Source organism: Chelonia mydas, chromosome 25, assembly GCF_015237465.2.
Source record: "Chelonia mydas isolate rCheMyd1 chromosome 25, rCheMyd1.pri.v2, whole genome shotgun sequence".
Lineage (NCBI taxonomy): Eukaryota > Metazoa > Chordata > Testudines > Cheloniidae > Chelonia > Chelonia mydas.
The window spans coordinates 7007031-7294111 of record NC_057858.1 but is presented as its reverse complement, the minus strand read 5'-3'; the positions used below and the strand labels follow the sequence as shown (position 1 = coordinate 7294111).

Here is a 287081-nt window from a genome sequence, read left to right as displayed (position 1 = left end):
AGCTTGGGGACTTATACTGCTGCCCATCACTGTTGTATCTGGGTGTCGTCCATGTAAAGGCAAAGTCCCAAGGGGATTTCAGGGAGTCTCTGGGTCTTCTTCCTCTTCAAGGTCAAATCACCGCTTGGGGGAGGGTTTTTGGTTTGGACTTTTAGATTGTATTGATCTCATTTTTGGTTGGTCGGGGAGCACAGGGGTTGTGAACATCATCCTTGTGGTGGAAAGACATTAAAGACAAGACAAAGGCTCTGCAAAGGTATAAAGCTAGCGTCCTTCTGTGTGGATCTCGGGAGGAGTTATTCCTGATTTGCATGAGAAGAGGATGAGGCCCACAGAATAAGTCAGGGGTGTCTCTTTCAGGCCACCAGAGATTACTGTTGAGTGAGCGTCATCAGCAGGGGTAGGCGGTGCACAGTGCAGAGACAGACACCCTGCCGCAAGGAACTTACACTCCTGATCAGAGGGACAGTCCATGGAAACAATGTGCCCTCTAAGGAACTGCTCCCAGATAAGCAGACAATGCACCAATGTCAATAATTCTTGGCTCTGATATTGCACCTGTCACTGTAAATTTCCTTTAGAAAAGGAAGGTGAATATTATTATCCCTATTTTACAGATGGGGAAGTAGATGCACAGAGAGGGGGAGTGACTAAGGTCCCCTAGCAGGTCAGTGGCAGGCCTTAAAGCAGTGCAGGCTCTTCCCACCCACCCCCGCCTTCCCTTCTCTTGTGCCATATGTTTGAAAGCCTTTAGAGGAGCAATGTCGAGGAAGGAGGGGGTTGAAAGAGGGGAGTGTAATTGTATAGGGATAGGAGGAGAGGGAAACTCCTGAGTACAGCGCGGGAGATGGAAGAAGATCTGAAGAGCATGAACGAGATTCTGGCCCTTGTGCCCCACTCTGGCAGCATCTAGGAGCTATAACGGACTTATAACAGCCAGGACGAGATTACCCCTCAGTGCAGGAGTAACATAGGACTGACGTACACAATCCGACACTGCCCCCTCTTGCAGTGCCAGGCCGAGGGGCATGCCAGGGCCAGCGGACAATGAGGACAAGTCACAAGTTAGGGGAGCCCCTGGGGCTGCTCTAACTTACATCCTGGGTCACACCAGCCCCCAGACCTGGCAGACCCTAAGAGGCACAAAGGTGGTTTAAAGCCACCTTTGCCCGCTCCCCACCTGGGCTGAGCCTTCTGTGCCAGACCCCAGAGGGGAGCAGCATCAGCTGTAGCCCTTTGGGTTCTGTGCTTGTCCAGCACCTACTGCGGCCCATAACTAGAGCTCCTGTGTCCTATGGCAACACAACTAATAAATAATCTATCTAGGCATCCCTTGCTCATCACCAGGGTGCCTGAATGCCTAGAGAAGGAGGGTGGACAGGGTACGAGGAGGAAGAGATTGCTTCATTGTACCTTATCCTCCTAATACTGTGACTGCAGCAGCTGTCTCTCCCTCAGCTGAGGTTTGGCCTCCTTGCAAACATCCCATTAGCAACTCTGTTCTGTTGGATAACCAGTGCCAAGAGGTGGTGGAAGTTTTATTTAGGGTCTGATTTTATAGCCCAGCCTGGAACGCGCATGCTTTTAGAGAGACTCGCTATACAGGTTTGGGCTGAAAATAGCATTCCTGATGACACTGCTGCCTGATGTTGCCTCGCTGGGACAGATGTTCCTTTGGACACACGTGTCCAACATGTGGCTGCTAATAAAAGGGTTGCTCCTAGCAACAGGGACTTGAAAGCTCTCCTCGCTTCCTTTGAGATATTTGGACCGTGGGGCAGATTGGTGAGGGGAGCAGGCCGGCCGTGGGGACAGGAGCAGGGGGAATGAAACTGGCTGGGTCGGCTATTGCAACAATGGGATGTTGAAACAGGGGGCATTGCCCAAGGCCCGGCTGGTGGGAAATGGAGACCCGCTCGCCTCAAACGACGCCAGATCCCAGGGGACCCTCTCAACGACAGGCAGGGAAGGGGCGGATCCCGCCCGGTTCCCAGGCGCGCCCCTTCTCACCAGCAGAAGCAGCAGGTTGCTGGAGGAGCGGGGACAGCCTCTCCCAAGACGCTTTCACCCCGGGGATTTGGGATGATTCATCCCCTGGAACATCCTTTCCCCTGCTGCGCTGGATAATTCAGCCCAGTGTCGAGCCACGAATTGAATTGTGAAGGTTTCCATGGAATCTCCCGGCAACCCCCCCTCAGTGCTGCTCACGTCCCAAACCCCCTCCCCTCTTGCCCCCACCCCCCCCAGTGCTGCTAGTGCCTCGAACCCCCTCCCCTCCAGCCCCCCCAGTGCCGCTAGCGCCCCCCACAAACCCCCTCCCCTCCAGCCCCCCCGGTGTCGCTAGCGCCCCCCTCAAACCTCCTCCCCTCCAGCCCCCCCAGTGCCGCTAGCGCCCCCCCTCGAACCCCCTCCCCTCCAGCCCCCCCGGTGCCGCTAGCGCCCCCCCTCAAACCCCCTCCCCTCCAGCCCCCCCAGTGCTGCTAGTGCCTCGAACTCCCTCCCCTCCAGCCCCCCCAGTGCCGCTAGCGCCCCCCACAAACCCCCTCCCCTCCAGCCCCCCCCGGTGTCGCTAGCGCCCCCCTCAAACCTCCTCCCCTCCAGCCCCCCCCAGTGCCGCTAGCGCCCCCCCTCGAACCCCCTCCCCTCCAGCCCCCCCGGTGCCGCTAGCGCCCCCCCTCAAACCCCCTCCCCTCCAGCCCCCCCAGTGCTGCTAGCGCCCCCCCTCAAACCCCCTCCCCTCCAGCCCCCCCCAGTGCAGCTAGCGCCCCCCTCAAACCCCCTCCCGGTGCCGCTAGCGCCCCCCCTCAAACCCCCTCCCCTCTTGCCCCCACTCCCCCCAGTGCTGCTAGTGCCTCGAACCCCCTCCCCTCCTGCCCCCCCGGTGCCGCTAGCGCCCCCCCTCAAACCCCCTCCCCTCCAGCCCCCCCCAGTGCAGCTAGCGCCCCCCTCAAACCCCCTCCCCTCCAGCCCCCCCAGTGCCACTAGCGCCCCCCCTCAAACCCCCTCCCCTCTTGCCCCCACTCCCCCCAGTGCTGCTAGTGCCTCGAACCCCTCCCCTCCTGCCCCCCCGGTGCCGCTAGCGCCCCCCCTCAAACCCCCTCCCCTCCAGCCCCCCTGGTGCCGCTAGCGCCCCTCCCCAAACCCCCTCCCCTCCAGCCCCCCTAGTGCCGCTAGCGCCCCTCTCCAAACCCCCTCCCCTCTTGCCCCCACTCCCCCCAGTGCTGCTAGTGCCTCGAACCCCCTCCCCTCCTGCCCCCCCGGTGCCGCTAGCGACCCCCCTCAAACCCCCCCGGTGCTGCTAGCGCCCCCCCTCAAACCCTCTCCCCTCCAGCCCCCCCGGTGCCGCTAGTGCCCCCCCCTCAAACCCCCTCCCCTCCAGCTGCACCGTATTCATCCCAGACTCACCGCCCCAGAGCGCCTCCTCGTGGCGACACCCAGCACCGCAGGCCTCTGCCTCCTCCTCCTCCAGTGATCTGGGGCCACGTCACAGGGAGAGTCCCAGCCCTTCCAGGTGCACCACCTCCCAGTTCACAGCTCAGTGGAACGAAACCTCCTCCACCCTTCCCGGCCTCCACTTCCCGGCCTCCACCCTTCCCGGCCTCGCGCCTCGGCGGACAATTCCCCCCTCGCCCAGGCTCTGCAGAGTTCCTCTTCGCTCTGTTAGGCAGCGCTTTGCCCAGGGCTTTGCCCCGCTGGCCCAGCTCCTCCAAAGCCACAGGCACACCGGGCTTCTCCCCTGAAGTTTCCCAAGCCTGCCTGAGGAGTCTCCAGCTTTCCCTTCAGAGACAGCTCCAGCCAGGACACAGGCTCCTTCCCACAGGCCCCTCTCTGGTTCCTTTCCCAGAGAGAGGAAGGACCCCGGGGCAAGGTGGGGCACAGAGGCAGAGACCAGCCCGTCCAGGAGAGAGGCACATGGGAGTTTCCTCTCTCTGCTTCCTTTCCCAGAGAGAGGAAACTCCCACGTGCCTCTCTCCTGGACGGGCTGGTCTCTGCCTCTGTCCCCCACCTTGCCCTGGGGTCCTTCCTTTATGGAAACCGCCCAGCCTAGATCCCCTCAGCTGGTTCTAATCCTTAATAACCCGCCTCCCTTAATTGGGTTCAGCAGCTCCCCTTAACCCCATCACTGCCAGAGTGGCGCTGATATCCCCCATCCCAGCAGGACGATATGCCTAGGGGCCCGATGGAGATCAGAGCCCCACCGTGCCAGGTGCTGTACATACACACAGTGCAAAGAGATAAGACAGACAGCGGGCAGAAGGGGGGAATGGAGCTGCGTAGATGTTCAGGTTTGGACTGGAGCTCTGGCTCTGAAGCTTAGGGAGAGGGGTGGGCTCCAGGCTCCAGGCCCAGACATCTACAAGGCTATTTTTAATGCCACAGCGCAAGCCCGAGTCTGTAGCCCTGAGCCCTGAGATTCACCGCTGCGGGTTTCTGCTTGCCACGTAGACATGCCCAGAGCGGGGAAGGGACTTGCCAAGGGTCGCTCAGCAGTTCAGTGGCAGTGCTGGGAATAGAAAACAAAGTCTCCTTCACCGTCACGCAGCTCGCTCACCATTGTACCACACTGTCCCTCCTCTCTGCAGCCCTGCTGCTCGAACCTTGAACCCCGCTGCAGGTCCTTTGCTGCCCCCCCCCCCCAGTCCTGACCACTAGCACTGCAGCAGAGAGGTTGTTCTGACCTCTGGAGAAGCACTGAGACTGAGACGGCAGGCCTGACTGTCCTGTCTCTCACCATGTCAGCTCTCTCTGACTCCTGTCCCTGATCAGTAGCCAAGATGAGAACCGGAGCCTCCAGCCAGATCTCTGTCAGCCTGGGCACAGGCTAATGCGGCTCCCCCTGAGTCCGCGGGAACTTTTATGCCAGGGCTGAATTTGCCCTATTGCGTTTCATTGTTAATAAATCCGATGCCAGGTGTTTGCAATTACTTGATTTCACAAGGGGAATTAAATTATTGGGATTGGAGGAGCTGACGGATTTGATGCTGAAAGTGTCACCAGCGTATAAAACTGCAAGCCCTGCTCTGCGTCTGTTTCAGAGCCGTCATGATTTCCATGTGCTGCTGCTGAAACCCGAGGAGCTAAAGACCTTGCAAAGGGCATTTCGCACACATCTCCGTCCCCCACGTCCATGCTGCTAGTTTAAATATTTATGCTGCCTTGTCAAATGGGAGGAGCCCACAAATGACTGAGACCCTGCCTGCATGAGGGAAATTTACACCAGTGCAGCTACCTGACCACGAGTAATACCTCACCGTTATGTAGTGCTGTTCATCAAAGGAGGTCAGTGTCATTATTCCCATTTCACAGATGGGGAAACTGAGTACGTACAAGTGAGGTGACTTTCCTGAGGTCACACAACAGCAGACTCAGGAATGGTATCCAGCTTTCCTGAGTCCCAGTCAGGGCTCTATCCACAAAGCCATACTGTCCCCCTAGCACAAACACCTAATGTAGACACAATGCACCAGAGCAAAATGTGGTTTACACCAGTGCAATTTCGGACTTGTCTACATAGGGACAGCCATTAATCTGAATTTGCTAAAGGTGTGAATTTGAAGTGGAGTAGTTAAACTGCATTAAACCCTGCGGGGATGCTGTGATTCAGAATTAAAGTGGCCTTAATTTGGTTTACTTTAATTTACTTCCTCTGCGAATTTCCCTCACGTACACAAGGCCTGAGTAAAGGGTTCCTAAAACATCAGGTAACTCTTCACATCATAGAGTCCAGTGCTGCCTGAAGAAGTCCAGGCTAATGTTTACCAGGTTTGCACTTGGGCTGAAACCCATCCCAACATGGAATATTCCATGCAATTTACGCCCCACTTACGTAAGGGGAGGGAGCAGGTGGGGTAACTATGTCATGGGCCTCTAATTCTATCCCCTGTAGGCATCAGGGGCTCTCTAAACAGGCCAGCAAAGAGGGGGTCATTGAGGGCAGCTTGGGGCAACTGGATCTGAGTATTTATAACTAATGGCCCAAAAGCCACATGGTTGGGGGGGCAGGGCAGCAGCCACTGGCTATGGTGGGGTTATGCCGCAGCCTGCGTGGAAGCTGGGGAACCAAGCTGGGAATTTGCAGTGTGCAAAGAGGGGCGGCTTTCACCCTGTGGCCGGATTCCATCTTGATGCTTAGTGACGGGGAGGGGGAGAAATGAGGCTCTTTGCCTGTGAAGAATGCCTGTGTGATGCCCCTGGAAACGGGGCTTCCAGACCAAATCCCCAGCATCCATAGCAGCACCACATGCTCTTCCCACCCCATGGCTCTGCCCCAATCTGTCAGAATAGCGCCCATGGGCGGGAAGGGCAGACCAAGTCCTACCGCTTTATTCACTCTCTGCTGGGAATGACGTTTGGTCCCTGTCTACGGGGGCTGCATTTGAACTAAATTTGAGCCAACTGATTTGGACAAACTAAGAATCTACATGAGCCTGCACCCCAGACTCAGCCCCTTGGCAAAGGCTGGCGGAAGTGCAGGGCCGCGTTTGTTTTAAAATGACTGCAGGTTGTTTTTGCAGGAGCCTCGGCCTGCCCGGGTTCCAGCCGGGGCTGGCATCATAGAATCATAGAATCATAGAATATCAGGGTTGGAAGGGACCCCAGAAGGTCATCTAGTCCAACCCCCTGCTCAAAGCAGGACCAATTCCCAGTTAAATCATCCCAGCCAGGGCTTTGTCAAGCCTGACCTTAAAAACCTCTAAGGAAGGAGATTCTACCACCTCCCTAGGTAACGCATTCCAGTGTTTCACCACCCTCTTAGTGAAAAAGTTTTTCCTAATATCCAATCTAAACCTCCCCCATTGCAACTTGAGACCATTACTCCTCGTTCTGTCATCTGCTACCATTGAGAACAGTCTAGAGCCATCCTCTTTGGAACCCCCTTTCAGGTAGTTGAAAGCAGCTATCAAATCCCCCCTCATTCTTCTCTTCTGCAGACTAAACAATCCCAGCTCCCTCAGCCTCTCCTCATAAGTCATGTGCTCTAGACCCCTAATCATTTTTGTTGCCCTTCGCTGGACTCTCTCCAATTTATCCACATCCTTCTTGTAGTGTGGGGCCCAAAACTGGACACAGTACTCCAGATGAGGCCTCACCAGTGTCGAATAGAGGGAAACGATCACGTCCCTCGATCTGCTCGCTATGCCCCTACTTATACATCCCAAAATGCCATTGGCCTTCTTGGCAACAAGGGCACACTGCTGACTCATATCCAGCTTCTCGTCCACTGTCACCCCTAGGTCTTTTTCCGCAGAACTGCTGCCTAGCCATTCGGTCCCTAGTCTGTAGCGGTGCATTGGATTCTTCCGTCCTAAGTGCAGGACCCTGCACTTGTCCTTATTGAACCTCATCAGATTTCTTTTGGCCCAATCCTCCAATTTGTCTAGGTCCTTCTGTATCCTATCCCTCCCCTCCAGCGTATCTACCACTCCTCCCAGTTTAGTATCATCCGCAAATTTGCTGAGAGTGCAATCCACACCATCCTCCAGATCATTTATGAAGATATTGAACAAAACCGGCCCCAGGACCGACCCCTGGGGCACTCCACTTGACACCGGCTGCCAACTAGACATGGAGCCATTGATCACTACCCGTTGAGCGGCAGTACAAGTGCTGGGGGAGAAGCCAATTCTGACCTAGCCACAAGCACCACACGTAGGAGACGTCACAAGGAAACCGGTTCTTGCGAGATGTCAGGACCAAGACGAGGATAAACCTCTGAGCATTTCAGCCTCCAGACCTTGGGTCCAATCCAGCTCTCACCGAATACAGTTGGGAGGGAGGCTTTCCACTGACTTCGATGGGCGTTGGATCAGACTCCGGCTGAGGTTCTCCCACCTCTGGCTTGTACCAGCAACCTCACAGTGAATGCTTCAGAGTCACGTTCCCAGCCCCCTGAGCACGCGCCTGACTTGGTCCCACCCAAAAAGCCCCCATAGCACACAGCTGACCTGGTCCCACCCCAGTATAAGGCAAATCTGTCCGAAAATGGAAAATCCAGCACTTGCCAGCCCTTCCGTGCAATATTGCACTCTTGGAATAATTGCACAAAAGTCCCCATATGAACCTCAGCTTTGCCTACGCCTAATGGCTTCCCTGAATGTGGATCTGAAATGCTAACGGCCAGCACGGGACGCGGATTATGGCGTGGCAGGAGGCATGATAAAAGCACAGCGGGGGCCTCGCACTGCATCTTTGCAAGCCAAGCTAGCGCTTAGCACGTTTCAGCTCCCCCCTCCTCTCATTACTCAGAGTCCAGAGTGACTTGAGCTAAGACGGAGACGGAGCCCATTACGACGGCATCTGCCCAGGGCCAAACTCTCTGGGGACCCCAGGGTGTTCCCCAACAAACTGTCAATGGTCATTTGGGTGGGGAAGAGCTAGGTTTTCCAAACTGGCAGCCAAAACTGGATGTGCAAAATATGCACGTGCAAAAAGGCTAATTGCATGTAACCAGATCTGCAGGCCCCGGGGCGCTACCTGTATTCACAGTTATTGCTGCTCTTGTGGGATGCACAGGGTGGGGAGGAGAGGGGCACAGGGAAGCCTTTGCTGCCAGGCACAGCGAAGGAAGAAGCAGCCAGACTACGGGAACATGCACACCTTGCCTTCCAAGAGCAGGATGCGAGGGAAGCCAGAAGTACTAGCACCATGGAGAGTGGGGAGTGGGAAAGCCCTTGGTCTCCACCTTCTGCACCAGCGGGCAGAGGACATATGGCACCTTCATACAGGATCGAGCAGGGTTCATTCTTGGGTGCATCTTCCCACAGCAAACCCTCCTGCAGGCAGAACAGCTCCAGGAGCTGCCCCGCCACGCAAACCCCAGTGGCTTGTAGAGCCCTTCGTTCGTACACCCGCCAGCATTGCTCACGGGCACCGCTTCGCAAAGGAGTCTGGGTTTGGAAATATCGGGCTCGGTCCTGGTCTTGCCCACCCTGGTTCGAAACTGGCGGAAATCCAATGATGCGAGATGGGGTGACCTGATTTACAAGTTGACCACAAATGGTCATGGGTGGTGAACGCCTGGGAAACTTTGAGCATTTCCCTTTCCCTTGGGAGCCACCTCTCCCAGACAGCCAGTCTCGATGTGGAGATCGAACATAGGCGGGCCATTGCGTGCGGATGGTGGATGCTCGTCTTCCGAAGCAAGTCCTCTTTTCTCAGCTTAGTCATGGTAAGGGGACCTGCGGGGGACAGAGGAAATGCTACTAGGACACCCTGAAAGGAAGAAGGGAGGCGCTGACCCCACGACTTGGGAAGGGCTGGCTGACAATGGAGTGCAATGGCGTCACATCACACATTCTGCCTCAGCCTGTCTGGAAGAGAATCGTCTTGCTCAAGAGGCTGAGAAATGTCAGAGGAGGAAGGAAAGGGAACAGCATCTGGGTCAGCATTTGTGCTGTCGGCAAGCAACCACCCACCACATGTGGGGAAACCTGTAGAGCCCAGACTGGACTCCTCAGCCACCTTAAGTCTCATCATTGAATCTTCACCTGGCAGACATCATCCTCGTTTCGAGGTCCCATGTCCATGACAGCAGGATCACACTCTTGAATCTGCACCTCACTCAGTTGCACCAACGTCCATCTAGCTCAGGGGTCTCAAAGTCCCAGCCCGCGGGCCATCTGCGGCCCAAGAACCTCCCCACTGTGGCCTGCAGAGGACAGACGCATGCAGACACGCTGCCGGCAATGTCTGCTGCAGGCGCCGCCCCCCCCCCTCCCCCCGCAGCTCCCATTGGCTGGGGGAGAGGGACAGCAATACCATCACTAGTCGCCGGGCAGAATCAGCCATGGAGGCAGCATCATTGGTTGCCGGGCAGACTCAGCCAGGGAGGCGGCGTCACTTTTCCCCCACAATGAATGTAAACAAGTCAAAGTACCGACCACAACTGTCTGATGCCCACCTCGCTGCAAGCCTGAAGGTTTCAACCGCTCAGTCACGCAACAAACGGACAGAACTGAAGCGTTGCCAGGTGTCTGGCCAACATGAAAAACTCTGGCAGGCAAAGAATCATCTAAAGTTGTGTGACCGTTTTATTATTTCTAAGTAATTCGAAATAAAAAAACACAATATAAACGGTTTCTTTTCTGAACACCATCTTCAGGGACACAATTGACCCGCTGGGAGGAGTTGGGGACTGGCAGTGGCCCTAAGGTAAGCTGAGTGTGAGAGCCCTCATCTAGATTAACACCGTTGACTCCAGTGGAGTTCCTGTATTTACACCGGCATAAATAACAGCTGGATCATACCTAGGGCTCCACGGCCACGAAAAACGCACGACAGACCGTGAAATCTTGTCTCCCACCATGAAATCTGGTCTTTTGTGTGCTTTTACCCTATACTATACAGATTTCACGGGGGAGACCAGCGGTTCTCAAATTGGAGGTCCTGACCCAAAAGGGAGCTGCAGGGGGGGTCACAAGGTTATTGGGGGGGGGGGGTTGCGGTATTGCCACCCTTACTTCTGCGCTGCCTTCAGAGTTGGGCTCCAGGCCAGCAGGCGCCATTCTCCAGCCGCCCAGCTCTGAAGGCAGCGCGGCTGCCAGCAGCAGCGCAGAAGTAAGGGTAGCAGAACCGCAGCCCCCCCCACCATAACCTTGTGACCCCCCCACACACACCTCCCTTTTGGGTCAGGACCCCTACAATTACAACACCGTGAAATGTCAGGTTTAAATAGCTGAAATCGTGAAATTTACCATTTTAAAAATCCTATGACCATGAAATTGACCAAAATGGACCATGATTTGGGTTGGGCCCGAATCATATCCCATGGCTTTTTGATATTTCTAATTGGATCAAATCACTCTCACACAGAAGTCACTGGGGTAGAACCGCCATGGTGTTAGACCTTTGTAGCTACCAGAGAGGAAAACTCTGCTTTTCATTTTTCTTGGTGAAGAAATTTAAATCCTGAGTCTGTTGTAAACATCATGATTGGCAATAGTGTGTGTGTGTGTGTGGGGGGGGGGATTCAACCAGAAGCTAGTTACAGGGAGCAAGGAAGGGAGAAAGTGGAGAAATGGAGCAGGGAAGGAGCAAGTGTGAGAGGAATTAATGAAGAAATCTAGGGCTCAATCCTAATTTAGAACCCCCTCCCAACCTCCCCAGAGCTGGACTCTCCAGTGTTGCCAGCTCCTGCGATTTTATTGTGGGTTGGCTGATATTTGGTGTTTTTATTAAATCCCCAGCTTCTGGGGTCATGTGATTACAAGAGACCCTCAGGTTTCTTTCTTTTTTAAATGTGTTTCTAGCCCTCATGGTCGCAGAGAAAAGCTGGCAAACGTGACCAGAGGGTGTCCCAAAGGCTCAGACGCCAGAAGGCAAATAGGTAGAACCCAAAATGCGTTAGTTGTTAAAAATAAATCTCATGATTTTTAAGCCAATCTCATGGCTGTTGTGAGATCGGACTCCTGTTTCGAATTTCAAAGGCTGGCAATACCAGAGCTCTGTCAGTGCACGTCAATCCTCCCCTGCAGCCTCTCCTATCCCAGTGCTGGGCCCCCAATGCCACTCAGTCCTGACCCACAGCCACCACCTCTAGTCCATTCCACAGCGCCTCCAGCACACACTTTTGCTGATGCTTCTCAATCTTGACCTGCAGCCCCCCCCCCCCTCAGTTATTGCAGTCCCAGGCTTGCTGCTTTCCTCTGACACAGCTCCACCAATGCCCCTCTCTCGTGACCCACGACCCGCCCTGTTACTCAGGGCTTAATTTGTAATGAAAGAGGTGCCAGGGCTCAAGCAATTTTTTTACTTTCATAACTGATGCGGCAAGCCCAGAGGTGCTGGGGCTCTGAACTGCCAAGCCCAGAGGTGCCAGGGCTCTGAACTGCCAAGCCCAGAGGTGCCGGGACTCTGAACGGCCAAGCCCAGAGGTGCCGGGGCTCAGCCCTGGTAAGCCCTGGTACAAATTAAGCACTGCTGCTAAGTGCTGGGACCAGATGCACCACTGAAGCACCCCAATGAAGCTGATCATAGACCTGGCTGAGGGCCAGGACTTTAATTAGTGGCAGGTCACAAGAGTCCATTTCTCCTACTAGTATTTAGACATGAAGATAAAGTACCAGAGTGACACAGTGCAAGCAACATCAGTGGTAAGGACCCTTGAAAGTCTCTTCCATATAGAGACTTCTTAAGAGGAGTTTTCTAAGCACCCCTCCTCGAGTCAGATGTCATTCCGACACTTTGGCATACACGTTCCATGTTAAATATTTCTCTAGTCCACCTCCCAGATCCCAGTTAATTCATCAAGCCATGTGGGAAGGGATGTTTTAAATACATGATACACAATAAAAGGAGACACTGGAATGGAGTGAAAAACTTGAAGGCAGCCGGAAAGTGCTCAGTACATAATGTCTCAGTCAAAATCTAATATGAGCAAATCTCCATAAACATAAAGGGAAAAATCTAAGCAATTAAGTCATTGGAAATGTCAGCTAGCCCATGGACCCCACATTCTGACATGACGGATGGATAAAAACATAGACATTAAAAATTCCTGAAAACTAACAAAGGAACAGTGATTAATCTCTCCCTGTTCCTGGGCAATCGCATTATATACACACAAAGGAGTCATAAAAATTCCATGATGACGGAACACAAAGTCCCTGAAGAGCTTCACCGATGAAATACAACCATACTTGAAGAGGCTGGAAGCATTACGTATAGGGCTGCTCCTCGGACTGGCTCCCACTTACAGAGGGTGCATGATAGACTCTTTCTCTGGAGCATTTCACAGCAAGGTATAGAGTAGACCGTTGCTAGTAAAACAATAAAAATAAAAAATTCTGCTATGCCACTGTAAAGGATCTACCCAAGCTTGGTGGCAGGAATAGCGCACAAGCCCCTGCCACTTGTGCGAAAGGTACCGCTGTGTTAGGTGCACAGAAGTAGTAGGCTGTTATCCTGCGTGTGAATCTACATGAGAATGTACATAACCACATGGAGAAAGAGATGGGCGGAAGTCGTCGGAGCTGCCTCTCTCATCTCCCACAAGATGAATGACCAGAGGAAACCAGCCTCCAACTGGAGCAGTCAGACCTGACTTTGAAGGGCTTATTAAAAAGCAGGTCAAGGCACAGTTTGACTTAATTTGATGTCGTGAAGAAAAGAAGACGAGTGCCTCGATGTTTGCACTGTATTGGTTTGCTAAGGACTTGATCCTGGGAGCTGTCGAGAACCTCTCGGGAGGTGTACCACGCTCCTGAGTCAGTGCAATGCCAAGTGCGAGTTGAAGGGTTCTCAGGTCTGGTCCTCAAAGGTATTAAGGCACCTAACTCCCTTTGGCCTCAGCATCATACGGGACGAGGCTCGTGGGACTCAGCTGCACCAGGCGACGCTGGCCTCTTTCCGGTCCTCTGTGCGCAGTCCAGCCTGTCAGTCATGTTGAGAGGCTCCTGCCCCAGGCCTGAGCGGTCAGGGCAAGCTGGCAGAATGCAGTGGGAGGCAGGGAACTCACCATCATTGCTAAGCCAGGGAGGCGAACCTAGAGAGCCATTCACAAGAGGCTGAATTTCCAGAGCAGGCTCGGGTAATAGTACCTATGAACAACTGTTCTAAGGTAACAGCTGGAAGCCCGGGACCTTTGATTTCCCACACACACGGGGGGCGGGGGAAGGGGGGTTGGCGGAGAAAGGAACCAAGTCTATAAGTCAGGAAACACTGGGTCCTAGTCCTGATGCTCTTCTGGCCTGGGACAAGTCCTTTCAACTCTGTTTCTCACACAGACTTTTACTACCTATATAGCTTCCCAGCTCCCAGATGCATGCACAGCACCTCGCTCAATGGACTCCGGGCCTTGGCTGGGGCTTTTAGGTGCTACTGTCATATAGATAATAACTCAGTGGAGGGGGATGCCTGTCAGCGTCTCTTTTTCTAAAAAAGTGGGTACTGGTTTCCATTGCCAGCGTCCCACTTCTCCACTCCTGTCAGAGGGGCCCCGTCACATTCTGTCTGGAACGGGCGGATCTGTCCCGCAAAGCGACATCTGGACTCCTTGAGCCAGGGATCCCTTGTGGATCACACCGCGTGACTGAGATTTTCTGGCTAAGGAAAACAGTTCCCCAAAGAGATTGATGGAAGCCCTAGTACTAGAGAGACACCAGGGGCTTGGCACATCTGCAGCTGGACCCAGCGGTGCTTTGCTGTGCAGTCGTTTGGCAGAGGAGCAGGTCAGGGGCTCAGCAATGCTTCGACCCTCACAGTCGTCCTGCTACGTTGGAACCTTGGTACCCAGCAGAGTTTGCACCGGACGCTTCACCCTCTCTTCACTCGTCGTCTTTGAAGATGCTCTGTGCCTTAAGCTGGGTCTATGCTACACAGTTATGCCGGCGAAGAGGGTGAAAAAATCACGGCTATGTCGGCTGGAAGGGTGAGAAGATCACCCCCCCTTCACTGATATAGCTAGGCCGGGAAATCCGCAGTGTAAAAGCAGAAAGCCGCTGCTGTCTGCGCAGCTTGTGTCTTTCTGATCAGTGGCCTTTCTGCACCATCAGAACTCCTCCTTCTGTTGGCATACGCTGGGTCTACCCTAGGGAGCTATGCTGGCATTGGCTCCGAACAGCAGACCTGGCCTTAGACGCTCAGGATGAAATTCACCTGTGCAGAGGGTCAGTATAAGGCCCTTGGGGTTAAATGGGATTTCAGCCTCGCACTTGGTCCACGACCCCCGAGCACACCTTGTACGCCTCAGCCTTGAGTGCTCTGAAATGCCTTACAGTCCCCATTTCACGTGCTCCATTGTGGCACTGAAGGGCACGTACCTGGTGCTTCGATCAAAGCCACCCACACAAGGCCCGGGGCTGCAGCAGAAGCTGACAGAGCCAAAATGATCAGGCCGAGGTCTGCGTGACACAAAATCTTGCAAGAGGGAAGCATAGCAAAACACTGTGCCGTCGACCGTAGAATTCTCCCTTGGGGACAGCTGGGATTCAGACCCATTCATGCAGTAACAGAGCAGGGGGAGAGATTTTTTATTGTCACGTAAAAATGTTACATTTTTGTTTGTCAACATCCCTTGTTATTCTTTTGGCTTGATTTCTGGGTCACGGGGTCTAGTTTCTGGTAATTATTGTTTTAACATTCTATCACGCCCCAGGTGTTTGAACTGAGCACTTTGGGACATCATGAAATTAATGGATAGAGTCAAGTCATTTCAATCCAAGACAGATTTTCTTTCTTTCCTTAATGAAAAGAGGATGTTCCAAACCAAAACCACAAAGAAAACACCATTAAAAGAATTAGAAGAGGCCATGGCTTAATAAAATAATACTGGTTGTTTGCTTCTATGTGGTGCCTTTGATCTGGGAGCCTCTCAGCATTTGGCAAAAATTCCCTGAGGAAGTCTCTCAATACCTTCATGAGGCACAGAAGGCAAGTATTATGGACCACGCCATGTCTTAGCTTACCCATCTGTAAAGTGAGTGGAAGGTCTCCGGGCTTGATCCAAAGGGCACTGAAGTCAAGGAGAAACTTTCCATTGATTTCAGTGAACTTTTGGATCAGGTCCTCTGTGACATGTTGAAGGACACACAACAAATTGGTGCAAAACCCAAGAGTCCTGACTGACATAAGAACATAAGAATGGCCATACTGGGTCAGACCAAAGGTCCATCAAGCCCAGTAACCTGTCCTCTGACAGTGGCCAATGGCAGGTGCCCCAAAGGGAATGAACAGACAGGTTGCCATCAAGTGATCCAAGCCCTGTCACCCAATCCCAGCTTCTGGCAAACAGAGGCTACGGACACCATTCCTGCCCATCCTGGCTAATAGCCATTGGTGGACCTATCTTCCATGAATCTATCTAGCTCCCTTTTGAACCCCATTATAATATTGGCCTTCACAACACCCCCTGGCAAGGAGTTCCAGAGGTTGACAGTGCATTACGTGAAAAAATACTTTCTTGTGTTTGTTTTAAACCTGCTTCCTATTAATTTCATTTGGTGGCTCCTTGTTCTTGTGTTATGAGAAGGAGTAAATAACACTTCCTTATTTCCTTTCTCTATACCACTCATGATTTTATAGACCTTTATCATATCCCCTGTATTGTGCTTCTCCCCAGAACATCCTGTCCAAACTTGTGTGAAAGGGAAAAACAGACAGTTCTGTCTTGCATGAAAGAACGGAGAGACAAGATGGGTGAGGCAGTGTCTTTTAGTGGACTGACTTCTCTTGGCAAGAAAGACATGAATAAAGGCATCTGGCCGTGACAAGGATGGGAATAGCATAAACAGGCAGACAGTGGGTAGGACATGTAGACGCTGGCAGACAGAGACTACGCCATTATGTGTTACCAAACACAGAGAGCAATCAGACTGGCAGTGTGAATGGTTTTTGTGTTAGATTAGGGGAAAATATCAACCACGACGGAACCAAGATCCTCGGCCGATCTCCGAGCAACTGCACCAATATGAGTGTGTGTGTGTGTGCGAAAGAGCACACTGTGTGCCATCTCCATAACACAGGCATAACAGGTGTGTACTACACACGTTCTTCGTAAGCCTCCGAGCCGAGAGACCTGTTTTCTCCCAAAGCAGCTACGTTCTCTTTAAGCTCGCTGCCATATCCTGAAGAAAGCCCTGCGCATGGGGCGGGGGCTTGCAACCCAGCTGTGTAGCTTGGTAATGACTCACTCACCGCTGGAGTACAGCTGTTCTGCACCTGAGCTGGGACCCCAGCTGGTAAAGAGGTTGTTCTCTTACCCTAACGCGCTGTGAAAATTCTAGGACCCTCAGGATACGGAAGCACGTTCGCCAGGCCCTGACCCACAAGGATTTGGTTTCAAACATGTCAGGAAAATCATCTGGCCCGTGGCAAAACTACGTGAAGCAGCCTGAGTGTGAGCAGCAGGGAAAATCCAACAGGAAGACGCCATGTGCGGAGTTGGGAACGCTACCAACCTCATCTCACTGGGGACAGTGTCTTTGCCAGAGAGGAAGGCTGGTCCAGGGATTAGGGCATTAGCCAGGAGCCTGGGTTTGGGGAGCATTGCCCTGCCTTATAAGGGTGCGATTGTGAGATTTTCAGATACTATGGCAACCAGGGCCAGCCCACATTTTGGCACCTGAGGCGGGGAGCTCAAATGACGCCCCCATGCTCCTCGCTTGGGCCAAAACTTTGAAACGCTGGATCCTAGTGGCACCCCCCAGCAGTCTGGCACCTGAGGTGGCCACCTCAGTTCGCCTCATGGTAAGGCCAGCCCTGATGGCAACGGGGTGGTTATACGTCCCTCAGGCAGCTCTGCCATGGAGGCCTTCTCATCACTAGGAAGCAACGTCAGGTTTTCACCATGTGTTAGCTAGCCTGTGTTAACTAACATGCATTATTCTATATTATTTGTTCTGCGGTAGCTCCTAGAAGCCCCATCATGGACTAGGACCCCAGGGTGGTAGGCACTGTAGAGAGAGAGAACAAAGAGATGGCCCCAGCTCCAGAGAGCTTCCAATTTGCAGAGTAAAATCCTAGGTGAGAACAAGATGGTTAGCAGCTTTCATGTGTGTTAGCTGGTGGTGGGATACCCTCCCCTCCCCTCCTCACATTTAACTTGACCTGATGAGGCGTGAAAATGACAAACTCCCTTGTCTTACTAGGATTTCAGCTAAAGTGTGAGAAAAGCACCCGAGAAACAGCATCCACCAATGCAGAGGGGACTGGACTGGGAACTAGACTGGGAACTAGGAGACCTGGGTGTGATTTCTGCTGTGCAACTTGGGGCCATTCTCTTCCAGCTCTTTGTCTTGTCTGTTGGAATGTAAGCTGCTGGGGGCAGGGACTGTGTATATACACCGCCCAGCACGATGAGGCCTGGATTTGAGCTGGAGCCCTTAGAGTTTACCAGAATGCAAATAATAGTCAATTGCTGAACCAGGTCTTCATGGGAGCGATGCCCATTCCCCAAACAGGGGGGACTATTCCCATCAACCACTTCCTTGCAGATGCCATGAAGGTCCCTTGTAGAACGGTGCCCAGCCTTGCCCCAGTTCCTCCCATAAGCTGTGCCCGCCCCCAGAGTGGCTCATGGCGAGAGCCATGTGTTTGTATTTTCTATCTGAATTGGGCGGTGCTGGTTGTTTTTCATTTCCAGGCGAGATGGGCGGTGTGAGCATCATGGTAACAGTTACACAAAGCAGCAACAAAATTCACAAAAATCACGACTATCTCACTTAGTCTGGAAGAGGCAAAAGAGGCCTGGGACCAGATCCGCTGGCCCTGGGAAGTGTTTTTAAATTTTGTAGCCCATGTGATCGTCTGGCCTCACCTATGGCCTTTGTTTTAGGAATGTTGCCTCTTTCAGTTACGGCAGGTCAGCTTCTGATCACAAAGAAACCCTCCCTATTTTTCCCCTCTTGCTTTCTTCCATGTCATTCTCTGCACTTTCACTCATTCTCTGTTCCCCAGCCCCTCTTCCAGTTGAGTCAACAGCCTGGAAATTGAAGCAAAACCAATTTGAGAACCAAATCTGGCTTGCCTGTGCCTGGTACATTCAGGCATTCCCATGCCAGATGCAAGCTGACCCCATCAGTCTGCGGTGAATGAGGGCTATCATGGGACTACCCCACCCTCCTAAAGACATTGTCCATGCCTCTCAGCTCTCCCTGAAAGGGGAAATAGATTAACCCTTTGGCATGCCCTAAAGGTCAATATGTTCTGGCTATTTGGAACATAGGACTTGCCAGACCTTCTCAGAGAAGCGGCTCATCTTGTCCAGGGACCAGTGCCTGTGACAGTGGGCAGCAGTAGTCTTGTGTGGCTTGAGACTTTGCCAGCTGGCTCGCACACCCATGCCCCAATCCCCACCTGACTAGGGAAGGCTCCCAAGGAACTATCTGTGCTGGGCAAGGTGGAGCTGTTGAGGTTTGTGCCCTCAAGAATGACTGTCAAGGAAAATCTGAAAACTCCTTGGGTTTCAAAAACCATTGTCAGCGGAAAAACATCCAATGTGACCCAAACCCACTTGTATTTTATTTTTACAAACAGAAAAATCAGTTTTGGTTTTTCATTGGAGGAAAAGTTTTCCAAAAAATGTTGCCCCGCTCTGATAGTCCAAATCCATCTCTCCTACCCCCAAATCCAGCTCTCCTAGCCATTTATGTCTCCCACCTAACATCCCCCAGGAACAAAAACTTAATTCTCCCTTGTGTCCACAAAAAGGGCAAATGGAGCACTGTATGAGAGGCAAGCTAGTGTGTGCTTGGGGGAAGGTATCTGTAAGAGGGGACAAAGAAGCGTGGGTTCGAGTGTATGTAAGAGGGAGAACATAAGAACTGCCACACTGGGTCAGAACAAAGGTCCATCTAGCCCAGGCTCGTTCACCTACACATCTACCAATGTGATATATGCCAGCATGTGCCAGCAATGCCCCTCTGCCATGTACATTGGCCAAACCAGACCATCTCTACGCAAAAGAATAAATGGACACAAATCAGACATCAAGAATTGTAACATTCAAAAACCAGTAGGAGAACACTTCAATCTCCCTGGACACTCAATAACAGACTGAAAAAGCAGCAATTCTTCAACGAAAAAACTTTAAAAACAGACTCCAACGAGAAACTGCAGAACTGGAATTAATTTGCAAACTGGATACCATCAAATCAGGTCTGGATAAAGACTGGGAGTGGCTGGGTCACTACAAAAAGTAATTTTCCCTCTGCTGCTACTCACACTTTCCTGTCAGCTGTTTGAAATGGGCTGCCTGGATTGCATTGGCCTCATTAGCACTACAAAAGTAATTTTCCCTCCCTTGGTATTCACCCCTTCTTGTCCACTGTTTAGAATAGGCCACTTCCACCTTAATTGAATTGGCTCGTTAGCACTGACCCCCCCACTTGGTAAGGCAACTCCCATCTTTTCATGTGCTATAATATATATTCTGCTTACTGTATTTTTCACTCCATGAATCTGATGAAGTGGGTTCTAGCCCACGAAAGCTTATGCCCAAATAAATATGCCAGTCTCTAAGGTGCCACAAGGACTTCTCGTTGTTTTTGCTGATACAGATTAGCATGGCTGCCACTCTGAAACCTGTCTTCCAACAGTGGCCAGTGCCAGGTGCTCCAGAGGGAATGAACAGAACAGGTCATCATCAAGTGATCCATCCCCTGTCACCCATTACCAGTGTGATAAGTTCCCCCACCCGAGGTTCCACCTGGAACTGGGGTACCACTGAGCCCCCCTTGCTCCATCAGCCTGGGCTCCCTTTACACTGTATTGCTGTGACCAGCTCACTCCAGCACACATCCAAGTAAAGACACACCCAGCTGCAGTTACATGGAGACACTGTGATCAGCCCTGCATGGGAAGGGTCCAGGCACGCACCCCCTCTGGAGTGTAAACCCAAAATTATACCATCTTGTGCTGCACGGGGAACTGTACAGGGTAAGCTTATGAAATTTGCACCTTCCCTCAATGTAGAGAGGAATATACAACAGCTTTCTGCCTCGAGTTATGACTCCCACACACTGGTTTTAGATAAAGCAAAAACAAGTTTATTAACAGCAAAAGATAGATTTTAAGTGATTGTAAGGGATAACAAACCAATCAAAGCAGATTACCTAGCAAACAGACCTAAAAACCAAACTGAGCTTACTACACTACATAGATAGGACACGAATAGCAAATTCTCACCTTAAGTGATCTTATAAGCAGACCGCAGATTGCTTACAGCTTGGAATCCCCAGATGTTCCATTCACAGGCTAAAAATCCCTTTAGCCTGGGTCCAGCACTTCCCCCAGTTCAGTCTTTGTTCCTCAGATGTTTTCAGGAGTCTCTTTGGGTGGGGAGTCAGAGAAGGACCATGGTGACGTCACTCCCCTGCCTTATATAGCTTTTGCATATGGCAGGAACCCTTTGTTTCAAAGCTTGGGTCCCTCCCCAGTTAGTGGAAAAATACTGACATCCCAAGATGGAGTCCAGCACTAGGTGACCTGGTCACATGTCCCCATAGTGTCACAGAAGCCATTACTCAGAGGTTGTACTCAGGAAGGCTCACCAGGTGGGAAATAAATTTCTTCTAAGGCCTACTGTTCTCTCTAATGGCTCATTAACTTGAATGGGCCTTTCCCAGCCATCCAAGGTTTCTCAAACTGGGGTCCGTGGAGAAGAGGAGGGTCTGCAAGGGTACTCCAGGGGGTCTGTGAGTCATGTCCGGAGCTGCCAGCCCCGCTGATCAGCTCCTCCCCCTCCCTCCCAGTGCCTCCTGCACACTGCGGAACAGCTGTTCAGTGGCATGCAGGAGGCGCTGGGAGAGAGGGGGAGGAGCGGAGATGGGACACGTTCAGGGGACGGGGGTGGAAAGAGGCAAGGAAGAGGAGGGGTGGGGCCTGCAGGGAAGAGGAGGGGTGTGGCCCTGGGGGAGAGGGAGAGGGGAACAGGGCCTGGGGTTTGGGGGTCCGCAAAAATTTTTAAATAAAAATGGGGGGGTTGGGGTTGCTAAAGTTTGAGAACTGCAGATCTAGACTGAGAGCCTTTTGCCTAGTGGGCGTTGCCCAGGAATACCTACAGGTGAAATAGATACACAGTCAATAGTCATAACTTCGGATACAAAAATGATGCATGCATACAAACAGGATAATCATAATCATAACCTTTCCAATGACATCCCACATGATTTATCTTGCATAAAATACAACATAACTATGTTATAATCAGATCATAATAATGTCACTGTGAAGAATGCGGGGTGCAGTGTCACACCCAGCTTCTGGCAAACCAAGGCTAGGGACACCATCCCTGCCCATCCTGGCAAATAGCCATTGATGGACCTATCCTCCATGAATTTATCTACTTCTTTTTTGAACCCTGTTATAGTCTTGGCCTTCACAACATTCTCTGGCAAAGTGTACCACAGGTTGACTGTGTGTTTGTGTGAAGAAATCTTTCTTTTGTTTGTGTTAAACCTGCTGCCTATTCATTTCATTTGGTGACCCCTGGTTCTTGTGTTATGAGAAGGAGTAAATAACACTTCCTTATTTCCTTTCGCCACACCAGCCATGATTTCATAGACCTCGATCATATCCCCCCTTAGTCACCTCTTTTCCAAGCGGGTGGGGTTGAGGAAGAAGTATGTATAAGGAGAAGTATGGTGTGTGGGTGTGGGTGTGTGTGAGAGAGAGAGGATGTGTTGTGTGGGGAAGGTAGATTACATGCATAAGGCAGACCTGGCTGAAATGAAGTCTTAAGAGGGCCTTACGCATAAAGTCAGGAATCTGATGAGAACACCCTATTGAAATTAGTTACTGCAAGTCCTGTTATTGGAAGGGACCGACAAACTGCCACACATAGCCCATGAATTTGGAGCATGCTCGGGTTGAAATGTGGCAGAATAAACCCTTTTTCTTTTCACCCAGGGCTGGGCACTGGACATATGATGGACCGCCAGGGAGTTGCTCCACGCGCATCTCTTTGATTAATGGGTCAGATTATCAGCAGATTACAAATTCAATTGGCAAAGACCCGATTCACTAAGAGCGAGCCAGAGCCGTGGGCAGCGCTGGGAAGCCCAGGTAAAGGGAACAAACTCTGCAGCGAGGCATTTCTTTCAGTCTTCTCTGTGCCTGTTCCATGCATAAGCCATTTGGAGTGCATCTACCCAGGGAAAATTTGGGAGCCGAGGGAACAGGAAGCTTTGTCGTCCAGTGGTTAGGGCACTAAAGTAGAAACCAGGACGCCTGGGTTCTATTGCTAGCTCTACTGTGTGATGTGGGTCACACCATTTCTCCAGGGTCTCCCCTCCCATTTGGCCTCATCTCTTAAGAATGTAAGCTCCCTGAGGCAGGGGCCATCTTGGATTCCGGGTATGGACAGAGCCCAGCACAATGGAACCGTTCTAGTACAAATAATACAGCTCCCCCAGTTGGAAATGGGTAGTAAAAGTGGCCACACGGCCCAGTGGTAGGAGACGGCGGCGGGCAGGGAGTTCTACCGGTGCTGTCCTCCCCATGCCACTGCTTCTCTAGGCATGTCCAGGGAGATGCTGACATCTCTTCGCCCCATCCCCAAGTGGCTGCCAGGGGGACTGTGGAATGGCTCTTTGCTCCCTCCTCCACCACCTTCCCTCGGTCCAAGGAACAGGGTGGTGGGGTTAGGGAGCATCCCAGGGTGGTGCCCTGAGAGTCCTTGCCAGCCTCAGTAACTGACCACCATAGCTCCAGGCGTCCTTAGCCACCACTGCACTTTATTACATCACTGCAGGAGCCCCACCACCTGCAGGGCTATTTGCATACTGGGTGTGTCGTTCTGTACCTCATGGGAACACCCAGCACCCCCATGTTCATCTTTATAAAATGATTGTGTGGTATCCAATGCAAAGTTTATCATGTCAGGTGTCTTCAGAAGGCTCATGATGCACTGAGCATTGTTGTTATAGGGATGTTATAGTAATTGTTGTTACAGTAATGTTATAGGTTGCAATTTCATGTATATAGTTATGAGGCTGAAAATGTGTCTTCATGGCTTAAAATAAGCCCAGCCAAAAACTCTCCAAGAGCAGAGGGACAGTTCACACCTCATCAAGTACATGTATGGGACAAACCCAACCAGGCCTCACAGGAACAAAGGACACTGGCCTAAGCACCAACAAAGGATCTGTTGGACTCTTGAGTGAGTCACCCCACTTCCTTTGGTCAGTTTGGGACTGTGATGAGGTAATGCTGACTCTGAAGGGTGGGGGTGGGAGGGCAAAGTCAAGAGGGAAGAAGGAACATGATAAAAGGGAGAGACGTTTGCCATGCTCTTCCTCTCTCTTCCAGCTCCATCTACAGACACCACCACAAAGTGACTGAAGCGCTGATCAAAGGGGAGAGCCTGGCTGAAGGGCAACAAGCCAGCCTGTGGTGAGAAGCATCTAAGTTTGTAAGGGCACTGAAAGTGCTAAGATCAGCTTAGAATACATCCTGTTTTTATTTCATTTGACCAAATTTGACTTGTTATGCTTTGACTTATAATCACTTAAAATCTGTCTTTGTAGTTAATAAATCTGTTTGTTTATTTTACCTGAAGCAGCGTGTTTGGTTTGAAGCATGTCAGAGACTCCCCTTGGGATAACAAGGCTGGTACATATCAATTTCTTTGTTAAATTGATGAACGCATATAAGCTTGCAGCGTCCAGCGGGCATCACTGGACATTGCAAGACGGAGGTTCCTAGGGTTGTGTCTGGGACCGGAGATATTGGCTAGTGTCATTCGGTTGCACAATCCAAGGAGCATCTTACATGCCAGAGGCTGTGCGTGAACAGCCCAGGAATGGAGGTTCTCACAGCAGAGCAGGGTAAGGCTGACTCCCAGAGTCAAGGATTGGAGTGACCTAGCAGATCACCGGTCTGGATAACACCAGGGGAACGTCACAGTGGGCACAGTCAGTAGCCAGCTTCCCCCCCACCCCACCCCCAGCGGTGGCAGCAGCCAGCCCTGCCTTCCTTCGGGCTCCTTCCTCTTATCCCTGCCTGCCTACTTGGCCCCAGCTGCTGAATACAGAAGGGATCCTTGAGTCTGGAGACAGACCCTGTGGCTTTCTGGGGATTTGCAGCTCCTACTGTTGCCACACTGGGTTTTCCTAAGACATGGCCCGAGCAGAGATGGAAGGGACTGCATCAGGGATGTACCCAAGGTACTCTGCAAAGCCAGCTAGGGGACGGCTTCTATTCCTATTCTGTTCTTTTCTACAAAATTCTCTGAAAGTTGCTGGTAGCTAGAGATGCTGGGACAGAGTGGGGACAGTCTGGGATAATAAACCATCTGGCAGTGGAGAAATATATATCCTGCTGGGCTTGCTACGGCAGTGAACAAGGTCCATCTCTTCACCACCGGGCACCTGAGAACCATGGTGGTCTTTCCACTGTCCCAGGCAGAGTTAGTTGTCTCTCCAGTTGACATGAGGAGTGGTGGAGCCTCCATGCAAGATTGGGACAGGAAAGATGGGGTGGGAGTCTGTGGCATTTCCAGGAACAGTCTTGGGTTGCTGGTGGTTGGACACCAAAGGGAGGGGCAGTGCAGAAATTCCTTAGGTAGCTTAGACAGGCCAATTTCCTTCCTTCCTGAGAACCTGAACTCTGGCAGAGATTGGTTCAGCTGCCCATTTTGGAGTTTGCCTCTCCCCATTTGTGGGCTTGTTAGCTCCGTGGCAGGAAACACAGCGGCAATGGTATTGCTGGCAAGAGAACAACAGCTTAATGGGATTCTCTTAGCGATGGCTCATGGGAGGGCTGCTGTTTCGGAGGATTTATCTAATGCCCTTGATGCCGTCAAGCACAGTACCCTAATCTCCATGACAAGTGTTCACAAAAGGAGAATTGCATTAGTCCCGCTCTTATCTGTCTAATGGGAAACATCTTGAAAGGAGCAGCCTGGAATCTGATCTTCACCTCCGGCAGCTGAGCCGGCCCACAAGGAGCTGTTCCTGGGCCTGTTTCCTCTCATTTGTACAGGAATAACTTGTGTCCTGATCAGAGAGTCCTAATTGCCCCTTGGATACAGATGAGGGGAGGGATCCAGTTACCGAAACGCACTGGGGGCTCCGGGATTGTTCTCTCCTTAGACATAAATCTAATAATAAAGTGGTGACTTCGTGATGCTTCAGGCGTGTTTTGCTCAGCGCCAAGCCAGTGGGCTGCTCCCAGCTCCTGATTTCTGTTTTATAAACAAGGGAATCTTCTGGAGACTGCCAAGGTTCTTCCTCGAAAGCCAGGCATCTTCGTAAGAACTACACACAACGATTGCAGAGTGCCTACTCCCGTGGGAGGGCCATTACTGGCAAAGGCAGTACCTTGAACAGCGGTGGGAGAAAGGGGTTCACGGTCTGGCCAAAAATAGTTTCCCTGTTGAGTCCTGCCATAGTTAAAAATAAAGGGCTAGATTAGCACCCTTACTCACTGTGAGTAGTACCCTACTTTACAAGTAGCCCATGCATTCAGGGGAACTACTCGTCGGGGAAGTTACTAGACAGTGTGATTGACGGTATCCCCCATCTGGCCCGACTTAATTAGGCCTTGATCATGGTTTTGCCATAAGCGCCGTGCATGGGGCAGCGTTGTACCTGGGCCACATCAGATATCGACGGGGGGAGCTCGACTCACCCCTGGACAGCGCCTCCTCCTGGCCGTTCTGGGGATTAGCTCTGCCACGCCAACATCCCTTCCGGTGGTTGCACTCCATCACTCTGTCTTTTTCTCTCTCTCATTCCAGCCTTCTCTTCATGACTCAGTCCACAGGCCAGGCCAGCACCTGGTTTCTCCATCCCCGGGGACGTATGAAAGTCCTGTCTCACCAGCAGCCTCAGGCAGTCTTCCCTTTCCCCACCCCACGGTGCCACTCCCTCAGGGGCTGGTGAGGGAACCAGGGCCTGTCCTCTACTCTGGGTCCTAGCTCAGGGACCATCTAATGAGCAGCCAAGGTCTGTTCCCTCTTGGATTTTACTCCCTTTCCCCGAGCCCTTTCCTTACCATCTGGCACTATGGGTCTGCCAGCCTCCTCCGTGGGAGTAAATGTGAACTACCCTGTCTCTGTAGCTCCAAACACACCTCCCTCCTCCCAGAGAATCATAGCAACCTTTCCCAGCTGCACCCCCCTTCTGCGGCTGACTTCCTGCCTTTATAAGTTCAGCCCAGCGTGTTCCTCCTCAGCTGGGCTCCCTCACTCAGCCAGGGGATTACTCAGCCACCTGATGGCCCTCAGCTGTGGCCTGATTGGGTTAATTAGCCCCCTTCTCATAGACTATCAGGGTTGGAAGGGACCTCAGGAGGTCATCTAGTCTAACCCCCTGCTCAAAGGAGGACCAATCCCCAATTTTTGCCCCAGATCCCTAAATGGCTCCCTCAAGGATTGAACTCACAACACTGGGTTTAGCAGGCCAATGCTCAAACCACTGAGCTATCCCTCCCCCCTCAGTCTGCACGTGTGGGGTGAACACCTCATCACTGTGGGGAAGCAGATAGTCCACTCCCCGAACCGGCTTTGCAGAGGACCTTGGGCATGTCCCTGTTGCATGTATGCAGTCATAACGCCCTTCCAGGTCTGCCTCCTCCAGGCCAGGAGCTAGGGAAACCCAGTGCGGACCTCAGGCAGCAGAGGTGGGGAGCTGGAGACCCAGAGAGCCCCACAGGGTCTGCCTGTGGCCAGCAGCCTCACGAAAGAAGTCTCCTTAAAACCACCCCAGCTGCGTCCTGCTTCTTCCCACTGCAGCATCCAGTCTCCAGCCTTTGCTCTCGCATTGATAAAGGATGTTGGAGCTCGGCCCGGCGCTCCTTCCAACAGAGCAACATGTGAAAGGCTCACCTGACACGCTCACTTTGGGTGGCCCTGCCAGGATCCTCTCACGCCGTGAGCCACGCTCACTCCCCCGGTTTACATTCCACCCCGCGGCTAATCCCTGTAACAAAGCACAACCAGTTTGAACGTGCTGCCTTCCTGTTTTATTGGCCCGCCTTGCAAGCCCGGCGCTGGCTGAGCTTTCGCAGCTGTAACCTGCCTGCAAGAAAGCAGCGGTGAAGGCCAACGGGGAAGGCTTCAGTAAGGAGGAACTGAAAGCCCCGGAGGTGTGCAAGGACCCCGTGCTGCTCACCACGCACGCCATGGGAGTGAACTTCTACAGACAGGGCCCGGAAGAGGCTCTGAAGGACGACTCTGAGTATCCTGACTGGCTTTTCCAGATGCACCTTGGCCCCTCCAAGACACTGGAGGAGCTGGACCCTGAGACGCCCCAGTACTGGAGGGTCCTGCGGAAGCACAATACCTGGTCAGGTTTCCGAGCCTTGCCTCGCTGCCCTGGGAGCAGCCGAGCGAGGATGGTGTTTACTCAACGGGGTTGGACTGCGCTCTGCCACCTGGAGCGAGAGGGATGGAATTCAGACATGCCAAAGGGGTCTGCAAGGGAACCAGAGTCCACCTGCAACTCAGCCCCTTTGGGGTTTTAAAAGAACACGTCGCTCATTTTTATTATTAATATTGGGGTGGCAGCTAGAAACACGAGCTGAGATCGGGGGCCCATCTTGCCAAGCACAGGACACATACATAGGGTGCATCTCCACAGCAGTTAGGAGCTGTAATTCCCAGCGCCGGTGAACGTACATGCCCTAGCTCACATTAAACTGTGGAGATAGTCACTGGAGGACGTACCTATGGCCTCGGACAGTTAGCCTGTCCTGCCACCCATGCTGCCACGGGCCCACTGCTATTTTTAGTGCACTAGCTCAAGCAGAACTAGCTTGCGTACGTCTACCGGAGCTGGGATCTACACCTCCCGTCTGTAGCACCGACGCAGAGCCCATGAGCGACTGTCCTTGCTCCCAGAACTTCCAGTCTAAACAGACACGGGGCGAGAGGAGAAACAGGTGCAGAGAGGGAAAGGGACTTGACCATGGTTACCAGCAGGTCAGTGGCAGAGCGGGAGAAGAACAATTTAAAAAAAAAAACCCACCGTCCCCCAGGGCAGCGTCTCCCAAATGGTGAGTCGTGACCCACCAGTGGGTCGCAGGAAGGTTCTAGATGTGTCCTGGGGCCGGTGTGCCATGGATCAGGTTGGAGAGCGAGAGCCAAGACAGAGAGGCAGGCGAGCCAAGCAGCCCCTACAAGGTTGCAATGCTTGGAGTGGGGAGCCAGGCTCACCCCATGGGACAGGAGCCACCGCTGTAGAGTGAGGGCAGGCCAGGCTCGCTCGCCAGCCCTCCCCCTTAGGGCCTCCCCACTGGGCTGGACCGAGGCACTGGGGAGGAGGCTGCTGCTGAGGGGGGGTTGGTGCAAAGGCCATGGACTCTGCTCCTGAAGCCCTTACCAAGGGACTGTCTACACCTGGCATATTTGTAACCAAACCGATATAGCTGTCCCTCTGCCCAGGTGTGATAAGGGGCTGACACTGCTGTGCCTTGCCCCAGTTTGAAAGCAGACACCAGCACATCTGGGCGCCTCCAGGGGGTTGGTGTATTACACGCCGTGCAAATATCCCCAGGATCACCAGGCCTTGGGGCAAAATTCCCACCGGTGTCAACGCACGGTACGCAAGATCAAACGCCGTCTTTGAGTGGTGAGCGCGTAACCCATTGGTCAGCACATTGCGGGTCCCCCTAGCTGGATATCGGTTTATTCCAGCGCTGTGGAGTGGGGGGCGCTTCTTTAGCTCACAGTGTGAAGACTTATGCTTTCAGGTCTAGAGGTCGCAAGTTCAATCCCCGAGGTGTAGGGCAAGATGGTGGTTAGCATAAGTGCACTTAGCCCCTCTCTACGAGTCTTGCGTCTCCCAAGCAAACTCTCTCTTCGCAAGCCGGAGAGCAGTGTGAATTAGCCCTGGGTGCAGGGCAGGCCAGAAGGGTGGCTTCTGTGGGCACCACCATCTTCCGGGGGGCATGCTGCTTGGATGGATCTGGGGTTTTTTGGCTCTGCCACTCCGGAGGATGCACTCCACAGTTTTATGAGTGGAGTGCATCCTTGTGAAGGAGTCAAATTCTAACAACCTTACCCCCAAATCTCCCTTTGTTTGCCCAACCACCGCCTGTGTGAGGCAAGGGAGGGGAGACGGTGAATAGCTCCTGAAAATGGAGTCGAAAGTCAACTCCCAAAACCTCTTAGATGAGTAGGAGAAGTTCCCTTTCCAGTGACACATGGCCTGACCTTCCTTGTCCAACTGACCGCGGGGAGTCCAAGTCAGGCTGCCGGTGCCATCTGACTGTCGGAAAACTATCACTGAGAATGCTCTTGATTTCTGAGTGAATTAGCAAGGCTTTGTACAGGAGTCGCCTACTCTGGCTTTATAACTTGCATCCCCCACTATTCCCCTCCCTAAACTTGCAGGACTCCAGGAATATCTGGCCAAAGCACCTTCTCCTCCCACAAGAGAAGCATGAAATAGGCTTCATGCCTTTGCTCTGGAATCTGCCGTCTGCTTACAGCTGTGCAGAGAAAACCTTTCCTCCGGGCCTGCTCTAGAAGGCACCTTTGAGGATTGCTCCTCTCCGTCATAGCCTCGTGGCATCAGGGTAGTCGTGTATGTGTGTGCACTGCACTGGGCTGATAGACTAAAACACAGTTAGCACCACACTATCACAGAGCATCTGCCCTGTGGGTCTACATCAGCATAGCTACATCAGTATAGACAGGCCCTTACGATCACTGTCTCCTGGGGCTGGATTCAAGCTGGCAACCTGGAGAGAAATAGCCATGATTAGCCTCCGAGACATGTAGGACTTCAAGTGCTATCCAGCAGCTGGGTAATTAGGTGGAACATGAACTTAATTTCCAGGAGGGGAAAGAAGAAGGGGGAAAAAAGCAAATAGGATTATATTTGACAGGAGGAAATTAAAAGTCACTTAATCACCGAGCAATTAAAGAAAGTGTCCTAAACTGCGCAGCTAGTAAGGAATGCCTCCAGCTGCCTAGGATGGGGGGCTACGGCACCCCATGCAGCCTCTATCTGCACTTCATGCCAGTTCAGTCAGCACAGAGAGCTCTTGCTACTAAATGCCCTTGTCTAGGTATCTATTCCTAAAGCACCCCTCGTTTTCTAAGGCCAGCTTACCCCGCCGGCTTGCCTTTGCTGGGGAATGATGAGAAGGCGCTTGGCTTGCAAACACGTGCTGCTCTCCGGCCACATCTCCTTGGGCAATGCTCTTTTCAGCTCAACGTGGCCAGACTGGTGGTGAGACGGGAGGCGGGGAGGTAAGGCAGGGCTGGTGGTAACTCACTCTACAACCTGAGTCAGTGCCGCGGTACCCCCCAACCCCCAGGACAGAGAGCTGGGGGAGAGGCGAGGCAGTGAGAGTCAGAGGGCTTGATCCTGGCTGAGGATGGAGGGTTAGCTGAAAGCCGGGTTCCCCGGGGCGTGAGGTCACGTAGCCCGAGGTGCATTGATTTTGTAGACCTTGCGGCTGGTTCCAATGTGCCTTCCCAGCAGCTGCTTCTAACGTAAAGGTTGTTTTCTGAGCGTCCTGAGCAATTCTAGCTGACACCTTGCAGCCCAGGGGCCTTCTGACCAGCGGCTAATGAGACGTGATGGTGACGGACAGCTGGCAGTCCAGCACAGGGCTCAGTGGGAGGGCAACTGGCTGCGCCAGCGCAATGGGGCAAAACCCAAGCGACGCGTGAGCGATCGCTAATGCCAGTGGAAAGAGAATTGCCAGCCAGATCCAACGTAACGAGCTGCTCCGGGTCAAATTCCGCCCCAGGCACCAGCACCAAGGTGGGCTTGCCAGGTCTGTGCCAGAGTGCGACGAAGTGAGCTGTAGCTCACGAAAGCTTAGGCTCAAATAAATTGGTGAGTCTCTAAGGTGCCACAAGTTCTCCTTTTCTTTTTGCAAATACAGACTAACATGGCTGCTCCTCTGAAACCTGTCAATATGCAAGGCACTGCATTTAGCCGTTTGGAGTGGAAATCTATCAACAAAAAAAAAGGAATGCATCCGATGAAGTGAGCTGTAGCTCACGAAAGCTTAGGCTCAAATAAATTGGTTTGTCTCTAAGGTGCCACTAGTCCTCTTCTTTTTACGTTCCCCTTTGGGGCCGAGTTATAGGAGACTCACGCTTTTAGCCCTGGAGATCCCGGGTGGAGTTTCTCGTGGCAGTCCAGAGGCTGGCCATCACATGAGGAGGGCTCGTCTGGGATTTGAACCATTGGGAGCCTCAGACCCTCGGGCTGGCCTGCCTGGGTCCCCAGGAATATGGCACCCATGGGTCAGTGTGTTCCAGGTGCCCGATCCACAGAGCGTATGAGTCTGCTGCGGCTCTGGGCTAGAGACCCTGACTCTTTGGCTCAAGAGGGAGCAATTCATGCCTTTAGCACGGGAGCCCCAGAGCACCCGCTGCTGGGAAGATAAATGCCCCCGGGGTGGTGAGAACCCAGTGCCAAAAGGTGCTAAGCGAGACAAGAGCTCCTCCCCAGGGAGGGAGGGACAACGATTATTCGTAATATGAGACCTGGGCCAACAAGAAACCAGCTGACTCCGGGCCCTAGCCCCAGCCTTCTTGCCTCGGTAGCTCACTCTCAGCTCCCGTGGCCCTTTCCTTCTTCCCCCCTTTCAAGTCCCCCTAACCCTCACAGCCTCCACCGCTAGGATCAAACTGGGCTCAGCACCACTGTGTCCTGCTAACAAACCCTGGCCTCTGCCTTGAGCCTTCCTCCAGGGCTCCCCTCCACTGCCTCCCAGCTCCCCTCTGTGCCGCCGGCGCTCTCTGAGAACTGCCCACTCAGCACCACTCTGAGCTGCAGCAAAGCCCATCGGCTCCCCCTCTGCTGCATTGCCACTTCCCTCTGCTGCACCTCTCCCCGGGGCGTGGGAGCCTGCGCCCGCGCCGGGGGCCTCTCCCCGGGGCGTGGGAGCCTGCGCCCGCGCCGGGGGCCTCTCCCCGGGGCGTGGGAGCCTGCGCCCGCGCCGGGGGCCTCTCCCCGGGGCGTGGGAGCTCCCCCTTCCTCCTATAGTGGCTCAGAGCTCCCACCCTCTGTCCATCACCCCAGCTTCTAGTGGCCCTGGTGCAAGTCAGCCAGCAGGGCCATGGGAGAGCTCCCAGGGCTTTGCTGAGCCAGTGGTGAAAGTGGGGCAAGCCGGCAGCCGGAGAACAGGGAAGGGCTGGGGCCTGTTCCGACTGACGATTCCTTTATTGCCTGGTGCCACTGGGACTGGAGGTCCTGCGGGAACTGCAGGCACAGAACTAGCAGTACCTGAGCCGTTTCCCGTCCCTTTCTGCCCTGGCGGCTCACCCCGACGAGCGCTGTTGTTCTCCGGCAGCATTCGCTGCACCTAATGCCTCGCATTCTCGGTCCTCCAGCCTCGGTTCTCGTCTCCTCGCCGGGGAGCGGAGACCGGCTCTTCCGTTGGGGGGCGCGGCGCACAAGCCTCGGGTTAGACTTGCTGAAATCCCACCAGAGGATGGGGTAGGACCACTAAATCCTAGTTCTGATGACTATTCCACCCGTTCGTCTCTGCCCTTCAGCATCCAGCAGGTTAGAGGGTCTGTTCTTCTTGTTGTGGCTTTTGTGACCCAAGGACCTCCTGATGCCAACTGGCAGAGGGCATAAGGGGTGCATAAGGGACTACAGGGCTCCCCCGGGTCTGATGCCTACATAAAAGTGCACCGTGGCCAACAGCCAATAATGCAGTATGGCCGTTCTTATAGGTCACCTTTCGTTGCCATCAATTATACTCGCTCCTTCTTGAAGCTCTGTTCATTGTTAAGTAAACATATCTAAGTGCAGTGTGTTAAGCGGAGCGGCGATCCTGCCGTGACACTGGTAAGCGACTCCTTTGGGAGTAGCAGATCTGTGAAATCGCTGCCTGCCCAGTTGACCAGGGGCCCGACATTCCAGGGGGCACTTGGTGGGCACAGGGGTCGGAGCGTGCCGATTGCTTCCCAGCAGAGAGACAGCGGAGCCCGCAGAGGCTGAGGGGTGTGTGTGCTTGTGTTGCACATGGTGGAGCCAGGGAGTTGAGCCTCACACTAAAGGCAGGTGCCACACAATGCTGGGGACCCCGGGAAGCTTCACACCTTTCCACCTCTTCCAGGCCGATTTATCAACAGCAGCTCAGAGAATTTGCAAGAAAAAAAAAATCAAATTCCATTGGGATCCCCAAAAAGCCTCCCTTTGCAGTAAACCCCAGAGTCCTCCCTTCTGCCATGTGACCCTCTCCTCCAAACCCACCTCTGCCATGATGCCAACCAAACGCCCCACTAAGGCTAAGAGAGGCAAGACACCCACACCAATGTGGGTTGTGCCGGTTGGCTGCCCGTGTACCAGCAAGAGAAAAATGCCAATTCCAGCAGCTATAGCTCACTAGCATCCAGTTACCACGTGGACACTTCCACGGGTGTCCAGTCGAAAAAATATCTTCCAATAGACAACAAGGTGGGCACGGACTTCAGTACAAAGATGGGAACAACAGCATGAGACAGGGCCTGAGCGAAATTATAAGAGCGCCCATTTGTTGGATGCTGGGATCCCGGGAGGTAAATACCACAGAAATGCCATGATCACAATCTCATGTACTTGTCCTGTTACTGCTCCAACACAATGGTGTTTGTGTGTGTATGTTTCTCATTATTCAATGACAGCCAATGAATAGATCGCTCCAGCAGAGACAAAACCCCAAAGGCACTCTAGAAACACTCAGAACTTTGCCTCTGTTTTGAAATATTTCTTTGAGCTCCGACAGCGGACCCAGATGATCATCTGAAGTAATGGGGCTCGCAGAAGGCTGCAGGCTATCCTGTTCTCACACAGTGGTTCCCAAACTTTTCCCCCCTTTGGTGTCTGACTAGATGCCCCAGGCCCCTTTCATTTCCAATACTCCTGGAACGCCTCCGTCATCGTGGGAATGCTCCAGCCAGCGTGACCTCTCGCACACAGTGGATACGAGGTCATGCTGTACAAAGGATGCCTCCATTTTGTTCTCAAGTGTGCCAGAACACTGGTCCAGCCCTGGCTCAAGGGATACCCCTGCACGACCCAGGGCGGATCCCCAGCAGTCCAGGGACCCCACTTTGGGAACCGCTGGTCTAGCAAATAGGGCAGAAATCTGGGATTGAGGAGACCTGTGTTCTGTGATTGAGACCTGGAGCAAGTCACTTAAGTGCCCTGGGTCTCAGATGTGATGGAAGTGCAGCTCCTCAGTAGTCATTTATGAATGCTGGGTGACGACCTGGTTATTGGGATGCTCACTGTGTGAATATGTCGGGGTAGCTTAATAGAGGGGCTGGAAGGAAAACAAGCTGGAAAGAAACAGCATGGCTCAAGGTAAGCCACTTCTCTGCAAACACTGGAGGGTTGTTAAGAGACAATGCCAGGATGGGAAAAGGCAGGGACCTTTTATACAGAAGATCATACAGACTATAGTAGTTTAAAAAGGGACTCACATAAAGGTGGGGGTCGGGGGTTGTTGCTGGGAAGCAGAGGAAGCCTGCTGGGAGGTCTGAAGAAGACAGACCTGCCTAGCAACTCTCAGGGGATGAGGCAAGCCTTTCAGTAAGACAGACATGCCTGTAGACTATTGTTTTAAAACCCTTTTCCTCAAAACGCTTTGTTCCTATCGTTAAAATAGTCAATACCATGGTTTAAGAAGGCTGCCTGGTCACTGTACATGCTCTTACACATGCATAGCGTTACCATACAGCTGTGTTTTCCCAGACACGACCTCTTTTTTTGATCCTCCGATCTCCGTCTGGCCACATTTTTTGAAATATGAGCAACACGTCTGTGATTTTGGTCTCGCCACCCTTCCTTCTGCGCGGCTGCTGGCGGCGGCGCTGCCTTCAGAGCCGGGCGGCCGGAGAGCGGCGGCTGCTGGCCGGGATCCCCGCTCCGAGGGCGGAGCCGCCGCCAGCAGCCGCGCAGAAGGAAGGGTGGCCTGGTACCTCCACACCCCCTCCAACTCCACCTCCCCCCGGCAATGTCCTCTATTTGGGAGCTTGAAATATGGTAAACCTATACATGCAGGAATCGCGGACGGTGGAGCAGGAATGCAAGTTGGCCGGCAAAGCAGCCAGCACCCTATATATTTATGATGAGGCACCAGAAGTATCTGCACAGCCCTATTGACTGGCTATGCCCTCGGGGGCCAAGAGAGGGTTTTCTCTCAATGCTCACTCAGTCCTCGGCCTGACTGCCAGGTCTGCCAAGCAGGGGGCAAGTTAGTTCCGGTTGCCGTAGTGGAAACTAGCCTGAGACCTACCAACTCATTTCCCCCAGGTCACCACACATCTACCAGACAGCAATGACCAATTTGGGCTGGATTTGAACAGCTGATTGGAAACAAAAGGCTTATCATAGAATCATAGAATATCAGGGTTGGAAGGGACCTCAGGAGGTCATCTAGTCCAACCCCCTGCTCAAAGCAGGACCAATCCGCAACTAAATCATCCCAGCCAGGGCTTTGTCAAGCCTGACCTTAAAAACCTCTAAGGATGGCGATTCCACCACCTCCCTAGGTAACGCATTCCAGTGCTTCACCACCCTCCTAGTGAAAAAGTTTTTCCTAATATCCAACCTAAACCTCTCACATTGCAACTTGAGACCATTACTCCTTGTCCTGTCCTCTTCTACCACTGAGAACAGTCTAGATCCATCCTCTTTGGAACCCCCTTTCAGGTAGTTGAAAGCAGATATCAAATCCCGCCTCACTCTTCTCTTCCGCAGACTAAACAATCCCTCAGCCGCTCCTCATAAGTCATGTGTTCCAGTCCCCTAATCCTTTTTGTTGCCCTCCGCTTCTTATCCCGTTGCCAAACCCCTGGCGCAGCCAGTTCCCCTGCTAAAAATCAATCTTTCAATCTGTAGACATTGGAGGGGTCTGCTCACCTAAGGGCTCCCAAGTGGCTTGTTTATTCTTTGCTGCGTGTCTAGGACGAAGCTAAGAAGAAAGACGCTAAATGAGTCAGCAGCCAAAGCGTGGGGCTTTGACTGGCCAGCGATAGCTGGAAAGGGTTCAGGGGATGCTAACAGTTGTCCCACATCCTTCGCAACCTCACGCTGAGCAGAAGAGCTGAGCACATGGAACATGATGCTATTCAGCTGTTACCTTTGATGTCAAACTCGGAGTGATGCTAACCAGATGTTGAGGACATATTGTTCTCGCGACATCACTTCCCCGACACCTCCAGGCCCAAGCATCTGTACGGACAGTTACGAAGCATTTTCTATGCAAAGGGACACTCCTGTGAAGTTGAGCTGCACTCCTGTTGATGCTCTTATGGGAGGGCAAAGGGAGGCCCAGGTTAGAACAAGGCAGTCTGAGCGGAGAGGGGTCGGGACTCTTGGGATCCGATCCCCTTGGACTGGGTATGCTAAAGCCCTCAGAGCAGAGCAGAAACCCCCGAGCGCTGCTGTAAGTGGTAATGGAAATTTGATAGCTGACTTGGCTCCTTCCAGATCTGTACTGACCCGTTCTCCCATCACGGTGCCCGGGGCACAGCGCTGATCGGGATGCTTTGGAGGAGATGCCAAATCCAGGTGGCCATTAAAGATCCCACGAGAGGAGAACCTGGCCCGTTATTTAATTAATCCTCAAAACAGTCCGGTTAGGTAGGTCAGCATCCCAGGTGCCAATTTTCCAATGTGCCGGAGGGTGCTCGGCCCCTGCGGCTCTGCCCCAGGCCCCGCCTCCCCCAAGGCCCCACCCCTACCCTGCCTCTTCCCACCCCAGTCTGCCCCTCCCCCGAGCATGCCAGGTCCTCGCTCCTCCACCTTTCCCCCCAGAGCCTCCAGCACGCCGCAAAACAGCTGATTGCAGTGGGCAGGAGGTGCTGGGAGGGAGGGGGAGGCGCAGACCGGCGGGGCCCGCCGGCATGCAGGAGGCACTGCGGGGAGGGGAGGTTCTGATTGGGGGGCTGCTGAGCACGCACCATTTCCCCCCGTGGGTGCTCCAGCCCCAGAGCGCCCGCAAAGTCAGTGCCTATGGTCAGTATCATTACCCCACAGTCACAGGGAAATGAAGGCAGAGGGGTCCAATGACCTGCCAATGGCTACAAAGGGAGTGAGGCCTGCGCTGTGCTGAAAGGTTATATCGGCATAGCCACATCGGTCAGGAGTGCAAAAAACCCCATGCCCGTGACTGATACAGTTACGCCGACATTGCCCTCAGTGTAGACACAGCCGTGTTGGCAGAAGACGGCTTCTGTCCACGTAGCTCACTTTGTTCGGGGAGGTGGTGTTCCTATGGAGACAGAAAAACCCCTTCTGTTGGGGCAGGCTGCATCTACACAAGGGGGCTGCACCAACTTAGGGCCGCCAGTGTAGTCTCCAGAGTGTAGATGTACTTTCGGGGCTGGTCTACACTGAAAACTTACATCGGCATAACTATGGCAATGAGAGAAGTGAAAAATCCACACCCCCAAGAGAAGTCGCTCTGCCGACCTAACCTCGGGTGTAGATAGCGCTAGGGCGACAGAAGAATTCTTCTGTCAACCGAGCTACCTCCTCTCAAGGAGGTGGATTAACTACAGCGATGAGAGAACCCTTCTTGGCGTTGTAGCGAGTGTGTCTGGTGAAATGCTGTCGCGTTTTAAGTGTCGACACAGCCTCAGTGTCAGAACAGGAGTTCCTGGCTCAATCGACTAGACAGACAAGAGAAACGTGGTTTTCCCTGTTTTACAGATGAGGAACGGACGCACGGAGAGCGTAAGTGATTCGCCCAAAGAGAAGAAAATTGTAAAAATGAGGAGAATTGAACCTTCATCTCAATTGGACCCAGATAAATGCCTTTTAGCCACAAAACCATCCATCCCCCCAACCCCACGCAGAAGTGCATGTTTGCATTCCTTTCTCCCGGTGTTACTAATAATGACTATTGTATGAATTTCAATGTCTTGCTCACTGCATTGTTGGTTTCGGGGAGCCGGGGGGGAGAGTCTTTGTTACTTTACATGGAAAACATTAGTAATGCAATAGTTTTAAATTCTGCTCTGTGGCTAGGGAGTTTTTAAAAACTTTTCTGCTCTGCCAGCTCCGCTGGAATGGAGAATTGCCCAGGAATGGAGAATAGGTGCTTGCATCTTTGGGGGAGGGAGAGCTCAGTGGTTTGAGCATTGGCCTGCTAAACCCAGGGTTGTGAGTTCAATCCTTGAGGGGGCTATTTAGGGATCTGGGGCAAAAATTGGGGGATTGGTCCTGCTTTGAGCAGGAGGTTGGACTAGCTGACGTCCCTTCCAACCCTGATATCCTATCTTAGGAAAGCAGCTGGCCTGGGTCAGGCTTTTGGCACAGTGGGACCTATTGAAACTAAGGAGAGTTTTGCTATCACCTTAAGTTGAGCTGTATCGTACCTGAATCACACAACCGTTGCTCAGAAAAGGAATCTGATCTGCAAATTATCCTACTGAAGTGAAAGGGGCCTCTCCCAGTCCCAGGTCACAGAGCTGGCCTAAAAAGGGGTTACTACACTAGTGACGGAGGACTTGATTCTCCATTACTGCAGCCCTGTGTTTTTCACTAATGAAATGGCTACCAAAGTCTCTTTTTGCTTCTCCTTATATTTCCCCAAAACGCCCTGTTTTGACCCCAGAGACAAGACCATCCCTACAGCTTCAGTCTCGGCTGATTTCACATCCCCTCCTCGACCTGGCTTTTCCTGTTGACTCACATGCAAATGAAGCTTCCTTTGTGTTGGTTTCCCAATGCACAATGTACATCGGAGGCAAAGAAGTAGCCAGTCTGAAAGAAAACCTGTTTCCCCTGGTGTTTGAGGACAGACTTTCAAACATAATATCCCCAGGGATCCACGTATAGTATTAACACACACATTTCACAACGATCTTAGCAACCAGTGTGTCACCAGCTCTCTTCGCTACCTTACAAGATGTTTTGGGGATAAGCACTTTTGAAAACAGTGTGTTAGGTGTAGTGAGTTTGTCAGGCCTGATAGGAGTTGCTGGCCCTGGGTAGCGAACCACCCGAGGGCCTCTGCGTTGCAGTGTTATTTTGCATTTACGAAAAACCCGGGGCTCTAGTGACGGCTCAAGGTGCAGGACAGTAGCCACAGCCTTTACTGCTAGTCTTAATGGATCATTATTTTAGGACTAGTGTCAAACCCGTTCTTCCAAATCTCAATTATCTGAAATTCTCACTCATCTCTTCACGATGGATTTGTCTGCTCACTTATAGAGGCATGCAGGGAACAAACACTGCATGCCTCTGTGACGTTCCCCTCTGGTGTTATCCGGACCGGTGATCTGCCAGGTCACTCTAATCCTTGACTCTGGGAGCCAGCCTTACCCTGCTCTGCTGTGAGAACCCCCACTCCTGGGCTGGCCAGGCACGGCCTCTGGCATGTAAGCTGGTCCTCGGATTGTACAACCAAATGACACTAGCCAATATCTCCAGTCCCGGACACAACCTTAGGAACCTCCATCCGCTGGACTCTGTAAGCTTATATGAGTTCATCAATTTAACAAAGAAATTGCTAGGCACCAGGCTTGTTATCCCAAGGGGAGCCTCTGACATGCTTCAAACCAAATGCACTGGTACGAGTTGGGCGCCTAACTCCCTGCAACTCTCCAGAGAATCCCAGCCCTTGGACCCAGTGAGGTAGCCATCTGTCCACTGGAAACTGGAATGACTCCCCCCTTGCCAATTCACTCCACAAGGGCACCAAATTTTAGTCCCCACTGACCTACTAATGGAATCCAATAATTCCCTGCCAGTTATAGGATCAGCTCCAGTTGAAACATCCTGGCCAAAATGTTCAAACTGGGATGCCTGAAGGCAGGTTTTAGGTGTCTAAGTTTAGACTCCCATGTCTGAAAACTCCGACTGCATTGCCTTGCTCGTGGGTAACATGCTACTCAGCTGATCAATACGACGTCCCGTTGAACTAGCGCTCTAAATACACTGGGAAGTGCTGACATGATGGCTGCGATAGAGGGACACGTGGAATCTAGGACGTTGCTCTTAAATGCATCCGCACCCAATTATGTTCCGGAAGTCAAGCATGCGCTCACTCTGAAGGGCTCACGACCTTCCAGTAGGCTCAGAAGTGTCTATCTCTGTCTAACATGAAAGCCTTGACAGCTCACATGGGTTGATGAAACCCAGACGGGGCGGGCTGTAGGTTTCAAGTTGGCCAAGGCCAAGTGGGAAATGGCTACCCTTCCAAGCCCACAGTTGCTCCCACAGCAGAGTCACTGAAGATTTTGCCATCCTGAGTGACTGGGAATATTGTACCTGGCCCTGGACCCAGAGGCGGCCAGCAAGGGGGGCCCAGGAAAGTTCTCCTACTTCTCGCTCTCCCTCCCACCTAGAATTCCCTGGGTCACTGGGATGCTTCAGCTGGTGCCAATGGATATGTCTACACGGCAGCCAGGACGTGCTTCCCCACGCAGGTAGACAGACATGCGTTAGCTCTGCTCAAGCCAGCACGATAAAAACAGCAGCGTGGGCAATGGTCTGGGCTAGCCACCCAAGCACAAACCCTCCTGAAACCTTGTGTAAGTTCTCAGGAAGCTAGTCCGGGCCATTACAGCCACGCTGCTTTTAGCATGCAATCTCGAGCAGTGCTAGATCAGGTCTGTCTATCCATGCTGGGAAATATGCACCCAGCTGTGATGCAGACATAGGAAGGAATCATAGAATACCAGGGTTGGAAGGGACCTCAGGAGGTCATCTAGTCCAACCCCTTGCTCAAAGCAGGACCAATCCCCAATTTTTGCCCCAGATCCCTAAATGGCCTCCTCAAGGATTGAACTCACAACCCTGGTTTTAGCAGGCCAATGCTCAAACCACTAAGCTATCCCTCCCCCCTTATGCCCTATATCACGCGCAGGCTGCATCTCCCCACTCAAGGTCACCTGAAGTACATACCTCCTTCTCCCGATTTAGCTTAATCTGCTTCCAAAGTGGATTAACCTAATTGGGAAAAGGCATTCATTAGGCACCCAACACCCACTGAAATTTGGTCCGAGTTGGATGCCCACCTCCCTGCAGTGCTTGGGTGAATCCCAGCCGGTTGTGATGCTGTCCCCGGTGACATGAGGTGAGACAGAATGGGAGGGATGTGTTAGGGACAACAAGGCCATTTTGCAAAGAAAACAAGTTTGCTGTTCTGAAAATTTCAGCCAGCTCCGCCTACCCTGCCACTTACTGCTTAAAAACCATTCCCCTCCCCGCCACTATTCTGTGCCAACTTGGCCCAGAGGTACACAGGTGAGGACAGGACAGGGTAAGCTTCAGTGAAAGCTCCATAATCTCAACTGGTTTTCCAGAGGATGCTGAGGTTTGGAGAAGCCAGTGTTTTTGTGTATTCATTTGCCAGGTGTTTTGCGTTTAGGAAGGATCTCCAACACAGCCGTACCTCGCACCACAAAGGACAGGATCCTTGTGACAGTGCCCAGCTGACCCAGGAGAACACAATCTTATGGCTCTGGTGAGAGCTCAGTCCACGTTGAGGAATTGCCCCGGCCTGTATGTCAGGCAGGGTAATTATATCAACACTTGCCTCTGCGTTTGCATGGCGTGATCCTGTCACTGCTCCCTGCATGGGTGTGTGACGGGGTCCTCCACTCGCCACAGGGATGGCACCTCCTCCTTGCCATTCTGGGGATTAGCTGTGCATGGCCAACACCCCTTCCTGCACTTGCACGCTGTCTCCCTGTCAACCTGCGGCTCCTCTCTCACTCCAGGAACCAGTGTCCTCTTTGTGACTCGGCCCTCCAGCCAGGTCACTCAGCGTTCCCCCACTTCCAGGGTACAGTCCTTCAGAGTCTCTGTCTCCCACAGTGACCCAAGCAGCCTTCCAGTTCACTGCCCCGCCGGTATCATTTCCCCAGGGGCAGGTAGGGGGACCTGGGCCTGCTCTCTACTCCAGGTTCCAGCCCAAGGATCCTACAACATGCAGCCAAGGTCCGTTCAGTCCCCAGCCTTGCTGATTACTCCCTGAGCTGCTTCCTACCCCACGTCCCAAGGGCTCTCTTCTCTGCCCTGCCTCTGGGCCAGCCCGCAGGGTTCTACTCTCCCTGGGTTCCCTCCTTCCCTCTCTACTAAGCAGAGGGTGACCACAAACTCCCCCCCAGCCACCCTTGCTGCTACCAGTTTCTTAGGTTTATACGAGCCCAGCCCACCTCTGGTGAGCTTCCTTCTAATCAAGGCTCTCTTCCCAGCTCTGTCTCCCTCGTTTGCTGCTTAGTAGGTTAATTGGCCCATCTGGCCTCCATTAACCCCTTCAGGGCAAGCGGGGGGGGGAGGTGGACACCCCATCACAGGGTGAGATCACTCATTGGCCAGTTGCAGGAGATCAGGATGGAGCTTTCCTATGGCCTGGGCTCAGAATCAATAGCACCTCTATTCCAAGAATGTGGAGGACATGCTGAAACCTGGCTCAGTTCTCAAGCACTTCCATTCTCCTGACCAGCTACGAGGTACTTTTACTAAGAGGTTTGGTGACTCTAGGCCTCTCTTTTGTGGTCTCCTTGGCTTCTTTAAGCTCTGATTCCATATGGGCCAAATGGAGTCACGCCATCAGCGGACGAGTTCACGGCAATCCCTAGTGTGCAGAGAATGCCATTTTGCTCTGCACGGCCTTACCTCGCATGTACGGTGTGTGTAAGATCACAATTGTCAAGGCTGAATCCCCACTCTGGTACTTCGAGTGCAGAAGGTGGGGGCCCGCAAGGATTCTAAAAATTAATACTGGCCTGTCAAGGTTCCTTCCCCACTCTGAACTCTAGGGTAAAGATGTGGGGACCTGCATGAAAAACCCCCTAAACTTATTTTTACCAGCTTTAGGTTAAAACTTCCCCAAGGTACAAACTATTTTACCTTTTGCCCTTGGACTTTATTGCTGCCACCACCAAGCGTCTAATAAATATATAACAGGGAAAGAGCCCGCTTGGAAATGTCTTTCCCCCCAAAATCCTCCCAAACCCTACACCCCTTTCCTGGGAAAGGCTTGATAAAAATCCTCACCAATTTGCATAGGTGAACACAGACCCAAACCCTTGGATCTTAAGAACTATGAAAAAGCAATCAGGTTCTTAAAAGAAGAATTTTAATTGAAGTAAAAGAATCACCTCTGTAAAATCAGGATGGTAAATACCTTACAGGGTAATCAGATTCAAAACATAGAGAATCCCTCTAGGCAAAACCTTAAGTTACAAAAAGACACACAGATAGGAATATACATTCCATTCAGCACAGCTTATTTTATCAGCCATTTAAACAAAACAGAATCCAACGCATATCTAATTAGATTACTTACTAAGTTCTAAGACTCCATTCGTGTTCTGTTCCTGGCAAAAGCACCACACAGACCGAGAGAGCCTTTGTTTCTCCCCCCTCCAGCTTTGAAAGTATCTTGTCTCCTCATTGGTCATTTTGGTCAGGTGCCAGCAAGATTATCCTAGCTTCTTAAGCCTTTACAGGTGAAAGGGATTTTCCTCTGGCCAGGAGGGATTTTAAAGGTGTTTACCCTCCCCTTTATATTTATGACATGGCCTCTCCAGGCTTGTATTAAACTCCGAAGGTTACAGTTTCTCTCTGACCTTGGATGGGTAGATGCTGCTACCACCCAAATGCAAAAAACTCCTTTGAAACCAGAAAGGCGCACTTGGGAATTCCTTCCTGTGGGGTACCCTCAAGCCCTTTCACACACACACACCCCGCCCCTTGGGGGAAGAGCTGAGAAAGACAAACAAAGGAAATCAGCTGTTGCCACCAGCTAATTAAACATCATCTGCACAAACCTCTTAGGACACCAAAAATCCAATCCTGTTCTTAAAAAAGGTAAATTTTATTAAAAACAAACAAAAAAAGAAAATACATCTGGAATCTACGGGTTAAAAAAACCCACTTACAAAATGTAAAGATCAAGAATAACCTTTTTGAGGTCCAGCTTAAAGGTTACAAGCAAAACAAAAAAAGCATTTGGGGTTAGCACAGAGGAGTCCACAAGCCAATAAAAAAATAAAGAAATAACCCTAATCCTGCACGTTCACTAATTTACTTACATTTTGGAGGGTTTAGATAAGCAATCTTTAGGTATGATCTGATGGTTTTTCATACCTGGCTTTCAGCTTCTCACAGCATAACTGCTCCCTGTTCCCCTCTTTCCCAGAAAAACACAACACACAGACAAAGGGAAGTTTTTTCCCAATTTTAAAAAGTTCTAGCCCTTCCATTGGCTCTTTTGGTCAGGTGCCCACTCCTTTCCTTTTACCTGTGTGTTTGTTAACCCTTTACAAGTAAAGCAAGTAGAGAACAGCTACTAACAGGGGTTTTAGAATCATAGAATATCAGGGTTGGAAGGGACGTCAGGAGGTCACTTGTCCAACCCCCTGCTCAAAGCAGGACCAACACCAACTAAATCATCCCAGCCAGGGATTTGTCAAGCTGGGCCTTAAAAACCTCTAAGGATGGAGATTCCAACAGTTCCCTAGGGAACCCATTCCAGGGCTTCACCCCCCTCCTAGTGAAACAGTGTTTCCTGATATCCAGCCTAGACCTCCCCCACTGCAACTTGAGACCATTACTCCTTGTTCTGTCATCTGCTACACCTGGGAATAGCCTAGCTCCATCCTCTTTGGAACCCCCCTTCAGGTAGTTGAAGGCTGCTATCAAATCCCCCCTCACTCTTCTCTTTTGCAGACTAAATAACCCCACTTCTCTCAGCCTCTCCTCGTGAGTCATGTGTCCCAGCCCCCTGATCATTTCCATTGCCCTCTGCTGGACTCGCTCCAATTTGTCCACATCCCTTCTGTAGTGGGGGGACCAAAACTGGATGCAATACTCCAGATGTGGCCTCACCAGTGCCAAATAGAGGGGTTATAATCACTTCCCTCGATCTGCTGGCAATGCTCCTATTAATGCAGGCCAATATGCCGTTAGCCTTCTTGGCAACAAGGGCACGCTGCTGACTCATATCCAGCTTCTCGTCCACTGTTTTATAGCTAACTGGCTGGGTGGGTGACCATAAAAGGGAGCTCCCCCCCCCCCCCCGTTTATTTATCACAACAATGCATGGAGGATGGATGCCATTTTGCTCCACAAAACGCTGTCCTTGGTGCTGTCCGGGGTCCTGGGAGGAAATAGCTCATTAAAATGGGGTTGTGCCAGCAAAAAGTTTGGGAACCCCTCGGCTAAGGGCTGCTGGAGCAGCAAGGGGGAAGCAGCTTCAGGTTTGGGAGAGCTTTAGGAGAGTAACATGGAGCAGCAGCCTGCATTACCTACCCTCACCTCGCTCTCTCTGCCTCTCACTTTCGCTAGCACCGACCTTTCCTTTGGGCCTGGAGCCAGACTGAAATCTCGTCACTGGAGAATACATTTCTTGACAGTTTGCAGAGCCTGGCTTCCAGCTCAAATGCTTTGGGTTCCTTTGTTTCCCATCACCCGGAAAGCGGTTGTGAGAGGAGCTAGTGTCCCCGAGTGACTCCCCTGTGACCTGGAGGTGTCCTTCAGCTGTGAGGCGTCCCCCACGTGGCCTGGAAGGGAGCCAGAGCCAAACAATCAAACGCTGAACACACACATGCTAGTTAACAGAATCTGTGCCTGCCCCAGCCAGTCCAGTCACTGCAGAATAATTCCCCGCTTCCTGCACTGAATGCAGCCCATGGTCTGGGGCCCTCCTGCCAGACCTTGAGGCAATCGGCTGAAATGCAGTCAGAGAGAGCTGTCAAAAGAGGTGGAGCTGGAACACAGGGGCTAAGTGACATAACAACAAGTCCCCAGGATTGGGTGGTAGAAATCCAGAGGGAATATCGATAGGAGTTCTTCTGCCCGTGTAGGAATACCTCCTCCCCAAATGATGTTAGCTATGGAGACAGAAGCCCTCTTCCATCAACACAGCTGCATCTACAGTAGGGTTTTTGTTGACATAGCTGTCGGGCGCAGGGGGGGGGCAGTGGGGAGGTGGTGGGTTTTCACATTCCCGATCTATCTTTGCCGATATCACTTTAAAGCGCACACCAAGACGAAGAACGAAGTGGCCAAGCGGGTAGCACTAAAGTGCCATCTCTCATTAGAATCAGCTACAACGCCGGGGACGGAAGGGTAGCGAATGTCACAGCTATCTTTTTGAAAGCCAGCATGGATCGTTCGTGGATAGAGAACCCAAGAACCTCGGCACCAGCCACACAAGCCCCTGGCACGTTAATGCAAGGAGCAGCGGCTAACTTGAGTAAGCAGCAGGCTGTTCTCCCCAGAGCAGGTGGAGCAAGGAAGACGCCAGCCCACGCGCGTGGCTTGGCGCTCTGTTTCGTCGTCCCACCTATGTAAACGGCCGCCGTGTGAACTTTGCGATGGTGCCACGCCCTCAGGCGTGCACAGCAGTTCCGTGCTCTCAGGTGTACACGATGGTTCTGTGTTCTCACGTCTTCAAGAGGGTTCTGTGCTCTCAGGCCTGTGTGATGGTTCCCTGCAGTCGTGCATGTGTGCTACGTGCGACAGCCAAGCGGGAAGGCAAAGCACCACCCCTCCCCTCCCACAGCAGAGCCTCACTGAGGGGAACTGTGCTTGGGTCAGTCTTTGCCCAAGTGCCCCCTTGTGGCCTGCAATGGCTCTGCGATGCCCTGCCTCAGTTTCCCCTTGTGCTCAGGACTCCTTAAGAATGCCACACCACAGAAGGAGAGTTTGTTCTGTCCCCAGAGAGGCTGGGTCCATCTCCTCTTAAAGGGGCCAGCCACACTGGGACAGGAGCACCCTGGGCTGGCTCATCACCAGTCCTCCATCCCAACCATGTGGAACGGCAGGCTCCAGCATACTCTGAATGTGTTGCTTCTTGCAGGCAAGCCTGGGCCAGGCAACGCACAAAGCACAGTCTGTCCTGCACAACCATTTGCTATTGGAAGCTGCTGGCTGTGGAATGCAGCGATGCCAAGGCAGACATACCAGGTCTGGGCTTCCTTTCTTCGTGATGCCTGGCTCTTAAAGGCCTTCAGAGATGACACTGTCCCCAGAGCATCTCCCACATTCTTCAAAACGGCAACATATGGGTTTTTCCCCTATGACAACTTTACATCAAACAAACAGTCTTTCCCAGAGCAGGAAAAATGCATTTTCTGTTAAGAGAAATGCTGCTGGCAAACGCTGGAAAGCGCATGGTGTTTCCCTGGTTGGGGCAGCTTGTTGTCAGCAGCCAGGGGCCCAGCTGTTCTTCAACGTTTTTTGTTGTTTTTTTTTTAAAACGCAGATCAAGCTACATAACATCAGCTCTTAAAGAGATACAGCTAGAAGGCAGCGTGGTTTAGTGGGTACAGCACAGAACACGAGACCTAGGTTCTACTCCCAGCGCCACCTCTGAGCGGCGATGTGGCTTTGCGCAAGTCACCTCCTCTCTCTGTCTGTTTCCCCACCCATTTTTCATTTAGACTGGAAGCTCTTTGAGACAGGATCTGGCTCTCACAGTGTCTGTGCAGCACCTGACCGAATGGGGCCTTGGTCTCAGCTGAGGCTTCTCGGTGCTAGTGGAAGAAGTAGAAAAGAAAAGTGAGGCCTGAAAATCAGAAATGGACAAACACACACATGAGCCCATGGGGGTTAGCTGGACAGTCAAAAAGAGGGATGGTCTTTCTTGGGCAAGGTACCAGAGCAAGATTCAGGGCTTCAGCCTGAGCTTTCTTTCTTAGCAGGTGGAGAAGCCAGCAGCCTCTGGCCAATTCCATCTTGTTTAGCCACCATGCAGGGCTAATGCAGGGGTAATGAAAGCAAATGAGCTCTGGGTGAGTGGCAGTAGGAGGTGGAGCAGCTTCCAGCCAGAAAGGCATCGTGAAATGAATCCACGTCACTTTCTTTCAGGCACTTTTTCAAGGGGCCTGATTTGAGCAAGGCAAGTGCTCAGCATGGCCTGGAAATCAGGCCTTTGCAGGTATCTCAGGCTGGATATTCAAAATCACACGTCCCTGTTTAAAATCTTGGCCATCAAGCACAATCGAGCATAGCAGAGACAAGAAACAGCTGGGGGAAGATTCACTCTTTCAGTGGACATGTTCCCTCAGCTCAGCATCCTGGGCTTTCTTAGCTTCATGAGGTCTCTGTTCCAGCCACATCCAATCAAGGGACAAAAGCATAAGGACCCGAGATGGTTCCATAGCTGTCCCATAGGTGACATGTCCCATGCATGACAGTCCCATGTTTATCTCATGCGTGAAGTTCAGGACATGCCCGTCGCTCTCCAGGATGCGTGATAGGATCCTATGGTAGCTCACTGTGTGAGATGTTTATGTGGAGCCCCAGCTGGTGCTGCTGTTTTTTCAGACAGCTGATGTGCGAGGGGGTTTTGGCCAAAGGTGGCTTTTCAAATTAAAAAAAACAAACAAACCACCCACCCAGAGAGGAGCAAACATCTGGCACAAGATCCCTTTGATTCATTTTAAAACTTTCTAAAAATGGCTCCAATTCCCCAGAAGTTTCACAAACTCGAAACACACAGTCAACCTCTTGCCATCAAAGAACATGTCCTCCAGCCCTAGAGAGGAGGGGTATGTGAAATCCCTTTCAAACTTGAGATAAACTAAGGACAGGGGCTTGGTTCCCGTTATTCATTAGCTGGAGGTTCGAGGTTTAACCAGGGCTAGGATTTGCATTTGGCTTAACGTCTCATGAGCTGCTTTCTTCAGCCAAGATGGCGACGGCTTCTGACATTGGTCTAGACAGCCACCTATGTTTCCAGGGAACAGGGCCCTGTATTTGCTGTCCCAGCTCCGTGGCCTGCATGTGGGCTCTGGTTTCTGAGGGTCTCAAGAGGTTAATGGAAAAACTGCCCTGAGTTCTTAATGCCTCAGCAGAGCCTCTGCCAATGAGCTTATCTGAAGCGCTTTGTGAACAAAGTGAACCCTGGGAGGTGATGAGGCTCAGTGACAGGATATGCAGGATACAGGCCAAGTCTTCTGCTGCTGGTGGGAAGAGAAACTTCCATCTTAGAGGAGGGACTGGTCCAGTTAGCTCACACGCCCCATCCCACACGTTCTCAGCCTTCCAGCCTAATAGCTGCCCTCCTAGTGGGGCAGCTGAGCGGCTCAAAGTGCTGGCAATGCCCCACAGAGCCTTTTCCTCTACAGGCTACCAGCTGGAATCCAGTCCAGGTTGGTAGCATGTCATAGCAGTTTGTTGGCCTACAGGAAATGTGTGTGTAGTCTTCGGTTCATTTCCTACTAGGCAAGTATCCACCATCATAATTAGCACTAACGTTGTAGTCACTGTAGAGAGGTGAAGGCTGGAATAGAGCATGGAAACCAAACGGTCTTAGTTTAAAGATGGTCTTGTCGTTAAGGCACTGACTTGGGCTGCAGGAGATCTTCATTCCGTTCCCAGCTCTGCATGACCTTGGACAGCTGACTTAATTTCATTATGCCGCAGTTCCCCAGCTGTAAAGTGGGGATCGTTGCCCTTGGTTGGGTGGCTCCAGAGCGTAGTGGTTCTCGGCTTGGATTTGCATACAGAATATCCTGTGGGGTCAAGCCCCAGCAGAAGCAGGAAGCCACAATGGTCCCTCCAGGCCTTAAAACAAACTGAACTGAACAGCATAGCTAATGCATGGGCAGGAGAAACCCAGTGCAGCCAGCACTTCACGGAGGCCAAGTGTTGATGTTCTCTTTCCAAATTCTCGGTATGTCACAAGGACTGGAAATGGAAAGAGAGTGAATCCAGCCGAGGGCTCTTTCCATCTGCAATGTAAGTGTGGTGCAGATAAAAATCATCTGTAACTGAGTGCAGACCAGCTATAATTTTGTTTATTTATAAGCGGGTAAATCTGCAGTTCCAAAGAATCAGGTCCTGCCAATTCCTGGAAACAGAATCTGCAGATCTCTTCTCTCGAGCTACTGTGCATGGCTATGTGAAACAGGGCTGTGGAATCGCAGCCTCTTCAGCACAGCTGGGAAAGAACTGGGAAACAGCCACCCTTGGCCTGGGTTTTACTGTTCTTTGTAACTTGGAAACACGTCACAGCCTCAGTCAAGCTCCATGAGCAAAGCACGAGGGAAAGTCCCTGCGATCCTGCCTGACGAAATGCAGAGAAAACCACTGTGTGCACAAATGGAACCCAGCCCGGCCCTGATAGGACACGTCTGCAGTCAAGACACTGCTGGGATTGACACCAGGTGCTGAGCGCAGCAGTATCCCTGCTCCTTCCCCAGTTTGGTGCTGGAATCTCTGTCCAGAGAGAATGGAGTCCAGCATCCACCGTGTCTAACCTGTGATTTAGAACCCTGATGCCGTCTCAGGGTAAGGCCACCCTGCCGTCACGGGGCGCGTTTGCAGCTCAGGTGGACGTTACTGAGCTAGCTTTGCTCTCGCTCACTCAGGTATTGGAACGGTGAAGCTGCCGTAGCACACACATCAGTGTAGGCTGTACAAGTCCCCAGAACCCCAGGTTATTATTCAGGCAGCTAACCCATGCTGCCATGGCTTCGCATTTATCCGAGCTAGGTAGGTTAAAAGGCACTGAGTGCGAGTATGTCTAGGAGAGCTGCCCCCACACCCCGTGACTGCAGGGTAGACATCCCCGCAGTGTCACTGTGTTTCCAAAGCATAGGCCCCAGCTCTGCTAGGAAGTGATGTGGTGGACAAATGTACAGAACAGAGATTCTGCTAGGTTATGCTGGTGTCAATCTAGAGTGACTCCCCTAAGTAGATAAGTCTGATTCTGATCTGACTTACACCAGGGCAACTCCATTTATTTCTGTGAAGTTACTCCAGATTTACACTGGGGTCAGTGAGTGCAGTATCAAAATATAAGCGCCAGAACCCAGTCCTGCCCCAGGAAGTAATTTTCCCAAAGGCAGGTAGGTGTACATTGTGCAGCCAGGGACACCGGTTTCCTCCAGAGCAAGAAAAGCATATCCCTGCACTAGCTATCCAGTGCTTCAAACGCACTGGACACATTTCCCTGGTGGGAGCCAGCCCAGTTGAACATGGACTGAAGAAGCACCAGAATTACATGGACCAAGATTGTGAAACATAATTAGTGTTTTGGGGGTCCAACTTGAGACCTCTTCCAGGGGTCTGATTTTCACAGGCTGGATTCAAAGCCCACGTAAGTCAATGGGTGTCTTTCCATTAACTCTAATGGGTCTTGGATCAGTCCCTTAGGGAATGGGGTGATTCTCAGGTTGGAACCAATGGGGATTTTGCCAGTAACGTCACCGTGGGTTGGGTCAGCCCTCAAATAACTGTATGGCTCTCGAGGGTGCTGCAAGAGAAGGAATTCATGCAGCACAGCTTCCACCGAGCTCCATGGGGCCACGAGGACTTCCCCAAGGGTCTTCCTCTTTCCAGTTGGTCGGAAGAAGGAGGAACTCTCCATCCGGGGCTTTATTCAGCCTCTGAACTCAATCTAAGAAATTCAGAAAAACACCTAGTCCTCCCTGGAATGCCAGAGGAAGAAGAGGCCTGTCCACTGGCCCAAACCCTGAAAGAGAAGCCAACAGACAGGATTGTGTACGGAAAGATCTTGAATTTCCTTCCAGCGTATCCTCATGGGCCCAGCTTGCTAAGTGCTGTCAAAGTTCCACAGTGTGGTGGAATCTAATCACGTGGCATCAGGTTCTCCGGCATCATGGAGATGAGCACAGTGTGAACCTGCAGCCCAGAGAGAGGTTGACGAACCTGCTGCAGGCTTGGCTAACAGAGCAGTGTCTTTCATCTCAGGCTCATGTGTTAATAATCAGAGATCTTAGGTTCAGCGCCACTGCTGATAACCCACCAAGGGGCATGGTGTTACAGCTCCCTACATGGGATCAGAGGAGCTGATGACACAGAACTGCTGTGTCCCACTGGATATGCTGAGACTCAGGGATTTGACTGCCAGTGTAATTGATGGTGCAGTATTAGGGGGTTTCAAAGGTGCTGGTTAATCACTTTCTGATCGATTGAATTGGTGTTTTACCTTCTTGCCTTTGCAAAACCCTCCTAGAAGCCAGAAAATAAAAGGCCAGATCCTCAGCTGGTGTAGCTAGGCAACTGGAGTCAATGGAACCATGTCTATTTGCACCAGCTGATGTTTTGGCCCCAACTTGCTCTTCTGAGTAACTGTGACTTTTCACCCTAGGCAGAGTCTGATATTCCCCCCCTGTGTTTTGAAGCCAGGGTCAGTTGGTGCCACTGACAGTCCAACAGTTGCAGAAAGAAAAGGAGGACTTGTGGCACCTTAGAGACTGACCAATTTATTTGAGCATAAGCTTTCATGAGCTACAGCTCACTTCATCCGACGCATTCAGTGGAAAATACAGTGGGGAGATTTTATATACACAGAGAACATGAAACAATGGCTGTTACCATACACACTGTAACAAGAGTGATCAGGTAAGGTGAGCTATTACCAGCAGGAGAGTCGGGGGCGGGGGGGACCTTTTGTAGTGATAATCAAGGTGGGCCATTTCCAGCAGTTGACAAGAACAGTGGGGGGGAAATAATCAAGGGGAAATAGTTTTACTTTGTGTAATGACACATCCACTCCCAGTCTTTATTCAAGCCTAAGTTAATTGTATCCAGTTTGTATCCCCCCCGCTCTCCTGCTGGTAATAGCTCACCTTTCCTGATCACTCTTGTTACAGTGTGTATGGTAACACTCATTGTTTCATGTTCTCTGTGTATATAAAATCTCCCCACTATATTTTCCAGTGTATGCATCCGATGAAGTGAGCTGTAGCTCACGAAAGCTCATGCTCAAATAAATTGGTTAGTCTCTAAGGTGCCACAAGTCCTCCTTTTCTTTTTGAGGATACAGACTAACACGGCTGCTACTCTGAAACCAACAGTTGCAGCTTACTCTGACACTGAACATTTGTGTGTGTGTACTAACATTACCAAGGGTGGTTGGATGGCACATCCATGACATGGCTGAGCTGGGAGAGGAGCACCGACCAACAGGACGATGGCTTCTCCTGTACTGGCTCCTACAGAATTGGTGCCCTCCTCTTCTCTTTCATTGCACTCATTTCTTTGTAGCTGCCAAATGTTGTTTATGGATCCAGAGGTGCAGGACTTTTTAGGGAAGCATCAGCTTCCCACTGGCTCCAACCTGCGAACAATGGCAGATCCGATGGCAAAAGATGCCAGAGAACAAAATCTCACAGACTACTCCCAAAGTCTGTCTCTTGCAGCCGGTGTAATGGGCCGGCTGGTGCCAGAGTAGCTGTGATGTTCCCCTGGTGTTATCCAGACCGGTGATCTGTTAGGTCACTCCAGTCCTTGACTCTGGGAGCCAGCCTTACCCAGCTCTGCTGTGAGAACCCAAACTCCTGGGCTGTTCACACACAGCCTCTGGCATGTAAGATGCTCTTTGGATTGTGCAACCGAATGACACTGGCCAATATCTCCGGTCCCAGACACAACCCTAGGAATCTCCATCTTGCAGTGTCCAGTGATGCCCGCTGGATGCTGCAAACTTATATGCGTTCATCCATTTAACAAAGAAATTGATATGTACCAAGCTTGTTATCCCAAGGGGAATTTCTGACATGCTTCAAACCAAATGCACTGCTTCAGGTAGACTAAACAAACAGATGTATTAAATACAAAGACTGACTTATAATCACCAAAAATCTAAGCAAAACAAGTTGGATTTGGTCAAATAAAATAAAAGCAAAACACATTCTAAGCTGATCTTAACATTTTCAGTGCCCTTACAAACGTAGATGCTTCTCACCACAGGCTGACTGGTTGCCCTTCAGCCAGGCTCTCCCCTTTGATCAGCGCTTCAGTCGCTTGGTGGTGATGTCTGTAGATAGAGGTGGAAGAGAGAGGAAGAGCATGGCAAACGTCTCTCCCTTTTATCATGTTCTTTCTTCCCTCTTGGCTTTGCCCCCCACCCTTCAGAGTCAGGTGAGCATTACCTCATCGCTGTTCCAAACTGTCCAAAGGAAGTGAGATGAAACACTCAAGAGTCCAACAGATCCTTTGTTGCTGCCTAGGCCAGTGTCCTTTGTTCCTGTGAGGCTGGGCTGGGTTTGTCCCATACATACCCTGACGAGGTGTGAACTGCCCTTCTGCTCTTGGAGAGTATTTGTCTGGGCTTGTTTTAAGCCATGAGGACACATTTTCAGCCTCATAACTATATACATGAAATTACAACCTATAACATAACATTACTATAACAACAATTACTATATCATCACTATAACAACAATGCTCAGTGCATCATGAGCCTTCTGAAGACATCCGACATGATAAACTTTGCATTGGATACCACACAATCATATTATAAGGATGAATATGGGGGTGCAGGGTATTCCCCCGAGGTACAGATCATCACAAACATATTCATAGAATCATAGAATATCAGGGTTGGAAGGGACCTCTGGAGGTCATCTAGTCCAACCCCCTGCTCAAAGCAGGACCAATCCCCGATTTTTACCCCTGATCCCTAAATGGCCCCTCAAGGATTGAACTCACAACCCTGGGTTTAAGCAGGCCAATGCTCAAACCACTGAGCTATCCCTCCCTGAATGGCAAGTTTTCCAATATTAGTGTTCCCAAGTTTTATCAATATCTGGGATCAAATGATCTCAAACTGAAGTCCTTTGCATCAAGAATTCTTTCCATGGTTGGGAGCACATGTGTGCGCAAATCATTATTTTCCATCGTAAATATCCACACATTTAAACTATGTTCTCCACAGACTTATTCCTGAGTTCTATACTAAAGATAGCCTCAGCCCAGTGGTTTGCTCCAAATGTTGATGCATTGGTTCACGCTAAGATGTGCCAGGTATCGGGGAGCAGCAGTCCCTAAAATCAAAAATAAATGTCAATAATGACAAACATGATCTATTTCTATTTTAATAACTTTTGCTGAATGTGGCAGGGTATCGGAGCAGGCCCCGCCACATGAAAGTAGTTTGACACCCTTGCTTGAAACTAATTACAGCCATAACTCTGCACCACTCTTCTGTTTGGGAATCTTAACTGCTTTGCTGCAAAAGTTTTCTTTCTTTCCCGGGAGAGCTGTATCCTGGCTACCCTGTACTGGCACCTCCTCACTTTGTTACTGAAAGCTCGTGTCTCTTTCTCTTGCCACACGTTTTAACCTTGCCAGTGCCCTTCTTGGAAGCATTTCAGAGATTAGCACTCACTCAGCTGGGCTCTTCCTTCATGCATCAGGCCTCTTGTGCCCTCTTATCAGACAGCGGGGAGAGGTGCTCACGCTCTGCTAACCCCACGTGCTGCCACGCAGCCTGCATCTGCTGTTTGTCTGATAACTCGCTCGCTGGAGCTGAAGTGAGGCGCTTGTCCTTTGCTGCTGCCCCCTGATTTACGCAGCGGCTTGGCACCGTCGTATTTGCATTTTCTCTGGTAGGTCGTTAACATGTATTCGGTGATCTCACCCCGCGTGGCTGCTCAGGGCAATTCATGGTGGCAATTCAGAGTCACTCCTAGTGACAACGCATAGTCATTGGGCCAAGGAAAGAGTGTGAGACTGATTCTACAGCTTGGTGATCAGGGCATTTATCTAGGATGTGGGAGACTTAAGTCCCTGCCCCAGTGACTACTTAATTATTTACAAAAAGTGAAACAGCTTCAGCAGGAAAGATTGAGGGAGACCCAGATTCGAGATACTCTCCTGGAACATGGGAAACCCACATGCCAATCTTTCCTCTAGGTGAGGGAGAGGGGTAGAATTGAACTTGGGTCTGCTACAGCCCAGCTAATGCCTTAACCCCGGAGGTAAAGGCTACCCCTGCCTAGCTGCTGCCTTATGAACAACAAAATTGTCTGAAACGTGTCCGCAAACTCATATCAAATTTGTGACTAATTCCAGGTCGACCGAAAGTGCATTTTTCAGCTGATGAACTGTGTGTCAGAAAAACTTCTCCCACCTCGACCCTGACCATGCACCCGCCTGGGGGAGAAAGGCCTGCCCCTCCAGTCCCTTCGAGGCTACCTGCATCACCGAAAAGGGTGCTCCTCCCTCGCTGGCACAGACGGACAGGAACTGGGAAGGCAGGGAAAGAGTGCGGCCAGACCCCTTGGCTCCAGCCCCCCAGGATGCCAGCCAATGGCACCGCGGGGAAGCAACGCATTGCGTCATTGAAAGAGCCGCCACACCCCCGTGGAGCAAGGGGCCGCAGGCACTAGGGGAGGACTCCGATGAGTCGCCATTCACGCAGCCTGTCACGCCGGCTGAATGGCCCGGGGACGAGACAGCCCTTCATTCCTCGCGCCGCGCACTTGAAACCCCGCCTCGAGTGTGACTCGGCTGCTGCAGGCCAAGCTTTGGCTGGCTACGCTTCGCTTGCCGGAAGTGCCGACCGGCTCATGCTGTGTTTCTAAACTAAATTACTCACGGCACTTTCTGTTCTCCTAGCGCCCCGGCCAGAGCCCAAGAATATTTTCCTTGGCTTTGAACCCCCCCCACCCCCCGCCCCGCATGCTGCATGCACAAACGACAGGAGGAGTGCATATTAGACACCTAAGCAGGCCGTCGGGGTAGAAGGTCTCAGGCTACATGGCCACAAGGTCTCAGGAGCTCACTTGAACTTAAAGGGTAGGTCTACACTGCAATGAAAAACCTGCCAGCTGACTCTGGCTTGGGGGGTTCGGGCGAAGGGGCTGTTTAATCACCTGCTGGCTCCGGCTGCAGCGCCCCCAAGCTCTGGGGCTCTCCCACCTTGCAGGGTCCGAGAGCCCGGGCTCCAGCCGGAAGCCCAAACGTCTACACCACCATTAGACAGTCCCTTAGCCCGAGCCCCAGGAGAGCGATTCAGCTGGCATGGCGGGTTTTTCATTGCCGTGCAGACATACCCAGTGCCTCATTGGCCAAAGCAGCCGTGGTCCTGGCTTCACGAGTTACAGGCAGCGTTAGTCAGGCCATTTAGAACCTGACTCTGCCCCAGGCTGCAGCTTGGATAGATGAGGGGTCAGCCTTAGGCTCAGCCCAAGGGCCTGGTGTTGATACTTGGCCCCATCAAGCTCCATACCCATCCCCGCTGTCGTGCCCCACAGGGGTGCGCTTGCTGCAGAGGCCACCTGCTCTGCCCCTCCAGAGCGGGGAGCGCCCCACATGTCACGACAACCCCTGCAGCAGCACTGAGGGGGCTCAGGGGAGAGCCCAGTCCAAGCTCCCTCCTCCAGAAGAGAGGCAGAGCAGGGAGAAGAAATACCAGTGAGGGCACTGGGAATTTCCACAGCAGCCATGACTCCTCCAGCATCTGCAGGCACAACACCCTCGTCGTTTCTGTGGACGGTTGGGGATTCTGGGAGAGACTGGACCACTACGGTGGGGGGCAGAGGGTAGGGGAGGGATGGAACGAATGGAGAGGGCCAAATTCATCCTCGGTGTCACTGTTCTGAGCTGGCTGCAGTTACACTGGGACCGGGGAGCTGAGATGGTGCAAGCTGCCTACGGGGTTTGGGTGCCCAGTTCCCGTTAAAATGGACAAGATTTGGGCATCCAAGTCCCATCAGTGGCTTTGCAAGCTCAGCCAGGACAGGACAGACTGTCCAGGGAGCTCTGATCGGCTCCAGGGAGGGGCCTCGGTACTTATCATAGAATCATAGAATCATAGAATATCAGGGTTGGAAGGGACCTCAGGAGGTCATCTAGTCCAACCCCCTGCTCAAAGCAGGACCAATCCCCAATCAAATCATCCCAGCCAGGGCTTTGTCAAGCCTGACCTTAAAAACTTCCAAGGAAGGAGATTCTACCACCTCCCTAGGTAACGCATTCCAGTGTTTCACCACCCTCCTAGTGAAAAAGTTTTTCCTAATATCCAAACTAAACCTCCCCCACTGCAACTTGAGACCATTACTCCTTGTCCTGTCCTCTTCTACCACTGAGAATAGTCTGGAACCATCCTCTCTGGAACCACCTCTCAGGTAGTTGAAAGCAGCTATCAAATCCCCCCTCATTCTTCTCTTCTGCAGACTAAACAATCCCAGTTCCCTCAGCCTCTCCTCATAAGTCATGTGTTCCAGACCCCTAATCATTTTTGTTGCCCTTCGCTGGACTCTCTCCAATTTATCCACGTCCTTCTTGTACTTGACCAGGGAGTACCTCTCCTGCCTGAGCGGGGCTGTTCTCAAAGGGACAGGAACATGGAGCCCCACCCCTAAGGGGCAGGAGCCTAGGGAAGCAGGAAGGGGCAAGAAGAGGAGAGGAGATGTGGTAGATGGAAACTGAGGAAGATGAAAGGGGCAGCGGGGCAGGGGAGGGGCAGGGCAGCACACAGGATCAGGCCCCAAGGGGTTGTATAGCAAACGGCTGAGCATTATGGCACAATTTGTTCTCAAGTTAGAGAGGCCCCATCCCTGCAAAAGCCCCCGCCCCACCCCCCCGGGGCAGAGTCCTTACCCAGCCTTGCAAGCAAGCTGCACCCCTTTCACACACCCCACCCCCTCTGTGCACCCACACAGGCCAGGTGCCGTCCGGCCCTAACAGCTCATATGCCGGAAGAAAAACGTGCTAGATCCACAACTGGGCCCGATTCTCATTCACACTGGAGCTACTTTCCACTGCCAGAGCAGTGTGAATGCGACCCAGGGCCGGCTTATTTATATCATCTCCAGGAACGATGGGACAGGTCCCCAGCTAGTGTAAACTGCCAGAGCTCAGTGGAGCTACTCTGATATGCTCCCCGAGGACGGGGGAGGGGGCAGTTATTCCTTGTTAACAGAGAGTTGTCTGTGGGTCTGTCGGTGCTACTCAGTGACGGTGTCACTGTAGCACGGGTAGGCACACCCATAGCTAGCAGAGGTCACAAGCGTAGTGCAGATGGGGCAGTGCAGGCTGGCACCCAAGCACAAGCCCATCAGGAAGTCGAGTTGCTAGCCCAGGTTGACCCCTGAGCCGCCGTGTCTTCACTACTGCGTTACCCGCGCTGGCTCGATTAAAGCTTCACTACACGAACTTGTGGGCTCTTCCTGGTTGTGTGTAACCAGAGAACTGACTCCACCGCGCATTAGGGTCCTGGCCGTCCCAAGGCGTTTGCAGCTCCATTCCCCTTGACTCTTTCTTTTTCCGGGCTGACGTGCTGCACGTGTGCACCCGGTCTGAGCAAAGCCCGTCGGCTTTGCCCTGGCCTGTGATACACACACTTTTCAGAGCTACCAGGGGATGCATCTGGAAAATAATCTCTTCGTGCCAGTCTTTGCCTGGATCTAAGCCAATGAGGTCTGTTACATAACGGCTGTATGGTGACGGGAACGTTTCACACTCGTGGGCTTAAAGGGAAACAATGTGGTTTATTTTTTTTATTTTATTTTTTTCCTTTAGATGAAAATTTTTATTGACATCCTTAACAGAGTAACAAAAGGTTATGATCTCGGTCTCTCCTTCTTGCCTTTGCACAAGGCTAAGAGGGAAACGTTGCCTACTTTGGCTTTAAGAACAGCTGGATAAGGTGCTCAGACTTGGTCCAGATCCTGAGCTGGTGTAAATCAAAAGTCGGTAAAGCTGGGGCAGTTTACACTAGCTGAGGACGAGCCCTATTTCTATATAGATGGCATTAGCCCTGCAAGTAGGCACCCCATTGTGCCAGGCACTGCCCAGACACCTAGTGAGAGACAGATCTTATAATCTACACAGACAAAGCAGGCAGCGGGGGAAGAAACAGAGGGAAAGTGATTGGCCCAACCGTACCTGAACCAGGAATAGAACCCAGCTCTCCTGCATCCCAGGCCAGTCCAGTGCCCTCTCCCCTAGAGAGCACCTCCTCTTGGCAGCTTCTTTTTAAGTGTACAGAGGAAATTCACCCCAATGAACAGGCTCAGCCCGAGAGCTACGCACTTAAGTCCTCACTCTATAATGGCTTGGAGCAGGGGTGTTCCCATTTACTCAACCCAGTGGCTGAGAAAGCCCATTTCTCACCCTTCGTCATCTCTTGGGTGAATATGGAAATAGAGATTTTCATTTGGGATGGGCATTTTCTGAGCCTCCCTGATGGAAAAGTGACACCTATTAAGATGAGAGCCCCACGGGGCGAGGTGGAGCCAGTCGGGAATTTTTTGACACAATTTCTTTCGAGGGAAAATGCTGATTCATCCAAACGAAAACTTCTCATGGCTATTTATGTCTCACTGACACTTCCTGGGGCCCAGGATGGAAGTGAGTGCGCACCCCAGTTCCGGACAGCCAATCGCTTGGTGGTGAGGGCGCTCACGTGGGCTGGAGAAGACCAGCTTTGAGACCCTGCTCTGCCTGCATCAGAGCCCAGGGTTGTGAGTTCAATCCTTGAGGGGGCCATTTAGGGATATGGGGCAAAAATTGGGGATTGGCCCTGCTTTGAGCAGGGGGTTGGACTAGATGACCCCCTGAGGTCCATTCCAACCCTGATATTCTATTACCTGAATCTGGGTCTCTCCCATTCCAGGTGAGTGCCTAGACTATGGGATCTTTCTCTTGCTAGTTTTTCATTAAAAATTTCCACAGGTCTTGGGTTGGTCCTGATGCGAACAGAGCCTCTGACGTTTTTCATGAAATCCAATTCTTGTCTGCTGGCCAGCCCGAGTGCTAGGCATACTATACTTCTACATCATGAAAGATGCTCCTTGCCCCAAAGAGCTTATAGTTTAAATAGACAAGAGAGACAAAGGCTGTGAGAGGCAGTGATGTGCCCAAGGCCACGGTGAGGACTGGACACAACTCTTCCAGCTCTCATTCCAGAGCCCTAACTATTGGGCCACATGACACTGTCCATCTTATATGTCCTGCAACCCCATCTGAACCTGACAGGACCCAATGACAAGTGTCAGGTTTGAGTCAGATCAGAAAACAACCCAACCCTCTCCGGCTTGGTTCGGGGCAGTTCTCCTCCTCCTACCCCGGGGGTGGGGGGATTTGGGGGGTTGCACACCCCGTTCCTGCCAGCCGCTGACACCTCGCTGCGCTGCGTGTGCGGCAGAGTTAGTGCACAGAGGAGTCACAGCTCCTCTCACTGCCCGGCACAAACCCAGCGCAGCAGGGGACTGCATTCACCATTGCCTGAGGTGATGCCGACCCAGGTTCGGGTCAAAAAGCAATTCAACTCGCTCAGTTTGGCTTCGGCCCAGACAGCCCTCTGCCCTGGACGTTATGGGAAGTGATGTCAGATAGCTTGAACCCAGTTTCCATTCTGGGTAAACAGGGAAAACTTCACCACACCCTATGAAATACTGAGCTCTTCTGCAGATGCTTTAGTCACGAAGCAGGATGGAAACTGGTTTATTTCACACTGTAACTCTCACAGATGATGTCATTTTATTTCCCCTGCAAGACGGTGGCCAAAATCCGGCAGCTCAGAAACGCCAATTTAATTACAAAAATTATTCCAAGTATTATTCACAGTTAATAGCTGGCACGAAATACTCACCAAGTGAACTTGCAGATCACTGTCCTGCAGAATAGGGGACGATTTCTTTTCAGTATGTGTGTGTATAAAACCGTCTTGGACTCCATCGATGTCTGAAAATTTTAAACCAACAGGCACTAATTGCAACATATCACCTGAGTACATTTTAGCACCCTGGAGCCCTCAAAAACATCTCTTACGTTGCGTTGGCATAACCGAAGGAGACAGGGGAACATACAAATCTTCCATTCCATTAGCACTGGAAAGAATGGCGAACTCCATGGTTAGGATAGGGCGCAGACTATTGCAGATTACGGATTGCTTCCTTGATAATAAATCTAACGTCATGAAACAGTGCATATTAGATATTTTACTTTGCGGTCCTGGCTAGTGCAAATTGTCACTGCTCCATTGATTTGTCCTAGATGAAAATATGGCCCCTAGTCTGTAAAACAGTCAGACGTAAAGACTAGATATGGGGCTGATTCTCCTTCTACATTGGTGTATGTCAGGAGTAACTCCATTGTCTCCAATGCTGCTGTAAAATCCATGCACATGAGAGGCGAATCAGACCTACGACATATATACAGCGGCTAGACACAGCAGCAGGAGCATACGTCAGTGAAAAGAATTATGAGTCTGTTTCTGGTCTCTAAACAAGTTTTATACTAGAGACTTCTACTAGCTTCAGTGGAGTTACTCCTGATTGACACCAGAGTGTGTGAGATCGGAATCAAGATCCGAGTATACCTGGGGAGGAATACCATACCTAGGGCACAATATCATCCGTTGAGTCTGAATGTTCTTGCTGGAGAAACATCTCCTCGGAAGCACTCCAGCTCCAATGATCCCACCTTAGAATGGGTTTGTTCATTTCTGTCTAGCACCTGCTCCTGTCCCTAGTGTGTAAGCTCTTCCAGAGAGGGACTGTCCTATCACCACTCACCTTACTTGACAGGAGGAACTGGAAGAATTAGTACATAAGCTAAATTATGACTTAATTGGCATCACAGAGCTTTGGTGGGATAAATCTCATGGCTGGAATACGGGTAGAGAGGGGCATAGCTTGTTCACGAAGGAGAGGCAGGAGGGAAAAAGGAGGAAGTGGTGTGTTATATGTGAAGAATATATACACTTGTTCTGAGGTCCAGGAGGAGGTGAGAGGCAGACCAGCTGAAAGTCTCTGAAGATAAAAAGGGGAGGAAAAAACAGGGACGATGTCATGGTAGGCATACGTGCCGACTCTGTGGGTGCTCCGGCCCTGGAGCCCCCACGGGAAAATATAGTGGATGCCCAGCGGGTCAGCGCTTCCCCCACCCAGGGCCTCCCGCCCGCTGTGATCAGCATGCTCTGTGGCATGCAGGAGGTGCTGAGGGGGAGGGGGTGAGGAGAGGTGGGATGCGGTGGGGGTTTGGAGGAAGGGGTGGAGTGGGGGGTGGGGCCTGGGACAAAAGCAGGAGCTGAGCACCCCAGGGATCTGAGTAAGTCAGCACCTACGATGGCAAGGGGTCTACTACAGACCACCAAATCAGGAGGAGGTGGTGGATGAGGCGTTTCAAGAACAACTAACAGAAATATCCAAAAGACAAGACCTGGTAGTAATGGGCGACTTTAAACACCCAGGCATCTGCTGGAAAAGTTATACCTCAAAACACAAAATGTCCAATAAGTTATTGGAGCGTACTGAGGGCAACTTTTTGTTTCAGAGGAAGTAACCAGAGGGACAGCCCCATTTTAGACTTGATTCTGACTCAGAGGGAGGAACTGGTTACGACTCTGAAGGTTGAAGGCAAGTTGGGTGAATGTGACCATGAAGTGACAGATTTCAAGATTCTACGGAAAGGAAGAAGCAAGAGGAGCAGAATAAGGACAATGGAGTTCAAAAATTCAGACTTTGACAAACTTCGAGAATTGGTAGGTCAGGTCCAATGGGAAGAAAATCTAAGGGAAAAACAAGTTCAGGAGAGCTGGCCGTTTCTCAAAGCGACAATGTGAAAGGCACAACAGGAAACTATCCCACTGAGAAGGAAATATGGGAAGAAGTCACCAGTGTTGCTCCATCAGGAGCTCTTTAATGGCCTGGAAATCAAAAAAGAATCCTATCCAACATGGAAACATGGCATGGACAAATTGCTAAGGATGAGTTAAAAAAAAAATAGCACAAGCACGTAGGGATAAAAATCACAAAGGCTAATGCACAAACTGAGTTACACCTAGCAAGGGCCATAAAAGTCCATAATTAAGAGATTCTATAAAGACATTAGCAGCAGGCGAGAGAGGAAGGAACGTGTAGGTCCCCTGTTATTCTGGGAAGGAGAGCTAATAACAGATAACGTCAGCAAAGCCGAGGTGTTTAATGTCTATTTTGCTACAGTCTTCACTAAAAAGGTAAGTTGTGATCAGATACTTAACACAATTAATATTAACAACAAAGGGGAAGGAACACATCCAGGTGTGATGGGGCTGTTGGTGGACAACCTGGACAAAAAAAGAAAAGGAGTACTTGTGGCACCTTAGAGACTAACCACTCACGAAAGCTCACGAAAGCTCATGCTCAAATAAATTGCTTAGTCTCTAAGGTGCCACAAGTCCTCCTTTTCTTTTTTTGCGAATACAGACTAACACGGCTGTTAGTCTGAAATCTGGACAAAGAGTGTTGCTTCTTTTGTTGATTGTTTATTTTATCTTTTCACGCAGAAACTATGCTTGCAATGCTGCATCTGCTGCATTTTGTATGCAGGCGGTGTATTGGCCTGGTGGGTGACAATCAGTCATAGGCCTGGAAGGGACCCCGAGAGGCCTTCTAATCCAGTCCCCTGCACTCAAGGCAGGATGAAGCATAAGTATAATCATACTTATTAGCGGCTGCTACCCACAGAAAGCTCAAAGAATCTACTGGTAGCATTAAGTAGAAGGCATCTCCTTTCGCTCAAGGGATAGGACCTCGTGCCATTGACGCTGAAGATCCTGGATTCTGTCCCTCCTAAGGGTCAGTGGTATCTGTACATAGGTAAGTGGATTCTTATAAAAAGATATCCCAGATCCTCCTGCTCTAGAAGTGTAGGTCCCATCCACTAGAGCAGCAGTTCCCTAGCCATGGGTTGTGACCAAAGGGTTCCAGGAGGGTCACAGGACATGCATGGGGTGCAGTGAGAAGCAGAGGTGCACCCCGTCCACCACTGCCATATTATGTGGTGAAAGGCGCTGGGGCACTCACAATGGCTGGCCCGACTGAGGCTTGCCGTCACTGCCATGCCGACCCCATAGGCAGGAGGGGAGCCCACCCAAACTGAGCCCGAGGGAGTCGGGTTGTGGCCTGACCCAAGCCAAGCAGACACTTGTTGCCAGGTCCCATCGGGTTGAGGTCAGGTTGCAGGGCTCTTAGACCCCAGTGAGTCGTGTTAACAGTGGTGAGCCCAAAGGAGGTTGTGGGCTAACATAGTTTGGGAACCAGGGCACTAGAGAGCAGCGGTGAGCACTCTATGCCAGCCAGCTGCTTAAACACAGGGTGTTTCTGGCTAAAAAAACCCCAGGCCCTTTTGTTTTTAACCGTGGTTGGCTTTGCTTTTGAGGCAGTACAATATAGCCGCAGCGGTTTGGGCCACTTCCCTTCTCCTGGTCACGACTCCCAGAGCTGTGATGTCAGGAGAAGGATTGAGCTTCAGCATAACTCATTCAGGGATGTTGGGTTGGGTTTTTTAGCTGAGCCAGGAGCAAAGATTTTTATTTTTCCAAGGCCAGGAAAAGCAACTTCAGGCTGATAAATCTCTGGCAGCAAAATACATTAGCAGAGTAAATGAAGTCACCAAACCATAAAAAGCTGCCATTTCTAGTGAAATTGTTCAACAGCCCTCCCCATGAGGTATTTTTAATGCATTAAATATTTTCCATAGATTTGCACAACAGTTGTCCTGTTAGACGGTCTGATCATCTGAACCGACCTAAAATTAAAAGCGCATTTCTGCATCATGAGGACTAAACAGCTGCTTGACATCTGCTTTTTCTTTTGACACTTTCCAGTCTGATATGGTGACCACCAGACCAGAGATTGAACCTCCAGCCTTGAAAACTTAAGATGCTATAGCTTGAGGCAGTATTTCCTAATAGATAGAGCCTTGAACTGGGACACAGGAGACCGGGTTCCTGGCCTGCTAGGTGACCTTAGGCACGTCACTTTGCTTCTCCGTGCCTCCGTTTCCCCATCTGTATAATGGGGATAAGGATGTAAAATGCTGAATAAGAACTAGGGATTATTATAACTGAGCGAGACACCCAGGCTAAACAGCTGGGGGCTAGAACAGACTCACATCCTCTGTAGATCAGGCAGAGGGAAGATGTATCAAGCACACTCACTCACCCCCATTCAGGAAATGTGCACTGGCTGTAACCGCATCACACAGTGTGCACCCCTAAGGCATCCTACGAGGGCACAAAGCAGAACACACACCGTTGCAACCTCATCCAGTAACATCCCAAAGTGACCCGCACCTAATGTGAGCTCCCCCTTGTGCTGGCTCAGCTCGCCCGCTGGTAGGCACTGATGTCCTTATGTCGAGATACCGTTCTGTCATGCAGGCAGGGCCTCAAACAGGAAGCCCTGGCAGCTCACTCCAGAGGATGTTGTTAAACACCTTTGTTAAAGAGCCTCTCTTTCCAGGTTTTATCTGATCTGGGACAGTGAGGCAAAGACTCAAGATTTCAGCACAAATCTCATGATTTGTGGTGTCTTTTCTTAAAGCCCCAGCTCCCGGAGTCATGGTAATCCGTGAGAATCTCAGCCTTTATCTTTTCTTAAAAAAAGGGTTCTAGACCTTGTGATTGCAGAGAAACGTCTGGAAACTCAACCTTGAAGGGTCCAAAACCAAAAGGCAAATAAAAAAGGACCCACATTTGATTTGGTTTTTTTAAATCTCCTGGTGGGTCCTGACTCCCCACTTTTGGATGCTTGGGGTTGGTAATACGGCTCTGGTATTTACAGACTGCCAAGCACCATCGCATCTGATCGCTTCTCCTCACTGCGTAAAGCAAAAGAAAATTGGTTGGACAGCAGCATCCCGCTGTGCCCATCCTTGTAATCCCTTGCCACAGAGAACTGTAGGGAAGTTCTGGTGAAAAATCCTGCTCCATTTGAAATCAATGGCACCCCTTGCCCCACCCTCCCAGATCTCAGCAGGACTGGACTCAACAGGACTGATTCTCTGTTGCCTTGCATCATGGGCAGTCAGTCGCTCCAGCGCAAAGCGGGCATATGATACCACCATTCTGATTTGTTGGTGTTTTACACCTGGCTTGCACTGGTGTAAGTGACTTCATGAGGCGTAGGACAGCAGAGAATCAGGTGCTAACAAGAGGGGAAATACTGAGAAGCGAAGGAAATCAACAATGCTCTGCACAGATGTTCTGCGAAGGAAATCTACTGCCTGCCAGCTTCTAAAGAGGTGGCTGGAGAATCAGTTGCAGCTCCAGGCTGCGGAGCTGAATGGGGCGAACCAAGCGGTGAAGGAAATATAATAAAACAAACTAAACAGCTGCAATTGTCTGAATAAGGCAATAAAGAAATTGTGCTGGATCATGAAAATGCCACTTCCTAGGCTTTACACTATCTGGGTCAAATTCCTCCACTGCGTTCAGTGGAGATGTAGAAGGATGAATTAGGCCCTGTTGTAAAGGGGTGCTGGGCCTTCCACAGCTAAAGGGGACACTGGCTTTTGTGGTTTTCAACCACTGCCTATTCTAATTTCACCCAAACTAAATGGCTCCCCCTAACGGCTGCAGGCTACATCTCATCCTAAGGTAGATTTGTATCAGACAAGGAGCTTCCAAGATTTGTGGCTTTACCAATCTCTTTTCTAGCTCATCCTGTCTCTGGAAGAGATTCAAACATCAAGCCCTCAAGAATTCCTGAGAGGATCAAAGCTTCCCATGGGTTTTGCAGGAATTAGGGAGATACTTAAAGGTGTTCATGTGAGCGCTCAAACACCCAGACATCAATGTATATTCTATAAATCAAACCGTCCTTTCCAAGGGGCTGAGTCTGCTTACATGCAACCCCAACCCAGTTCAATATCTAATTATAAATTCTTCCCCATTTACTAGTCAGGAGGTAGCACACAGCAATTACTTCAAGGTCACAGAGACAGATCTTCTGATTCCCCAGCCTTTGTTTTTGCCCCAAGACCACAGCAGCATTTAAACATTCACCTGCTTATCGGAAAGGTCCCTCTTTGAAGGTTCCCTCATCAGGACTTACAACTTGTGTAGTCAAAGTGATCAGCAAACAATTTTTGGGGGGCCCAACTGGATACCACTGAAATGGGAAGGTCTGATCTTCGGAAAGTGCTGAGCCTCTGGAAACCTGGGCCCTGTAAAGTGTCTTGAGTTGGGCAGCTCAAATCACTAGTCACTGCTGAAAATCATGCCATTGGTTCCTACAAGGAGACACCACGAACTCCTTCCTTACAGAAGCCTTCAGATGCAAGAGGCCTGGGGGCCACCGTGAGGGACAGATGTTCAGTGAATAATCTCTCAACCAGAGATTGAAGAGTAGGCCTTTGAGTTCTACCTTGCTCCATGGGCCCCAAAACTGCTGCAGAAATCTGAATGCAGCTACAGCTTGGAATACCCTAGAACCCTCCCTCCCCTGTGATCCCCTCCGTCCCGCCTTCCGGAGGCTCCAGAAGGTTTCTCCCACCATCGGTTTTCACTCTCATTCTCCACCTGTGCTCTGCAACTCCGGCCGATCACAAAATCGCCTCATGGATAATTGCCTTCACAGTATTGCCGGAAGCAGGAAGCACCAGGTGTGAAGGGAGAGAGAGATTCCCAGCCCAGTTCTGCACACGCCTGAGACATCCAAATGGATGGAGAAAGCCCAAGCACTGGACCCAATCCTTCAGCAGGAGGGAAAGTGCTGCAGAATCAGGGACCAACCCCTTCCTCCATAGATGCAGAGGGCAAGGGAAGCAAGGTGATGCTATGGCCCCTCTCCCCAGTGCAAGGGGGCATGTTAGAGCTGCAGGAGCCTTGGAGAGAAGTCTCTTCCCTCTGTAGAGCTACCTAATTCAGCTCCTGGTCTTGGGTCTGTGCACTGGGACAGCATCTCTAAGGTACATAGGAGCTAAAGCCCCATGTTCCTAAGAACCTCATGATTTGCTAAGGGGGGAGAGAAGGGGGGAAACTCTGTCTGCTTGCAGAAAGGTGTCAGGGGCTCATGTACAGCCAGGCCTCAGCGTATGTCGGCAAGGAAGGGTCTGATGGACCCTGACAGGTTATTTCATCACCTTAATTCAGGGCTTTCCCAGCAGGTTTGCAGATGCACCGCAGGAAATCGTGCTCTGCTGAGCTCAGCTGGGCGGACGGCCGGCAGACACCGGGGATCCCAGATTCCCAGCAATCAGTCTTCAAAACTTCAGCCACCCAGTAAATGAAAAGGGCCCACTGCTGGAGCTTGGAGCAGGGGAAAAGTTTTAGGTTTTTTCATAGTGTTTTTATACAATAAGCTCTTGGGGGCAAGGTCTGCCATTTACAGCATGTTCGTCAGCACATAGAACAAGGGGGCCCTGTCTCCATCTAGGCCTCTAGGAGCTCCCACAACGCCAATACCACCAACCCTGTTCTCCAGTTGCCATTAGCCAAGTCAAACCAAACCCTGAGGAGGACGACGATGGTGATTTGTACAGCGGCAGCATCTAGGTACCCCAGTGATGGACCAGGGCCCCACTCTGCTAGGTGCTGGAAAGACACAGAACAAAAAGATGGCCTCTGTGCCCTGGGAACCAGAAGGCCTGTGCCGTGGCTTCTCAATGAGGCCTTGTTGCCATTACCCTGACCTACCAAAAGAAGCAGCAACCCCCTGGTACCTTTTTGCAGCACTCCTGGGGATCATCGTGACCCCCCGGCTGAGAACCCAAGAGACAGACCATGGATCTAGTCTTCTCATCAGGATGTCAAACAAGAGGGAACCAATTGTTCTGTCTGATTCCTAGGTAAGATTTTCTTATTTCTCTGGGGAGAGCATGAGAGAAAGACCAAGCCTCACATGACAGATGCGAGTCACGTCGCATAATGCACGACCAGAAAGCTCAGATACTCGAGCAATTGGGAAGATTATGAGCAGCTATTCGGTATACAATAGTCTAGAAAGGAATATTTTCCAAAGAAATTCCCACCTCCCCCAAATACTCCCCTCGTCTAGGATTCACACGTCGGGAAAACTTATGGCTCCCCTGCCCAAACGAGAGGCAAAGGCAAACCATTCTGGGAGATTACCGCCCTCTAATTCCAGCCAATAAAGTGTTTTGTGAACAGCTTAAGAAGCCCATATGCCAAAGATCTGCTAAAGCTCCCATCACCTTCTTGATCCCTCCATTCCACCCATTTGCTGAGCAGGTATCACTTCCTCCCATATGGACTTTATCCAATTCGTCCTTCTGCTAAGGACAGGCTTGTTCGTGCACACATCAGCTGTTCACTCCCCCAGCTGTACTTTAATCATGGCTCGAGCACTGTAAAGCTTCAGGGCTACTGAAAATACTTGGCAGGGCAGGGCCATTCCATCTGCAATGTGTACAGTGTCAGAGCAGAGATGGGCCTGTAGATCAGGAGGAGGCAGGTCAAGAGCCTTTACTGCCTGATGGAAAACTCTGACAAACATTCTATTTAGGGAGTGTCTGGCTCTTCTCTCCTGCTGCTTTCTGTCCTCCCCTTCCTACAGAAGATAACCACATGATAACTAGGACCTTGCCTCTCAAGAGTTCCATCTGCTCCTCGGGCTCATTCCCAGCCCGAGGTCAGAATCTTATGTTCTGGGGACGAGAGAGGGAAGGGAACAGAGCTTTTCCCAGCTCGGGAAACAGGTTAAAGCAATGGGATCTGACATTTGTCAAAGCTCTTTTTATCTCAAAAGAAGCCAAAGCTCTTTAGACGCCATGAGCTACTGACCCTGCAATCCTCACCCAGGTGAGTCAATGGGCAGGATTCTCCTCTGACCCCAGTTTTACACTGGAGTAACTCCACCATCTCCAGTGGGGGTGTTGCAAGACGCACACTGACGGGAGAGGAGACTCGGGCCCTGCGTTCTGTTCTGAGTTGGACTGGCGTAAATTGAGTTATGCAGGCATAAATCCAGCATCACTCTATTGAAATCCGCCCAGCTACTCCAGATCTTACACAGGCCGGGCAGTTGTGCCTTTTGGAGAGGGGGGGAAACGGAGACACTGATGTGGCATATGACTTGCACAAGGTCATGCAGACAGACTAGACCAGCAGTTCTCAATCTTTTGGGGCTCAGGACCCATTTGTAAATGGTTATGTGGCAGGTCACAACACAGTAAACAGTTTGGGGTTGTAGCCCTGGGTGGTTTCAGTCGGATCCTGCCCCCCTGGGGGTGTTGGGTCCTGCCTGGCACTTACTTCACCGTGGAGGCTCCTGCAGCTCCTGTGCTGGGGGCTGGCTGGGCTTGGTTCTCCGCTCCGGGTGTCGCAACCTCTGGGGTTGCAGCTCTGCTCAGGTTTGCCCCTCACGCCCACCGAGTGGACCAAATTTGTCTGAGTGGAGTTGTGACCCGACCCATGGGGTGGCGGTTCCACTCACTCAGATTTGGCCTACCCGGACTCCTGTTGCCATGAGGGCTGGGCCAAACCTGAGCAGCGCTGGGACCCCAGAGGTTGCGGTGCCTGGAATCAGTAATAAGGTGAGTCACTATAAACGCTCCCGACCGCGGGAAACGAGGGGCTGGGATTTAGCCAGGGCTCACTTGTCACATTCCTCCGTGGTTGGAAATTGGGGCATCTCTGCTACAGAGCAGCGCAGCCTATTCTGGGAACAAAACAAAACAATCATAACAGCTGATACGCTGGATGCCGGATGAGAGAGCTGACAACATTTACAAGGTGCCAGCGTGACGGGCCCAGAAACTGGTGGTTGCTGCAGCCAGATGCCAGATGTCACTCCCAGGCCACCAGCTGGTTTCTGCACTGCAGTGACACTATCTCCCAAGGCAGGCAGAGAGGCTGCGGCAGATTTTGCTCATGGGGCAGGCGTGGGCGGGGGGGGGGACCTGTTTTGCACTACACAATGCTCCCTATCAGCAAGGCTGCATCGATAACAAGCCCAGGACCTGCTCTGGCAGCCAACACAGCTCAGTTTAGTTTATCCTCGAAACCAACCAAGAAAGGCAACGCACAGGGGGATGGAGAGAGGGATGGCTCAGGCCGGCTAGGGCTCCAGGCAGCTCACTGGGTTTGTGTCATTGAGCATCGCTCCCCCTGGTGGCTGGTTCAACGGACTCACAGTCAGAGCTGGGGGAAGGGGAGAATCAGAATTCCCTCCTGTTGAAAATTCTGCTATTTCCCGAATTTGGTTTTGCCCCAAATTGGAATAAAACCGTGGAATTGTTGAAAGCTTTCTGAAAGTTCTGGAAACATTTCTATTCAAAGCACTTCGCTTCAACATCCCCCGAATCAAAATGTTTTCGTTTCAGCTCGACATTAATCTGTGTCCCCCCTGAGCGCCGCACGCAAGGTACAGCTCCAGCGCCTCATGCCCCTGTTCTCCACTCTGGGCAGCTCCCCAGCTAGGCTGAATCTCCCATGATACACCAGGGTCTCATGGACTTCAGTGATGCACTACTTTGATTCAGCCAGAGAAGAGACATCTTGGGGGCCATAGTCCATCTGATGGCATATGCCTGATCAGCTCCACTCACTCTTAAAGGCATCACTCCTGGAGCAGCTTGTGCTGAAGGTCTGGGGTTCGATCCCTGCTGATGACTATAGCGTCTATGTACGCAGCCCAGAAAACCTGGATCTCATTTCTGGTCTTGCTTGCTGGATTGGGAGTCCAAGAAGGAGCATCTTGCATCACTCAGTAGCGACTCCTCTGGCCAAGAAAGGATCGGCATTGATGTGTGAAATGGAGCTTTTGAGAGAGTGAGCATGTGAGTGAGAGAGTGAGAGAAGCAGCGAAAAGGATATGGAGGAGGCCTGGGTGAAAGAAGCCCCCTCAGAGTCCATATGAACTTTCCACAGGCAGGATAAAACCTAACGGGAACTCCCTTTGTGAGTTTGGTAAAGCTGGAGAGCCCCATCCAGGGAAGATCCCAGGGGGAATTCCAAAGAGTCCTGCTTGCCACTCCACAGGCATCTGGTACTTCCCTGCTTCTGGCATTAGGAGGCACTAGCTACGCAGGGGCAGGGAAAGGAAACATCTGGTAATGAGGGAGACTTGGCGGCACGTATCTTCCTGACTCCAGGGACGGTGACTTTGAAGAGATGAGAAACACCCTAGGGAAGGAATTTTGACTGGAGATCTTTAGTGTCTGGGAAAAGGGGTCCAGAGATATGGGAACAATCTAGCAAACAGCTGGGGACTGGGGCTGAGATCCATCCTGGATCATTCAGGACAGAGGAAAAGGCACCAGAGGCCAAGGCGGTTAAGCAGGGATATAAGGAGCAGCATAAGCAATCAGCAGAAGGCTTTTAAAACTATAAACACTCTGCCGTGGAGGAGCTTTGTATTTAAAATAAGCAAAGGCAAATTAAAAAAGGGGAACCAGGGGAATGGAGACAGCGAGAGGGAGTGGGACTGAACAAAGACCGGCAAACCCTTTCAGGTGAAAAGAAAGATCTTCCAATGCGTTTGCAAGAGATTAATGGGAAATGGCCTGAAAACGGCGAGCGAGGCCTATGAGAGAGAACACAGGAAATGAGTGAAGGGCTCCAGAGTGAAGGGGCCCCACGTGCTGGCATGGATGAGGAGCTAGATAGTTCTGCACAGAGGTTCTTAACTGCTTCCCTGCTGGGTGGGTGAACCAAGGAGCCATAAACCAGCAGAAGCTGACACTGGTTACTGCCAGAGAGCAGACTAGGAGGATGCGGCTGAAGATGGCTTGGTGTCTGGTCTTCACTCTGACCTGCTGCTGGGTTCATTTCCAGGGGGGTTTGTTCAGCGAGAACACAGAGCAGTCACCTGGAGCCAGTCAGCACCAAGCCTAACCAGAAGCCTTTCCTGTACGGTTGCCAGACATGCCTGAATTCGGGGCAATATTCCCCCCAGGCCTTCCTAAAGGAGAGGTCTCCTCACCATGCCTAATGCAAGTGACAGCCCTCCAGATAAGGGAATCTACAACCCTGCCCTGCAACAAATGGGCAGCTGTCTCCCAGAATGATCCTGGTTAGACAGCCACAGTGAAATGTAACTGGCAAGGAGGAAAAGCCAGAATCCCACCTTGTGTGAAGTCCTTATGCTGAACTGGGGGATTGCGCCCTTGCCTCTATATGAGCTGCAGAAATACATGGGTTAAATAGTTACTGTAGAATCTAATAACGGGGAACTATCTAGACAGGCGGGCTGCTTGCTCACTAGCACTGCAGAGCAGGGGGTAATCCCCTTGCAAGAAACTTGCCTTTGTCACCCAGCCCAGACAGTGACCCGAATGAGCGGCTGGAGGAGTGTGATCCATAAGTCCAAGGAGTTGGGTGGACATGCAGACAGGCCAGAACTTTAGTTAAAAAACTCCGGCTAGAAGTAGGGTGCAGAAGACCCAGAGCTTTCAAATATTAAATTGTATCTTTGTTTGCATTGCAGTAGCACCTAGAGGCTAAGATCCCGGCCCCGTTGTGTTAGGCCTTGCACAGACACACAGTAAAAGACAGTACCTTCCCCCCAAAGAACTGAAGATCTAAGCAGACAAGGTGGGAGAAGAAACTGAAGCACACAGGCTAGGTCTTTGCTGCACAGTTAACTCAGGTGATTGGCTGAGCGTCACCACGGCAAAGCCTTACCCATGTTACCGTGTCCTTACTCTTCCTGCATCCGCCCAGGTGTGTCTGGGGGCATATCCCATGGTTCTTTGTGCTGAGCTTGTCTAGGATCCTTCCACAGTCACTTGCAGGAGAACTTGTCTGTCCTCCAGGTTGTGGGAAGGCATTGGAGGACTATCAGAACTCCAGTGATTTAGCCTGCAACCTCACAGCATAATGGAGAGAATCTAGCCCAAGTTAAACAGAAGCCCGGTCTTAAACCTTGTGCAAACCTGGATGTGATGGGGTGTTCACCCCGCACCAGCCCCTGAGAGGGTTAAGGTGGCTAGGAGGGCCAATTAACTGCCTATACTGCACCAGGAGGAGCCAGGAAGCAATGAAGAGTAATTAAAGGATGAAACTCATCTGGGCAGGAACAGGCAGGCCTTGTATAAAGCCAGGTGACTGAGAGCAGAAGTGGGCTGCAGGAAGGAGGTTTTTGCAGTTGCTTTCCCGGAGGGTAGGGAGAGAAGGGAGCTAGGCCTAGAGGGAAGGGCATATCTGAAGGAAGGTGGAAAAGGAGCCTGACAGAGGCATTGTAGGAAGCAGTCCATGGAAACAGCAGCAAGGTGTGGGACAGTGCAGACCCTAGGCTGGATGCACTTCAAGGGTGAGTAGGACACCCCGTGACACTGGGTCAGAGGTTTATTTGTGTGGATGGTGGGGGGAATTGGACTAAAACCTGGGTTAACTGTGCAGTGAAGACATACCCATAACAGTGGGATGGAATGACTTGCCCAGAATAGACGGATTCACCTGGTACTGCGCTGGATGCAGAGAATCTGCTCTCAGATTTTTTTTTTCAGCTCATTTTGCAAACTTGGGTGCTCTAAATGGTCTGGTGAGACTCCAGACTTCAGGATATTTATCCAAAGCCAAACTTCAAACTCCTCCATCGCCTTGCATTCCTAAATGGTCACCTCTGCATGGGTTGCATTACTAGACAGCAATCGATGTGTTCAGAAAATATTCTTCAGACTCCCTGAAAGAAATACAAATAAAACACCCAGCTCCTTTAAACCCAGGAGGGCCTGGCAGCTTTTAGCACTGCTGGGAAGCATGGGAAAGTTTAGCCCAGCCAAGACACTAATCAGACCTACATAAACTGTTGAGTCAGGAAAACTCAAGTGATTTGCAAGAGGCCAAAAGCTTAATGCCGTCGCAAGCATTCCCCTTCCACCCAGCTCAACAGGTTTAATGACTGCACCAACCGCAAGCCGGTGGGAACGTTGTGCTCAACTCATGTCATTCCATCGCAGCCTTGCTCCCGGGGGGACAAGGTCCATTCAATTAGACAGCCCTGGAAGCTTGCTGCGGCTCTTGATGATGGGCCTGTATCGATCAGCCCCTGGCTCTTGGTTTTCTATCTCCATTTATCAGGCCTCCGCATTCCCTTAATCCCGTCCCAGACCTCCCCAGAGTCAGGAGATAAGCAGCAGGCTGGCGAGGCTGATAAAAGGGAATCACGCAAAGCCATTAATGCGGCTTCTGTGCTCGGAATTACAAACCCGGCCCTTGTTAACTATCTCGCCCGGCGAGAGCCTTGAGACACCAAAGGCCAAGAATGGGGATGCTTGCTAGCAACTTGCTATGTGAAAGGGGGTGTAATGTAGCAATTACACTACGACTGGGGAGTCAAGACCCCTGGTTTCTGTTCCCAGGTGTGCCACTGACTTGCCACATGAGCTTGGACAGCTCAATTAGGCCAACATCTTTAGGGTTACCATATCACTCTCTGTGGGGGGTGGTATTTGCTCGCGTCCCCCAGCTCCGCCCCAACTCCACCCCTTCCCCGCCCCCATTCCAACCCCTTCCCCAGAGTCCTTGCCCCAACTCCGCCCCCCTCCCCGCCCCATTGGACCCCTTCCCCAAATCCCCGCCCTGGCCCCGCCTCCTCCCCTAAGCGTGCCCTGTTCCCCCTCCTCCCCCCTCCCTCCCAGCCGTGCGAAACAGCTGTTTCGCAGCGCAAGCGTTGGGAGCTAGGGGGGAAAAGCGGGCACTCTCTAGAGTGATCAACATCACTCTCTAGAGAGATCAACATTCACTTTCTTTCTTGAATGATCAACTCTTCTTTGGGGAAAAATAATAATGGCAAAATTCCAGACGTTTTTAGATATTTAAAAATACCTCCCGGATGGCAATTTAAGAACCAAAAAGTCGGACATGTCCGGGAAAATAAGGACGTATGGTAACCCTAAATATCTTCAAAGCCAGAGGCCTTAAGGTCAACAGCTAAATGTCATGGTTCCCAAGGGTGCTAAGCACTTGCAGTTCCCACTGAAGTCCCTCGGAGCTGTGGGTGCTTGGTACCTTGGAAAAATCAGGCCACTTTTATTTAGATGCCTGTGTCAAATCTAGGGGTGCTCTTTGGTGATTAACACTGTACCTGGATCTGTTACTAGCGTGGGATGACTGTAGCATAAACGCCGGTGGATATTTCAGTCTGTCTGGGTAGCAGAGCCTAGGAAGAGAGGAAGCCTTTCTAATAGTTGTCTAACAGTGTACCCTTAAGGGTCATTAAGAGACAATGCAAGAGTGGGCAGCATTAATGGCTCTAGCCACCTCAAGGGGAGCTGTCAAATGAGTTTGAACAAGAAAGAACCAGATTGAGGACCTGTCTTTCTACATAGGGGAATTGGCCTGAATAGCTATTACAGAATACGCTATTCCACTCTAGCTCTGCTGGAATAACTCCTCATGTGGACACTGTTCTTGAATAAAAGTCACCGTATTCCAGAATCATTCCTCCACGAGAATAGCTTATTCTGCTGTCGCTGTGCCTGTCAGTCTTCCCATGTAGACAAGGAGGATGAGCACTGGCTAAGAGCATGTAAGTGGCTTCTGATCTGCCCCAGTAACTGAACAAAAAAGCCTGTCTAATTTACAAGTTTCAGAGTAGTAGCCATGTTAGTCTGTATTGTAGTCTGTTATTAGTCTGTGTTAGTCTGAATGCATCCGATGAAGTGAGCTTTAGCTCATGAAAGCTTATGGTCAAATAAATTGGTTAGTCTCTGGGGTGCCACAAGTACTCCTTTTCTTTTTGTCTAATTTAGATCATCATAGACGATTAAGGTTGGAAGAAATTTTTGGAGGTCATCTATTCCAACCCCCTGCTCAAAGCAGGACCAACCCCAGCTAAATCATCCCAGCCAGGGATTTGTCAAGCTGGACCTTAAAAACCTCTAAGGATGGAGATTCCACCACCTCCCTAGGTAACCCATTCCAGTGCTTCACCACCCTCCTAGTGAAATAGTTTTTCCTAATATCCAACCTAGACCTCCCCCACTGCAACTTGAGACCATTGCTGCTTGTCCGGTCGTCCGCCACCACTGAGAACAGCTGAGCTCCATCCTTTCTGGAACCCCTCTTCAGGTAGTTGAAGGCTGCTATCAAAGCCCCCCTCACTCTTCTCTTCTGCAGAAGAAATAAGACCAGTTCCCTCAGCCTCTCCTCATAAGTCATGTGCCCCAGCTCCCTAATCACTTTTGTTGCCCTCTGCTGGACTCTGTCCAGTTTTTGGCCCCCCCACTACAGAAAGAATATGGACAAATTGGAGACAGTACTCCAGATGTGGCCTTGCCATTGCCGAATAGAGGGGAATAATCATTTCCCTCGATCTGCTGGCAATGCTCCTACTAATGCAGCCCAAAATGCCATTAGCCTTCTTGGCAACAAGGGCACGCTGGTGACTTATATCCAGCTTCTCGTTCACTGTAACCCCCAGGTCCTTTTCTGCAGAACTGCAGCTTAGCCAGTTGGTCCCCAGCCTGTAGCGGTGCATGGGATTCTTCTGTCCTAAGTGCAGGACTCTGCACTTGTCCTTGTTGAACCTCATCAGATTTCTTTTGGCCCAATCCTCCAATTTGTCTAGGTCACTCTGGACCCTATCCCTGCCCTCCAGCATATCTACCTCTCCCCCCAGTTTAGTGTCATCTGCGAACTTGCTGAGGGTGCAGTCCACCCCATTATCCAGATCATTATTGACAGATCCCTGAGATTTCAAGCATGAGTGCCTCAGGGGTCTGTCCTGGGGCCGGTTTTGAAGATACTGGCTGCCAACTAGACATGGAGCTGTGGATCACTACCCGTTGAGCCCAACGATCTAGCCAGCTTTCTATCCACTTAATAGTCCATTCATCCAATCCATACTTCTTTAACTTGCTTGAAAAAATACTGTGGGAGACCGTATCAAAAGTTTTGCTAAAGTCAAGGTATATCATTGAATACTTCAGCTTTGTCCAACATCATCTGTCACTAGGTTGCCCCCCACCCCATTCAGTAAGGGTCCCACACTTTCCCCAACAGTCTTCTGGATGTTTACATACCTGAAGAAACCCTTCTTGTTACCCTTCAGATCCCTTGCTAGCTGCAACTCCAGTTGTGCTTCAGCCTTCCTGATTTCATCCTTGCATGCTCTAGCAATATTTTTGTACTCCTCCCTAGTCATCTATCCAAGTTTCCACTTCTTGTAAGCTTCCTTTTCGTTGTTTAAGCTCACCGAAGATTTCTCTGTTAAGCCAAGCTGGTTGCCTGCCATATTCGCTATTCTTTCTGCACATCGGGATGGTTTGTTCCTGTGCCCTCAATAAGGCTTCTTTAAAATGAGTCCAGGAGAGCTGGCTGTCTTTCCCCCTCATATTAGCCTCCCAGGGGATCCTGCCCATCAGTTCCCTGAGGGAGTCAAAGTCTGCTTTTCTGAAGTCCAGGGTCCGTATTCTGCTGCTCTCTTTTCTTCCTTTTGTCAGGATCCTGAACTCGACCATCTCATGGTCACTGCTGCTAAGGTTGCCACCCACTTCTACTTCCCCTACCAATTCTTTCCTGATTGTGAGCAGCAGGTCAAGAGGAGCACGGCCCCTATTTGGTTCCTCCAGCACTTGCACCAGGAAGTTGTCCCCAGTACTTTCCAAAAACTTCCTGGATTGTCTGTGCACTGCTGTATTGCTCTCCCAGCAGATGTCAGGATGATTGAAGTTCCCCATGAGAACCAGGGCCTGTGATCTGGAAATTTCTGTTAGTTGTCCGAAGAAAGACTCGTCTACCTCCTCCTCCTGGTCTGGTGGTCTATAGCAGACGCCCACCACGACATCACCCTTGCTGCTCTCACCTCTAAACTTAACCCAAAGACTCAACAGGCTTTTTTCCAGTTTCATACTGGAGACCTGAGCAATCCTACTGCTCCCTTACATGAAGTGCAACTCCTCCAACTTTCCTCCCCGGCCTGTCCTTCCTGAACAGTTTATACCCATCCATGACAGTGTTCCAGTCATGTGAGTTACCCCACCAAGTCTCTGTTATTCCAATGACATCCTAGTTCCTAGACTGCCAGGACTTCCAGTTCTTCTTGCTTGTTTCCCAGGCTTCTTGCGTTAGTGTTCAGGAACCTAAGATAACTAGCCGATTGCCGTACTTTCTCAGTAGTGATGCATAAGAGCAGAGGAGGCTAGCTAGGTGTACTTTGTTGGTTTAAAATCTTTTCTCTAATGCGTTCCTCTAACTACTGCATACAAATACTTCATTTTGAGAAGGCTGTTGTTGGTCACTATATCACTGGTCACAGATTCCCAAAGGGAAGAAACACGGGTGCCCAGACTGCAGTCGGACATATAATGTGATAAATGGTCTGGCTGCGTGGGGCACTGTACCCAGGTCCTGGTCTGAGAGTGGAAGAAACCTGAGATTCCACCCCGAGATGGGTAAGGGCAAAAGGCTGAAGCTCCAGACCTGTGCTGGTTGCACTCAGAGCCCAGAAAGGAGGCAGAAGTGCAGGAAGTCTCATGACCTTCTGTAGAAGACTCCATGGTGAGCATGCCCGACCTTGGCTGGATGTGGCGTTGCAGGGCCTTCCCTCTTGGTCACCTTGTCCTGACGACCGCTCAGGCCCTGTGGTGGTCTGGTTCTAGTGACTCAGCCCTCCGGCTAACTCACATACAGTCTTGCCCTTCCTGCATCCGATGAAGTGAGCTGTAGCTCATGAAAGCTCATGCTCAAATAAATTGGTTAGTCTCTAAGTGCCACGAGTACTCCTTTTCTTTTTGCGGATACAGACTAACATGGCTGCTACTCTGAAGCCCATCCCAATGTATCATGTCTCAAATAAAGTGTCCAGAACAATACTGGTCATCAATACCACGTCTTCCACCCCTCCAGGACTCCTCTTCAGTGCCAGCTTTCCCACAGTAGAACTCAAAGAGCACCAAATAAAACCAAACACAATTTAAGCCACTTTGCCTGGAGCTTGAGCTCAGACCCTCAGGGTTCTCCTCAGCATCCTGTTCCTCTTCTGGAAGAGCCAGCACAGGGATACTCCATTCCTATGGCTTCCCTGTGGTTCCATTCCCAGGGAGAGGGAACTCTAGACCCCTTTCTCCTAGGTCTGGCCCACATGAGTCTCCCCAGCTGGGTCTGTATAAGGAATGAAGACGCAACAAAGTGGTATACAAAGGTATACACTCCATGACACCGTGACAATGCCTGACAATATGTATTTCAATGGTGAACTTAAGCACCCAGGCTTGAAAATGATGGGATCCCCTTCTCTCTGCCTCACTTTACCCATCTGTATTATTGTTATGTGCGCTACAGTAGCGCCTTGCGGCTCCCACCAAGACCAGGGCCACACTGCGCTAGGTGATGTACAAACACATAGTAAGAGACAGTCGTGTCCTTAAAGAGCCTGCAATCTAAACAGACAATATGGGAGGGGAAACAGAGGTGTGTAGAGGGGAAGGACATGCCCAAGATCACACAGCAGATCAGTGGCAGAGCCAGGAACAGCACCCAAGTTACCTGTTTCCCAGGCCAGCACCCTACCCACTGGACTGCCCAGGTAGCCTCTGTAAAGCCAGGAGCACAAGAGTTCTGTGATCCTGGAAGGACATGGGCTTTTCTAATTTCTGGGGAGACACTTGCACTTGTAATGTTTGGGGAGTAGGAAACTCTAGAGGTCTCAGCATCTACCTTATGAGCCAGTTCTGGAGCCAACAGCAGGCATTAATGAAAGGGGCTTTTAAGCCTCATCCTCCCTGGATGGCAGGAAGGAACTTCCACTGACAAGAACTTCAGTCTCCCTTGTGAGCAGTTTGAGAGATTGTTAGGAAAGAGACCTAATTATGTTTGATGGATTGGTGCTGGGGACTATTATTCGTCCCTGGGCTGGAGGCAGAACATTACGTATATTTTACAGAAGAGTTCAAGCTGCTGCTGCACATGACGTACCGGATTCTGACCTCACCCTGCTTTTACACCTCATTACTTCATTTACACTGCCTTCAGTGGGGAGATACTCCTGATTTGCACCAGTGTAAATAAGATCAGAGTCAAGCCCCTTATGTTCAGCTTCATGTTATCTAGCTCTTAAGTTTTGCATTCTCCCACCGTGATTAACCTCTGTGTCTATGTACTCTGGCTGTGCACACGATACCCATCCATCCACCAGCAGGTGACAGAAAGCAACTCTGTCTAAGTATGACTAGAACTAGAGACACACAGATGGATAGAACTAATGTCAGACAGAGCTCAGCTTATATATGGAGAGGCTAGAACAATCAGACGTGTACAAGGTGCAGGTACAAATGTGCAAAATCATTTCTCGCCAACAGAACCATTCAATCTTCCACCGAATTGGAACGACGAGGAAAAGTCTGTTTATCATTTCCTACACTTCAAATGACTCCACACATCTCCCCCTGAGAACCCAGCCCTATCTCTGAAGAAAGGGACACGAGGTCATGGCAGAGCAGGAAAGGGAAATTGACATGCTTTTAAATAATTAAAATAATCATTTGTATTACATTAGTGCCTGTAGGCTCAAACAGAGATTGAGACCCCCCCGTGCTAGGTGGAGACACACAGAAACACATATTAAGAGACAATCCCTGCTGTCAAACACTAACAATTTAAACAGACAAGACAGAGGGACAGTGGAAATGGAGGAACAGAGACAAAGTGACTAGCAGGTCAGCAGCAGACCCAGGAACAGAACACAGGTTCCCTGACTCCCAGTTTAGAGCCCTACCCACTAGCTTTAACCCCAAACCAATGAAAGCAAACAACTGTGCAGGATCTTAGCTCCTGAGATCAGTGGTTTGTTTTTCCAACCCCTGATACGCAATGCGCACTAAACGGTCAGGTTGACGGGAAGTGGGAAGAGTCTTCTATTGACATTTCGTTTATGCAATTGGTTTCACACTCTCATTGTAACACTTATTCAAATATCTCCTGCCTCGGATGGTTTGGCATGCGAGCGGTTTGACATGTAATGGCAAATCAGAGCCTTGGATCAAAGTGAATTGCAGAATTGAGTCCAAAAGTTAAGTACATAGCATATTTCTTTCCCCCCCAACAAGAAAAACTACCTAATTAATGCCAGGTATTTGGTTTCCCACTCCCCGATGTTCCCACAAGGCAGCTAGATGGCACAGAAATGTACCTTCAGAGTCACTGATGAACAGAAGTTGTGGGCTCTTTGAAAGAGGGCATGTAATTAAAGAAGGAAGTGTCTGATACCAAACTGGATGGCTGTAAAATATGGCAGAGGATATCATAAGTTGGGGGAAATAAGGGCTTTTTATACCAAGGCTGAGGTACAAAAACGGACATTTTCAAGCTGTTATTATTGTTATTTAATAAATTGGGGTTGCACCTAAAGGCTACAGCAAGATTGGGTCCCGTTGTGCTAGGTGCGGTACAAACCTAGTCAATAAATGTCCCTGCCCCAAAGCGCTTACAGGCTACAAGGTGGATGAGACAAACAAGCGCGCTGCAGGAGACAGGGTAGCAAATATAAGTGGATGTGCCCAATTCCTCGCCATTCAGTAGCAAGGATCACACATGCCACCGGCCTGGCACTTTAAGAGCATGGCACATGTCAGAGCACCCACTGGGACCAGGTAAGGCAGCGTTGGGCTCATTGAGAGTAAAATGGGCTCCAGTACATCATGTTCCCTCCAGCCCCTCACCTGCCCATTTCACTTTATTTACACAGACGTTTTGGGGGGCCCCCCAAGCTCAGGGCCCCAGTATCAGTGTCTTCCCTTTCCACCCTCATTATGCTGGTGGAATGGGGTGCTCAGTCCAAAGTATCTTTCCAGATGCCCCTGGGATCTGACCTACCCATCAAGGTACTTATTTGGCCCCTGTTACCACAGCATCTGAGCACCCCCCCCCCCCCGCCCAGTCTCCAATGGATTTATAAACACAGCACCCACCGGGCAGAATGGCAGTGCAATTAGCCTCCACTTCAAAACAAAAAGATGGAGAACTGAGGCCCAGGGAGACTAAGTGACTCTTCATGCCCCCTTCCTTTAACTCCTGGTGATTGTCAATTATGAGGATGAAGCCACAGCAGGGCAAGATAAGGGAAGGAGGCTTCCGCAACCCATGCCGGCGGCCCCTCCTCAGCACCCCGCTGAGGGACAGCAGTTGATGGGAAAATGTGAGCGACAGGGCCGGGAAGCCGCTCACTGCCCTTCAGCGTGGGCTGTGAAATTAGGCTATCTGTGAAGGTGAGGCCTTGGCCTGATTCCATTGTTGCCGAGTGCAGGTGATGAGCTGCTCTTACGGGGCCTTGTCAACACACTGCAGTCCTGACCTGCTGCCCCTGCTCTTACGACTCCACTAAGCTCATGGCTCCCGCCTGCGGCAACAAAGAACCCACTGCTCGCTGAGCCCCCTAACCGTACTCCTCCTCCAGCTCAGCGTCTCGCGGGATCAGGCCCTTCTCTGAGCCCAGAGCTGTTTAGAGCGCTGCAACGCATTCATGCGGACGATTTGCAGAGACACAGGAGCCGAGGGACCTGTGGGGAGACAGACCCCCTGGAGCCAGAGCTTAGAAACCACTGCCCAGTGCAATGTGCCCCTCGAACGGTTCTCATTTTAGGGAGAGACGGCTGAGATTTTCAAAGGTGCCTAGGGAGCACGGATGCCATTTTTAATGGGGAATTGTGCCTCTAACTCCCCTCCGGTTGCTTTGAAAATCTCACCTTTGTGTTTTTTAAGCCAATCTCATGGTTTGGGGAGCTGGACTCTTGATTTCTGAGCAGTGGGGGTTGGTCAGACTGTTATTGGTGGAGCACAGCCCGAACAGACTCTGTTGGGTTCATGTCTATGCCCCTTTTTCTCCATGCACGCTTCATTTAAAACACATGAGTATTCTCTGGGACTTGCTCTGATGCTCAAAATTAAGCACATGCTTAACTGCTTTGCTGATCCGGGGCCTCACGTTGGCTGAACACTAAAAAACCAATTGTGAATGGCACCCTGTCCGAGAAGGGAGTAGGGGCAGAAGGAGGGGAACGAGTGGCTAATGGACTCCTCTGCTCAGCACAGCCGAGGGGGACGGTCCTGAAGAGTTCTCGTGACTCAGCTCATGTTCAGATTCAAAGTCCCCAGCCAAAGCCCTTTTACTTGCTGCTTGACTTCTACAGCCTGCAGCTTGCCAAGGCCTAATTGGAAAAAGCTAACGACTGTTTCCCAGCGCTGCCAATTCCTCGCCCTCCAGCAGCAAGAGCAAAGCTGCCAGCGGCTTTAAGAGGAGAACAAAAAGCCAGAAAGGATCGCTCGCCCCACATAAACACACTGGGATCCTAAAGCTACCATCTGATATTTATTAGGGCTGCTCAGCCCAGGGAGTTTCACTGCTCTCCTAAGGGCTGGGTAGGAGGTCAGGTGACATTCTGATGCCTCAGTGAAAATAAAGTGCACTGCAGAACACTGGCTTCTCATTCTTGTTTTGCATTTGCATATCATTGGGTTTGCATTATATGGAATATGGCCCCCATCCAGAAAAGGAATTAATTTAGCATGCACTTAATTTTAAGCATGTGATTAAGTTCCATTGAAGTCAATTTGGTGCGTGCGTAAGTGCTTTGCTGAATCGGGCCCTTTACAAGAAATCATTTCAAATGCTACGATAAATCTGTGACCGCCTCGGACTTCTTCCCAGTCCCCTGACCAAGTGGGGCAGAGAAATGAGACCCTCCCGCTACGAGGCCACGCAAGGCAAAGGAGAATCTCCATTAGCAAAAGGGCCCCATGACCCACAGCAGCGCAGTTCCGACTGCACCCAGGAAAGGGCAGTAGTGACAAACGAAATAGCCAGTTCATCAGAATGCATGCTGATGACAGGGCCACACGGCTGCTTGTGCCCGCTTCTTGTGTACTAGCTTGAAGGGAGCTAGCGCCTGTATGGCGACCCTTGCAGCGGGGAGGTGTGATCCCAGCAATGTCAATAGAGCCGAAGTTTGATTTTTTGTTATTTTTATTTTTTAAAGGCAGGTGGCTAGCCGGCAGGTGGCTAGCCTGCTGTGCTATTTTGTCCTATGGAACGCAGATAGGATGAGAGGGTGTCGCTACATTTGGGATATGAGATGACAAGACAGAGGCAAAACTGGGGGGGTGGTTTCAAGTTTGGCAAAACCTCGACGGGTGCCACAGGAATGGCCCGGATTGTAGCGTGTGTGGCTCCGGGTTCAGTTAACCGTGGGTCTATGTTGCTGCACGTTTCCATCGAATATGGAGACAGAAAATCAACTGGGGTTCCATTTATCTGCCTCTCCCACAAAGTCAGAGAGGAGGGGGTTCCATAAAAGGTCTGGGTTTGTCTCACCTCTCGGATTTTTTTTCCAACCTAACTAAAATTTGAGATTTTTTTCTTTATTTTTAGTTTTGTAAACTCTTACCCCAGAGATGAAGTTAGCCTTTAGTCTGGATTTCATATTTTAACGAGTTCCTCTTCTTTATCATGTGTAATAGGAGAGATGGAGCAGGAGGGTGAGATGCTGGATGTAACAGTGCAGCAGGCGGCTTGCAGGGTATCAAAGCCATCTGATAGTCTGGACCCAATTCTCCGAGTTACACACGAAAGCAGTGGGAACAGGCTCATGCTGGCAATGCAAAACCCACCCTCCATATTGGATGCCCCTAGGAGGAAAGGTTGTACATGGGAACACTAAGGCACAACGGGCTATCAGCTCTGTTAAACTACAAGCAGGGGGAGTACTGGGAAAAACAGGGCTTTTGGCGTGTGCTGCGATTGCTCCCCCCTGCAGCTGGCTGGTGTGGAAGTGAGGGAAGGAGAAGGTCACGGCCTTGTTTTCTCCCCGTTCTTTTGGGGAAATCACTAGCCCTGAGTGGGACAGGGGATTGCAAGGGCTGCAGTTGTGGCCAGAGAACATCCAGAATGGATCGACCCAAAAAAAACACATGTGGAGCGCTCCGAAGTGGGGGATTGGGTTCCCCATCACTGGAAATGCCACCTATCTGTCTGGGGGCCATTCCACCTCATCTCGTGTAATAAACTAAACCAAACCGGGTGCAACTCTATACATCAAATGATGTTCTTTGGCTCCGAGTCACACAACAGCCATAGGACACTATGACGGTACAGCAGCCCTGCTGCAGTGCAGACGTGATGCCCTAACTGCTCGGATTGTACATAGGCAGAATAAAAGCCATCTCATGTCTGTGGCATGCCGAACGTTTAAAGCACTAGGCAAAGCCATTTGTCTGAGCCCTGTAGCACGTAGATGTCAAAACAAAAGTAACACATCCAGGTTTCTATTTCACTTCTCTAGGCTGTATGGATGCCCCCTCGTGGTTCAGACAGATTCTGTTTTTCAGCTAAAGTCTGCAGGTAGCCGGATGAACTTTGGGTGACACATCTGACTATTGCTTGCAGTGATGTTGTAGCCGTGTTTTAGTCCCAGGATACTACCAAGTGGGTGGGGTAATATCTTTATTGGACCAACTTCTGTTGAGGGAGAGAGACTAGCTTTCGAACTTATACAGAGCTCTCCTTCAGGTCTGTGTAAGTTCGAAAGCTTGTCTCTTTCACCTACAGAAATTGGTCCAGTAAAAGATTACTTCACCCACCTTGTCTCTCTAACATCTGACTGTTGCATGGGAGACGGTATTTTCATTAATAAACAGGTCTTGTTTAACTTGGCCATTTAAATGGCTGAACTCTTTCTAACTTGGTTCCCTTTGCATATGTCACATCTGCCGGTGACTGACCTTTCCCTTTTCTGACTTGGCCTTTCAAGGCAAATGAAGTGGGTGGTGGAGTGGGTTCCCTCCCCCCCTTTAAGTGGCTTTAGTGTTGATGAATGATGTTGGGTTGACAGCCCTGGAGAGTCAAGTCCCATGTTTATCCACAGAACCAGTACAGAATGGGTAGCAGTACTGGAAGCTTGATACTCATATGCTCCATCCACCGGCCCCAGGACCCCAATGTGACCTGGGTAGCAATAGGGGTGAGTGGGGAGTTAACTCTCGGGGGCCCATTCAATTCTGCACATCCCTGTTGAGACTGCCAGCAAGAGGGGCAATGGATGGAGATGCACCGACTCATTTCCCATATGCCACTAAGCAGCCATTGATTAATTTCAAGCACTTTCAACATGGGCTTGAGTTGAACTGGCCACGTGGAGGCTCCTTATTCCATTTTCAAAGACCCTAAACCAGAGTCCCTCAGGAAAGTCACTTTAGATTCCATTTCCTGTGCTGCACTGGAGGGGATCAGAATATGGAGGTCTGTGACCTCAGCCAACCGCAGACAGAGTCGGAAGTGGATTGCTCTGACTTTGGGCTTACTGCTCCATAATAACACCGGTGAAATTACTTCATTAGTCCCCAGGGCCCCATTTCCTTCCTTCCCTCAGCCAAAGTGAAGCTGAAAATAGCGGTTTGCATTTCTCATATTTCTCTCCAAAACATATTAAGATCCAATCAACCAAAACCTCTTCTCCTGGCAGCCAGCCCTGAGCATGTGACCTACACCCCCCTCCCACCCCCTCAGAGAAGGAAAGAGCTTTTCTGCTACCTCAAAAATTCCATCCCAAATACAATTCTGATGGAACATTGAGGGAGGAGTCCCATTAAGTCCTCAGAAGTCAGGAAATACCAGGGATAAAGCTGCAGGGGCAACCTTAACTCTGCCCCTGTGTGCATGTACACCTGTCTTTAATATGGGATTAAGGCTACGATTTGGTCACCGAGGTTGCGGAATCGGTGACTTCTGCAGACCACCGTGAATTCAGCCCACAGCAGCTGGGAGCTGCAGGGTACCCGCACCGCCTGTGGTGGCTGGGAGCTGCGGGGCACCCGGGGGATCCCCCACAGCTCCCCAGCCTAGGGCAGGAATCCCCCAGAGCTCCCCAGTCCCCAGGCGGTGGGGGATCCCCCATAGCTCCCCAGCCACTGCGGGCGGGGATCACTCCCAACCACTGGGCAAGGGCAGGGGGCACAGCTGCCAGCCACAGCAGGACAGGGTGCTGGACCCTCCTCCCTCCCCATTTTGTGATGGACATTTTTTGTAAAAAAGTCAGGGACAGGTCCCGGCTTCCATGAATTGTTGTTTATTGCCCGTGACCTGCCCGTGACTTTTACTAAAAATGTCCATGACACAAATCACAGCCTTATATATGATCAGATGCTAATTCTCAAATGCAACAAGGAGAGCCCTGGACTGTACCGGGGGTCAAATCAACCCCCACCAATACCTACATATGGGAGACACAAGTTGCTTCTTGGAGCAGCTATTCTGGAACCCACAAGGGGAGAGGTGATTCTTGATTTAGTCATAATTGGAACCCAGAATCTGGTTCAAGACGTACCTATAGCTGAAACGCTCAGTCATAGTGACCATAATGTAATTAAATTGAACGTCCTTGTGGGGGGGATAATTCCAAAATACCCACCAGGGTTACATTTAATTTTAAAAAGGGGACCTACACAAAAATAACGATGCTTATTAAATGGAAACTAAAAGGACCTGTAGTAAGGGTTAAAAGTCTGCAAGCAGCATGGGGACTATTTAAAAACACCATAAGAGAGGCTCAGACTAAACTTCACCCCAAATCAGAAAAGACACTAAGGTGATCAAAAGAATGCCACCATGGCTAAACAGCAGAGTAATGGAAGCTGTTAGAGTCAAAAAGACACCCTTTAACATTTGGAAGTCAAACCCTAATGAGGATAATAAGAAGGTGCACAAACTCTGGCAGGTTAAGTGTAAAACTATAATACTGCAGGCCAAGAAGGCATTTGAGAAGCAACTTGCAAAAGATGCAAAAACTAACAGTAAAAAACGGTTGAAGTATAGCCAAAGTGTGAAGGCTGCCAATGAGGCCACTAGATGACAAAGATGCTAAAGATGCATGCTTCACATGCATCTGACGAAGTGGGTATTCGCCCACCAAAGCTTATGCTCCAATACGTCTGTTAGTCTATAAGGTGCCACAGGACTCTGCCGCTTTCACAGATGCTAAAGGAGCACTCAAGGAAGACAAGGCCATTGCAGAGAAACTAAATGAATTCTTTCCATCGGTGCTCATTGCAAAGGAAGGGGGGGGAGATACCCACACCATAGCTATCATTTTTGGGCAAATGTGAAACAGTGAAATCTGAAATCTGAAACAGTGTCCGGCACTGATGTGTCAATAGAAGAGGTTTTAGAACAAATCGATAAATTAAACAGTAATAAGTAATCAGGACCAGATGGGATTCACCCAAGAGTTTGAAGGAAGTAAAATATGAAATTGCAAAACCGCGGTATATAAACTGGTTTCAGAGTAGCAGCCGTGTTAGTCTGTATCCGCAAAAAGAAAAGGAGTACTTGTGGCACCTTAGAGACTAACCAATTTATTTGAGCATAAGCTTTCGTGAGCTGCAGCTCACTTCATCGGATGCATTTAGTGGAAAATACAGTGGGGAGATTTAGCTCACCTTAAGTGATCACTCTCGTTACAGTGTGTATGGTAACACCCATTGTTTCATGTTCTCTGTGTATATAAATCTCCCCACTGTATTTTCCACTGAATGCATCCGATGAAGTGAGCTGTAGCTCACAAAAGCTTATGCTCAAATAAATTTGTTAGCCTCTAAGGTGCCACAAGTCCTCCTTTTCTTTTTGAGTATATAAACTATCATTGAAGTCAGCTTCTGGACCAGGTGACTGGAGGATGACTAATGTAACGTGGATTTTTTTTTTAAAGGAGGCTCCAGAGGCGATCCTGGCAATTACAGACCAGTGAATCTAACTTCAGTACCAGGCAAATTGGTAGAAAGTATGGTAAAGAGCAGGATTATCAGACACAAACATGACCGGTTAGGGAAGAGTCAACCGCTTTTGTAAAGGGAAGGCATGTCTCACCAATCTATTAGAATTCTTTGAGGGTGTCAACAAGTGTGTGGATAAGGGTGTGTAGCGGGGTGGTCACCTGCTCTGGCCTTAAAGGGCTTAAAACAGCCCAGGAGAGGGCTGTGGCTGGGAGCCAGCAGTTCCCAGGCTGATTGGGGGAAGCAGGTTTAGCTGGGGCCATGCCCCAGTCAGGGCTCAGCTGGTCCTTATAAGAGGGCCATGGGCCAGGAGCAGATAGTCTCCTCTAGCTGTAGAGGGAGATGGGCCTGGTTGCTGGTGAGCGTACCAGGGTACCTGAGGTGGAGCAGGGCTGGGGGAGGGCCAAGGGAGTGCCGGCCTGGAAACCCCCAGGCTGCAGGCCTAGTGTAAGGCCGGATAGGTACTGGGGTTGCAGGGGGCAGCCCAAAGGTAGGCGGAGGCAGCAGGTCCAAACCCCCCTTGTCTGTGGCTTATACACTGCAGTCCACCACAGTGTGTGGCGGCTCAATGGTGACTGGCAGTAGCCAAAGACTGAGGTGAGGTGGGGATACTCGGTGGGGGTTTCCTGGAGAGGGGAGACCCAGAGACTGTGGGGCACTGCCAGGGGGCAGCACCCCAGTAAAAGGGGCACCGGGGTCCGGGAGGGACGCGGTGGCCAGCAGCAAGCAGGACACTGGCCTGCAGAGGGCGCTCCAGAGGCTGGAAGAGCTAATTCCCTGAGAGACCAGCAGGAGGCGCCACAGGGGTGAGTCCCACACCGTTACAGGGTGATTCCGTTGATATTAGATTTCCAGAAAGCCTTTGACAAGATCCTTCATCAAAGGCTTTTAAGGAAACTAAGTAGTCATGGGATAACAGGGAAGGTCCTCTCATGGATCAGTAACTATCTAAAAGATATGAAGCAAACGTAGGAATAAATGATCACCTCTCACAATGGAGAGGGTTAGACAGTAGGGTCCCCTAAGGATCTGCACTGGGACTTGTGCTGTTCAACATATTCATTAAATGATTTGGAACAGGGAGTGAACAGTGACGTGGTAAAGTCTGCAGATGATACAAAATTATTCAAGATAGGTAAGTCCAAAACTGACTGCGAAGACTTACAGGGAGAATCTCGCAAAACTGGGTGACTGGGCAACAAAATGGCAGATGAAACTCAACATTGATAAGTGCAAGTAATGCAAATTGGAAAAAATAATCCCAACTATACCTACAGAATGATGGATTCTAAATTGGCTTTTACCACTCAAGAAAGAGAGCTTGGAGTCACCATGGATAGTTCCATGAAAACTTCAGCTCAATGCAGAACAGTGGTTAAAAAGGCTAAAAGAATGTTAGGAACTAGTAGGAAAAGGATAAAAGATAAGACCGAAAGGATCATAACATCACAATCTTAGAAATGCAGGGCTGGAGGGGACCTCAGGAAGTCATCAAGTCCAGTCCTCTGTGCTGACGCAGGACAAAATAAACCTAAACCATCCCTGACAGGTGTTTGTCCAACATGGTTTTGAAAACCTCCAATGATGGAGACTCCACAATGTTCCTTGGAAACCTATTCCAGAGCTTCACTACCCTCATAGCTAAAAAAAACCTTTCCTGATATCTAACTTAAATCTCCCTTGCTGCAGATTAAGCCCATTACCTCTTCTCCTGCCTTCAGTGGAGATGGAGAACAGTTGATCACCGTCCTCTTTATAACAGCCCTTAACATATTTGGAAACTGTTTTCATTTCTCAAGAATGAGCGGACCCAGTTTTTTCAACCTTTCATCATAAGTCAGGTTTTCAAAACCTTTTATCATTTTTCTTGCTCTCCTCTGGAATCTCTCCAATTTGTTCCACATCTTTCCTACAGTGCGGCATGCAGAACTGGACACAGTACTCCAGCTGAGGCTTCACCAGGAAAATTACCGCCTGTGTTTTACATACAACACTTCTGTGAATACACTCCAGAATATCACCCATTTTTTGCAGCTGTATCACATTGTTGACTCATTCAATTGGTGATCCACAATCACTCCCAGATCCTTTTCAGCAGCACGACCGCCTAGCCAGTTTCCCCCCACACTTTGTAATTGTACATTTGATTTTTTCCTTCCTTACGTGAAATACTTTGCACTTGTCTGTATTGAATTTCATCTTGTTGAATGCAGATCAGTTCTCCAATTTGGAGGACGGAATTAGAATTCAAAATGACCTTGCAACCCCTCCCGCCTAAGAGTCATGTGCAAATGTTAAAAGCATACTCTCCACTCCATTATCCAAGTAATTAACAAAAATCCTGAATAGTACCAGACCCAAGACTGACCCCGGGGGATCTCACTTGATACACCCCCCTAGTTGGACAGCGAACCATTGACAACTACTCTTTGAGTGGCCTTTCAACCGGTTGTGCACCCACCTGTGGGTGGGAGCCAGCATCTCCTGCCAATGATTAGAGCCCAAGGCAGCAGTTACACCCTCAATAGATCTGGAGGCTCGAGAGCAACAGCTCTACCTAGCTGGTCCTCCCACTTCAGTGGGTTCCGACCCAGGGCCCTGGGAGGCTGGTTCAGCTTCGCTCACCCAGCGGCGCCTTGCATCAGCCTCAAGTCAGCTTCCCTAGGTCATCAGTTCCTACCTCATTGTGCATCCCAGCTGGCTGCTGTCCATCCCTGGGTAGCACTGCATTCCAGGTTTCCAGCCCTGGTCCCAGTCTCCGGGAGCTGTGGCTCCCTCATCCCCTGGCTTAATGGAGGTCACATCCTGGCCAGGAGCTCCCAGAGCACATCCTTCTCTCTGGCCTACCAACCCGACTGAGCTGTTTGGTGGCCTTTTAAACCCCACCTCCAACCCGAGCATGCTCAACATGGGCAGAGGGGCAGGACCTCCTGAGCCCAGAGTTGCTCCCTAACCCCCACCCATCCAGTGCGGGGTTTATATATCCCGTCACACCACATAATAGCAATTTCATCGAGGCTGCATTTCTCTAATTTGCTGATGAGGATATCATGTGGGACTGTGTCAGAAGCTTTACTAGAATCTAGATATATCGCATCGACTGCCTCCTCCCATCCACGAGGCCAATAATCCTGTCAAAGAAGGAAATTAGATTTGTTTGTCACGATTTGTTCTTGACAAATCCATGCTAACTATTCCTCAACCATATCATCTTCTAGGTGCTTTCAAAGTAATTATTTAATAATTTTTTTCCAGTATCTTTCCAGATATTGAAGTTAGGCTGGCTGGTCTATAACTTCCCGGGTCCTCTTCATTCCCTTTTTTAAAGATAGGTGCTATGTTTGGCCTTCTCCAGTCGTCTGGGACCTCACACATCCTCCAGGAATTCATAAAGATAATTGCTAACCATTCTGAAATTGCATCAGCTAGTCTCCTTAAGTACTTTAGGATGAATTACATCTGGTCCTGCCAACTTGAATACATCTAACTTACCTAAATATTCTTTAATCTGTTCTTTCCCTGTTTTGATTTACATTCCTTCCCCCTTGTTGTTAATATTAATTGTGTTGAGTATCTCGTCACCATTAACCTTTTTAGTGAAGAGTGAAGCGAAATAGGCATTAAACACCGCAGCTGTCCAGGAATGGAAGACTGGGCTGGATAACTCCAAAACTGCCCTGTTCTGTATATTCTCCGTGTAACTCTGGTACTGGCCATTGCCAGAGACAGGATACTGGGGCAGATGGACTTCTGGTCTGACCCAGTACGGCAGCTCTTATGTTCTTATGCCTCCTTTTTATCCATGAACTGGTGCCTACAGGGGCACACGAATGAATCTGTAGTTTTGGGCCTAATTTCCAGCACTCACTGAAGGCAACGGGCAGCACGTGATTTCAGTAGCTCAGTAGCAGGTCCAGCCCTTTTTCTCGGGGCTCAGGGGAGAATTTGAGAGCATTAATCATCTTTATTTTGCATCCTGAACTGACACCAGCAGGCCAAAAATATTAGAAATGACTCTTCAGCTGGTCTGAGAAGAGTCTCAGTGCCTTCCTGCCCTGTTGATTGGGCAGCTGTATAATGTATTAGGCCCAGATTCTCAAAGGTATTTAGGTGCCTAACTCTCATTGATTTCAGTACCTAAATACTTTTGAGGATCTGAGCCTCAGTCCTTAGGATTTCTGGCAGCACACAGAACTGCAACCAATTTACACGATGGCTCAAACCTCCATGAGAAGATGATCCTGATTCCCACGGCCTGGGGGTATTATCTTGTGACCTCTCAATATATCCTATTACCTAAGCACTTTGGGAGCTATCTCTAGGAGGAAAGCACTAAGCCATACAGGTCATTGAAAGGAGTGTACGGAAAGCAGACAACCTCGTCCCATTGGCCACCAGGGACAGAAATACGAAACCTTCCCGGCTTGTTACTTGGGCTGAAATGGAAAATGTTTCTAAATGGTAATATGGAAAATTCTGTTAGCAGATCAACGGGCGGTGAAATCCTGCCCATGGGAACTCGCAAGAGTTGAATTTACTTTTCTGCTCAACGTGGGATAGTTCATACCCTCAGTTTAGATAAATGATTAGCAATTGGCGTATGTCTTGCATTTGCCACCTTAAAGAGAATGATCTATGTACCATAAGCAAATTTAGAAATTTGGGAAATGACCTTAAAAAGCAAAGCGTCTTTTAGGGCAGGGTTAGCTAGGGTGCAGCCTTTGGAGCTCCATGATACAGTCTGAAGCTGCAGTTGTCTTTAACAATAGAGAGGAAGGACTCCTGCAGCTCAAACAGAGCACTGAGAGGCAGGTGATCTGTGTTCTATTCCCCACTCTGCCATTTACTGGCTATATGAAATGGGGCAAGTTACTCCACCTCTCCTTATCTAAATGGGGATAAATAATACTTCCTTACACCACAAGAGTGCTAGGAAGCGTCAAGTGCTTTGAGATCCTTAGCTGGTAAGTTCTAGAGAAGAGGAAAATGTCATTATTCTTTAATAAGGAGGAGCAGCCTGTGGAGAGAACATTGCACCCAGGGACTTACCCCCCGAGCACCCCTTCTGACTTAAACGTGAGGTTGACTGCATTCTGCCTCACTTTTTGGAAAACAGGCAACTATTTAACTCCTGGCCACCTCTCAATACAGCAACCCATCATCCACCTCCTACTTGGGCCAGTGGATTTAATCAACAATCAGATATTCTTTGAGGTGGTGTTGTACTCATGTTAGATATTAGAGAGACAAGACAGGTGAGGTAGTATCTTTTATTGGACCAGCTTCTGCTGGTGAAAGCATAGGCGCTGACTCCATGGGTGCTCCAGGACTGGAGCACCCATGGGGGGGGGGGGAATGGTGGGTGCTGAGCACCCATCAGCAGACCCATATCAAAACCTCCCCCTCCCCCTAGTGCCTCCTGCCCCCCGGTGGCCCCGCAAATCAGCACCTCTCCCACTCCACATCTCTTGCCCGCCGCAATCAGCTGTTTCACGGCTTGCAGGAGGCTCTGGGGCCATGGAGGGAGGAGCAAGGATGCAGTGCGCTCGGGGGAGAGGGCGGAACAGGCCAGGAAGAGGTGGGTGGGGTGGTGCCTGGGGTAGAGCCAGGGGTCGAGCACCCCCTGGCCCATTGGAAAGTCGGTGCCTGTGTGAAAGAGAACAGCTTTCGAGGTACACAGAGCTCTTGTTAGAATACAATGAATTTCAGGGATGGAGATGAGATTCAGAGATTAAGAGTTCATAGACTATCAGGGTTGGAAGGGACCTCAGGAGGTCATCTAGTCCAACCCCCTGCTCAAAGCAGGACCAAGCCCCAACTAAATCATCCCAGCCAGGGCTTTGACAAGCTGGGCCTTAAAAACCTCTAAGGATGGAGATTCCACCACCATTCCAGTGCTTCACCATCCTCCTAGTGAAAAAGTTTTTTCCTAATATCCAACCTAAACCTCCCTCACTGAAACTTGAGACCATTACTCCTTGTTCTGTCATTTGCTACCACTGAGAACCGTCTAGATCCATCCTCTTTGGAACCCCCTTTCAGGTAATTGAAAGCAACTATCAAATCCCCCCTCATTCTTCTCTTCTGCAGACTAAATAATCCCAGTTCCCTCAGCCTCTCCTCATAAATCATGTGCTCCAGCCCCCTAATCATTTTTATTACCCTCTGCTGGACTCTTTCCAATTTTTCCACATCCTTCTTGTAGTGTGGGGCCCAAAACTGGACACAGTACTCCAGATGAGGCCTCACCAATGCCAAATAGAGGAGAATGATCACGTCACTCGATCTGCTGGCAGTAGTCCTACTTATACAGCCCAAAATGCTGTTAGCCTTCTTGGCAACAAAGGTACACTGTTGACTCCTATCCAGCTTCTTGTCCACTGAAACCCCTACGTCCTTTTCTGCAGAACTGCTGCTAAGCTGCTTGGTCCCCAGTCTGTAGCGGTGCATGGGATTCTGCCATCCTAAGTGCAGGACTCTGCACTTGTCCTTGTTGAACCTCATCAGATTTCTTTTGGCCCAATCCTCTAATCTGTCTAGGTCACTCTGTATCCTATCCCTACCCTCCAGCATATCTACCTCTCCCCCCAGTGTAGTGTCATCTGCGAACTCCCGATCATTAATGAAGATATTGAACAAAACTCGCCCCAGGACTGACCCTTGGGGCACTCCACTTGATACTGGCTGCCAACTAGACATGGAGCCATTAATCACTACCCGTTGAGCCCAACGATCTAACCAGCTTTCTATCCACCTTATAGTCCATTCATCCAATCCATACTTCTTTAACTTGCTGGCAAGAATACTGTGGGAGACCATGTCAAAAGCTTTGCTAAAGTCAAGGAATAACAAGACCACTGCTTTCCCCTCATCCACAGAGCCAGTTATCTCATCATAGAAGGCAATCAGGTTGGTCAGGCATGACTTGCCCTTGGTGAATTCATGCTGACTGTTCCTGATCACTTTCCTTTCCTCTAAGTGCTTCAGAATTGATTCCTTGAGGACCTGCTCCATGATTTTTCCAGGGACTGAGTTAAGCCTCAACCAATTTATTCTCAGCACTCAAAGGCAGCCATCATCCCACACCAAGGATGAAGACAGCCCCACTGTGCTCTTTCCACAGGACTATAGCTCTTCCAGGACACCAACCTTTTGAGAGTTTTCACAAACCCACACTGCAGCCTCTTGAATGGACACATCCAACCACTCAGCCCCCAAAGAGCAGGTTAGCCCCCTCAGCTCTTCACCTCTACCTCCCTGTGACGAGGTGTCAGCAGGTGCTAGGATGATGCAGGGCTGCCTTGCTCAGTTTGCCAAACCCAGGCATCCAAAGTATCGAGTCAGGCCTCCCAAAGTCAAGAGATTGCCTTAAAAATCATGAGTTTCCTCCCCCCAAAAAGAGTGTGGGGACTCTTTCTGGTTTTTGAGTCCCTAGGCAGTATGTTTTCACGCTGTTCTCCCACCACCATAAGGGCTAGACAACTTTTTTTTTTTTTTTTTAATGGAATATGACCAGGGAAGAGTATAAAAATATTGCTCGGGCATGTAGGAAAGATATCAGGAGGGCCAAATCGCACCTGGAGCTGCAGCTAGCAAGAGATGTCAAGAGTAACAAGAAGGGTTTCTTCAGGTATGTTGGCAACAAGAAGAAAGCCAAGGAAAGTGTGGGCCCCTTACTGAATGAGGGAGGCAACCTAGTGACAGAGGATGTGGAAAAAGCTAATGTACTCAATGCTTTTTTTGCCTCTGTTTTCACTAACAAGGTCAGCTCCCAGACTGCTGTGCTGGGCATCACAAAATGGGGAAGAGATGGCCAGCCCTCTGTGGAGATAGAGGTGGTTAGGGACTATTTAGAAAAGCTGGACGTGCACAAGTCCATGGGGCCGGACGAATTGCATCCGAGAGTGCTGAAGGAATTGGTGGCTGTGATTGCAGAGCCCTTGGCCATTATCTTTGAAAACTCGTGGCGAACGGGGGAAGTCCCGGATGACTGGAAAAAGGCTAATGTAGTGCCCATCTTTAAAAAAGGGAAGAAGGAGGATCCTGGGAACTACAGGCCAGTCAGCCTCACCTCAGTCCCTGGAAAAATCATGGAGCAGGTCCTCAAAGAATCAATCCTGAAGCACTTAGAGGAGAGGAAAGTGATCAGGAACAGTCAGCATGGATTCACCAAGGGAAGGTCATGCCTGACTAATCTAATCGCCTTTTATGATGAGATTACTGGTTCTGTGGATGAAGGGAAAGCAGTGGATGTATTGTTTCTTGACTTTAGCAAAGCTTTTGACACGGTCTCCCACAGCATTCTTGTCAGCAAGTTAAGGAAGTATGGGCTGGATGAATGCACTATAAGGTGGGTAGAAAGCTGGCTAGATTGTCGGGCTCAACGGGTAGTGATCAATGGCTCCATGTCTAGTTGGCAGCCGGTGTCAAGTGGAGTGCCCCAGGGGTCGGTCCTGGGGCCCGTTTTGTTCAATATCTTCATAAATGATCTGGAGGATGGTGTGGATTGCACTCTCAGCAAATTTGCGGATGATACTAAACTGGGAGGAGTGGTAGATACGCTGGAGGGGAGGGATAGGATACAGAAGGACCTAGACAAATTGGAGGATTGGGCCAAAAGAAATCTGATGAGGTTCAATAAGGATAAGTGCAGGGTCCTGCACTTAGGATGGAAGAATCCAATGCACCGCTACAGACTAGGGACCGAATGGCTAGGCAGCAGTTCTGCGGAAAAGGACCTAGGGGTGACAGTAGACGAGAAGCTGGATATGAGTCAGCAGTGTGCCCTTGTTGCCAAGAAGGCCAATGGCATTTTGGGATGTATAAGTAGGGGCACAGCGAGCAGATCGAGGGACGTGATCGTTCCCCTCTATTCGACATTGGTGAGGCCTCATCTGGAGTACTGTGTCCAGTTTTGGGCCCCACACTACAAGAAGGATGTGGATAAATTGGAAAGAGTCCAGCGAAGGGCAACAAAAATGATTAGGGGTCTAGAGCACATGACTTATGAGGAGAGGCTGAGGGAGCTGGGATTGTTTAGTCTGCAGAAGAGAAGAATGAGGGGGGATTTGATAGCTGCTTTCAACTACCTGAAAGGGGGTTCCAAAGAGGATGGCTCTAGACTGTTCTCAATGGTAGCAGATGACAGAACGAGGAGTAATGGTCTCAAGTTGCAATGGGGGAGGTTTAGATTGGATATTAGGAAAAACTTTTTCACTAAGAGGGTGGTGAAACACTGGAATGCGTTACCTAGGGAGGTGGTAGAATCTCCTTCCTTAGAGGTTTTTAAGGTCAGGCTTGACAAAGCCCTGGCTGGGATGATTTAACTGGGACTTGGTCCTGCTTTGAGCAGGGGGTTGGACTAGATGACCTTCTGGGGTCCCTTCCAACCCTGATATTCTATGATTCTATGAATGAAAGCGGAGTCTCCCAGGAGCACATGACTCCAGGGACTGGGGCCTTAAGAGAAACCCCAAATAGCACCAGCCTCATGACGGGCTCACGCCAGCTGGCAGCACCGTGGGGCCTCAGTCGGCTCCAGTCCAGAGGGATGGAGTGCCCTTCCCTACGGCGGAGGGGACCCTGCCAGCCAGTGCCTGGAGAACCCGGAGGACCAGCCAAATTACAGAGCCGGCATGGCCAGGGTGCAGCCCCAAACAGAGGGTCATGAAGGGAGTCTGGGCAACACCCAGGGTGGGGGCTGCGCTTCCAGCAGCTGGGGCAATGGCCCAGGGTCACCTGCCCGCTGGCTGCTGGGCAGGCCCCTTGCCCCAGGCTCGCCCCTTGCTCCAAGCCCCTTAGCTTCGTCTGGGGCTGCTGCAGCCTCTGCCCCATGCCTGTGCCTGGAACTCTGACCCACCCCCGCCAGGCCATAACTATCGTCCCCTATTATCCGGGTCACATGGTATGACCTGGGTCCCCCCCCCCCATCCTAGACCACATGGTACGGTCCTTCTCCCTTGTTTCCTTCCTCTCAAGGCAGCCCCGGCCCCGCCCCTCGCGTGCGCGTGACCCAGGCGCGCGCGCGCTCTAGGAGCTCAGCGCGCGCGCCCGCCGTGGTGGGTGGAGCCAGCGAGCGGGCCGGGCCCTTCCCCGCGGCATGGAGGCGGCGGGAGGCGGCGTGGCGCCCATCAGAGCCCCGTGAGTACGGGCCGCCCCCGCCCCCACTCGCCCGGGCAGGCCTCAGCGCCGCCCCACTCCTGGGCCTCCCCTTCCCCCGCCTCCTCAGGGACCCCCCCCCCGATCCCCTTCCCCCGCCTCCTCAGGGACCCCCCCATCCCCTTCCCCAGGGGACCCCCCCCGACCTCCCTGGGGTCCCCTTCCCCCGCCTCCTCAGGGACCCCCCCATCCCCTTCCCCAGGGGACCCCCCCACCTACCCCCCCATCCCCTTCCCCCGCCTCCTCAGGGACCCCCCCCGATCCCCTTCCCCAGGGGACCCCCCCCACCTACCCCCCGATCCCCTTCCCCCGCCTCCTCAGGGTCACCTCCCCCCTATCCTCTTCCTCAGGGACACCCCCTCCCGGGGTCCCCTTCCTCAGTGAATCCCCTCCCTGGGGTCCCCTTCCCCCGCCTCCTCAGGGACCCCGCCACCTACCCCCCGATCCCCTTCCCCCGCCTCCTCAGGGACCCCCCCCGATCCCCTTCCTCAGGGACACCCCCCTCCCAGGGTCCCCTTCCTCAGTGAATCCCCTCCCTGGGGTCCCCTTCCCCCGCCTCCTCAGGGACCCCCCCCTATCCCCTTCCTCAGGGAACCCCCCCCGACCTCCCTGGGGTCCCCTTCCCCCGCCTCCTCAGGGACCCTTCCCGATCCTCTTCCTCAGGGACACCCCCCCCCGGGGTCCCCTTCCTCAGTGAATCCCCTCCCTGGGGTCCCCTTCCCCCGCCTCCTCAGGGACCCCCCCTATCCCCTTCCCCAGGGAACCCCCCCACCTACCCCCCGATCCCCTTCCCCCGCCTCCTCAGGAACCCCGCCACCTACCCCCCGATCCCCTTCCCCCGCCTCCTCAGGGACCCCGCCACCTACCCCCCGATCCCCTTCCCCCGCCTCCTCAGGGACCCCCCCCCCCCCGGGGTCCCCTTCCTCAGGGAACCCCCCACCTACCCCCCGATCCCCTTCCCCCGGACCTCCTCAGGGTCACCTCCCCCCTATCCTCTTCCTCAGGGACACCCCCCCCGGGGTTCCCTTCCTCAGTGAATCCCCTCCCTGGGGTCCCCTTCCCCCGCCTCCTCAGGGACCCCGCCACCTACCCCCCGATCCCCTTCCCCCGCCTCCTCAGGGACACCCCCCGATCCCCTTCCTCAGGGACACCCCTCTCCCGGGGTCCCCTTCCTCAGTGAATCCCCTCCCTGGGGTCCCCTTCCCCCGCTTCCTCAGGGACCCCCCCCATCCCCTTCCTCAGGGAACCCCCCCCGACCTCCCTGGGGTCCCCTTCCCCCGCCTCCTCAGGGACCCCTCCCGATCCTCTTCCTCAGGGACACCCCCCCCCCGGGGTCCCCTTCCTCAGTGAATCCCCTCCCTGGGGTCCCCTTCCCCCGCCTCCTCAGGGACCCCCCCTATCCCCTTCCCCAGGGAACCCCCCCACCTACCCCCCGATCCCCTTCCCCCGCCTCCTCAGGGACCCCCCCCGATGCCCTTCCTCAGGGACACCCCCCCCCGGGGTCCCCTTCCTCAGGGAACCCCCCACCTACCCCCCGATCCCCTTCCCCCGGACCTCCTCAGGGACCCCCCCCGATCCCCTTCCTCAGGGATCCCCTTCCCCCGCCTCCTCAGGGACACCTCCCCCCTATCCTCTTCCTCAGGGACACCCCCCCCGGGGTCCCCTTCCTCAGTGAATCCCCTCCCTGGGCCTCCCCTTCCCCCGCCTCCTCAGGGACCCCCCCCCCGATCCCCTTCCCCAGGGAACCCCCCCCGACCTCCCTGGGGTCCCGTTCCCCCGCCTCCTCAGGGACCCCTCCCGATCCTCTTCCTCAGGGACACCCCCCTCCCGGGGTCCCCTTCCTCAGGGACACCCCCCTCCCGGGGTCCCCTTCCCCCGCCTCCTCAGGGACCCCCCCTGATCCTCTTCCTCAGAGACACCCCCCCCGGGGTCCCCTTCCCCCGCCTCCTCAGGGACCCCCCATCCCCCTCCCCAGGGGACCCCCCCACCTCCTCAGGGACCCCCCCTGATCCTCTTCCTCAGAGACACCCCCCCCCGGGGTCCCCTTCCTCAGCCTCCTCAGGGACCCCCCCCATCCCCTTCCTCAGGGATCCCCCCCGCCTCCTCAGGGACACCTCCCCCCGATCCTCTTCCTCAGGGACACCCCCCCCGGGGTCCCCTTCCTCAGTGAATCCCCTCCCTGGGGTCCCCTTCCCCCGCCTCCTCAGGGACACCCCCCGGTCCCCTTCCCCCGGGAACCCCCCCATCTACCCCCCGGTCCCCTTCCCCCGCCTCCTCAGGGACCCCCCCCCCGATCCCCTTCCCCCGGGAACCCCCCCACCTACCCCCCGGTCCCCTTTCCCCGGGGTCCCCTTCCCCAGGGGACCCCCCCCGGGGTCCCCTTCCCCAGGGGACCCCCCCCAGGGACCCCCGGACCTCCCCTTCCTCAGGGAAAACCCCCCATCCCCTTCCCCCTCAGGGAACCCCTCTCCCCAGACCTCCCCTTCTCAGGGAACCCCGCCCCCCGAGACTTTCCCCCATTCCTAGCCCCCTCCCTCCTTCACAACACCCATTTCCTGTGCTACCCCAGGAGCGTCCCCGCCCCCCCATCCCCAGCATCCACCTTCCTCCACTACCCCAGGAGCTACCTGCTCCCGTCATGCAAACTGGTTCTGGGCTTTGGGTGCCTGACGCGTGGTCGATGGAGCCCTCGGTGCGGCAGAAGTTGAGTGGCTTTGGGCCGGGTGCTCTGGGTTCCCAGGCCGGGGTGACTCACTTGGAAAACCATATCACTCACCTCGTCTGGAGGGGGGAAAGAAAAAAAAAAAATCAGTTATTCGGTTACTTTGTACTTAAAAGAATCAGCAACAGAGGACCTGCCGCGTTGTTAAAATACCACAGTGCCTTTCCCCAGGCTGCCCTCATGACAGATGGCCCCTGGAGTCCCCATCCCACCACTCATCCTGTTTGACATTGTGGGTTGAGGTAGTGGCCATTCAACACCCAGCAAATATCAACAGGTGCCTTTGACAGAGACAGTATCTGAGTTTGCAGGAAGGCTCATAAGAGGCCTTGTAAACTACGGAGAGAGCGCAAATACGGGAGAACTGGGAAACGTTACTAGCCTTGTGACTGTTGCCCTGGATGAGTTAAGTTACTGTCCTCAGCTAACCAGTCAGTTAGTGGAACCTGTGAGAGACCACAGCAAGCTTTGAGAAGTTACGTGTTTAAAAGTCAGTACCTAAATAAAAATGGCTAAATTTTCAGAGGTCATGAGTGCACACAATTGTCATTGAAGTCTACAAGAGCTGAAGGTGGTTGGCACTTCTGAAAAATCACACCACTTTTATTTAGGTGCCTAAATATGGATTTTTGGTCCACCCTTCTGTTTTAGGATACCACCCTAAAGTATCCTCAAATGTTCAGTTTATAATTCTGCCGCACCTCCATTAAGCAATCAGTCTTGTCAGTTTTGTGAGTAAATTTTTCTATTAATAGTGTAGCCTAGAGGCCTCAGTCAAAGATTTGGGGTCCTTTTGTGCTATACACTGTATGGACAGTCTCTGCCCCGGTAAGCTCACAATCAAGGATTATGACAAAACATAATAGGTGGAAGAAATGGACAAACTGGGAGGAGGAAGTATCGATAAAGGTGGCACATCTTGCATAAGTGGTCACTTAGGACAAGTTTCACTGTATTTTGCTGCTCTCTGTAGAAGATGCTAGTAGTAAAGGCCATCTGTTCTATTTACAAAGGTGCCCATCCTGCTTCCTTAGTTTTTCAATGGTAAAGACCTCTTTCCAACCCCAAAGATCTACCCCTGGAGACGAGGAATACACTGTACATCAGGCCGCATCTTTAATGTGGAGAGTTCAGAACACATGCTACAGGCCACAGCCTGCATCACACTGGCTTAATCCAAGTGGCTTGGGAGCTGTTGTGTGTACAGATTCCATGTCCATACTGAACATGAGGCAAGCTATAAACTCCCCTATTTTTTTTTAATATATGGCACACTTTGCTTACACAGCACAGCTGGGGATTCTCAGTGGAGCTGTTTCCTTCGCCAGTTATCTCCCTATTCTTGTATAAGGGGAAGAATATAGTGGAAGGGGGCCCTGAGCTCTGTGGTACCTGATCTTCTGGATCACCTGGCATCAGCAGTGCAAGTTAGAGTAGGACCCCTCTAACTGCCCACTGTGTCTTGTCATAGCTTCAGTGTGGTGGAGAACTGGGGCCCTAACTTGGTTTTCAATAACCTTGTAAGCCCAATGTCTGTAGAGCAGATGAAAAGACGAGCTCAAGAATGATCCTACCTCACGTTTTGCTTTGTGGCATCCCTGTGGTCAGAAAAGTTAATGCTGGTTTTAATTTCCTTTGTGTAGAATATGCTTCTTTCAGTCTGCCTGTTCTTTCATCAGTAAACTTTGCTGTCTAATGTAACACATGTCAAATGATCAATCAGTTTAATGAGAGCACTCTCTTGCTCTGTAGGTATCTCACCTCGAAAGAACAGTTCCATGCATATCTCAAAGCAGAAGGGGAATCCAGGAATCAGGAAAACAATCAACATGATGGGGAGGAAGATTCTAGTAGCAATGACCAGACAGAGCCTCCAGCAAAACAGATGAAACTAGATAGTGGTGATCAAGTTAGGAAGCAAGGAAGCCAAGAGGAAGTTGTAAAAGAGGAGGAGAAGAAACCCCAGGAACGGAAGAGAGCCAGAGGACAGAATAAGAGTCGGCCATGTATGAAGCCAAATCACTATGAAAAGGACAGGCTGTGCCAGTCAGTAATCCAGGTAAGTGGCTGGCCTGCTATGGTTGGCAACTTCAGGTTCTTTCGATAAGAATCTCTTTAGCTGTAAAACACCTAGCATGCATTTGGATTCCTAATAATATGGCATGAATAAGCCATATACTTACCTATGGAATGGATGTTACTTATTCTCAGGTGGGGGTAATTCAGCTATAAAGCCTCAGGGAGCTTGCACTTTATTTAGGCCCTGTCTAGTCTGGTGGTTTTTGTGCTGGCACAACTCCTGCATCCCCCAGTGTAGATGCACTGCAAGAAGGTAATAAGGAATATGCACTAGTGCAACATATCCCCATAATAAGTCACTGGGGTCAGTTGTATGAGTGCAAGCCCCATTTTGCACTGATCCAGTGCGTCTACATTAGCAGCTTGCATTGGTGAAGTTGCATTGATGTTTTACACTGATGCTAGTTTCTCTAAACTAGACAAGCAATCAGGAATGGTCAGAGTGTGTGTAACTGAAGTCCATGGAACTCTTCCTGGAAACAAAGCTGACACACACAGTAAAAATGAGCCCATTTACGTAGAATGGTTGTTGGTGGTTTTACATTGAAAGTGTTTTGTCATTTAAGGAATGTGCAGAGAAGTGCTACTTTGGCTCACAGTGCCGCTTCCTGCATGATGTTGGGGAGTACATGGCTGTGAAGCCCTCAGACCTCGGGGATAGCTGCGTGCTCTTCAAGACCTTCGGAAAGTGCATTTATGGAGTCACATGCCGCTTTGCTAGGGCGCATCTGGGGGAGGACTACAGGAACATCATTAATGAGGAGCTTGTAAAGCAGTGGGAAGGGAAACCACTGGTGAGAAACAGCCTCAGCAAAGAACTCCAGCAGCGACTGCGCAAGAAGAAAGTTTGCTTTGACAAATCCCGTAAGTACCTTAGTCACTTGGGCAAGCCCAGCAGCGCAGACAATGTGGGAAACAAGGCAGCAGGCAACTCAACGGGGGAGAAGAGGATGACAACCTGCACAGCAGCCAAAGGGAATGTAGAGGGCGTTGAGGTCAAACCTCCTGGAGAGGAGGCACCAGAATGTGTCTCAGTGTCAGAGAAGGGAGAAGCTCCTGAATCAGTGGTCCTGCAGAGTTCCTGGCTAGCGGATGCATCAAAGGATTCCACTCCCAAAACAATAGGCCCGGTGACAGATGAAGATGTTATAAAACTGCGGGCGTGTGAGAAAAAAAGAGTAAGTGCTAAAGCTGAGGATGGGGTCCTATTCTGTGGGTGCGTGTGGTAGTGGGCAACAATCAGGTGGTTTTAAAGCTGCATTTGGAAAGCCTCAGCTAGGGTGACTGGCAATCTTGGCTGAGGTGAGTGTAATTGAGGTGCCGGTGAAGCACTCCTCGTGTACATGCCCTTAGTCCTTGGGTGGAGGAAAAGTATTTCTGGTTCTGCATTTAAACAAGAAAAAGGGTTTTAACTTGTTGGGTCATATTGCAGTGGAGGTTGGTATCTCAGACCCCTAGTGAAGGGAGAGGCCTCAGTACAGAGCTGTCTAATGATGCTGTCTACTGTGATTAGAGAACTCCTAGGTCTCCCATCCGAGCCTTTGGTTTAAAATGTATTTTCAGTGATTCTCTCTTTATAAACAGAGTAACCCCAATTATCTAGCCTGTGAGTCAGAAAACGGCTGCCGCCCCCATGTGCGGTGGCAAGCATCATACGTTGCTCTCCTGCTTATCCAAAACCCCTTTACCCACTTCCTCCAAGTTTTGTTCTCAAACATGGTTAGATAGTTAATGATTTGGATCTTTGAAGATTGTGTTGTTAATCATCACTTTGTAATAAATGCTTTTCAGGTCCGCTGTTCAGAAAAACAAACACATTGTCTTGCTCATGTGAAAACTACCTAGTTGTAGGTGGTGTTAGCGCTGCCTGATCTGAACTTGCCTGGCAAGTGCCTCGGGATCTTCAAGAGGAAATGTACCCAGAAAGGCTGTCAGGCTAAGAAAAAAAAAAATCTTTGTTTTTCAGAAAAACCAGCTCTCTTCTCTTTCTTGTACCATCTACCATTACTAAAATGTTGTTTTCCCCATTTCTATAGCTCTTTCACTTCACTCAGCTAGGGCAATGCAAATAGACGGGTCAGTTTAATTTTCTAGTCTTCCTGCCCTAGCGCAGTGCTGCAGTGTGGGGTTTCAAATGCTGCAGAGGAATGCTTAAATTAAAAAAAATACGGTTTTCATGGAAACTAAAAGGAAACATGATAAATTCTGTAAAAGCCAAACTCCCAGAGTCTCTAACTGAAATTCCCCACTTGGTCTTCACTATTTGAGCTCTTCTAATATGCCTTTCCTGTCTTTGTTTTCCAGTTGGATATCCAAGGCAAACTCTACCTGGCTCCCTTAACAACGGTAGGTAGAATAGTTCTAACAATTATTCTTTTTTTCCCCACTTGTGAAAATTGGCTGTAAAACCACTTGGATGGGACAAGCTCCTCACATGAGTGGTGCAGGTCAAAAATGTTGCCAATAGGTATCCTAACCCTCTCTGGTTGCTCTGGGTTTCAGTGTGGTAACCTCCCGTTCCGGAGAATATGCAAGCGTTTTGGAGCGGATGTCACCTGTGGCGAAATGGCTGTGTGCACAAACTTGCTCCAAGGCCAGTCATCTGAATGGGCTCTCTTGAAGCGGCACTACACAGAAGATCTCTTTGGAGTGCAGGTCCAGTATAGTCACTTCAGCAAGGCGGGAACCTAGAAACAACTCATGTATTTCTTACTTGGGGGAAACATCACCCACTGGGCATCTGCAGGGAGTAACTTTCCCTGCGGGTGAACGGCCCTTGTGTCTTTGAGCTGAGACGTGGGCATTTCTTTTGGAGAGGTCAGCTCATTTTGACTGAATCGGTTCTGTTTTCCCTTTCAGCTGGAGGGAGCATTTCCAGATACTATGACCAGATGTGCAGAGCTTCTGAACCAGACCATTGAGATGGATTTTGTAGACATCAATGTTGGGTGCCCAATAGATCTGGTGTATAAGAAGGTAACATTTAACAATATCCTCCATCCTTTCTCTGAGCAGGTGTCTTTCCTTTGCTTTACCTCCCAATCCCTGGTCTGTTCACAACACAACTTAAATGTTACCATTGCCTGTTCAGTCTAAGGACCATCATCTCTACACACAGAGTAACCTTCTCGATTCCAGGGCTTGTTTCAAATGACTTCATAGCAAATGTGTTCATCTTACAAACAACATGATGGCTTTTCTAACGGTCAGCACTGCAAACCCAGCCTGGGATCTGAAAGTCAAGCTTAGGTTTATTCTGAATCCTGCAGCATCTCAGCAACAAACAACTCTTCAACTGGAACCTAGGTCATAGAAAATAAGGGCAGAAGGGCCTGTTAGATCATCTAGTCTGCCCTCCTGTACCGCACAGGCCATGGAATTTCAACCAGTTACTCTTGTAGGGAGCCCAGTAACTTGTGTGAACAATTAATACTAGTTAGTTCTGTTGCTGGTGTGCAAGCCAGGCCAGAATGCAGCTCCTGCGCTGGAGGCCGAACACACTGGTGAGAGCTTATTTTGTCAGTGACCTCAGCAGCCACAGCCCTAAATTTTACACCAGGGGCAGATCCGTTGGAGAGGTGCAGTTTGCAGAGGGGCCTGTCTGATCATTGTCACAGGTTCAGGGTTAACTGCACCTTTGACACCCCTCCACCCCAGTTTTCCTCCAGGACTTCCACTTAGGTGACAGCTAGGAAGCCTGAAACCTTTTTCTCAGGTGGACACCTGTGGCTCTTTTCCTCCAGACGGGTATTCAGGCTTGCAGTCCCTCTGTATTTCACTGAGATTTCCCCAGCACGTCTGGCTGGAGTCCAGCACCTGTGGTTAGCCGTTTCCACAGTGTATACCAGTTATCAGTCAGCTGTCACAAAGCAACCAACCTTTACAGCGCAAAAGACATTTATTCTTAGGGCAAAAGCATTACAGAGAAAACATATTAAAAAAAACAATAAGTCCCTATCCACATCCTAAAAAGCTTACCAGAGGTCAGCCACCAGTCTTATGGCTCTTTGGGCACGGCAAAGTGTTTCTAACCCTTCCACAAGGCTGGGGACCTCTTGTGTGCAGAAGGTCCTGTCCATTTGCTGAATCAAAAAGGCAGCCCTGTGTCAGTTTAAACTCAGCCCTCTTATACCAAAAGCCCTTTCTTTGTCTGTTGGTCTCTGGAAAACCCAGTATGTGAGAGCCACTTGCAGGGATGGTCCAGCCTCTTTGGGGTTGTTTTAATTACTCGCCTTAATCACACACCACTGTTTTTTAGTTCCTGGAGGAACTGTGGTAGTGCTCCCACCCCAAGCTGCATACAATCCCCGGCCCACAAGCCATTCTTGTATGTCATACAGTATGGTCCCCCAAAGCTACAGCATGCAGTTGCTATATCGGTCAATCTTGACTGCACTTCAAGATAAAAGTGCAAATATTCTCCAGTTTATACAAATGAAAGGCAGCTGTCTGGTTAGTTTCAGCAAGGTTCTCGGTTAGGTGAAAATACAAGGATCTCTGACTGTGCCTGTTTTATCCCACAGGGGGGTGGATGTGCCTTAATGAACCGTTCCAACAAGTTTGAACAGATAGTCAGAGGAATGAATTCGGTGAGTACCAGGCATACCCTGGCTGAGAAGAACAAGCTTCCAAACAAAGCTGTTTTGTCTGGTTTAACTTTACTCCTCCCTCTCTGTAGGTACTCGATGTTCCTCTGACAGTGAAGATAAGGACTGGTGTGCAAGAAAAAGTCAACCTAGCTCATAAAGTAATCCCCAACATCCGGAAGTGGGGAGCTTCCATGGTCACGGTATGGGTCCCTTTCTGTGTTTGATGTCAGAAATTTGGCCAAGATCCCTGGTGCTTTGTCTGTCTGTCTGTCATCATTGAAGTACATCTAGTCCAATAATCCTTTTGGTAGTGACTTTTGCGTGATGCATCAGGATAGAGGCATGAACCCAGCCATCTGTGCAAAGTTGTATTGTGAGAGGAGGAGATGCTTCAGGGAGGGACACATCATCATTAATACCACTCTGGTCTCTGTCCACATTAATAATCCCTGTGGCTTCTTGCTCTAGCTTGCTAGCACTGACAATGTTAGGTTTGTTCATGATGTCTCTTTGGATTCTGCTAACGAGTTCCCCTACTGTTCACTGCAGCACTGACCTCTGCAGAATGCTTAGGTTCTGTGCTATCAATGCCTTTCACTCATATCCATTTTGAACTTGTTGCCTTTCTTGTAGCATCTCGCCCTAGCTGCTTTAGATACTTGGTGAGGTACTAATGGTAACTCTTCTTTCTGTTAGCTTCATGGCCGATCTAGAGAACAGCGTTACACAAAGGTTGCAGACTGGGAGTACATAGCAGAGTGTGCTAAATTAGCCAGCCCAATGCCTCTATTTGGTATGTTTCTCTCTGCTGATTTTATTTTTTTAAGCTTTTTAATGATTAGGTAATTTTAAAACAGCTTGTTTCTCTGAAATGTGATCTGTGTATGGTTAAAATATTACTGGTCCCATTAATGTAAGATCCATCCCCCCCACAAACTTGCATCTCCTTTGGTGAGATTGCCTTCGTTATTTGTTTGAGGTAAAGTTAAGACACAGGAGCACATTCAGTCTGGGGTGGGGTGTGGGGGGGAGATGAGAGTGAAGCAGAGACAGACCTAATGACAAATCCCTAAAGTGATGTCAGAGAGGCAATAGATTGGCTGTCACCAATAGTGGTTGGCCACTTAGCTTAAAGTGCTGTTCTGATCTGAAAAATTACCCAGCAGTTCTACTGTGGTAACTCCATTCAGGTCAATGAACTGACAGATGAATCTCCTCCATGGTCCCCTGGTGTATTCCAAGTCTCATCGACCATTAAACTCCTCTTAATGTTGTGGAGCCACGAAGGCTTGGGCAGAGCAAGCTGTAGTTCATTCCTGTTCCTAAATAGTCAGTTGAATTTTTGTCTAACAATTCTGTCCTCATGCTTCTGAAACCCCAGGGCAAGAGAGTTGCACAGGTGTAACAGAGCTGAATTTGAAAGTTACTGATGGTAGAACTTGACCTGTATATTATTTACACACACACACACACGTGCATGTCAGTCACCACCACTCGGGTCTGAGAAACACGGCAAATAGCGCTGCAGCCGTGAAGGGCGTTCTTCTCTGTCCCACTCCGCCCCAGAGACTGTGCAGTGAGGGTCCGATAGGAAGTGAGCCATAGTGATTTTCCATGGCTTGGGGCGCTGTTGGATTCACTGCCCAAGCCACAGGCTGTGTACTATACTTTTACTGCCCTATGTGGGCCTTGCTGGACTATGTTAACATGCTCTAGGTATCTAGAGCTAGCCAGCAGGATTCATGCAGGGCGGTCAGAGTGCAACACAGCCTGGAGCTTGGGCAGTGAAGCCAGCGCACCCAGCCCTACTAACAATCACCGTGGCTTGCCTCCTCTCAGACCCTCACTGCTCAGTCTGTGGAGGAAGAGAAGCCAGAGGGGCAGGAGGAGGCAATGACAGAAGAGAGGGAACGTACCAGAGGAAGGAGAAGAGGAGGAGGATCATCCAGGAAGGAGGTTCAGGCCCAGCAGTGGCCAAGGTAATTAAGGGCCATAGGAGGGCAGCTTTCCTAGGGTTGATCCTCCCCTTCTCCCTGTTTGAGGGTGGGGGTTAGGGGGTCCTTGCCCTCCCCTCGGCCATAGACAGTGAGGAGAGGAGGAAGAGTTCCCGGTTTCTACGGGGGCGGGGGGGAGCAGGGAAGGGGTCCAAGAAACCTCTGATTTTTTTAAAAACATTCTAAATGTCTCAAAGGAAGCTTGTTATCTCTGAATTGTTAGGTTTTTTGCCTTGTGCATCACTGCCCATTATGACCCTCAGGTCCCAGGTTGAATTTTCAAGACTTGGCAGTTAGAAGGGGGGGAGAACCACCACACAACACATCCTTTAGTAAAGGGAATAAATTGAATTTGTGGCACCTGAGTATAAACATGGAGCCCCCCAATGCCATTTTACAGGATCACTTTTCAGATAAGGGCATTTTTGAGTTTCATCCTGTGCCATTTCATTTTGACCTGATCTTGTGTGCCACTCTGGCCTCTCTCACTCTCCCACACAGGAAATGGAGATATCTTGTCCTATGAAGATGCTAATCGAGCCATGCAGACTGGCGTTTCAGGAATTATGATTGCAAGGTAAGTGGCTGCCTTTCCTACTTACTTTTGTTTGTGAGCTATATTGGAAACAGAAATAAAAACCAAAAAAAAGCTAGTGATGACAAGGATTTCCTCCTTGGCAAGGCTGTTCTTGGAGGCTTGTTGTGTATCTGGGATAAGATAGATGGAGTTGAAAGCTACAGCATTATTTGCTACTTCTGGTGTAGCCTTTAAAAGGAGGCACCATCAGTTTACAGAGAGCTGGAAAGTCTCAAACTGGATGGAGGTGTAAGCAGAAGTGCATGGTATTGCAAATGATTCTCAGCCAAACCAGACTCTTGTGCACGTGATTTGGGTGACACTCCTGTTTAATCTTTGGGGTAGAAGCTGGTGCTGATAGGGTTGGCATAACTCTTAATCAGCTAGCAGGTTGAAAAAACATGCAAGTCTCTTTAGCTCCAAAGCTCCAGCTTCGATAATCTCTCTCTGATGTAGCAAGAGAGATTAAACTGGTTCTGACATTGGACAGCACAGCACAAGTGATTTTGGGACCTGGGGCCTTTTTTTCTTATCCCTGATCAATTTGGCCCACTGGCCTATCTCTAATCTGTTTGAGAATTGACCCTATCCCTGCTTCAGAAGCGACTTCCAATTTCATTTCTCAGATCCCAGCCTTAGAGTAATCCTGATGATTAATCTTATGTTTGCTCTGCCCAGACTCACTTCTATGGGCTCTTGTGGTTAAAGAACAGACCTGAGCAGGGAATAAAACCTTGATCTAGTTCTCTGGCATCTGCTTCCTGTGTGACATTAGCTCAGTCAACTTCTCTGGGGTTTTGTGTGAATACAGACTAACACAGCTGCTACTCTGAAACCTCTGAGTGGAATTTTCTAAAGGTATAAGGGATTTAGAAGCAGCCTTCCTAATACAATTACATGCCTGAGGGATGAAAGGTATTAGTCAATTTAAATATACTCACACCTCCTGTTATCCCTGAAGTTAACTAGATGCTGGTACAGGATTGCTTCATGTTCTGTCTTGGCTCTAGGCAGGCTCCTGGAGTATAAATAAATAGGGCAAAGGGGAAAATAGTTAAGGCTTAGTTATTCCCTCACTTGCAGGGGTGCAGCATCCAGGGAAATCAATGGCAGTTGATCATGCAAGAGGAGAGAATTAAGCTCTAAAGGTAGGTCAAAGTGAAAGCCAGCAGATTCCCTGAAAAGGTTGGATTGTCTTGTTCGTGGTCAGATCCTCCTGCCAGAGCTGTGTTTGTAGGAGGCTTTAACTAGAAAATGAAATGTACTCTTCCCGTGCCCACTGGGAGGTAACTCAGTAACGCAAATGTTGTCTGGCCGCAGTCATCTTGTGTCTCACATATACAAGTCTGTAGCTAAACTTCAGTTTTATAGCTGGACAAACTTTCTTTGGTTACAACCATTTTCCTTTCTGATCCGATCTTGTCTGACCGCAGAGGAGCATTGATCAAACCTTGGATTTTCACTGAAGTTAAAGAACAGCGACACTGGGACATCTCTTCCAATGAAAGATTAGATATTCTCAAAGACTTCACCAATTATGGCCTCGAACACTGGGGTTCAGATACCCAGGGGGTGGAGAAAACCAGGAAGTTCATGCTGGAATGGCTGTCCTTTTTGTGCAGGTAACTTGCTTTCTCAATGTCTTTGGATAGAAAGCTTTTTCTTGCTGGGTCTCTGCCTCTACTGTAATATTTTGTAGAATAATAAAATTCAGTGACATTTAATATATGTATTTGCATTGCAAGGTATATTCCAGCTGGCTTATTGGAGTACCTACCTCAGAAAATCAATGAGCGGCCTCCTTACTACATGGGGAGAGACTATCTGGAGACCTTAATGGCAAGCCAAAATGTGGACGACTGGATTAAAATAAGGTAAATGGCAAACAGTTGTCATAATAGACAGTTGGTCATAGCGATTTCATCCTGCAACCTAATATTCAAATACCAGGTGACGCACAATCCTACTGGCATGGAAGGATCACGGGAACTTCAGGTGTTATAGTTTATCCTGCCTTCTCTGCCCACCTCCCAACTCAACATGAGACTTCTGTAGGGCTGGCTAGGATCATGATCTACTTCCCCAACACAGTAAGACTGACTAGAATGGTGCAATACCCTCATTTCAGTAGGTTTTCAGTTAAGCCTTGTATTGCCATATTACTCTCTCCTTGTTTGTATGCGCCCACAAGTGCCTCTATTGTGATAAGTCTTACCTGAGATGCTAATATAAACCCAGAGGAATTGACAGTGTGCTTCCCAGACAGTGATTTGAAGGTTACCACCAAGGAGGAAAACTGTGATTTTTCAAGATTACTGACTGCACAGTATCCAGTATATTAATGTGTCTTGCAGCAGCGTGTAGGAACCCCAGTCATGGGCCAGCACCCCTTGTGCTAGGTGCTGCACAAAACAGAACAAAAAGACTGCACCCGCCCAAAGAGCTTCTAATCTGAGTCATTCCACAGCTTGGGGAGTTATCGGACTTTCCCCTGTCCAGTCCCCTGCAGGTTTCCAGAATTAATGTTACAGACTTTAGGAGACTTTTCTTGCATCCAAAAGTCTACAGACGCTGCTTGAAAAAATGACTCTGCAGACTTCAGGCCCCAACTGAAATGGCATTCTGAGAGTGTAGCCAGCGGCTTTGTCCCATCCCGTGGAAACAAAAAAAGCAGCAAAAATGGAGCATGGCTGCAGCTTCTTTTGAGGAGGGGCGGCGGCGCTAATCTGTGTCCTTTGTGTTAGTAATGGAAACAGCTGCCTACAACCAACCAAGTTACTAGAACTTCTGTACATTTCAGCCAAGTTTTGTAAATGCCATTTTCTGAGCAGAACCTTGCAGCTTCAGTATCCAGTTAGCTCCTTTGTGCTATACTGTTCACTGGAAGTATGAAAAAATAACTTTTTTTAAAAAGTTAAGTCTCTTTGCACTTTAATAAAATATTTGTTACCCTCAATGTTAAATAAATAAATGTAGCACTAACCTGCTTCCAGAAGTGTGGTTATAATGTATACAATGTCTGCTCTGCATTCAGGTAGCTTTATATTCATGCCATAGGTCTATAGTCTGTTGGTACGTAGTTGCTCACTCTACTGGATTTCACTGCCTACATGTCTTGTGGAAAATGATACTGCATTAATAAAACATTGGGGTCTTAGGAATTTTGGTTGTAAACAGTTTATATACAAAACAAACCCTACTGTTCCTTAATGTGAACTTTTAGTACTTAAATATATCATTTTTCTGTACTATTGATAGGCCAGATCCTCAACTCCTTTGAAGTCAATGGGGCTACACAGATTTACACCAGCTATGTCATGTTACACCAACTGAGGGATCTGGTTGTTAACATATGAGCACCAACAGTGTGTCTAGCTCAGTTTAAGCAGAAGGAGAGGTGGGATGGGGAGATTCAAAACACATTCAACTTAGTGAGAATAAGGCACCTGAAAGTCAGTGGGAGTTAGGCACCTAAATTGAAAATCTACCCCTTGGTCCCTACTACAAAGAGGGCACAGCCTACCACAGAGTATATGTTGCATGGTTGGGTGTCAGTGTGAGGTATTGTCAGATTCTGAATGTATTTGAATACAAATCTGTTTTGTTGCAGTGAGATGCTTTTGGGGCCTGTACCTGCAAACTTTACCTTTCTGCCTAAACACAAGGCAAATTCTTACAGATAGGACTGATTGGAAGAGTCCTTAAACAGGCACAGTGAGAGAAGGCAATAGCAACATGGATTATCTGCCTCTGGCTGCTGGGAATTAAATAAAATTTTATTTTTTAATGTCTAATTAATGTTTGTCATTACATGATCTGATAACTGGACAAGTGTCACAACTCAGCCTGTTCTTCCATATGAGCTGCCCATCTTCCATATGAGGATCTCTCTAGCTACAATACTTCTGTGGTCTTCATTACCCCTAGTTTGAGAACTTCAGTTTTAAATGTGTTTAGCTCCCAGGAGGGTGAGAAGCTTTTTTATTCCCTTTTATAGGTGGGAGAAACTGAGGTAGAGCTGCCAAATGGCTTGCCCAGGTTGTCACAGGAAGTCCATGGCAGAGCAGGGGTTTGAACCTGGATCTCTCCAGCCCAAAGCTAGTGCCCTAACCACTGGACCATCATCTCTGTGTAACTTTTGCATCTTCTCCAAAGCCTTCTCATGGACTTTGGTGCAAAAATAAAGTGCTTGGTGGTCAGTGGCTTGCCTCACTTCACCATGTGAGCTTTCTTATACATTTGCACATTGTACATCTCTTATGTAGGTGCTTCTGTAGCAGGGGTTGATAAAAACCTTGAGGGTGTGGTCACTAGCATCAATGCAGCCTTGCTTGGTCCAGCTGTGACACATACTGAAAAAAGAACAATTGTGAAATGGCTGAAGGGGTAAGAAAGTAAATTTCCTCCGCTCTTCTAGGTGTTCCATCAGGGGAGATTTTTTCACATTGATATTAGACACCTAGAGGAGCTGAGGCAATTTACATTTGTACTGAAAAAAAGCATGTTTTTTATATGAGTGGCAGTTGGATTAATACAAACCATTAAATAACCCCACAGTCTCCCAGGAGAGCCTTCCCCTTAGTCTAGTCAGGTTTTATTCAGATTTATAATATTTTGACACATTCAATACATTGCACAAACTCCCAGCAGGATACAAATAACTCCCAAATGCATTTTGTGTACAGCGATAAAGATTCTGCACTTGGGATTTGAACAGATCTGTCAAAGTTGTGTGGGCTAGAACAGAATTGAGCTCATTCTCCCCTGTCATTAGGTCTGCAGCTCTGACATGAGTAAAAGCCATAGAAATTGATTCTAGCCAGTCAGTTTGCCACATATGACCCTAAATCCATATCTAGAGCAGATCTCTTGGTTCAGAAGGTGTCACTTTTACCTACATCCCTTCCAAGTGAAGGAGTCTCACATTGATGTTTATGTACAAGGAGTCAGTAAACACTCTAGAATTGGCGTTGGGCTGGCTCACTTGCATGGAGATTGGATTATAGTGGGAAAGGTGAGTGCAGTTCCAGTCCCCTGCTCTCATCCATACAAGCCATGTGCCATACCGATGCAGAAATTGCAATGAGTAAGGCAACAAATGTGGATGCAGGTGTGGTATTCCTTCTAGCAAGTGGTGTTGACCGCTCTAGGTTCCTCTGCCTTTCTAGAGTTACTTCTAGAAGGGTGTTCACATGCTCCTTTTCCAAGTAGAACTACAGTTGAATGCATTACCCTTAGCACATATTTAATCACTATGTACAGAAGAGACATTTGGACCAGAGAATTTACATTTAAGAATGCCAGTCTTCACTGCAGAGATGGGAATACCTAAAATTAACCTGTTATGATGGCTACTGTCTGAACAAGCTTTGGATTTTAATGATGTTCCTGTGCCCTGTTAAGATAAAAAAGTTGGATTTTCAAAAGCATTTAGGCTCCTAAGTCACTTAAGTCCTATTAACTTTCAAGGCCTGGACTCCTAAGTGCTTTTGAAAAACCCCACCAAGACTCAACACCATAAAACAGTTGCACAATACCTTGACTAGCTCCACACCTGTTGGTCACTTCTTACCTTGAGTAAGTCTGAATTAGACTGTGGACCCGATTTTTCCATTATCTTTCACGTGTCATGGGCTACACTGTGCCAAATTAGTAAAAATGCTCCAAACTCAGACTGGACTTTCCCCCCCACTCGCTTTGCGTAGACAAACACCACATGCAAGCAAGTAGAGAATCAGGCCCACAGTATTCACATGCAGATGTTAAGCAGTGGTGAGCATTTTCCAGAGGCTGAACACTTGCAGTTCCCAGTGACTTAAATTGGAGTTGGGGGTATTTAACACCTTTGAAATTATGGCCCTGTGTTCACCTGTAGAGTTGTCTAAATAAACTTTTCCTGTTCTCTAGGGTCTTCCAGCTGCTTATGAGCTGGCATATTTCCATATCCTTTTCAGGCAAGGAAATGAAATGTAAATCATTGTCCATGGTGACCAGATTGTAGTTTTTCATGGGAGGGGGAAACACACAATACTCTTCAAACGTTTCACAGTCACATCATAAATCTTTCATAAAAGCAGCTCAGGCAAGAAAAGGTGATGAGGCAGCATGAAAAGTTGATGACATGAATCAATGGTGAGAGATTTAATAGGGGGGTTTCCCTTTTTAAATAATTTCCTAGTGTTTAATATTAAAGTCAATTTCTCAACTGCCTCGAAGGCAATGAGTTCATAAAAACGCTGCTGAAACTGCACCAGTATAATACAGCAAAGCAACGTTGTGGCTTGTACATCAGGGGAGAGAAGGTATGGCAGACCCAGCTTTGCACTGTTCGGTTAATATGCAGCCAGCTTGGATAGGTCACAGCTCCATGAATGGATCTACAAGGGCTCTTAGAGATGTTGGTTTTTACACAGGGGGCTCCTAGGTTGAGCCTTGTGTAGGTATTTTCTGCTGACTGGGCCCTTGAGCTTTTAACCATGAAATGCCTTGGTAAGTGGATAAGGGTACCTCGGCCTATGGAGGAGAGCTTTTTGTCTGAGAAATCAGGAGAAAAAACGCGCAATGGTAAACACAAAAGTGGAAGTCTCTTCAGATGCAGATATACACTTGTCAATGTAAGTCTACAGGTTAGGTGCTTTAACTTCCATTGAAATCAATAGGAGCAAGGTGCCTAACACAGTTAGGTGCTTTTAAAAATCCCAGTACATATCTTTCTGCACCTTTAGGTGCCTGAATACCTTTTAAAATCTGCCTTAAGTCCCTTTAAATACAACTCCAACAGCAGGTGACCATGCACAGGGATGATCAACTTAAAAGGCTCTGACCTTTGCAAGACTCTGCCGCTCCCCAAAGCGCATGGGCTCTGGTTGGGCTGCTTGCACCTTTCTGGTCTACAGAAGCCAATGCAGAATAAAGGGTTGTAGAAACGTACTGGCTGGCGCGACAAGACGAGGCCAAAGATTGCTATCCACAGAACTAATCCAGTCCTCCACCCTGACGGGACATGGAGCCAGTAATTGCTATCTAAGGCCACAAGGGGACACCAAATCATCTAGTCTGACCTCCTGTATATCTCAGGCCACCTCTGCCACCCAGCACCTGCACACTTAACCCAGTGACCGAAGTATGACAGCCCACAGGAGCTTAGACTTGTGCCACAGGCAGAGAATAGGCAGGACCGAGATGCCTGAGGCGCCCTGCAATGGCAGGGAAATGAGCATTTATGGCTCAGAAGGAATGGTTCTCCTGAAAGGCATTTGATTCCCAGTAGATGCAGATGGAACAGCCGCATTCACCTTGGCTCATTTTCATGGGAGAGGGAGAGTCCAAACTCCCTCCTCTCACCCCAGCTCTCTGCTCCTTTGCTGTCCTACAATAAGGCATGTCCCAGACAGGAACTCGGGCTGGGTGGGACACAGATGTGGGATTTCTGTAGTAATATTTACAAGATGCAAACACAGTGATTGGGTTGTTAAGAGGCAGTGGACTGATCCTCAGCAGAACTGGGTTCAATTCTTGGTTCTGCCACAGTGCAAGACAAGTCACTTCCTCTTTGGGCCTTGGATTCCCATCTGCGATATGGGGATAATAATCCTTCCTTTCCCCCACCCTTTGCCTGTCTTTTCTCTCAGGTGTAAGCTCGTTGGGGCAGGGTCTCACTCTGTGCAATGCCCAGCCCATGGGGCCACAATATCAGTCAAGGCTTCTAGGCATTATTGTAATACTGTTCTGGGGATTATTTTACCAGGAAAAAAAGTGCAGCGGAAGGGAGTGAATGGGACTAAGGCTACCATTTTCCAAAGTGACCACTGCCTGTGGATGCCTCTGATTTTGGGTGCCCCAACTGGGGACCCCTTAAGGTGTGTGCAGTCAGGCACTCAAGATCAGTGGCCATTTGTGAAAGTACTTCTGTAAGAGCCTGACTGGCCCCCATCGTGAGTCACAGATCCAATCCCTTCTGAACGAGCTCACTTCCAGCACGACAAAAGCACCGAGCCTGCAAATCCTTACATGTGCAGACCCATTGTGTGCGAGTTCAAAGGATTCCATGGATGAGTAGGTGTTTCTTGAAGGGCTGATCCAGCAAACAATGAGATGATCCCACTTATCCCAGCGTCTGTTTCTCTGGGCCTGTCCAGAAGAGAAGGTTCTTTCTGACTCACTGCTGGCTACTAAGATATTTGTAGGCCTGCAAGAGCTTTCTCCTGCAGAACCAGCCTTCAGAGGGACCCCGCTTCTTTAGAGTCAGAAGTGGAATCAGTCTGCATTCCCTTCCCACGCTACCCTAACATGCCTTAGCTGTGGGGTAGAGGCTAGGAAAACTTGTTTTACCTACTAACCATTGTAGGTTCCAAACAAACTCAGAGTCACAAGGTTCACATTTCATTCAGGGGAGTCAGTGAGGAAGGGAGCAATGAAAATAGACACACATGGGGCTTGATGGTCTGTTGCCCTGCACCTTGTGTAAAAGGCTAGCAAATCAGCAGGGCAGTGTCTTATGCCAACTTTGCCCTGACAAAGGTACAGGGCAACGGGGAATCGGGCCCACAGTCTGTAGTATATACAGGGGCATCCGCTTGAACTAGTTTGGTCTGGAGACCTCTTCCATCCCTACAGACACCAAGTATCGCTCAAGAGGTTCACAGCTCCTGAAACAGTGTGAAGTTCACACAGATCTGGAGATCCTGGGGAAACCCTCAGCTCTGTTCCTTCCTTTAAAAAAACAAAAACAACTCTCATGCAAGCTGAGCTTTGCATCCAACCACAAGACCTTTTGTTCCCCTTCTTTCCAGGCATCATTACAGCCACTCCCCTACCATGCTCAGAGTACAGGAGAAATTGCTCCTCTCCTAGTTGGGCATCCTTTAACTTTGTCTGTCTCCTCCCTTAGGAGCACACTCCATCTGGTAGCAATTTGCTCTTCACATTGCATGTGTTTCCATTTGACACCTCCCTCGACCAGGTCTGTGAATCATTCAGGTGAATAGGAACCAGTAAGACATTTCAGCACCCCCTTGCATTTGAAATGGCTTACACTGCAAATTAGCTTTCCAGCCACGTAGAGGGAATCAGAGAGCTTCTTCAAGTTCAACAGTTGTATGTTGGCCCAACCTTAGCCAGTACTAGGGGATGCCTAGGTCTCTCTATATCATTGAGTCCATTGACACAGAAGGACTGTGTCAATGGCAGTCTGAAGTTATACAAATGTAAGGTATGTCCGAAGGGCCTTCTGAGAGCTTCCCTTCACTGGGCATCCTGAGGAGACGAAGGGGTTAATGCAGCTACTCAGCTGAGGAAAGGGACTGCTTTAGCATCTTCATTAGCAGCTTCTGTTCCACGGAAAAGCATATTTGCTGGCAGCTGAACTGCCCACACATGCAGCAGGGAACTGGATAGCTCCATCTTCAGGAGCCACGGACTCAGTCATGGCCCAGATGAGCGGTGACTGGAAGTCGTTACCACTTGATGGTCTACGTGAAATGCATTGCTGGATCTCAATCTGGCTCCCACTGGATTGGTGTTCCCGTCACTCGTGACATCGATTGGCTTCCTGGCTGGCAGGAAAGCAGCTTTGAAAGTTCCCAGCATAGACTCCTGAACAGAACCAGAAGCTAGAAAGTCGCCCAGGTGCACAGGAAGCAGGAAAGATGTGGGGGGAGAGAGCAGGACCTGAAGGGGTCAGGTAGATCCAGACTGCTGGGGGGATATACATTGGGTTGAAGATGTTATTTCGAAAAAGAAAAAGGTGGCAAAAAGAAACCTGTCTTGCCCTGATGCAGTATCTCCTGCAGCAGGAGAATGTGCTAACTGGCTGACTTTAAAAATAATGGACGAACTAATTCGAGTTTAGGATTGCAGTTCTCAAGTTTAGAATCAGGCTGAGGCACTGCAAGCATGTTGTGTCAGCGCATTACGTGAGGGCACATCTACATCGGCGTTACATCGTCACAGCTGCACCTCTGTAGCAGGTCTGGTGACGACGTGCCGTGCTGACAGGAGCGCGCTCACCCATTGGCATAATTACTGCCTCTCGGCAAGGAGCGGAAGGTACGTCGGCAGGGGAGCGTCTGCGCTGGAGTGGACAGCACAAAACTTTCATCACGTGGGAGGGGGCTTTTTCACACCCCTGAGCGGGGTAAGTCAGATTGACTTAAGCAGTAGTGTAGCCCTGCCCTAAGTGTATGCGGACAGGCATGCAGCACGGTCGAGTGGCTAGACCAGGGGAGTAAGCACAAGGATTTGTGGGTTCTGTGCCCAACTCTCACTAATTCACTGTCAGACTTGAACCACCAGCTGCCTAGGTTTCTCAATACCATAGGAATCACATTTACCTTCCTTGAGATCGATGGTGGAAACTCCACTGTAGCTTGTAGCTGGCAAAACATAGTCCATAAAGTTCTACCATGTGGCTTATGGGCACCATCACCCTTGCAGGGACAGTGGGCCTGCTACCTGACTGGCTTGGTTCTGATCTCACACTGGTCTGAACCCCACAGACTTCTCTGGAGTTATGTCTGTTTGCACTAGTGCAGACAGAACCAGGACCATAAGTAGATCCCAGCATGCAATGCAGCCAGTCCGCTTCAAGGTGGAAGGATCTTTGTACTGGAGGAGAGTTGATGTTCAGTGCAGCCCCTTAGGGTCTTAGCAAGTCACCAGTGCAGCCTTCGATGGGGTGAAATTTGTGCTCCCTCCCCTGGCATGACACACCTGTAGCATTGGGGATTGCAGAATGATAATTCTGACACAATGTCATGAAAATTCTTGTGCGTTCCTCGGGTCAATGGGAAAATTGTTTTCCCTTTGCCTCATTATCTCCATGTCACTGAGCGACGAGGTCCAGGAAACCTACCTGCAGAGGTGTGCCTGCTCTCGAGTTGTGAAATGTTGAGCCAGTTGGGAGAAGTTACACCATGAGAATTCACCTTCCTGAAGCAAGCCTGACAGCACGGAGGGATACATGGCGAGAACCGCTCTGAGCGGGAAGAATGGTTTGCACGTGTTCAGGTTAACAATACAATCACAAGGGTCCAGAGGGACAGAGAAACGATACAGGGAGGAAAAGATCCTATTAGAGACTTGGTGGTTGGTTGCATTAAAAATACTGTCACGGCTGAGACCATGTTATGGATACTTGGATAGACACTGGGTCCATGTATGTGGTGCAGCTAAATGAAGTCTATGGAGTGGAAGCAGCCAGCACCAACTGTGTGTCAAAATCCAGTTCCAGCAGAGTAGGGCAGGGGATGCTTAACAAGGGTTCTTCGAATCCCTACACCAGCAGGCCAACGGTTGGGGCAGCTAGGGTGCAGTCGTTTACACCAGTGCAAAGTGGGGTGCGAACTGCTACCACATCAGAATGGCAGCCTTTCACCACCACTTCGCACTGGTGTAACCTATAAGGCACAGGGCAATGGGTGTCTAGTCCTTCATGATCAACAATATGGTGCGAAAAGGGTCATTTAAAAAAATAATCCAGGTTATATTCTGGGACGGGGTGGCCAACCTGAGCCTGAGAAGGAGCCAGAATTTAACAATGGACATTGCCAAAGAGCCACAGTAATACATCTGCAGGCCCCTTCCCTGGGATGATTTGATTGGGGATTGGTCCTGCTTTGAGCAGGGGGTTGGACTAGATGACCTCCTGAGGTCCCTTCCAACCTTGATATTCTATGATTCCCCCCCAGCACCTCCCACCCACCTGGAGCCCCACCAATCAGCACCCCTCCCCGCACCTCCCGATCAGCTGTTTCGTGGCACGCAGGAGGCTCTGGGGGGAAGTGGGGAGGAGCAAGGGCACGGCAGGCTCAGGGGAGGGGGCGGGAAGGGGTGGAGTGGGGGCAGAGTCAAGGGTTGAGCAGGGAGCCCCCCCGGCACATTGGAAAGTTAGCGCCTGTAGCTCCAGCCCCGGAGTCGGTGCCTGTACGAGGAGCCGCAGATTAACGTCTGAAGAGCCGCATGGGGCTCCGGAGCCACCGGTTGGCCGCCCCTGTTTTAGGAGGCTTCACGGGAGGGTGTCAATACTGACAGCCAAGCACAGCACCCGGAGGCTGGACCAAATTCATGACCACTGTAGGGCTCCATTACGCCCTATACTGTGGCTACTGCATGTAACTGCCATCCTCCTACTCCCAAAAAGCACAGGCCTCTACCAGCTGAGCTGAAGGGGACTCTGCTAGCTCTTAGAGTAGGGAATGTGTGTGCGCGCACACACACACACCTTAAAGTGCTCTTGCAAATAATGCTAGTTCTCCTTCGGATCCTCACCCGATCAACCCTCCAGCAATATAAACAGCAGGATTTTAAACCCTTTCAACCCCCGTCTCCTTCCCTAAGACTGACGAAATTCAATTTCTCCAACACACCAGAAAGCTGGGACTTCAAACTTCCTGTGAAACTTGTAGATCGGATGACCAGACAGCAAGTGTGAAAAATTGGGACCAGGAGTGCAGGGGTAATAGGAGCCTATATAAGAAAAAGACTCAAAAAAAATCGGGACTGTCCATATAAAATCGGGCTCTCATCCAACTGGCCTAACTCAATGCAAGCCAATTGCTCCGAGTTATTCATAGGCACCAGAGCAGTAAAACCCTGATCTCCTCACATGGCACGTGTGCGTGAGGCAGTACTAAGCAACCGCTATTTGTTTAGACTCCTCAAATTGGATGGTTTTAAGAGGCCAGTGCCAAGAGCACATGTCTGAAACCCTTGGACTCAGCCAGGTTTAGTCATGACATTGCTGGAAGGGAGCAGACAAGACTCTTTACCATGGGGAAAACCAGTGATTTGGCTGGAGGCTGAAATGAGCCATCCTGGGGAGCAAGTGGTGAGGCTCAGAGGGACTCAAAAGGATCCTGTCTTCCGACAGTGGCCAATGCCAGGTGCTTCAGAGGGAATGAACAAAACAGCACAATCAAGTGATCCATCCTGTCATCCACTCTCAGCTTCTGGCAGTCAGAGGTTTAGGGATACCCACAGCATGGGGTTACGTCCCTGACCATCTTAGCTAATCGCCATTGATGGACCTATCCTCCATGAACGGATCTAATTCTTTTTTTAACCCAGTTATACTTTTGGCCTCCACAACATCCCCTGGCAATGAGTTCCACAGGTTGCCTGTGTGTTGTGTGAAGTAGTACTTTCTTTTGTTTTAAACCAGCTGCCTATTAATGTCTTTGGGTGATCACTAGTTCATGTGTTATGTGAAGGGGTAAACACCACTTCCCTATTCAGTTTCTCCACACCACTCATGATTCTATAGACCTCAATCATATCCCCCCTTAGTTGTCTCTTTTCCAGCCTTTAATCTCTCATCATATGGAAGCTGTTCCCTCTCCCTAATCATTTTTGTTGCCCTTCTCTGTACCTTTTCCAATTCTAATTGTAGTATCTGCTGGTAAACCTCCCCTCATCCTCCCCAAATTGGCCAAGAATCTCCCTGCTTTCTGGGCTTCACTTCAAACCACCCATATGGGTTAGGGATGCTTCTTGGCACAATGGACAGGTCCCCCAGCAGAACATGTCAAAAGGGCTCCCCTCTCTACCCAGACCTCCAGCTGCAGGAAGGGATCCTCCCTCTTAAGGGAGCTCAGAGCTTGCATGTCAGCAGGAAGAGGAGAAATTACAAAGGACCCACCGTGTCTGCAAGAGCAACACAAAATGCCTGAGCACAACCTGTCCCTTACAGAAGGGACATGTACAGTGGTGCTTTGCCACAGTGACTGCTTGTGGCTTTACTGTAATTTAATACGTTTCCCAAAAAGATGGGCTCCCTTTGCAGGAAAGCAAAACAAATTGTGCCCCCACCATGCAGGGTTAAAGGCCAGCCCAGAGTTTAGCTCCTCATAACATGATCCTTCCTATCTTTTCTTCCATGCTTCAATGAGTAGTGAAATAGTCAGTATTGTCATTTAAGGTATTATCATTGGCATCTAAGATAGCATCCATGGAAATGAATGGGGCAAGTCACACATCAGATGGTTTGTTTCAGGCTCTCTGCAAATTCAGGCAGATGTCGCTACCTTGGTTAAACTCAGATAATGTTTTAAAGGTTTTCTTCGCAACCATAACAGCTAGAAACTACCCTTTTTTAAGAGAGAAAACGAAAGCAAAGACTCTGAAGAACAATTTAGAGAGCTGTCCAAATTCCCCTGGCTAGTCCTTGATGCCCCTGAAGGGAGCACACCCCACGCTTTGGGAAACATGTTAGTAACAGGTACCCTGTAGGGCCATATTCTCCTCTCACCTACTCTGCTGATGACCCATCCATTCATTGTTCTCAGCATCACTGGCTGGAGAACATGGACCTGAGTGGCAATTCTGAACTACAGTATTGAGTACCAACAACTGCCTGGTGGACTACAATACACCACACTTGTTACCTCCCCCTGCAGTTGCAGCCAGATTGAGGCACTTGGTATGGAGCCCTGCCCACCCCTTAGAGACCTACCCCCTGCTTGGGATGTTGATTGCAAGGGTTGCCCACACAAGAGCCCTCTGGTGCGGCAATGGGTGGCCGACCACCAGCTGGTCAGGAGTGCTCCCTCCTCCCTGACTGAGGGACACCCCAGCTTGCTGCTGCCGCTCTCCTTTTGGTGGGCTGGGGACCTTCCTCCTGCCTGCCCTGCTGCGCTCGACCTTCATTCAGGCAGGGATCCCTATGGGATGGGGCGGTCCCATGCCCCACACTCTGGTATGGGTCCTTATAGGACTGGGGAGGCCTCGGTGCCCTGCACAAGCAGGGGGGCCCTGTGAAAGAGGTGGTAGGAACGCATCTCCCCCATCAGGGGGTTCCCAACAGAGAGGTCAGCCCATGGGGGCCTCTCCCCATACACAACCAGTACCACACAACCCCTGGGGTGGGGAGATCCAGGGGCCCCACAGGGCCCTCTGCTCCAGGCAGGTCTGGCTGTGCCTCCTCTTTCCACTCCAAGAGGCCTCCTGGTCCCGTCTGTCTGTGGAGCCAGAGCCCTGAGGCTACAGCATCCAGGAACCACCCCTCACAAGCTGCAGCAGTGGCCTGGGCTCCCATAGCCAGGTACTTCACCCAGCCGGGCCACAGGTAGGCCTGGCACCAAGCCCCAGGCCTGGCTCCCATCTTCCTAGTCAGCGCCCGCCATGCCCTCAGCCCTTTCCTCCAGGGAGGGACCCAGAGGGGGCTGGGGAAGAGCCCATGGCAGAGTCACAGGAGAAACCACCATCGTCTCAGCAGGAAGTACAGCAGCCTCTGAGCAAAGAGCCCAGGCCGGGTGGGAGGTGCAGGGCAGAGGGAAGTGGGGAGACCAGTGTGGGGGAGACTGCAGGGGAGTGAGGGCACCTTCTGCAAGAGGCCAGTAGCAGAGACTTTTGCTATGGGGGAGTGTCTCTCCCCCATCTGGGCTGCAGGCGGGGTTGCCGAACGTGTGAGTGCCACTCAAGATGCAGGCCACTTAGCAGTGCTCTGTGGGTTACCCTGCACTGCAGGCCGTGGACCAGAACTCAGGCCCTCCTGCTCCAAAAGTAAAGACCCTGCCGCACCAGCTACAGGAGGATCTACATTAGCAGCGGGGGGCCTCTGACACACAGCTGAGCAGTTCTCATCCTGTCCAGTAGAGGGCATGGGTAATCAAGGCCATCAAAGCACTTGGCAGATAATTAATGAAACCACCGCACCACCCTTGCGAGGAAGGTAAATCTAATCCCCCTCATTTAGCAGATGCAAACTCATGCACAGAGTGGCCATCTAACTATTAACAATGGGGGATGGTGGCTATTTTGGAATAGGGTGATTCTTCATGGGCTTCTCCACAACAGACCTTTTTTATTCAGCCTCTGCTAAAGGAGAAACTTTTATTTATGAAAAACAGGAACAAGTTGCCGTTAATCCTAAAAATTATTTTCAAAAGTCTACCTATTGCACAAGATTCACGTCTCTGCCAATTTTTGAAGGAACAGACAACAGAGCTGAGGTCATTTGGGACAAAAAAGTACCAAATTTCTAAAAGGACCCATTTAAAAAGTTATTTTTAACTCAAACTAATGAAGGGGTTTATTTGTAAATGCATTTGGTACTCAAAGTGCTGCAACTTTGAGGATACAGGATGTTTTTCCTACAAAGAATACGAATCTCTACTTTAAATGCAAAATTCAGCTCAGCTGTAACTACAGAGCCATGGCTGGCATCTCCCGAATAGTAGTCACCATGGGAGAGGATAATCTTGGTAGTCCAATGTGTTGTAAATATAGGATTTTCAGAGTGGGGTGACACTGTAGAGAAGATTAGACAATTTTGCAAAACAATTAGTTAAAGTCTTACTTCACCCGATTCCATGCCCCAGATCTCTCATTTCTGACGGGGTGGGGGGGGGGGGAAATTTGCAGAAAGAGTTGATTTGGAAACAAACAGGTGAAATCACTCATTTCACTTTTTGTTAGTTTCTTTTTTGCAGTGAAATGGAGGTCACTCAAAGGTTTCATTTTTGTTTTGAAATTTCACAAAAAACCCCCATGAAAAACTACAAATTTAGAATTAATCATGAAATGCAAAAAAGATCCATTTGTAGCACTTCCCCATCTCTGGGCCTCAATTTCTCCACCTGTAAAATGGGATAATGATTCTGACCCTCCTTTATAAAACACAGATCTTGATTTTTTTTTAAAAAAGCACAATAAAAGCCATGTAATATAACAATTAATACCAGCTGCCTGAGCTATAAAGCCAATGTGCATTCAAGGAATTTTAATTTTCCTCTTACATATTTAAAAACCACTTGTAAAGGCAGCAAATAGGAGCTGTAAATCTATCCTTAACACCCAAATTTGCACAATCCCTTGCAGTGCTTAAGGCGGTTAGCAAGATGAATTTATGTGAGGACAGTGCCATCCTCTGGCCCCAATTGTTTATTAAACTCTGCTGCTCAGTTCAAGCATAGGAGGAGAGCATCTGCCCTTTGGCTGACCAGACTGAATCTCACTCTTTAGGGCGTTTTAGTCGCTAAGCTCCTAGACTGGTGCCCATTTATGATCAGGTTTAGCTGATGGATACATTTATGTGGTCTGCAAACCTTGGGAAAAATTACTTGTGAGAATACATTTTTTTTATTTCTATCCCTCCAAGTTTTGAATTCCTGATTTTGCTAGAGGCCAACCTTCTTGCTAGGGAAGGATGGGCAGATTTGACTGACGCTCACCTCTCCCATTTCACGCCTTTGTTTATAGCTAATGTCACTCTCCGGATAGAGAGTTTGATTTTCCAAACCTCTTATCACAGTCCAAGATGTCCTTGGACTTGCCCCCCATTAGGTGCCAGAGAAATGAAACTCCAACCATTATTCTCTGAATATACCAGTGTCAGGCACTTTATCAAACTGTACACATCATCCCTGCTCATCGGGCTCTCTTCCTCCTCCCAGCCAACCAGCCGTATCAGACTTGTCCAATGTATCTAAAACTATTTTCCACTTAGAGCAGGGATTTGTTTCCTTTGCAGAGTCTGAAGAGTACAGGGTATGTTCTCTAAAATTACACCACTTACTTTGTAAGTACCGAGTGGATTTTCTGAGTTCATTAATTAGTCAGGTAAAATTAATATTAATTTTTTTTTAAAGTTGCACTTCGTCAGATCTTTGTCCCTGGTAATTTCCACTGCAGCATTTTCTAGCTGCACAAACAGAGAGGTGACTCTTAAGTAGAGCTGGTGCAATTGTGTAGTTGGTGGTTTTTTTAATTCTTTAGGATGAACGGTTGGTTTTTCTGCTGTTACTTTTCAGCAATGAAAGTTTCTCCTTACACAGAGGCTGGCACATAAAGTCTCCTTTAGAGAAACTCACCTTATTTTGTAATGGCCACCATCAGCCAATGCTCTCAGTGGAGGGAGACCTGAAGTTGCCCTCAGTTAAGATGATCGCTCGCTCCCATTGCGGTCAATGGGAGTGAAGCCAAGGTGCCCTCAGCGAAGACGACAAACCTCTATGCTGTCTGGGGGCAGGCTCTCTGATGCATCTAAGACTGGCTGGGTCAAGGAGGAGTACACATTGAAGAACATTTGCAGCAGAGTTCATAAGAGTGATTATCTGTGCAAAATACACAGGAAGCTGGAACTGCTGGTAGAAGGTCTTGTTGTGTGGTGTGTAAGACATCATAAAAACTCCCTAACGACATAAAGATAATAATATTAAATCCTCCTCCTATGCCAAAGTCTCCTCTCACCCTGGCCAGTCAGGCCACCATCTCCCAGCCTTGCAAGGATCCTCCGCTACCCTTCCCCTCCGCAGTCATTCAGTTCCATCCATAGAATAAGCAGAGCCCTTGTGAGGTCACAGGTCTATGGGATGTTGGAGTGAGCCAGGTCTCCAGAGGGCCTGGGATGTGGGGAAGCTCCCAGCTTAACACAGCAGAGCCACCTGCCTGCTGGACCTCAGGCAGAGCAACACTAAGCACTCGGAGGGGTGGGGGGGGGTGCGGATTCTCCATCCACTCCAACCAGGACAACTCCATGGACTGCAGTGGGGGCATCAGTGTAAGTGAACAGAGAATCAGACCCCTGGTATTCAGGGTCAGGGCCACTGATCTCACTGCCCACTTCGCCGAGTGGCCTCACCCAGGAAGGAAGCTCTTGCCTGCTGCCTTGGGCAAAGCAAAGGAGCTGAGATGGCAGCTACGGAGCATTCATTCAGAAGCGGCTTAAGCCCATTTTGGCCTCTGCTCCCTCCCAAGGGCAGGGGTGATCTACATGGGTTACTATCCCACCCCTGGAGATGAGCTCTCGGTGAGCATGGAGGATCGTTAGCACCCACCAACCCCTTTGGCGTCCTGCACTCCCAGGGAACGTGTGCACTTGGGGAAAGTTCCGTGGGAAGAATGCGAGCTTGTGCCAGATATCGCTGGGAGAGAAGCTAGAGAGTGCATGGGGGCGTGCACAGGCAGGTGAGCCGGAGCGAGAAGATGGGGCAGATAGTTACCTGATTAACTAGCTGAGGTGTTGAAGGATTAAACGAAGATGCAACACATTCGTTTTATGCTTAGTGGCAAGAGCTAGCGTTTTGCATGTGCCACACTAAAGCTGAGGCACCCGTTCTCATCTCATCACCATGCCCCATAGGCCACACTTTAGCCAACCCTTGTTGAAACATCTCATGGCAACACCACCCATTTTCCCCAGACAAGGCAATCCCAGGATCAAACTTTTACTGCCCGATTTTTTAAAAAAAGTTTCCTAATATAAAACTCAGATAGTCATTACCTTTGGAGTGACCTATCTCAGCACTTTTAGGGGACTTAGAACCTCTGTTGTTACCTGGAATTCTGTCCTGAGTAACCACCAAAACAGAACTTCTCAGCCATGGCAACACTGGAGCCAATTCTCCTAGATACATCCAAAGAGCAGTCGTGTAACCTGACTGTCCTTCAAACTGACACAGCAATTATGCAGCAACCAAAACTGTTCTACCAGCAACATGATGCCTATGTTCCCAGACCCTTAGATCAATCAGAGAGCCAGTCAAACCAGCCACTTCAAACATTTGTCCTTCCAGACAACCCTGTATCAGTAGGTAAGATAACTAATTCTCTGTTCTTCTGTCTATTCCTCTGTTACATTCTCCCCCTCAGATTCATCAGTCCTGGGTGTTCTCTTCAGGAAATATACTTCTGGGTTCTCTCCTTTTCATTCTCTTCCAATTTTCTTTAATCCTTTAAAGTTAATAATTTGACACCCTTTCAAAATATTCATCAAATAAAGTATCACTTCATAATGGGGACCTTGTGACTTTTCTGTGCTACTATTTCAGGACCATCCAACCTGTACCATCCCCCAAGTCAAGAGAAAGACATTTTCACAGTACCCCCTGCAGGTATGTTTAGGACACATAAATTTTAAAGACATAAGAATTAAGACTGGAATTTTCATAAGAGCTGGGCACTGTCCAGGGGTGCGCTACTCACCATTGGAGCACCTCCTTGTGGTCCCAGAGGAGGATTAGTTCTGCATATCTGATGTCTCTTCCTGCCAATTCTCTCTCAGGACTCAACTGCTCCCTCCTCATGGCTTGGTTCTCCCCTTCTGGGAGTGCAGGCCAATGGCTCTCTGTCCCAGGCAGTCTTCCAGTTCACTGCCTGGTAGGGGAACCCAGGCCCACCCTCTTCTCTGGGTTCCAGCCCAGGGACCCTACACTCAGCAGCTAAGGTCTGCACAGTCCCACACCTTGCTGCTGTTTCCCTGGACTACTTCTTATATTGCCTCTATCAGTCTATTTCTCTACCCTCCTCCAGGCATGTCCTTCTCTCCCTAGTCTCAGGGAAAATGATTGCAACCCTCCTCCCTATAGCCCCATGCTGCCTTCAGCTGTCTGACTTTATATAAGCCCTGGCTGTTCTGCTCAGGTGAGCTTCAGCTTTTAATTAGTCCTCATTGCTCCCTGGCTCCTCCTCCAGGTGCAGCCTAGGCAGTTAATTGGCTCATCTAGCCACCTTAACCCCTTCAGGGGCTGGTGTGGACATCCCATCACAGGCACCTGATGCCCTTTGCAGATCTCATCTGTAAAAGATAGCAAAGGGTGCTGGGCAGTCAGCTACCTGGTATCTGGAGAGAAGGTCTGCTTTCCCTTACGGTCTCCTGTTGGTTGCTCTTTCTTGTACACCCTCTCTGGCGTGTAAGCTCCCCTCATTTTGCACACGCACACACGCCATCTGAATGGTAAATCAGTGCAAGCTAAAGTGCAAGTGTAAAACTGTGGCTTAGTCAGCACTGAAAAGTTAGGTCGAGGTAGCTATATCAGTCAGAGGTGTGAAAAAGTACATCCCTAACGAACAGAGCTGTGCCAACCTAACCCCCCGTGGAGATGCAGCTACACCAATGGACAATGGAGGAACCCTACCATCATTCAGGGTGGGGGTGTTCCTACACCCATGGAAAAACCCCTTCCATCAGCGTAGGCTGTGTCTACACTACGGGGTTGGGCCGGCACAGATACAGCAACCTAGCTATGCCCATCTCATCTTCGTAGCCTAGACACCCCCTGTGATGTCAACGGCACCTGCATTGTGATCAGTTTACACCAAACATGTAACTTACACTGTTCACTGGGACCCAGAGATTCCATGGGAACTGCACCCTCTGACTCCAGACTGCATTTGCCCCAAATCCCAGATCAGTGCACGTTACGCTATGTTTCCGCTTGCACCGGTTTCAGACCAGATGTGTACCCTGTGTGTAACTTATTCTCCTACCTGGGCCACAGCAGAACTTGATCCTTTGTGCCAGACCCTTAGCTGGTGCACACACACAGCCCCATTGAAGTCAACGGAACTACACCACCAATTTACACCAGCTGAGGATCTGGCCTTTGGCAGGTCTTGGCCGGGGGTGAGTCACATGCTCCTGGAGGATTTATTTACTCATCCTCTCTGGGGGTCACCACAAATGATGTTTTTATCTCCGTTGCCCAGGTTTCCAGATGGCACCCTGTGGGTGCTTTTTCGATCCCCGGATATATCGCATAGAATGGGCAACCACCAATTTCGTGCAACCGTCCATTTATAAACTCACGGGTGGATCAAGTTCACCAAACGCTTACCTTCTGGACACCCACAGATACCTCAAAAGTCCTGTCCAGACAGTCCCCTACCCACCCTTCCACCCGATCCCAAGCAACCCCCAATACATCATGCCTTATTTCAATCAGGAGGGCCCTGCTAATGGGACAGAACAAGTTAATTTGGTCCCTCACCCACTCCATGACTCTCCATTTCTTGAGATGCCTCAGCCCCAGGAAGAAGGTCAGAACAATGACAGCAAACTGCCCCAGCTCCTCATATCGCTGCCTGGACTCAGCCAGAATGAGCAGGGCCTCCAGATAAGCTCCTACAGCCACCTTAAGGGTAAGCAAAGTCCCCACAACACAGAGTGTGAAGGGTTTGATGGTTTGCAGGTGGAGGGGGAAGAACTCAAAGAAAATCACATGAGCCAGAACCTCCTATTGAATACACAGATCCCAGACATTTGCATCGAAGATCAAAACCCTCTTTCTAGTCCCAGTGTTGCAAACGCGCAGGTGATGGTGAAGGCAGTGTCCTGTCCTCTGCAGGACAGCCTCGGAGCTGAAGACAGCACAGTGCTGGACATAGAGGAGCCCTTCGATCTGCCTGAGAAGGTTTTGTTGGAAGATGCGATGAAGCTGTTTGATTGCTCTCCAGCTAACTCGGACTCGGAGGTTTCCAGAGACAACCTGAGCCGCACCCTAGCGTCCAGCGAGAGCGAAAGCAAAGATTGCGGCTTCCCATGTGACGACTCGTCCAGCGACATACGGTCACTCAACCTGCCTGATGAGCTGCTGTCTTTTGACTATAGCGTGCCCGAGATCCTAAACACAGTGGCAAGCGTGGATTATTTCTATGACCTCAAAACTTTCAATGAGGACCCCAAGTGGGATTTGGAGCTGGTGCTGCAGCCTCCCCAAACCAGTGGGTCACTCCAGGGCCCCAGGCAAGAGCCTCAAGGAAAAAAGAAGTACAGCAATGCATCCACTAAGAAAGGAAAGCAGAAAGACAGCAAGAATAAACCTGCCTCTACACAGGGTAGCAGCACATTGGACAGGCAGGAGTGCCCGGTGACAGTCAACTGACTAGCACTTTCGGAGCAGCTGTGCGGAAGCAAAACTGGGCTGGAGCAGGGCTCGGTGGTTGCAGTTGGTGACTGGACCATCCCACTGTTATTCTATTAAAAGCGATCTATCCGGAACCCCAATCTGTGCCCGCATTTACGAGAAGGTGCTAAGTGTGTCTCACGCTGCAGTAGAGGGGAAGGAGATGAAAAAGGGCCAGGTGTCTGCAAGGGTCATTAAAACCCGCAGACCGAGTCCAACATCAGGCGTTCATCATTCCCAGATATTACAGTTGGTCAGTGAGTTACAGGTCTCTTAGACTATATATATATATATCTGTGCATGACTAATGCAGACTGTTTCCTTAACTGCCTTTCGGGGATGCATTCAGGGCTGGTTCCCAGAGGTGCAGAAAGTCCCTAGGGAAATTAATTGGTTTTCCTTCTTCGAAGAAAGCAGGTTTCAACAAAAACCGGCGTCAGTCAGTGCAAAGGGGGGGTTTATTCCAGTCGCGGGTGCCTTAAGCGCCTGCAAAGTGGGTGTGTCAAGTACAGTGCAGGATGGTGAGATTAGACACCCCCATTGGACAACCCCCTTGGACCATCCACGGTGCTGGGCTGTGGAAAAGGAGGCCCTCAGTGAAAGCACTGAAGCCCGCAGTCCTGCCCAGCCCGGAATGCATGGCAGGGGATTGCCGGCTGGGGGTTCTAACCCAAGCTGGTCATGGGAGTGTGGATCCAGCAAGCGGATCGTGGGGAGATGGCAACGGAGCACCAGGCACAGTAGCATGGTCTCAGAGTGCATGACGACTAGACTCGCTGTAACTATTACCGAGCTCCCTTCGAATGAAGTTTAGAGGAGCCGGGTAGAGACGGTGTAACCCCCACTTCCATCCCACTCTGCTCAGAGTGTATATTAGTTCTCAGCAGCTCCTCTATGCCCACCCCTAGGATCTCCTCCTCTGTGACTCCCCTTCACCCACGTGCTCCACAATTGGGATGCAACTGGTCACATCATGGGCCCTGGGCACACAACGAGGCCCCAGATCCTTGGTGCTGGGCCGGGCGGCAGCGTCTGGTGTGTGCAGTGGGGAGGGGATATCCCTTCTTCCCCTCTCGACGCAGCACAGAGGTAGTTGAGAAGATGGGGGCGAAGGGAAAAGGAGGAAGAGGAAGTAGCTGCAGCCGCTACTGCCTGGAGGCTGGGGGAGAGTCTGCAGGTGGCAGCTGGAGTTTGCCTCCTGCTTCTTACTAGCTGGTTCTGGGGTGCAACCGATCATGCATTTAAGGTGTGAACGCTGTGCTGGCCTGGTGCATAGATCACCCCACTGCAGAGCCTGGCCGGGGTGACTCAGCTTCTCTCTGCTGCAATGTTGGAGCCAGTGAGGATCATTGTCCTTGGTGACTTCGCTGTCCATGTAAACAATGACTCGTGGGGGTTAGTTCAGTATCTCAGGGCTGCCACCACAACCTAGGGGCGGACCCAGCTGTTTTCTGGCTCTGCATTTAGAGCAGGCCACAAGCTGGCAGTCACAGAGCAGGTGGAGGTTACATCCTGGCCATGGGCAGACTGTTCCTTCACTTGGTGAGAGCCTGTTTCATGGGCCATCCTCTGAGATTAAAGGAACCAGTCCACTTCCAGGGGGTTCACGGGCACCTTCCTCCGAAGCATCTGGAACTAGCCCCTGCTGGAGACAGGATAGTGGACTAGATGGACCACAGGTCTGACGTTCCCTCCTTCCTAGAGTACTGCTTCACGCAGACACCTTGTTACATCGCCATTCAGAAGCCAGTGCAGACTCCCGATTGGTTTCTAGGTGGGATTGATAGCGCCAGTTTTGATCCATAAAGCCCTGAACAGTTTGGGACCTTGCTACTCCTTACGTCTCCATGCTACGCCATCACAGTTGCAATTTGCAGGGGCCCAGAAGCCAGCAGCCCCCCAGCTTAAGCCGGTGGCAGGGGAGATCTTCCATCTAGGGAGCCTAGATACAGGTACTCACTCCTCCTTTGTTCCAAAACAGCCCAGAACAGATGAGCTCCAGACTCATCTTGTGCCCCAGCTTTTCTCCAGAGGGGCAAGTTAAGGGATAAGGGTTGGTTAGCTGGAGGAGCCAATTAAGCTGGGGCAGTTCAGTGAACTGGGTGATTTATATTTCAAAAGATGGGGTCAGTGGGCAAGTGTTTATGTGAAAATTATTTCTATAGCCATATGTACATTATACAGCTTTGCTTTACAAGCACCTAGGACCCTGGAGAGGTGCCTTATAATGCCAGATAAAACTGTATAATACAATAAAATCACTTGTGTTCAACCCTGTTCCCAACATTGCATTTCAGATGGCCTCTGCTTCTTTACCCCTCTCCGGCTCTCCTACAGCTGCCCCTTAAATAGGTACCTTTGTATGATATGCATCAGATACATAGAGTCCCATTACTGTCATGTTTGTAGTCGGGCTGCTCACAACCTGTGTTGAAAGTGGGAAGTTGTTTCCAAGTTGCAGGCTTTGAAACAGCTGCAGTTCTGGTCCCCCCCCCCCCCCAAACATACCTCTTTATAATTTACCAGGTTTTTGATAAACAAAAAAAAATCCAATAATTATTTCAATAGCAATTGCATGTGCGTCATGCACCCTGGCTTCTGCACTCATAGGGTGGGTTTGTAAACACAGTTGTGTGTGTTCCAGCCTAGGCTCCATTTTACTAATATTTCCTTTGCCTGTCTTCTTTGGACTGTAAGCTCCGTAGGGCGGGGACTGTCTCTCTCTGTGTTTGAGCAGCCCGGGGCCTCACTCTGCGTCAGGAGGTGACACTATCACTCAGAGATGCTAGAACTTGGGGTTGAGGGGGTGCAGCAGCACCCCCTGACTTGAAGTGGTTTCCATCATATAGAGGGTTTATAGTTTGGCTCTCAGCACCCCCACAATACACATTGTTCCAGTGCCCGTGATTTTTAAGTGAGGTAAAACTTGGGCTATGCCAGACAAAGGGGTACAGTAGGCTGGAAAGGTTGAGAACCACTGAGTTAATGGACTTTTCCTCTTCAGTTAAGTAGTCTGGAGGCTCACGCTCCAGACGACCTGGTTCGATCCCCACTGATGATCCCAGCCAGGGATGCCATTACATTAAGCACCCGCATTAGGACTCCATGGGGAAACCACATGGTTATTTGCACAGTTGTCCTTCGTGCATACGTTCTATCTACACTATGCTGTAGCACCAGAGGGTAGACACTTCCTTCTGCAATGGAAGAGGTTCTTCTACTGATGTAGGAAATCCACCCCCCCGAGTGGCAGGAGCTAGATTGACAGAAGAATTCTTCTGTGGGCCTGGCCGCACCTACACCCGGGGTACAGTACTCTGGGGTGTGAATTTGTTATACCACTGAGCAACGTAGCTCAGGCAAGTTAAGTTTTAAGTGTTGACTAGCCCATAGAAAGCACTTTGTAAAACGATGCAGAATCCTTGATTGCAAAACTAGTGATTTCAACCTTACTAGAGCCCTGGAAGGTAGATAATTAAGTACTTATCCGTCCCCATCAAGGAGCCTAACCCCCCATACATCCCTCCCCCCATCTTTTTTTCCTTTGCAGATCTCCTATTTAAAGTTTTACCAAGACCAGTATTCAGAGCAGACACAGAAGTCATGTCTACAACCATGTGGGTTCTAGGGAAGAGAACATGACACCCTTTTGTTGAGCCAACAAAACAAGCTGCTTTGGAGACAAAAGTCTATATGGGTGGGGAAGGGACTCTCACCCCAAAATTACCTTGACAGTGATGGATACAGGAATGAAACAGTGTCCTGATTCCATCCTCTAGAGGCAGGCCTACTAATTGTGTCATAGAACCCATACCACTAGTGAAGATTCTCCGAGTCTGTGGGATAAATGTCTATTCCTTGGGGAGAGGAGGACTTTAATTAAATCCCTGGCAGGAAGCAGTGAAACAGCCTAGGTACAGGATGAAATGAGCATCCCTTTGCTAGGAAACTCATTTTGAAATCAGAACATTTTCAAAGAGGGAGATATTTTTGCAGCCTGCAGATCACCCAGAAAAGATGTGCAAGGAGAAAGCAATGGCTCAAATGGTACAACAGGTGCCTGGAATACTTCAACTCTCTTTATTTAACATTCCATCTGCATCACCTCTCATGTCAACACAGATAATACTCCATTTAGAAACAACCTATTTACATCATCTGCTGCCAAGCTGTGCTGTTACAGAGTACCACATCCTGAAAGCCTGGTTCTGAAAGGGTATAAACTCACCCCTAGGTGACACTGCTCTGAGAACTGAAGGCTACATTACTGGATCAAAAAGAGGAATATGCCCTTGAGTCTTGCTAGTGATAGGTGCAGGCTGAGATATACATGTAACTATTTGGTGGCTGATAGCTTGGGAGTTAGTGGAATAAAACCCTTAGCTACAATAAAATCTCAGCAGCATGGCTCAGCTTAGAAAATCTAGATACTAGACAGCACATGGACAGAAGCGGCCACTACAGCGAGAGAGAAATGGCAGTGGTTTGGTACATCCTCTTCCTCAGCATCTCACCTCCCAAGCCGACTATTCGTTGAACATCCCTCTTAACCCCTAAGTTTCTAATACTTCAGACTCCAGCTTCCTGCAGGGCTGTGCTTATGTCGTTAGCAGATATCCCAGTGACCCTGGAAAGAGGTTAATTTACTTGAGAGAAGAAAAAACAAAAACAAAAGAACCACAACGAGACACTCTAGTGTCTTAGGACCAGCTTTCCTCTCCCGATGCTGTTGTAGAAGCCTTTGGTGCCATCTGGACCCCGGGGCAGGCGCATCACCCCAGGTCGAAGGCCAAAGGGATCTGGCATCTTTCTTAACTCCAGAGAGCAGCAGGGTAGAGCTCTGGTTTCCAGAGACTGGCTATGGGCGGCCACCCGTCGCCGCTGGACCCATGAGCTGCCAGAGCCAATCCCGCTGTCCCAGCAGGAATCGGACAATCTTCGGAACTCAGGACTCGTGTCTGGGCTGGAGGAGCCACCATTGCCCAGCTCGGCAGCCAGCGGTGAAGGGCAGTGGGGGTGAGCCAGGCTTTTATTGGAGAGAAGAGGGCTGGCGTGAGGGCTGCTGAAGAAGGAGGGTTTGAAGCTCACGCCCAGGCTGCAGGCGGACCACGCTGGAGTGGAGAGATACTTCTGCATCAGGACGGGAGGAGAAGCCGGCGTGCTGTCAGACTCCGAAGAGCTGCAGAAGAAAGAATCTCCCGTGGCATAGGCCAGCCTCTCCGACGCCTGCTGCTTCCTGGCCAGCTGGTCCACCAGCTCCACTTCTTCTATGTCATCCCCGCTCTTCTTTTTGGAGCCCTTCCCAGAGAGACGGACCACCTTGATGCTCTCCCTGCCGGGGGAGCCGTGGCCATGGTTCAGCTCCTCATAAGCCTTCCTAGCACTCTCCAGGTTTTCATACTCCACCAGGGCACAGCACTTGGTCAGGAGCTCAGGGTAGCGGGAGGAATACTTCTTCACGTCAGAGGGCAGCTTCTTGCCCGGCCTCAAGATGCGGATGGAGGCGATGGCGCCGAAGGGGCTGAACATTTTAGTGATGGTCTCAATGAAGCTCTTCTGGAGCGGTGGCGACATTCCCTGTTCCTGGGGTAGGAGGTTCCAGGCAAGGAGCAGCTTGCTTGGCGGGATGCTCAGGAGAGACTCCGGGATGGGGATTTTCCTTCTCACTTTAGTCCCTTCTTCGTTCACCTCCAGCAGCTCCGAGAACTGCAGGGCATAGAGAGTGATCCTCCAGTCTCGGGTTAGGTATTTCACCTGTTAGCAAGAGAGAAGGGAAACAATATTCTCCTGCCATGAAGATATCAAAGACTCCTCCTACTCTTGGGATGTACCTGCACAGAACCCTCTGCCCCCATGCACCAGGAGCTCTGGTACTGTCCATATGCGGACATGGAAAGGGGGCACAGTTCCCCACATGCTCCCGGTTTCTTTCATCCCCCCCAAGCAGCCAGTCAGAATGATGTTCCTGCCTCCTTTATCCCCATCCCAGCCCTGGGCAGGATTTCACTCCCAGTTCTGAGAAGACAGGCAGTGGGAAAGTTGCATATGGAAGAGATCCAGGAGGGAAGCGCCAGGGGAAGATATGAATAAAAATGTTGCTCTGGTGGGAGCTTCTGGAAATTGCCCTGATCCAAACGCTCTGTGGAGAGCAACTCCTCACCTCTCCCTGCTGGAGGGGAGCTTCCCGCTCTGAGCTGAAGCATGTTGCGTGGGAGGAACGTGCACGGACGCTGTCCAGCGTGCCGCCTGGCCCTCGGTTATTCAGACAGAGGCCTACAAGTGCATGCTGCTCCACAGAACAGGGCCGGAGACCCCAGAGAGTTACCGAAAGGGGCCTCTTGGGTCACTGAGGCCAGTCCCCTGCCATTGCAGGCAACCCCATCATAGAATCCCATAGGTTTAATCAAGCTTCATCTTAAAACTAGTTTGCCACCACTCCTATTGGGAAGCTGGCAAATCCCTTCGGTTACACCAGTCATGGAAACAGGCCATGTTGGTGGGGCCGGGGGGAAGAACACTTCCCAGCTACAAAATATTCAGTCTTGGGTGCTCTCCTAACTTTTCCATTGCATGCATCGCCCAAGAGAGGATTGCCCCAACCTCCCACCGGTTGTCGGGTTACATCTCTGGGGAAACGCCAGCTGATGCTGACATGTGCTGGGTTGATGTATTTTAATTGGTCTTTTAATACCATTATGTCCTCCTCCTCCCCCCACCTGCTCCCGTTCCTCTGCTTTCCTTGTTCCCTTCTCCTACTGCTGTCCTCAGGTTCCAAAGCCCATCTGTCTCCTTTCCCTATTATGGCACAGTGATCCCTAGGAAAGAAGCTTCTCCTCTTTGCCCTCAAGCTGCTTTCACAGAAGTCCAGGCTAGCACTTGGGTTCCCACCCCCCCACCACCAGCCGAAAATGAGAAGAGCTCAGCTGTCTGCAGAGCACAGTTTGGGAACCTTGGTTCCCACTTATTTTCAAGGGGAGGAAGGGAGAAGAGGTTTCATAGATGGTATGGCCAGACGGGACCATTAGATCATGGAGTCCAACCTCCTGCATAACACAGCTCAGAAACTTCCATCCAGCTACACCTGTACTGAACCCAGTAATGTGTTTGGGTAAACCTTGTCTTCCAGAAATTTACCCAGTTTTCATTTGAAGGCTATGAAGAGCCCAACACTTCCCTTGGTAGATTCCCCTCGCCTCCACCAATGGGTAATCACTCTGTTAGGTGCCTTTGCTTGGTTTTAATATGGACAGACAGCGGACTTGGTATGGCTAAGGTGAAGACTCACTTTCCAGCAGGATGTACCACCCCACCCTTAAAAAGCAAGGTCCTTCCTGCTTCAAGTGAAGCGTGTCCAGTCTGTGGCCAGCAGAGGATGGTTTGACCAAATCGGAAGCAGTTTGGATAGGCCTTTGTGTGTTCGAGCAGACCGATCATGTACTGTCAGAGCGCACGCAATATTCTCCCACAAGCCAAGAACAGCTAAACATGAGTCAGAGCTTGAATATGTAGAATTCCATAAAAGGCCGCTGACGTGTCTGTTTAGGCCAAGATTTCTCAAAATAGGAACCTAAGGTTAGTCTCCCAAGTAAAGGGCCCCATTTCTATCAGTGCTGGGCAATCACGACCTCCAGGAGCAGCCAATGAATGTTGCTTCTTTCCCAGCACTTCTGAAAATTAGACTGCTTTTCTTTTCCAGAGCCTATCACACAATTTAAGAGCTTAATTCGAGGCCCCTATTTTTAGAAAATGTGCACCAAACAAACAGTTAAAATCTTAACATCTACACTGAGCACTTTTCATCCTGAAAGATCCTAAAGGATTTGAAAAACCACCCACTTCTGTCTACCTCTGAAATGCAGCCACCTCTGGGGTGAAGCACAACTGATAACAGAGCGAGGCTGCACAGAAGTCCTGCAGCTGGAGGACAAGGCCAGAGGATGGAGGCTGAAGCCAACGGGCCAGACCCTGGGGCCTGCCACCACAAAGCCAGTGCCCGGGACTGGAGCCCAAAGCCCCACAGCCAGAGCTGGCTGCCCCACCACCCCTGGGAAGGTTGGGGACTCACTGGTTGCCTGCCCCTCCAGCGCTGTGCCCCAGGTGACTCCAGAGGGTGGCAGGGCCCAACCCCTGATGGTGGCCCCAGCAACCAACACCAAGGAGCAACAGGGGCATCCAGGAGCAACAGTGGGCAGGGGTCGGGGGGAGAGAAACAGGAGGCCCTACTTTGGAAGGGCAATCACAGCCCAGGAGGCTGTGGCCGCAAGAAAAGCCCCTGGTGGCCGCATGCAGCCACAGCGGCCGCATTTGAGAAACACTGCTCTAGTCACGTGTACCAGGATGTTAGCGGCAAGAGGGAACCACCCACCTTCTTGAAAGATGTCAGCAGTTTGATGCTGACAAAGCCCAATTTGTTCTTCTGAACGTGCTTCAGGAGGAAGGCATCCTTGGCCAGGTTCTCATCAGACAAGTAGAACTCCACTTGAGACACAATCCTCTGGATCAGATGGGCGTCGGGCACCGAGGAGTCGCACTCGAACGAGTCAGCCCCAAAAATGTCATTCAGGTCATAGAAGCTCCTACAAGCAAGACAGCCAGGATCCCGCCCAAGGTTAACTGCACTTGCAGCTGGGATAAACAAGCACACAGGCCTTGAGCTGGGTCTGCACACACCTTAGGAAATTGCACCAGGCCTGGATCACTTACAGTGGGCACCAGTCACTAGCTGGGTTACCCACTTACAGACAAACACCCAGGTACCCCAGTGTGGCTGCAATTGAGGCAACGCCTTTAAGGGTTCATCAATACAAGGAAATCCCAGAGGAGCTTCCAGCCCTCAGTGCAGGTAAACACAGCACTTTCCCCACTGCTGTTCCTGGAAGTGACCTGCATTGCAGACTGGGTCAGCATCACTCAGGAGAGGGAGGTGGCTGGGTTAGAGACCAGGAGCGCAGCTCTGGATTGGAAGTGCCAATATTGACTGGGCATGGAAAGATACCCACGAGTCCCTACCTAGTTGGGCTACAAGGCTGAGGAAGAGAGCGTGGTGCAGCAGCTAGAGGAACAGAACTGGGACACCGGAGACCAGGGCTCTGTTCCAATTATTATTACTGCTTGTGCAGATTGGCTGTCAAGGTGCTCACCTGGGGGAAGGCCGTTCAAACGGCCTAGACAGGAGATCAGGAGGTATCCAGGATTTGTTTCAAGAGGGTACGGGATAGTCTCTGGAATGACTGCAACATTAGGATGCAAGCAGATGGTGCTATTGCAAATAATGTTAAGCTTTGCTTAACCAGACATTTGAGCATTTAGCTCTTGAAAGAAATGCTGATTGCTAGCTGCGGTGCAAATACTCAGTGTATGACCCATAAGACCTGTTCTCACCCTGATTCTGTTGCTGCCTGCTAATTAAACCCATGCGAGCAAGAGAGTCACGTGGTGCCAAAACATTACAGTGATAATGGAAGGAAGTCCAGGTATGGTACATTTGGGAGGGACAACGTGTTGGGTCAGTCAGGCTCCCTTCCACACTCCCTAGAAGAGCTAGTTTCCTGATTAACTCCCCCTCTTGCCCCCACCATCTCCTGAAACTGGGTCACTTTGAAAGAGTGGGGAATGAGATAAGGCCTGGATCTCATTCCCACGTTACAGTGCTCACCCTGAAACACTGGGGGAGGGAGGGGGGGAAGGAATCTCTGCTGCAGTAGTAGGAAGAGAACCCTTGGGAACAGGAGAGCCCCTTAATTAGCGATGGGAGAGTTGTCCTAGATTCAGTCCTGCCTCAAGTGCAGGGGACTGGAATAGATGACCTGTTGATGTCCCTTCCGGTCTCACATTTCTTTGCTTTTATCTAACTCCCCGGCAGAGACACCCTGGGGGAAGGAGGGGCAAGGCTCTTTAAGGGAGAAGTTGGGAAGACATTTCTCCTATTTGATACCAACTCCCTTCCCCACTCCCAGGATTCTCCCACATTTCCATGCATCTGGCCAGCAGACATACAATAGAGGGGGACCAGAAGCCCACAGAGAATCGGCTCCTCTGAGAGCTTCCAAGTTGCAAACATAGTGGCCTCTCTCGGGCCTAGTGCAGGCAAGTGGGTCCCGTTAAAAAGAGATCCCCAGCCTGCACTGAGCGGGTAGCTCCCTGCTTGCGTGAGAAAGCCAAGCGAGAGCCGGGAGAGAAGAGTATGGATTTTAGCCACAGGTTAAAACCCATAGGGGGGTCAAGTCCCCATTGCCCAGCTCTGTCTCTGATCTGCTGTGCGATCAAAGCCTCTATGCACCTCTCTCTCATCCATTTAGACAGTTGGCGCTTCAGGCCGGAGGCCATCTCACCGTGCGTTTGGACAGTACCCAGCACCCAGGAGGCCCCCAATGGTCTCGAGGTGTTAGTGCTACGCAAACCAGTAATAACTCAGCATGGGAGCATTATACACCCGCTGTGCCCTGGGGTAAAGGGCTACCCAAGTGGCAGGACACTGCAGAGCCAAGCCTGCCGGGAACTAGCCGACTCCAGCCTGTTGGCACTAGGTTAGAGGGGAACTTTCAACTCTAGAGCGCTAGCTCAAGTCCAGATCGGCGGCCAACGGAAGCGGAGAAGATCAATGGCCCTTTTGGAGGCGCACGTAAAGTGAGTTGGGGTCTCGGTCTAACCCCCAGCAGCTGTCATTGAGCACCAGTTACCCCTTCTGTTTGCAGTCTCAGCAGAGACAGAGAATTGAAGGGAGCCCTGAACTCCCTTCTCTCTCCTAGGGCGGGTTCCTCTAGGAGATGCATCATACTGCCCGCACTGCTAGGAATCTGTAGGTATTCCTGGAGATAATGCCCTAGTTGTCAGGGAGGGGCAGCCCCACAATAAATAGATAGTAGACACATACCCATCAAAGTTCTCAAAGAAGTCTTCCTGGCTGAGTGGGGGAAGAGGCTGGCCCTTGTGTGGAAGGAAGTGCAGAGTAGAAAAGGGGGTCGTCTGCACTTGCATGGGGGTGCTACACCTGGGCTGGGAACCAAGCCCCAGGGCCACCAAGGAACCATGGGACGACATGGTGCTTCATCTAGCAAGGTATAAGAAATACAGAGAACAGTCACAAGCATCTCCAATGCCTCTTACTGAATGAGACAGTGCTTAATTAACAACAGGGCTAAGCCCCGGCAGCTCTGGGCTTGGGAGTTCATAGCCCAAGTACCTCTGGGCTTGGCACGTCAGTTATGAATGTAAAACAATTGCTTGAGCCCCAGCACTTCTTTCATTACCAATTCAGCAGTATAAGGAGAGTGTAATTGGGAGCCCATGGTACATATCCCCTCTGTCCCCCCAGCAAGGATCAACACTACACCCCAAGAAGCATATGATGGGCTCTAGGAAAGGGCTAGGCCCAAGACCAGGAGAAAGCGGGTGCAAACACCAGCTGCTTACCTGTCTCACCAGGTGAAGATGCACTAAGAGCCCACCAGCTCCTTCTGCTACATTGTGGAGACCCCTAAGTTATTGCCTTTCCCTCCCCCCCAGCACACAAACTGGCCCCACTAATGATACAGAGAGAGAATCCCCTAGACCACTAGCTTATAATGGAAGCCAGAGCCACCCAGGAAACCACACAGCAGAGCTTTGGGGGCTGCCCTGGCTGCTAAGAGGAGGCAAACGAGCATCCAGGTGAAATGTGTTCTCAGGTTAAACAGCTTCACCTGCTCTGCATGAGACTCCTGCAGGAAATCGGGCAGAGCTCCAGCCTGAGGAGACGCCTTTGGCTTCCTAGCAGGTGCGCCCTGGGAGCTGAGCCATGCTCTGCTCAGGGCTTTTAATGGAGTTCACCAGGTATATTATGGGGGAGGGGGAGTGGGTGAATTGCAGAGTTAACTCTCCTTTTGTAGGCATGTTATGGACCCTGAGCTCAAGACAGGGAAAAGTTGGTGAGCCCTGTCCATGACTCTGCTGGGACAGGGAACTTTCTGGGGGGCCCTTTTGCATCCCCCGCTATAACAAAATTACTAATTTAGATCAGCTGCTGAAATGCTGCCTCTTGCCCTTTGGGCAGGCTAGAAAGGGGCTGGTAGCTAGAATCAGGACCCCAAGTTCCAAGGCTACTTCCTTTGCACTTGCCTGGGCTGGTGGGAGCACGGTTCTGGCACGTGAACTGTCTGGAAAGGGGCAGGCAGCTATCCCTCTGTTAAAGGCAAGCTATAAACTGCAGGGAATGTGCTCCAGCTGTGTAAGCAGGGGAGTGGAGCTGACGCTGCTGCTCCGATAGCTCCAGCAGGGTCTCCTCCCACCTAAATAAAACCTGGGTGCGGCTGGTTTCTACCCAAACCTACAAAGGCCAGGCCGGCGTGCAGCTCCTAGAGCTGAGATGCTGCTGTTGTCACAGGAAGTTCCCTGCTTTGACCAGTTCCCTGCCTGGTGGGGTTGGCATTCAGCTGGGGAAGGTGTGAAGTAATGGGTAGGGAGTGAAGATATGGGAACCAGGTGCCTTTTCCTGTCCTGGGGGGAGATGGCTGGAGGGAAACCCTGGGATGGAATCAATACAGAAAGGGGGTGGGGAAGAACAAAAAACACAACCCCAATCCTGATTGTGGGCCCAGTCTGACCTGTGCCAATCACATGGCACAAATGTGCTCCCTGGATCCTCTGCCCCAGGCTGATCTCCCAGCATGTCAGAGCAGCCCCTAGGCTGCTCTAAATTCCACCAGGCCCTCTTTCCTTGATAATACCTCCATGCCAGGGGCACCCTATTGCCTGTATGCCAGACAGACTAGCTGTATGCCAGACTGGTCTTCCCCATCCCTATGCCAGGGGAATTCCCAGTCAGCGAACTCTGTCCCCAGGTGCCACACAAGTGCATTTGTCTGCCTGCTCGCTTTTGACTGTGTATTAATAGAAAAAGAACAAAATGAGCTAAGTAGCTGTAACCACCTGCTGGGGCCGGGCATGTGAACTGTCTGTCGGACGCCAGGACCAGAACAGATCAGAGCTGGAGCAATAGAAGGGGCTAGAACTGGGAGTGAGGCACTGAAATTTGGACCGGGAACACAGAGGCTGCGCTTCAGGAAAATGTTCCATGTGCTGAGCTCTGGGGGGCTGTGGAACGGACCACAGGGGAACCATCCGCACTGGTCTGATGGGACTGGTGGTGGATGGACCAGCTGCGTGACCCTGGCTCTCTCCTCTCGGTCTCTGGGGCCTCGGCGCTCGTTTGGGCTGTCTGACAGAGCTTGTTACTCAAGGGCTTTTCCACATCAGCCGTTCACCTTCTGCCTCCAAAAAGAGGAACTGTGCTGCTGAAGAAACAAGAACTCCTGTCTTCAACGTCTTCCCCGTGGTGCTTTGGGCACAGCTCAATGAGCAGGAGGACACATGCTGGGGTGACCGGCCTGCCCTTGTCAAGAGCCAGCTGCAGCCCCATGGTGTTCCTCTGACCGAGGAGAGAAGAGAGCCCTGCTGAATACTCGCTCTGCACGGCTCGTACAACAGCAGAAGACAGGAGAACGCTACTGCCGAGTAAGTGCTGGGGTTCGCTGGGCATGGGGAGAAGGACTCTTCCCCAGGAGGGGCTGACTGTTGTCTGCATTTTAGCCACAAGTTAAAAAGTAGAGCTGAGTCCAAGCCAGGAAGGTCTTGGTTCGAGCTCTGCAAAAGGAGAGGGATCTTCATGCTGGGGATTTGGGGCTGAGCACATCCAAGGCTGGAAGTGGGCTGGGTCACCCAGGGTTGCAGAACCAGCCAGAATAACAAGCTCTAACCCAGGGGTCGGCAACCTATGGCAGGCCTGCCAAAGGCCGCACGTGAGCCGATTTTTAATGGCAGGCTGCGACCTGCCGGGCCCCAGCCGCCGGCCCCGCTCAGCACCCGCGGCCGAACCCAGGCCAGGGCCCCGGCAGGCAGCAGCGAGCCATTAAAAATCCTGCCCGCCCTGGCCTGCTCTTCTCTGCCCCCCGGCAGGGGCAGGGTGAAGAAGCTTGGTCCTGCCGGCGGCTGCTGCAGGGCAGGCAAGGTCCCACTCCCCCGCCTCTTCCCCCAGCCTGCTGGGGTCCTGCCCCTCCTCCTCTCCCTGCTCCCCCGCCTCTTCCCCCAGCCTGCTGGGGTCCTGCCCCTCCTCTCCCTCCCTGCCCCTGATCAGCTGATGGCCCTTGCGAGGGAAGGGGGAGAAGCGGAGCCGCATTGCGCTCGCTGCTCCGGGGAGGAGGCGGAGAAGAGGTGGGACAGGGCCTTGGGGAAGGGGGGTGGAATCAGGGCATAGCCCCTCCAGCCCCCTGCTGTGAGCTGCTCTGGACAGGGGGCTGGGAGGACCCCCACAACACCAGCCCACAACCCCAGCCCTCTGCCCGGACTCCTGCACCCTCCTCACACACTCCCAGCCCTCTGCCTCGACCCCTGCACCCCCCACGACCCCAGCCTTGACTCCAGCACCCCCCACACATACCCAGCCCCCCATGCCGACTCCTGCACCCTCCTCACACACCCCCAGCCCCCTGCCCCCCCCACACATACCCAGCCCCCCCACACCCCATGCCCTGACTCTTGCACCCCCCACATTCTCACCCCCACCGTGAGCACCAAACGGGAGCTCCTGCACCCTGCCCCCCATTCCTACCTGGACCCCTCACACCAAATAGGAGCTGCCCCGGTAAGCGCTCCACACCCAAACCTCCTGCCCCAACCCTGAGCCCCCTCCCTCATTCTAGCTCCTGGCCAGACCCTGCACCCCAACCCCCAGCCTGCTCCTTCACCCCCAGCCCTGGACTCGGCGCACTCCCCCCCTCAGCTCAGTGCAGAGAGAGGAAGAGAATGGGCTAGAACCAGGGAGAAGGTAGGTACCCACTGTATGTGGGCAGGGCCGGGATCCGAGACCGGCAGCGGGCTGAGTGGGGCCGACAGCCGGGACCCTGGCTGGCAGGAGCCGGCGGATGGACCCCCAGACCGGCAGTGAGCTGAGCCACTCAGCCCACTGCCGGTCTGGGGTCCCGGTCGTCGGCCCCGCTCAGCCCGCTGCCAGCCTAGGTGAACGGCACCCCAGGCTGGCAGCGGGCTGAGCGGGCCGGCAGCGTAAGATCAGTATTTTAATTTAATCTTAAATGAAGCTTCTTAAACACTTTGAAAACCTTGTTTACTTTACATACGACAATAGTTTAGTTATATAAATGTATAGACTTAGAGAGAGAGACCTTCTAAAAAACGTTAAAATGTGTCACTGGCCCGCGAAACCTTAAATTAAAGTGAATAGATGAAGACTTGGCACGCCACTTCTGAAAGGTTGCCGACCCCTGCTCGAACCCATGGCTCCCAGAGCTGGAATAGAACCCAGGAGTCCTGTTTTCACACACACACCCCTCTAACAGAGCTGGAATAGAACCCAGGAGTCCTGTTTTCACACACACACACACACACACACACCCCTCTAACAGAGCTGGAATAGAACCCAGGAGTCCTGTTTTCTCACACACACACACCTCTAAAAGAGCTGGGAATAGAACCCAGGAGTCCTGTTTTCACACATGCACACACACACACACACACACCTCTAACAGAGCTGGGAATAGAACCCGAGAGTCCTGCTTCCCAGTCCTCTGCGCTAACCACTAGACAAGGCTGCCTCCACCAAAACATCCACCCCCTTGCCCCTCCCTTCCCCCCCCTCCCCCCAAGTCGTTCCCTTTTTTAAACCCTTTTGTAGATTTACTCCGTTCGGCTGGGGGGAGTTTTAAAGCTGAGTTGATTCTGTGGTAACTTCTGGCAGCGAAGAAAGATGGCACTGTTGTGCATTTGGAACGGGAGGGAGGTCTGTGGGCCACGGTGGGTGTGGGGATTGGACCACAGCAGTAATGGATCTGAATTAGGCTGGGCGATGGATTGCATGACTTACCCAACTTGAGGGTGAAGCTGGATTGTGGGTGGGAGGGGCAGATATGGGGTCTGAGTTCAGCTTGTTGATGGGACCTAAATACTAATGCCCCGGCTTTCAATGGTCCATGTTTATAACCATTCTCCTAATGCTGTTGAGTGAATAGATGCTTCCTCCCGTTGTAACTATTGTCAGGAAGCGCTGTCTGGGGGGGATTGCCGTTGCCGATGTAGTGTCTTACTGACTGCTTGGTGGAGACGGGGTCATGAGACCCCAGCTAGCTGTCAGCATGAGGATCCCAGCTGGGTGTCACTTCAAGGCAGGAAAAAAATAAACCCATAAACACCCTGCGAAGAAGAGACAAGTTTAATTCTGCACTCTTCACTTCCCCCTAGATCTGAGGAGGGTGAAGGTAAAGCCCAGCCTGCACTGTTTACTACCTGCCTAATGCTCACCCTGGCAACATAATGGAAAGGATGGGCCATGCTGGTTTTTTCATGTGGCTCAGGGCAGGACCCAGGAGTGATGATCCACAGCGTTGCCACTAAGGCTTGAGATAAAAACCCATGGCCCAGATTGCCCCTTCCTGTGTTAAAAACCAGTGACCGAGGACTCCTCATGAAGAAACAGATTCCCTCACCTTAAGCTGTCAGGGGGATTTGTCCCTGAGGTGCATTGAAAACTGTTTTAAAATTGTAGGCTGTCACTTTAAATTTCAGAGGGTTTTCCTGGTCCTGCTTGCAGCTTAGGGGGCTCTGTAGGGAAGCATGTGTTCTGGGCTAGCAGCAGTCAGTCTGCAGACAGCCAGGCTAGTAAGGTGGGGTGCGTTATGCCTCTCTGTTTTAGGGAGCAGCCTGCTTTGCCTCTCTCTCTCTGTTTTGGGGTTCTTGTCTGTAATGGTGCCGTGTTCTAAGAAATAAAGTAGTGTTATGTTGCAACCATCCAGCAAGAGTAGTTATGTATTGAACTTTTCTGTAAGTATGCCATGAACATGGCAATATCCCACAGCCTGTGTGTGCACCCACCCCTGGTGGAGGCCCCAGGATCAGTGTGATGCCATGGCCGTGTGCACACAAGCCATATAGCCCTGCAGCAGCTCTGGCCCCTGCTATCCCAACTTTTCCCTGGTAGCACCTCTCCATTCGAACCATGTTAGGAGCGGGACCCAGACTGCTACAGCTTCCCATGAGCAAAATTGATCAAGCCTGGGGCGGTATTTCATGTAAGCTCTGTGGGTCGAGGGGTTGATAGCTGGGGGCATTGTGGGTCAGGACTTGGGTCCTGTTGGAAAGGCGTCGAGGCTAGAATAGCAGAGGGCTGCAACTCAGGTCTGAAGTGCATTGGCAGAACTGTATGGGGGGGCTGGATGAGCAGGGGCTGTTACAGAGCAGGCCTGAGGTTCCTGGGCTGAGCTGTACATACATGGGCAGCCCAGGGCTGGAAGAGCAGAGTGGGGTGCTGCAGAACAGGATTGAGAGGCATTGTGTCTGAGATGCTCCCATGCCACCTGACTTCACAGGACACGTGGGGGTGGGGAAGCACCACGTTTTAGTTCCCCCTGAAGAAAATGTACAAAACTGAGGTGAAACCTTCCAACCAAGCCAGCTCCAAGATGGGATTTGGGCAAAGAAAGATTTCACTCTTCCAAGAGTCGGAAATGTGACGGCTTTCCCTCGGTAAGGGCCTGTACAAACCAGCCTGACGGGTCTCTCCTGAAAGAGGTGTTAGGATATAGATATCCAGGCCTGCCTGTAAAGGCCTATATTTTAAGAATTTAGGTATATGTTTATTATTTAGCTAGTAATAGAGGTCTACAAGAGGAATTCTCCTTGCTGCAGCTGTGGAGACGGTGCACGAGGAACCCACAACGTGACCCATTGTCACTGAAACTTCCATGCTTGGCTGAGCCTGGGTGGCAGGGGGTTTCCGGGGCTGAGGGAAACTGACAGTTAAAGTTCTCCTTCCTTCCTTCCTTGCATGACTCAATCACTGAACTGCCTCCCGCCCTGGCAGACACAGGCTATTTCGTTATCCTCAAAATGCTGGGCTGGACGGGACCTCATGAGGCCATCTAGTCCAGCCCCCTGTTCTGAGGCAGGACCAAGTCAACCTAAACTCTCACTGACAGGCGTTTGTCCAACCTGTTCTTCGAAACCTCCAGAGATGGGGATTCCACCACCTCCCTGGATAACCTGTTCCAGGGCTTGGCTCTCCTGCTAGATAATTTTTCCTGTTATCAACCTAAATCTCCCTTACTGCAAGTTAAGTTGATTCCTTCTCCTCCAACCCTCAGTGGACATGGAGAACAACTGATCACTGTCCTCTTTGATATCAACCTTGTCCATATTTGAAGACTGTTATCATGTGGTCCCTCCACCCCAGCCGTCTCTTCTCTAGTCCAGTGTTTCTCAACGGCCTGTCCGTGGACTGGCACCGGTCTCTGAGATCTCCCTGACACAGTTTAGGAAGGCACCAAGCAGGTCCCTGGTATCAGAAAGGTTGAGAGACACTGCCGTAGACTAAACGGGTCCATTTCTTTCAACCATTCCTCAGAGTCCAGGTTTGCTAAAGCTTTTCTTGCTCTTGTTGCTCTCCTCCGGAAACCGTGTCCAATTCGTTCACATCTTTCTTGAAGTGCAGTGCCCAAAGCTGGACACAGCTGAGGCCTGGCTGGTGCTGAGCGGCGCAGAACAGCTACTTCCTGTGTCTTGTATTAACAGAGTGTCCAGGTAGATGGGCTACGCCTCTCTCTGGCTAACTCACTGCTTCCTGTCCAGCCGAAGTTAGCAGTGACCATCTGATGGCAGGATTTGCCACGTGGAATAAGAACCTAAGGCTGGGGTATGCTGGCAAGAAGCCAACACTTTATTTTCTGGCTCCAATCCTGTGACTAAATGTCCCTGTCATGTGACAGGACTTGAGATCAACTGACTCCAGAAATACCGTCTTAATTCCCTCCCCCCCCCCGCCCCCTTTTTATGGCAGCCAGTTACCAACGTCCATCTCGGTGCCACGATGGTGGTGACCCTGCAGCCATTTCCTGGTCTCAGAAGGGTTCCTTCTCCAGCGGCCTCTTCCACTGCCGAGGCGGAGCTGCCACGTGCCAGATTTCTGTTGTCAGTGACTGGGTGGCAACTCCGCTGGCAGCTGCCTGCTAGGGGCCCTCAAGAAAGAGGGGAGCCATTGTCCTCCTTGGTTTTATTTGGAGGTCTTCTGTTCCTCCTTCGGGACTGACCATTCCCAGCCTCCTCAGATCTACGGGGAAGTGCAGAGTGCAGAATTAAACCTGTGTGTCTTCTTTGCAGGGGGTTTGTGGGTTGGCTTGTTTTTTTCCTGCCCCGTCATGGGGGCAGCAATTTGGGATTCTTGCTGTAATATTTCTTCTCTGGTCTGGTTTTTGATCATGAAAATACTACCTAGTCCTTGTCTGGCGTTCTTTATCCGGAGATCTCAAAGCATTTTACAAAGGAGGCAAATATTATTCTGCCTGTTTTTCAGATGGGGAAACTGAGGCATGGAATGGCACAGTGACTTGGCCCAGGTCCCACAGCAGGTCAGAGCCAGGACAGAACTCGGGTCTCCCAAGTCCTTGTCTAGTTCCCTATGCACCGGGTCACTTGGCTTCCCATTAGTCTTAGGGAAGGCAGTATGGCCTTGAGGCTAGATCACTAGATTAGAACCCAGGTTTTCTGAGTCCCATTCCTTGCTCTTCCACTGGCCTGCTGGGTGACCTGGGGCAAGTCACTTCCCCTTTCTATGCCTTGGTTTCCGCATGTGTAAAATGAAGGCTCTGTCTCTGGCCTCCTTTTGTGAAGTGTTTTGAGATCGACTGAGGGAAAGCGCTAGTTAAGAGGTGGTGTGGTGTTGTTAAATCGAGTTCTCTGATGTTTGCTGGCTTTTTTACTAACACATCTGGATGTGCCAGGATGAGCAATTAGGGGGTTCAGCTAACTTTGTTTCTCCTATTGTCTTACACATGCACGTTTCCTGGGGGCCGGTCACCTGGGTCCACCAGCTGGCCTGTTCCAATCACTCCCAGACTCAGAAAACCCTTCCTGGCCCAAGCAGTGCCTGTTAGCCTGGAGGTCGCAGTCACTTACATGGCCAATCTTATTATTCAATAACCAACCCCAGCTCCTTAACTGCATCTCTTACTTTGATTCAAGTTCACTGTTTGCTCTGGAGGGATACATGGTGCTTGGTCTCTGTTAGCCACGGCCGGGTATCTGGCAGGAGGAGGAAGCTGAAACCCGGATCTGTGGGGAAAAAGAAAGATGGATCCGGAAGCTGAGGTCACCTACGCGGATCTGAAATTTCTTCCCAGATCGCAGCAAACAGATGTGAAGAAAGCAGGTAACAGTCTGCCACAGAAAGACCCTGACAGGTGCTTCTCAGGTGGGAGTCCCAGTGAGGGGCTTGGAATATCAACGTCCCCATGTGTTACATGTTACATAAAGGGTCCCAATCCAACTGGGCCATGTCGTCTCAAGAGACTGGGCTCTATTCCCGGGTCTGCCACTGTCCTGCTGGATGATCTTAGGCAAGTGCCTTTGCCTCTCTCTGCCTCAGTTTCCCCTGCCACCCTCTGCCTATTTTGGCTATTTAGATTGGAAGCTCTTCAGGCCAGAGACTGCCTCTCACAATGTGCATGTAAAGTGCCTATCACAATGGGCCCCAAGGCTTCGGGGTGGGGGGGGTGGTCTCTAGACTCTACCTAACACTAATAATAAGCTCAGATAAGACGTTCTCTTCGGGCCTCCAAGCACAGCGGGTTGCACGAGGACACTGGATGCTGTATCTATTTCTGAATGCTAAGGACCAGCTGATGTAAATTAACGTATGCCGCTGGAGCAATTGTGCTGAGTTGCGCAAGCTGAGGATCTGGCCTATGACTTTCTTCCTTCTGCTGCTGATACTGCGTAGGGTCTGTACCAAATGCAGACCAGTGTGGTGTGTGTGTGTTTGTTCTTTTTCCTTTCTCCCTGTACACCCAGAATCAAAGCCCCCTGCCCAGAAGACGTCTCCGTGGGCTTGGCTAGCAACAGTGGTGATTCTCTGCGTGCTGTTCCTGGTGGCGTTAATTTCCCTGAGTATCCTGTGTAAGTACTTTTGCTGGAAAGGATGAGGGTTGGGGTTCCCCGCCCTGTTAAATGGAGAGAACAATGCTTTCCCCAGCTGAAGTGTGCTCGGAGATCCTCAGCCCACTGGGCCTCCCTGAAACACTCCTCCTAAGTCCTCTGGTTCGCTATTTCATAATAAACTCATTTCCAACTGTCAGCTAGTGGATGGCAGGACATCCTTGCCTCTGAGCAGTGTACTCAGGAAGCTGTTGTGTCAAAAGCTGGCAACGGTGACTCAACAGGGTCATGTGGGAACAACTTGTCGGTAGTGAAATAGTTGTACAACACTTTTTTGACTTGGAAAGTACGGTCCCTCTATTCTAGGTGAACCTCCTTTCCTCGGTTTCAGAGTAGCAGCCATGTTAGTCTGTATCCGTAAAAAGAACAGGAGGACTTGTGGCACCTTAGAGACTAACAAATTTATTAGAGCATAAGCTTTCGTGAGCTACAGCTCACTTCATCGGGAAGATCTCTGCCCCCGAGCCCTAGATTTGAGATCTTAAACCTCCAGCAAATGCATCCTCTTCCCTTAGCATCTCCTCCACCTCCCTCCCTCCCTCCCTCTCCACAATTTCATCCCTAATGACTCTCCTCAAGTGTGACTGGCTTCTAGTGTGGGTGGCCAGTCCGTGCCTAGCATGATGGGCACCTCAAATCCCCAAGGCTGGAGGGGTCAGTTAAATCAACCTAAAGAAAACAGTTTAATGCAACAGAAAAACCAGATGGCCGGTGTGACGGCTGCGGCTTGGAGGCAGCTCCCATAATGTCCGCTCTGGCAGCCTGACTCCCCACACTGTTCACACAGACCTTTCAGACCTGCGCAGCCTCCTGATTAAAGGCCAGGAGAGGCCATCGATTGAGGCCACAATTGGCCTAGCTTTCATTATCAATGGTGAGACTGATGCTGAAGTAGACTGCCTTTGGGAAGGGGCCGCCCCACTCAGACGTGGCGTCTTCTCCCTCTGCTAGATTCCCGGCTCCTAGCTGGCAACATGCAGCTTCTAGAGGAATCCGAGCAAGCCAAGAGCGAACTGCAGCAAGCGGAAGGGAGATACTCCCAGTTACTGCAGTTGGCGTTGCACGCAAAGATCTGCGCCCTGGAGTCCCCGTCCTCCAACACCTCAGAGCCCCGCAGTGAGTACGGTGCCATTGTCCCCGTGTCACGGAGGGTGAAAGGAAAGCCCTGAGCAGGGAAGTGACTCTTAAGATGGCGGGGCTGGCAGTAGAAGCCAGGAGTCCAGGTTCCTAGTCTCAGCTCTGAACGCCCACCTGTTCGGATGGGCCTCAAGGAAAGGGCAGATGCGCTGCTGCCCGCTTCAGCCGCGAAGGCCGCTCTCTCCTGCTGCCTCGGGCAAAGGGCCGGAGCGGAGATGGCAGCTGCCTAGCGGGCAGGAGGGGCACAACGGCAGAGTCCAGGGGCTGGTTGTTCTTACCGGCCCCCTGTTCTGAGCCAAGGCGTGCTCAGTTTCCCTCTCCTCCCTCCTCAGACATCAGCTGTACCTTCTGCCCCTACCAATGGATTTCAAACAAAGGGAGGTGTTACTACTTTTCTCCAAGTCCTTTATCGTGGAACGACAGCAGGAGCAGCTGCCAGAGGGAACAGGCCGAGCTAGTGGTCATTACCAATCGGGAGGAGCAGGTAACGTGAGCCACTTACTACCATGGAGCCTCCTAGGGCCGTAGATTTTTATTTATTTATTTATTAATGCCTCTTTTTGCAAGCCCATGCTCTGGGAAGTGCTGAGGACCCCCAAGTCAATGGCCCTGGCCCAAGGCATTTCCACCGGGGCTGTCCCATGACCCTTAGCACAGGGCTTGTGTGTTCCTTAGCTACTGCATAGCGCTTAACAGCTGCTCCAGCTGGAGCAGGATTGTTCCCTGCCCCTGGGGGGGACAAGGGGTTGACTCACTTCCTGCCTCAATCTCCTTCCAGCCTAGAGGGTGAATGCATGGCTTGCTAGTTGGCCATTCTGCCTTGTGCATGGGTAGTGGTCAAGACACTGCAGACCCACTTCCAGAAGGCAGTGAATGGCCCCAAATGGCGGGGCGTGTGCCTAAGGAATAGGAGCTTTTCCTGTGGGCCCCAAATTCTAGCTGAATTTTTCACATGGCCCCAGTGCTGAAGGAAGGGACTAAGCTGGACTCCTCCAGCACTGTTCTGTGGGCCCCCTCCGATTGGAGCGCTCTGAGGTGGCCTCTAACAATGCCTACCAGCTCAGGCCCCACAGGGAGATAGGTGGGGGGATGCCACGTTCGAGCACCAGGCCAGGCGCTGAGCAGCAAAATGGCCTCAGAACTGAGGCCGCTGGGGGACTTTGCTGGTGGAAGTCTTGACCTTGTCCATACCAGGAACCCCCAAGATCGTGCCCTTTCCCTCATTGACAGACGTGGGAAGGGCAGGGTGGCCGTGACCCCCCTGACACCTGTTCTTGACCCCCAGGTTAAGAACCACTGCAATAGAGGAGCCAGTTCTGACTTCCATGATCCCTGGTGTCCCATAACAAACCACTAACTAAAACAGGGCTAAAATCTCTGGGGATGAAAAGTGGGGAGCTCACGTACCACAGTGAAGGACCCCTCCTCCCCCAAGTGAACAGGGCCAGCTGGGATCCCTTCCCCCTGCTGCTTTTGGGAAAGGGCCCTGTTTTGTCAGTTCAGTGGCCTGGTGCGATTTGTGGCTGAGAGCAGAGTGGAGCTTCTTTGTAGAAACATTGAAGCATCCCTCATGTGGCGCTGTCTGTAACCTTCTCCAGGACTTTCTCAGCAAGCAGCAAAGCCTTGAGGCTTATTGGATTGGCCTGACGGATGTGGCCCAAGAAGGCTCCTGGAAGTGGGTGGATGGCACTGACTTAAACCAAATGGAGAAGTAAGTGTAGCAGGGTCCTCTGTAGTGCTCTCTCTGGCTGAAGGACACTCGCTGAATGTCTTCCCCACGCAGCCGTACAGCAGCTCTCTAAGAGCGGAGCAGGAGGGAGCATGCATTGATTCAACAGCCGCACTGAAGGGGGACAAATGTCACCCACACACCTTCTGGGGGTGCCGTTCGGTCCCATCTAGTGGCACCGAGACCACTTCAAGAGAGAGAGAAAATGAGTCTGCTCTACAGGCAGTTGGCTTTTGGCTCATGCACTAAGCTCCAGAGGCCCCAGGTTCGATCCCGCCTGCTGACGACTGGGGTCTGTCAGCGTTACACAAACAGGATAACCTGTCCCCCTCTCTTCCTCCTGCCCTCGCCCCCCACCAGATCGTCTAGTCTGACCTCCTGTATAACTGGCCCCAGGACAATTCCTGTTTGAATAAGAGCAGATCTTTTAGAAAGACGTCCCATCCTGATTTTCAAAATGGTCCGTGATGGAGAACCCACCATGACCCATGGTCAATTGTTCCAGTGGTTAATTACCCTCGCTCATAAAACGTATGCCATATTTCCAGTCTGCACTTACTTAGTTTCAGCCTCCTGCCATTTGATTGCATTCTACCTTTGCTTGCTACTTTGAAGAGCCCAATATCAAATATTTGTTGGCCATGTCGGTACATATTGACTGACCAAGTCACCCCTCAGCCTGTATCTTTGTTAGACTCTAGGAGCTCCATCTATAGCTTATCACAATAAGGCAGGTTTTCTAATCCCTTCCTCATTCTCTGATCCTTCCCCAGTTTATCAACCTCCTTCCTGCGCTGTGGGCACCAGAACGGGACACAGCTGCTTGCTCCCGAGCCAAACGCAGGCTGGGTTGACGCTAGGGCTCGCTACAAAATCCAAAGTCACTTCCATTAAAAATTTCAAACAAAACTATTTCTTTCGATTTTTTTTTTTTTATGGCAAATTGAGTGAAAAAAATTTTAAATGAAAATTGGCCCATTTTGAATTTAAAGATGCTCACTTTGGTTTTGGTCTTTGTTTGTTTTGTTTTTTGTTTTTCTGTTGAGAAATATAAAATGTGGCCAAAATCAAACAGTAGTGTGTTTTGGTTTGGGGGTGTTTTTTGGACATCTTTTATCTTTTGATGGGGGAGCAGGGTGGGGAATTTCAGCCTGATCTCTTAGGATGCTGCAGGTCAGATTCTGTTCAGCTATGTTGGTGTAAATCTGGAGTAATCCTGGTGAAGAGGAAGAAGTAGGAATATGACTATAGAAATGTAAGGCTGGAAGGGGTGTCAAGAAGTCGGCTAGTCCATTTTCTCCAGCCCCCCACTCCCCCCACATGCTGAAACAGAATTAAGTATAATTAGTTCATTCCTGACAGATGTTTGTCTAACCAGGGGTGGGCAAACTTTTTGGCCCGAGGGCCACATCTGGGTATGAAAATTTTATGGTGGACCATGAATGCTCATGAAATTGGGGGTTGAGGTGCGGGGGGGTGAGGGATCTGGCTGTGGGTGCAGCCTCTGGGATGGTGCCAGAAATGAGGAGTTCAAAGTGCGGGAGGGAGCTCTGGGCTGGGGCAGCGGGTTGGGGTGTGTGGGAAGGATGGGGGCACCAGCTTTGGGGGGGGGGGTTCTGGGGTGGGGCTGAGGATGAGGGGTTGGGGGTGCAGGAGGATGCTCTGGGCTGGGACTGAGGGGTTCAGAGGGTGGGAGGGGGATCAGGGCTGGGAGTTGGGATGCGGGAGGGGGTCAGGGGTGCAGGCTCCAGGTGGCGCTTACCTCAAGCAGCTCCCGGAAGCAGCGCTATGTCCCCGCTCCGGCTCCTATGCAGAGGCATGGCAGTGGCCAAGCAGCTCTGCGTGCTGCCCCGTGCACAGGTGCTGCCCCTGCAGCTCCCATTGGCCACGGTTCCTGGCCAATGGGAGCTGCGGGGGCGGCACTTGGAACAGGGGCAACGTGCAGAGCCCCCTGGCTGCCCCTGTCTGTAGGAGCCAGAGCAGGGACATGCCTCAGCTTCTGAGAGCCATGCGGAGCCACGGCACATGTGGAGTGGGGCAAGCCCCGGACCCCACTCCCCAGTGGGAGGTCAAAGGCTGGATTAAAACGTCTGAAGGGCGGGATGTGGCCCCCGGGCTGTAGTTTGCCCACCCTGGTCTAACCTGTTCTTAAAAACCTCCAGTGCCGGGGGGGATTCCACAACATTCCTAAGTCACCTGCTCCAGTACTATCACTCCTTGTTGTTCGAAAGCTTTTCCTGATAGCCACCCTAAATCCATGTGATCTGGACCCAGAAAATGGTGATTGCTCACCTGTAACCGAAGCTGTTTGAGATGGGCTCTGCACATCCCCACTCATGGGTCAGGCTGCAGTGTCTGTGCAGTCCCATGGGTGCGAACATACAGAGGCCTCTTGAGTCAATACACCCCTGATGCTGTAGGGTGGGCCAGGGCCGTACTTTCCCTTGGGTGCAGCAGCCGGGGGAGGGCCCATCACAGGAAGGAGAGCGGAGATGCAGAGAAATCTGCATCGTTAGTTTCTAAAACGCAGATCCTGACCGTTCCATTTATTTTTTCCCCTCCAGATTTTGGTTCTCTCCCCAGCCAGATAACTATTACAATGAGGACTGTGCGACTCTGACCACCAAACAACCCCTGCCACTTAACTGGAATGATGTCCCGTGCCACAAATTTTTCCCCTACATCTGTGAAAAGGCAGCCAACACTCTCACCATCTAAGCTTCCTCTGACTCGGAACATCTTGTTCACTGTGGCCAATGATGCAGCGTCCCCGAATGCCGCTGGGCTCCTCCTGAGCCAGTTCATCTCCTGCTGGACAAACGCTCAGTAGAGGGTGCTGAGGACTCACCTTTGCAGCTGGCTTGGCAGAAGCCACAGGCTGTCCAGTCCCGTTTTCCAAAGTGTATTTTTGCCCAGATCCACACAGGGTCTTCGGAGCTTAGCTCCTAGGTCTAGGCACCGCGGAGGTCCACAAAACCCCTGCTCAGCTGTGGCCTAACCTTGCAGGCACCTAAATTCACTTGGCACCCAAACTTTTGCTCTAAAAATCTCTCTAGAATCCTAAATTTTCTACCTCTGGGCATGCCTGCTGCTGCATCAGGCAGACACCCAGTGCCTGCCTCCCAGCACAGAGCAGGTGCAGGGAGGTGTAATGGAAGGCTAGACTGTATTCCGTAGTTCAGCCACTTGGTGATACTGTGTGAGTAATCCTTATTGAAGCTAACCTCGGCCATACTTGGCCGTCCATCAAAGATCTTGTAGTGAACACGGCTGGTGTGATCTGTCTGCGAAGGAAGCTCTGTAGCCAGTCCATATGTGGTGCAGAAGCCGGACCTGCTAGAGGCAGCCCTGAAATCTAGCATGTACAGGGTGCACGTGATACGGTATCAGGAGTAAACTAGTGCCAGAGGGGAACAGTAACAGGTGGTGGTCTCTGAGCACTCCTGATTCTGCACAAAAGGACCGGTGCAGGAGGAGGATTCCCTGATAACTCTAAGCCCAGGGGTAGGGCCTCTCTCCCCACGTATTCAATGGGCAGCCCAGGAGCCAAACCCACGATTTGTGGATTCCACTGAGTGGCTAGGTAGTTAGGTGTTGCACCCCCAAGGTCCCTTAGTGTATCCAGGCCTTTAGATACGCCTGGTTTTCCTTCCCCACCCCTGCTTTTTACAGCTGCGTTTTGGTGGGGTTTTTCTTTTTGAAAATAAGACAAAGGGAGTCTAATATTTAAAAAAAAAAAAGTGTTGGAGGAGGAAATGCAGGAAAGTGTCAAGCCAGATCTCTTCAGCTTTGCCCCACGTCCTGTCGGAATCAGTGTCTCTGTGTGTGTGGTTTTTACGGTGGTGGCCATGATCCCTGGCTCTTAGCAATAAAGTGACTTACACAGGAGGTCAGTATCACAATTTTACAGAGGGGGAAACTGAGGCAAAGTGACTTGCCAAAGGTCACCTAGCAGGCCAGTGGCAGCACGGGGAATAGAACTCAGCTCTAGTGAATTCTATCCCCTGTATCAGAGACCTGGGTTCTATTTTCAGCTCTGCCGTGGACTTGAGCAAGTTACCTCTCTCTGTGACTCAGTTTCCCCGTCTATATAAGAAGGGGGTAATGAGGCTGTGAGGCTACAGCCACTTGTGTACAGAATGCTTTCAGGATGGCAGCACAGATTTATTACTGCTTGTGCGCACACAAACTATTTTGAAAGAATTCGAAGGTTTCAGTATCAAGCATGTGACAGTGGGGAAGTCCCAGACTGGAAGCTGCTTGTTGCACAGTGTGAGTGGAGAGCTGATCGCCTGCAGCAGCAAACCAGGAACAAGTGATGAGATCCAAATAGAGATGGGATTTGATGACTTGAGAGCTGCTACCCTGGACAAACCTGAATGGATTTTCAGTGATGCAAATCACTTCCCTGGCCGAGTCCCCTGCCACGCTTCTGGGAGGAGATTTGCAGAGCACTTTGCATGCTTGTAAGCAGGACTTTCCCAAGACCCTGATTCAGCTCTTCTGCGGTAGGAAACATCTGCAGCAAATGGTCTTGCCCCCCAGCAAGCTGCAGTTCCTGAAGATGAGAGTTTCCTCCGTGCTATAATAGCAAGGGGGCCACATGACACTGACTCCAGGACAAGGCTGACACCGTCCCTTCTCCCTCCCCTGCTCCTGCGACTGGGTTGTTCTTGAGACACTGAGACTTGGCCTCAACACGTGGAAGGCCTTGCAGTTAAAGCCTTAGAGCCGAGCATGAAATGTAATGGCCACAGAGGTCTTTCCTAGGGATGCAATGACCTTTGGCACTGCTGCAATCTACGCTGCTGTGCGGGTGAACGATCAAGGAACATTCAAGCAATGGTTAAACCCAGGGTAACTCAGGAGTGCCGGTTACAAAGGGCAGCTACAGGCTCCAGCCCTTGAAGAGGCTTTTGGCTTATCTAAAAAAGCCAGCGTTGCTCCTTTCTCTATAAAATAAGATTTAGCTGCATCCCACTCTCACAGAGGGGAGTTGTGAAATGCCCTGAGGCTTCCCCGAAGCGTGAGAATGAGAACTAGCTGATGGGCAACCAGCAGGAGGGCCTCAAAGGAAGGAAGTGGAATTTTGAAATATAGCTATATTTGTCCTTCACTAACTTGGGGCGCAATCCAGGTGTTGCATAGCTCCAGCTTTTCCAACCTCTAACTGTTTCATGGGCCCAGTTGCTGCCGGTCTAAGGCAGTTTGGTCTCAGAAGGGGATGCTCTTCTCCTCTCTAGGTCAAGCAAGCCTGTGAGCTCAAGCAGGAGGGCAGACCTGGCTTCTGACTTTAAAAAACACCAGAAGTCAGAGCATTTCTGAGACTTCATTATGATGATGGTGTTTGAGTGGCCTGAAGAGGGGGCTGGTGAGCAGTGCTCTGAAAATGCCATTCATTATGACTAGGGCCCTAACAAATTCAGGGTTCATTCTGGTCAATTTCACGGTTGTAGGATTTTAAAAATTGTAAATTTCATGATTTCAATATTTAAATCTGAAATTTCAGACTGTTGCCATTGTAGGGGTCCTGACCCAAAAAGGAGTTGAGTGGGCGGGGGGGGGGAGGTGGTTGCAAGGTTATCGTAAGGGGGAGGGTAGCAGTACGGCCACCCTTACTTCTGCGCTGCTGCCTTCAGAGCTGGGCAGCTGGCATGGTCTCGCCATCCTGACTTCTGCACTGCAGCTGGCGGGGCCCTGCCTTCAGAGCTGGGTGCTCGGCCAACAGCCTCCGCTCTCCAGCCACCCAGCTCTGAAGGGTGGCAATACCATGACCCTGCCCCCCTAAAATAACTTGACCTCCCCCACAACTCCCATTTGGATCAGGACCCCCAATTTGAGAAATGCTGGTCTCCCCTGTGCAATCTGTATAGTATAGTGTAAAAGTGCCCAAAAACCCAGATATCACTGGGGGAGACCAGATTTCACGGTCCGTGCTGTGTTTTTCATGACTGTGAATTTGGTAGGGCCCTAATTATGACAGTTGCATCTGGAAGGTCTAACCAAGAGTTTGGCTCCAGGGTGCTGAGCGCTGTGCACACAGCCCCTCCATCCTACAAGAGCTTGCACTCCAAATAGACACAGAGAAACTGAAGCAGAGAGAAACTTGATCCTGGTCACTGAGCTAGTGAGTAATAAGAGCAAGGAATAGAAGCTGTGACTTCTTCTGGCAAACCTGCCCCTACTCACTGGACCCTGGGCCTTCCCTCATCAAGTTACTTGTGCATATTGTCAGACTAGCTGCTTCATTTCTTTCTCGAGGATTCAAATTGTAAGCCTTTTACCTTGTGGAAGGGGAAAAAATTACACACTCCCATATTTGGCCTTTTCTGACACTTTAATCGTTAACAACAACTTATCTACATATTTCAGCAGCTGCCAAATAAAAGAGAGAATTAAGTCACTGCCAGCAAGACTGTATTCTGTAGCAACTACTGGAAGTGAGCAAATCAGCATCTGCGATCAAGGGTGTTACAGAAACGGTTTAGAAATGGGGCCCGCAACACAGGGTCCAGAAAACTTCTCAGCCTTGCCATCCAGCAGCCGCATGCTAGGGGCTGCGTCCCTGCCAAAAGGCAGGCTGATGGTGACGTGAAAGGGGTGGTGAGGCCCAGCCAGCTGCTACCCTCTGTCTCCGTATGCTAGGGATGATTATGGGGTTAAGTTCAATGGAAGTTCCCAAGTCAAATCCTGCTCTCATCCCTCCCACAGGTAGCTCCAGTGATGACAGTAGCAGGACTAAGGTAGGTAGATGTTTATTCCTTCCGCATCTGAGATGAGGGGGAAGCCTTATGCATAGGCCATTTCACTGAGAGCGTTTGTTATTTGGCCAGCCCAGTAGCAAATTGGGAATAAGTTTGCTGGACAGCAGGCGTGAAATGGTCCTGAGCAGTCAGTGCACCCTGGTCATGTGGCCAGCACAGAATCACTAACTTTTTAGCATCTGTTCTCTACTGTTTTTCAGACTCATGTGGAGGGAAAGCTTCCCTGGCCAGGCCCAAACCCTTGCAGCTGTATCTATGCCACATGGGAGGCTATATAAAGATAGTTTGATATAAGTACAAAGGCCCCTCCACCACCTGCCTCTGTGAACCATGTTTATATGGTATTTGGAGGAGAATATGGTTGGGGGGGTGGACTGTCAAGTCTTCAGTGTTCCCCCGCTTCACTTCCATCCCCTGACAATGATTAAAGTCGGGGGGTGGGCGCAGTAAGGCATTCTCTGTAATTAAGGCTCTGAGGTGCCAACTCACTGTGGGGTCCTATCCTCTTCTCTCACAGCAAGCACCACGGCACAGAACTCCATAACCCAAGCAGATAACTCCAACTGCAAACCAGCAGCTGTGTCATGCCAAAAGTCACCTGCAAAAGGCTAAGCCTGAAAAGTAAGATGACCAGGTTTGCTTTAAAATGACAATGCACTAGACCGCCTCTGTGGATCCCGTGCTTGCCCTCTGACTGCCTACAACAGCAGCCAACTGCAGTAGGGTTTGGGTAGATAAAGAAGGAACTGGGGCCATAAGAATTTGTTCTCATAGGTCTGAGCATGCATGTTTATTACTGTTTTTAAGGGCGATTTTTGTGCATGTCCCTTTTGAGCATCTATCAAAATAGCAGGCAGACCTCATTTGTGGCAAGCAGAAGTTTGATGTATTTAGTGGTTACAAGCCGCAGAGAATAACCGCTGCAGTTAACATCAAATGCTTCAGGAGCAAGGGAATGTAAGACTGGGGTGGTTGTCTTTAAGCCTCAGCATCTGAGGTTGAGACACTGGCTAGGACACTAGACGGTGTCGTTCTTTACAAATTTAGTTTTGCTAATAAGTCTCACTTTCCCATGTCTCTCCCTGAGTTTGTGACATATTTATAGACACACAGCACCCTCGCATGGACAAACGTACTGTAGCAAGATCTGCTACTTGATTCCTTTCCCTTAGCTCTCACACTTTAAAAAAAGATTGCTACTGCAATATTAGTACCTTTTGGAATTAATGAGTATTATATAGTGGATAGATTATACTTGGATATGCAAATGTACATGAGGGTCTTAGGAAAAGCTCACAGCAAATACTCAAATCAGAAAGAATAATGAAAGCTAGTTATGACACCGCATTTATTCACAAAGATTTGCACTTTTTTTTTTTTGCAGTTTGGTTTGATGCTAGAATTTTGTCCCTTCTCACACCGCATAGGTAATGACATAACATAAGCCCTCCAGGCCATAGCAGTGTACATAAACACATTGGGACAGAGTTCTCTAAGCCACACATGTTCAGTGTTCGGTCACAGCAATGAGAATGATCTGAAGTGGTAAATGATACAAGGCTGGGAGTTGCCACTGTAGGGTGGAGCATGAATGTGGCCAAAGGGCCCCACCAGGAGCTCATGAATGCTACATGGAAACTGGCTAATTTACTGTTTTCAGACCTCGTATTCCGAGCGACAGGCACTACTGTATCAGTTTAAACTGGAACGGCAGAGGAAAGCAGGTGCGCTGGTCCTCCCTAAGGCACTGCAATGTAACCCCAGCATCCATGCTCATGCCACGGGCCTGCGCCCTGGGTTAGGTGCCCCCCGCCCCCCTGCCCCGGACCCTACATTCAACATTTTGGCAGCATGGCAGATCTGACTCTTAAAAATTATAACGGGTGCTGAGGCTCTAGGCCTAAATCTGCCTTGCGCTGAAATATCCCAGTGAGGATGTATGTGCCTTATTCCTTTTGTTGTCTCCCTACAGTTACTGTTTGCATTAGAACATGGAGGGCAAAGAACAAATGTTGTGATCAGCTGCTGCTTCCTCCAAATCCTTTGGTATCTCAAATCAGACATAAAGGGTCCCAGACGCTCCCGCAAGAGTCAGAGTTCTGGACCATTTACAGGGCGGTCACAGAATCATCCATGGACTAAAATACACAGCAAGTAACAGAGGAGCGGGTAGGAAAGTTGTCATGCAAAGTCCAAACTACACACTACGCACCACCCTGCACGGGTCAGACAGACACATAGCACAGGGCCCTTCTCTCCAGGTAGGTACAAGAGAAGGTTGTACTGTAATCCCACAGTGTGAACGATTTGGCAAAGGCAGGGCCAGGCTGGACGCCCCATCCCAAAAGGGCATAGGCGGGTTCTTCTTGGGCACTGACTGGTGCAAGTTCCATATCACAGTGAAGTCTGAAAAAGCGGAGAAGAAACCCAAACGCTTCCCCCTGAAACAGAAGCCCCCTTAACCCCTAATCTGACCCCCTCTACTCCAAAGCAACCTGATCAGTCCAACAGGACTCAAGCAACCTGTCCTGAGAGCATCCCAAGGCCAGGGAATTCAATTCATTGTCAACAATGAAGGCATTGTCCTTCATGGATTTTTTTTGAACCGTCACCCTTCACCTACCACTTGTGCTCCTTTTACAGGGAGACAGATGGAGAAAGCAGGCTTCCAATCGGCTCTTCCTCTATGGACAAACTGCTACCCTCTTCACAAACCGCTGCATCCTTTACACATGCTCACATGGCCTTAAACCCTTTCTCGAACAGAAGTAAACATTAAGATAAACTAAGAGGCACTAATATCGCCGAGTACTAGGAAACTCAGGCTTGACTTTCAAACCCGGGTCCAAAAGTCTTCAGACGTTTCAGCTGGCTGGAGGAAACCCAAGTCCCTGTTCTAGATCTCCTGCAGCGAGTAGCCGGGGTCGCTACGTTCTCGCTTCACTAGTGGCTCGCCGACACTTCGGGAATCTGCGTCTGCCTCGCCTCCAAGGTCGCTAATGTCATCTGTGGAGGACAATTCCCAGCATCAGCATTTTTGGGGGGGGATAGAAAGGTGCAATTCAGTTAAACCAGAGGCCGGAGGTAGGTTGCGCCAAGTTTTCATTTACTTTTTTTTTTTTTTTTTTTTTAAAGTATTTTCATGCAACATTATTTCTCCTGAGATGGCACCCTGGAAACTGACCATGTCCCCAGACCACAAGTTTCTGCTCCCCACAACAAATGAACTGAATATCGACTTAAAGGAGCTACCTCTATATGAGAGGTGGGCAAACTACGGCCCGTGGGACCGTCCTGCCCGGCCCTTGAACTTCTGGCCGGGGAGGCTAGCCCCCAGCCCCTCCCCTGCTGTCCCACCTCCCCCACAGCCTCAGCTTGCCGTGCCGCCAGCGCTCTGGGTGGCAGGGCTGCAAGCTCCTGCCAGGCAGCGCGGCTGCCAGTCCTGCTGCTCTGAGCTGCATGGTAAGGGGGGCGGGAACAGGTTGGATAAGGGGCAGGAGGTCCCGGGGGGCAGTCAGGGGACAGGGAGGAGGGGGTGGTTGAATGGGGCAGAGGTTCTGAGGGGGACAGTCAGGGGGTTGGAAGTGGGAGGGGGCAGGGGCCAGGCTGTTTGGAGAGGCACAGCCTTCGCTACCCAGTCCTCCATACAGTTTCGGAACCCCGATGCAGCCCTCAGGCCAAAAAGTTTGCCCACCCCTGCTCTAGAGGAGAAAGAGAGAATAACAGAGTTGGACGATACCTTTATCCAGCAGTGTTGAGGACATGGATGCAAGGTCACTGAACTGAAAGAGAAAACAACTCGGATGAGTGAGGTTTAAAGAGTCCCCTGGATGTACATCTGTCAGCTGTTTCAAACCCATTATAATTAATAGCTGATTTTAAGCCCTTAACTGAAGTTACAAATCTTGGCAGCTTATTCCCAAGTAGCACAGAAGGAGGTGCTGAGCAGTCAGGGACTTGAGCTGCCCAAGACCATTCAGGCCAGATGTTGCCTCCAGGGCCAGATTAACCATTAGACTAATAAATCTATAGCCTTAGGCCCTCCTATTTTTAGGCCCTGCTGGTCAGGCAGGGGGCACGGCCGGGGCCGGGTGAGTGGGGGAGTGAGCTTGCTCATGCAGCCCTGCTGGAGCGCTCCTGCCAGCAGGAAAGGCAAAGCAGCTTCCTGTGGCTTGGAAGGAGCTCAGCCAGCTGGCAGCTCGTGCTGCAGGAACACACTGCCAGGCACCCGGTTAACACTGGTGACCGGACACTAAAAATCCAGTTACCACGGGAACCCGTGCCAGCTGTGGGCGTAGTTTGAGCAGGCATTGCGTGCCCTCTCCCCGCTGATTTCTCCAGAGCTCTGCTTAGCTGTCAGGGAGGGAAGAGGCTCCCTCTGTCCCTCTCCTGTGCTGAGGCTGGCAGGAGTTCCAGGATGCTGGGTCCTAGTGCCCGTCACTGTCATGTGTGCTGAGTCCTGTTTCTGGACAACAGGTTAGTTCCTGGGGAGGGTGAGGGGGGGCAGGGCAAAGGGGTGGCAGGGGGAAGAGGCAGTACCAGAGCAGTAGGGTGGGAAGCTTGCACAGAACCTGCACACACTCTATTCAGCTCCAGCCAGAACAATTGCCCCTCCCATGTATAAGGAACGAATTCCCACACGTCTGTAGGAAAAACAAAACAAACCATCCCATTCTGGATACCAGTCCTTGAACTTTTACAGAACCTTCCATCGAGGGGCTTTAGATGTATGATGCACTGTGTTCAATACTGTATTGAACTGTACTAAAAATCAAAGAAATCTAATTTTTTTCTATGATGTATTTTTCTGTACTGGGATGCACAGGGCAACTAAGTTCTTTCCTTATACTCAACCTAGTTCTACAGGCCAATGCATCTTTGTACTTTTAAGGGGTTGTAAAAGCACTGGAGGAAGCTCTACACACAATGTTGTGGGTTTCTCCCTCCCCCCCCCTCAAGAATTTTAAATCCACTTCTTAGCAGGCGATGACAGACTAGTTGAATAGACTAAAGGCAGGTTCTGTCCATTTGCTGGTTCTCCAGCAGTTTAATCCATCATAAAAGTACCTCACATTCGATTTCTTTTGAGTTTCATTCCAAAAACTTAAAGCTAAATAAACCTGAAGTTAGTCCTCATTTTTCTGCCCCAACTCAAACTCACTTCTTTCCCAAGTGGAAAACATTGGGTAGCATGGAATGTGTGTGATTTGAGAAGGGAATGAGAACACAGGCCCATTCCTGCTGACAGTCACACCTGTGGAGTCTTATTGACTTCAGGGAGAAGAGATTTTTGCACAAGAATAGATTTTGGTCCCTTCTGCTTTTTCACACCTGGGATAAGCAGAATCTCATTCACTTTCCTCCCCTAAACTCTGAGCACTTTAAGGGAAAAAATAAGCAAAGTCTGCTTGATTTACACCTGCAAACGAAACGGGAAGCTCTCCCTTCATTCTACACCAGCCTTAATGTAACAAGAGCGTCACAACAGCAGCCTTGGTTGGACTGTTCCTTTGAAAGATCCTTAATGGTTCTTTTAAGATGCTGATTTTCAATGAAGTCTTTTTGTTCAGGGAATAGCTCTGTTTTGTCAACTCCTAGTGACTCAAAAGCTGAAAGGCTTTACATTAAGTTTGTTTAATGTTTGTACAGTGATGTTGAAGAACTAACATAGTACAGGAGTGCTAAATATCATGACTGGGCTGGGCAACCATCTAAAGATCTGTGTCACTTCTAGCTGTTACCTTTTTCTTACAAAAAGGAACGAGGAGTCCGGTGGCACTTTAAAGACTAACAAATTTATTTGGGCATAAGCTTTCACGGGTAAAAAACCCACTTCTTCAGCTGCATGGAGTGAAAATTACAGATGCAGGCATTATTATGTGTGTGTGTGTCTACCTGCGTGCTGGTGAGAGTGTGAGACTGGGAGTGGGTGTGCAGCTTGTCACAGCCTCACAGGATGAGTGGGAGCCCAGACCGGTGAGTTAGGGGGCTCCGTGGTACCCCACTCTAGGTGGAACCCCGGGAGGAACCCATCACAGCTCCCATTTAAGTCAGTGAGCAAATTTGTATCTAACATGCACAAAGCCCATACACAGCTCAAGAGACAGAAATTGACTCTCGTAATGTAAGAGGAGAAACTTGCTTATCCATTTCTGAAATCGCGAGCAGACCATCACTATTAGAGACTTGGACCTAAATTTTGTTTTTAAAAAAATGTAATACCCAGAGCATTTATATTATTATTTGTATTACTGTAGTTCCCACGAGCTCTAGTAGTAGCTAATAATAGCTAGCACTCTTACGGCACTCTTCATGTGTAGATCTCTGTCAGTAAACCGCTCTAATCACAAACAAGCAAAACATATTTGCCTCTTTCGAGTTTTTATTGTTACTTGACATCTGTAGATCAGACAGCTCTGTGCAAGGCAATTTCTTTCATTTAAAATATGATCTTCTGCTTGAATGGCCACAGTGCCACCTCCTGGACAAAGAGAGCTGCTGAGAATCAGTGTTGGTCAAAGGCACCACGCTGAGGGATCTAAAACTCCTTGTGTGCTGTCCCCAGAGTGCCTCACTGCTGAGCTAGACAGAGAGGAGGGTTCAGTCTCCATGGCCCATTTAATGTTTGGCCTTTCTTTGGATGTATCTATGAAGGGGGCAGATTAGTGCCAGTTGAGGTGCTGGAGATCTACTGGGAACACTGTCAAAACTGCACAGCTGGGAGATGGCAGGGACTAACGTACCTAGGCTAGATTCAAAGCAGTGGCTTCAGAGGTGAAAGGCTCCATCTCCTATTGCCACTCCTCTAGGCCACTGAGACACCAGACACTACTAGTTTTTATCCCCAGTTAATTTTCTCCTACAGGATAGAGTATCCTGAATTGGATAACCACTTGGCCCTTGTCAAAGACAGCATCCCTTTTTAAAGAATGTATCTAGCTGTGAGGCCCAAACTTCTACCTTACAGGACCCTAAACTCAGTCTGCAAATCTGTGAGCTCCTTGTGGAATTAGGCTTGAAGCACTAAACAAGCGCAAACTTGTGCTGAGCAACCTGTCAGCATCAAATGGCAGGATGCTGGGTTTCTCTGGGCTCACAGGCACACACACGACCATACACACGTGGCACCTTTCCTCTCTGCTGCCTGTCTGCTCTGCTCTTAACAGCAGTCATTGGATTGCAATAAATAGCATTCACGTTGCGTGTGTGTATCCAGCAACTGAAAGAGGAAGCAGAGCTACCGTGAGGCCTTTCACCTTACCATGGCCACTCAGACAGCCTTTAAAGAGCAACTTTAAATCAGCTGCATTAGTTACTTTGCTTGCCTCTGTTATTTTAGTAAGTCACCTGGAATGATAAATACTTCTGACTTCTTGCAGTGCCTTATTACTTTATAATAATTGAGGCACCAGCTGAACTGCTGGGTAAGACCATGAAAAACAAAGCTGTAGTAAGAACATAAGTTAGTAAGAGCAATAAAATACTGAGGAGATGTAGGTGAAAAGATGGGATTAGTTCTCTTATGCTCTGAAGAATCCTTCTCCTTCTGAAGTTTATGGCGCATACAAATATTTAAAAGAGTCTAACGAAGGAAAATCCAACTGTCAAACAGTTAAAGCCCACAATCAGGGCTTGTTAGAACTATAAACAGAAATAATTCCATAGCATTTTAAAATTCTTTTTTAATTAAAACAAGTTTTTGTGTATTTAAACAATCCACTGCAGTGTTGAGGTCCTAACAAAATTAAGCCCTGGGCTAATGGATCAGAATCGGAAAGTGAAACTAACTAAACAGAGGGTGAAACTTGACTTGTCTAGGTTCACTGAGTCAGTTGCAGGGAAAAAAAACAACAACAGTATAAACTCCACATAGCAAATTAGATTTTTAAATGTATTTGTTTTAATCTAGCATGTTAATACTAACAAGGAAACTTTCTTACTAAATATTTTCTATGTGGACAGCAAGCTTTAAGGGGACACTATAAACTTGAGATCCAGTCGGTTTAAAAAGTGATTTGGCAGTGGCTTTAAGTGTAGCACCTGTGTCCGAGGCCCACAGTCATAAAACCCCAAAGATTTGGCAAAGTGTTGTGATTTGTAAAAATACTTTTCCCTCAAAAACCCAAAGAGGGGAAGTGGTTGACTGTGCACATAGGCTGAGGTTTTTGAGGGGCTAGAGGAGCTAGGTGCTCCATCCCATTAAAAGTCAATGGGATTTGGGTATGTAACTTGCAGGGATGTCTTAGACACACTCCCCCAAAGTGCCATCAAATGGGTGCTTCCATATTCTGGTACCCAACTTGAGCCAATTTGTGTGTGATTTTCAGAGGTGCTGAGCACTCAACTCCTGGTCATTCAATAGGAAGAAACTGAAAGGTCAGGCCCAGGGCATCTCAAGTTAGGTGCCAAAAACAGAGGCACCAAAAATTAGTGAATCCTTCAGAAAAAATGGCTGGTACAACATGTTCAGAGCACAGGGTAGCTGGTGGTGTCCCTTTAACCACTGTTCAGTTTGGGTTCTGTTACTGGGGCATAAATAGTGCTCACCTCTCCCATTACAGCAATTGGTGTCTCCCCTGTTGCCTGGGCAACACGATGCTCTACCAGATAAAACATGTATTCATCATAGAGCAGGCGAATCAGGTGGAAGGAACCAAAGCTGGCAGCACTGCGCAAGGTGAGGTCACGGATCACCATAGAGCTAGAGAATGGTTGGGAAACAAAACATTTTGGATACATTTTAGAACCACAGATTGGCTGGTGTGAATTCTAGAGTGGGGAGAATCATGGGAAATGCTGAGTCATACTGTGAGTACCTAATACGCAATCGTTAAATTCTTCCTTTCACCCAAAATCTCAAAGCACTTTAAGAACATTAGTTAATTTAGCCTCACAAACCCCCTAGCAAAGGAGATTCGGATTATTATCCCCAATTCACAGATGGGGAACTAAGACAGAGAATCAGGGCCTGATTTTCCATTGCCCTAAACACTCGTGTAGTCATTCACGCCAGGGTAGAGTGATTTAGGAACCTAACTTTAGGGACCCAGGTTTTAGGATATTGACCTTGGATAGCTTTTCTTTTTGCAGTCTGGCCTGCGGATGGACAAAATACAATTTAGCAGCAAGGTATTTAGAAGTCCCCAGCAGGTACATATACACTTCCAGGATAAAAAAAGACCTGTACCTATAGAAGGACCACTTCAGCAGGAACTGCCTAGCTGCCTTGGGGAAGCTGGGGCTGTCCTCGTGGTGCTTTAGAACTTGGGTGACAACGTTATCCAGCCAACTGGCCCACTGATCAAGGGAGCTCTGCTGCTGTAGTGTGAGTTTGAAATCCTGCTCCAGCTTCTGCACCATGCCTTCTTCACACTGGCACACCCATGAGGCTTGCTCCTGCCAAGGGCACAAGAGGAAATTAGAAATCAATATTTACATGCCTGAGCAAAACTGCTGTTCATTCCATCTCATGGCTTTTGGTGCATCCTGACTCATATCTGGCAAGGGAAAAGACGCCAAGTCAGCAGAATAACATTCTGGCACAGTGCTCCATGACTAGAACTTCTGTATGTAGCAGCAACATCTGGGATTTTCAAAAGATGTCTCATTAGGTGCTAATAGGCAGTAGGTTTAAAACAAACAAAAGGAAGTATTTCTTCACACAGTGCACAGTCAACCCATGGAACTCTGCCAGAGGATGTTGTGAAGGCCAAAACTATAACAGGATTAAAAAAAGAACTAGATAAATTCACGGAGGATAGGTCCATCTATGGCTATTAGCCAGGATGGACAGGGATGGTGTCTCTAGCCTCTGTTTGCCAGAAGGTGGGGGTGGATGACAGAGGATGGATCACCTGATGATTACCTGTTCCGTTCATTCCCTTTGAAGCACCTGGCATTGGCCACTGTCAGAAGACAGGATATTGAGCTAGATGGACCTTTGGTCTGACCCAGTATGGCTGTTCTTATGTTCTAAACTGCCACTGAGTTAAATGGGATTTGGGCACCTAACTCTTTAGTCCTGGGTGAGATTTTCAAAAGCATTTATGAGATTTAGGCGCACAAGTCCTGTAGGTTTTAAAAAGGGACCTATACTTCTAAATCACACAGGCACTTCTGAAAATCCCACCCATTAACCCTTTCGCCAACCGATATTAAAGTGGTTTTTAAACATTAATAAGCCTCTCAACCCACCACATGGTGTAGGTCAGTACTACTCCCTGTTTCATTGGGTGGGAACCTGAAGCACAGAGAGGTTGTGACCTGCTAAAAATCAGGATTAAGACTCAGGAGACTCCCAGTCCCCTGTCCAAAGCACTAAAATCAGGGCTTCTCAAACTTGTCCATAGCGTGAGCCCCATTTTATAAAGTGATTGTCTTGTGGACACTTCCTTTCCTACTCACAACTGTATGACATCCCTAGAAAAGCAATACTGGGAAAGCATTTAACGTATGCTTCATTGTCTTGTAGTGCAATCTGGTAGTTGGAAATAAGGAGGATTATGTGACCAGTCAGATTTCTGCAGGCCACTGTAGTTTAAGAATCCCTGCACCACATCTCGCGGCCTCAACTGAAACATCAAAAAGTCACCTGCACGTTGGCGAAGTCCACTCGATTGAGGTCGCTGAGCATCTGGTTTATTTGGGAGGTGTTCTGGAGCACAGCGCGAGCTGCCTGAGCCAGATGGTTCAGGGAAGTGTATCTCCGTAATGTCTGTGCAAAGGCACTCACTACTCCAACCTGTAAAAGGTACACCGACCACAGGGCCATTACACACATACCTTCCAAAACACTTTGGACACAAGCACTAAGCCTCTCTTGGCTACTGCATAAAGGCACAACACTCTTCTATTGATGCTGCTACTTAAAAATCTTTGCTAGCACTCTTCACTGTAATAGCTCATTGCTACTTCATATCAACCTAATTTTCTTCTTTGAAAGGGTACTGGCCTCATGGATAGAGTAGTAGTAGACAGAGAAGATATCGTCGATGCTGTGTCAACACAGAAGCTGGACTTTATGACCTCTCATGGTCCCTTCCATCCCTACATTTCTGTGATCCTCCTAAGGCAATCCTGTCACTTCATTTGTCTAAATGAGTCGTCAGAGTGGAACCCTTGACTCCATGTCAGCAGCAGGGGAGAGTGTTACAGAAACATATGACTGGAGGGGAAAGTGAGCAGCTTTGATCACGGTTATCAGCTTGGACAATTTAGTGCTTATGTAAATCAAAGGCTGGCAGAAGTGACAAGTAGAGGAGGCAGTGCAGTTAAACAAGACCTGCCAATGCTCCTAAGTCACTGCCTGCATTCCAGCTCTCTCTCCAGGAAAGCATCATTCCATTGCAGATGCCTTATTGCACACTGTTTTACCTGCAACTACAGGGTGTGATAAGTGCTTGATGAACACCGTGTCTGAACCATTAATCTTCGCTGTTGAGTACTACATTTGAAGCCTGGAGTTAGAAATAGCAAATCCAGGCCCCAGCATACATGCTTCATGAGATGAAGTGGCTGTGACCATATATCCCATGAGGAGATATCACCACATCCAGATGTCCATGTCAGGTTATCATGGACCTCTCTCCACATCTTGCTATTCTGGCTCAACACTGCCTGTTTATTACGCTTAGTTGAGCACGGATTATGCCCAATTGGCCAAGTAAGCAGTGATGGTGTAACAAGGCCCAGCAGAGGCATGTCATTAAGGAAGCCAGGAGTGCCAGTCACCAAAGCCTGAAATACCAGTGGCTTGGAACTACTGCACAAAACTGTTACAAAACACTTCCCCCTGTTTGTAACAAACTCCCGCTGTTTACCTTTGTCTGGACTATCTGTGGGGGGAAATCGCTCATTGCATTCATCAGCCATCCTTCCAAACTCTTTGCAAAATTGCGGATGGCTTGCGTCAAGGTGCCTGCAAGAGAGAAGTCAGGATAGTTAAAGAGGCTTTTCCAAATTGCTTTAATGAGACCTGTCAGCCTCGAACTCTTGGAGATATTAAATCGAGATCATAGCTATTGGATCAGAAATTGTACCATGGGAGTCTAGTGCCGTTACAGATTAATCTGCATTCATTGGGGTCTTGCAAAATAACGGAGACTGAAATATATTAATCAGGCTGTGATTTTTATCCAACAAATTAAATAGCTCCCTCTTATTATTTGAGGCACATGTGAAAATTTTTCTAAGACTACTGGCATCTATAATAATAACAATAATGTTCAAGTGCATGTGTGGGCCAGGGTATGAAAATCACAGATGACTAGAAGTTCACAGCACTGAAGCTATCAATTGCCTTTTAAAAACAAGATGGGATCATTTTTTTTAAAGATATGCTCTAGTTCAAACAGGAATTATTTTGGGTGAGTTCTGTGGCCTGTGTTCCACAGGAGGTCAGATTAGATGATCACAATGGTCCCTTCTGGCCTTGGAATCTGTGAATCTCTTTTGTCTGATATGCACATGTATAGTAATAAGCAATAAGGCCCAACATCAGAGTCCATTCTCTGACCAGTATGGACCAATAATGACAATTAAGCTTCTGTGCAAAAAGTACTTATGGAGACAGGCTTTTACTGAGGACCTTGGCTAACATTTTCAAAGCTGGGTGCTTGAAGGCAGGCTGTTAAATCCATATTTGGGCAACTAAACAAAAGTAGCCCAGTGTTCAGAGATGTGAAGTGAATGGAAGCTGCAGATTCTCGGCATTTCTGAAAACTAGGTCACTTATTTAGTTGCCTAAATATGGAGTTCAGAGCCCAACTCTGTGTACCCAGGTTTGCAAATGTTTTGCCTTGTGTCCATTGTAAAGCTACATTGTTAAAGTGCCTTTTTGATTGTTTTTGCATCAAAACCAATTTAATGTGTTCCTTTTTATTTACTAGGTCACAATAGTAAATAAACATGTTTTTTAATATATTTTTGCTGGGTTTGTGGTGAACAACAGAAATCGCGGACAGGAAAGAGGCATTTAAAAAACAAGTTTTCACTTTCAGTAACTGTGACGTTGTGAAAGGGGCGGGCCTGGCAGTTCTAAAGAAGCAAACCTTGTTTATTCCCGGACAAAGCCAGGCAGTGACACCAAGAGTTTTCTCCACGCCGCCTAGCTAACAATCCTGCTTCCATCCTGACATATACAACCCCACCTATACCGGGGCCATTTATAGCCCACTCGGTCCTTGCCTCTTCCATTAAAACTGAACTCTTAAAGTACTTACCTGGCCCCCATTACGGTTGTATTTGAGCATCTCATAATGATTTGTGTATTTATCCTCACTGCCCCCAGAGGTAGGGAAGTGCTATCATCCCCATTTTACAGAAGGGGGACTGAGGCAAAGAGAGACAAAAGACCCAGCTTTTTAAAGGTATTTAACTCACACTGATTTCAATGGGAGTTAGTTACCTAAATACAGTACCTTTAAAAAGATGGCCTCAAGTGACTCTCCCAAGGTCACACAAGAAGTCTGTGGCAAAGCTAGGAGCTGAACTCATGTTTCCAGAGTCCCAGCTTAGCACACAAACCTCCAGACCATCCTTCCTCTCCTGCCAACAGAAGGGCACACGGTCGTGGTTTTCTGCCACTAGTGACTGCACTGATGCCATTAGCTCACCAAGGAGACACCAGCCGGCAGCACCTTTTGGTCACTATTGACATGGACAGAGTCTGAGCTAGTGAATGAGGGACCGATCCAGTAAATTACATAAGCATGTGCTTCACTCTCATTGCTTGCAGTGAGACTTCAGTGATTGCTGAATCAGGGGCCTGGGGGTAAAACCTCTGCATCCCACGCTAATCTCCCAAACCAGTATCAATATATACACAGAGAAAGAGAAAAATCCATAATGTGCAGTCTGGGCCAGAATGATGTGACATAACAGAAAGACACACATCTCTAAGGAAGTATTCAACATGGATTAATTATGCTTAAATACATTCTATGCGTATTAAGCCTACATTTTCCAGTTTGGTTCCTGGCCAAAGCCTGAGGCTGTGATAATGTGATTAACTGAATTTTTAAAAGATCATAGAATCATAGAATATCAGGGTTGGAAGGGACCTCAGGAGGTCATCTAGTCCAACCCCCTGCTCAAAGCAGGACCAATCCTGGATGGAAAAATACATCTAGGCATCCAGGTGCCATGATGCGGATGGGAATCATTCCATATAGAGGAGACGGCTGTTGCTATAACATACAAGCTCTAATACAAAACAAAACCCTTCTGCACCAGCCTTTATGGCAAGTGGTAGCCAACTGCAGTGACCCATCTATTTCTATCGCACAATATGGAGTGAAACAGTAAAAAAAAAAAGTGGGGAAAGTTGGGCAAGAGTCCGGGCTCCCCAGGCCATTCTGATCACTTCACAACATATTTACCAGGCACCGGCCTTAGCACGTCAGGGATGAGGATCTCCACCAGGGCCTGATACAGGATGTGATCACAGCTTCTCATCCATTTCAGGATAGGATCATATTTACACAGGGTGATGAGCTTGTCCTTTGGGATGACCCCTTCATGTTCTTCTTCACTGCATGGCAAGGAGAAATGTAGTGTTAACGGCATGTTTCACTTTATGCATGGACAGTTGTTCCCTAGTTCTCATTAGAATAAAACAGCTTGGGTTTTTAGTGAAAGACAACCTCTGGAGTCTCTCTGAGGAAGTGGTGCTTGATCATTTGTAGGGACATAACCACCTCTGGGAGCTCTGCTCTCTGTCATGTCTCTGCCAGTTCTGGCCAGGATCTCACCTCCAATCCACACACCCCATTTGGCTCATCTGGAGCTCCCCTCATTCCTCCAGTCCTCTCTCAGAGGTTGGTTCTTCATTGCCACCAACCCAACCACCCATAACAGTTCCCTGCCTCCTTCTGGCTCAGTGATTCCCCATTCCTCTCTTTCTAAAACAAATGCAGCTCATAACCCAAATTTTTTTTCCACTCCTTTCAACAAGCAAGGGCTCATCCGGTTCCTCACAGTGCGGCTTGCCGTTCCCAGACATCCACACCTCTCTTTTCTGCTGTCCAACCGACTCTTTTTGACTATCACATTGCCGCTGAGCAGACTGACTGCCGCTGAGCAGTCAAATTAAGTTGTATCGCCAGGTATTGTATATGACCAGTGCCAAATTTGCCCGGAAAACAAATACTGAAAACATTTTCATGGAGGAAAAGCCAGTCCCATGCTGTGACAAGGACACAACATTGTCTTCAAGTGAATGAGGTCAATTTAACCTGCCTCAATATCCCTTTATACATGGGCAAAAGGATCTTTACTCTTCTTTTTAGTATTTTAAGTAACTTTTTTTCTCCTGAGATGGCACCTGGAAACCGTACATTATCTTGCTCATAATTACAAGACTCTATCTTAGGAATAGAGTTAGAAAAATGACTTGCTGATGGGGAAGCAAAGGGAAGCTGCAAGAGTGGTCACATGCCCCTCCCCCGTAGTGCGGGCACATCATTTCAGGCACCTGGAGCAGCAAGCAGAGAGGAAATCACTGTGCAGATGGGGAGGGGGAGCTGAGGATGCCCTGGCCGGTGGCCCCTACCCTGCGCTGGGTTTAGCTGCTAGCCCCAGCTGGGGCTGGGCTGGGGAGGACAGGACTTTCTCTTCCCCTTCAAGCCCCACCCTCCTGCATCTGGACCACCCTGCTGAGCCCCCTGAACCCAACCCCCACCCCACTAAGCCCCACTTCCCGAGCACCCAGACCCCCCTGCAAGAGTCACCCACATGGAGACCCCCCCGCCGAGCCCCATCCTCCCACACTGAGACCCCTCCTGCTGAGCCCCAACCACCTTCACCTGGACCCCCCCATAGAGTCCCATTTCCCCTGCACCCAGAACCCCCCAATGAGCCCCTGTGCATCCAGATCCCCCCCGTCCCAGCTGTCCACACTCAGATTGCCCCACACAGAACCCTCTCACTCCACACCTGGATCCCCCCACACTAAGCCCTCCACACTTGGATCCTGCCAGGCTGAGCCTGCCTGTCCCACACCTGGATCGGGGGCCAGTGCTGAGCATGCATTCAAGACTCTGTCCCACTCACTTGCTAGTGGGAGAGGAGCTACAGTGAGTGCTGCATTATTTATTAAGCGGATGACACTAAGCTGGGGGGAGAGGTAGATACGCTGGAGGGTAGAGATGGGGTCCAGAGTGACCTAGACAAATTGGAGGATTGGGCCAAAAGAAATCTGATGAGGTTCAACAAGGACAAGTGCAGAGTCCTGCACTTAGGCTAGAAGAATCCCATGCACTGCTACAGGCTGGGGACCGACTGGCTAGGCAGCAGTTCTGCAGAAAAAGACCTGGGGATTACAGTGGACGAGAAGCTGGATATGAGTCAGCAGTGTGCCCTTGTTGTCAAGAAGGCTAACGGCATATTGGGCTGCATTAATAGGAGCATTGCCAGCAGATCGAGAGAAGTGATTATTCCCCTCTATTCGGCACTGGTGAGGCCACATCTGGAGTATTGCGCCCAGTTTTCGGCCCCCCACTACAGAAGGGATGTGGACAAATTGGAGAGAGTCCAGCGGAGGAAAACGAAAATGATTAGGGGGCTGCAGCACATGACCTATGAGAAGAGGCTGAGGGAGCCTGCCCTGGCCCCGGAGCATGCCACTGCCACCCTGGAGCTGCTCCAGGTAAGCTGCGCCAGGCCAGAGCCCACACCCCGAACCCCTCCTGCACCCCACACCTCAACTCCATGCCCTGAGCCCCCTGCCTACACCCCAACCCCCTGCTGCACCTTGCACCCCTCCTGCACCCCAACCCCCTGCCCTGAGCCCCCTCCCACATTCCACACCCCTCCCTGCACCACTTCCCTGAGCCCTCTTCCACACCGTGCACCCCCTCCTGCACCCCAACCCCCTTCCCTGAGCCCACTTGTACTCTCCGCACCCCTCCTCTGCCCCAACCCCTCGCCCTGAGCCCCTTCCTGCACACCGCACCCCCTCCCGCACCCCAACCCCATCCCAGCCTACATTCATGGCCCTGTATGCAATTTCCCCATCCAGATGTGGCCCTCGGGCCAAAAAGTTTGCCCACCCCTGTGCTAGGCTGTTTTCAGTGGTTGCAAACGACAGAACAAGGGACAATAATCTCAAGTTGCAGTGGTGGAGGTCTAGATTCAATAGGAGGAAAAACTATTTCTCTAGGAGGGTGGTGAAGCACTGGAATGGGTTCCCTAGGGAGGTGGTGGAATCTCCATCCTTAAGAGATTTTTAGGGCCCGGCTTGACAAAGCCCTGGCTGGGATGATTTAGCTGGGGACTGGTCCTGCTTTGAGCAGGGGGTTGGATTAGATGACCTCCTGAGATCTCTTCCAACCCTAATCTTTTATGATTCTATGTTCTTGGTATGCCTGGTGTGGAGGGGCAGGACCCCAGGGGGTTTCTGGGACAGGCTCGGCCCCTGCACTGTGTTTGGGTCAGATACAGCCTCACCGCTGAGTCCGTGTCCCGGGTGGGGGGGATGCAGGATGATTTACAGACGCTCCCCACTGCCATGCTGGAGCCTCCACATTTATTTATTTGCAAATAAAATATGCAGAATTTTAAAATATCGTGTGCAGAATTTTTAATTTTTTGGCACAGAATTTCCTGAGGAGTAAAATCTTGCGAGACTGCAGCCGCAATGCATGAAACTGATGTTTGTGTCTTCCCTGATTGTGCAGCCTGCCTGTAATAATTTTCTCAGTGTTGTAAGATTTTTAACACCACCTCAATGTTCCATGACTGGATCCCAATTACTATGCACTCCTATTTTTGTTTCCTATCTGTGACTCTCTAAACTAAACATCTGAAAAGAAACCTGCAGTTACAGTGTTTCTTGGCAGCGATCCACCCGTTGGGCACTATCTGAGGAGGATAATCAGGTTAGAATTTTAAGATTATTAGGAGAATGAGGGGACTTTCTCCCCATTTCCCAAATGTTTACAGTCCTTGCTCGGAGTATAAAACATTAGGACCTGAAATCCTTATACATAGTCAGTGGAAGCGGATACTATTTAGACTTTCATTACCATTCAAACTATTTCAATTTCCTCTATTTTCACTCACTGTCCGTTTCCCTGTCCCTTGATGGCAGGTTTCTAACACAAACAGGGAAGAATAGGGAATGACAGAGAACCAGGAAAGAATGCAATTAAAAGATCAAAGCAGCACATTTTGTCATTATCTACCCCAGAACACAAGGCTTTTTTTTTTTTTTAATTTTCATGGCAACCTGATTAAGAACGAGTCCCAGTTTATCCAAATGTCATTACTTTCTTATTGGCTTCCTCTGATGTCATTCTGTAACAACATTCAATGGCATGCAGTTCTAAATTCTGCTTAAACGGGGCTTCTACAAAAGCAGTGACCCATTCCTGTTAGTCAAAATAACACATGTTTTAGATTAGTGTCTGTAATCAAAGATAACAGCACATCAAATAAACAGATAGTAAAATCCTCTGCATCTGGTATATAATTACAATAGTATACTTCTAACTCTATTCCTAAAATAGTGTCCTCTCCTGGTAGGTAGTTAACATCCTTAACTCTTATAGATCAATACAATCATGAAGCTGAAAACTGTACCACTCGTGATCTCTAAGATAAAACACTAGTAAAACTTAGGTCATCCAAAGTTTAGCAAGGGTAAGTGTGTAACCATTTACCTGGAAGGCATGGTGGTGGAGCCATCACTGGATGGTGTTTTAGAACTCCAGAAGGACTGCCATAGCTTCTCAATGTAATGAAACTGAAGGTTCATTACAACATCCAAAGTTGCCTAAGAATAAAAGACGACAGCTCATAAGATGCTCTGATAACGTTCAGTCACAGTTTCTTCGTAAGTGAAATACCCTGCCGTATGGATTAGATTAGATACAAAGTAGAACAATCTGCAATGTGTTGTTTTAACACAGAGAATATAAGCAGATCACACAGGGAGGAAATAACTTGAACTATGCTATCAAGCCAATCAGAAACATTCCTGTTCAGAACCCACTCCTCAAGAGAGCAGGACTGGAGTGCAGGGAGCACACTATGGAATCAGATCCTAGATCAAGCAAACAGAGCCTATATCAGGGGTGGGCAAACTTTTTGGCCTGAGGGCCACATTGGGTTTCCAAACTGTATGGAGGGCCGGGTAGGGAAGGCTATGCCTCCCCAAACAGCCTGGCCCCCGCCCCCTATCCACCCCCTCCCACTTCCCACCCCCTGACTGCCCCCCTCAGAATTCCCAACCCATCCAACCCGCCCTGCTCCTTGTCCCCTGACTGACCCCTCCCGCGAACCCCCGGCCCTAACCACCCCCCCTTCCCAGGATCCCCCCCAGCCAATCCCCCCTGCTCCCTGTCCCTGACTGCCCTGATCCCTATCCACACCCCACCCCCTGACAGACCCCCCCCCCCCAGGACTCCCACGCCTATCTAACTGCCCCCAGTGGGACCCCACCCCCCATCCAGCCCCCCCTGCTCCCTGTCCCCTGACTGCCCCCTGGGACCCTCTGTCCCTTATCCAACCCCCCTGCTCCCCACCCCCTTACCATGCTGCTCAGAGTCCAGCGGGAGCCACCCACGCCGCCCCGCTGCCCAGAAGGAGCTCGCAGCCCCGCCGCCCAGAGCGCTGGTGGCGTGGCGAGCTGAGGCTGCAGGGGAGAGGGGACAGGAGTGGAGAGGCCGGGAGCTAGCTTCCCCGGACAGGAGCTCAGGGGCCAGGCAGGAGGGTCCCACGGGCTGGATGTAGCCCACGGGCTGTAGTTTGCCCACCTCTGGCCTATATAGTTACCTCACAGTGTCGTCTGTAAAGAAGCTGTAGAGTCTTGACATCATTCATGGTGATCCCCTCTTGTAAGAGGACATTTCCTAGATCAGGTGCCGGGAAATCAGGAAAGACATGGGTTACATCTAGGAGAAAAGTTGGGAAAGATGGCAAACTTTAACAGGCATTCATAGTTTTATAAGACTAGGAATTAGGATGCAATTTTGCAGCAGCCGGTTGCTACATTTCATATTTCAGATAACTAACAATGAAATTAGTGAATTGAGACTGATTGTCCAATACTTCAACATGTCACTTCCAAAAAAGAACACCACTGTCCAATTATTCATTGCAGAAAAGAAAATGTTTTTATTGCAACTAGGAGGAAAGAAACATGAATGCTTTGTACCACTATAATGTGCGTTCCCATTAGATTTTCTCTGAAGTCTGAATTACATCCTTTTGGTATTTTGAGAGTACAATGGAAAATTTAATTGGATGGCAGACATAACAGGTACAACTGCATTTTAGAGACTGCTCAGAGATGGCCGTGTTCTTGTGTGTTATTACTCAGAAATACGGGGAAAAAACCTCAACCCCCACACCTACAGTTTGGACTGGGAAGTAATTGGGTAAACTGTTGGTCTCACTTTTTAGTACCCACTTTCATTCCTCTTAGGTTCCTTTGAAGGAGGAGCTGGTATCCAGCAAGTTCTTAACACAGTCTTCCTTAAATAGAAAAAATGCGGTCAACTGTGGCAACTATTAGGCAGTGTATGTTGCATCCAGTTCTCCTCCCACACATGTGGAAATCTATATAGGAGGCCAGCCTTATTAGGCAATCTCCCCTCTTAAAAGATTGCCCAAAGTATATAGAATATAGTTTGGATTCATTATTAGAAGGCCACCCGCATTAAGCAGTAAATATTTGTTGATCTCTTGAATGCTTACTTAAGGTTTCAATGTAATAGATGCATGCACTGCTGGACATGAACCTCACCCAGAGTAGTTGGACTTGAATGGTACGTCTTTGTCGTAGGAAAGATTAGCTTCCCCAAAACTTGAATGCAAACTTTGGAAGGGACAGTGCAAGGTGCATGCTTCTATCATGTGTGTACGCATTGCAATCACAACAAATCTACCATTTTGGAGGCTCTCTCATTTGAGTCATCCCCACAGAAAGAGCTAGGATTAAGACTTTTGTTACCCTTGTTCTGCAGGGCTTCTAGTTTTTCCATTATCAAGAGGAATGGAAGCAGATCCAAAAGAGAACGTGGGCCTTTTTGATTAGAATGCCATAACATCAACATAAGGACAGGAGAATAATTTTCATTTTATTGGAAGTTTATCTTAACCTTTACCCCCAACTCAGCTTAAACTGGAGCCTTTTTGAGGCTCAGCGAAGTTCAATGAATTGGAAACCTAGATGCAAGCAAATATAATTTAAAAAATGACTAGTTAAGGGCTCCATTCTTCTAGCTGTAGTGTGTTCCACCCTGAGAAGCCCCACAGAAGTCAGGAGAGGTAGAATCTTAAGATTGCAGGGAGAATTTTAAAGAAAAGATGGCTATTTCTAAGTAATATATATAATTAAATGCTATTTTCAAGAACCGAAGCATGCGACACATGACGTCTTTGCAGCGTGACTGAGGAAAGCTGTGCGGATTGCGGGTATAATAGGGTGAGTGAGGGAAGTTGCAAATGTAAAAATAAAAGATATGGTATAATAAGCACTTATTAGGATATCTTTGGCAAATGTCAAAAATAAACACACACCAAGAATGGCAATAGATTGGGCCTGCTAAGCAAGGTTGCAAAGCCTTTTCAAGTTAGAAATCAGCAGCATTTCCTAGAAATGAGAAAACTGAAAGGAAGCGTGGAATTTGAGTTGAATTTCCTCACCTATAAACTGCTGATGGTGTTGACTTTGAGCTGCAACAGACTGTTCTGGAGTAGTGTGCAGGCTACTGCTGGATCCACTCTCCCTTATGCCTTCCATCTTCTGTGCAGGTCTATACCTAAGGATATAAAAAACCCTCAAAGTACAGCTTGGTAGTATGCACATTTAAAATGTGCAAACACACACAGAGTGAAAGAGGTCTCTGGCAAAGTTGTATACCAGTATAACACTTCTGCATTAAACAAACAAACAAGTCGCTTAATAGGTCAGCGTACATTTATAAATAGTTTATAAAGGGTTAATAAATTATAAAGAATTGTTTTAATAAATGGTTAATCGATTGTTAGATCAACAGATGGTTTATAACCATGGGGTTTGCAAACCTTCTGCTGATGTGCTTGTAACTATAACTCATATTATTCATATCTGTGATATGCTTATAACATCGATTCATTATTTATTAAGCCTTTATAAATGTATTCTTAATATAAAATGTTGCCAAATTATCCATCTCAAACAATCCCAGAGAGGTAAATATATTGTGTAAGTAGCATCAAATGCAGCTTGTTTCTACACAGAGTTAGTAACAGGAAGGCAGCAGTGTCATTTATATTGCTCTGCATTTAAAATAAAATGACACACACTTGAATGATACCAAACACAGTGGGTCCCTGGCCCACAACTGGGGCGCCTAGGTGCTACTCCAACACAAATAATAACTAATAGTAGTGGACATTTCCTGACTAACCTCAGAGAAGCATTGTATCTGCTTTTTTTAATTGCTAGATGTTGAAGACAATTTAGAGCAGGTGGATGGCTCTAGTTTGACTGCCCTGGGGCCTGAAGTCTTCTTATCCATGGAGTACAAGCAGAAGAGTAGATGCTCCCCCCTCAGCCTTGACCCAGAGAAACAGCCACTAGGACTCTGTGGGTAATTCAGTTCCTATGCTCTATTTGGTTCTTGGCCTGTCTGCCGATACTGCTAGTGAGGGAGCGGGGCAATCAAAGCAAGTTGTGGTTGGGGGTTTTGTGATGATGACAGCGCCCACTGGGAATGGCCTAAGACCAATCAATTTCACATTGGGGTGGGGAAGCCAACCTGGTTTGGATGTCCCATGTGCATTCATGGTTTGCCTACATTTACTGGGGGAGGGAAATGCTAAAATGAATAAAACCATTTGGCTCCAGTGAAGGGACTGAGGCTCTGATATGTATATTGTTAATTGCACTAGTTGCTTTTACTGTGCCCCTCAGGGTAAACAATCAGGAATGTGTCTTAAGTGCCTGGGATGCCATTTACAAGACAGAATATGAAGCACATTAACTTCTCCTTCATATTACAAATGGGCTATGTAAACTGATAGCTGGCCCTCCCCCCGCTGCTCCTAACATATCAGACATGCAATAAATGTTAGGACGATCCATTAAAGTGAGGCAGTACCAGTAAAAGTCTAATGTCTGCCTGCATTAGAGCTTTACCACTTATTTATAATTGTGTTTTAAACAGTGTTTAAGCATGGTTTCACAAGCCTGTTTCTAACAGAGAACCAAACACTGGTAGGTTAAAAAAGTGTTCTAGATAAATAATACTGTTTTACACACAGGTTTTTTTAAACCAAGTAAAAACATTGTTCTCTAATAGCAGCAAGATTTCACTGAAGATGAGGCCTGATACCAAGCAACCTCAAAAATACTATGGAAGCTTCAGGCAAAAATAGGATGGAAACAACAATAAATATTTCATGTCTCTGTACCACCTTCTCCAAATGCTTTATATACATATATTTATGAAACCTCACATCATCCATGTGAGATAAGTATTATCCTCCCCATTTTATAGACAGGGAAACTGGGGCTGAGAGAAAGGTTACATGATTCGCTCAAGGTCAGACAGCGAATAACCTTTTTTTTTTTTTTTTTTTTGCTGTTTGGGAACTAAAAAAAGTTGAGATTTTTTCATGCCTCCACTCCAACCAGAAGCAAGAGTGCTGAAGCTCCCAAGAGGCAACTCAAGAGTTGCTTTGCATCGTAACCTTCTTTTAATTTTACCCAAAATTACCAGATGAGAGTCTGATTGGGCCCCATCTGAAGCTCTTCCACTAGCTGGTCTATGAAAGGAAAATAAGACCCCTTCCACTGGTTAAACACAAATAACTGTACAGCAGAGGTCAGAAAAAAGTTGCGTCACTGGGATGCAGTGAAAAGGATATTCTGTAGTGTTCACCATAGCAACAGGCAGCCCAAGTCCAAGCCTTTGCTGCACAAAAAAGGCAAAGAGGAATAGTTTGTGGAATCAAAATTTTTCCTCAAACCTTCTTTATCCTTGTTCAGTATCAGCAACTTCAAGCTCTGTTAAGTGCAGTGCCTTCCTTTGTCCTATAGCACGTACTTTAGCTTATCACTAAGTTACACAAGGTTTTTAATGTATGCCATGCACTACCCTGCAGCGTACAGTCCCTTTGCAAATAACCAATGCTAAACGTCTCAAGCTCCTGCTGCTGCTGTTTGAGGTGGGACCCAGTGTTTTGCTCTTTTGGGGAAACCACTCCTCGCAGCTTCCATTGCCACAACTAGCAGGTCTGAGAAGCAGGGGGCACATACCTTTGTTTCTGGTGTATGGGCTGTTGCCTCATCGCCATATACTGGGTGTCTTCCTGTAAGTGATTCAGTGGAGATTCTGGCTTTAGACGGATCCCATAATAATGATACTTGGAGTTTCCCCTGCAAGCATAACATTAAAATCTATAGATGTCAGATATTTCATGGAGATGACACACGAGCATTGCAATTTACTTTTAGGCTTCAGTGAAACATTTGACAGTGCTAATGGTTTGTGGATCATAAATGTGCGATATAACTTCTGTCTAATCCCAGATGCCAATTTAGCATAGATTTACTTTGCTGAATAAGCATATTAAGAACCTAATTTCACATTCAGAAGTATACGTGTTATTTTCAAATCTTGCTTTAACTAAGATCCTGGAGTAGAGGGTTTATACCCCAAACTTTGAAAGCAATCAGAGTCCAGGATTCCTTTTACAAGATTTGTTTGAACATGGCACTTATCTCTGGGAAAATATGATACCATGTGTCTCAAAACACAGTTCAGTGACATCTACATTTAAAATCTTGCAGCCTAGACCCATTTCAGCCTTACTTTCAATCTACTCATAAAACCTTCTTCACAGGCAGATAACGGATTATCCAAGTCAAAATACTTTGAGCCAAATCTACATTTAATAATGGAAACATTACCATTGACTTCAGCAGTAGCCAGACATGACCCTTTGTTGTGACGGAGTGAAGGCTTCTTTATGTCTAAGAATTTATAACAGGCTCATCACTGTGGTATCCAGAAATATACTGAGCTTTAAAACACCAATGAGGGAAATCCCAGCCCCGCTGAAGTCAATGGCAAAACTCCAGTTGGCTTCAATGGAGCCAGGATATCACTCCAGGAGTTGAATGTTGTAGTGAGAAATGCTCTTGGCTGGTGGTCCTCCATGGCTTTCAGCCTGCACTCTGGAGCCACAGAGATGCTGAAATGGATCTCTTCACTCAAAAGGGAGCTGTTCTGATCTTCTCAGCTCCTGTCTCAACCCGGAACTGAAAGTGTCACATTTGATATCAATGTAACTACTTTTTTAAAATTGCAATTGATGTTTCAGGTCACAGACTCTCATTTTAATTGCAACCTGTCCTTTAAGTGGTCAATGGCAACTGGAGAATAAGAGGTAAGTGTCAGAATGCAAACTGTTATTTACATAGAATGCCACAGAGACCTTGGAGTCATTCTACCCTTCAATCTGAATTGGCTTTATACAGCAACAGAACTTCACTGTAGGGCAGGGCTCGGCAACCTGCGGGTCCCAGCCACCGGCCCCACTCAGCGCCCGCTGCCGAACCCAGGCCGGGACCCCAGCAGGCAGCAGTGAGCCATTAAAAATCCTGCCTGCCCCGGCCCGCTCTTCTCCGCCTCCCCCGCCCCCCACGGGGGCAGAGTGAAGAAGCTTGGTCGGCGGCTGCTGCTGCAGGGCAGGCAAGCTCCCCCAACCCCCGCCTCTTCCCCCAGTGTGCTGGGGTCCTCCCCTGCCGCTGATCAGCTGATGGCCCTTGCGAGGGAGGAGGAGAAGTGGAGCCACAGCGTTCTCGCTGCCCCGGGGAGGAGGCGGAGAAGAGATGGGGACAGGGTCTTGGGGATGGGGGGGGGGGGGGGGTGGAATCAGGGCATATCCCCTCCAGCCCCCTGTCATGAGCCGCTCAGGGCAGGGGGCTGGGAGCACCCCCATGATCCCAGCCCACACCCCCAGCCCTCTGCCCTGACCCCTGCACCCCCCTCACACACACTCCAGCCCTCTGCCCTGATCTCTGCACCCCCCCACACACCCCAGCCTCCTGCCCTGACCCCTCATCCCCCCACGACCCCAGCCCTGACTCCAGCACGCCCCCACATACCCAGCTCCCCACGCCCCATGCCGACTCCTGCACCCCCCTCACATGCCCTCTGCCCTGACTCCTGCACCCTCCTCCCATACTCTCAGCCCTCTGCCCTGACCCCTGCAGCCCCCACAACCCCAGCCTTGACTCCAGCACCCCCCACACATACCTAGCCCCCATGCCCTGATTCTTGCACCCCCCACATTCTCACCCCCATTGTGAGCACCAAACGGGAGCTCCTGCACCCCCCCCCCCATTCCTACCTGCACCCCTCGCACCGAATGGGAGCTGCCCAGGTAAGCACTCCACACCCAAACCTCCTGCCCCAACCCTGAGCCCCCTCCCTCATTCTAGCTCCTGGCCAGACCCTGCACCCCAACCCCCAGCCTGCTCCTTCACCCCCAGCCCAGTGCAGAGAGAGAGGAAGAGAATGGGCTAGAACCAGGGAGAAGGTAGGTACCCACTCAATGGGGGCAGGGCCGGGATCCGAGACCGGCAGCGGGCGGACGGAACCCCAGACCGGCAGCAGGCTGAGCTGCTCAGCCCACTGCCAGTCTAGGGTCCCGGCCATTGGTCCCACTCAGCCCCCTGCCAATCTGGGGTTCTGGCTGCCGGCCCCTTGCTAGCTAGGGTCCCGGCCGCAGGCCCCACTCAGCCTGCTGCCGGCCTAGGTGAACAGAACCCCAGGCTGGCAGCGGGCTGAGCGGGCCGGCAGCGAAAGATCAGTATTTTAATTTAATTTTAAATGAAGCTTCTTAAACATTTTGAAAACCTTGTTTACTTTACATACGACAACAGTTTAGTTATATAAATGTATAGACTTATAGAGAGAGACCTTCTAAAAAACGTTAAAATGTATTAGCGGCACGCGAAACCTTAAATTAAAGTGAATAAATGAAGACTCGGCACACCACTTCTGATAGGTTGCCAACCCCTGCTGTAGGGGTTAGATTTCTGCACATAAAATTGGATAAAACCATCCTAATTGACCCCTCACCAGGGGGCGAGAAAAATCTGGTTCCCCCAACTCTTACCCCATGCCCCCAAATTATCTTCAGTCACCATAGCAGAAGGTGGATTTTATACCTGAGCTAGTTCATTTTCATGGTAGTTTTGCAAGGCTGAATTAAGCCTACACAAGATTTCGAAACAGCAGGAATGGCTGGGAGTTCTTCTCTGGCTGATCAGCGCAGCTCTGTACTGTCTCCTAAGCTGTCAGCATTCCACATGGATGACTCAATTAAAGTATCCCCACTAAGCTAGGCGTTCTTTTTTGATCTACCCAGTGCTTGGCTAAAGGAATGAGGATGGTAATTACACAGCCTGGATATCTGAAGATAGTAGTTCTGCTCAATCAGACTGCAGCAAGAGTTGTCAATTTGTAACGAATGATGGCCAAGCAGGTCCTCACTGGGACAGGATAAACGGCTGGGAAAGCACTCCTTACAGCCTCAGAGACACCCGCGTTGGTGCTCTTTAGAACGGTTATGATTTTCACTATATTGAAGAGTCTGAACACACCTTGAATTTAATGATGCTTTCACAGCCCAACCACAGAGAATTTAGAGAAGGGAACTGCTGTCTGACAACTGTTTTTCTACATGGACCCCTCTCCTTCTTGGGGTAGGAATTAGTCTCTTCAGGTTTATAAAGGGAAGATTTTGGAATGCTTAGCCCTGTCTGTTCCTGCAATGAAGGATTTTGCAAGCTTTGTGTTATCTGCTTAGCTATTGTAATATATTTTACATAGCTATTGTCTTAACCCATTTAAAAGGGATTTCAGTGGACCTAAACTTGTGACTCGAAGTTAAATAACTACTATGTTTATTTAGTAAGAGTTTGGTATTTCTGCGTTTGTTTGGCCGCACTCTTCAGAATCCACACATCTTTCATTTCAAATGTTCTTACTAAGGGCCAAGTTTTCCAAGGACTCAGAACCCACAATCAGGGCCAAATTTCAAAACAGCTCGGCTCTTATTTAGGCACCTATGGAAGGGCCCGATTTTCACAACAGCTCAGCATCTAGCATGCACCCAATGTGCTGAGCTCTTATCAAAATCTGGCTCCTTCTTTCATCTCCCATTTAGGCACCAAACTCTTTAAAGCCTGGCTCACACTGTGGGTGCTGAGCATTTTTAGAAGGCATAGCCCCAAGAGCACAAATTCTCTTCAGGTAGGGCTGGCTGAAGTTTTTCCAACTGAACATATTTCCCTCAGAAAATGCTGTTTCAACGAAATGGAAACACTTTGCAGGAAAGCATTGTTTCACAGAAATTTGACAGTACCTTGACTGAGTGTCAAATTTTTATAAAAATATTTGTCACCCCAATATTTATACCTTTATACGCACGTGTGTGCACAAACACACACTTTGACCATTTGTTACCTTATCAAAAAATGTCAGTGTATTTTACTTTCTCCTTTAAAGCAATACACTCCTTCAAAAATATATGTGCAGCAGCATGTTTGGGGTTTTAACCATCTTCCAAACACAAATATTCAAGTTAACCTTTTCTGTTTTAGTTAGGGTCCTCCCACTTTTTAAGAAGAACACTCTGCTCATGGGACTCGGCCCAGCACCCTGGAAGTTGTATAGGTAGGAAGCCTATTTCTGCATTAGAAAACTCTGAAAAGCATGTCTGTATCTAAAGGGTTGGGGTCAGATTCTGATCTCAATTACAGTGGAGTAAAAACTTGGAGTAACCGCTACTGAAGTCAACAGAATTCTTTTGGTGTAATCTTTCAGTGAGATTAGAATCTAACTGTTTAATTGCAGTATGATTCTCTAAGTCTCCAGCTCCTGGTAGCAATCTTGATGAAAAGGGACCTCATTTGTGACACTGATTGGGATGAGTGGAACAGAGTGTGAGATTGGAAAGCAGTTTCCCCATCTGCTGTAATACTGAATCATAATGCCAAAGTTGAACTTGACTGTTTAGCTTTTAAAACAATGGGGTTTATTATTGTTAAGCCAAAATTCAAAACAGAATAAAGACTGCTTAAGAAACTGTCTTGCAAGCTCTGTTCACCTCCCACCATGGTCAGACATCCCAAATGAGATCTCTTCAGCAAAATGGCTGCCTCTCCACCCTGCAGCCGATTCAGGAACACCACTGTAATTAAACGTTATCCTCAAATACATGACACAACTGATTCCTGCAGAGAGAGGACTCTTACCTTATGACCTGTTAAGATTACATATAGCAATTTTCCATTTGAGATATTGTTTGGTGGTTACTATATAGATCTAGGAATAAACGGCTGTTACAGGTGAATAATGTTGGGTGGGTCTGCAGCACCAGGGACAGGAGGGGAGGAGCATTTTGTGGTATAGACTGCGGCAGAACAGGGCAGTAGTTCTCCCTCCTGCAAAATGTAAAGTCAAGAGCCACTGTTCCTAAGGACAATCTGCAACCACTGAAAACAGTTACTACTACAACCTGAGGCTCTCAGAGGCTTTACAAACTTCAGTTAAGCCTCAAACACTCCTCTGAAGGAAGTATTAAACCAATTTTACAGATGGATAAAATGATATATAGGCAGGTGAAGGAGCTTGCCTAAATCCCCAATAGCAAGTCTATGGCAGAGCTGGGAATTATCCATGACTTCTAATATTAAGATCACTACACAACAAAGCCGCCCAAGTAATCCACACCACATTATTAAAATGGTGATAACAATAGAAAAGATGGCAAGTCGTTGCCCGTTCATCCATTACTCATTGCAACATCATTGAATGCAGTGAGTATCCGGTGCAATGGTATTTAGCATTTAATTTAATGAAGTGGCATTTGAGCTCATTGGCCTTTCCATGACCTTATAGAAACAGTGGTAAAGTGAAACAGGTAGGGGCCAAAGGAAGGTGGGAATGTGCTTCTGCTACCACTGAGCCCTAATCTCAAACCCCTTTATACCAACCTTGTTCCCAAGCGCCGAGTTTTCAGCCCCATGAACACAGAACGAATCAGTTTTCCAAAGGAAGCAGCGTTCACCGGATCCAGTTTGTGCTCTTGGCAGTGCCGCAAGTAATGGTTATATAACGAGCTCCTAGGAAGACTCACACCTTCAGCAGTCTCATAGTTGTCCAACAGCCACTGGAGCTTTATGTACAAAAATGTAATTTTTTAAAAGCCCACACATGTGAAAGACTAAAGATGTTTAAAATGGCCTGCTTAAAAAGATGACAACATTTAAAAGGGAGGAGAACCTTCTTGATGTGATCAGAGTTCAAGAGAACTTAAGTGGTTGGTAGTTAGTACATAACTGCAGCTAACTCTTGTGTGTTTCAATCTGATATTTATGTCCTCCATGATGTAGGAACAGTGTGAAATCAAAAAAGGCTGTCACATACAGCACCCAAGTATACATTGCCACTTATGCTGGTGTCTTCCCTTTACTCAATTCCATGATTTGTATTCCCCTTGCATTCATGTAAAGCCAATCAATCAATAAAATAAAATAAAATAAAATAAAAAAGTCTCATGACTTCACTGTTAAGGAGAACAAAGGCTACGATACCTTATGCTATTTACTAGGAAAGAAAGATCTCAGAGGAATCTGAATACATTGCTTCTCTGTCTATTAGCAGTTTCCAACTGCTAGTGCAGCAGGCAAAGCTTGTTTGAATTAATGTGTTTTAATTTCAAGCTTAAAATATTTACACCTGTCCCCTTAACAACAAAATTAAATGGCTGCCAAACCCTACCTTAAAATCTGACAAGTTACCAGCTATTTTTCAAAATGTATTGTCTGAACTTTACTTCTCTTGACATTTATCTTGATCAGAGTTTGCAATTAGATATAAATTATTTATGTTCAGCCAGTTTGAAAGGGTAGGTCAGTCACACAACTGCAGTTCATGAATTAGAATATAAAGCCTCTAATTGGCTAAATGCCAGATTCAGAAAAATAAAAAGAGTACAATTTTAAAGCAAATATTGACTAATAAAATAAAAAAGCAAAAGAAAAGCTAGATGTACAACCAGGAGTAAATATTGATAAGGTACTTCCTTTAATAAAAATTAGGAGAATCCTGATGATACGTTGGGCCAACGTTTTCAAAACTAGGGCCTGATTCTGATCTCCCTTTGTACTGGTGTAAATCAGGAGTAACACAATTGAAGCAGATGGAGTTACACTGATGTAAAGCTAACAGGAGAGCAGAATCAAGTGTTGTGTGCCAAAATCATATCTGCAAAATATGACCCTGGAATAACAAAGCATTCAAGTATGTGCTTAACCTTAAGCAGGTGCTTTGTCCCTGAAGTCAATGGTATTAAAGCTCATGCCAAGTGCTTTGTACACTTGTGCATGCAGGTCTCTGTTCAGCAAACACACACCTGCTCACACACAAAAAGGCCTGTATCTTCCTGACAGCAGGTTTATAGCAGCAAATCTCTAGCAGCCTAATGCACTACTTGACACTCAAGTTTTACAGCAGTAACTCCACTGAAATCAGAACTCAAGTATGCAGTGGTGAATCAGGCCCATTTATTTCAACTGAGGTATTTTCAACATATGTTTCTGTCAGAGTAGAATCAGAACTGAAGTATGCACCATACTCCTTTTATGCACAAAATGAGCTAATTACATCTATGCACGTGTTTTGTAGTTGAAAGTTGAGTGCCTAAAATTTGAAACTTCAGCTTATTATGAGCTACTGCATACAAGATAAATTTAAAAGCTACATTTTAGGTTTTATTTCTTTATATTAACAGAAAACCTTAGGGCCTGACCCAAATGCCATTGAAATTCATCAAACTGTTTCCATTGATTTCAATGAGCTTTGGATCAGATCACTAGATACCAGGGCCAGAAGAGACTACTGGGGTCATTTGCTCTGAACCCTGTATTTCGGAGAGCTGCTTGGAGCATTATTCCCATTAACATCTTATCTGCTCTTTTATACACATCTCACAGATAAAGAATTTTCAAAATCTAAACCTTCAGTCTCAAGCTCTGTTTTAAAAGGGTATTAAGAGTATGGTGACCCACATCACTTCATACCCTTATTTGCAGAGGGAGTCATATCTCCATGGATCCCTGAAACGAGAATGGCACACTAAATTCTTACAATGAGCCATGCTGTAGCCATTAAGTTACGGATTAAGCCAGCTATAACATGAGATGAACCCAAGCGCTCCTAGCATGCAGATAAGTAGTGCTGTTTTAAATGAGTCTGTATCCATGTTCATTTTAGCCCACCCCATGTATTTAGAAGATTCACTGGCCGTAAGTTAACCTTTTTCTTCATTGGTTCCATTTGTCCTGTGGACCCAACTCGGTGCTGATCAGTCACAACTAGGTTTGACCTTCTAAACATGTTCCAGTTCCAAGGAACTCACTCAGGAAGTTAGTTGCTAATAACATCTAAGGACTTGCCGCGGGAAGCAGATGTTACGAAGATTTTTGTGCATTTCTCTTTTTTAAGCCCCTGAAAAGTCCTAGCATTAATTACATGTGCCCGAAGTAACCAAAAATAGGGGGCGTCATCCTGCAATTACACCATTGTTTGCTGAGATGTCGTCTCAAGGACTTGATCTCCTGACTTCTTTGTCACAGAAGTGAAGATTCATTCTTCTTTAGCTCACTGCGTTCCTCCTACTCTGTCCATGGACAATTATTCCCTGAAGTAGTTTTACTAGTGCTTTGTCCAGTCTAATTTTAAAAGAAATTTGGGGTAAAATGCTGGCCCCATTGAAGTCAATGGCAACATTTCAGTTTCTACCATTTCCCAAAGGAGATTAGTTTCACGGCCAGGAAACATTTCCTGATATTCACTGCGTATTTTCCATTGCTCAGCTTTATCCAATCATTAGTTATACTCGGTAATAGAACCCTACGTGTTTCCCTCCTTAAAGATTTCAGCAGGAGGAGATTTTCAAATATGGTTGGCTGACGCTAAACAAGCAAATCCATATTTGGGTGCCTAAAGAAATGGCCTGGTTTTCAGAGATGCAGAGAATTAACAGCCCCTGTAAGTAGTGGGTGTTCAGAACCTGTAGCTGCTCAGAACCTCTGCAAATCAGACCACTTGGTGCCTAAATATGGATTTAGGTGCTTAACTTCAGACACACACACTTGAATATTGTAGCCTCATTTAAGTCTCTTCCCAGCATCTGAAAATTCATATAACCGACATCCACAGAGCCTTCCCCCTGACCTAATTGTCTTATGCTACGCATGTGATTAGTGCTGTCTCAGCAATAGTTATAGCTTATATAGTTATATGAAACATCATTTCATAAATAATTTCACGTGTCACTGTAGCTATAACTTTAGCCTCAGTTTCTAACTTTCTGATCCATCAAGTACACATTACCATATGCAACAAGAACTTTTTGGAGGGCTAGGATCTGATCCCACAAAGACTTGCTACCAAAAGTAGCTCATACTCATGTGAACAGTGTCCTTGACTTCAATGGTATAAATTGTGTGAAGAAGGGTTTTTACAGGAATGGGCCTAAGGCAGTAGATAAAGTGATCGCCCGATAAATAAAACTTACTGGTTTTTGAAATCTTGACATGATACAATTGCTGCTGGTAATATAGGAATCTTTATCCTAGGAATTTACAGATTTGTGTAACATGAAGTATGAAGAAGTAAAACAAACCTCAACAGAATACTTAATGAACTTAATGAAAACCTCTGCAAGGTTCTCTATGACCTTAATGAAACTTTGCACAAGAAACAAAGAAAGCAACTAAGCCCTAGCTAATACTATAATTGTTACTCGCTAACAACTTCCCTGGGGAGCTAGTTTCCTTGTTAGAGAGACACTCAGGGCCACACCGAGATTTTGGAAGCCCAGGGCAAAAATCTGACACTGAGCCCTCCCGCAGCCCTTCAAAAAAAATTACCACTAAGGGGAGGCCTCCAGGGAGGACAGGGTGGAGAGTGAGCTCCCTCCACAGTGACAGCTCCTGGTCTATAAGTCTGGGCCCAGCTCCCCGCTCCAGGCATTGCAGCATAGTGCAGGGGGTTGCTGTACCACTCAGGTTTGGCCCAGATGTCCACCCCCCATCATGATGGGGGGGTAGACAGGCCAAATGTGAGTGGTGCTGTGACTCTGTGCACCAAGTTGCAATACCATTTGGTTTGGGGACCCTCTAAAATAGGGGGCCCAAGGCAAACTACCAAGAGAAAAATGCAATCCTTGCTCATGTTACTAACAGTGCTTGGAATAATCAAATCAAAGTTTTAAAAAATCTATTTTTATTTGCATGATTTATGCCAAGTTAACTTTTTCCCAGTCCATTCAGCTTGGACAGACCGTTGCCTCCTTTTGCCTTTCACTTTCTGAGTCTCATGCACAAGCCCAATGCTGTTGTATTCGGGTTTCTAACAGCAGGGTTGCAAACACTAAGATGTATACACGTTTTCATGAAAAACACGTATACATATTAGGTTTTGTAAAAACTTATTTATAACAGAACCTAAATAAAACTACAGACAATTTAAAGAAACCCTTCGTTCTTGTTCTTTACTTGTACACTGTAAAGTAATTCCATTTAACATAGAACAGAAACAGCAACGGTTTGTTCATGAGAAGGAAAAAGGAAACTCAAACCAGCTAGTTACTTTATCTACTCTACCAGGGATTTCAAAAGGACATGCTTGCAGCAGGACATGCTTGCAAGGAAGCTAGCAAAGGATTTTTGATTCAGAGATTTATTTTATTTTATTTTTAATGCTGGAAGTCAGAAGCATTTTTGCCTCCACACAGAAAAAAAGAGGAGCCTGCCTGTTGTAATGGACATTTAAATCGTCACCAGACACAGCTGGGTAGCCTGAGTTTCTGACCCTTCAGGCATTCTGTCCTCCTACAGCACTTCATAGAGTCAAAATTATGATATCAACAGGGCTCTTTAGAAATTCCCAGAAATACTAGAAGAGATTCAGTGCTGCCAACTCCCATGATTTTATTGCAGGTCTCACGATTTTTGGTGTTTTATCTTAAAGCCCCAGTTCCTGGAATTATGTGATTAAAAAAAATGAAAGCTGAGATTCTCCTGTAAAGTAAGTTTCTAGCCCTGTGGTTGCAGAAATAAGCTTAAAAATGAGACTCCTAAAGGTTCAAACCGAAAAATCAAACAAAAAGAATCAATTTTAAAAAATAAATAAATCTAATGATTGTTTAAAGCAATCGCATACTTTTTGAACACTTGGGGAAGGCAATACTGAAGATTTCTTATAAAATGTGATCAAACAGAACACTGACTACAATAACTCAAAAATAAAGTTGATATACTTGAAAAAAACTGGTAGTTATTTTCTGGTGAAATTCACCTAGTGCAGAATAGCCAGGCCTGGCCCCAGGCTCCAGAATGAATGCTGTTCTACTCAGAGACATGACTATTTTAAAAATTGGTCAGAGTGGGATTCCACATTTATTGCAATATTCTTCCACATCAAAATGTTCTCACGGTGACAAGTGTGTATTTTTCCTATTGCCAGGTCATCTAAACCATCCTGTGCTCTAACAGCCGGGTTATTTCCAATTTATGCACCATCATCAATAAGGCTGACTCTTTTCAGAGTAGCAGCCGTGTTAGTCTGTATCCGCAGAAAGAATAGGAGGACTTGTGGCACCTTAGAGACTAACCAATTTATTTGAGCATGAGCTTTCGTGAGCTACAGCTCACTTCATCAGATGCATGCTGACTCTGTACAGCAAATGTTCCCATAGTCTCATCTGTGCTGCTCTTCGGTGGAGTTGTACACGTGTAACCATGAATATAATCTGATGACACAGGAATTTGAAGGCCTGATCCTGCAAGGTGCTAAGCGATCTCAATTTCCATGGACTCAAATGAGAGTTGAGGGTGCTCAGGGCCGAAAGGGTGGAGTTCAGCACCTCGAGGGATTGGACAATTCAATTAACAGTTTCGTTGACGTGTGAACCAAAAAGATGTCCGGTTCACTACAGCAGAGCTGTGCTAGTTCTCCACGGCAGGGGCGTAGCCAAAGGTGGGCCTGGATGGGCCGCAGCCCACCCACTTAGCATCCAGGCCCACCCCCCAGCCCCAGCTCTGATCCAGCCCCAGCTTGCCCCACTCTGCCCGCCTGCCCAGTGCTCCAGCTGCGGAGTGGAGTTGGGGGGCGGGAGCTTGCCCCATTCTGCCCACCCGGTGCTCCTGTGGGCAGCGGGGGAGCGTGGTTGGGGGCTTGCCCCACTCCGCCCACCTGCCCAGCGCTCCAGCTGGGGAGCAGGGTTGGGTGCTTGCCCTGTTCTGCCCGCCCAGCACTCCTGCCAGGGAGCGGGGTCGGGTCATGGGAGCTTGCCCCACTCCACCCAGCACTCCAGCTGGGGAGCGGGGTCGGGGGCTTGCCCTGCTCTGCCTGCCCGACGTTCCAGCTGGGGAGCGGGGCAAGCCCTGCGCCCCAACCCCGCTCTCCAGCGGGAGCACCAGGTGGAGACGCCCATCTTTCTGGGGCCCCCGCAATTGGCTGGGACCCCTGGGCACACCTCTTTGGCCCAGTGGCTAATCCGCCAGTGGGAGGAGGTCGAGCTTCAGGTGACCCCAGGGTGACAGAGGAATCCTGCCGCTTGGGGAGCCAGGCCCGGCATGCCATTGCTGCTGCAGAGCGGCATCTCCTCCCAGAACTGGGTGTGCGCCTGGGGCCCCAGAGGTCCCCTGGCCAGAGCATCCATCGCCCCCACAACCCCAAGGCCGGCTGGAGGTGGTGGGGGGAGGCGGGCCCCGATCCCTCTTTCCCCCTGTCACTGCCCTCCTGCCCATCCAATGTTGGGGCCCACCCAAATGTTCCATCTTGGCTACGCCACTGCTCCAGAGCTGGTGGGGGGTAGTTATTCTTTTGTTCCCCAACAGGGTCAAAGATCTGACTTTAAATGCACAGAGAGACCAGGACTGTGGGAAAAGGTGTCATTTTATACCATGACTTTTCAGTGTAAAACCACACTTGGGGCCTGATCCAAAGTCCACTGAATTCAATGGGAACCTTCCTATTGACTTCAGCACGGTTTGGATTAGAGCCTTTTAGCCCCACATAATTATGTGCTTAAAAATTACGCTTTGCGGGATCAAGGCCTGAAGACAAAACACAGAAGACCTTGTATAGACCCAGAAGACGGGGGTGAATTTCACCCAAAGCAAAGAAATGGTTGCTATCAGTATGAAATGGAAAGGTCCAGCAAGTGGGTTTAGCATAGCTTTGCAACAGTCAAGGCCTTTCCTGGCTATAGAAAGAAGAAATACAGGCTCACGCACTCCAAGACACAGACACACACAGTATGCTTTTGTTACACAGGTGTAGGGGACATCTGTTACGATTCACTACAGAGTGTTGCTGCAGAGCCTTACAAAACTGTTTTCCAGCAAACTTCCAGTGAAGGGAGACAAAACTCTCAATGCATTTACCTAAGTGCCTGCAGTTTCCATTTCAAGGCAGATTAAATAAACAAATATGGGGCAGAGACAGATAACAGAATCCAGAGCATCTTGACAAACAAACATAAAAACCATTGCAGGCTTTTGCACACTATTGTTTCTATGGACAGGGCTGCCATGGGGAGTGCAGGCAACCAAACCCTAGGCTGCTTTGATTTGCCCAGATTAGCTGGTGTACAAAACGTCTATAAATAATGCTCCTAACAAAGCAGGGAATAGGTTGTAAAGTCCAATAGTAACTTACATGGCTGTTGAGCAAACTGCTTTTGTGTGATGTAATCCCTTCATTTTTTTGTAGGTTTTCAATCGCCATTTCAAGCTAAAGAAAATGTGCACGAGAAAAAAGAAAAGAAAGGAAATCAGATAGTTAGCAACAGCCAAGATTTGTCTTTATTAATAATCTGAATAATGATTAATGCTTTCTATAAACAGGCTCATGACAAAGATGCAAGGTAGATGAGATACAGTCCTTATGGGCTGAAGGTGCAGCAAAGAAATGTTATTGTAACACATGCAAACTAACTGTGCAGCCAGGACACACATTAAGGATGAAAGAACGGCGCGAGGATCATTTCAGAACTTGCGTTTTAAATTCCCTGTTATTAAAGAAATGTCTATGTCTTTCCCCTTTTCTGCTACAAATATAGTGAATCACTCCTCCAAAAATTCTCATTGGTAGCAATGAGCTATTGCATGTCTAAATAGAGAACCACATAAAGATGGTGCATTTTATCATCAGACCCATCTCTGTGAAACCCAAATGAATAGCTTTGGTTATTAGCATTTCCTAAATTACTAATAGAAACAACAAACAAATTAATAGTAGTTGAACAAAGTACTGAATGCAGCAGAGCGACTACAGATAATGCACTAATGGGCATAAGGTGTCACTCTAAAATCATACAGCCTTGCGGTATGCCATATTGTATCTTACTGGCTAAACAGAAGTGGGCCTTGTCAGTAGCTGGATGCCAGACCTCCGTGTGCTGAAAGCCTTTCACTACGGGGCACTCTCCCCTTTGAACCAGAGTTGCAGAATGGTGTCAGCCCTTGGGTGAGAGTTTAAACCAATGTCTCAGCCATCCATGGTCATGATCTCATGGCACTCTACCCGACAGATATTCCACCTTGAGTATTTACATTCTGCGGGCCTTGATCTCCATGCACATTCGATTAAAGAAGTTATCCTTCATTTCCTCATTTAATACACTGCTGTGTAGTGTTGCTGGCTTCAAACCAATGGCGGGGGAGCCCCTTTAGACAGTCAGTAGTAAAGCATTCAGCATGAAATCTGCTATGTAATTATAGGTGACTATTATTAAGCTCAAGAACAGGCAGACCCCCAATAGTGGACGTAGAGGCCAAGGCACCTTTCATTGTCAGAGCTGCTCCTTTTGGCGATGGCAGTCTAGTCAGCAATAGACTGTTCTGTCTGTATAGCAGCTTAGCAGTTTTCGTTTTGTTACTTAAAGGTGTATTTTGCTTTTCCCACCACAGGCAGCAGAGGAGCCCAAATCTCCTAGAGCATTTTTTCTGAGCATTCCTGCAAGGGGACACCCCAACCAGGTGGCAAAATTCTTCAGGATTTGGGGAAGGAAAACAATATTTTAATCAGTATTTCCCAACTGATGGGTCGCAACACCCAGAGAAGTTACCAAAGGCAAATATGGGGGGGTCATGAGGCACTGAAAAATTTGTTACAATCTAAAGAAATAAAATCTTGTTCCCTCCTCTCCCTTGCCCTTCAAGGCCAAGTACTATCTGTCAGTCTCTCAAAATACATACAAATGATACGCTAAGACCTGGACAGAGGGCTCTTGGATCTTCCGCAACAACTGGTGACCTTGGTAACAGAGGGATGCAGCTCCCTGAGCTGTATAAGCTGTCAGTGACAGAGGGCACTGGTTGTTTACAAGTGAAGCAAATAAGACCCAAGCTTAGGTCTTGGCAAGTATACACCCTCCAGTTCCCCGCCTACATGCACAGTAGTAGAGAAGGCCTAAGCAACTCATTATTCGTGGCTAGGGCCCTACCAAATTCATGGTCCATTTTGGTCAATTTCGTGGTCATAGGATTTTAAAAATCATAAATGTCATTATCTCAGCTATTTAAATCTGAAATTTCGCAGTGTTGTAATTGTACACAAGGAGTTGTGTGGGGGTCGCAAGGTTATTGTAGGGGGGGTTGCGGTACCACTACCCTTCATTCTGCGCTGCTGCCTTCAGAGCTGGGCGGCTGGAGAGCGGCGGCTGCTGGTTGGGATCCCAGCTCTGAAGGCAGAGCTGCCCCCAGCAGCAGCGCAGAAGGATGGCCTGGTATGGTATTGTCACCCTTAATTCTGCGCTGTTGCCTGCAGGGTGCTTCTTTCAGAACTGGGTGCCTGGCCAACAGCTGCCACTCTCCAGCCTCCAAGCTCTGAAGGCAGCGCAGAAGTAAGGGTGGCAATACCACAATCCCCTAAAATAACCTTGCAATCCCCCTGCAACTCCCTTTTGGGTCAGGACCCCCAGTTTGAGAAACACTGGTCTCCCCTGTGAAATCTGTGTAGCATAGGGTAAAAGCACACAAAAGACCAGATTTCATGGTCCGTGACGCGTTACTCATGGCCTTGAATTTGGTAGGGCCCTATTCATGGCCCATTAGTGGAGATGGGATAAGAAGGCACACATTGGCGTAATAACTAATAACACACATCCAGGTAAGAGGTATCATTAACAAATTCTCTTTCCCAAAAGTGAGTTGGCCAAGACGGCCCATATACTGCACCTGCCACCATTTAGCAGACGTATGGTACAGAGAATTCTACAGGATCACCCCTGCAGAGCATCGCTGGTTTGAAGCTGCAGGTGTAAGTGTTACCATGTTGCCGACAGCCCACTTGCTCCATTTGTTGCCTTGCATTTGTTATCCGAATGGAGATCACCCTGCTTATGGTCTCCTTTATATATGTTAGCTTACTCCCTATACTGCAGTTTATAGTGTGACCCACTGCATGCTAGAAGGTGGCCATAAGGTAAAGTAGAACAATACCCATTTTCAAAGCCTAAATCTGCCAGAGCCCTAAATGAGTGGAATGGATCTGGTTACTTCAGTAGCCAAAGAAGTGGTTTCCACAATGTCTGTGCCTAGGTGTTGTCCCCTCCCTCCTGTACACTAACCTGCAGAATAAATTCCTTTGTTTCCACTCAGGAAATAGTCAGTGACATACAATACAAAGTATTCAGGTTACGGTGCTCCTTAGCTTAACAAGATAATATCTAGCTCAAAAAAGGGCCAGTTTCAAGGAACTAAGAAACATCTCCAGCATCCTGTGATAACTGGGAAGAACCAAAACTCATCAGCACAGGCAGACTGCTGATGTAGCCTTGAGGAAATCTGTCAAAATGTCATAGGGAGACACCGTTTCCTTCCCCTGTTCAAGACAGGGAGACAGCGGAGCATCTGCATTGTGTATGCACCCACATAATGCAGAGACAAGCAGCAAGTCTCTCTCATAGGCATGCAGTGATAAACACAGCCCTAAAGAAGTGTGAATGCTACGTTTTATATCCCCCCACAAAAAAAGAAGAGGCTGGTAGGAAGTGCCTAGATATATTTACAGCCCCACATTAAGGTGGGTCCTTTTAATCAGAATGACAACAGCCCCGCCGCCACGATTTGCTACTTTAGTGGAAGGGACACTGAAGTTTGGGCAACTCGAAATATCAATTGCTTTGGGCTGACACAGGGCTTTTGTAGCTAAAGCAGCGTTTCTCAAATGCCACCGTGGCTGCATGTGGCCACCAGGGGCTTTTCTTGCGGCCACAGCCTCCTGGGCTGGGGGCGGGAGGGCAGCAAAGTAATGGCTCCTCCCCTGGGGCTGCCTGCAGGGATTGGTCCCTATCCCCTTCTGGAGCCACAAACACTGTAGGAACAGGCAATCAGTGAGAGTTCCCCACCTTCCCAGGGGTGGTGCAGCTCAGGCTTCAGGCTTCTGCCCTGGAGTGGTGGGCAGGGCGTGGCTCTGTCCCCAGCCACAGGGTTTGGGGCGCCACCCCCAGACTCACCCCCCAGCATCACCTCAACCCCCACTGCCTCCTCCAGACCCTCGTTGCCCCTGGCCCCTCTGCCTCCTTACCCACCTCCTCATCCAGGGCTTACTTTGTCCCCCAGCATGCTAGGGCTGAGTAAGTCTGCTGTGAAAAGTGCTATTAACAAATACACAAATATCACTTTTCACAGTAGCAGAATTATTAACTAGCAATCTAAAAAAAATCAAAACATGCAAAGCACTTTATTTTTGTTTCTATTCTGTTTAGGTCCAGTAAAAAGCAGAGACAACTGCACATTATTTGTATTATTGAGTCTGCAAAAAAGCCTACATAAATAAATTACAATGATCTGGATATGTCTATGTGCATATGTATTTGTTTTTCCTAAAGTTAATTAAGTATTTTAGGAAAAATTCTCAGGGCGGCCACCAGCAAGAGTTGGTGGCCGCACGCTGAGGCCGCCAAAAATATGTTGTGTAAGGTAATGTGGTTCAGCAGAGCACCTTAAGAAACTCAGCTGCTGTATCTTTCCCTCCCTCCATCCCAGCTTTAGCCCAGGACAGAGAGGAACTAGATCTTTGTTATTTAACAAGAAAGGTCAACCGGCAAGCCAGAGACATGCATTATTTAAGATTTTGCTGGTTCACGTCATGAACACTGGTGTACAAGGTGACAACAGTTCAATATTAACTGTTACTCACCAATTGGTGGAGAGTAAAAATGGGTACAAACCCGTTTCCTGAGCAAAGAGCTAAAATCATCTGGATTACTGGGGCTCAGAAAGGACCAGAGGAAGAGAAAGGTTCTGGGGAGCTACGGATATGAAAACATCAGGCTGTCCTGCCTCTGGACATCTGATTACACACACACCCTCTCCTAGCACAGACATCACAAACACCCCTCTCCTAGAATAGGCATCATCATATGACTTCATATCAGTCCTACTTCTCAGCCCATTTGGTAGTGCTGCTAGCTATAGACCATGGAGAAGATCATTATTCCAGCCATAATCACAGTCATACAGAGAGGTTGATAAATTCAAATTAGTTGTTACCACTCAAGAAAGAGATCTTGGAGTCATTGCGGATAGTTCTCTGAAAACATCCACTCAATGTGCAGCGGCAGTCAAAAAAGCAAACAGAATGTTGGGAATCATGAGGAAAAGGATAGATAATAAGACAGAAAATATCATGTTGCCTCTATATAAATCCATGGTACACCCACATCTTGAATACTGCATGCAGATCTGGTTCCCCATCTCAAAAAAGATATATTGGAATTGGAAAAGGTACAGAAAAGGGCAACAAAAATTATAGGAGTATGGAACAACTTCCATATGAGGAGAGATTAATAAGACTGGGACTTTTCATTCTGGAAAAGAGACGACTAAGGGGGGATATGATAGAGGTCTATAAAATCATGACTAGTATGGAGAAAGTAAATAAGGAAATGTTATTTACTCCTCATAACACAAGAAGTAGGGGTCACCAAATTGTTTTAAACTTGCTGCCTGTTAATTTAAACAAAAGGAAGTATTTCTTCACACAATGTACAGTCAACCTGTGGAACTCTTTGCCAGAGGATGTTGTGAAGGCCAAGACTATAACAGGGTTCAAAAAAGAACTAGATGCGTTCATGGAGGATAGGTCCATCAATGGCTATTAGCCAGGATGGGCAGCGATGGCGTCCCTAGCCTCTGTTTGCCAGAAGCTGGGTATCGGTGACAGGAGATGGATCACTTGACGATTACCAGTTCTGTTCATTCCCTCTGAAGCACCTGGCATTGGCCACGCCAGAAGACAGGATACTCGGCTAGATGGACCATTAGTCTGACCCAGTATGGCCATTCTTATGGGGGGCGGGCTTCGATGCTTATTTCTTTTTTAGGTTCACACAGATCTTTACTAGTAAACCCTTTGCCAGGATTTCAATAGGCTTTACCAGCAAAGATCAAGTTAAGACCAGAAACATTCCTTATGCTATCACCAGTTTGGGACTGCTGGTTCTTGACCACAGATTTTACATATGAAGATCATTTGTCCTCTCCGCTTGAATGTCTTGCTGTCGGCTTCATTCATCTCCTCTCCCAAACACTCATCTTACCCCGTTCTGTCACTGTTGACAGCACCACTCCCCTCCTGGTCTCCTCCCAGTCACCCAGGCCACACCCAAATTCTGCTGCTTCCTCCTCTTCAATATCACCATGAGCTGCCTTTTACTTTCCATCCCCACAGCTGAATCTCTTCTGCAGGGCCTCATTACATCCTATCTTCCTCTTTGGCCTCCTTAACATCCATGCTGCCCTCGCTTCAGTCTATACAAAATGTTGCAACTAAAGTCATTTTCCTTGATAATCAGTTTGATCAGGTCACTCCTTTCTTTGAATCCTTCTGCTGGCTCCTCACCTTCTACTGCAGGAAATTCAAGCTTCTTGTCATTACTTTCAGACTTCTAGGGAACTCTGTCCGCTCCACTTATTTTCACTTGTCTCACTTTGTGTTGTTCACATCTACCCTCTACACTCATTTTCCTACCTTCAACCATCCACATGAACATTTCTGCACTTTCTTCCTTGCTGCTCCATATGCAGTGCTCCCTTCCTGGGCCCATCCGCAAGGCTCCTATCCTGGCCACATTTACATCCCTTTTGAAGATCCACCTCTGCTGTGCTACCTACAGTGAATCTAGTTCACATGTATATTCACTTTTTAAAACATTATATGTTGTTTCTTCTTCCTGCTAACCTATCTTCTTGTCTATCTGTCCTTAGACGGTGAGCTATTTAGAGCAGGAATTGTTCCTGCTGGTCTGTCTCAACAGTAAGGGGCCTAAATCCTGAATGAAGCCAAAGAAGAGAGAAAGCCAAGAAAAATCCCATAACATAAGACAGCTACAGCAATTAGACCTGTTAGTGAGACGATGCTATTGACATTTAATTCTATTAAGGTTCTTGTACTGTACCCATCACCACAGTATCAGAGCACCTGACAACATGAGTAATCCCATGTTGCTCTGCAGACTAAGATACATCCCCAGGCAGGTGACAAGATCAGCACTTATTTGACTCAAAATGACAAGGACAGACATAATCAAAATAAGCAGAAGGCCCTGTATTTTGTTTTTTAAATGCATCTGAAATTAAAACTATGTATTTACACACACATACAAGCCACATAGGTGGAGTGATATCCCTGTGCTAAATGAATTCCTACTACTCCTGTCCCACCTGGCATTTACTCTAACAGCTTCCAACAATGGCTTTTCCCCCTTCATCTCAAAAACAACCTGCCGGAGAAATGTTTCCGCCTCTTTCTCCAGAAATGTGGAATTTCTCACCCAATGTCCAGAACAGGCAAAATTCAGCTGTGGATCAACAACAGCTCTTCTAGGCATGAAAATGCAAAAAATTTTAAGTCTTCTATTTCAAAACCCTGCAGGGCTAGAAATGAGAACTTTACTGGCCACATTTTCAAGAGCGTTCTCCAATTAGAGGTTCTCATTTTTCCCCAAAGTAGCAGGTGCTAGCTACATACATTTGTAACAAAGTTTACATATTTATATATACACACCCACACACACCAGCCGTTTGGAAAGGGAGATGACCGGTGTTCTAACAGGACATTAGCACCCAATTAGTACTTGCTTTTAAGACTGGAAAGTTCCAACATAACACCCCTGATATTTTTAAATATTAAAGAAAAAAAACTTTTTTATCCCATTGAGTCCAGTACAGCTGAGCTCACAGGAACTCAGCACTAGACTTCACAGGTGGAGGAACACGAAAAATATAGTCCCAATAAAATTTTTTTTTTAAACTCTAAAATATCCTGAAATTGTATTTGCTATGTGGAATAAACAGACTACATGATGGCATAGGACAGCATAAAGATTTTATCAACATGTGTTTGAGATGATCTACTTAACAAACCTATAGACCCATACATTCCAAGGCCAGAAGGATCATTGTGCTCATCTAGTCTGACCCCCTGTATGACACAGGCCACCAAACGTCCCAAAATAATTCCTAGAGCAGATCTTTTAGAAAAACATCCAATCTTGATTTAAAAATTATCAGTGATGGGGAATGCACCACGACCTTTGGGGAATTGTTCCAACAGTTAATTACCCTCACTGTTAAAAATGTACACCTTATTTCCAGACGGAATTTGTCTAACTTCAACTTCCAGCCATTGGATTGTGTTATACCTTTCTCTGCCAGAATAAAGAGCCCATTATTAAATATTTCTTCCCCATGTCTATACTTAGAGGCTGTAATCAAGTTACCCCTTAACCTCATGAGTAATGAGACATCCCAAGCTCATGCTAATAAAACACTTGCATCACACCAGCATGTGTTCTCTCCCTCTCATTCATTATATATATTACACACACAAATCTTATTTATTTTCTGAAGTCCTTACAATTCCTGGCCCTGTAGTGGCAATAGCTTCAGGGCTACATACCGTTGCTGGAGAGGAGCGTGAAGTTAGTGACAGAGAGTGTCTAGTGTTTTCCATCCCCCCATGAATGAGATAGGCTCCCGAGCTGGAGAGGATCTGACTTCCCCCAATGTCCATAGTGATGCCCACCATGCTGTGAGAGGGAATGGCTGTAGGAGAGGATGCCACTGTAGTCACCTGTGCTCCACCTCCCTGCGGTTCGAAATAGGAAGCTGCGCTGCTGGGGGCATAAATCTGAGCTTCAGTGTTGTAGGAGTAGGCGGCTCGGCTGTCAAAGGAACAATACGGTTAGGATGTGAAGCACACACGAACGGAGAGGAGCTTAAATATCTAATTTCACTCTCACACTGGGATCTTCAGTAAGTTTTTTTTAAAAGCCTTGACTCCATTGCAGACGGGATTTGCTCTACTGAAATTTAGTTCAGATATAGAAGTCAACTGACAACATTAATCTCTCTGATGACAGCCCTGAAGCAGGCCTCAAGCCAGAGCCCTTTGGAACATTTGCTTTGTCAGAGGTGGAATGTTGGGCACAGCATGACAGGGCCCAAGAAGGAGCCTTCTGACAGCCTGGCTCTTCAGAAATGAGGGAAATTTTTCAAAAACACCCAAATGAGACTGAGGCCTAGTCAACACTGAAAAATGTTTGCTACCAACAAACCCTCAGTGCAGACACAGTTTATATAAAGGCAAAAGAGGGCTTTTTCTGGTATCAATTCTAGTAAGATAAACTGGCAAAACTGCATCTATACCAGGGCTTTTTCTGGGATAGATATGTTGTTTTAAAAACACAAAAACAAAACTTCAAAACCCTAACGAACACTACTATCCTAGCAAATATTTCTATCGTAGAACTGGCCTGACGCTCCGAAGTGCCTAAGTCTCTTTTGAAAATGCGACTGATGTTTTTAAGTCATTTAGGTCTTCTGAAAATTTTACCCTTTATTGCTCAAGAATCTGCGGTAAATAGAGCTGGTTGAAATTTTCTCATCAAAATATTTTTTTTCAGTAAATATGGCCTTTTGTCCCAAAGTAAAGCTTTTGCCCAAATTTTTCATTTTGGTTGAAATGTTTCAGTTTTTCATTAAAAAACTAGAAATTGATTTTTTTTTCTCTTTTGGTTTTCCGTTGAAAAACTGAAATATTTTTTACACAAAATTGCAGGAAAAGGTTAGTTTTTTTAAAATTTCTTGCGACAAAAATTGGCTTTTTGGGAGGGATAGAGTGGGGGGGGGGGGCGGGGGACCATCTCTGATAATAAGTTTCAGGAATTGGCCAAGAAGTCTAGTGGAAGTGCCAGTGCCAGAGAATCCAATCTCAAGTTTACCCCACTAATAGCCATCATGCTCAAGAGAAGGGCAAGATGGGTAAGAACCAATGTCATCTATACTCAGAGCAACATTGAGACCCAGGGTCTCTACTCTTACAAGTCTGTCCAGCAGGGCACCCTCGCATGATGTGGAACAAATACAAGGTAATGCAATATGAATGCACTGCATGAAGATATTTCTTGGGCTAAGAGAGTTGTTTTGGCCCTTGTTACGGTCCAGCACCACAGAAACACAGAACAGGTAGCAACCCACAATTCCCAGGGGGAAGGACACAAAGAGGCTTTCAAGTGGAAAAGAGAAAACCCTAGAAAGAACCTTCCTTCCAATTAGAATGGTCTCTCATTTATGTGGAGTTTCCATTTTTAAAACCCCAGCTCCCTAACAGATACAAAAGGGTTTGGAGAAGGAATATAGGATCCGCTTACATAGGGCATGTCTACACTTATCGGTAGATCGGCACTGCTGCAATTGATGCAGCGAGCGTCGATTTAGTGGGTCTGGTGAAGACATGCTAAATCAATGGGAGAGCACTCTCCCATCGATGTGCGTACTCTGCCTCCCGAGAAGCGTAAGGGAAGTTGATGGGAGACGTTCTATCAACACAACACAGGGGAGCCACCGTGGTAAGTGGATCTAACAACATCGACTTCAGTTACGTGATTCATGTAACTGAAGTTGAGTAAGTTAGATCGATTTGACGCAGTAGTGTAGACCAGCCCATAGAGTGAGCTCCATGTGGTTTAGGGTGGGATCTCCTCACACACACACACACACACACACACACACACACACACACACACAATGCCTCCAGCATCAAAGAAGCAGTATTAAACACCCATTAAACAGGGTAGTGCGTGCTGCTTCTCCTCTTGCTCACTCTCCCCTTTATGGCAGCTACTGCCTGCAGCAGCACTAGAATGGAGCAAACCTTGTTACGGGGCAAATGTAAGGACTGACACTGTCCCAAGCTGCAAGGTGGGTGTATGAAGTGGAGAATAAGGCTTTTTGTGTACTCTCTCTCCACCTTTCAGGGCAGACACAATTGTGCTCTGTCTCTCAAAGAAAGCAAAATGAACTTTTACATCTGTCAGGCTGGCATTTATTAGCCCTAGTAATGTGAATGACAGAGACTCTTACATGGTTCCATTGGTGTAGACAGCCTCTCCTCCTTCCACATACTGGACCTGGGTTGGGTACACATGCTGCACAGTTTGCACCTGAAACACGTGACAATGCTGGGTTTATAGATGAATTATTGACAAGCAGTAATGGATGACACTACACACACAAGCAATTAGCATTTAAAAGGGCACTCAAAGCTGTTTAAGAATGAATATTAATGTTTAACTTTCTATTTGTCCTATTTTTGGAATGTATTTATTTTTTTAAAGGCCTCATTTTTTAAGATTTGACATCAACGTTCACACAACTAAGATACACATGGGCAATTCTTTGCACAAACAACACTGTTCTCATACCCATCCGTTCCGTACATGCAAACACACACTTCGTCAGCACAACTACTTGTTTGGGCCTACTATGTGAATGCAAGTCAGGATTGTTTTAAAAAATCATTGGCTCTAGACAGTAATCTTTACAGAAGAGTGCAATAAATTATTTTTTAATATTTATAAAAATAATTTTAAAATAAATCTCTCCCTAGACTCTATAAAGTGAAACCTGATGCAAGACAGGTGCCTAGGAGAATTTGATTTTAAACCTTAAACAACCTTGAGAGAGTCTCCTTTATCATCAATCTAAAATAAGGAATAATCACGTGAAAGGACAGAGGAAATGGCTCTCCCTGCCATCTCAAGTTCTCTGGTCAGACACCGTTGTAGAAAAAAATCCACATTTTAATTGATTAAAGAGATAGCCTATATAGTTTCGAGCAGCCCATGCTGGACATGTGGGTAAGGGAAGGGCTGCAGGTTGTGTTTGCTTTCAAGTGACTGAACGGCAATAGCATTTGGTCCCCCACTCCATTGATATTACCTGCTGTGAGACCTGCTGAACTCTGGGAATGGAGATCTGCTGCATCTGTGCTCCTTTGGGAGAAGAGCTTGTTGTTTGAACCAAAATCCTCTGAAAAAAAAAAAAAAAAAAGAGAAATGTGCATTTAGATCCAGTGTTACAGTTGGACCCAGAACACCCCATTCTGGCTAGGCCATTTCCTGCAATACACACACTAGAGGATTTGCTCCAGATCCCCAAATACAGGCAGCAGCTCCACCATACTTTATGGCTACCCACACACACTCCCTCTCATTAAAGCCTCCACACATATTCCATTTAGTCTAAACTACAGTTAAATTGGGCATGGGCCCAAACCCAATACTTTAAACTTGGGGAGAGCTCAGATGTGGATCCAAATGGTTTGGCTGGGCCCATCTTTAAGTAAAACTTGGTTTAAGCAGCCACCCCAGGGAATAGCAGAAACTGGTTGCTTAGTAAAAGCAGGTCTTAAAACAAAAGGTCAACCACAACTATTGTGGAAAATCTCTGCATCTTTCCCCATGCCTGCATTTCTCCTATGCAGGGAAAACTCTTCAGAAGCTGCTACTCCAGGCCACTACCCTTTTTCAAAGTTCACTTCTGCCATAATCCCTACAAGGAACAAAGCAAATACATTTATTGATCTCCATTCAGTGCCATGATGAGCACTAACCCCGTCTGAATTCTCTCTTTTCAGATGTAGAGCCAATAACATTAAATTGAAATGCCATTTTTAATTCTGGATCCTTGAAGCCATTATTGCATAATTTGCCATGTTCAAACAACCCCATCGTACACTAATGTCAAAGCTGATTTTCCTACTGCTTCTTTTAATTTTTTCTCTCTTGTTATTCGCTTGCAGAATCTAGAAGTGGGTCTGCAAGTTTAAGTCTGTCTGGAGGAGACTGTCCAGGACAAATTGCTTCAATCACTTCTTCAAATTGCTCTTTTTGTGCTACATTAAAGGTGATGTTAGCATAAAAGAATTTGATAAGAAGTTGAAACCTTTAAGTCTTTGCCTTTCAGTTGTTCTTAATGGCATAATCACAGATTGACCTGTGACATATTTGGACTGTTGATGATGAACAGAGATTGCTTTAGAAAGAAACTAATGTTGAAGAGCTGCTGGAAGGCCTGGAAGAGGAATGTAAATTTTTAGTGTGGGTATCTTTCGATGACATTTGTGGCATCCAAAATCGATGTTCCAGGATCAAACTAAATATTCTGCTCCACCAGAGCAATATTCTGCTATTCCTTTAATAAGCAATGGTTCTTCAGGGTCAAATGGGCCACTAAATTAATCTGAATAAACTGATTTACTAGACTTTTTCAAGAGAAGCATGATTCTTTTCTATCTTGCTGCTGGACTTTTGCAGAAGTTTACATTTTACTTAAGAAGAGTCATCTGTTTTCATTACTTCACTCTACACAAACACTTGATTCATACAGAAGGGATCAGTAGATCATCTAGTCTGACCTGCTGCATATCAGGGCCATTACATTTCACCCAGTTACCCCTGTGTTGAGCCCAATAATGTGTGTTTGAATAAGGCATAACGTACATATGGCTAAAGTATACCTTCCAGAAAGGCATCCAGTCTTAATCTGAAGACATTAAGAAATGGAGAATCCACCACTTCCCTTGGTAACTTGTTCCAACGATTAATCACCTTCATCAATTTCTATCTTATTTATCGTTTGAATTTGTCTGGCTTCAGCTTTCAGCTACTGGTTCTTGTTCTACCCTTCTCTGCTAGACTAAAGAGCCCGTTAGCACCCTGTATTTTCTCCTGGTGAAGGCATTTATACACTAATCTTGTCACTTCATTCTTTTTGATAAACTAAAGAGACTGAACTCTGCGGTCTCTAAGACCTTTTCTCTAGCCCCCAAATAATTTTTGTGGCTCTTTTTTTCCCATCCCCTCTCATTTTTCAAAATCCTTTTTAAAATATGGACAGCGAAAGTGTAAACAGTACTGGTCTCACCAATGCCATATAGAGAGGTAAAATCGCCTCCCTACTCCGACTTACTATTCCCCTCTTAATTCACTGAAGGACCACATTAGCCCTTTTTGCCTCAGCATCACACTGGGAGCTCATGTTCAGTTGCTTGTCCACTATCACCCCTAAATCCTGTTCTGAGTCAGTGCTTTCTAGGATACAGTTCCCCATTCTGTAGGTATGACCTGTATTCTGTGTTCCTTTGCCTTGGCTGTATTAAAACACATTTTGTTCGAACGGGCCCACAAGCGATCCAGATGGCTCTGTATGACTGCCCTGTCCTCATCATGGTTTACTACTCCCCCAGTCTGTGTGTCATCCACAAGTTTTATCAGCAGTGATTTTATATTTATTTCCACAATTGATGAAAATGGGGAAGAGTGTCGAGTCTAGTACCGATTCTTCTTTTTGATGATGATTCCCTATTGACAACTACTTTTGAGATCTGTCAGTTAGCCAGTTCTTAATCATTTTAATGTGTGCTTGATTGATATTCTACCGTGCTAATTTTTTAAATCAGAATTTTGTGTGACACTATGTCAATGCAATACAAACATTTATTATAATTTAGGCTTGAATAAAGACTGGGAGTGGATGTGTCATTACACAAAGTAAAACTATTTCCCCTTGTTTATTTCCCCTCCTACTGTCCTTGTAAACTGCTGGAAATGGCCCACCTTGATTATTACTACAAAAGGTTTCCCCCCCCCCCACCCACTCCCTGCTTTCCTGCTGGTAAATAGCTCACCTTTCCTGATCACTCTCGTTACAGTGTGTATGGTAACACCCATTGTTTCATGTTCTCTGTGTATATAAAATCTCCCCACTATATTTTCCACTGTATGCATCTGATGAAGTGAGCTGTAGCTCACGAAAGTTGATGCTCTAATAAATTTGCTAGTCTCTAAGGTGCCACAAGTCCTCCTTTTCTTTTTGCGGATACAGACTAACACAGCTGGTACTCTGAAATATATCTACGCAGTTACCTTTATCAACCAAACCTGTAATCTCAAAGAATGAGGTCAGGTTTGCTTGACAGGAGCTATTTTCCATTAAATCATTTTGACAGCATTAATTATATTCCTACCCTTTAATCGTTAGAATGAGAAACAACCTTCTGGTGAAATCAACACTGAAAATCAAAAAATACGATGAACAGGCCAATTTTATAGCAGGACCACACTCTACTCTGCAAGTTGGGCAGAGCAATTTCAAGATTCTAGCAAACCAAGTGTCCAAGCAGATCCCAGCTCCATCCACTCCCCTCTTCAACATCCAATAATAGTTGATTCTAACCACTAGCTACACCTCTCTCTCCAATCAATCACTCCATCCTTCCATCTGTTCTGCATCCTTTCTGAACAGTTATATAAAAACTTTCTCATAGTTCCCTAAGAGACATAAGTGGACCCTCAATTTTCTCATCACTTCCTTTTAATATTCTCAAATACAATTTTCATTCACAGATTGAAATTAGAACCTAATATTTCTAGTATCACAAAAACTTTCAAACATGTTATATGTATGTAAATGTGTCAAAGCAATACACACTCAAAAAGTGAAGAAAATACCTGCAAAATCACCCCCTCCCTGCCAAAAAACCCCACTATGGGTTTTTTTTCTGATTTACACACAAATTCTGCTGATTTTGATACATCTTTCAACTCCAGGAGATGCCTTTTTAAACAATGTGGTACAATTTGCAACTTTATTGCTTTTATTGACACATCAAATAACGACATCAGGACACTGCAATGGAGCAAACACCAGATTGGCAGGAAAGAGTTTTCTTGGCAACATGGCTAAATTAAAATCTAAGTCTCATGCCTTAAATCAAAGTGTGTTTTTATTACAAACATTTATATGGCATTTATCAATGTCATATCTAGGTAGGCTTCATCACCGTTTACACACACACACATGCATTCTTCAGGTTGATTTTTTAACAAAATTCTTTGAGCCAAGAGTTAAAGCATATTCTTCATTAAAATTAGGTTTATTTTCCATGGAGACAGCATTAACAGCTGTGCAGCTGTAGCAACGTTACCTGCTGGGAGGCTGGCACTGGCTGCACTACTGGAGCTTGAGCAGATGCAGAAGTACGCAGTGCCACAGACGTCGCTGAATCTGATCCACCCTCTGAATTCTGCATGCTCACTGCTAGAGAGAGCACAGAGGAGATCAGATAGAGAAGAGACAACTTTACTAATTTACAGTTCTCAAAGTAATCAGAGTCCAAAAGAATAAAATCCCAGTAGAAGGTCTATGACCTGTCAGAGAAAGGTAACTACCACCCTACTTGGAGGATTCTTTTTAGTTTTGGTTCTAATATTACTGCTGTATTATATTAAGATAAATTTACACAGTTGTTCCACAGAAAGAGAAGGAAAGGGAAGGAGCAGAAAATATGTTTCTGAATATAAATATAACAACAACAAAAAATAGCATTGGGAAATTATTGTGTCATAGCAGAAGTGCAGCTACTTCTCACTGGGACAGAAGCACACTCGAAGAGCAAGAAATACATTTTCTTTCCAACCTGGTCTTAGCATATTTAGCTACCTCTAAGTATTTAAATAAAGCCAAGTGCCAAACAACTTGATTATATTCCCAGCAATGTAACCACGACACAGTGTGTTAGAGCACTAGTTCTCAACCTTTCCAGACAACTGTACCCTCTCAGGAGTCTAATGTCTTGCATACCCCAAGTTTCACTTCACTTAAAAACTACTTGCTTACAAAAATCAGACAAACATACAGAAGTGTCACCGCACACTATTACTGAAAAATGGCTGACTTTCTCATTTTTACCATATTATAAAATAAATCGATTGGAATATAAATATTGTACTTACATTTCAATGTATAGTATACAGAGCAGTATAAACAAGTCATTGTCTATATGGAATTTTAGTTTGTACTGACTTCGCTAGTGCGTTTTATATCGCCTGTTGTAAAACTAGGCAAATCTCTAGATGAGTTGATGTACCCCCAGAAGAGCTCTGCACACCCTCAGGGGTACATGTACCCCTTGGTTGAGAACCACTGTGTTAGAGCCATGCCACGTTGGACAGTAATATCCCCACCTGCAATGGTGGGGATACTCTGACTAGAGCAAATTTTGTATAAAAAAAAAAAATACAAAGTGCTCTTTTATCTCTAAACTGAAAGCTTAAAATAAAAAAATAAACCCCACGCTCACACTCCCTTTCTGGTTTCTTATCAAAACCGAAGATTTAGAAATTCCAAATCTTGAGGTTTTGTTTTTTCTCTCTTCTTCCCCTTTTGCAACTGAATGCAACAGAATGAAGATTTCTGGAGTCTCTTTACACACAAACACTCTTTTTCATTCTTTCCTTTTATTTAGATCTTTCTGTCTGACACTCACTTTTCAAAACGTCCTCAACTTTGGAAAAAAAAAGTATGAGGCAAAGGAAAAAAAAATGAAAATGGAGGTAAAAATCCAAAACTCTGGATATTATTCATCTTATTGCACTCCATGACAAAGAGGAAAAAAGGAAAGTAGGGAGGGGAACACTGAATATTTAAAATAGTTGGAGAACTGAACAAGAGATGTTTCCATTTTGTGTGGTCAAAACAGAACAAACTTCAATATTTTTCAGAGTTATTTTTCCATTTTTCTAACCAGCTCTGATCCTGCGCAATCATGTTTTTTCTCTCTCTACTCCACCCAGCCCCAAACAGCTTGTGAGTCATTTTCTCTTCTATGTTTCTCCTGGACAGGGACAGGACAAGACAGGAGATACAGGAATAATATAGTCTCAGCTCACTGCTCAAAACACAGCTAAAGGACCAAGAACCAAATACTGCAGAAACAAGAGAAATCCAAGTCATATTCTGCATCATAGTTCATATCCTCTTCCTAGGCACCAAGTCATATATACCCTCCATTCTCCTTGGGAACAGTGCACAGAATAGGTCTGCATACAACTAGAGTGATCTGGTGTCCGGTTTTTGACCAGAACACCCGGTCGAAAAGGGACCCTGGTGGCTCCGGTCAGCACCACCTACTGGGCCGTTAAAAGTCCGGTCGTGTCCTGGGGCCCCGCACTGTGCCCTGGAAGCGATCAGCAGGTCCGGCTCCTAGGCAGGGGGGCCACAGGGCTCCATGTGCTGCCCCTGTCCCGAGCACCAGTTCCGCACTCCCATTAGCCAGTTCCTGGTCAATGGGAGCTGGGGGGAGCTGATGTCTGCGGGCGAGAGCCGCACATGCCGCAGAGCCTCCTGCCCCTCTCTCTGTCCCCACCCCGCCTAGGAGCTGGACCTGCTGGCCGCTTCCGGGGCGCAGTGTGGTGCCCCAGGACAGGCAAGAAGCCTGCCTTAGCCCCCCCACTGTGCCGCTGACTGGGAGCCACACGAGGTAAGCCCGCACCCCAACCCTGAGCCCCAACCCCCCGCCCCAGCCCTGAGCGCCTCCAAACCTGGAGCCCCCTCGTGCATCCCAAACCCCTCATCCCTGGCCCATCTCAGAGTCTGCACCCATAGCCCAGAGCCCGTACCCCCTCGTGCACCCCAACCCCCAGCCCTGAGCCCCTCAACCCGGAGCCCCCTCCTGCGCCCCAGAACCCACACCCCCCAGCCGGAGCCCTCATCCCCTCCCGCACTCCAACTCCTTGCCCTAGCCCGGAACCCCCTCCCACACTCTAAACCCCTCATTACTGGCCCTAGCCCAGAGCCCACACCCCCTTTTAGAGCACTCACCCTCTCCTGCAACCCAACCCCCCGCCCCAGCCCAGTGAGAATGAGTGAGGGTGGGGGAGAGCGAGCCACCAAGGGAGGGGGAGAGGGGCTCGGGTGTTTGGTTTTGTGCCAATAGGAAGTTGGCAATCTTACATATAACTCCATTATACCAAATATCTGCTGCTTTGCCTCACTGGCTGAATGTATTTTTGAAATGTATCTAAAAAAAATTTTTTATAGAAAGATTCCAGTTGCATCAGTACAATGTGACAAATTTATATATATAAAAGAATAATTCTCTCCCCGAAATTAAGGAATAGCATCACATCTGTACTAGTCCTGGGGCCCACATTATTTGCAAGTAAACAGGTGGCCAGCACAAGACCTTTGGCGAAGAAGATAAATGTATACATTAATATAAACAGAGGAATAAACTGCCTCAAGGAGAAGAAAATCTTATTTGTGAGCTCCATTATAATGCAGTAGGATCACAAATGCACCTTTTTCTCATTTCCATTTTTCCTAAGGACTTTTCACAGTGCTGTATGAGACTACATCTCAAGTGTAGTAGGAGTATGTTGCTCCAATATCAAATTGCCCTCTATGAGCCTGATGCTTGCAAGGGATGCTCAGGACCTTGGCAGGGTCAGATCCTGAAGCACCTGGTCTATAAGAGAGATTTATAAAGTGAAGCTACAGTTGTAAAAGGAACCAGGTGAAAGTGGCACCATCTCAAATATCTGCTTCTCCCTGTGCCTTCAACTCACATGTACTCACCTTTACTGACAAGTTTTTCTCTTCCAGTGACCCTGAAAATCCTAAAGGGATGGGAGCTGAATCTTATTTTCCTCACACTTGCATCATCAGCATTGTCAGATTTGTTACAACTGCAGACTCTTTACTACTGATGATGATGCCATAAACACAGAGAACCCAGCTGGATTTTCAGATCCCAAGTGAAGTTTGCAGCACTGGCCATTAGAAAAGCCATTGATATGTAAAACTGAGCAAATGTGATTTGGAGCCCCAGAATGACATTTTACATAGTGATTTTTTTAAATTGAGTGAAAACCTCCTTGGATAATTTCCACCTTCCTTCAAAGCTGTTCCATGCTTCTTGGGAACGGAAGAGGCAAATATGTTTATGCCTTCTGCTAAGATTCACTTTGTGTGCTGCTGACAAGCCTAGAACATAAACAGAACTCCTACACTCAGTGATGACTCCTACCCTCTGAAGAGCTGTACACAATGTTGCCCTGTATCTTGGGAGGACATTTGCACTCACGGGAGCTGACTGTTCCAGGGCAGTGGCAAGGAGCACAACACTGAGAGCCAAGGAGGAGATTTTCAGAGGCACAAATAGGAGTCAAGCACCCAATTTCCACTGAAAGTCAATAGAAGCTGGATACGTAACTCCCATTTATGCCATTGAAAGCCCCCTCCCCACCACCCCGTCATTTAGAGCTAATGCTATGTCTACACTATAGATCCTCTACTGGCATAGGTTTGTTGGCATAACTTTGCGAGCCCAGCCTGCTAGTGTAGACGCAGCTTATACCAACAGAAGGAATTTATCTGTCAGTGTCGGAACACCATTTCCTAGTGTAGACAAAGCCTGAGCGTTAAAGTGAAGAGGCTTGTCTTAGGTGCACCACCCTGATTTATGTCAACAGTACAGCTGCTAACTTCTCACCTAGCACTCGGGAAATTCTGCTCACTGCTATGAAACTGATGCCTGCTACAAGTTGTAAAGAGACTCGCTTTATCTCTCTATCTGGTTTCTGACCTGTCCTCAGCGCACCAATTCCATGGCATTCTAGATCAATTGCTCCTAATGCAGACTCAGTTGCTCAAATGTAAATTCTGCTATATGTCAATGATGCAAATTTTGCTCCTATCCTTATTAGATCTGGCATAAAGAATAGAAAGATACACACAGCCAAGCCACATTGGCCATATGACCTTGATATCAGGAGGACACTGAAGTCAGCTATCAGCATAAAAGAGTAACAGAACTATTAAAAGCCGTCGATGGACCCTGGTAGCCAACTAATGAAGTGACACCTGTGCAATCCCATTTGTCTCAATAGATTTGTACAGGTGAAAATGATTTAACAACTGTAATTCCAATCAGCTGATGATGCATAAGAAGGAACAGAATCCAAAGCTGACTCTCTCAGCTGTGTTGGCTCTTGCATGGCTAAGAAGAGTAAAAAGAAGTCAATTATTTTTGTCAGTAAAGTCAGCAGACCGGATTATGAGCACTCACATGGGGCACAACTCTGTAGTAAGAAGGGGCCTTTTAAAAAATATTCATTTTCAGATTAAGGCAAGCTTTAAAACTCTGGTGATCCACCTGGTGATGCAACAATACCATGCTTGTGACATCAGAGTTCACCACTATGGAAGTGATTGGAAAGGTCTAAACTCTGGATTGCAACATCATTAAATGAATAAGGCAGATGCAGAAGGCTGCTGTACTCTGGAAACCTTCTGTTTACACACAGCTATCTTGGTATCCAGGCAAACAGCAGTGACAGGAAAGGAAATACAGAAAAAGCTAATAACTTCTGGGTTCTATTTCTGGTTCTACCACCGACTTGCTTTTTGACCTTGAGCAAGTCATTTCCCCTCTCCTATCACTCAGCTTTTCCATTTGTAATGAAAAAACTGAAAATTAGTTTCCTATCTAAGGTGTTTCTAAGGTATCCACCTCAGAATGTTAACACTCAAAGGCATTAGAGAAAGACTAGTAATATTAAAAAACATTGAAAATTGCTGACACGGCAATTTCATGCATTCCAATTTTTACTGTTTAATTCATAAACCACATTGCCTTAGTATGATTGGTCTTGTCGATTTTAATCCATCTTGTCCGGGCGTGCCTTAAAAAGCTGGGAAAACAAAGATGAGTGTTTCAAAATACTTTCCACAGTCAGCGTTGCAGTGAGGAAAAAATAAAAGTAAAAATAGACTGCTCAGGAGTAAATACTACTTTCCTAGCTTTCCCCAGGCATGTCTATTTTAACTTTGTAACAAGGGAAACCCCACTCACTACCAATTCCCAGGCTTAAAAACAAACAAACAAACAAAAGGTAAATTTAGCCCTGATCCTGCACTTGACTGTCTATGGGTGCACCCCAGCATCCACGCAGAACTCCACTGAAGTCAATGGGACTCTGTGGGGGGAGAGGGGTTCCCAATTGCAGAATTGTGGCTTTAAAGAAGAACTGCAAGTATCTGTCTACAGACTGTTTTAACAGAGCATCAGCTCCTGAATACTCAACTAAAGTTTCTAAGCTACATGCTGAGGCCTCGAACATATATCACTGCTGATCAGAGTCAGGGCAGGGAGTCTGCCTATGAGAAAATATTTCATTAACTTAACTCCAGTATTCTGGTCCTGATTCAGCAACGTATGCAATGACATGACTAACTTTAAACAGTAGAGTAGTCCCATGTGCTTTAGCTCCTTTCGCAACCAGGGCATAAAGGAGTACCACAATGACTCACTTAATGGTGTGCCTATTTACACACTATTTTTATACAAAGAAGCATATGCAAAAGGTTGTGGTGTTGCCATTTGTATTGAACATATAAATATCAAAAAAGATCAAGGATTATATAATGCTGGGTGGCACTAACATTGATGCCCATGGAAACCAGGGTACCAATAGCAGATCTGACATATACCATAGCAACGGTATTAATTTATTCTCTATTATTTTTTTAACCTGAAATACATAAGGAAAAAATAATCAAGCAGTAGAGAGAATGTCTCCCTTCCCCAATCCAAAACAATCAATGAATGTAGATATCACATTATAAAGTACAAGAATTAATATTGTTTTTCAGAAAGTTATTTGAGCATTTTGGGAGACAAAATTTATGTTAAAACTATTTTGGGGGGGAAAAAAATTCAGTTCACCTTTATGATAAAGCTTATTTGGCCACCAGATTTTCTTTAAACTTCGAGGATATTTATAATCCTTTTATCATCATTTTGGCAAATGTTTAAAGTTTGTAAAGTGGAACATCACATAAAGGACAATTCAGTAGCGTGAGGGCGGATTTGGGTTGAGACTTTTACAGAATACTAAAGAATGCTACTACTTTATATTTCATGCTTTCCTCCTAAGGATTTTAAAGCACTTCACAACTATTAATTAAGCTTCACAATATCTCTTTGAGGACAAGTTATTACAACCAGATGGTAAACGAAGGCATAAAAACTAGTTGGTTAAGCAACTTGCCCAAGGAAACACAGTGAGTCAGTAGCAAAGCTAAATATTTAGAACTGCAGAATATTAAAAAATACTAAGTCTTCACTTCATGTCTTTCATCTAAGGATTTCAAATTAAGACAGAACAGTGGAAAACAGACCAATTACAATTTTTCACAGGAAGTGCTGTATTCCACCTGTAGCTGACAGCAGAGGCTCTCAGACACAGACCTTTGCCTATTCTAATTTCAGTTCACAATAGAGTCCCAAGGAAAAACATAAGCCATGCTAAATAAAAATATTTAGGAAGGAAAATGGGACAGGTAGACATGTCAGGGCAACAAAAAGGCATAACAGTTCAGCAGCATCCATATTCAATAATGCAAGATCAAGATCAGCATTTACTAACACCTCCTCATATTAAATTTCTCTTTAAAACAATGCTGCACATAACCTTTGTATTTATCATTAACTTTAGTTAATTAAAAGTAATATTTCCAAGGCATACACCGGATTTTCAGCTGTGCAGAGCTTGTGCTGTTTCATGGATTCTGAGCCATCCAGGGACCAAAATGGACCCAGTGTAATTTAAAGTAGTCTAGTTAAACTTCTAGTCCAGTATGCTCACTGCATGCAAGGTTGTATAAAGAATTTCCAGTTGTATCATGAGTCTCACAATATTTGGCATTTTACTTAAAGCCCCAACTCTTGGAAACAAGTGGTTATGTGAGAATCTCAGCTTTCATTTTAAAAAAAAAATTAAAGATTTCTAGCCCTTATGGTTGCAAAGAAAAGCTTGAAAATGTGATCCAAGTGCATGCTAAAAAGCAGAAGGCAAATCAAAAAACCCAAAGTTTATTGTTTTTTTTTTAATCTCAATATTTTTAGCCAATATCATGATTTTCAGGGGGCTTGGCTCATGGATTTTAAATGCTTGGAGTCAGCAATACTGAGTCTGTATTATCCATATCATTTGACAAATACCATAAAATTATGTTAAAAGGTCATATTTTTAAAGTATATGCAGACGGATGTAAAGTGCAGCCTTAACTTTTAGAATTACTTGACCTGAATGATGTCTCACCCTTAACACTGGTTGCTAGAATCTAAACTAAACACCAGGGTTTGCTTTGCACGGAACTTTTAAGGAAGAGTAAATTTTAAAAAGAACAAAGAACAAAGAACAAAACAAAAAAACCCTACGTTATTCAGCTTCTGGAGCTTCTATCCAGGTTTCGTTTGCTTAGAGCATTTTTTTATTTATTTATTTCTGTAAAGAAGGAACTAGTAACAGCTGAAATCAGAAGAAATAACTTCAAGTATCAGGCCATCATGTTCTCAACAGGCATTAAGAGGGTATTTTCTCCGAAGTGTGTCTGTAGCCATGTACATATATAAAAAAGGAAAAAAAGTATTAAAACAGTTTCAGTATATACTGGAAGATATTAGTTCTCAATACCCTCCACAGTAATAAAAAAATATGTAGTAAGAAGGAAGCAGAGGGCTGCTCTTTTTCCATTCCTTCACCAATAAATGCTTACTATGAATCTCCAACAGCAACTATGCCACACTTATTTAAGAAGGTATCATATGGTCAAATATTTTCCACTTCACTTGCCACTTTTGGCCTGCCCTCTTATTTAAAAAACTGCCCTGAAATGGAATTAATTGAATTTTAACTGAAGCATATAAAGTGTAGGAGATAAACCTTCTTAAATGATTTTGCAATGAATGAAACTAAGATCAACTCAAGTAATTAAGCCAGTTTAAGGCAGAACTATGTAAGATAATATCTGCATCAGAAATAGATTATTCCCTGCCTGCAACCTTAACCCAACACATTCATCTGTCTTTCTCCAGGGCACACAATCTCAGAAAAATGCAAGGAGTTTCCCTAAAATTCAGATGAAGGGAAGAAAGTTTTTCCAATGTCCATAGAACTTAAAAGCAGGAGGAGCACATTAGCAAACACTTTCAAACTGCCAGCAAATGACTCTGAACCAGAATCCCGGGCCAAATACCCCCCAAATCTTTGGGAAAGTTTGGCTCCAGATTATCCATTTCTAAAAGCTTATTGACCTGAAACGAAACCCTTATTACTTTCTGCCAGCTGAACTAAGCCAAGACTCTGTTCCTTATGGGTCCAATCTATAAAAGCTATTCAGTATCTTTACTTTCCAGTCTAAGAGAACACAGAGGGTGCCTATAAAGAGACAAGGCTCTCAGCATTGTTGTTAGTAATAAGCGCACCTCAAAATATTTGCAAGTCTGGCAGCCAAGCATCCGAGTTTAATGCTTCTCCAAAATGCAATGTGCCTGGAAATCCTAAGATCAGGTACACTCATGAGATCTATAGTATTTCCTGATTTATGGACAGATCTGGAAAAAAAAAAATCAGGAAAGAATAGTCTCTCCTATTTCTGCTTTCAGATAAAACCAGGAAATGCAGCAGTACATTAAGAACATATTAAATCTAGGCCCATCAGAACCCTGGCCTCCATGCCAAGATCTGCCATCCCAGCTCAGTCAACAGTGTCTGCAGCGAACAGTCATGGGCCAGTGCTTCTCCACTTTCATCAGATCACACAACTTGCGGTATTGTGGGAGGGCACCCAAGATCCTTGTCTACAAGTCCTACAGTAGCAACAGTGAGCACTCATGTGCCATCAGCTATTCACGGACCTATGGCTGCATCAGGCTGCCCTGACCACTGGTCCAGGTCCCAATAATTCTTCCTTAATCCTTCCCTTGATTCACCGAAAGAGTTGGGTGAAGGTTGGGGCCAGTTATAAGTATCTGTTTTAACGTGCCCTTCACTATGGTATCAGAGCACATTGTTATGTTGTTTGAAATAGTTCACTCAATTGTGGCTGATCTTTCCTTCTCTCTGCTACACAAACTCAGAAATAAGGTGGAATTATCCTGCCATGCAAAACAGGCTCATCCAAGGGCTCTTGTGAATTATGGGTAATGGCGTTTACTCTTTCAATAGCCTGAGGTAAGTGGAGGGCGAAAATGGCAAGGAACCTGATAATGAGCTGATTCTGGAATCGCTGCTTTTTAATTGATTAAATTGCTTCAGAATGTTATAAAGACAGAAGGCACCAGAACCTTCCACTGATTAAGTTAAATTAAATTAAAACAGAGACAAAACACTGCTTCTGTAAGAGCTCTAGTTACCTGGAAACACAGATGAACCCAAAACATAGGTTTCAAGGCTTTCAAGGACACCAAGCAGTATATCTGTATTTCAGGAACATGGCCCTCATGGAAAAATACACACTTGGAAGGGACTTTTTCTAGCAATAGTTAATACTACAAATATACTCTCAGTCTTGAATTGGATTTCATGGAACTGAATCATGTAATATAGATATTATATTATCATGGAGCCAGGGAAATTTAATGGTCTTCATTGTTTCTTTAAGTTTCCCTTTCACTGATGTGGAAGAGTGCTAGGAACTTTTTTGTGTTGATAATTTAAAAAGGTGTTTCCTTAAGAGTCAGTTGAATGTGTGACAGAAGCAGCAACAGCATATGCTGCTGGCAGCAGGATGTTGATGAGTCCCCATGTGTGGTATCTCAAACCTGAATGCAAGGAGAGTAACTCTATGAGCTGCAGACAAACCACAAGGAAGTTCCCATACACAAAGTGACCCATTTTACATGCTTTTCGTTTTTGAGGAAGAGAACTTCAAAAATGTCAGAAGGAGAACTTAACTCCTTCAGCCCTGAATTCTAGTAGCCATATCCAGAACACACCACTTCAGTGGCTCTTAGAAGTACAGAAGTTAACGGAGCACCCAGTTTTGCGACCATGTTGAGTTTCAACCTTAGGCTATCAGTGCCCTAATCTATCTGAACTCCAGGGCTCCGAAGACTCAAAAATGATACTTCAAGAGATATCAGGTGCCAGACCCTCATTGTCTATCTCACCATTGTGCTGTCCAACCATTCATCCAACCACAGTAGTCCAATGACTAAAACATAGTGCCCTTAAAAGAAAGTTATAGGAGCACACACAAAGTTAGTGATATTTTAAGTAACAGAAAATTAATGGTTCTAATTTTAAAGGGAAATTGAATTTTTTTTTAAAGATGACACAGAAACAGTTCCCAAATTGTTAATACAATACATATGCAGACTTGAGCATGCTTGATAAATGAATACATGAATAAGTCTGTCCCTTTTCTATAGGCCTGCCAAGTCCTGACTTCAAAAAGAGGTTTCTTTTGCTACGATTGAAGGCAACTAATGTAGCATGAGAAATGCAACTTCTTGTGTTGTACTCGGTGTCAGTGGGTTATCAGCTGTAGCTAGGGAAACCAGAACCGTGCACTCAGATTTACTGTATGCCTAGGCCTTTCAGTTCACCTTTAAATTGTAGTTATTGGTAATAAGAAAGTCAGCAGAGGGATGAAGTGCTGCAGTCTCAAACTTTTTTTTGTTTTTGTTTCTATACATTTATATTTAAGACATAGCTTCTTTTCAGTATAGTTTCTTTATCCTGTATCTAGGATAATGATGCAGCTACTAATCAAGAGCAGTTTCTAAATCAAACATATTACTCTTCAAATACACTTTTATACATCTTTAAGACACATTGTCAGGTTAAAAGTATACTTGTTGCTTCAAAAATTACTCACCCGGGTTACAAGAAACATTTGAAAAGTATTCACATTGGAAGATTTTTAAAGATCTAATTCACTTTTCACCATTCATGCTCTTTTTCTTTAAGCTTCTCTTATCTTGGACAAAGAAAAATAAGCTAGTCAGTCTCAATTTCTACCTTTTTCTCCACTAGCACAATTTTAGGTTGCAAATACTGCAGAGGAATGTCTAAATGCAAACAAATGGTATTTATTGATTTTACACTTTCAGACATTTTTAATAGTGATTAGCTTCTGTAGAAATTTGGACCCAATTATGTCCTATACCAGAACCACACATACTGCATTGAAACTAAATAGATTTGGATGAAAGTTTACAGAAACAATGAAACCCTAAGGAATCGGGTTGTTCTTTCCCTTTTCCAAGCCTCCAAGGTTTCTCCCAAATAAATTAGCATACACTTATTTGACCCTCCCCATTCCCGAATCACAGTACCAACACTAAGCAATCTGAACAGGCTTGCCTCTCACATTTCTCAACATCTCCCATTTTGGAAAGAACTGTGTTGTGACTTGCTTTCCTTCTTTTACTAAAATCCTATAGGGAAACCTTATTTTTGGATATACACTATTTCTGGAAGGGGGCATGGGATACATAGGTGCCAATTAGTAGGTTTCAGATCTTCATATGGGCAATCATATTTAACTTCAATACAAACTACACAGGAACTGTTATCACATTACAGTGAGGCAAGAGGGGAAAGGAGAATAGCATTGTACATGTAACAAGAAGATATTGACAGAGCAGGAACACAGGATCAGGCCATTGGTCCTTCAAGTTGTGTATCCTGCTTTAGGCAGTGAAGAGTACTTGATATTTCAAAGGGAAGTGGGAAGGGGAAACTGGCTCTGGCTAACTGAGCAATGCACTACATACATAAGGTCAGGAAAAAGTCCTTTCCTGAGCCATGTGGTGGTCAATTTATCCCCTTAAATGTGAAATATGATTACCCTCATTTTAGGATGCATAACTACAAATATTGGCTATAAAACTGAGCCCCTTTTCAAACCGTGCTGTTCTAGGTTCTCCTATGGCAAAGAATTCTATAGGATGATTACACATTGTGAGAAATCGTATTTCACTCTATTTATTTTGACTCCAACAGATCAGCTTGATCTCAACCTATCTGGTTATTAGTACTTTGTTTATGCTTGTTTAGGTCAGACAATCTTTTTTTAAGGGAGCAGGAAAGCTGGCCAGCCACTGCTCAAGTTAAGTGTGAAGTGGAAGGTTCAGTTCTGTATTTCAATTTAGATGTGGGGCAGTAGCAGCTGTCCCTGTCATGCCTAACTGGTGAACAACAAACACAGAAGTATCTCCTGCCAACACATTATTGTTATTTATATTTATATAGCACCATTCATGAGTGTTCAGAGAGTTCGGGCAAACAAACCACAAACGCAAATTGTGGTCATTCATAAAAAGAAATCTTCAAATTAGATTTTAAAATAGCAACTGGCCCAGCAAACTGGAGTTCTCTGGGGAGAGATTCGACCACAGGGGCAGCAGAGGTTTGAAAAAATATGGTATTCGGGATGAGCAAATGGCAGAAATATTATTATTACATAAACTCTGGGCCTGTGCTGGACAGCTTCAAAAATCAGTCAGGGCAGACTAAGCAAGGATAGAATCAATTAAGAAACTGCTTTATTTATGAGAAAAGTTCCTAAAGTCCCTTTTCCAAGCAGGGTAAAAAGTCTTGTTTACTTTCTGACACTGGGAGCAAGTTTCTTTCCTTTGTCCATTTAAATTGCCTGGGTGACCTCTCTGACCCTTCTCTCTCAACCTACCCACTTGCACATAAGACATAGATGTTGTCAGGGTTCCTTCCCCACTCTGAACTCTAGGGTACAGATGTGGGGACCCACATGAAAGACCCCCTAAGCTTATTCTTACCACCTTAGGTTAAAAACTTCCCCAAGATACAAACTTTGCCTTGTCCTGGAACAGTATGCTGCCACCACCAAGCGTTTTAAACAAAGAACAGGGAAAGAGACCACTTGGAGACGTCTTCCCCCCAAATATCCCCCAAGCCCTACACACACCCTTTCCTGGGGAGGTTTGAGAATAATATCTAACCAATTTGTTACAAAATCATCAAAGACCCAAACCTCTGCATCTTGGAACAATGGAAAAATCAGTCAGGTTCTTAAAAGAAGGATTTTATTAAAAAAAAAAAAAAAAAAAAAAAGAAAGGTAAAAATCACCTCTGTAAAATCAGGATGGAAAATACTTTACAGGGTATTCACATTCAAAACACAGAGGATCCTCCTCTAGCCCAAACCTTAAAGTTACAGAAAACAGGAATAAACCTCCCTCTTAACACAGGGAAAATTCACATAAAACAAAAGATAAACTAATCCGCCTTGCCTGGCTTACCTATACCGGTTGCAATATTGGAGACTTGAATTAGGATGGGTTGCAGAAGATGGATTTCTGTCTGGTCTCTCTCAGTCCCAAGAGAGAACAACCACATAAACAAAGAGCACAAACAAAAGCCTTACCCCACCCCAAGATTTGAAAGTATCTTGTCCCCTTATTGGTCCTTTGGGTCAGGTGCCAGCCAGGTTAGCTGAGCTTCTTAACCCTTTACAGGTAACAGGACGTTGCCTCTGGCCAGAAGGGATTTTATAGCACTGTATACAGAAAGGTGGTTACCCTTCCCTTTACATTTATGACAGATGTGCTTCCTCTTGAAGCCTGAACTAAGCTCAGAACCTATTTGTCAGGTGTGGCCCAAACCAAGCAGAGACAGTTCCATTATGGGAGTGGAACTGGGAAGGGTTGGGCCAGTTCAAAGAAACACATCCAACCAACCAAAAGAATTTCAGAGTGCATGGTAAAGTCCACCCAGGGAATTGGGGCTGGCATCAGACCAAACCAATAGGATGCTGAAGAGAAACTCTTCTTGTAAGAGGTTTTTTATAATTTTTTTTATAAATTAACGAATAATAATTCTGCGATAAATTCAGCTGGAGAAAGTACATATTATCAATTTTAAAAGTGCATTCATCTCAGAATCCCAGGTTGCGTGTTGTGTGGTCCCAGCAGCACCAGTCACAAGTAGTTGCTAATTACTTCATCTGTTTCATTGCAGGACCGAATGCGAATAATGCAACAAGCGAAATCACTTTCCAGACTGTTGCTCCGCTACACGCAGAGGGAAAGTTAAAGCCTGTTCAGATCCTTGGAGCTGTTCATTAGGCTTTTGGTAACTAGGCATGTGCTGTAACACACAGGGCTAAACAAAACCCACCCAAATAAAAGGAAAATACAAGGTTATTTATTGTATTAGCCATAAACTGAGATGTGATCCTTCGTGGAAAGAAGATAGAATGGAAGGGCTGCTTTATCTTCACTAGAGATGCAGTTCCATAGGGCACATTCTAATGGTCTTCAATTAGAAGAGGCCATTGTAACCTTTTGGGTTAGGATGGTAGTAAGACTGACTGCATTCCAGATGAACAAGAAAAGATAAAGGCCTGTGAGAATGTGCACAGGTTTAACCGTCCTCCCTTAACAGCTGTGTCGTCTACAGAAAAAAGGATGAACTGTGTCACCGAGTCTGAAGTAAATACTGTGCTGTATCATTTACCCAGGCAAAAAATTCTTTTACCCAATGTTTTGAGGGTTACGAGAGGAGTCTTGACCCATTCACCTCTTTGGTTCCAAATTTGTGGAGGGGAAGAGGGATTCAGATATATAAAATCCAATGAAGTGAGCTGTAGCTCACGAAAGCTTATGCTCAAATAAATGTATTAGTCTCTAAGGTGCCACAAGTACTCCTTTTCTTTTTGCGAATACAGACTAACACGGCTGCTACTCTGAAACCCATAAAATGGAAGGGGTTTTGGTTATCCAATAAAGGGCAACATAAAACTGGGATTAAAAAAGAAAAAGATATTTGCATATGTCACAATGTTAATATATCAAAATTGTACTTCCAATTATCAACCTGATTAAGAGACCTTACGTAATTATGCAATACATACCCAACCAGGAGGAAAACTGAGAGATTACTGAGAAATAAAGGTTCTTATTTTGAGACTACTTTTATGCATTACAGGAGATGGGAGGGGGAAATGCCCTCTCAACTTCACATAAGAACAAACAAAAGGAATTAATTTGGACAAGATAATCATGCACTTTGTAAATAACCACACAAAACTGGCTCAAGCGTATCTGTCACAGACAAATCAAACTGAGACACCATTTAATCAGAGAAAAACACATGCAGATGTTCAATTAAAAACTGGAGCCTACAGTCTTGGCTCTGTTTGCACTGGCCCACATTGTTTGTCGAGTAACAACGGTTGCTATGGGTGACACAGTCCACTCCCGTTTCCAAGGGCTGGTTGCTCAGCGACGGAGAGAATACTTCCCAAACCAAACAATGCTATACCCCAGCCTATCCCCCCCGCATCACACATTAACCAGATCGAAAACACACTTAATATGTCAGTGATTATTTTCAGAAGCCCTGGGAGGACTGATAAATAATTTCTTCTCTATAGTAACTAAGGAGGTGGGGTGGGGGGAGGTTTATTCTATTTATTCTGAAATAATAAAACAGTCCAGGCAGACAGTGTTCTTAGAAGCAAATGTCGAGGAAAGGAGCACTTTTAAATCCCTCTTTTATTTTAAAAATATCAACAAATTAACCTCTCTTTGAGGTGATAATAACTAGTCCTTATGCAAGTAGTTGTCTCCTCTTCTAGCTTCTACAGGAAATATACAGTACAGGCTACAACACAGCAAGTGTACTGCAAAAATAAAACTACCATGCAAACAAACAAGCCCTAGAGGAGAAAATTTTAGGCTGTTTTTGCGTCCTGTAACTGTAGTGCTTCGGAGAAGAAATGCACTGAAAATATTTTTTTCAGAATTCTGTGAACATATGAAACCAATTTGAACTCCACATTCTGCATTATTGTAGTGAGATTTGAAGCTGGAATTCATTGCTCATAATTAGTGAAGTCTTACAGGGTGTTTTAGGCAAGAGCTAAGGTGGCTGGTATAAAAATACAGGATATATATTTTTTAAATTTTATTTTGCTAGATTGGTAGAAATGGAACACGATCATAGGTACGATGGCATGAACTGAAACAAAAGATCTGCTGCACTTGCTAATTATTATTAAAGCCACAGGCTGCCCTTTTTATGCTCCAAAGTCAGTGGGAGCTGTGTCTGTGCAGCATTTGTCCCATAGCTCAGACTTTGAAACCAAAGTTCATTCACTTTTAAGGTCACCATGACATTGGCTCATCTTCACACTCATTAAGGACTAAGTTTACAGGAAAAGTCGCTAATTCTAAATATTTGAGATTTTTAGGAGTTTTTAAATAATGTGTCATGAAAATGGAACAGATTTTTTTTCAGACTCTTATCCAACGATAGCTCAGCCTTACAATGTAACATGCCAGAATTACAGAAAGACATTCTCTCTTCTGCAACAGGAAATCATAAGTAGCAGAAATGAAGTCCACAGGATCGTAAATCATTGCATTAAATTCCGTAGAAAAACCTGTGCTTTAATGCTTTGAACTAAGATTTTGTGATTGAACTGCATAGGCTTTTTTTAATTCTATCACTGACACAAATGAACGTGCTCAGCAGTCTTCTGCCATCTAGTTGTGTTCAAACCCATCTGAGGGGGAATCCAAGTTCAGACCTTTGCTCCCAAGAACGACTTGCCCCAGTGGCACTGTAGAGGGCATGATCACTTTCTGGCTGATGTTCCGAGCGACGTTAACAGAAACTGGAGTGACTTTCACCCTATCTCTGTAAATCAGACAGGAGGTCAGCAGAGCTCAGAGCCACTGAAATGGCAAGAGAGAAGTAAGAGGTGACAAAACTGAAGGATATACCCCAAAAGCATAAAACCAGCAGTGGGACAAAATGCATATTGGGACCGGTTAACAATATGATTTTTACACTCACTTTGCAAAGCTGTAAATGAACACACAAGGTGCAGGGTAATGGAGAATCAAGCCTGATATATTATCATGAACTGATCTTTAACACTCAACTTAATGGTAAATTTTGGTACTGAAATATAATATCCAGCAATACAGGACAGCACAAAGACGTTAAAAACTTAGGGTCATCTATGAATAAGATCCTTTAGCATTATAATATTCAGCCATGTATAAAGAAGCTGAAACCAGGTCTGATGTTGCTCAGGTTATTTCAGCAGATTAGGGTGACCAGATGTTTTTTCTTATATAGGCTCCTATTACCTTCCACCCCGTCCTGATTGTTCACGCTTGCTGTCTGGTCATCCTACAGCAGATTGACTTGGAGTGTACAGAAGAAAATGCCAAGGTTGGCAAGCTGTTCAATTGACTGGTCAAATAATGTCAATTGACCACCTATTATTTGGCCACAGTCAAATATTATCAAATATTCCAGCAAAAATGCCCTGATGTAGGCAGCAGCCTACTTTTCTGATTGGATCATGGTGCCATTCTTTCATTTTTTAGACCGTCATTTCATTGTGATTCACATTGTTCTGAGTTACATGTTGTGTTATAATTGTGCATTCATATCTATTTAAGGCTAAGCCTGATGGAGATCACAAAGTCTTACTCTTTTTTGTTACTGTTCTAATAAATTAGTGGTTTGAAATATCTGACCATTTTTTACATTATCTGACCAATATTTGACTGGTTAATTGACCAATTATTTTTGGACCAGTCAAACGCCCAGTCCTAGAAAACACTATTTAAAAGTGTTCCGAGCGGGCAGTGCATCTTTATTGCTAGAGTCGCCAGCTTTCATAGCTGATTTTTTTGTTGGGGAGGAGGTGGGAACTGAGTTTTGGTGAAAGGTGCCAGCCTATTTGATTACTTTGATCAATAGTTAGAGCCCACTCCAAAGCAAGGAAAGGCCCTTTCTGTCAGGTGACAAACTATTTGAGTCAAAAACTAAACAAAGAGGAATGGAGGTATAGGTCATAATGTCAAAATGAGGGATCCAAAGGGTAACGCAGAACAGGGAACCGCTGACAACTCTATGATAGGTGCTAGACTGAAAACTGAAGAACAGAGACCTCTATTTAACCCTGAAGGAGAGAAGGCAAAAGTGGCATGACCTTTCATCACGCTGCCCCTCACCAATGTGTCTTAGCCCTGACCAGGAAGAGCCAGCTCATAGAGAGAGCAAACTCCCCCTCTCTCAATGTCCAGCTAATTCTTAGCTTCTCGACCCAGGCTGCCAATGAGTGGGAAAATGGGTGCCAAGAGATGGACAACTCTCTTCTAGAAACTAAACTGAGACCCACCAACTCATTTTTCAAATGCCAGTGTGAAATGATAACTGCTAGTAGTAACTACTGACCTGGGCTAGATCAAAGACTCCATGATCAGTCCTTCAAGTCAGACAGCCCCGTTCCAGCCTTAAAAACATTAAAAAGTCACAAGGCCAAGCCAAGGACATTAACATAGCAGTGTTGTCAACTCTTGCAATTTTATTGTAAGTGTGGGGTACTTGGCATTTCTCTTAAAGCCCAAGTTGCCAGAGTCATATTATTACCAGAGAATCTCAGCTTCTATTAAAAACAAAACAAAACCAACCATTTCGAGCCCTCAGGATTGTGTAAAAAAGGCTTGAAAATATGACCGTTAGTGGCTCCAACACCAGAGGACAAATAAAACCAAAAATTTATTGTTTTTAAAATTTCATGATTTCTAAACCAGTCGCTTGATTTGTTGGGGTCTGACTCATGATTTTTAAAGGCTTGGGGTTGGCAATGCTGAAATAGGTCTATCCATGCACCATATCAGTCCAACTTTTTGTGTATATAAAATCCGGAGGAAAAAATGCTCTAGAGAAAGATGCTCTAAAGACAAAGATGAAAGAGTCTCAGTTTTTTTCTTTTTTTCCTTTCTTTCTGCAAGCAGGTGGATGGTTTAGGCCAAGATGACTACAGGAGCCACTTCCTAGCACACATGCAGCCTGCAGAAAATGCTGACTTGCATCTTGAAAAAATATGAAATATTAATAATCTCCAAGCTGCACAAGGAAGAGAGCCCTTGGCTTTTTCTTGCACAGAATTTGGAGATTTTTCTCATTCCTTTTCTAAAGCATTAAAAATTGAAGAGGAAAAACAGGGGGGAGGGGAAGACTGATGATCCTGCTAGAACTAAAATATCCATTAATGGTAAATTCCACCCACCTCCTCCCCCTCCTTAAAATATGAGCTCCCTGGGTCAGGTTCCACCCGCAAACCTAAAAACCAGCTCCAACCACATTGCTTAGTCAGACAGCCTTTTTTATTCTCCAGTGTGTCTAGCTGGCTGCTAGGCAACCAGAACAGCATTGTTGCTCATATGCATTAAGTAGTAACTATTATTTCATTCCAATTTTTTTTAAAAGGGTGACAACATCGATTTACAGCAGAATGTGCTCTCTCCAAATTAGCCTAGAACTCCGCTCACTTTCAGGAAAGTCCAAAACTAAAGGCCACTCAAAGTTTGCTGAGATTCCCACAGATGCATCTGGTAAGTTAAGTTATCTTGATAGTTCAAGCCCACGTTGCCTTTGGTGTGGGCACACTGATGCCAGTGGGTGCTGCCCATGTGGATTGCCTCCGAGGGCCACAATACAGCAGCCCTTTGATGGAAGCATCCATTAAAGATTTTTTACCTTTGTTTTGTTTTTGCTTCTAAATTCTGATGTTTGTACTACCTCATTTCTGGTATGCAGAGGAGGTCCAGGCCACAACAGTCCAGTTCTCCTGCCCGAAGACTTGTAAGGGAAGAATTTGGGGAGTTGCATAAAAAGAGTGAAGGGGGGGCGGGGGGTTGGTGAGTCAGATCCTTCCTTCTTTCAGTGAAACAGATCTGCTGCCAGTCTGCAGATTTGGGCGGAGGACTCCTTCCTGTCTTCTCCCCATGAATTGTGCCTCAGCATGCAACCAAGATACTCAGGCAAGGCTCCGGAAGTTTGGATTTGCCCATTCATGTCTAGTCAGCATATGCTTTTTAGAGACACCTTCAAGCCTGCAAACTGAGGGGGAGGGATAGATAAAGCAATGTACATTAACAGTATGGATATAAGCATTATAGAGAATAAGCTACATTATAAATGTAGCATGCAGTACTCTGCTCCCTGCTCAGGCTAGACTCCCATTGACTTCAGTGGAAGTTTTGCTTGAGTAAGGATCAAAGGATTGGGACCTAAAGCTTCTTCTAGGTTTAGGGCTGCCCATATTTGGAAATACTAGTGCCGTTTTATACAGAGCAAAGATAAATGCATAGATATTCACTATGCAATTTCATAGTCAAGCATTATCATGAAATTATGGAATTAAACTGAGTTAGAAGACAGAAATATCTAGGTATCGTACCATCTATGAACAGTAGCTTACATGGTAATCAATCTTGGAATTATTTGCCAGCTTCAGATACAAATTATAGACAGAAATATTAAATGATGGGCTATCAGAAACAAATGAATAATAAGTGTTACTGTATAGCATTTATGGTAAAGATCTTATGTGGTACAATGTGAACTATAAACTAAAATACTAGTATAAATGTTTTTGTCTTCGTTGTTTACCTTTTCTTCATCCCTCTCTAGTATCTTTCCAGCTCTTTATGCACTTGAATATACTTTCACGGCTGCATTTCTATGAGCTCACACTTTGGTTGATCACACATCAAGTCCAACAGCTCTAAGCTTGCTCCTTTCCTCCCCACAGAGGAGGATAAAAAACAAAACAAAACAAACAAACCCCAACTCGTTAGCTAACAACAAAATCAAATAGTTTTTTGGAAAGTGAAACAGCTGCTACCTCCGAAGCTAAAAGGAAATGGATTTTTCCGGCTGTTAAGCAACAGGCTCTGTGCTAAATATTTTCATAACTGGGAGTCTGCTGAAACTGTCGTGGAGTCAGAGAGCCTTGTACAGGATCTAGCAGTCTGTCATTTGAATGAAGTTTGGTCTTACAAATGCTACGCAACAGCAAGGACTTCTATTAACAAAGTAAACACCCCAAGATTTACACATGTGAATAACTTCACTGGTGACTGTAAACCTAAATTTGAATGGGACTATTTGCATGTGTGAAGTCATTACAGGATCAGATCCAGTCACCACACAACTATATACTACTAGATCAATAAAAAGAAAAGGAGTACTTGTGGCACCTTAGAGACTAACAAATTTATCTCCCCACTGTATTTTCCACCGCGTGCATCCGATGAAGTGTTCCCCACTGTATTTTCCACTGCATGCATCCAGTGAAGTGAGCTGTAGCTCACGAAAGCTTATGCTCAAATAAATTTGTTAGTCTCTAAGGTGCCACAAGTACTCCTTTTCTTTTTGTGGATACAGACTAACACGGCTGCTACTCTGAAACCATACTAGATCAATAGTAACTGCAATAAATTCTATGCAGAAACTCTGCAGAGTGACCAGAAAAATCTGAATGAAGACTTCTCCTCCAAAAAGAAAGGATGTTGACAGGACTTAGCCAAGTGTTCTACAGGCCCCACACAGATCATTTTTGAGTAACTGCAAAACCTTAAGGCCCATTATAATGTTAATTCTTAGCCTCCCTGGCTAGTTGTTGTCAAGAAATATAATTAGATGTTGTGTAGCCACGATACAAACTGGAAAGAATGCTAAGAATGTCCTTGCTTACAAGTAGAGGAACAACATTAAGAGACCACAAGCTGAAACATGTGTTCTGAGAGTTGTAAAAAATGTACACACATGCACCTCTACAGAGATTTAAAAGGAATCAGATTGAAGATCAGTTACTAGTAGGCACATATTCCCCCCCTCCCCCCACCTCAACACACACACAAAACCCAACTATGTTCAAAATACAAACCAATAAAAGAAAGCAATCCAAAGGCAGTCCTCAAATTCTGTCTTTAACTCATAAGAATGGTCATAATGGATCAGACCAAAAGTCCATCTAGCCCTGTATTCTGTCTTACGACAGTGGCCAGTGCCCAGTGTCAGATCCTTCAGAGGCAATGAACAGAACAGGGCAATTATTGAGTGAACCATCCCTTGTTGTCCAGTGCCAGCTTCTGGCAGTGAGAGGTTTAGGGACACCCAGAGCATGGGGTCGCTGCCCTGACCATCTAGGCTAATAGCCATCGATTGACCTATCCTCCATTAACTTATCTAATTCTTTTTTGAACCCAGTTATACTTTTGGCCTTCACAACATCTCCTGGCAATGATTTCCACAGGATGACTGTGCGTTGTGCAAAGAAGTACTTTGTTATGTTTGTTTTAAACCTGCTGCCTATTAATTTCATGGGGTGACCTCGGGTTCTTGTGTTATGTGAAAGAATAAATAACACTTCCTTATTCACTTTCTCCACACCATTCATGATTTTAAAGACCTCTGTCATATCCCTTCCCCCCACTCCCCCCCCCCCCCCCACACACTTAGTTCTCTTTTCTAAGATGAACAGCCCCATTCTTTTTAATTTCTCCTGATATGGAAGCTGTTCCATATCCCTAATCAATTTTGTTGATCTCTGTACTTTCGCCAATTCTAATATATCTTTTTTGAAATGGAGTGACCACAACTGCAAGCAGAATTCAAAGTGTGGATGTACCATGGGTTTATATAGAGGCATTATGATATTTTCTGTCTTATTATCTATCCCTTTCCTAATGGTTCCTAACATTCTATTAACTCCCCACATTGTGCCCCAAACACCAGGGACCCACTGGTGCCATTATGTAGCACCATACATGTCATATTTCCTTGGCATAAAAGTAAGATAAAGATGCAATATTTTCCTTCACTTTCAAGTATCCTAGGTTCTATTGGTATCACAATCTTAATGCAAGTTTTCAGTCTATACTACTCGCTTAAAAGGCAAACCAAAAAATGTCTCTTTTACAAATAAAGAGAGAGACGTTTCTTGGAATATGTGTTTGAGTTAATAAGCAATTACAGTATCTTCCACCTGTATAGCAATTTGCAGCAGAAGATCACAAAGTACCAATTAAACAAGCATCATGACAAGTGATGGGCATTAGGTGGTGCTTTGCCCATTTTATAGTTGGGAAAAGAGAGGCAACCCTTAATAAAACACACCATAGTGACACATTTGGAACCAGAACAGTCTGTCATTTTTATTTGTTTGTTTATGAAATGTCATTGTTGACAAACCTCTAGATTTAAGTATTACTCCCCACTCTTAAAATGAGTTGTCTCAGTGTTAACTAAAATCTAATATATAGTTCTATACTAGATAATTAGTAAATTACTTCTGTGAACTGCAAGTGGGGATGACACTGGAAGAGGATATTCATGTGCAGTCTGTCACAAGTACTTATAGTTACCTTGCAGAATACATTTTTGAGGACTATAAGTAGTAACTAAATTTTGCAAGGGAGAAAAAGCAAACTAATCTTCCACAGCAAGAATAGCCTTACACTGCTGAAGGCAAAGTTACTGTACTTGCAGCAACAACTAATCAGCAGAGCTGATAACAATGGGAGAGCACAACATTAGCAAAAAAGACTCCTTCAATGACAGGGACTGTAACAACAAAAAGAAAAGGAGTTCTTGTGGCACCTTAGAGACCAATAATTTTATTTGAGCATAAGCTTTCGTGAGCTACAGCTCACTAACATGGCTGCTACTCTGAAACCTGCAACAACAAAAGCAGGTATAGTGCAGTTTGATCAGTGAAACAGAAAGGAGGAGGAGAAGGCTCAGTAAGAAGCGAGTTCTTAAACAGTGTATGTCAACCTGGTGATCACAGAAAATTAACATGTCTAATGAAAGTTGCACTGAATAATTCAAAACATAACTGTTGAGACAGTCTCTTATTTCCTTTTTTAATACGTATTTCAGACAGCAGCAGCCTGTCACAATAGCTGTTAGTTTCTGGCACTGACCCCCACATTTTGAACACTATGGGCTGGGGTGGCTTTCCCGTGCTATGCTAGAACCCATCTCACCTACCTAAACATAATAGCTTGGCAAATTCAGATCACTCCAGTAGTCAAGAAACTCAACTTTACATGGTAGCCTTCTTTGTGTAACGGTGACATCTGCATACATATCGTGAACAGGAAGAAGGGTCCAGCTCTTTCAAAAGCTCAGCTCCCCTTCTGGGTAGCTAAATGGAGCAGCCACAAATTAGGTGCTTGAAGGGGAGGGGAACTCTCCTGAAAGTCCGACCAAGGGATTGCAAGTTTACAACAGAAACATAATCCACAGTTCAAAGGTCGGCCAAACTGATTATTGTTGTATTCCCAGCAGAAGGAGGTTCAGTGTTACTCAAAGAAATGACATCAGCATTGGCTTAAAAGGGAATCACAAAATCTACATCAATTTTGTATCAAAGCTGGATGAATCTGGGAAGAGGAAACGAGGTAGGAGGATGTTCATCTGAGCTGTGGCAACTGGAGACTGGTAGCATCAGAAGCAGGATTTGAAGGCATCCTCCACAACTGTATTCAGCATCACCAATTCAGTTCCTTCTGCTGTGCAAGCATTGGGCTAGAAATACCTGGACTCCCTTGAACAACCATTCTTCTGCTATTGATAAACTGAGTACCATGAAGTTTGGTTGTTGTGTGAGAAGGGAGGTCCTTTCAGAGGAGATTTGAAAAACCAGGGTTCTGTCTCTTTGGTGTGGACCTTAAAACTGTCAATGCATTTTTTGCTCCAAAAGAGTTTTGCCCGGGTCACCTAATTCCCCTTTCCACCCTGCATGAACTAGCTGTTTTTCCTCTGTCCCTCTGTGCTTTGCAGTTGGTACAGCATCTTAAGAGGAAAGCTTTTATTATACCTCTCTACCTTCAAAACTTCATTTTAAGGATGTTTTCTCATTGGGTGCATTAAAGAACCCATTTTTTAAAAGAAAATTGGAAGAGGAATAATATGACATGAAAGCATTACTTCCCCCCCAATCAACATGGGTGATCAGTGGGAGTCCGACCATGGAGCGATGAGCTGCCAAAATCTTAACAACTGGTTCCCTCCTCACCCCACGAGGGGGTCATTGCCCACCCCTGCCCCCCAGGACCCCTGTCCCATCCATCCCCCTCCCCTGTCCCCTGACTGCCCCCAGAACTGGGCAGGAGGGTCTTGTGGGCCACCGTAGTTGGTGCCCACCCCACCCCTAAGAGCCAGAGGGACCTGCCGGGGGGCGAGGTGGGGAGTCCCAGTGGTGCTTACCTGCGGCAGCTCCCAGGGAGTATCCGGCAGGTCCCTCTGGCTCCTAGGGGCGGGGGAGTGTAGCTGGGGGGGAGCAGCCGCTCCCCCCACTGATCACGTCAAAAGTGGCACCTTAGGCGCCGACTCCGTGGGTGCTCCGGGGCTGTAGCTCCCATGGAGAAAATTTGGTCGCTAATGGGGGTGTAATCTAATACAGTGGTTTTTCCAACTGTTTTGGGCTCAGGACCCATTTGTAAATCTTGATGACCTGTCACGACCCCCTGAGATGGTCCCAGACCTGGATCCCTCTCCTGCAGGGATCCTTCAGCAGGGAAAGGGGCTCAGAGCTAAGATTCCAGATGCTCCAGCCAGATGTGAACAGCTGGAGAATCCCCCAAATGGCAACTGAGGAGGAAGGGTAGCAAGCTACCCCCGCAAAACACCCCCCAAAAACACACAGCTCCCACACAATGTCCATGGGGGACAGAGGGTAAAGAGGTGGGGAGAATTTGGATCCTAGGGGTAAAGTGGGTGTGCTGGGGGAAGAAGCTGGAGAATAGAAGGGGCTGGGGGTGCAGTGGGGGAAGATCTGGGGTGCTGGGGGCTAGGATGGATGGGATGACAGAGGGGAAATTGCCTACCTATGGGAAAGAGGCACACTGTGGGGTTGGGGTTGGAGGGACAAGACGGGGGTATGGAAGATGGGGTGTCACCCAACTGCAGTGTGGGAGGTGCATCGAGGGGCTGGTACTTACCAGAGAATGTGACACAAACTGCTCTCTCCTGGCCCCTGTCCCACAGGGCTGGCTGGGCTCAGCTCCCCACTCCAGGCATTGTAACATCTGGGATTGAAGTTTGGTCCAGCCCCCTTGATGGAGTGCCCATTGGGCCAAATTTTTGTGAATAGAGTCACGAGCTGGCACATATGGTTGCAGCACTACTCACTCACATTTGGCCCAGCTGGCCCCACTATCATGACAGAGGGACGGCTGGGCCAAATCTAAGAAGTGCTGTGATCCTGTGCACCAGGTCGCAACGCCTACAGAAGGGAACTGAGCCTAGCCAGTCCTGCAATCCTTTGACATACTCTAGTGTCTTAGTTTTGGGTCGCAACCCACAGGCTGAGAAACCCTGATCTAAAAAACGTGATTTTGAGTACTAAGTGTGCTTCGAGATTTGTAAGATATTTGAACTATGTTAAGAGTATCACATCTCTCTGGAGACCTTCAGCCCAGTTGTCTGTCTTTGCAAGTAGCAGGCTACGTCAACTTCATTATCAGTTTTAAAATAAAATTATTAGTTTGCTTTTATATGTTAATCCCCCATGCCATTATGGATTATGAGATGAAGATTCAAGGCATTCCACACTGAAAAACAGTGTGGGGGATAAGGGAAGAAAGATATTTACTGCACTGCAACCACTTACAAACAATTCCAAATCCGAGATGAGTTAGTCGTTGAGCTGGAGGAAAAGTGAAAACATGCTTCACATTAATGTGATAGCAGGAAACAACTAGCTTAAAATACTACACACAAATAATTGCTGTTAACAACTAACACATAAAATAGAGTTCATGCCAGTAAGAACAAGTTTATAACCATTGTTAATTCAAGCTAAGTATCGCAACAGAGTTATAAATCAGCAAATATGGTAATTTCTTCTTTAAATATTTGTTTGGATGCTACTTGATATCAGACTTCAGTCAAAATAAACTTTAGTAAGAGATATGTCAGATGATACCATCTGCCTTTCCCACTTCTGGTAGGCAAATGGGTAGATTTTTCTAATCCTTTTCCAGCTCAATTTTTCAAAACAGAAGGGCCAGAGTCTGATCTTTTTAACATGATGTAAAATCAAGTGTAAATTCATTGAAGTCAAATTATTTACTCCATTTATACCAGTGTAATGAAAATAAGAATACAAGTGGGACACAAAGAACTGGCTTTACCGTTTAAAGGCACTGAAAATTAAAATCTTTCACCATTGTAATAATAAAATAAATAAATAAAATACCTAGCTCTCATGTAGTACTTTTTGTCAATGTATTTAAAAATGCTTTGTAAAGGAGGGCACCCTATTGAGATTACTCCCATTTTAGAGATGGGTTTAATGGGGAAACTCAGGCATGGAATGGGGAAGTGACTTGCCCAAGGTCACCCAGCAAACCAGTGGCAGAGATTAGAATAAATCCAAGGTCTCCTGATTCCCAATCTAATGGTCTATCCACTAGGCCACATGGCCTGTAAGGTAGGTTGTCTTTTTTTAATAAAGAAAATACTCTTAAACTAACTCCCCAACTCCAAATGACAGTACTTATCATACAACACCCATGACAGTTTTAATTTCCAGTGCCCATGAATAGAGAATTAAAATCTTTCAACCTTCTTCTGCAACCTCTCAGAATGGTGGCATCCATCTGATTGTTAATTGTTCTCTATTGTCCTGCGTTTAAAACACCAACACCACAAAGGAGAGTGGATCACACAAGCCTATCCTGGACTCTTGTGCATCTACATGACGGAGCCATGGGAGGTGGGGAGACTTAACTCCTGTTGGACTTCTGTCCCACTACTAAGCAGAAGTAACTTCGCAATCATCACACAGTTGCTCCCCATCTATTCATGCAGGACTGGAGCCCCCCGTGTTCCATGTCTTGCTTAGCATTTTTACGTTGCACTTATATGTGCAGCACCTTGCACCTGCACCGGGCAGGATCAAAGGCCAGAGTATCTTTTGTGTTAGGTTGAAGTGCACAATATGCAGCAGTAATTTACAAGGTCACATACAGAGTGCTGTGGTATGAGAAGTAACATTATATGAATGTCCTAGTATGAGATTTTAGGCAGATTCACCAATAATGTCATAATGCTAATTTATCTAAGAATAAGTCTAGCACTTTTCACGTGAGGAACAATCTACAAACATTAATTCAACCTCACAATATCCTATGAGACAGGTATCCCCATTATTTGGGGAAGCTAAATACAGAGACAATAAGTAATACCCTAACATTCAAATAGCAAGTCAGAGTCACAGTCAGGAACAGAACCTACTATTGCCAACCTAAAGCATTCAAAAATCATGAGTCAGAATCCAGAAAAATCATGATTAAAAAAAGTTAACATTTTGGGTTCTTTTAAATTTGCCTTCTGGCTTATGAGCCTTTTAGGATACTCAGGACGTGTTTTCAAGCTTTATTCTACAACCACAGGAGTTAGAATCCTGCATTTTTATAAAATCACTTGGTATGAGAAGCTAAGGAATTACGAAAATCAACAAATATAATGAGTTTCACAATAAAATAATTAAAGCTGGTACAGTTTAGATACAGAGTAGGCGCACACACGTTGCCTGCCTACGTACATACATGCATAATAGTCATAGATTCATAGATATTTAGGTCAGAAGGGACCATTATGATCATCTAGTCTGACCTCCTGCACAATGCAGGCCACAGAATTTCACCCACCGCTCCTACGAAAAACCTCTCACCTATGTCTGAGCTACTGAAGTCCTCAAATCGTGGTTTAAAGACTTCAAGGAGCAGAGAATCCTCCAGCAAGTGACCCGTGCCCCATGCTACAGAGGAAGGCGAAAAACCCCCAGGGCCTCTTCCACTCTGCCCTGGAGGAAAATTCCTTCCCGACCCCAAATATGGCGATCAGCTAAACCCTGAGCATATGGGCAAGATTCACAAGCCAGATACTACAGAAAATTCTTTCCTGGGTAACTCAGATCCCACCCCATCTAATAGCCCATCACAGGCCACTGGGCCTATTTACCATGAATATTTAATTACCAAAACCATGTTATCCCATCATACCATCTCCTCCATAAACTTATCGAGTTTAATCTTAAAGCCAGATAGATCTTTTGCCCCCACTGCTTCCCTTGGAAGGCTATTCCAAAACTTCATTCCTCTGAAGTCAACCCTTAAAGCTTATATGGCTTGTGAAGTAGTCCCAAGCTAATACCTTAAAGAAAAAGTAAAGTTATTGTCAAATAATGTGATAAAACTGCTCTATACTTGCCTGTGGGAAACTATGTTCTTTCTTTACTTCTGTGACACTTTTCATCAAGTGTATATTTTTAATTGACAAGATCATTAAATCAGACTAAAGGTTCACTCTCAAATTATATTATTCGTTTATTATTAATGAGGAGAGGGGTTTTTTTAAAACAACAACTCAGGTAATATTTAATATGTTAACATGACTTTAGACTGCATGTACATTTGGTGTAAGCTGCGAGCCATCAGAATACAAAATAAAACCATGTGAACTTAAAGATCTGATCTATAATTAAAGACATAATGACCTAAGCACAGAAGCATATAGAAACAGGTTTCAGAGTGGTAGCTGTGTTAGTCTGTATCAGCAAAAACAACGAGTCCTTGTGGCACCTCAGAGACTAACAAATGTATTTGGGAATAGAAATTAGTCATTCTAATCTAGGATGCTGAAGATTGAAAGGACATAAATATATTTCAAGGATGGATTTAGTCACCAGAATTATTTTCTTCAGACCATTTCTCACATCCCAAATCACCCAAGACACAGATCCACACAGCTAAATATAAACTGCAGCACAGTAACAGAAATGGGGGTTAGGGAATGTCAATCATTTATCACACATATAGTGTTGATGTGAACTTTAGAAGCACCTATATATATTCAACCAGAAATAGAGACAAAACCAACAGTCTTCTTTAGCTTGTACTCTCAGTTAAATTGCTCATGCGACAGATACTACAGAGGGAATAGACACATTGTTGGGGGAAAGTATTAATATAAGACGTATTTTTCAAGTACATTATGTGCCACAAAGCCAGCTAGTCTCAACCTCTGACATGTTTTCAGAAAGCTATGGAGAGATTTCTCAAAGGTGCTGCTCAAGAAAGAGATGCATGGAAACATTTTAAGTGATTTATTATAAGAGTCTTTGTTGATTCTCTTACTTAAAGAAAATTATAGCAATGATGCTTGAAGCGATTTGTGAAGAACAGAAAAGTCTGGCCCACAGCCTTGAGCTCCTGTTCTGTAAATCCCTCTTTGTGTCTGTACACTGTGTTTCTACAGGAGAAAAATCAATAAAGTATTCTTATAAACTCATAAAACAGGATTAATACAGAGAATTCTTTACCTTCCAAAATTTGTTTTCAACTCACTGTTGGCTTTAAATACACTAAACCCATTGTACCCTACTAGACTAAGGTTTCTGGAAAAAACTTCTAATGTACATACAATGTTTATTACATTAGTTGATCCTATTATTTCTTACATACCTCTCTTAGTGAACCATGGGGCTTTGTAACCCATCAGCATGTCTCAGTGCTGACATGGAAGCACCATCTCCAAAGGCAAGAGGGTTGCTCAAGCTCCGTACCCATTCATGCTTTGCTGAGGGTACGAACAATAGTGCTATAAACATGGTTTTGTGAGGTGAATAAGTGGCACTTAGGAACCTGGTAGAAAATCATCAACTCATTTCACACAGACCAGTTATTAGTCAGTAATAATGACTTTCAGTCACTGCCAGTATAGGACTGATCTGAACCTGAGACTTAGTGGAAAATGGGTCTATATTCCATAACAGCTGAGATATAAAAATCAAAGGAGCTATAAATGAAATTTTAGAAAGAAATTGTCTACATATGACATTCCGCAGTCTTATATAATCATGGAGGAGAATTTGAAGAGGGATTCACAGAATGTATAACATGAACAATGTTCTGCATGTCTGAGATCAGAATATAAGTTCAACTAAACAGCTGCCAAAATGAAAACTATGATAAATTCCATAACAATAGACTAACTAATAGGAAACGTATCACAAGTCAAAGCATTAGATAATTCTTCAGGGAACATGAATAAGGATTACAGTATGAATGATATCTGAATACAGGTATTTGATGGCATTTAGAAAAAGAAATATTGCTGTTTTAGGGCAGGAATTGAACATAATTCTAGATTGGAAATAATTATCTCTATTTAGATTGCTTTAAGAATGGTTTCATGTACCAGTGTTTTGTTTTCATCTTTTGAAAAACCTTGCCCATACAATATTATGTTCTGTCAACTTTTCTATAAACTTTTCTCAAACATTTATAATATTTATACTCGCTTATACACACACTTCCATTATATAGCTGGAAAGTTTCAGCCCAAAATGTAAATGTTTCAGAAATCTACAAATGTATGAAAAGAGGGACTGGTCATTCAAATGGTTTGGGGCTTTGTCGTTAGGTACAACAAAGCACTAGCTATTGCAGACACTGCATGGATAAAGCATTGGTCACCCAAGGATCTCAAAAGTATTTTAGAAACATTAATGAATCCTTCACAAACCAACCCAACTCCTCTTTGCACCTCCCAGTCCCAGGAGGTAGAGCAGCATTGATTTTTTTCTAGTACGTAGATGGATAAATTGAGGCACAGAAAGGTTAAGGGCTAGTTTGTGTCATTAAGGCAAAACCCAAAGCAGGAGAGGAGTAGCATGACTTCAGGGGGAACTCTGGTGGGGATTGGGCCTCTAGGCTGCCTGGTACACAGCTCAGGAAGGTTTCACAACCCCCCATTATCCTTTAGGATGGTGAAGCCTGCTCTCCTTGGTGCGACATACATCCCACATGTGCTTAGATGTCAGCTTTTTGGAGCAGGAACTGTCTTTTTTGTTCCTTGGTTCATACAGCACCTAGCACAATGGGGTCCTAGTCCATGGCTGGGGCACCTGGGTGCTTCAATAATACAAATAATTAATAATAATGATAGATACATATTATATGTCTAGGCTTTTCTATGGTACTGATCACCAGAGAATCTGCACAGCTTATCTATATTAACGAATGTGCTGTAAGGATACACTGGGAGGGAGGGACCAATGATTAACCAAATGTTACAGATCAAGGCACACAGAACTCATATGACATAGCTGAGCAGGGAGCCAAACTGCAGTTGTCCATCGGGCATCAGTAACAATCTTACAAAACTGAACATTGTAATAAGGCATGTCACATTTTTAAGTGCAACTGTCGTCTCCTGGATCATATGCAGGAAAGCAATGAGTTTCTTCTACAGTATATATTTACAGAGACTATTAACCAGCAATCTGCTACTCACCTCTACTGCAATCCACTCTTACAATAACTATGGACAAATAAACGAACAGACATGAGCCTGGCCATCACTCTAGTGTGCTGTATACTTATAAAGGATTATGTACCAGAATCTTAGATATCTAATTTACTGCTTTAATTTGAATTTCTAATTTGAAGTTTGCCTATTTACAGGGAAAAAAAGAAAGAGAAAAGCTCGCTTTCCACATTCTTCCCTCATGGGGTTAAAGAGGGTCTATTTGTTATTAGTAAGTTTATCTGTATTATACACTCCAACTATATTATACCTTAATGAGCACAAAAGACATTTGTCTTTCTAAAGGACAGCGTGTTAGGACCCTTCCCACTTTTTCCCTATAACTAAAAGGCTGTGTCTATAGCTGTTACCCCCATCAATAGGGAAGATTAAGCACAGGCAGTTAAAGAGGCAGAACGCTGGATGGAGACTTGCAATCCCATAAGGATGCTTCTCTGACCAGCAAAACACTACTGCTAGAACAAGGGAATTAACCAGCATCTCTGACAAAGAGAAGTTCTTTTCTCTATCTTGTCCATTTAAATTGCAAGCTCTTTGAAGCAGGGACTGTGTCTCATTATATTTCTGTACTGCGCTTAGTATAACATGGCTTCAATCCCCCATTGGGGCCTCTCAGCACTATGATAACAAAATGATAATGCTATTTAATTGAGTTAATAATTAGCACTAAAGAATGAATCTGTATAAAGTTATTCCTGCTTGTTACATCCCTCTAATATATGATGCTTAGGCATTGCACTTGCTTTCAAAATTCCAGAATCCACGCAAACCTAATGCACTAACTAATACTAATATCCAGTATTGGCTGCACTGAAATCTCACCCCCTTCACTAGTGAGTGTTAATAGACAACTTGGCTTTCATCATTTTAAGGAATGTATACCAAGGACAGCTGTTTAACAACTTACTCCACTTTATTAAAATTGTACTATGAATAAGTAAACCAAGTCAATAATAACAATTCTATTATAATAATGAACTTTTAACACACCTAAAAGACCAGTAACTTATATAAACATTCTCCTAAAGCCCAGTAACTTATATAAACTTCTAATAGCTATAGTGTACAAGCAAATAATTCTGTGATTCAAGCAAAAAGTGAGTTTGTTACAATAATTGACGAAAAAATCAAGTTATCTCCCTGCTCTGGATCTCCCAGAGTGTTCTGTCTTTTAGGGCCCTGTCTGTAAACACTGCTGAGTGTATTGTTGGAAGGAATCTTATAGAAGACAACAAAATTCCAGTAGTAAACACTGTGCCTGGTAGAAAATGTCTGAATACCCTGGGCTGTAAGTACTGCAAAGCCGGGGCTATCTTTACTTTTACAGTGCCCAGCATATTCTCAGTGCTTAATAAATGATGATTGTGCATCATCAATTTCAGGGGCAACAAATGGCTCAGATGGTGCCTGGACAATGAAGAGGGATTAACTTTACTTGTATCTGTTTGGGAAAGGAAGTAAACCTAGAAAAGCCTCCACTTTAAATACATAAGAACACAAGAGCTGCCACAGTTGGCCAGACCACGTTCCATCTTGCCCTGTCTCTGGCAGTGGCCCATACCAGAGCTTCAGGGTCAGTGTACAGAACAGGGCAATTATGGAGTAATCCACCCCTGTTGTCCACTCACGACTTCTGAGTCAGAGGCTTAAGGTTGCCCGAGCATGGAGTTGCAACCGTGATCATCTTGGTTACACATTGATGGACATAACCTCCATGAACATAACCAGTTCTTTTCTGAACACAGTTATACTTTTGGCCATCACAACATCCCATGGCAATGAGTTCCACAGGTTAGTTGTGCGTCATATGAAAAAGTACTTCCTCGTTTGTATTAAACCTGCTGCCTATTAATTTAATTGCGTGACCCCTCTCTATTCATTTTTTCCCACACCATTCTTGATTTTATAGACTCTATCATACCCCTACTTAGTCATCTCTTTTCTAAGCTGAATAGCCCTAATCTTTTTAGTCTTTCTTCATATGGAAGCCATTCCATACCCCTGATCATCTTTGGTGCCCTTCTCTGAATCTTTTTCATTTCCACTATGTCCTTTTTGAGTTGGGGCAACCAGAACTGGACACAGTATTCAAAGTGTGGATGCACCCTGGACTTATATAATGGCATTATGATATTTTCTGTCTTATTTTCTATCCCTTTCTTAATAGATCCTAACATACTGTTAGACATTTTTTGACCGTTGAACAGAACTTTTCAGTGAACTATCCATAGTGACTCCAAGTTCTCTTTCTTGGGTGCTAACAGCTATTTTAGAACCTATCACTGTGTGTGTGTGTGTGTGTGTGTGTCACACACACACAGTTATTTCCAATCTGCATTACTTTGCACTTATCAATATTAAATTTCATCTGCCATTTTGTTGTGCAGTCACCAGTTTTGTGGGAGCCCTCTGTAACTCCTCGCAGTCAGCTTTTGACTTAACTGTCTTGAATAATTTCATGTCATCTGCAAACTTTGTTACCTCATTATTCATCCCCTTTTCCAGATCATTAATGAATATGTTCAACAGCACAGGTCCCAGTGCTGATCCCTGGGGGACCCTGCTGTTCACCTCTCTCCATTGTGAAAACTGACCATTTATTCCTACCCTTTGTGGAAACCATATAGTCAGCAGGCAGGCTGCTACTTCTGTAAAGGTTTCAAGACCTGGGTGAAAGCAAGCACATTTCATTTCCCTCATTGGTGCAAACCTTGAGAACAATGCAATGTGTCTATCATATTAAAAAGAATAAATATTTGTCAGGCAGAAGGTAGCTCTGTAGAATTAACTTGGTGACCAAAAGCCATTATTGCCTCTTATTATCTGCACTTGTTAAAGAAATACCTCCCCCCATGGTTGTTCATCCTGAAGGTCATGCATATTTGATAAGATCCACATTTCAGGTGTTGGGTGGATTTTGATTTGAAACAAAATAGGAAATATGTTTAAATGCAGAGACTGAAGAAGAGATGAGTAGAATCAATGTGTGTGTGTGCATGCGTGCGCGCATACACAGAGTCTTTAGGCACAGAGAGGATTTCAAGTTCTGTTAATTTATTGTCAGTACATCACAAAACAACTCAGGAGGAAGGAGTTGGAAAGAGAAGGGCAGTCTCACACAGAACCTTTAGAACTGCAATGCCCAAGAACAATGTAGCTGAGATAAGGAGTGCTGTCTTATCTCAGAATTTCCTTGCTTTGCATTTTTCGTGATCTTCACCTTATCAGAGGCTAGTGTAGAATTCTATTTTCTAGCCAAGCAAAAACATAATCTAGATAAATGAAATTTATTAATTTACTGCATGCCTGAAAGTCTCCTGAATCTGGATAGTTACACTGACCGTTACATCTGGCCTAAGAGAAAAATGAAATCTGGCTGCCTGCTTCAGTTTCCTTGTGAGTGCCACTGCAGGGAAAAAATAAAATAAAATAAAATAAATAAAAGGATGATTTGCCCACCTGCCACATTTTGCTAAATCTTTCTTCCTGCTTCTCTCAGTGAGTTGTGGCCCAGACTGTCCATAACGAAGACCCTCTGGAGAATAACAAAAGAAACTCCTGCAGTCAGAGGGACCGATATTATCTTTCCCCTTTCTTCTGGTGCTTTCTTCACCTTATCAGCATTACCCAGCATTATCTGGGTTTAGCCTCAGTCAGCTAGCTTTTAATCTAGATAGCAGGTAAGTCTCTCTACACCAAATGACAGATCGGAGAATATAGAGTTGAGTGTCATCTGCATACTGAAAATACTGCAGCCCACACTTTCTTGCTAACCTTCTTAAATCCCATACACACTCAGCAGAAGAGGCAGAAAAGTTGCCCAAATACGACTCTGAGATCTCCCACAAAGAAGAGAAAGCTCTCAAGCAATTCCATTTTCTCTTGCTGGTTCTACAAACTCATCATCCATATTTCATGGTCAATGGTATCAGAGGCATCTGACAGATCTAAAAGAGTCAGCACAAATATCTCATCTTTATTTATCACCAGGAGGAGATTCTGTGTATGTACAGAGCCAAGCACAACTTTAGCACCTAACACCACTAGTGGTGTTAGGTGCTAAAGTATACAAATTAATAATAAGAAAGAAAACAGGCTTCGTCTCTGTACCATACTCAGGATGAAGTTCTCATTAAATAGGGCCAAGGAAATCCAAGGAATCTAGACTTTCTTCACACTCAGCTTTTCAACAAGCAAAGAGTCCTGTGGCACCTTATAGACTAACAGACGTATTGGAGCATACGCTTTCGTGGGTGAATACCCACTTCGTCAGATGCAACCAGATAAGGTATATTTGAGACAAGATGATAACTGGAGCGGTTGCTGTCCTCAAGCAATTAACTGACCAAAGACCTAAAGTTGTTCCATTAGCAGATGCTACATCTTTCCCCACCTTGAGTAAGAACGGAAAATCAACTCCAGTAAAGCTCTGGAACCTCCATGTTAGCTTACCCCTGCCAAGAGAAACAGGGATTTAACTCTCAGCCCACACATCCTCCATCATCTCCAGAACCTCAGTGAGAGGCACTGCTGAAACCCAAGCAGAAAGCTTCAGCTTTTATGCCAGCCACCCAGGGCTCTACTAAGTTAGTGGTAGATAGCTAAAGCAGACTCTATGAAACCTTACCTGCAAAATAACATGAAAATTCCTCAGTGAGAGATACGCCATCACCAGACGCAAGTTAGCTAGATTAACCACCCAGTACAGTTCTGCCCAACAAATGCTATGCTATGGTGAAGGTGAAGTTACTCTTCTTCAAAGCCATGAAATAATCTTTTCAAAACCTTTTTGTGATACCATTGGTCACAGTGAGAAAGACTTCTGCCACCAATGCTATATCATTGTCTGCCACTGATGAAACAGGAGGAGACAATCAAAATACCACTGTGACCAGCAAATTTAAATGGCTACTTCCCTGATTTCAACAGCCACTGCATCAATAGTTTAGGATAACAGTTCATTATAAAATGCCCCCACCATCCACTGGCTGAGTGGCCTGTGGATAAGGTAATGCTCTGCTTCAGAGACTTCTGAAACCTAGCACACTCCCATTAGTCACCAAGGATGGCTATCAAAAGAAGACCTTTACTCTAGTCCCAGAACTGAAGAGATAGTCTATGACCTCTAAGAATTGCTATACTGGGTCAGACCAGTTACACATCTAATTTGGTACCTGCCTCTGACACTGGCCAGTACAAAGTGCTCCAGAGAAAAAGTACCAAACAACAACCTCCTCCCCATCCAAAGTTCAACATTTTGGAATAATTTGCCATAGGGGAATCCTTGTTTTCCCAACCCTCGCCCCCCATCAGTCAACAATTGGCTGATGCTCTGAAGCAGGAAGGTTTATATCTCTCTTTGCACCCCATCTAACATAAATGTGGATCTTCTTAACCATATCAATGGCCAATCCTTTTTTGAATCCTACTAAAAGTCTTGGCCTCAACAATATCATCCAGCAGCAAGTTCCACAGATTAGTTACCCTGTTACCTCTAATTTCATCCCAAAACCCAAATTCCACTGTTTGGCCAGCTGAATGTTGAGCCAGAAACTATCTGGGACAGTCCCATGGTTGTCATGGTGGCCATAGGATCTTAAGCTAACTCTGAAGAGCTGTCTGACAATGCCTAGGCAGGTGGTGAGCTGAGGCTACTACTTGGTAAAATGAACATGTTAAGCATACTATTACCTCACCTTACCCTCTGTCCTTTTCTATCTGCTGTATCTTGTCACACTCCTAGACTGTCAGGTCTCCGAGGCAGGAACTTTCTTAAGCCTGATCTACTCTTAAAACTTAGGTCAATGTAGGTACAGTGCTCAGTGCTGTAAAAATTGCAGACCTAACCCCCGGTGTAAATGCAGCTACGTTGATGGAAGAATGCTTCTGCCAACCTAGCTACCATTGCTCAAGGAGGTGGTGTTCCTACATGGATGGAAAAACTCCTTCCATTGCTGTAGTCTGTGTCTACGCTACAGGGTTGCGACAGCCCCATAGTGCCCATAGCGTAGAAGACATGGCCTTAGTTATGTCTCTGTGCAGTGCCATGCACAATGGGGCACCTGATCCTTTAATGAGACCTGTAGGCATTACCATAATACAAATAATTAAGAATTGTCAGACACACAGATAATGAAGTCACCCAGGACACTTTCTTTTAGCAACTCCAGTACCTCTGCAGAAGTAAGTTCCATCAGCAATTTGTACATTAATGCAGGACCCATCTTAATTCCAACCTGTGACTTACATACGAGCTGGGTACACTTTAAAATCTAGTTCTGGAATGGGAAGCCATCTGTGTTTAGAGCCAGATGCAGTCAAAGCTACATGATTCACACTAAATGGGTGTCAAAATAAACCACACAAATACAGACAAAGAATCAGACAGACAATGAAAAATAACGTTTCCATGAAGGCAGAAGCAACAGAGAGCATATTCATATATATTCAGTAGGTATATACATGCTTTACTACACTGGAGGTTGTTTCCAGTATGCAGACTTAACATTTCATAAGGTCAATATTGTATCTTGACCATGTCTTTTCCTGTAACTAATCCTCACTTTAGGGTTGAAGATTCTAGATTTACTAGCCATTCTGGATATTCTGGATACAGGTGGGTGGCTAAGAGGCGTGCAGTTGCTCCAGCCTAAATTCACTAAAATATGATCATAGCCTCTAAAAAGCCCCTTTCAGCATAATAAGCCATTTTCAAAAGATACTAAAATAAACACATTCCTTTCAAAGGAACCAGCCATCCCTTAAAAAAAATCAGAGCTTCCCATGTTTTTTTTTTTAAATATCAGAAGACCACCTAATAAGCCCATCAGAAGATTTAGTTGTAACACGCAAGTAGCTGTGATGGTAATAAAAACCAGTCTCATCAGTTGTACTCTTTGAAGTTGAATGGATAACATACCAGCTCTGACACAAAGATCATGACTACATTCAATTTTGGACTAGGATCCATCTATATGCATTTCCCCACACATAGGGCAAGATTTTGGAAGTTAGCTCCCATGTATTTGTTAATAAAAGTGAGCCCAATTCACCCTTGGGGTAACTCCAAGAACATCACTGAGTTACACCAGGGATGAATCTGGCAGAGTCTGTCCATCTTCATCATGACTGATAGTACATGATGACAGTGAGGACACACGTACTATCACATCTATACAGTCTATCCCCAGTACCAAAAGCTATTCCTCGTTTAAATAATTATTCGAACAAATGGCCCAAAGAGAACAAGATGAATGTGCGAACATCAGTTTTCTTTGTCTGCTGTTACTTTGTAAATATCATAGAATCATAGAATATCAGGGTTGGAAGGGACCTCAGGAGGTCATCTAGTCCAACCCCCTGCTCAAAGCAGGACCAATCCCCAATCAAATCATCCCAGCCAAGGCTTTGTCAACATAGGGTATGTATCCACAGATGATTCATTACACTTCTTGCACATGTCTTCCACACACTCATCTTCACCATAGTGTTTTGCGATACTGGTCCCTTTGAAAGTGTAACTGCAATGCCCAGTTATTAAGAAGGCTAAATTTCTAGCAGAGATTAACACAAGTGTAGTAGGAAGTCAACTATGCTGGGAAGTCTTCCTGCATATACGTTAGATAACGATATGCTCAGGAGAATAAACTTTTTCTTCTAAAAAACAACAAAAGAATCTAGTCCCATTATGATATGTAAATTACTTTACAAATGCCATTATTTGGCATTGGTACAGATCTTCAAACCCTACCTAGCACCAAATCAACAGAACACAAATCAAAAAAAATTTTAAGGTCATGGTTGGCAGAAGTCCTACCACTTTTACATTGCACAGAAATCTCCTGAAATGTTTCCCTCTATTCTCATCACCACACCTCAAAAGTGTCCCTTGCTCTTCAACTTCATACAGAAAAAAAAAGGACTACCTCCCTGTCATAAGTAAATATGAACATTCTTTAAACAAGGGGAAGTAACAGAATTCCTTCACTAATCGAAGAGATGAAATCATATGTCTAAATGCAACTCAACACACTTAAAAAAACAAACAAACAAACAGTTGAATGGTGTCTACAGAATTTTGGTATTTTCTGTTTGCTCTTTAATAGCTAGTTGAGACAAAAGTACAGCAGTTTTTCATAGAACAACTTCATTCAAAGCTGAGGATTCCCTGTAGCTGGAAATATGATTCACACAGTGCAGTGCACTGAAATAATTCATGTCTTGCATTGTTCATTATGAACACAAATTCTCTGTAAGTGGGTTCCCTGTACATTAGGATTCCCAGTTACCAAACGTATTAACGTGTACATGGTTCAGCCTGAAAAGATATATTATGTTGCCCATTAACGGATTCACATCATAATTAGTTCACATGCTACACAGACACTGGGACAGTTTAACTGAAGAAAGCCAGTACAATCTGAGACAATAAGGTGGATTTGTGAGTGTTTGAACACAGGAATAAAGAATTGCCAGTGCAAATAAGACAAAATACCTAGTCTCAAAGCACAGACAAAACAAAAGAAAAATCCATATGTTTCACATATCAGAAATATAATCTCAAATCACAGGATTGCAGTTACCAATGCTCAAGGAAATTAGATTGTCTGCTCAGCACCCCACTTCAAGTCCTATCATGCTACTCAGGACAGCACTTTGCTCCAACTGGCATGTGTCCAGACTTTAACTGTGCTGGCATTTGTTTCTAGAAAAGCAGAGAGGGGGAAACTGGTTTAAATATATCTCAGCAGTCTTCAGCAGAAACTTTTGCTGAAGAGTGTAGCATTAAGATGAAGGCATTGCTGATTCAATAGCTTATCATTATATGTCTTTGTGCTCCATAAGATACTTTTGGATTGAGAGAACATTTTCAGTACTAAATCTGGAGAACTGCGCAAAATATAAATTAGGTCATCTATGTTTTCAGTCTGTATTTAAAAAAAGAAACCAGATCTCTATTAAAGCTAAGATGTGTCAGTCTTCTGGAGTTTTACAAATATCAAGCTATTTAAAAACTACCAAAGTAATTTGTTTTTCTATATAATTATTAATTTTGAACCAGCAAGAAAAGGAACAGTTGTTAACTATTGAGATGAGACAGTCTCATATCAGTCCTGAACAAGTTTGGCTTAGAAATCATATGAGTGGAGGATAAAAAGAAACAGTCTGGGTTAAATATAAGCAACTGTGATTTATTTCCCTTTAGCACTGATGTTATAAATTTGCAATTTAAGGGTCTGATCCTGAGAGATACCAAATACCCACAACATCCTTTGATTTCATTGGAAGTTGTGGGTGCTCAGAACTTCCCCATGTCTGGTCCTATATTATTGTGATAAAGCAGAGATTTAAGAGATACACGGAACTGGCACAAAACTTCACAGAAAACAAGTTTCCAAGCCACATATCCAAGATTATACAGAAAGTGAATTTCAAATTTGTGTATATAAATAGCCAACCCAGAAGGGCTTGTGTAGACTTTCAGAGAACAGAAACAATACCATGCAATCTTCTATGCCCCTCCCTCAGTCCTCTGTAGTACTGGAAGATCTCAGGAACATTCATCCTCTCAGCACCAGTATCACTCCCATTTTACAGACTGGGAACCAAGGCACAGAGAAATATGTCAGTGTTGCCAACTCTCACTGTATTTGTTGTTTTTCTTAAAGCCCCAATTCCTGAAGTCAGGTGATTACATGAGACTCTTACCTTTCCTTTAAAAAGAGTCCATTTCTAGCCCTCATGGTTTCAGAGTAGAGCTTGAAAACATGAAGTCTAGAGGCTCTAAAAACAGAAGGCACATTTTAAACAAGAAATGTTGGTTTCTTTTTAAATTACTCTCATAACTTTTGAACAGTGCTGGCAATATCAAGATTTTCAAAAAGACCTCAGCGCCAGGTTTTCAAAATGTAGCCATAAGTATCACAGGGGGAGCTACTGAGTGCTAGGTACTTTTAAAAGTCTGGTTCCAGTTGTGGATACTGAAAACCTGACCCTAAGGAACTAGAGCAAGGTCTTTGGAGTCCAAATCCAAAGCTGTAAGCACAAGATTATCTTTCCTTCTAACCAATCACCACTAATCAAGTTATTTTGAGTAGCAATTATTGTATATTCACAGGAAACTATTCTTAGTCCAATCAGAGTTCATAAATTTTCAAACAAACTGAACAAAAACATGTTCATCTTGAATAATGTAATTGAAGAAGTCAATAATCTGCTTGTGGATATTCCAAATGCAGAAAAATAAATTATATCATTTGTTCCAAGGTATTCACTCAGTTCTACCTCAAGTACTATAAACAAACAAGATTTTGCATCTTTTAAAAAAAAGATTAAAAAGGTAGAATGTTTAGTATCTAAGTTAAAGAATGGAATGATGTAGTCAGTCTACAGGAACTCAGTCTTAAATAGACACATTTGAGGTGGATCTTCTCTTACACTGATATTTGGTGTATCACAACATGTGTTATTCAAAATAAACAGGAGCAATCAAGTGAAGAATAGCCTGCACCTGCTTCACAAAGTTCCTATTAAGATTTTCACATATTACTCTAACTGCAGGAAAAACAGAGAGTAAGACATGCTAGCTCCAGAGAATTGAATCAAATAAATGACAGGTGGAAACCAAACGAGTTTTGCTAGATGTGAAGTTAATATAAAAACCCAGGAGAAAAGGAGGAGGAGGAAAAAGGGAGCAAAGCTTATGCAAGTTCCTTTAAAAAGAAGCTACTTGAGTCAGCTACCATTTTTCCTTCTTTTTAATTTACATTCATGCCATGCATCCAGAAACTTACAATGTGAAAAGGAGAAGAAGGAACGGGTTACTTTGGCCAGTGCTATGTACCAACTAATTGTTCTTTCAGGGAATACTTTTGTTCAAAACAAAACATCAGAACATGAAATTCAGGGCACAAAAATAGGAAGAAATAATTTATCATTAGAGGTTTTGAACTCCCTAACATTTGTATCAATTCTTCCACCTCCAAGATAACCAGAGGGTAAAGAAACACAACTCAATGCCACACTTGAGTCCCAAGGCTGATTTGTATTTTTTTTTTTTTAAAAGAGAAGGCAACAGAGTTTAAAAGAAACCTATTAAATCATTTTGCATGATGGTGGTTACTGGAAAAGTTACAGAATAAGAGTGATAGGAAAGAAAGGAAAGAGATTAAAATTAGATGAGATAAAGAAAGAAAATAAATTAGAAAAAATGTAAAATCCAAACCCTTAAAAAAAATGGGAAAAAATATTTCAGAGGAATGTGGCTCCATTTTATCCAATATCCTTGTCTTTCATAGTGGCCAGAACTGGATGCTTCAGAGGAAAGTGCAAGAAACTCCGTAGTGAACAATTAAGGAATAATCTACCCACAGGGGAAGTTTCTTCTTAAACTCTATCAGTGGAAGTTTGTTTATGCCCAGAAGCACAAGTGTTGAGATACTTTATAAAATCTCATCCTATCTAATGAAAACAGCAGATGCTCTCAGTATCTACTTACTTATCGAATCCTCTGTAAAATATTGCTAAACTCTTGCCGTAGTGAGTTCCACAGGTTACATATGCATTGGGTAAAAAAAGCATTTAATCAATGTCATATTTGTTGCCTTTCCATTTCACTGACTGTCCCCTTGATCTTGTATTATGAGAAAGGGTGAGAGCACTTAACTCACCTTCTCTATGCAATTGGTTAAAGGCAACATTTCACTAAAAGGAAAAGGCAGGAGAAAGTGTTGGGAGGAGAGTGGTGTTGTGGCAGGCTCTCTCCAAAACAGAGAAAAGGCCAGTGTGGTGTGTACATCATCTGATAACAAGCCTCCCCCACCAAAAATACCTCAGGCAGGGGCTGGGCAGAGAAATCTCTGAGCAGCAGCTCCCAACGCCCACAGGAAAAAGTTTGCAAAGAGGCAGCAGGAAAATAAGTTACATTAATAATAAATAACATGCAGCCAAAAGCCAGGGAGAAAGCCACGGCACAAACCGGTCTAACTCCAGTCCCACCTCCTCTAAAAATCAGATAAACTCCAGGTCCCCTCACACTGCCACACAAACAAGATTCACTCCAGCCCCAGTCCTCCAGATCAGTCAGTCCAGCCCCCACCCACATAAGCCAGAATCTCTCCAGCCCCCCTGTCCCTCCATAGGCTCCTCAGCTCCCTCTCCTGCTAACCAGTCACTCCAGCCCCCTCCCACGAACTAGAGTCACACTCGTCTACACCAATCCAGCAACTCCTGCCCCCTCCATCCCCCGACCTGGAGTCACTCCTGCCCCCTCCCGCGAATTAGATTCACACTAGTCTACCTCAGTCCAGTCCCTCCAGCCCCCCCCGCCCACCCCCGCATGCCTCCGAAGTCACTCCAGCCCCGCAGCACAAACCAGAGCCACTCCTGCCCCCTCCGCCCTCACCCAAATCGGAGTCACTCCTGCCCCTCCACCCCGCACAAACCGAAAGCCATTCCTGCCCTTTGCCCCCCAAACCAGTTTCACTCCAGCCCCCTGGCCCGTCTTGTGGCACCCCAAAGGGGGTGGGGGCACCTCCCCTCAGGGACCCCATCCCATCCCTGCCCTCTCACCTGCCCTCCCCGCCGGGCTCCCCGGGCTGCGCTGGGCTCCGGCTGCCGGGGCTGCGTGTTGCTACCGTTGGCAAGTAACAGTCTCCAGGACTACGGTCACTATGGCGCCTCGCGCGGGGTCTCGAGGCAACTGTTGCTACCCTCTCATCTAACGTCACATGCAGGCCTCGCCCTCTTCTCGAGGAAGGGAGGGGGTCTGGGTTCCGCGGCAGCTGGTTGGCCCTAGGGCTGTCGCTCACGTAGAGGGCGGGGCGGGCTGCGGCCAATCATGTGAGGGTAGGGGTGGGGCCGGGAGTTGGCGCGCGCTTTGGCGCTTCAACTGGAGGGAGGAGAGACCGTTCAGGAGTGGGAGGGGCCAGCAGGGGACGGGGTCACCTCTGCCGTCAGTCTGGGGCATGAGCCTTCCCGCGCCTCCCCTCAGCCCGGCGCGGGGAGCCGGTCTGCTGCTGCCCCTCGCCCCGCCCAGCGGGCGACGGCCTCGGTGCCCAGGAGCCGGGGGCTAGTGAGGGAGGGAGTAATGGGGGCGGGGGCTGGCGGGAATGAGGGGGTAATAGGTGGGGCTGCTGTGGGAGAAAGGGTAACGGGCTAATGGGGGTCTGAGCTGGTGGGGGTAAGGAGGCAGGGTGAGGGGGTGGGGCTGGGGGTTATGGGGCAGGGACTGGTAGAGGTAAGGAGGCAGGGTGAGGGGGTGGGGCTGGGGGTTATGGGGCAGGGACTGGTAGAGGTAAGGGGGCAGGGTGAGAGGGTAGTGGGGTGGGGCTAGGAGTAAGGGGGCAGGGACTGGTGGGGGTAAGGGGGTAGGGACTGGTGGGGGTGAGAGGGTAAGGGGGCAGGGTGAGAGGGTAGTGGGGTGGAGCTGGGGGTGAGGGGGCAGGGACTGGTGGGGGTAAGAGGGTAAGGGGGCAGAGTGAGGGGGTAAAGGGGTGGAGCTGGTGGTAACAGGGGTTGGAGCAGGATGAGGAGATAATGGGGTTTGGACCTGGTGGGGGTTAATTAGTGATGAGAACTAATAGAGGACGCGGGGAGGCAGGGCTGGGGCTGTGGGGGCAGAAAGGGGTACAGGCAAATTGGGAGAGAGGATGCTGTGGGGGCTGAAAGGGAAACACAAAATGGGGCAGGCACTGAAGTGGATGGTAGTAGACTGGGGAATAGAGACAGAACCCCCTTTTGCTCTAGGACATAGGTTCATGCCTTATTCTTATGAAGAGAACTGCAAGGTGTTTAATGAAGATAAGTGGTGAGGACTTCAATTTCCCTTCTCATCCAAAAGACATCCCATTCCACTCCCCTCCATCACCATGCTGTGGCATTAGCTTCAGTGCTGACTCAGGGATGAGCATCACCTTCTAAGTAACCAGCACCACCTAGGTATTCCTTTATCCACGCACTGACTAGAACTGACCCCTACTTACCTTGCCAGACCTGCAAAGTTCCCAGCCTACAGCCATGGGTCATATTTAGAATTTCCCCTTATTGACTATGGTTTTTCACCTTTCTCCCTACAAATTCATCTGTTTTGTTACAATTTGTAACATCTAGAGGTTCCACCCAAGATCTTGTGCTAGGTGCAGTACGTGAACACAGTGAAAGATGGTCTCTGTATTGAAGAGTTTACCATCTAAATAGATAAGACAGGTAACAGGTTCAGGGGAAAGCAGGGGTGCAGAGAGTGGAAGGGATTTACTTGCCCAAAGTCATCCAGCAGGTCAGTGACTATTGATGGGTAAGCTTGTTGCATAGATAGATTTGACTAGACATTTGAATCTTCACCTTTCAGTTTGTTTGCATTTTTTACAAGTGAAATTCTAGCCAGTTAAATATTAAAGAGCTGCTGTTGCATTATGGGAAACTGCCAAATCTCTCTGGAAATAGTCTGCTTATAGATTAGCTGCATTTCTGTTCCCTCACCCCTTTACCACACATGGTCATTTGCATCTAAACAGGCTCTTTGTTTCTTAAGAATTTATTTGCTCTTGTTTATTTCTCCCTACCTGAACTAATAATTCTCCATGACATCAAAATGGTTTCCATAGCAATCAATTGTGAAGTCACAAACAACAAGCAGAGGATTACAGTTTGAGTTGAGGTCAAGCGGCCAAAGTAGAAAGAAAGCAGAGATCCTGTATTAATGCAAATGTCCTTGGAAATAACATTTGAGCAAATACTGTTGTGTAGTGTTGCTGTATGCTGTTAAACATCGGCCATTCTCACCCCAGACAAGGCTGCATTTCAGCACTGGGTGTGGCACTTCCAGAACATGGTGTTTGTAATTTGGTTTGGGGTTCTTTCTGGATGAAATGTGTAAACTACCATTCGATACAAATAATCTGTCGGCAGGATTGTTTCTAAGTGGAATATACATTACGGGTTTTCATGAGCCAGCCAGGAAATAGTCTACAGAATGTCTGACTAGATAATTTGAATGGCTTTAATGGAAAATCCATTTCCCTGTTAAGCTGTGTGTGTGAATTAAGCTAGAGTGTGTATTAAGGAGACATCTGCTGGTTGAGATTGCACAATGACTTGTAAGGCACACTTCAAAAGGGCTTGTCTAGAGTTAGGAAACTTCGGAGCAGTATAATCTGATGAAAACATCTAATGTAGACATACTGCACCATTGCAAAATGAGGCTTGCACACTGGGACCATTTATGTTTGTACAGTGCCTAGCACTGTTGGGCTGAAAAACAGACCCACAAACACCAAACGGTACAGGCAGGACCTAAATCTCTAACCTTTGGACAAAGAGATTCTCAAAAGCTGGAAGAACGAGGAGTACTTGTGGCACTTTAGAGACTAACAAATTTATTTGAGCATAAGCTTTCGTGGGCTAAAACCCACTTCATCAGATGCATGCAGTGGAAAATACAGTAGGGAGATATATATATATACACACAGAGAACATGAAAAAATGGGTGTTGCCATACCAACTATAACAAGAGTAATCAGTTAAGGTGAGCTATTATTAGCAGGAGAAAAAAACCTTTTGTAGTGCTAACCAGGATGGCCCATTTCCAACAGTTGACAAGAAGGTGTGAGTAACAGTAGGGGGAAAAATAAGCATAGGGAAATAGGTTTACTTTGTGTAATGACCCATCCACTCCCAGTCTTTATTCAAGCCTAATTTAATGGTGTCCAGTTTCCAAATTAATTCCAATTCAGCAGTTTCTCGCTGGAGTCTGTTTCTAAAGTTTTTTTGTTGTAGTATTGCGACTTTTAGGTCTGTAATCGAGTGACCAGGGAGATTGAAGCAAGGACTGGCCTGTCTCCCAAGATCTGTGAGAGTGAGAGATCGTCCTTCAGGATAGGCTGTAGATCCTTGATGATGCGCTGGAGAGGTTTTAGTTGGGGGCTGAAGGTGATGGCTAGTGGCGTTCTGTTACTTTCTTTCTTGGGCCTGTCCTGTATGAGGTGACTTCTGGGTACTCTTCTGGCTCTGTTAATCTGTTTCTTCACTTCAGCAGGTTGGTACTGTAGTTGTAAGAACGCATGATAGAGATCTTGTAGGTGTTTGTCTCTGTCTGAGGGGTTGGAGCAAATGCGATTGTATCTTAGAGCTTGGCTGTAGACAATGGATCGTGTGGTGTGGTCTGGATGAAAGCTGGAGGCATGTAGGTAAGTATAGCAGTCAGTAGGTTTCCAATATTGGGTGGTGTTTATGTGACCATCGCTTATTTAGCACTGTACTGTGCAGGAAGTGGATCTCTTGTGTGGACTGGTCCAGGCTAAGGTTGATGGTAGGATGGAAACTGTTGAAATCATGGTGGAATTCCTCAGGGGCTTCTTTTCCATGAGTCCAGATGATGAAGATGTCATCAATGTAGCGCAAGTAGAGTAGGGGCGTTGGGGGATGAGAGCTGAGGAAGCGTTGTTCTAAGTCAGCCATAAAAATGTTGGCATACTGTGGGGCCATGCGGGTACCCATAGCAGTGCCGCTGACTTGAAGGTATACATTGTCCCCAAATGTGCAATAGTTGTGGGTCAGGACAAAGTCACAAAGAACAGCCACCAGGTTTGCCATGACATTATTGGGGATACTGTTCCTGACGGCTTGTATCCTTGCAACAAAGCCCATTACCTTACCTCCATCACAAGGATGTTGTGAGCAGCTTTTAGCAGAGAAGTGGGGGGCTGTGCTCTCTCCTCCACTCTTATTTTAACCACTGGTTGTAAGGCCGATGTAATGAAAGCTTGTACATTCCAGCAGGTCTGTACTCTAGCTTAGGGCATGGCTACACTGGAAACTTCAAAGTGCTGTCACGGGAACGCTCCCACGGCAGCACTTTGAGAGCTCTCCCAGCGCTCTTGGTAATCCACCTCCATGATGGGATTAGCTCCGAGCGCTGGGAGCCCGGCTCCCAGCGCTCAGAGCCTGTCTACGCTAGCGCTTTAAAGCACTCAGACTTGCTGTGCTCAGGGGTGATTTTTCACACCCCTGAGCTGGCAAGTTAGAGCGCTATAAAATGTAAGTGTAGACAAGCTCTCAGCCTCCGCCCTCTGTATGGGCTTTGCTTAGCAGTACCTGCTTTTAAGTCAGCATTAACTATCAAGCTTCAAAGAAACCTTTTTGCCTTTCTCTGCAGAGAAGTTAATCCAAATGGAAGGGAGATTCGCACAGGTGTAGGCAGCCTGCCCAGGAGGGGTTCCCTTAGTAGTGTAGGTAATCTACGTCCCCAAGAGGCAGTAGCTAGGTTGATGGAACAATTCTTCCCTCGACCTAGCACTGTATACATTAGGGGCTAGGTAGGCATAGCTACATCTCAATGGTGTGGATTTTTCACACTCCTGAGAGACATAGCTATGCAGATGTAAAATCCTAATGTAGACCAGGCCAGACTTCCCTCTGCTGAGCCTGGGCCTAGCCAGCTCAGTCCTCAGGCTAGTTAATGAGCCCAGCTGGGCTGCAGCAGAATCACTTGATTCGTGACCAACACTGCTCCAACCACTACGCATGACCTGCCCACACCCCAGTCCATTACAGTATAACTATGCCAATTAGGGGTGTGATTTTTTTTAAACTAAAATAGTTATTTGGGTATAAAATGTCTTATACTAGCATATCTTATTTCCCTTCCTTTATGGGAATAATCTATACTGGTATAAGCACTTTTATACCAGTGTAACTGTGTCCACACTAGGAGGGTTGTACTGCTTTAAATATACTGGTGTAGTCAGAGTAGTACAAGTTTTGTGTGTAGACAAGCCCTAAGGCACAGAGCTGGGAGCGAGAAGAAAGACACATGAGGGACAGCTCAGAGGAAGATAGGTTGGGTCAGGATTCATTTTTGAGTCTCAGGCTTAGTCTACACTACAACATCTTGGCAGCATAGTATGTTGGCTAGGATTGTGAAAAAAAATCACACCACCTAGCCAACATAACTATATCAGCAAAATCTCTAGGGTAGGCATAACTATACTGACAGAAGAGTGCTTCTGTCAGCTTACCTCATGGGGAGATGGTGTGGTTATGCCAACAGAAATCTCCAATTTCCTTTGCTCCACCAGCAAAGGCTCTGTAGTGTAGACGAGTGCTTATTATTAAAATTCAAAGATAAAAGTATGCTTTTCTTTAAAAAAAAAAGTTTGCTGGTGTTGCTGCTGCCAGTGACATGGGAGTTTTTCTGAGAGGAGAGGATTTTTCCGCACAACTTACTGTTGTAAGTGAATGTACATATCACGGATATTTTTAGTAAAAGTCATGGACAGGTCACGGGCAGTAAACAAAAATTCACAGCCTGTGACCTGTCCATGACTTGTACCATATACCCCTAACTAAAACTAGGGCTAGGGGGTCAGGGGTGCTCTGTGGGGCGGTCCAGGGGTGCTGGGGCATGGCCTGGACCCCCACTGGTGCTGGGGGGAGGCAGGCAGTGATGCATGGCCTGGGATCCCCGCTGGTGCTGGGGGAGGGGGCAGGCAGCAATACATGGCCTAGGATTCCTGTTTGTGCTGGGGGAGGGGGCAGGCAGCATCATGCAGCCTAGGACCCCCAGAGGGTGCTAGGTGTGGGAGGGTTGGCGGGGCTGACAGGATCCCTACCCAGCTCTGTGTGTCCCTGCAGCTCCTAGGGGGAGGGAAGGCCAGAGCTGCCCCTGCCATGAGCTCTGGCTCCACAGCTCCCATTGGCTGGGAACCACAGCCAATGGGAGCTGCAGGGGTGGCATCTGCAAGCACGGGTAGCATGCAGAGCCCCCTGGCCCCTCCACCTAGGAGCTGCAGGGACATACCGGCCGCTTCCAGGGAGACCCCTTCCCCTCACCCCCACCGAGGTAAGCACCGGCCTGCACACCAACCCCCTGCCCCAGTCCTGACCCCCCTCCCACTGCCAAACTGCTCCAGCAGCAGCTGGTGCGGCTGGCCCAGGGGCTGCCTGATTTGCCAGCCACACCAGCCGCTGCAGAAGTCACGGAGGTCACAGAAAGTCACGTAATCTGTGACTTCCATGACCTTCATTACAGACACACAGTCTTAATCATGAAGCACTGAACAAGTATCGTTAACATTCACTCTGGGGGGAAAAAAAGCTCTGATAGTGTACATGCTCGTTCAGATTTTCTCTTTGCCCCAAACACGTTTGTTCCTGGCAAACACAGAACATGTTCTACATATTTATAGCCATGCATCTTAAATAAGTATTTTGCGTTCAGAAGAGCCTCAAATGTTGTGATTGATTAAATGAAGAGATGGCACATTCCAGGTGTCCCAGATGTTCCTAGGACACTGGGCTGTTATGGGTAAAATGCCTAAGTGAATTAAGTGCCTCTGTCATTTTTATAATGGAACAGGCACCTAAGTGAAAAACTGAAAAATTGGAACTGTCCTAGTAAACAGGGATATATGGTACTTTAGTCCCAGGGCATGCTTTCTACCTTATGTAGACATATATACATAGACTGCCATCCTGATATGGTAGCATTCTGCACCCCCTGCACAAGATGGAAGGTAGAGGAGAATCAGCCCCCGCCCCTGCCCTGCCCTGCCCTGCCCCGTCCTGCCTCAGAGTAGCCAGAAATGCTCCCTTATGTCCAGCACACAATCCCTTAGTAAATCGCTACAGTAAAGCCTGGGATATTAGCCAATTTCTTGCTGGGAACTGGGTATAATCAAAGGTTTGTTAATTATTTTTAATTAAAGCTCTTCACTGTGTGTCAAGCTGGTCACTGTAATAAATTCTTCCGTTTCTTGAACCTGTTGCATAAGCCAGATCTCATCACTTCCATTCCAGCCCCTTCAGGACCAACATCTATTTAGTGAAAGTCTTCTAGTTCTAGAAAATTGTTAATGATAACACAACGATCTTCCTGCTACGGGAGTAGATAAAAACAGACCATACGCTGTATCCCCCGGCTGGGATGATTTAGTTGGGAATTAGTCCTGCTTTGAGCAGGGGGTAGGACTAGATGACCTCCTGAGGTCCCTTCCAACCTTGATATTCAATGATTCCATGATAGTTAACTGCAGTTGTACCAGTCAGACACAAGAGGGCACACTTCTCTCTAAAAGTGACCTCTAATGTGACTCGTAAAGGAGGTGCCACAAGTACTCCTTTTCTTTTTGCGAATACAGACTAACACGGCTGCTACTCTGAAACCTGTAATGTGACTAAAATCTAGTCCCTTGGATAATGTGTGCTCAATATAACTGGTTGAAATGTTTCAACTTAAAACAAATTCTGCCCCCCGCCCCGAAAAAAAAAAGGTGTTTTGAAGGAATGAAAATGTTTTGTGGAATCATGCTGGGTCCTTTGAAATTTCAAGTTTTTCTGTGAAAAATGTCAGCATTAAAAGACCTGAAGAAGAGCTCTGTGTAGCTCAAAAGCTTGTCTCTTTCACCAACAGATGTTGGTCCAATAAAAGATATTACCTCACCCACCTTGTCTCACTAACATTAAAATAATGTTTTTATAGCGGGGGGCGGGGAAGCACCCCACTTCCGTTCACTTTTTTACCCTTCGCCACAATTTTTTTTCTCCAGTGCGGGGGGAAAAAAATAACAAGAGTGACGACTGGCTAAAATGAAACTTTTTGAAAACATGTTTTGAATTTTTTGTTTAAAAAAATGAAAAGTTTCAAATGAAACAAAACATTTTCATCGCTTTCAGTTTTTTTCTCAGAATAAAACCTTTCTTCAACCAGCTCCAGTGCTGAAGGCCTCAACAGCCATGGTAAGGGTAGAAAACACTGAAAACACTAGAGTGGCTCAGCTGGTTCTGATTTGGTAGCATTTTACATCCACTTTGCACACAGGGAAATAACACCCAGTTCAAGACAGAGCATGTCTAGACTAGGATAACAAGTGTATTTTTTAAACATATCAAAATGTTTTAACAAACAAGTTGTAAAACTCTAATGGTGTATTAGGGCAAGTTGTATCTGAACATGTGTTAGCTGGTCAAAATGAACCCCAAAGGAGCTGAATAGCCTTGTAGACCTCCAACACAACTGTGTCACTGAAACTGGTTCCTGAGTACTGATAGTAATCTGGGGTGACTCGCTTCCATAGTGGGATTGCCACTTGCTTCTCCATGCAGAGGGATATTCTCATTCTGGTGTTCTTGTGCTTCAGGGCTAGGGCAAGCTCAGCCCACAATTCCAGGAACGTGACCTTTTGCAGCCCCTGTTGGCCCCCAAAGTGATCCAGTTCCGCCATTCAGTGTTCGTTGACCAGCCCAAAAGTGTTGGTCCACCAAGTATAACTACTCCAAAGCTCGATCTTACAGGAGTGCCTGAGCAACATCAAAGCACAGATTCTCTTATACCGGCTTGCTCAGCCTGCAGATTCCTCTAGCAAGCACAGTGCTGTGGCCACTGGATCTGCTTTCCTGTTGTAACAGTGTACGAGAACGCACTGCATTCATTTGGCCCTCATCCTTGCTGGCAGAGATCAATTTGGAAATAGTGCAGGCACCAGTAAATTCTGGAATCCAGTGAAAGTGATAATGGACGTTTGACCTCTGCTCCCATAATTCCCTCAGGACATGTCTACACTTGCAGACGTAGAGCGCTTTGAGTTAAACCCGCCTTCGGAGAGCGCAGTAGGGAAAGCACTGCAGTCTATCCACACTGACAGGAACAAGCATACTGGCGTAGCCACATTTGCAGCACTTGCAGCGGCATTGGGAGCGGTGCATTATGGGCAGCTATCCCACAAAGCACTTCTTCCCATTCTGGCGCTGTGGCTTGTGGGAAGGGGGTTGGGGGGGCAGGGCATTCTGGGTCCTGTCCCAATGCCCCATGATGCATCGGTTCGCATCCCAGCAATCCCTGTGCTTCCGTCCACATTTGGTGCTATCTTTCAACGTTTTTTGTACTGCGCGCTCAGTCTTCCCTTTTGGTCTGCGGGAATGGAGCCCGAACTGCTGAGGAGTACACTGATGAGTCTCGCCAGAACGTCACATTTGGCAGTCAAGTTATTCCTCATGATCCAAAGTGACAGTGAGGGCTCCGACAATGATATCGACTCGAGTAACGCATATAACACAAGTTTGCTTGTGGCATTCATGGACATGCTCACCAGCGTGGAACACCGCTTTTTGGCTTGGGAAACAAGCAGTGAATGGTGGGATCGCATCGTCATGCAAGTCTGGGATGACGAGCAGTGGCTGCAGAACTTTCGGATGCGAAAAGCCACTTTTATGGGACTGTGTGAGGAGCTCACCCCCACCCTGCGGCGCAAGGACACAATATTGAGAGCTGCCCTGACAGTGGAGAAGTGGGTGGCTACTGCAATCTGGAAGCTGGCAACTCCAGACAGCTACCGATCGGTCGCCAACCAGTTTGGAGTGGGAAAGTCGACTGTTAGAATCATGTTGATGCAAGTTTGCAGGGCCATTAATCGCATCCTGCTCAGAAAAACCGTGTCTCTGGGTAACATGCATGACATTGTGGATGGCTTTGCACAAATGGGTTTCCCTAACTGCGGAGGGGCAATAGATGGCACACATATTCCAATTCTCGCACCAGCCCACCTAGCCTCCGAGTACGTTAATCAGAAGGGGTATTTCTGTATGGTTCTCCAGGCGCTTGTGGATCACCGTGGGTGTTTCATTGACATTAACGCAGGCTGGCCCGGAAAGGTGCATGATGCACGCATCTTTTGGAACACTGGCCTGTTCAGGAAGCTGCAAGCCGGGACTTTTTTCTGAGACCAGAAGATCATCATAGGGGAAATCGAAATACCCACTGTGATCCTTGGAGACCCCGCTTACCCTTTAATGCCGTGGCTCATGAAACCCTACACAGGGAGCCTTGACAGCAGCAAGGAGTGGTTCAACAACAGGCTGAACCGGTGCAGAATGACTGTGGAGTGTCCTTTTGGCCATTTAAAGGGCCGCTGGTGCTCTCTGTATGGGAAGCTGGACCTGGCTGATGACGGCATCCCTGCAGTTATATCTGCGTGCTGTACCCTCGATAACATTTGTGAAGGGAAGAGTGAACAATTCACTCAGGTATGGAACTCGGAGGTTCAACACCTGGAGGATGAATTTGAACAGCCAGAGAGCAGGGCTATTAGAGGGGCCCAGTGCAGGGCTGCAAGAATTAGGGTTGCCTTGAGGGAGCAATTTGAGGCTGAAAGCCACCAGTAATGTATGATGCCCTGCACGGGAGTGAAGTGCAGTGGTTCCAATGTTAGTAAGAATCCATGTTTGCTACACTGACTTGCAGTGCATGTTTCTTTCCTGGGCTAAGGTATCTTTTACTTTATGCAATAATAAATAATGTTTTCAAAGCCAAAAAAATCCATTTATTGAAAGAAACACAACTGCTTCGGAAACAGAAAGAGCAAGGGGGTGGGGTGGAGAACGGTACAATCACAGATTTGCATATGTCCTGTTATCTATCATACTCAGCCTTCCTGTCTGGAGTGCTCTGCAATGAGTGCTGCACTTCAGGATGGCTATACTGCCTGGTGATGGGGGTTGAGTGCAGTGTGTAAGGGTCGTAGTTTTCAGGGCTGGGTGGTGAAGCTACGGTGTTAGAGCTGGTGACGGTAAGAACCCGGATGTTTGGGAAGGTGGGTTGGAGCTGACATGGGGGCACAAGGGAAAGAGTTTTGGGACAAGGGCTGCAGGGGTGGTCGGGCACGGTAGTGCTCCACCTGCATGGCTACGAGCGCCTGGATCGAGTCTGCTTGGCGCTCCATTATGCTTATCAGCTGATCCGTGCTTTGCTGCTGGAGCACTGCGCTTTTGTGCCAGCATTCCTCAGTCTGCTGGCGGATCCTCCTTTTACTGTCCTGCCACTCCTGCACTTTTCAATTTTCATTACTTGAATGCCGCATTATTTCATGCAACATGTCTTCCTTGCTTCTACTTGGCCTCTTTCTGATTCTTTGGAGTCTTTTGGCCAGTGATAACACGGACGGCTGAGATCTCAAGGTTGCATCTGTAAAGGCAAAATGCAATACTTAACAGAGGCAGCATTGTTCACAGCAGACAGAGCAATGATTCCCCTGCACTTAAGGGCAAGCACAGTCTACACAATAGCATAATTTGCCTGTCCCAAAGCAAGCGCACATAACCCACGGGAGCCCCAAAATGGTGAGTAAGCACAGGGTCAAGCATGACTGATTGTTTCACAGCTGTACTGTCCTCTGGGTTTCTGTGCCTTGGGGAGAGCCAACAGCGGCAGGGGGCCCCTAAACAACAGACTGGACTTCTACATAGAGTGCTTCCGCCAACATGCACGGGCTGAAATTATGGAAAAGCAGCATCACTTGTCCCATAACCTCAGCCGTGCAAAACACAATGCCATCCACAGCCTCAGAAACAACTCTGACATCATAATCAAAAAGGCTGACAAAGGAGGTGCTGTCATCATCATGAATAGGTCGGAATATGAACGAAAGGCTGCTAGACAGCTCTCTAACACCACATTCTACAAGCCATTACCCTATGAACCCACTGAGGGTTACCAAAAGAAACTACACCATCTACTCAAGAAACTCCCTGAAAAATCACAACAACAAATCTGCACAGACACACCCCTAGAACCCCAACCAGGGGTATTCTATTTGCTACCCAAGATCCATAAACCTGGAAATCCTGGATGCCCCATTATCTCAGGCATTGGTACCCTAAAAGCAGGATTGTCTGGCTATGTAGACTCCCTCCTCAGGCCCTATGCTACCGAAGATGGCTAGGAGTCCTGGGACACCACTGACTTCCTGAGGAAACTACAATCCATTGGTGGTCTTCCAGAAAACACCATCCTGGCCACTATGGATGTAGAAGCCCTCTACACCAACATTCCACACAAAGATGGACTACAAGCCATTAGAAACGGTATCCCTGATAATGTCACGGCAAACCTGGTGGCTGAACTTTGTGACTTTGTCCTCACCCATAACTATTTCACATTTGGGGACAATGTATACCTTCAAGTCAGCGGCACTGCTATGGGTACCTGCATGGCCCCACAGTATGCCAACATTTTTATGGCTGACTTAGAACAACCCTTCCTCAGCTCTCGTCCCCTAATGCCCCTACTCTACTTGCGCTACATTGATGACATCTTCATCATCTGGACTCATGGAAAAGAAGCCCTTGAGGAATTCCACCATGATTTCAACAATTTCCATCCCACCATCAACCTCAGCCTGGACCAGTCCACACAAGAGATCCACTTCCTGCACAGTACAGTGCTAATAAGTGATGGTCACATAAACACCATCCTATACCGGATACCTACTGACCGCTATACTTACCTACATGCCTCCAGCTTTCATCCAGACCACACCACATGATCCATTGTCTACAGCCAAGCTCTAAGATACAACCGCATTTGCTCCAACCCCTCAGAGAGAGACAAACACCTACAAGATCTCTATGAAGCGTTCTTACAACTACAATACCCACCTGCTGAAGTGAAGAAACAGATTAACAGAGCCAGAAGAGTACCCAGAAGTCACCTCATATAGGACAGACCCAACAGAGAAAGTAACAGAACGCCACTAGCCGTCACCTTCAGACCCCAACTAAAACCTCTCCAGCGCATCATCAAGGATCTACAACCTATCCTGAAGGATGATCTCTCATTCTCACAGATTTTGGGATACAGGCCAGTCCTTGCTTACAGACAGCCCCCAAACCTGAAGCAAATACTCACCAGCAACCACACAACAGAAACACTACCCAGGAACCTATCCTCGCAACAAAGCCCGTTGCCAGCTCTGTCCACATATTTATTCAGGGGACATCATCATAGGACTTAATCACATCAGCGACACTATCAGAGGCTTGTTTACTTGCACATCTACCAATGTGATAGATGCCATCATGTGCCAGCAATGCCCCTCTGCCATGTACATTGGCCAAACTGGACAGTCTCTACGTAAAAGAATAAATGGACACAAACCAGATGTCAAGGATTATAACATTCAAAAACCAGTCGGAGAACACTTCAATCTCCCTGGTCACTCGATTACAGACCTAAAAGTCGCAATACTACAACAACAAAACTTCAGAAACAGACTCCAATGAGAAACTGCTGAATTGGAATTAATTTGCTAATTGGACACCATTAAATTAGGCTTGAATAAAGACGGAGTGGATGCGTCATTACACAAAGTAAAACGATTTTCCCATGCTTATTTATTGCCCCTGCTGTTACTCACACCTTCTTATCACCTGTTGGAAATGGGCCATCCTGATTATCACTACAAAAGGTTTTTTTTTCTCCTGCTGATAATAGCTCACCTTAACTGATTACCTCATGGCACAGTGGCGCAGACAAGTTAGCCTTACTGGGACAACAAACACAGTAGCTCTCCTGAGAAACCTGCGCAAGCGCTTTGCCCAAGTTCTGGATGAGATCTTTGAAGAGATCACTGAGGCTGATTACCGCAATGTGAGAGAGCACATCAACACCCTATTCCGCATCTAGGCATGCATGCAGCCCTAACCCTCCTCACCCCAAGACCCCGCACAGAATAACTTCCTTCCCAAAATAAAAGCCGCTTACCGGGAATTTCCTCTGGTGTTTGTCCTTCCCCAAGCACCGGCCACCGCGACTGGCTACCTTCCTCCTGGCTTGAGAACAGCTCCTGGCTGCATGCATCTAGGGATTCCGACGTGTCTTCCTCCACCTCAGCGTGCTCGCTCCCACTTTGCTGCTGCTCCTCCTCCTCCTGCCTTGTTGAACTGGACTCTGAAGAGTCCATGTTGGAACTTGGAGTGGAGGTGGGGTCGCCCCCAAGTATTGCATCCAGCTCTTTGTAGAAATGGCAGATTGCAGGGGCAGCACTGGAGCAGTGGTTTGCCTCACGGGCTTTGGGGTAAGCATTCCACAGCTCCTTCATTTTAATCCTGCACTGCAGTGCGTCCCGGTCATGGCCCCTTTCCATCATGTCCCTTGATATCTGCCCGAAGATATCGTAATTCCTACGGCTGGTGCACAGCTGGGACTGGACAGCTTCCTCCCCACAAACACTGATGGAGTCCAGCACCTTGCCATTGCTCCATACTGCGGATCGCCTGGCGCATGAAGGCATGGTCACCTGGAAAGATTCGCTGAGAGCACTCCACGCCTGGCTGAGCAAACAGGAAGGGGATTTTCAAAATTCCCAGAGAATTTAAAGGGCGAGTCTGACAGTTGGTCACCTGAGGACAGGGCAGTAGAGTTCAAAGTGATGACCAGAGTGGCTAGAACAGGCATTGTGGGACACTTCTGGAGGCCGATCAGAGCACACTAACAGACCATGGTGTCCACACTGGCGCTGCGGCACTCCAGTGGGGGCACAGCAAATGTTATTCCACTCACCGAGGTGGAGTACCAAAAGCGCTCTAGCTGCGGAGTCAGAGCGCTCTACGTGCCTTGCCAGTGTGGATGGGTAGTGAGCTAGTGCGCCTGGGGCTCCTTTAATGCGCAGTAACTCGCAAGTGTAGCCAAGCTCTCAGATACCGTAGGTATCCCACAGTCCACAGCAAGTTTCCCAGAATGCAGTGGGCACAGAGGCAGTGCAAGGTACTTTGTGTTATCCATTCAGAATGTTAAACTAATGCTGCATGCATGATGTCCTGTGAACAAAAGCCTTGAAATGCAATGTCACTAGTGCAATGCAAGCTTAACAGTGTGAATGCACTCAGCTGAAATAGATCTGTTGATTTAACTTATACTGTAACTTCTGTGTGTAGGCAGCACTAAGATAGACAAGACCTCAGTATCAGAATGGCACTGGGCTGATGACCAGTGTTTAAGATTTCAATGGAGCATTTCAACACAATTTCTTATTAATGTAATAGCTTGAACTGACTTCCTCTTTGTTTGCAAGATAACCACAGCCATACTGGCAAAGGCTAAACAACTGGGCCAACCACTTGCTCAACACCCAGAATGAAGGACTGAGGCAATGGGAAGTAGCTGTTTCTGGGGGGAAAGTCAAGTAGTAGTTCTTGTAATAAAGCTGGCTTTGTGACAAGACTGGCTTGGAGCTGGACTGGAAACAGTTTTCCTGTCCCACCAACCCCACCCCCCGAACACACACACACACACACACACACACACACACACACACACACAAAAACCCACCAAGATTTTGAAAAAAATTCCCATCCCAAATCAGGAAGAAGAATTGAAATCTCAAAAAATGTGATTAACCAACAAATAACTATCAGTTCAGATACATTGAAACATTTTATTTCTGTAATTTCCATTTTGACTTTTTTTAAATTTAAAATTAGCTTAAATTTCAAAACAAAGTTGCTTTAAAGTGGAAAACTGGAATTCTTCATTATGGAAGTGTCAAAAGGAACCAACTTGACAATTTCAAAACTTTTTTTTATTTTTCAAGTTGAAAAATTCATCAAAACTGACTCTTTCCTGTGGAAAGTGTCTGTTTAGACAGACTGATGTTTTCCAACAAATAAATATTGTGGCAAAAAATTCTCAACCAGCTCTAGTGACTGTTAATGTGTTTGGGGCCGAGTTAAACTCGCAGCGACCTAACCCTTGTCTACAATATACTTGTCACTGAGTCATCAGCTTTCTGTCCAAATTGTCCCAAGACAAAAAGGACTCATCTACACTTCAGCTTTAATCCAGTGAGGAGACTTGCTTACAAACACAGCTTTCCCGAGTCTCATTACAACACAGTTGTTCTCTGACCCAGTTACAACACAGTTCAGATGTTGAGCACAGACAGGATTTAACCTTGTCCTTGTAACTGGGCTAACATCTTGGCCGGTCCTTGCAACATTTTAACCCTGTTGCAGCTGAGTCAGGGACCAACTATGGAGTAACTGGGTCCCCTGACTCAGGCCATGCCTACTACGGGGACTATACTCTGGCATAACCTCATAGTGTAAATGCAGCCAAGAGTGACAGAAGGGGTTTATCTGTCTCTGTAGGAACACCACCTCCCCAAGTGACAGTACCCAGGAGGACAGAAGCATTCTTCCATCTATCTAGCTGCATCTACACCAGGAGTTAGGTCGATTTAACTACAGCTGAAGCTGCTGAGACCCGCTGTTTTTGCTGGAGTTCTGAAAATAGACCCACTCTTGTGAATTGCTTGCGTCAATCAAATTTTGCATCAAATTAATTTTCCATCAAAATTCTTGTTCAAGAGCATAGATGCTTGAGAATAATATAGGCTAGAAATTCTGGGCCCAGTTCTCTACTGACTTGCATGTTTTGTAGACTTTTACCCCTTTGCAACATGGGTGTAAAACATTTGCAAATCATATACCCACTTGGCACTCACTTTGTACAGTGTAAATGACAATGCAAAGGCTGCATCCAGACTAGGAAAACACGTTGTGTTAGAATGTGTTCATAACAGGTTTTAACTAACAGGATTTTAAACAGGATTTTGTGCATAGTAAAGACAGTGAACACAGAGTTAAAAAAATACACTGGTCATGGTTGGTTTTAGGGTTTGTTATACAGTGCTTGTGACTGTTGCCAGTTGGTGTGCATGTTTTCTCCGTGTGCTGTCTCAGCTCTACGCAGATAGCTAGCCCAGCAGACCTTGACAGTAATACCCAGAAAGACCACAGACTCGGTTCAGTGGCAAAGGTGCTCAGCCAGGTTTATTGCCCTCAAGACACAGTACTAGCTTCCTGGATCAGTATTTACAGGTACACTAACACACCGAGTACCCAGTGGCAAGGACTCAGCTCAGCCAGCAATGGAACTGTTTGCTGCCCCCTAGGCTGAAAAAGGGTTAAGGCGAGATACGCCCCTATTCACCACCTGTCTTTGCACTTTACTCCTTACGTTTCAGACAAAACATCACTATTCATCACTTCCGTCAAACCATTTATCTTGTGCTTGGTTGGGGTGTAGTGCTAGTCGGGAATGTGTTTACATATTCAGTTTGTTTTAGCAATGTGCCTAGTTCATGTACTAGACAGTGACCTTGCAGGCAAGCATCTGCTTTTTTGACAGGGCCTGACTTTTGCTCATTGCATAACTTTTGCTGACTTTGGTTCAGGCTTCAGGCCTTGCACCAGGCGCCATGCTCCAGACTCTCTCTTTCTACTGCAGTGAGAATCAGACGGCAAAAGGGCCATTATTTCGGAGTGACCTGAACTTGACTCAGTAGGGTCAGATTCTCAGCTGGTGTATATAGGGGTTGCTCCACTGACTTAATTTAAGCTTTGCTGATTTATGGCAGCTGAGAATCTGATCCAATTCTAAGACTTAAAGTTCCTTTTACTCTACATGTGGTGTAGAGTCCTTATTGTGAATGACAAACAGTCAGGCCTGCTTACGTTTAGAAACTATCTTGTGACCATTGGATGATCCTATCCTCATCACCTCTTTCTGACCCCAAGCTGTTTACCATCTTGTTTCCTGAGTTTGTGTATTACCCTCCTGCTGCACTTAACTCTAGATCTGTCCGCTTCCAGGTTTACATTTTTCCAGTTATCTTGCATGTCATTGTCCGGGAGTGCAGTTGGGGTCTTCCTGGGGTGCTGGCAACCAGTGATAATGATTCTACAGCAGGAACATTAGTTAACAACTCTGTGGATAGCATGTGAGTCAGAACAGACTCCAGTTCACTCTCTGCCTTGGGTCTGCAAGACAAACATAAGAAAAAAGTGACCCAGATCAGGCTCTGCTGCTTAAGTCAGCAGATGTGACTCACTCCACATGGGGAACAGTCTGGCTAAATAACAAGGTGCTATTTTTACTTTCATTTTTCTCTGCACAGTCCAACATGTATTTAGTCAAGCTTCTAAGTGGGGGGAGGAAGGTAACATAGTGCAAACAGTACTTCCCCATTCACAGGAAGGATAAGTGGCTTGTGCTAGGTCACACAGGAAGTTTGTGGCAGAGCTGGGAAGAGAGCACTGCTCTCTGAGGTAATAGGTCCGACCTGCATCCACAGAACCACAGCCCCTCTTAGATAAACAGCTTCACATCTACGCTGCTTGTGTTATCTGTAAAACATACTCAACTGGGTCAGGTGCTTTGAGATCTACAGATACAGACACAGCAGGCCCTGATTCTCTGTTACCCTGCACCTTGTCCAGACATTTATACTGGCACAAGGTGGGCGTTAAAAAGATTCCATCCTGATTTGGTAGCATTTCACCGCATTTTGCAATGCAGTAAATGACTGCACTAGGTGCAGAGCATGGGGAACCAGGTCTATGGCTTGTGCTTACACCAGGAAAAAGTGGGGATTTTTTACAGTGAGATAGCTAACATACTGCAAAATCCTGGTTTAGACAAGGCGAGTTGTCGTTTTACCTTGATGTGGATGGTAGGTTGGGGCGGGGAGGTGTCCCTCAACCAGCCACATCTATCTGTGGGTTTTATCTTGCCACCCATCACCTTTTCCACATCAAATCAATAGCGAAAGCTAATTCTCAAGTCGACTTCCTGAAGTCTCTGGCTTTTCTTCATCTTTGGGGTCAGGTTTTGGTTTTTGGCTGGTTGGGATAGGGCTCAGGGACAGATGGGAGTGTCAGTATTGTGAATGTCTGCTTATAGTGGAAAAGATTTTGCAAAGAGGAAAGTTTTACAGCATTCCCTCAGTATGGTCAAACTGTATTCACCTGATCTCCAGAAGTTTGTTCCACAGCCAGACCCCCTTCACTGAGAATGCTGTCTCCAGCTCTCAAGTGCTTAGGCCTGGACTTTGTGAGCTGTATTGTCTTGGAGGAGTGGTGGCTCAAAACTACATTGAGGTTAAAAAAAACAAAAAAACTACACTATCTTATGCTGTGATTTCACATGTCAGCTACCTTATTTTAAAAACACCCCTTAAAATTATATAGTCTAGACAGGGCCAGGTACGGGCACAGTATTTTTATTATTAGGCAAGATTTGCAGTTGGGAACATTGAGACAGGAAGCTGATTTGCCTGAGTGTGACTTTGCTGTAACTGGTCAAGTCTTGATCTGAATATGGTCCTGGGCAGGGACAGTGTTGTAGCATCTGTTACTGTAACTTTATCCTGAGTTGCACCAGCTGAGGACCTGGCCCTATTTCTGTTACAACTCCGGAAACCTCTCTGTACAGAATAAAGACATCAGGCAGCTTTACCCATGTGCCTCTCCTCTGACCTGGAGGGACCAATTCCAGAAGCGAGAGAGGTTCCTCATTCTTCACTCCCAGTCGGTCAGTCCTCTCTGCTGAGGCAGCTAATTAATCCAGTTGTGGCGGTGACTTTCACTATGTGAATATTTGTTTACATTGCAGTTGGACTGAGACCGAACCCCCCCCTTCTCCGAACTCGTTTCACAAAGGCCACTGAACAGCCAGCACCTGGCAAGAACTTTTAGTCTCCACTGACCTAGGTTGGATATGAAACAATAACCTAGAGGTGAATGATTCTGTATTCCATTAACCGTCAGTCAACCAGTGCATCCCGTGGATGATGTCTGATAATATGAGAACCCGGGGACACTCCATTAAGTTAACTCTCCACGAATTTAGAACCAACCAAGGGAAATACTTCACAAAGGGTATAGCCATCCTGTGGCATTCACTGCTTCAAGGGGTCAGAGCTAATTACTACCGTTCTTGGCTACCAATTCCTGCTCCAACCACGAGGCATGACTGCCCATGTCCCAGTCTCTGACAATGTGCGATGCTGTGCAAGTTGCTTCTCTATGTCTCACCTTCCTTATATGTCAGATGGAGTCTGTAACACTGGTCTATCTTGCACTGGGGGACTGTGAGGATAAATTCACAATGTTTGTTAAACTCTCCATGATCCTTGGCTGGAAGGTATATGTATTATTGGCAATGCTTCAGACTAGGGCAAAGCACACTCCCCTGCAATGCAGCTGGCTACTGGGGCAGCTGTGCCCAGGAGAGGAGGATTTGTTCCCAACAGCTGCAGGGGATCAGTTTATACTCTGCAATGAAAGAGATTTGCTTTAATTGGCACATGGACAAAAGTTATTACCAATTGGTCATAAAATGACCCAGCCTTTTTAAAATCTAGGGTGGGGAAAGGCGGGGGGTGGGGGGGGCGAAGAGGTGGGGCAGGGGAGGTTCTGGCACTCCTGGTGGAGTGTGCCACCAGATCATCTTCCATTCTCAAGCATTCCATATTCCTCCCCTGAACAGTAGGTATTGGCCAAGCACAAAGGCAGATGCAGGAGCAAATGGACCATAGGCTTTATGTTTCCGATTTCTTAAATACTGCTTATATGCTCTGCTGTATCAGTAGTCGGGAGCATTTTAGATCATTTGCAGTAAAATCTGACTCAACAGCCCACTGGAGTCAGCCTCCAACACAATGACTCAGGCAGACTGCAGTCATGAAAAGTGCAGTATCCAAATGTTCTGTTCAAAATTCAGATAAGTAGGCAAATGTCATCAGGTTCTTTGGTAGCTAAGATCTGTGTGAGGAGGCGCCGCTATTATAAAGTTACCACAATTACAATGAGGAAGTTGGTGTTGGTTAGAGTCCCTCCTCTGTAGGCAGCAGGACAGCAGGAGTAAGACAGAGAGATCTGCTGGATACCTTTCCACTTTCTGGAGACTGCAGAATCATAGCAAAAGACAGGTGTGGACACACTTTCCTTCACTGGAGATAGTAAGATCTTTTATGCTGCACATAGCCTTGTCTATCATAGCAAACTTTGTAGCCATAATTCCCGCTTCATATTGCTCCACCATTAGCAGCAATGACAGATGTTATAGTGTAGATAAGACTCAGCCATTTTTTATCTTAACATCTAGCCCTACTCAGCATCTCTGGAGTCATACATGGGAGGAGAATTAAGTGAGTCCAGTGTCCTATCTAGTAGGCCACACTACCTTTTTGCTGCTCAGTACGTCTACTGTTCTTGCTGGCAGGGCTGGCTAGTGTTTGCAGCTACAAGGTTTTCTAGTGTAGATGCAGGCTATGAGCTTTGTTTTGCACTGACCTAAAAGCACTGAATGCATCCGATGAAGTGAGCTGTAGCTCACGAAAGCTTATGCTCAAATAAATTCGTTAGTCTCTAAGGTGCCACAAGTACTCCTTTTCTTTTTGCGAATACAGACTAATAGGGCTGCTACTCTGAAACCTGTCAGAGTGTTGCTAGTTAGTTTCTAATTGTATAGCGGAAACATCTACTCTGCTCTCTGTTGCAACATTTGATATGCACATTAGGATTTGAATAATTTTTATTTTTAGAGACACTATTTTTGGTAGAAACTTGGAAGAGTACTGTGCTGTATACAGGGATAACTACTGCACCATTAAGAAGAAAGTAAACACTAACTTGTATTAGTAGTTCAACACTGCTGTTACAGAGTGAGACACACATCAAGGCTATGTCTACACTACGCACCTTTTAGCGACACAGCTGTGGGAGAGCTCTCCTGCCGACAAAGCGCTGTTCACACCGGCACTTTTTGTTGGTAAAACTTTTGTCGTTCGGGGGTGTAAGTGTTTTTTTCACACCCCTGAATGACAAACATTTTGCTGACAAAAGTCCAGTGCAGACAAAGCCACACTGTGCTCTCTTCCTTTGTGAAGATTTTACATTTCTACGTTCTTTGTTATTGCCTTTCATCTACAATAAAGGCTATCCAGACACAAGGTAAATGTTTTCCCTTTGTCTATGGAAAAACATCACAATCACCAACAGAGGACAGAGTCATTTGTCAGAAAATGACAATTCTGTTTTGCAAAAATACTCAAGGTTTCAAAAGGTGATTTTGTTCCCTTAGCGCTACTGACCGGCATGTTGCAGACTCAAGGTCAAGTCCCTGCTCTCCCTGATTCAGAGTAGTTTTTCCATTCCAGATCACTCTAAATCAGGCAGATCAATGACTTGAATATAGGTCTCCCACAGCACAGGTCAGAACCTTAACCACCTGGCTGTAGAGTAACTCTGTCTGTCTGTCTCTCTCAAAAACCTTCCTGATGAGGATTTTGTGGAAACTATCACATCACCAAATGTTTTGGCTTTAACAAGAGTATTTTACCAAAATGTCATTTCAGCATAAGTGTCCTGACTAGCTCCAGTAGGACCCAATTCTGCAGTCTTCCTCAAACGCTTGAT

General features: G+C 47.6%; 5 protein-coding genes and 2 long non-coding RNA genes across 30 annotated transcripts in view; 3 read left to right on the top strand and 4 right to left on the bottom strand.

Annotated features, from left to right (window-relative positions):
* Positions 1-100494: 100494 nt before the first annotated feature.
* Positions 100495-116420, top strand: DUS3L (dihydrouridine synthase 3 like). Of its 5 annotated transcripts, none has more exons than XM_037885795.2 (13): positions 100495-100647; positions 105140-105446; positions 106033-106644; positions 107771-107812; positions 107969-108121; positions 108326-108442; positions 109990-110055; positions 110145-110255; positions 110752-110848; positions 112551-112626; positions 114060-114248; positions 114372-114500; positions 116237-116420. In XM_037885795.2, exons 1-13 carry the CDS (start codon positions 100607-100609, stop codon positions 116307-116309), a joined length of 2013 nt encoding a protein of 670 aa, XP_037741723.1. In that variant the 5' UTR covers positions 100495-100606; the 3' UTR covers positions 116310-116420. The 5 variants fall into 5 exon arrangements, 4 of the variants coding, with proteins under 4 accessions (XP_037741723.1, XP_043391820.1, XP_043391822.1 ...); XR_006287448.1 differs by lacking the exons at positions 100495-100647; positions 114372-114500; positions 116237-116420 and adding exons at positions 103331-103368; positions 111895-112034; positions 113710-113774 and having other exon boundaries at positions 114060-114099; XM_043535885.1 differs by lacking the exon at positions 100495-100647 and adding an exon at positions 103331-103368.
* LOC122463823 lies at positions 113075-113589 on the bottom strand. The gene is made up of 2 exons (XR_006287449.1): positions 113463-113589; positions 113075-113413 (listed from the first exon to the last, which is right to left on the bottom strand). It is a non-coding gene; the product is annotated as an uncharacterized LOC122463823 (long non-coding RNA).
* Positions 116421-131984: 15564 nt separating the features above from the next.
* Positions 131985-135224, top strand: PRR22 (proline rich 22). The gene is made up of 3 exons (XM_007062232.4): positions 131985-132155; positions 132393-132455; positions 134050-135224. The coding sequence occupies exons 1-3, from the start codon at positions 132029-132031 to the stop codon at positions 135222-135224; spliced, it is 1365 nt and encodes a 454-aa protein (XP_007062294.3). The 5' UTR covers positions 131985-132028.
* A 3970-nt stretch (positions 135225-139194) lies between these two features.
* On the bottom strand, positions 139195-147616 carry LOC102938188 (la-related protein 6-like). 2 transcript variants are annotated; one of them, XM_043536133.1, is made up of 4 exons: positions 146658-147616; positions 146119-146295; positions 143611-143821; positions 139195-140999 (listed from the first exon to the last, which is right to left on the bottom strand). In XM_043536133.1, the coding sequence occupies exons 2-4, from the start codon at positions 146283-146285 to the stop codon at positions 139938-139940; spliced, it is 1440 nt and encodes a 479-aa protein (XP_043392068.1). In that variant the 5' UTR covers positions 146286-146295; positions 146658-147616; the 3' UTR covers positions 139195-139937. The 2 variants fall into 2 exon arrangements, with proteins under 2 accessions (XP_043392068.1, XP_027680435.2); XM_027824634.3 differs by having other exon boundaries at positions 146927-147066.
* Positions 147099-165490, top strand: LOC114020067 (C-type lectin domain family 10 member A). Of its 5 annotated transcripts, XM_043536135.1 has the most exons (8): positions 147106-148736; positions 153798-153918; positions 155244-155430; positions 156072-156176; positions 157167-157331; positions 157685-157836; positions 158951-159063; positions 161646-165490. In XM_043536135.1, exons 3-8 carry the CDS (start codon positions 155352-155354, stop codon positions 161797-161799), a joined length of 768 nt encoding a protein of 255 aa, XP_043392070.1. In that variant the 5' UTR covers positions 147106-148736; positions 153798-153918; positions 155244-155351; the 3' UTR covers positions 161800-165490. The 5 variants fall into 5 exon arrangements, with proteins under 5 accessions (XP_043392071.1, XP_043392072.1, XP_043392070.1 ...); XM_027824645.3 differs by lacking the exon at positions 153798-153918 and having other exon boundaries at positions 147107-148736; XM_043536136.1 differs by lacking the exons at positions 153798-153918; positions 161646-165490 and adding an exon at positions 160255-160335 and having other exon boundaries at positions 147099-148736; positions 155244-156176.
* Positions 165491-166133: 643 nt separating this feature from the next.
* Positions 166134-264927, bottom strand: RFX2 (regulatory factor X2). Of its 15 annotated transcripts, none has more exons than XM_043536128.1 (18): positions 264624-264927; positions 219206-219315; positions 215158-215247; positions 214300-214379; positions 212009-212099; positions 203585-203659; positions 195847-196028; positions 190093-190212; positions 187494-187609; positions 185619-185737; positions 184505-184617; positions 180224-180375; positions 177665-177762; positions 176437-176586; positions 175033-175241; positions 174393-174546; positions 169585-169627; positions 166134-168851 (listed from the first exon to the last, which is right to left on the bottom strand). In XM_043536128.1, exons 2-18 carry the CDS (start codon positions 219308-219310, stop codon positions 168742-168744), a joined length of 2007 nt encoding a protein of 668 aa, XP_043392063.1. In that variant the 5' UTR covers positions 219311-219315; positions 264624-264927; the 3' UTR covers positions 166134-168741. The 15 variants fall into 15 exon arrangements, with proteins under 15 accessions (XP_043392063.1, XP_043392061.1, XP_037741499.1 ...); XM_043536126.1 differs by having other exon boundaries at positions 219206-219318; positions 264624-264857; XM_037885571.2 differs by having other exon boundaries at positions 211835-212099; positions 219206-219318; positions 264624-264824.
* A 17063-nt stretch (positions 264928-281990) lies between these two features.
* Positions 281991-287081, bottom strand: part of LOC119564456 — a 5888-nt gene continuing 797 nt past the window's right edge. Inside the window, exons 1-2 of the long non-coding RNA XR_005223346.1 lie at positions 285468-287081; positions 281991-284936 (exon numbers count right to left, since the gene is read on the bottom strand). The exon at positions 285468-287081 is cut by the window's right edge and continues 797 nt beyond it. This is a non-coding gene — a long non-coding RNA (uncharacterized LOC119564456). The remainder of the gene's footprint in view (positions 284937-285467) is intronic.

Coding starts and splice junctions, on each gene's coding strand:
- PRR22 (XM_007062232.4), top strand. CDS start 132,029: ATGCAGCAACCAAAACTGTTCTACCAGCAACATGATGCCTATGTTCCC. Junction 132,156..132,392: donor AGACAACCCTGTATCAGTAG/GTAAGATAACTA, acceptor CTACTATTTCAG/GACCATCCAACCTGTACCAT. Junction 132,456..134,049: donor TTTCACAGTACCCCCTGCAG/GTATGTTTAGGA, acceptor TCCGTTGCCCAG/GTTTCCAGATGGCACCCTGT.
- LOC102938188 (XM_043536133.1), bottom strand. CDS start 146,285: ATGTCGTCCCATGGTTCCTTGGTGGCCCTGGGGCTTGGTTCCCAGCCC. Junction 143,822..146,118: donor TTCTTTGAGAACTTTGATGG/GTATGTGTCTAC, acceptor TCTTGCTTGTAG/GAGCTTCTATGACCTGAATG. Junction 141,000..143,610: donor TGCTGACATCTTTCAAGAAG/GTGGGTGGTTCC, acceptor TCTTGCTAACAG/GTGAAATACCTAACCCGAGA.
- LOC114020067 (XM_043536134.1), top strand. CDS start 155,966: ATGACTTTCTTCCTTCTGCTGCTGATACTGCGTAGGGTCTGTACCAAA. Junction 157,332..157,684: donor CAACACCTCAGAGCCCCGCA/GTGAGTACGGTG, acceptor CTCCCTCCTCAG/ACATCAGCTGTACCTTCTGC. Junction 159,064..161,645: donor GACTTAAACCAAATGGAGAA/GTAAGTGTAGCA, acceptor TTTCCCCTCCAG/ATTTTGGTTCTCTCCCCAGC.
- DUS3L (XM_037885795.2), top strand. CDS start 100,607: ATGGAGGCGGCGGGAGGCGGCGTGGCGCCCATCAGAGCCCC. Junction 100,648..105,139: donor GTGGCGCCCATCAGAGCCCC/GTGAGTACGGGC, acceptor CTTGCTCTGTAG/GTATCTCACCTCGAAAGAAC. Junction 112,627..114,059: donor TCAGGAATTATGATTGCAAG/GTAAGTGGCTGC, acceptor GTCTGACCGCAG/AGGAGCATTGATCAAACCTT.
- RFX2 (XM_037885571.2), bottom strand. CDS start 219,310: ATGCAGAATTCAGAGGGTGGATCAGATTCAGCGACGTCTGTGGCACTG. Junction 180,376..184,504: donor TCCACCACCATGCCTTCCAG/GTAAATGGTTAC, acceptor CTTGCCATGCAG/TGAAGAAGAACATGAAGGGG. Junction 176,587..177,664: donor CACAGATAGTCCAGACAAAG/GTAAACAGCGGG, acceptor TACCTTTTACAG/GTTGGAGTAGTGAGTGCCTT.